The sequence below is a fragment of the Mesoplodon mirus genome, assembly GCF_964341445.2.
Source record: "Mesoplodon mirus genome assembly, chromosome: 9".
Taxonomy (NCBI): Eukaryota; Metazoa; Chordata; class Mammalia; order Artiodactyla; family Ziphiidae; genus Mesoplodon; species Mesoplodon mirus.
The window spans coordinates 24,224,684-24,513,041 of NC_138985.1; the positions used below are offsets into that span (position 1 = coordinate 24,224,684).

The 288,358-nt window shown below is 40.3% G+C and overlaps 1 protein-coding gene across 1 annotated transcript; it reads right to left on the reverse strand.

The window, feature by feature from the left end:
* Positions 1 to 36,483: 36,483 nt before the first annotated feature.
* On the reverse strand, positions 36,484 to 231,129 carry VPS41 (VPS41 subunit of HOPS complex). Its single transcript, XM_082631906.1, has 29 exons — positions 231,084 to 231,129; positions 218,941 to 218,979; positions 191,479 to 191,586; positions 183,781 to 183,858; positions 145,652 to 145,726; positions 135,832 to 135,894; positions 132,088 to 132,153; positions 112,343 to 112,462; positions 110,306 to 110,452; positions 104,652 to 104,718; positions 87,009 to 87,106; positions 82,824 to 82,953; positions 81,228 to 81,343; positions 79,880 to 79,936; positions 77,319 to 77,380; positions 75,897 to 75,978; positions 73,494 to 73,586; positions 68,368 to 68,495; positions 66,734 to 66,878; positions 64,524 to 64,565; positions 64,323 to 64,373; positions 61,383 to 61,520; positions 49,172 to 49,226; positions 48,348 to 48,488; positions 46,739 to 46,875; positions 39,537 to 39,636; positions 39,386 to 39,430; positions 37,803 to 37,882; positions 36,484 to 37,239 (listed from the first exon to the last, which is right to left on the reverse strand). The coding sequence occupies exons 1-29, from the start codon at positions 231,102 to 231,104 to the stop codon at positions 37,159 to 37,161; spliced, it is 2,565 nt and encodes an 854-aa protein (XP_082488032.1). The 5' UTR covers positions 231,105 to 231,129; the 3' UTR covers positions 36,484 to 37,158.
* Positions 231,130 to 288,358: the final 57,229 nt, after the last annotated feature.

The window sequence follows — 288,358 nt, forward strand, 5'->3', positions numbered from 1 at the left end:
GATAGATCATATCTTGGGTCACAAATCAAGCCTTGGTAAATTGAAGAAAATTGAAATCATATCAAGTATCTTTTCCGATACTTTTCCTTTTCCCTTTGTTATAAAGCAGAAACCAACACACCATTGTAAAGCAATTATACTCCAATAAAGATGTTTAAAAAAAAGAAGTATAATTATTACTACTTAAAAAAAACCCGTAATGGCTCAAAACAATGGCAACCACTTTATTGTTTCTCACAATAAAGTACCGGGGTTGACAGGGTTCAGCAGGGTGGTTCTCATCTGAGGTTGCACTCACATGGTGGCTGAGGCTGGAATTACCTTGATGCCTTCCTCACTCACATAGTGGTTGATGCTGGCTGCCTTCTGGGACCTAGGCTGGAGCTGCCATCTGGACCACCTTAAGCAGAAGCTCTTTGGGCATGTGACCAGGCCTTTGTTAGAGCCCTGGGTGGGTTTTAGAAGATCAACATGGAAGTACCTGACATTTTTATGCCTTAGTCTTTGCCACCTCTGCCATATCCTAGAGGTCCAGGCAGTCCATAGTGTCAGAAAAGTATACAAGATACACTGTGCTGGCTGTTTAATAATATTTGCTAGAAATTCTTTTCTCTTCCTTGATTTTCTTTAAGTCCCCTACCCATGAAGTACTTGGAAGAAGGCAGAGAATTAAGGGACTTTCCCAGATCATAAACCGTCACAAGTATAACTCTGGTGGCCATTCCTGTTTTGTATGTATTTCAGTGTGCCTGTAATTTAAATAGTTGTCAGTGGAATTGGTATGTACCTAAGAGTGAAACGCAGCAAATGGGTAGAGTAACTTAGAATTTGTTTGGAGCTCACAAGACCTTAGACACATCCATATGCTGAGACCAAAGGAGCTGCCATGAATTTTTTTCCCAAAACCATTGCAAAGTGTTCTTTCATCTAACACTCATATCTGTGATAACCATATTGGAATGGACATCCTCTCTTCCCACTTCATCTTAATAGATCTTCTGTAGATTTCTTTCAGAAAAATAAGATCACTGTTTATATTGTGATCTTGCCTGCCTGATGACAATTTCTAGATTATCTTCTTTAAAAGACTACAGAAACATGATTTTACTTTCTTTTTTAATTTAGCTTAAAATTAAACTATTCTTTAATCGTTGATCCTAGCAATTTTCCCAGCTACTGGTCACAAGATGCACAGACTGAGAAAATCACACCTTTCAAAAGAAGGCAAGCTGAGTTTTGCCACCTTCTTAAAAAAAGTACATCACCCACAAGCCTGATGATATGGCACATCCACAGCTTGAGTTGGCTCTGAGAAAACGCCTTAGAAGAGTCATTCTAAAAGTGCCTTGACCTTATTAAGCAAGACTACAAAGTCACAGAGGTACCTAAACACATTGATGGTAGCTAGTGTAAATGTTTTCCTTTGGTGTCATTAAGAAATACACTTATCAGTGGTACTCAATAGAGTCTGTCCAGGTCAGGATGAACTTGGAACTGAACTATTGTTGGAAGAACTGGCAAGAGTGTTTTATTTCTTAGCCAAGTAAGACACTGAGGGACCTACTATAAATTAGAAGATGCAGAACCATAGGAATATTTACCTTCAAGGAGACCTTCAAAGAAATAGACCCTCCTTACTGATAGAAGGAAACTCATTACTGTAAGAATCATATCCTGTTGCTGATCCTTTAAAAATTTGGTATAAATTATACTTTAGTCAACCAAGTAATGAATACATATATTCTTATAAAAACAATACAGACAGCCAAAAAATCCCTTTTCTAGTTATTTTCCCAAGGCCTCTCCCCACCCCAGAGGTAACATTGCTGTTATTTCTGAGCATTTACCTGTTAATATACGTACCTGAAGAACATGTGGAACCATTTCGTTTGCACTGTTTTGCAATTTTCCCACTTACAGTTTACAATGTGTCATAGAGATTGGTTCACTGCAACCCTTGGGCTGTGCTCTGGAATTGCATAGCATGAACCGTGGTTTATGTAGGCCTTTACTGATTGCCTTTTACAATGAGCATCACTGGTCATGCTCTTTGTGCACAGGTGTGAGAATTTCTCTAGGATGGATATCTACAAGTTGAATTACTGCCATGAGGTTGGATGTATTTTTAATTTTAATTAATAGTGCCAAATTACCTTCCAGAAAACTGTGACCACTTTACACCTCCAACCTACAGTTTATAAAATATATCTGTTCCCTGTTCCCTTGCCGACAGCCTTCGCATATGTCATTGCGTTTCCCTAAGCATCAGTGAGGTTGGGCTTTTTCTATCTTATTTTTTGCCATTTGTCTTTTGCTTTTCAGTGAATTGCTTCTTCCTGTTTTTTGTCTGTTTCTTACTTGGATTGTTTGACTCTTCTTTTTTTCTTAAAATTGATCTTAGTTGGTTATACGCTCTGGATATTTAGAGGAATTTCTAAACTTCTGGAAGGCAGGAGTCATGTGTTAATCCCCTTTGTATTCCTTGGACCTACTGCTGTGCTCAGTTATTTTTGTGGCATTTATGAAATTTAAGGACTGTTGGGGGTTAAGCCTCAGCTACTTGTGACACGACAAAGCCGCACCAAAAAGTAGACAAAACGTAGTAACTAGACTGAAAGTTGATATCCTGACAAGGACAAGCTCTGTGCAGAAAAAAATCTGATCAGGAAATGAAAAAGATATGAACACATTTTTAATGAGAAATTGGCACATCCTTTTTATTAGAAATTCAAGCAGGAACAAGAAAAAAAAAAAAAACCAAAGAAAGCTGTGTCCAAGAACAGACTCACAGTCTGATTCGCCCCATCAGGAAGTCTCCTGGATGAATGGACAGGAGCTGCCTGGAATGGCTTTAATTCTCAGTTGGCAAGACAACTCTGTCCCAACAGACTCTGTCAGTGGGTTTCTTCTAATAATCCTCACCTTCCTGCTGCTTACAAAGGTCTCTGTTTGACTGTTAAAGTCTCCTTACTCAGTTAAACCACGTTGTCACATGGCTGTTAAGAGCCAGGTGACATGACTCCATTCCCAAGGACAGCCTACCCCTATCCCGGACTCACCTTCCTGCCTGTCTCCCCCAGAGCCCCTTTCCTGCCATTCTGACATCTCTAGATTCAAAAGGCTTCCGTTACCTTTCCAAAACAATCCATTTTCTATTCCAGATCCACTAATCACTGAAGATTACATTCTTGCTCTTAAACACTGCTGGTGAGGGTACGAATTAGTAGAGTCCTTCTTGAGGGCAATTTGGCAGTATGTATTAAAAATCATAAAAATGAGCATATCATAGGTTTAGAAAAGATTTCTCTGTCTTGGTCAAGAGTCCATTGACCTGCTAACACTGAAAAATATTCCCCTTGGCAGGGCCTTGGGACCTTCATCCTCATCCACTTCTCTAACCTCAAAGACAGCCCTGACCAGGCAGAGACCATGCCCACAGCATTTACACCTTTAGCCCTGAAAGGGTGAAATCAACATGTCTTGTCCAGGAATCCTCATAGTAGAGTTGTTTGTACTGGTCACTTTCTCCATTCTCTTGCTGTGTTGGTGTTATGGTTAATGCATGTTTGTGTTACCATCCAAAGGATAAGGTCACGCTTTTAAAGGTGAGCATTAATTCTTTGAAGACCAATATTGTGGGTACATGTTGTTCCATCATCCATCCTAAATGATCTTAGTATTATCTTTCACCCCACATCTGGCCTTCTGTTCTTTGTTTGGATTGGAAGTCTGCAAACTACATTTCCTGAGCTCTCTTATTGGCCATATTCTTTTTTTAAAAAAATAAGTAAATATGGTTGACAGAATATTTTTTTTAAATACATGTATATTTATTTATTTTGGCTGCACTGGGTCTTAGTTGCAGCATGCGGGATCTTTTTCAGTTGTGGCATGCGGGCTCACAGTTGTGGCATGCAGGCTTCTTAGTTGCAGCATGCAGGATCTAGTTCCCTGACCAGGGATCGAACCCAGGCCCCCTGCATTGGGAGCACAGGGTCTTACCTGCAGGACCACCAGGGAAGTCCCTGGCCAGATTCTTGTATGTCACACCAGTAGAAAACAGGATGGGGATATCACAGGGCAGGAGGAAGAGAAAAATCTTCCAACTTCTGGTTCCAAAATGTGGGAGTTGCTGGCGGCAGCTGGCATTTGCTTGTGGTGACGCATGCTGCTATAGTGATGTAGTGCAGTGCAATAGAGATATAGATGTAGACATATAGATATAGTGATATATAATGCAGTGCTACAGTGACCTAGATATAGACATGTAGATATAGTGATATATAGTGTGGTGCTATAGTGACCTCGATACACATGTGTAGATACAGTGACATGTAGTGCGGTGCTATAGTGACCTAGATACAGACGTGTAGATACAGTGACGTGTAGTGCGGTGCTATAGTGACCTAGATAAAGACGTGTAGTGTGACGCTATAGTGACAGATACACATGTGTAGGTACAGTGATGTGTAGTGTGACTCTATAGTGACTTACATACCAATGTGTAGATAGTGACGTGTAGTGCGATTCTATAGTGACCTAGATACATACGTGCAGATACAGTGATGTAGTGCAGTGCAAGAGATATAGATGTAGACATATAGATCTAGTGATATATAATGCAGTGTTATAGTGACCTAGGAATAGATGTGCAGATACAGTGATGTGTCGTGCAGTGCTGTAGTGACCTAGGTATAGACGAGTAGATACAGTGACGTGTAGTGCGGTGCTATAGTGACCCTGGGTATAGATGTGTAGATACAGTGACGTGTAGTGCAGCACCGTAGTGATCTAGTTATAGATGTGTAGATATAGTGATATGTAGTACAGTGCTCTAGTGGAACAGGTAGACAGTTAAGGATACATGGTGCAGTGCTGTAGTGGTGCAGGTGTAGACATGCAGTGATGTACGGTGCAGTGCTGTATGGGTGCAGGTGTAGACATGTTGATGCAGGTATAGACGTGTAAAGATGTACGGTGCACTGCTCTAGTGGCACAGGTATAGACATGTTGATGCAGGTATAGACATGTAATGATGTACGGGGCAGTGCTCTAGTGGAATAGGTATAGACATGTTGATGCAGGTACAGATACGTAATGATGTAAACTGCACTGCGGTGGTGGTACAGGTATAGACATATTGATGCAGATATAGACATGTATTGATCTGCAGTCCAGTGCTGTGATGCAGGTATAGACGTAATGATGTATGGTGCACTGCTATAGAGGTAAAGGTATAGACATATAGTGATGTACGGTGCAGTGGTGTAGTGGTGCAGGTATAGATATGCAGTGATATACAGTGGAGTGCTACAGTGGTACAGTCATAGACATGTTGATACAGGTATAAACCTGTGATGATGCACTGTGCAGTGCTGTACTGGTGCGGGTATAGACGTGTAATGACGTACATTGCAGTGCTATAGTGATGCAGGTATAGATGTGCAGTGATGTACGGTGCTGTGCTGTACTGGTACAGGTATAGACGTAATAATGTGCAGTGCAGTTTTGTAGTGGTGCAGGTATAGATATGTAATGCTGTAAGATGCAGTGCTATAGTGGCACAGATATAGGTATATAATGATATACTGTGCAGTGTTTCAGTGATGCAGGTATAGACATGTAGTGATATACAGTGTTGTGCTGTAGTGATGCAGGTATACACATAATGATGTACGGTGCAGTGCTGGAGTGGTACAGGTATAGACATGTTGATGCAGGTATAGACATGTAATTATGTATGGTACAGTGCTGTAGTGGTGCAGGAATAGACATGTTGATGCAAGTATAGACATACAATGATGTACGGGGCAGTGCTCTATTGGAATAGTTATGGACATATTGATGCAGGTAGAGATATATAATGATGTACACTGCACTGCGGTGGTGGTACAGGTATAGACATATTTTTTTTAAATCTTTATTGGAGTATAATTGCTTAACAATGGTGTGTTGGTTTCTGCTTTGTAACAAAATGAATCAGTTATACACATACATATGTTCCCATATCCCCTCCCTCTTGCGTCTCCCTCCCACCCTTCCTATCCCACCCCTCCAGGCAGTCACAAAGCACCGAGCTGATCCTCCTGTGATATGCAGCTGCTTCCCACTAGCTACCTACCTTACGTTTGGTAGTGTATATAAGTCCATGCCTCTCTTTTGCTTTGTCACAGCTTACCCTTCCCCCTCCCCATATCCTCAAGTCCATTCTCTAGTAGGTCTGTGTCTTTATTCCTGTCTTAACCCTATGTTCTTCAGGACTTTTTTTCCTTAAATTCCATATATATGTGTCAGCATACAGTATTTGTCTTTCTCTTTCTGACTGACTTCACTCTGTATGACAGACTCTAGGTCCATCCACCTCATTGCAAATAGCTCAATTTCGTTTCTTTTTATGGCTGAGTAATATTCCATTGTATATATGTTCCACATTTTCTTTATCCATTCATCCGATGATGGACACTTAGGTTGTTTCCATCTCCGGGCTATTGTAAATAGGGCTGCTATGAACATTTTGGTACATGACTCTTTTTAAATTATGGTTTTTTCAGGGTATATGCCCAGTAGTGGGATTGCTGGGTCATATGGTAGTTCTATTTGTAGTTTTTTAAGGAACCTCCATACTGTTCTCCATAGTGGCTGTACCAATTCACATTCCCACCAGCAGTGCAAGAGTGTTCCCTTTTTTCCACACCCTCTCCAGCATTTATTGTTTCTAGATTTTTTTGATGATGGCCATTCTGACTGGTGTGAGATGATATCTCATTGTACTTTTGATTTGCATTTCTCTAATGATTAAAGATGTTGAGCATCCTTTCATGTGTTTGTTGGCAGTCTATATATCTTCTGTGGAGAAATGTCTATTTAGGTCTTCTGCCCATTTTGGGATTGGGTTGTTTGTTTTTTTGCTATTGAGCTGCATGAGCTGCTTATAAATTTTGGAGATTAATCCTTTGTCAGTTGCTTCATTTGCAAATATTTTCTCCCATTCTAAGGGTTGTCTTTTGGTCTTGTTTATGGTTTCCTTTGCTGTGCAAAAGCTTTTAAGTTTCATTAAGTCCCGTTTGTTTATTTCTGTCTTTATTTCCATTTCTCTAGGAGGTGGGTCAAAAAGGATCTTGCTGTGATTTATGTCATAGAGTGTTCTGCCTATGTTTTCCTCTAAGAGTTTGATAGTTTCTGGCCTTACATTTAGATCTTTAATCCATTTTGAGCTTATTTTTGTGTATGGTGTTAGGGAGCGATCTAATCTCATACTTTTACATGTCCCTGTCCAGTTTCCCCAGCGCCACTTATTGAAGAGACTGTCCTTTCTCCACTGTACATTCCTGCCTCCTTTATCAAAGATAAGGTGACCATATGTGCGTGGGTTTATCTCTGGGCTTTCTATCCTGTTCCATTGATCTATCTTTCTGTTTTTGTGCCAGTACCATACTGTCTTGATTACTGTAGTTTTGTAGTATAGTCTGAAGTCAAGGAGCCTGATTCCTCCAGCTCCGTTTTTCGTTCTCAAGATTGCTTTGGCTATTCGGGGTCTTTTGTGTTTCCATACAAATTGTGAAATTTTTTGTTCTAGTTCTGTGAAAAATTCCAGTGGTAGTTTGATAGGGATTGCATTGAATCTGTAGATTGCTTTGGGTAGTAGAGTCATTTTCACAATATTGATTCTTCCAATCCAAGAACATGGTATATCTATCCATCTACTTGTATCATCTTTAATTTCTTTCATCAGTGTCTTATAATTTTCTGCATAGAGGTCTTTTGTCTCCTTAGGTAGGTTTATTCCTAGATATTTTATTCTCTTTGTTGCAATGGTAAATTGGAGTGTTTTCTTGATTTCACTTTCAGATTTTTCATCATTAGTATATAGGAATGCCAGAGATTTCTGTGCATTAATTTTGTATCCTGCAACTTTACCAAATTCATTGATTAGCTCTAGTAGTTTTCTGGTAGCATCTTTAGGATTCTCTATGTATACTATCATGTCATCTGCAAAGAGTGACAGCTTTACTTCTTCTTTTCCGATTTGGATTCCTTTTATTTCCTTTTCTTCTCTGATTGCTGTGGCTAAAACTTCCAAAACTAAGTTGAATAAGAGTGGTGAGAGTGGGCAACCTTGTCTTGTTCCTGATCTTAGTGGAAATGGTTTCAGTTTTTCACCATTGAGGATGATGTTGGCTGTGGGTTTGTCATATATGGCCTTTATTGTGTTGAGGAAATTTCCCTCTATGCCTACTTTCTGCAGGGTTTTTATCATAAATGGGTGTTGAATTTTGTCAAAAGCTTTCTCTGCATCTATTGAGATGATCATATGGTTTTTCTCCTTCAATTTGTTAATATGGTGTATCACGTTGATTGATTTGCGTATATTGAAGAATCCTTGCATTCCTGGAATAAACCCCACTTGATCGTGGTGTATGATCCTTTTAATGTGCTGTTGGATTCTGTTTGCTAGTATTTTGTTGAGGATTTTTGCATCTATGTTCATCAGTGATATTGGCCTGTAGTTTTCTTTCTTTGTGACATCCTTGTCTGGTTTTGGTATCAAGGTGATGGTGGCCTCGTAGAATGAGTTTGGGAGTGTTCCTCCCTCTGCTATATTTTGGAAGAGTTTGAGAAGGATAGGTGTTAGCTCTTCTCTAAATGTTTGATAGAATTCGCCTGTGAAGCCATCTGGTCCTGGGCTTTTGTTTCTTGGAAGAATTTTTATCACAGTTTCAATTTCAGTGCTTGTGATTGGTCCGTTCATATTTTCTATTTCTTCCTGATTCAGTCTTGGCAGGTTGTGCATCTCTAAGAATTTGTCCATTTCTTCCAGGTTGTCCATTTTATTGGCATAGAGTTGCTTGTAGTAATCTCATGATCTTTTGTATTTCTGCAGTGTCAGTTGTTACTTCTCCTTTTTCATTTCTAATTCTATTGATTTGAGTCTTCTCCCTTTTTTTCTTGATGAGTCTGGCTAATGGTTTATCAATTTTGTTAATCTTCTCAAAGAACCAGCTTTTAGTTTGATTGATCTTTGCTATCATTTCCTTCATTTCTTTTTCATTTATTTCTGATCTGATTTTTATGATTTCTTTCCTTCTGCTAACTTTGGGGTGTTTTTGTTCTTCTTTCTCTAACTGTTTAAGGTGCAAGGTTAGGTTGTTTATTCGAGATGTTTCCTGTTTCTTAAGGTGGGATTGTATTGCTATAAACTTCCCTCTTAGAACTGCTTTTGCTGCATCCCATAGGTTTTTGGTCATCGTGTCTCCATTGTCATTTGTTTCTAGGTATTTTTAAATTTCCTCTTTGATTTCTTCAGTGATCACTTCGTTATTAAGTAGTGTATTGTTTAGCTTCCATGTGTTTGTATTTTTTACAGATCTTTTCCTGTAATTGATATCTAGTCTCATAGCGTTGTGGTCAGAAAAGATACTTGATACAATTTCAATTTTCTTAAATTTACCAAGGCTTGATTTGTGACCCAAGATATGATCTATCCTGGAGAATGTTCCATGAGCACTTGAGAAAAATGTGCATTCTGTTGATTTTGGATGGAATGTCCTATAAATATCAATTAAGTCCATCTTGTTTAATGTATCATTTAAAGCTTGTGTTTCCTTATTTATTTTCATTTTGGAGGATCTGTCCATTGGTGAAAGTGGGATGTTAAAGTCCCCTACTATGAATGTGTTACTGTCGATTTCCCCTTTTATGGCTGTTAGTATTTGCCTTATGTATTGAGGTGCTCCTATGTTGGGTACATAAATATTTACAATTGTTATATCTTCTTCTTGGATCAATCCTTTGATCATTATGTAGTGTCCTTCTTTGTCTCTTGTAATAGTCTTTATTTTAAAGTGTATTTTGTCTGATATGAGAATTGCTACTCCAGCTTTCTTTTGATTTCCATTTGCATGGAATATCTTTTTCCGTCCCCTCACATGCAGTGATACACGGTGGAGTGCTATAGTAGTACAGGCATAGACATGTTGATGCCAGTATAGACATGTAATGATATACAGTGCAGTGCTCTAGTGGAACACGAATAGACATGTTGATGTAGGTATATATATGTAGTGATGTACGCTGCAGTGATGTAGTGGTGCAGGTATAGGCATGTCATGATATACAGTGCAGTGTTGTAGTCATAAAAGTATGGAAACGTTGATGCAGGCAGGTATAGGCATGTAATGATGTACGTTGCAGTGCTGCGGTGGTGGCAGTATAGACATGGAACAGTGTATGGTGCAGTGCTGTCGTGGAACAGGTAGAGCTATGTAATGGTGTATGGTGCAGTGCTGTAGTGCTGCAGGTATAGACGTGTAATGACATACATTGCAGTGCTGTAGCGATGCAGGTGTAGACATGTAGTGTAGACATGCAGTGGTGTACGGTGCTGTGCTATACTGGTCAGGTATAGACATGTAATGAAGTGTGGTGCAGTTTTGTAGTGGTGCAGGTATAGATATGTAATGCTGTAAGATGCAGTGCTGTAGTGGTGCAGGTATAGACATGTAATAATGTATGGTGCAGTGCTGTATTTGTGCAGGTGTAGACATGTAGTGATGTACGGTGCAGGGCTCTGGTGATGCAGGCGTAGATATGTAGTGATGTACACTGCAGTGCTGTAGTGGTACAGCTATAGACAGGTTGAGGCACCAATAGACATGTAACGATGTACGGTACAGTGCTGTAGTGGTATAGGTAGAGACGTGTAATGATATACGGTGCAGTGTTCTGGTGGTAAAAGTATAGACACATTAATAGAGGTATTGGAATGTCATGATATATGGTGCAGTGCTGTAGTCGTACAGGTATGGACAAGTAATGATGTATGGTGTAGTGCTCTAGTGCTGCAGGTATGGACATGCAGTGATGTACAGTGCAGGTCGTTAGTGCTGCCGTTAGACACGTAATGATGTACGGTGCAGGGCTTGAGTGATGGAGGTATAGATGTGTAATGATGTACGGTGCAGGGCTTGAGTGATGGGGGTATAGATGTGTAATGATGTACGGTGCAGGGCTTGAGTGATGGAGGTATAGATGTGTAATGATGTACGGTGCAGTGCTTGAGTGATGGGGGTATAGATGTGTAATGATGTACGGTGCAGTGGTGTACTGATGCAGGTATAGATATGTAGTGATGTACAGTACAGACATGTAATTACGGACGGTGCAGCACTGTAGTGGTGCAGGCATAGATATATAGCGATGTGTGGTGCAGTGCTGTACTCGTACAGGTATAGACATGCAGTGATACATGGAGGAGTGCTATAGTGGTACAGTCATAGACATGTTGGTGCATGTATAAACCTGTGATGATGCACTGTGCAGTGCTGTACTGGTGCGGGTATAGACATATAATGAGGTAAGGTGCAGTGCTCTACTGGTAGAGGTATAGACATGTTGTGATATCTGGTTGAGTGTTACACTGTTACAGGTAGAGACACGTAATGATATATGCTACAGTGCTATAGTGGTGTGGGAGTAGAAATGTAATGATGTACGGTTCAGTGCTGTACTGATGCAGGTATAGACAGGTAATGATATACTGTGCAGTGCCTTATTGATACAGGTATAGACATGTAGTGATGTATGGTGCTTTGCTGTAGTGCTTCAGAATTAGATGTAATGATGTACGGTACAGTGCTATAGTGGTACAGGTATAGAAATGTTGATGCAGGTATAGACATGTAATCATGTACAGTGCAGGTCGTTAGTGCTGCTGTTAGACACATGTAATGATGTACGGTGCAGTGCTGTAGTGATGGAGGTATAGACATGTAATGATGGACGGTGCAGCGCGGTAGTGCTTCAGGGTTAGACGTGTAATGATGTACATTACATAGCTGGAGTGATACAGGTATAGACATGCAATAATGTGCAGTGCTGTGCGGTTGTGGTGCAGGTATAGATATGTAATGATGTACAGTGCAGTGCTATACTGGTACAGATATAGATATATAATGATACACTGTGCAGTGTTTTAGTGATGCAGGTATAGACATGTAGTGATATACGGTGTTGTGCTGTAGCGGTGCAGGAATAGACATGTTGATGCAGGTATAGACATGTAATTATGTATGGTACAGTGCTGTAGCGGTGCAGGAATAGACATGTTGATGCAAGTATAGACATACAATGATGTACGGGGCAGTGCTCTATTGGAATAGGTATGGACATATTGATGCAGGTAGAGATATATAATGATGTACACTGCACTGCGGTGGTGGTACAGGTATAGACTCTATTGATCTGTGGTCCAGTGCTGTAGTGATGCAGGTATAGACATGTAATGATGCACTGTGCAGTGCTGTAGTGGTGCAGGTATAGACACATAGTGAGGTAAGGTGCAGTGCTCTACTGGGAGAGGTATAGACATACTGTGGTGTCTGGTGGAGTGTTACACTGTTACAGGTATAGACGTGTAATGTTGTACATTGCAGTGCGGTAGTGCTGCAGGTATAGACGTGTAATGTTGTACATTGAAGTGCTGTACTAATGCAGGTTTAGACAGGTAATGATGTACTGTGCAGTGCTTTACTGATGCATGTATAGACATGCAGTGATGTACGGTGTTGTGCTGTAGTGATACAGGTATAGACATGCAATAATGAGCAGTGCAGTGCTGCAGTGGTGCAGGTATAGATATGTAATGATATATGGTGCAGTGCTGTGCGGTTGTGGTGCAGGTATAGATATGTAATGATGTACAGTGCAGTGCTATACTGGTACAGATATAGATATATAATGATACACTGTGCAGTGTTTTAGTGATGCAGGTATAGACATGTCGTGATATAAGGTGTTGTGCTGTAGTGATGCAGGTATAGACATAATGATGTACGGTGCAGTGCTGAAGTGGTACAGGTATAGACATGTTGATGCAGGTATAGACATGTAATTATGTATGGTACAGTGCTGCAGTGGTGCAGGGATAGACATGTACTGATGTACGGTGCAGTGCTGTAGTGGTGCAGGTGTAGACATGTAGTAATATATAGCGCAGGGCTGTGTTGGTGCAGGTACAGACACGTACTGATGTGTGGTGCAGGTATGGACATGTAATGGTGTAAGGTACAGTGCTGTAGCGGTGCAGGTGCAGACATCATCATGTGAGGTGCAGTGCCGTAGTCATACAGGTATAGCCATGTAATGATATACAGTGCAGTGCTTCAGTGATGCTGGTATAGACATGTAGGGATATACGGTGCTGTGCTGTAGAGCTGCAGATATAGACATGCAGTGTTATCCGGTGGAGTGCTGTAGTGTTACAGGTATAGACATGTTGATGCAGGCATATACATGTAATTATGTACAGTTCAGTGCTCTGGTGGAACAAGTTGTAGACATGTTGATGCAGGTTTAGACATGTAATGATGTATGGTCCAGGTCTGTAGTGACGCAGGTATAGACATGTAATGATGTACGGTGCAGTGCTGTAGAAGTAAAGGTGTAGACGTGTAATGATGTGCGGTGCAGTGCGGTAGAAGTAAAGGTGTAGACGTGTAGTGATGTACGGTGCAGTGCGGTAGAAGTAAAGGTGTAGACGTGTAGTGATGTACGGTGCAGTGCGGTAGTGGTGCAGGGATAGACATGTAATGATGTGCGGTGCAGTGCGGTAGTGGTGCAGGTACAGACATTCAGTAATGAACGTTGCACTGTTGTATTGTTACAGGTATAGACATGTGACGTACGGTGCAGTGCTGTGGTGGTGCAGGGATAGACATGTAGTGATGTACGGTGCAGTGCTGTAGTGATGCAGGTATAGGCATGTAATGATGTACTGTGCAGTGCTGTAGTGATGCACTGCAGGGTAGCGGTGATTTCGACTCACACTGCACCTGTCAGCAGTCCCACCGCTGGCCAGTGCACCACCGCTTCAGCATCCCCATACCTAACTGTGATTATCTCCCCGCCCTCCAGCCCATCTCACCTGCATGGGACTGCTGCCCAGTGCCGTTAGCAGCTTCCCAGCTGTAGGTATTGCCCTCGCTTCCTCTTTGCCTCTCCAGTCTCCCCCATTCTTCCTTTTGTTTTTCTCTTTAGAGCATCTTTGTCACTACTTCCCCATGTTACATTTCCTCTGTGAAATACTTTATGGGGGTTTCTCTTTACCTGATTGGTTTGTGTCTGAGAGACACTGATTAATTATAGTTTTTTGAGGTCAGGGACTGTCTTACTCATCTTTTCTTATAACCCTACTGCCTAATACACTACATAGAACACAATTGTATTGCACGTATGAGGGTGTAGATTGTGGAAAATTCTTGGGGAGTTTGTTTTTGGTTTTTGATCTTTTTTGTAAATGCGTTTATGCAGGTTATTTAAATGTATTAAAATGTATTCACTTTAACACGTTCTCCTAAGCCAGAGTCCTCCCCACTCTAAATCTGTGTGGTTCAGATGGGACCGACTCCCCTATCCAGTGGCTCCAAGTGGGTGCCCATGAACCAATTTGGGCCTGTCACACTCGATATAAAGAATTTTCTGGAACTGTTGGAATAGAGGCTCCCTTTCCTCTGAGGTGTGCCTCAGACGGACTCTTAACTGCATTTCTGGGAAAAACCTCAGCTCAATTCTCCTGAGGCTGATTTGTCTTTTCCACTCAGAAACATCACCGTTTGTTACCAGGAAAAAAAAAGTTTCCATTATTTTTGTGGCCACAGAGAAAAATTATATTCATAAAATCCGAGCTGTGGCTACTGCCAGTGACCAGCTGCTGAGGTTATTAAAGTCATTTTTCTATATTAAATGAATATAAGATACTGTAGGTACTTTGGGAGGAAAACAACAATCCAATATGTTTCCAGGATCTTGAAGGAGTATCCTAACTGTGTATTAAGGGTGCAGCTTTGAAAACAAGGTCATCTAAAAGTTACGTGGCAGGAAATCAAAGATATTTCAGCCAGGACTGGGGTAGGGAAGAAAGCAAGCTAAAACCCAGCAGCTTGGTTCCTTTGTGGGTGTTCTGTACTGTGCATCAGACAAAACGGTGCCTCTTGGGAACTGCCAATTTCATGAATACTTTTTAGATGACCATGAGGTTGAATCGTTGTCCTACTGTCTGGCTCTGCTTCTTGACCTGGTTAGCAAGATGAGAGGACTAGAGAGGGATAGCCCTCTCTAATTTGTATCAGCTTCCTTTGGGAGCATTTGAATACTAAAAAAATAAAAATAGGAAAGGGATGTGGGAACAGATGTATATGTATGACTGATTCACTTTGTTATAAAGCAGAAACTAATAAAAAAAACTGACAAAAAAATTAAAAAATTAAAAAAAAATAAAAAAATAAAAAATAATATATTGAGATCCTACTGTGTTTAAAATCTTTTGTTAGGAACCGAAGCACAGAATATGCTTCATCTTTCATTCTTCATTTTATTCCTATTACAGGATGGCATGTAGATGGAGACTAAAGGGGAAAAAAGTGTTAAAATGGGGAGCTTGCTTACAACTTCTGACTCTGACACTTTCTGACTTGGTCAAGTCATTCTTACCCCTCTGGTTCTCCGCCACCTTTTTGTAAAATGAGGGTAAAAGCACTTCTCTCATGGGATTCTTATAATGATTACATGAGATACTCTATGTGCCTGGCAGACGGAAGTGAATGTGGAGGGAACATCCTAATTATGCATTGATGAGCCAGCCTTGAATAAAAGATCCTCTAAAGTCTGACCAAACACACCCAGCTCTCTTTGGTACCGTTGTCTTCTTTGGGGCACTTCTCCATTCACAGTGGACAGTCACACGTGTATCACATAGTTTTTGCTGGCAGAGTTCCCATCCCACTGGAGCAGCTGGATACTTTAATAACTGTGCCAAAGAAATGTACAGGATGCTACCTGGGCACAGAAAGAGGAGAAGCAAATTCTGACTTATCCTGGACCTAGAAAAGCCAGAGGTTCTGGAAAATGGCCATTTTAAGGAAAGTGAACCCTTTAATATAACTGCTGTACCATCAAAGTATTACTGCTCACAAGATGCTGCTCTGTTCATTATGCTCTATAGAAGGACTGGACTTCCCAGGTGTAAGGCCAGGATTATTCTCCTCCTTTCCTCCACCTCCTCTACCTCCTGTTTCTCTTTTAACCTCCCTACGGCACAGAGAGGTCCGTGCCTGGTTCTTTGGACTCTCTCAGAACCACAGTGGGGATGGTGCTACCCTTGGCCACTTGAACAGAGAGGGAGAGACTGAATGAGATCATCCCAGGATCAGGTTCTGCAGGGGCCACCCTGTCTACCTTCAGTTGCTAGACCTGGGCTGAGCAGACTGCAGCTGCTGCAGAGTTTGCTCTCCTGTTATCCCCCTAGTCAGTGGATTTGAGTGCTTCTTATATAAAACCCAGGCCCTCAGCTAGGTACTGAGGATAGACGCAGACTTAGTGACACTCCTTGCTATCTAGGAATTAACAGTCTAATGGGAATCAAATGAAAAAATAATTTCAGGAGTTCAGAAGTCTCTGGAGAAGTGCAGGTTGCTATGGAGGCACTTAACAGGGAAGCCAGTCTGAGCTGGAAAGGCAGAGAAGGCAACGCTGGGGAAATGAGGTTGAAGCTGAAGGCTGTGTAGGAAATAGCTAGGAGGCATCCGGGGAGTACCCCCCCTTTCCTACCTGCCATCACTTCCTCCCCAGTATTACTCATGCAGGACAGTGGCCCCCACTCTGGCTGACACTATTGACAACTGAGAAGCGATACGTGAAAATGTAGCTAAAAGCACTGGCTCGACTACTGGTGGCTTGCCCATGCTCATGGGAAAAGTCCTCCAGGGACCCATGGGTTCACTCAGGCTCCCCAGTCTGTTTCTCTGGATTGTGCCAGGGAAGTGAATTGTGGGTGCCACCGCCTCCAGGAAGTCAGCCTTGTCTCCTCAGGCTGCATGACGGTTTCATTTTCTGATAGAGCACTGGCCTCACCAGAGTCCCAGCAGCCCAGGCACACTTCTCCCACTTGCAACCCAGAGTCTTGACTAAGGCAGTCATGTTACTGAATGCTCATATAGGCGAGAGTTCATATTTTGAACCTAACTCTTTACATAACCATTGATTCAGTGGAAGCCAGAAAGAATCTTTAAAAAGCTACCTATGGTAAAATGAACTTCCAATTAGAGTAACATCATCTACAAATATTTTACTAAGATCTTGAGTACGTCTTCTTGCTTCTTGAAATTAGAAATTTATGTTCTTGAGTTCTTTCACATCGTTTAAATAGACAATTCCTGCTATGCGCTAGTGAATACATTTTGGTGGGGAAGCCTGGCACCAAAGAATCAGAGAGAAAGCATGATAAGTAATACCTGGAGAAATGATAAAGACATATGGCATTTTGGAAAGAGATCCAGCATGGGAGTGGGCTCAGGTGGCAGGCCTGGTGTTTATCAGAAATGCAGGCAGTGTTCCCTGGGGTGGGGCAGGGCACCGTGCTTCCAGTGCTGACACAGAGTCCATTTACAGAATTACGCTGCTGTATTCGCTTGCTAGGGCTGTCATAACGGAATACCACAGACGGAATGGCTTAAACCCCAGAAGTATATTTTCTCACAGTTATGGAGGCCGGAATTCTAAGATCAAGGTGTCAGCGGGTTTGGTTCTTCTGAGGCCTCTCCCCTTGGCTTGCAGACGGCCACCATCTCACTGTGTCCTCACATAGTCTTTCCTCTGTCTGTACACATCTGTGTCCAAATTTCCTCTTCTTATTTTACCTTAATTACCTCTTTAAGGGCCCTCTCTCCAGTACAGTCATATTCTGGGGATTAGGACTTCAATGTGTAAACTTTAGGGGGAAACAATTTGGTCCATAATACATATGGAAACATACTGATTTTCTTTTTAGAAAAATAAAAGAAATATTGGCTACCCTGTAAGAACGAGCATTCTTATAAGCCGAAGAATATATATTAAACTGGCAAAAAGTAAAAGGAAGCTGCAAAATGGTCAGAAGGGAGAGACAAGTGGATCTTGAGGGGGAGGATGGGAGTAAGGACCCTATAGTGACACTGAATTAATAAGCCAGCCAGAGACGTGGGCATTTAGACACACGACAGACGGGCATGGGATCTGAGTATAAAAATAATGAGCGTGACAGAAACTGATTAAATTTGCTGTTTCTAGAGGGATTTAGATATGCTTAGAGTGGAAAGGGGCTTTATAGACCAACTCCTCTAACAGGAAGCCTGGAGGTCAGCCTGCAGCAGCCCTGGCTGGAACCAGCCCCTCTCCACCAGGGCGGGACCCCACAGGGAAGGTCACAGGCATGTGTTCTTACATCACAGGCATTGGAACGTTCTCTTCGGTTGAGTTTACACTGCTCTGGCTGTAACTTTCATGGATTAGCCTTGGCAGTTGGACTTCTGAAGCAGCACAAATGTGTCTTCTCTTACCCTTTGCACGTGACATCCTTGCAAATCTTGCAAGTCAGCAAACCCTTCAATTATCATGTCTTTGGGATATGAAAGACGTGAAAAGCCATGTACTATCCACTTCCTTCACTTGTTCCTAAAATGGTGTGATTTCAAATTCTGTCACTATTCCAGCTACTCCCCCCTACTTTGTCAAGATCTCTGTTTAAAAATGTCCTAAACAGAATCCTCTTATGTGGAGAACAGAGAATGCTGCTTTCTGTGAATAGGACAAATAGCCTGTGAAAATGTCACATTAGATTTTTTTTTTTTTTTTAGCAGTCGCCAATAGTCCATATCTGTGGGCAATCAGCAAGCAGGCTAATGGTTACTGAGCACTTGCTGCATCAGTTAGCTACTGCTGTGTAACAAATTATCCCCAAGTTTAGCAACTTAAAACAACAGACACTTATTATCTCACACAGTTTCTGAGGATCAGGAATCCAGGAGTGGCTCAAATGGCTGGTTCCAGCTCAGGGTCTTTCACGAGTTTGCAGTCACATTGTTGGCTGGGGTGGCAGACTCTGAAGATCTCATTGGCACTGGAAAATCACTTCCAGGTTCCCTCACGTGCTGCTGGCAGGGGGGCTTCGGTCCGTACGAGGTGTGCCTCTCCATTCACAACCTGGCTTCCCCAGGGCAAGTGATGTCAAACCAGTATCTTTTATGACCTAAGCTTGGAAGTGAGGTAACATCAACTCTGCTGTGCTCTGTTGGACACAGACCAACCCTGGCAGAGGTGGGGATCACGGGGCCTGTCCTGGAGGCTGACATTTCTGAAGCATTTGCTCCATACTAGTTATTCTTCCTGTGCTTGTACTAGCTGATGCTTTCCATGCATCACTTCACTTAATGCTCTCAACATCCTCCAAAGCTGATGCTGTTATCATCACCCCCATTTTACATCTTTGGCACCTGAGGCTTAGAAAGCTTAAGTAATTTACTCAGATTGTTTCTAAGCAGCAGACCCGGGATTAAAACCTATGTCTAACCTCAGAGCAAAACGCTCCTGTTCTTGAGATCTCTTTTATTTGGATGACTAACCAGGTCTCCCCTGACCCATCCTGGGACAAATAACTTTTCTGCACATAACTGAAGAATTTTGCATTTCACCTCTATTAAAATTGGCATACTTCTTTGTTTCTGTTTTAAATTTTTGCAGTCTACATCATTGTAGCCTACTTCTTAAATATTACAAGGCAACTTTCATTTTTCTGTCATTTGTGAATTCCTTTCACCATACTTGTACCATCTACAAATCTCCCTCTTTGCACATAGAACATGATGGAAAATAATCTTGAAGAAACCAGAATGCAGAGATGTATCTATAAAAGAGGATACATGTCAGGATTAGAACAAAAGCCTGGTGACAAAATGTACATAGTTTTTGAAGTAAAATTAGCAAAGAGATTGAAGGTCAAATTTGTACTCCATAGCCAAATTTTAAAAAAAATTTTATTGGAGTATAGTTGATTTACAACGTTGTGTTAGTTTCAGGTGTACAGCAAAGTGATTCAGTTATACATATATTCATTCTTTATCAAATTCTTTTCCCACATAAGTTATTACACAGAGTTGCCTGTGCTATAAAGTAGGTCCTTTTTGGTTACCTGTTTTGTATATACTAGTGTGTATCTGTTAATCCCAAACTCCTAATTTATCACTCCCCCCAACGTTTCCCCTTTGGTAACCATACATTTGTTTTAGAAATACGTGAGTCTGTTTCTGTTTTGTAAATAAGTTCATTTGTATCTTTTTTTTTTTTTTTTTTTTAATTTATTTTTTTTTCGGTACCCGGGCCTCTCACTGTTGTGGCCTCTCCCGTTGCGGAGCACAGGCTCCGGATGCGCAGGCCCAGCGGCCATGGCTCACGGGCCCAGCCGCTCCGCGGCATATGGGATCCTCCCAGACCGGGGCACGAACCCGTATCCCCTGCATCGGCAGGCGGACTCTCAACCACTGCGCCACCAGGGAAGCCCTGTATCATTTTTAAAAAAAATTAGATTCCACATATGAGTGATATCATATTTGTCTTTATCTGACTGACTTCATTTAGTATGATAATCTCTAGGTCCATCCATGTTGCTACAAATGGCATTATTTCGTTCATTTTATGGCTGAGTAATATTCCACTGTGTGTGTGTGTGTATAATATGTACCACATCTTCTTTATCCATTCATCTGTCGATGGACATTTACGTTATCCATCTCCTGGCTATTGTACATAGTGCTGCAGTGCACACTGGAGGTGCGTGTATCTTTTCAAATTATGGTTTTCTGCTGAATCATATGGTAGCTCTATTTTTAGTTTTTTAAGGAGGCTCCGTACTGTTTTCCATAGTGGCTGCACCAATTTACATTCCCACCAACAGTGTAGGAGGGTTCCTTTTTCTCCATAGCCATATTGGTCCACATGGCTGTGAATATAGAACTCAACATAGCTGAGGTCACCAAGTCTGTCCTATGACATTTATATAAATTGTCTCAAGGCCTTTATCCATTTCCTTTGGGAAGACCAGTCTTCTGCAGCATTTCTGCACATTCCAGGGTTTTTATATTCTTGTTGTCACTCGAAGGTCTGAACTCCTCTTCCCAGTCAAGTCTGGCTCTTGCCTCCGGCCACTGTTCATTTCTGCTATTCAGGATCCTGGATGTAGAACACAGGTCCTCTGTGCTCCCTAAAAACTATTCACAGATGACATTGTTGATGTACCAGACTTTACTGAACATTTCAGGGAGATGGAAGGATTCAGCATCGATGGCTCCTAAAATTGAATATTAAACTTTCCTTTGCTTAAAAGTCCTTTGATCATCCAGGCTGCTTGGTTGCCTTGTTCCCTAAAACCCTCCCCTCTCAACTGCCCTCACTTCAGAAAGCAGAGCAATTCAATTGTTCATTCCTGACAGAGCTCTAGGCTAATTTCATTATCTAACAAGTCGGTAAGTCACTCTGCTTTGCAGCGAGGAATCGGAAGAGGTTTTGACGTTTTAGTGTTTCCTCTCTCCCTCTTGAGCCTCCATCTCTGTCGTCCCCCAAGTCTTTATACGTGGAAGTGAGCAGAATATTTTTTTAAGTGGTGTGACTTATACAGTTTCCCTTAGAAGGCAGAATCTTGTGTCAGTTTTGGCTTTCAGTAACATTATTTTCATCCTCTGTTACATGTGGGATTGAACCAATAGTGCTGTGAGTTATAGAGAAGGTGACATAATTCTTAGGTCACCAGGCACAGTCCTGTTGGCTGGGAATAGCTTCTAATATTGCCCCTCGCATTCTCAAAATGCCCTGGCTGGGAATCACAGATTATCTGACTATAGTCTCTAGTCCAAGAGAAGTTGACAGAATTTGGAAAATATATCACTGATGGGCTAACATTGAAGCAAAAGGGAAGACTGTGGCTATTTGGAATAATTGGGACAAAAAGCTGGATTCATTTTGGAAAAAAATGTTTTAGTTTTAATTCATTTGAATTCAGTACCTGTGGTGATCTGACCTATTCAGGCATCTGTAGTGTCTGGGGTTAAGGATCGTACGAATGTGTCTTTTTTTTTTTAATTTTATTGAAGTATAGTTGATTTACAATGTTGTGTTAATTTCTGCTCTATAGCAAAGTGATTCAGTTATACATATGTGTTCTTTTTCATACTCCTTTCCATTATGGTTTATCACAGGAGATTGAATATAGTTCCCTGTGCTATACAGTAGGACCTTGTTGTTTATCCATTCTCTATATAATAGTTTGTATCTGCTAATCCCAAACTCCCAATCCTTCCCTCCCCCCACCCCTGGGCAGTCACAAGTCTGTTCTCTATGCCTGTGAGTCTGTTTCTGTTTCATAGATAAGTTCCTTTGTGTTGTATTTTAGATTCCACATATAAGTGATATCATATAGTAAGATAGAGAAAGACAGACATATAGAAAGACAGTGTCTTTCACTGTCCAACTTACTTCGTTTAGTATGACAATCTCTAGGTCCATCCATGTTGCTGCAGATGGCATTATCTCGTTCTTTTTTATGGCTGAGTAATATTCATTCCATTGTATATATGTATCACATCTTCTTTATCCACCTGTCTGCCGATGGACATTTAGATTGCTTCCATGTGTTGGCTATTGTAAATAGTGCTGCAGTGGACATTGCGGGGCATGTATCTTTTCAAATTATGGTTTTCTCCAGATATATGCCCAGGAGTGGGATTGCTGGATCATACGGTAATTCCATTTTTAGTTTTTTAAGGAACCTCCATACTGTTTTCCATACTGGCTGCACCAATTTACATTCCCACCAACAGTGCACGAGGGTTCCCTTTTCTCCACATCCTCTCCAGCATTTGCTATTTGTAGACATTTTAATGATAGCTATTCTAACTGTTGTGAAGTGATACCTTATTGTAGTTTTGATTTGCATTTCTCTAATAATTAGTGACGTTGAACATCTTTTCATGTGCGTATTGGCCATCCATAGGTCTTCTTTGGAGATGTCTATTTAGGTCTTCTGCCCATTTGTTGATAGGGTTTGTTTTTTTGTTATTGAGTTCTATGAGCTCTTTGGATAGCCAATTATATGTCAATTCAATTCCATTGAATTTGAATAGAAAGGTTCATTTTTAGAAAGCCACAGCATGAAAGGGGAACTATAGAAAGTGGATGCACCATGGAACCATTAAGTTTCAAGAAAGATAAATCACAGGAGCTACCCAAGCTAGCAAGGCTCTCTCTACTCTCTCCCTTCTGTAATATTCCCAATACTCCTTCCTGAGGAAAGAACCCCACACCCAGAGGAAGAATGAGTTCTTGCTCAGCCTCTCAAGGGACATTTAATGAGTGTCCCTTCTGGAACATAACTTTGGAGATTAGAAGAGATTTATTTCCTTTGAGGGGCAATTCATCTGAGGGGATAAGACATGTATATAGGATAATGTGTCACATAAATAGCTTTGTTATGTTTGGGCCACAGTAATGGGAGGTTGATATGAAAACTGCTTTAGTTTGTGGGGGCAAGGTACATTGGGGAAGAAGACATGGAGATGATAAAACATTAAGCTGGACTTTGAAGGCTGGATGGGCTACAAATTGATGAGGAGTTGGAAGAGGGGAAGTTGAAGACCTGGGAAAATTGTCTCAGAGATTTCAAACATTGTGAATAGCAGAATATCTGGGAACTTGATTGGATCAGTCTGGAAGGAACATTAATGTAGAAGCTAGGTGTAGAATAAATCAGAGAAGTGTGGATACTGGAGGCAGGAAAACTGGGGAGAAATTGCTTATAACCCATGCAGATGCCAGATAATAAGAATCTGGGATCAAGACAGTGGCAGTGGGACTTCTCCAGTGGCACAGTGTTTAAGAATCCGCCTGCCAACGCAGGGGACATGGGTTTGAGCCCTGGTCCAGGAAGATCCCACATGCCATGGAGCAACTAAGCCTACGTGCCACAATTACTGAGCCTGCATTGCCACAACTACTGAAGCCCACGCGCCTAGAGCCCGTACTCCGCAACAAGAGAAGCCACCACAATGAGAAGCCCGTGCACCGCAATGAAGAGTAGCCCCCGCTCACCACAACTAGAGAAAGCCTGCGCGCAGCAACGAAGACCCAATGCAGCCAAAAATAAATAAAATAATTTTTTTTTAAAAAGTGGCAGTGAGGGCTTCCCTGGTGGCGCAAGTGGTTGAGAGTCCGCCTGCCGATGCAGGGGACTACGGGTTCGTGCCCCAGTCTGGGAGGATCCCACATGCCGCGGAGCGGCTGCGCCCGTGAGCCATGGCCGCTGAGCCTGCGCGTCCGGAGCCTGTGCGCCGCAACGGGAGAGGCCACAACAGTGAGAAGCCCGCGTACCGCAAAAAAAAAAAAAAGTGGCAGTGAGAATGCAAAAGATAGTGTGATGGTGAGAAAAGATGGCAGAATGGATGGGGACACAGAGGAGGAAGGATAGTCAATGATGAGGTTTCAGGTGAGATGAATTTGAGAAGTAAGAAAGGAGACAAATGAGCCTTTTTTTTTTCTTTTTTTTTTTTTTTGATGGTGGTGGGAAGGCTCAAAAGGGAGCAATACAAGGAGGTGAAATGACAGCAGGTCTAAGATGAGAACATCCCCCAGGAGAGGTTCACATTTGCAAGTCATGTCATGCATGTCACAGAACGCTATATAGATAAAGTGTGCATCTCTCTATGTATCTTGAACAGGGGAGGAAGACTGGCCTTAGTTTCATTCATCCAACGCACATTTCTAAGTGCCTCTTTTGTGTCACTTTACCATGGGAAAGATGAACATGATACGTTCCTAGAGTTCATCGTCTATAATGTAGGACTGACCCATAAGGGGAATTGGCAGGATGATATTTTGGTGTAGTAACCAAGGTCGGCTGTTTTCCCCCTTGAGCTTTCTGCTCTTGTTCCCTTATTCATAGAAAGACAGGGTTGATACAGCAGAGAAGAAAAAGTTCCAAAATAGCTTCTTAAAAATTTACAGTCAGTAGTTTGCAGCAGCCTCAGCCTTTTGCATGCCAAAACCCAAAGTTTACAGCAAAAACAAGACTAGATAGTGTTGAGAGCCAGTTTCACTGCCCCCATAAGGTAGCGTTTTGAGGGACTGAGGTAAGTAAAGCAGGAGGAGAAGACAGGCTCAGGGAGATGAGAGCTGAGGAGGAAGGGGCCCCTTGCTCTGTGCTCTGAGACTGAGTTTTCAGGTGGGGATGCGGCAGAGACAGACCCTGCAGAGAGGTCTGGAGCTCTGAGAACAGAAGAACCTCACTTTCTGTTTCCTTTGTGAGGTAGTGAGTCTTGCAAACCAAATGCCCACCTTCTCCAACCCTTCTCCCCGCCCATGGCCCCTACACACCTTCTTGGGTGTGGTGAGGAAGCAACAGAGAAACGCCACCTTGGTGGGCAAGTCTGAATTTCCCAGAGCCCCAAGGCAGACCAGAGGTGTTGGGGTGCCGGGAAAGACTTGGTGGTCAGGAACAGCAGGGTCCGGACGAGGACCGAGGACCAGAGGCTAGCTGGGTGGGACTGCAGATATCTAGGAGATGCCGGCAGCAGATGCAGGTGATGGAAGGCTGTGGGAATGATGGCTTTTGAACCCGTGCCAGGGTGGACAGAGGTCAGCTGATGCCCAGATGCCCCCTCATTGCTCCTGGACACAGTGAGACCATCCGTACCACCAGCCCCAAACTCAGAGGCCACCCAGGAGGGTTCCCTGAACCAATCCAGAAAAGCCTCATTGGTCTGAGTTTACAGTGAACCAATATGAAATGTTTGCCACTAAACAGAATACAGACTGGAGAAGACTTAAGCATTTTTTTTGCAGATCTGAGTTTGTGGATTGAGATGATACTTGCGACCTAGACAAGTGTAGTGTGATGAAAGCAGATGGAGCGCTAGGTGCTACCTGAGCATGAGTGAGAAGTTTCCTACCCAGAGTCTGAGGCGGTCAGAGTGAGTGAGGAGTTGCGTTGAGCAGCGCATCATAGGATGAAGGACAGAGGCGGTAGGGAAAGGGCACCGTCGGTCAGTTTCATAATAGCCAGAGAGGCTGCAAAGTGAAATGCAGTGGGTTGCATAGGTCAAACCAGAAACCAAAAGCCCTTTCACCTACAAGGCATGGGGATTGCTGAGGGTTTAGAGAAATGACATGGCCACGTTTTCATTTCAGAACCACTGTTCTGGGTGAAGGTAAAGAAAGGCCTGGGGATCGGCTCACTCTGGGTTTCCTGCTTCTGGAGGCTGTTTCATTCTCTCTCCTGGCTTATCTTTACTACTGACATCACATTGACTCTCATCACCCCCAAATCTGCATTGCAGGAGAAAAGAGGAAGGCATTTCTTTCTAGGTTTTATAAAGTGACAGACAGTCAGCTCCGTGTCCAGCAATAAGTGTTTGGGGAGTGAAAGTTACCGTTTCGTATCAAAATTGGTGCAGTTTTAATACCCCAAGTCTTGAAAGAGAAACTAGGATAAACCGGTGTGATATTTAACACACAGAAATGTCTCCTTCTGCAAATATGTACGTACATAATGTTCCTTATTTAGTGTTACTGAGAATGAACTTGAAAAGAACCTGAGAAATGTGTTTACTTTTATTTATACAAAGTTTACTTGAAAATAACGATTCACACTGCTCTGTGCAGCCTGTCCCGATGGAGGTAGGGGGGGCTGGTAGCCCAGTTCAGGGGCTCTGGGTGAGGCGTTCCTGGGAGCTTTACCTCCTGGCTGTTACTTCAGCCTTCTCAGTGATTCTGTAAGCTATTTGATACTTTGATAAATCTCTTTCTGCTGCTAGAGTGGGATTTTGTTTTCTATACACTGACGCAAAACAGGTCAAATAAGTACTTTTTTTAAAAAAAGGATCAAATTTGCACTGGTTAAGATCTTGGGGCTCTGAAGTCTGACTGCTTAGGTTTGAATTCCAACTGTGCCCCTGCCTGCTCCTTGACTTTATCTTATTTATTTATTATTTCAAAAATAGATTTATTTTTATTTACTTATTTTTGGCTGCATTGGGTCTTCGTTGCTGCACATGGGCTTTCTCTAGTTGCGGCAAGTGGGGGCTACTCTTTGTTCCGGTGCACGGGCTTCCCATTGCAGTGGCTTCTCTTGTTGCGGAGCACAGGCTCTAGGCACATGGGCTTCAGTAATTGTGGCTCGCGGGCTCTAGAGCGCAGGCTCAGTAGTTGTGGCACACGGGCTTAGTTGCTCCGCAGCATGTGGTATCTTCCTGGATCAGGGATTGAACCTGTGTCACCCGCATTGGCAGGTGGATTCTTTTTTTTTTTTTTTTTTTTTTTTTGTGGTATGCGGGCCTCTCACTGTTGTGGCCTCTCCCATTGCGGAGCACAGGCTCCAGACGCGCAGGCTCAGCGGCCATGGCTCACGGGCCCAGCCGCTCCGCAGCATGTGGGATCTTCCCGGACCGGGGCACGAACCCATGTCCCCTGCGTCGGCAGGCGTACTCTCAACCACTGCGCCACCAGGGAAGCCCTGGCAGGTGGATTCTTAACCACTATGCCAGGAGGGAAGTCCCTAATTGTTTTTTATATTGTAGCATATTTGATTTACAATGCTGTGTTAGTTTCAGGTGTACAGCAGAGTGATTTACTTACACATACACATGTATCTATTCTTTTTCAGATTCTTTCCCCATATAGGTTATTACAGAATATTGCGTAGAGTTCCCTGTGCTGTCCAGTAGGTCCTTGTTGACTATCTGTTTTATATATATATAGTAGTGTGTGTGTATGTTAATCCCAAACTCCTTATTCCTCCCCCGACCCCACCTTTCACCTTTGGTAACCATAAGTTTGTTTTCTAAGTCTGTGTGTGTTTCTGTTCTGAAAAAAGTTCATTTGTATCATTTTTTTTACATTCCACATATAAGTGATATATGATATTTGTCTTTCTCTGACTTATTTCACTTAGTATGATAATCTCTAGGTCCATCCACATTGCTGCAAATGGCATTACTTCATTCTTTTTTATGGCTGAGTAATATTCCATTGTATATATGCACCGCATCTTCTTTATCCATTCATCTGTCTGTGGACATTTAGGTTGCTTCCATGTCTTGGCTATTGTAAAATTACTGCCACAGTGAACACTGGGGTGCATGTATCTTTTCAAACTATGGTTTTCTCTGGATATTTGGCCAGGAGTGGGATTGCTGGATCTTAAGGTAGCTCTATTTTTAGGGTTTTTTTAAAATAAATTTTTAATGTTTTAATGAATGGGTTGTGCATCTTATTTGTTTGTTTGTTTGTTTGTTTGTTTATTTTTTGGCCACAGTGTGCTGCATGTGGGATCTTAGTTCCAGGATTGAACCTGTGACCCCTGCATTGGGAGCACAGCGTCTTAACCACTGGACTGTCAGGGAAGTCCCCTATTTTTAGTTTTTTAAGGAACCTCCATACTGTTCTCCATAGCGGCCGCACCAACTTACATTCCCACCAACAGTGTAGGAGGGTTCCCTTTTCTCCACACCCTCTCCAGCATTTATTGTTTCTAGATTTTTTGATGATGGCTCTTCTGACCAGTGTGAGGTGATACCTCACTGTACTTTTGATTTGCATTTCTATAATAATTCGTGTTGTTCAGCATCTTTTCATGTGCTTTTTGGCCATCTGTATGTCTTCTATGGAGAAATGTCTATTTAGATCTTCTGCCCTTTTTTGGATTGAGGGTTTTTTTTTTTTTTAATATAGAGCTACAAGAGCTGCTTGTATATTTTGGAGATTAATGCTTTGTCAGTTGCTTCATTTGCAAATATTTTCTCCCATTCTGTGCCTTGTCTTTTCGTTTTGTTTATGGTTTCCTTTGCTGTGCAAAAGCTTTTATTTTAATTTAGTTTATTTATTTAATTTGGCTGTGTCAGGTCTTAGCTGCGGCATGTGGAATCTTTGTTGAGGCATGCGGGACCCTTCTTTGTGGCGTGTGGGCTCTTCATTGTGGTGCAGAGGCTTCTCTCTAGTTGTGGTGTGTGGGTTTTTCTCTAGTTGTGGCATGTGGGCTCCAGGGTGCATGGGCTCTGCAGTTGTGGCATGCAGTATCTCTAGTTGAGGCATGGGAGCTCAGTAGTTGTGGCGTGTGGGCCTAGCTGTCCTACAGCATGTGGGATCCCAGTTCCCTGACCAGGGATTGAACCTGTGTCCCCTGCACTAGAAGGCAGACTCCCCACCACTGGACCACCAGGGAGGTCCCTGTGCAAACGTTTTTAAGTTTAATTAGGTCCCATTTGTTTTTGTTCTTATTTTCATTAATTTAGGATGTGGATGCCAAAAGATATTGCTCTGATATATGTCAAAGAGCGTTTGCCTATGTTTTCCTCTAAGAGTTTTCTAGTATCCGGTCTTACATTTAGGTCCTTAATCCATTTTGAGTTTAGAGAATGCTCTAATTTCATTCTTTTGCATGTGGCTGTCCAGTTTTCCCAACACCACTTAATGAAGAGACTGTTTTCTCTCCATTATATATTTTTGCCTCCTTTGTTGTAGATTAATTGACCATAGGGGCATGGGTTTATTTCTGGGCTTTCTATGCTATTCCATTGATCTATAAGTCTGTCTTCAGGCCAGTGGCATACTGTTTTGATTACTGTTGCCTTATAGTAGAGTCTGAAGTCAGGGAGTCTGATTCCTCCAGCTCTGTTTTTCTTTCTCAAGATTGCTTTGGCTATTTGGGGTCTTTTGTATTTCCATACAAATTTTAAGACTTTTTGTTTTAGATCTGAAAAAAATGCCATTGGTAATTTGATAGGAATTACATTGAATCTGTAGATTACCTTGGGGAGTATAGTCATTTTGACAAACATCCAAGAACATGGTATATCTTTCCATCTGTTTGTGCCATCTGCAATTTCTTTTATCATTATCTTACAGTTTTCAGAGTACAGGTCTTTTACCTCCTTAGGTAGGTTTATTCCTAGGTATTTTATTCTTTTTGATGTGATGGTAAATGGGATTGTTTCCTTAATTGCTCTTTCTGATCTTTCGTTGTCAGTGTATAGCAATGCAAGAGATTTCTGTACATCAATTCTGTATGCTGCAACTTTACCAAATTAATTGATGAGCTCTAGTAGTTTTCTGGTAGCATCTTCAGGATTTTCTATGTATCGTATCATGTCATCTGCAAACAGTGACAGTTTTACTTCTTCTTTTCCAATTTGGATATCTTATTTCTTTTTCTTCTGATTGCCATGGGTAGGACTTCCAAAACTATGTTGAATAAAAGTGGCGAGAGTGGACATTTTCATCTTGTTCCTGATCTTAGGAAATGCTTTCAGCTTTTCACCATTGAGTATATTGGTGGCTATGTGTTTGTCATAACATATATGACCCTTACTATGTTGAGGTAGGTTCCCTCTGTGCCCACTTTCTGGAGAGTTTTTATCATAAATAATAGGTGTTGGATTTTGTCAAAAGGTTTTTCTGCATTTGTTGAGATGATCATATGGTTTTATTCTTTAATTTGTTAATGTGGCACATCACACTGATTGATTTGAGGATATTGAAAATTCCTTGGATCCCTAGGATAAATCCCACTTCATCATGGTATATGATCCTTTTAATGTATTGTTGGATTTGGTTTGCTAGTATTTTGTTGAGGATTTTTGTGTCTATATTCATCAGTGACATTGGCCTGTAATTTTCTTTTTTGTGGTATCTTTGGTTTTGGTATCAGGGTGATGGTGGCCTTGTAGAATGAGTTTGGGAGTGTTCCTTCCTCTGAAATTTTTTGAAATAGCTTCAGAAGGATAGGTGTTAACTCTTCTCTAAATGTTTGATAGAATTTGTCTGTGAAGCCATCTGATCCTGGACTTTTGTTTCTTGGGAGTTTTAAAATCACAGTTTCAATTTCAATGCTTGTGATTGGTCTGTTCATATTTTTTATTTCTTCCTGGTTAAGTCTTGGGAGATTGTACCTTTCAAAGAATTTGTCCATTTCTTCTAGGCTGTCCATTTTTTATTGGCATGCAGTTGCTTGTAGTAGTCTCCTATAATCCTTTGTATTTCTGTGGTGTCTGTTGTAACTTCTCCTTTTTCATTTCTAATTTTATTGATTTGAGCCCTCGGCCTTTTTTTCATGATGAGGCTGGCTAAAGTTTTATCAATTTTGTTTATCTTTTTAAAGAACCAACTTTTTAGTTTCTTCGATCTTTTCTATTTTCTTCATCTCTATTTCATTTATTTCTGCTCTGATCTTTAAGATTTCTTTCCTTCTGCTAACTTTGAGTTTTGTTTGTTTTTCTTTCTGTAGTTGCTTTACATGTAAGGTTAGGTTGTTTATTTGAGACTGTATTTGAGGTGAGATTGTATTGCTATAAACTTCTCTCTTAGAACTGTTTTTGCTGCATCACATAGGTTTTGGATTGTCGTATTGTCATTTTCAGTTGTATCTAGGAATTCTTTAATTTCCTCTTTGATTTCTTCAGTGATCCATTGGTTGTTTAGTAACATATTGTTTAGCCACCACTTGTCTCTTTTACAGTTTTTTTTCTTGTGATTGATTTCTGATCTCATGGCGTTGTGGTTGGAAGATGCTTGATGTGATTTCAGTTTTCTTAAATTTATCCAGGCTTGCTTTATGTCCCAGAATGTGATGAATCTTGGAGAATGTTCCATGTGCATTTGAGAAGAATGTGTATTCTGCTGCTTTCAGATGGAATGCTCTATAAATATCCATTAAGTCCATCTGGTCTAATGTGTCATTTAAGGCCTGTGTTTCCTTATTGATTTTCTGTCTGGATGATATGTCCATCGATGTAAGTGGGGTGTTAAACTCCCCCATTATTATTGTGTTACTATCAGTTTCACCTTTTATGGCTGTTAGTATTTGCCTTATATATTGAGATGCTCCTATCTTGAGTGCATATATATTTACAATTTCTTCTTGGATTGATCCCTTGATCATTATGTAGTGTCCTTCTTTATCTCTTGTAATAGTCTTTATTTTAAAGTCTATTTTTTCTGATACGTGTATTGCTACTCCAGTATTCTTTTTTTTTCAGATGATTTTTATCTTTTTAACATCTTTATTGGAGTATAATTGATTTACAATGGTTTGTTAGTTTCTGCTTTATAACAAAGTAAATCAGCTATACATATACATATCCCCATATTGCTTCCCTCTTGCATCTCCCTCCCTCCCACCCTCCCTATCCCACCCCTCCAGGCGGTCACAAAGCACCGAGCTGATCTCCCTGTGCTATGCAGCTGCTTTCCACTAGCTATCGGTTTTACATTTGGTAGTGTATATATGTCCATGCCACTCTCTTTGTCCCAGCTTACCCTTCCCCCTCCCGATGTCCTCAAGTCCATTCTCTAGTAGGTCTGTGTCTTTATTACCATCCTGCCCCTAGGTTCTTCATGACCATGTTTTTTTTTAGGTTCCATATATATGTGTTAGCATACGGTATTTGTTTTTCTTTCTGACTTCACTCTGTATGACAGACTCTGAGTCCATCCACCTCACTACAAATAACTATTTCGTTTCTTTTTATGGCTGAGTAATATTCCATTGTATATATGTGCCACATCTTCTTTACCCATTTATCTGTTGATGGACACTTAGGTTGCTTCCATGTCCTGGCTATTGTAAATAGAGCTATAATGAACATTGTGATACATGACTCTTTTTGAATTATGGTTTTCTCAGGGTATATGACCAGTAGTGGGATTGATGGGTCATATGGTAGTTCTATTTTTAGTTTTTTAAGGAACCTCCATACTGTTCTCCATAGTGGCTGTATCAATTTACATTCCCACCAACAGTGCAAGAGGGTTCCCTTTTCTCCACACCCTCTCCAGCATTTATTGTTTGTAGATTTTTTGATGATGGCCATTCTGACTGGTGTGAGATGATATCTCATTGTAGTTTTGATTTGCATTTCTCTAACAATTAATGATGTTGAGCATTCTTCATGTGTTTATTTCCAGTTTTCTTTTGATTTCCATTTGCATGGAATACCTTTTCCCATCCCCACTTTTGGTCTGTATGTGTCCCTAGATCTGAAGTGGGTCTCTTGTAGACAACATATATACGGGTCTTGTTTTTGTATCCATTCAGCCAATCTGTGTCTTTTGATTGGAGCATTTAATCCATTTACATTTAAGGTAATTACCAATATGTATGTTCCTATTGCCATTTTGTTAATTGTTTTGGGATTGTTTTTGTAGGTGTTTTTTCTTCCCTTCCTGTTTTGTTTTCTTGTGGTTTGATGACTATCTTTAGTGTTCTGTTTGGATTCCTGTGTGTGTGTATCTATTGTAGATTTTTGGTTTGCGGTTACCATGAGGTTTTGATATAGCAGTTTCTATATATACAAGATTGTTTTAAGTTGCTGGTGTCTTAATTTCAAATGCATTTCCAATATTCTGCATTTGTACTCTCCTCACGATTGCTGGTTTCGATATTATATGTGTGTGTGGATGATTTCCTACCATTCCTACCAAACATCCTACTGTATGTTTGCCTTTACCAGTGAGCTTTCCCCTTCATAATTTTCTTGTTTCTAGTTGGGGGCTTTACTTTTCTGCCTAGAGAAATTACTTTAGCATTTGTTGTCAAGCTGGTTTGGTGTTACTGAATTGTCTTAGCTTTTCCTTGTCTGTAAAGCTTTTGATTTCTCCATTGAATCTGAACGAGAGCGTTGCTGGGTACAGTGATCTTGGTTGTAGGTTTTTCCCTTTCATCACTTTAAATATGTCCTGCTACTCCCTTCTGGCCTGCAGAGTTTCTGCTGAAAAATCAGCTGATAACCTTATGGGGATTCACTTGTATGTTATTTGTTGATTTTCCCTTTTTGCTTTTAATGTTTCCTCTTTGTCTTTAAATTTTGTTAGTCTTGGCATGTTCCTCCTTGGGTTTATCCTGCCTGGGGCTCTCTGCTTCCTGGAACTGGGTGACTATTTTCTTTCCGATGTTTGGAAAGTTTTCAGCTATTACCTCTTTAAATAATTTCTCAGGCCCTTTCTCTATCTTTTCTCCTCTGGGACCCCTCCCTATAATGTGAATGTTGGTGCATTTAATGTTGTTCCAGAGGTCTCTTAAACTGTCCTCATTTCTTTTCATTCTTTTTTCTTTATTCTGTTCCACAGCAGTCATTTCCACCACTCTGTCTTTCAGCTCACTTACCTGGTTTTCTTCCTCATTTATTCTACTATTTATTCCTTCTAGTTTATTTTTCATTTCAATTGTATTGTTCAGCTCTGTTCTTTAAATCTAGCTCTTTGTCACACATTTCTTGTGTCTTCTTTCTTGTTCCTCCATTCTTTTTCTGATATTTTGGATCATTTTTACTATCATTATTCTGAATTCTTTTTCAGGGAGATTGCCTATCTCCACTTCACTTAGTATTTCTTCTGGGTTTTTGGTTTGTACCTTCTTCTGGAACATATTTCTCTGACATCTCATTGTCTAATTTTCTATGTCTGTGGTCTCCTTTCTGCAGCCTGCAGGACTGTAGTTCCTCTTGCTTCTGGTATTTCTCCCCTGGTGGATGAGGCTGGTCTAAGAGGCTTGTGCAGGCTTCCTGGTTGGAGGCACTGGTGGGCAGAACTGTGTCTTGTCCCTCTGGTGGGCAGGGCCGTGTCAAGGGGTGTGTTTAGACGTGGCTGTTGCCTCAGGTGGAATTTATACAGCCTGTCTGGTGATGGGTGGGGCTGTGTTCCCACCCTGTTGGTTGTTTGGCCTGAGGTGCTGGGCTGTTGGGTGAGGCCAGGTCTTGGTGTCCAAATGGCAGCCTTTAGGATAGCTCATGCCAGTGAGTACCCAGTACCTCCATCACCAGTGTCCTTGTCCCTGCAGTTAGCCACACGCCCCCCGCCTCCCCAGGGGACCCTCCAAGACCAGTAGGTAGGTCTGGCCCAGGCTTGTATGAAGTCACTTTTTTTACCCCTGGGTCCCAATGCTCATGAGACCTTGTGTGTGCCCTCCAAGAGTGGCCTGTTTACCCCAGTCCCGTGGCATTCCTGTGATCAAGGCCCATTGGCCTTCAAAGCCATCTGGGAACTCCTCCCTATGCCAGGCTGGGGAGCCTGATGTGGGGCTCAGAGCTCTCACTCCTGTGGGAGAACTCCTGCAATATAATTATTTTCCAGTTTGTGGGTCACCCACCTGGTGGGTATGAGATTTGATTATATTCTGAATGTGCCCCTCCTGCCATCTCACTGTGGCAGCTTCTTTGTCTTTAGAAGTAGAATATCTTTTTCGGTACGTTCCAGTCCTTTTTTGTTGATGGTTGTTCAGCAGTTGTGATTTTGGTGTTTTCGTGAGAGGAGGTGAGCTCAGGTCCTTTTACTCCACCATCTTGTTGAGATCTTGTGCCATGAGTTGCTCCTTGAGTTTAGACAGACTGCTTAACCTTTAAGTAAAATGATGATGATGATAATAATGCCTATCTCATAGAGTTATGATGATAATGCATGCAAAGTGCTTAGAACAGTGCCTGACACACAGTGATTGCTCAATAAATGTTCATTTTCATACTATTAAATATACATGGTTTAGCACTAGAACAGCCAAATGAATTAAATTGATTGAGAACATCTCAAATTCTCAGAGATGGACATACTTAAACAGTGTAAAATCCTTTAAAACTGTTTTCACAAAATAACTTTGAACTTGGCAGTTTCACACTCAGGAGAGGGTACAAAATAAGAAGTCTGCAACTACATTCCTCTTCTCCAATACAAGTGAAGTAAGTTTGCTTTTTAGCTGTGTTTCAAATTGGGCTCATTTGTAAGGTATTTTTGTGAAGGAAGAGTTTCTCTTGTTAAAACAAAAACTAAATACTAGCAGCATAGCAGAGAGATCCCTAGTCTTGGAATACAGAAATTCTGAGAGGGCTGACAATAATAACAAAGACTTTCCAATTCTAAATATTTAAGAGTGACCGAAAAAGTCTGTCTTCTACTCAATAATTTTTAACTCCAGTGCAAAGAGATGTACTGTGCATTTCCTGTGAACTTGGCCATGTGATTTCTTAGCACAGAGCCCTGTTCTAAAGTCAGGCAGTCGCCTTGGAGACTGTGATAACATCTCTGCATTTTGGTTTTTTTGTCAGTAAAACTGGGGATATAATGTCATCTTCCTAGGGGTCCCGTGAGAATGAAATGAGATACTCCTCATGGAAATGACTGAGCCAAGTTTAACGGTGTGCTTGGTAGCCATGAGCATCCTTCCCTCTCCCCAAAAAGACAGATGCAGACAGCTGCCTTTATTCCCTTTTATGGGACAAAGAGAGCAGGGACAGCAAGTATGTGCTTTTCACTGGTTAGAGGATGGCAATGTATCCCAAGGAGATGAAACCAATAACTATGAGTCGTGGGCACAAGTTTGAGTTCTCTCCCTCTATTCCATGCTCTCTACATTCTACAAGGGCAAAGGAGGCTCCAGAGAATGCTCCAGGAAACGTCGTTGTGTCCATCCTCTGGCATCACACGGTCCCCTTTCCCCTGAGCATCCCTCTCAGATTCTACAGTGTTACTCGTTTCCTCCCTGCTAGGAAAACCTATCCACACTCCCTCACACTCTAGGTGCTGGAACTCTTGCATTCCTTAGAGGGTGTCAGAATGCTTGATTAAAGTTGTGCAACCCAGGAAAAGTGAGTCTTTCACAGTGGGAAGAGCTAATGTTTATTCAATCAACAAATGCGGAATGCCTGCCAGGGCCAGACACTGCTGGTCATCGAGACAAAGAGAACGTGTTGTTAGTCAACATAAAACTGCAGAGCATCAGATGGCTCTTGTTATTCCCAGACATCACTGAGTCAGTGGCACCAGGCACCATGTATCATTCAATGCCTATTAAGAAGATAACAGCTGATGACATATTAAAAAAAAGCCAAACCCAGAATTTGAGAGTTGTTGCTGGCAGAGCACATGGAAACAAGGTCCAAGGAGCTGCTGGAGGGCCACAGTGAAGATGCACTCGGCCAGCCAGGGACAACTCTCAGCCGTCCACATTATGGCCGGACAGTTTTACTAGGACCTAAAAAGTCACTTCCAACTCCAAGACTTAGGTTTCCATTCCTAAAAAATGAGTCAAACAAATAAATGATGAAATATTGACTGTGAACCCCCATCAAGGCATGGACAGGGAAAACCCTAACTTTATCAAGTGCAAAGAGAAACATCTAGTAAATGGGAGAAGATGAAGAAGCTTTTCTTAAGCATGACATAAACCTGTACAAATCTCTTGACAGCACTGGTGTCAACAAAAGCTTCTGTTGCTGCAGAAATGGTCTTCAGAGAGCGGCGAGGAAGAGGCTGACAAACAGAACTGGGCTATTTTTTCATCTCCAAAATGGCACTTCCTGGTCCCCGGTGCTTAGCACTGCAGATGTTACAGAACTGCACAGGAGAATTCTAAAAATGCAATTAAAAATGCAGTTTTTAAAAGATAAACCCTTTCTACTCTCATATTCAGAAATATCATGGGAGCACTGGTGGGGGAATGGGGATCAGGCGATGAAACACTGCTCCTTCTTCTGGAGGCTACTGCTGGTTCACACAGGATCCTGTCTAGACCAGCTGTTATTCTTGGACTCAAAAGACACCCCACAGCAAGACAAGTCTAACGTGACCCAAGGGGACCTGGGGGAACTGACTTGACACTGAAAAAATAGCAGTGTCATGATACAGAAACCTGGGTGAGAAAGTTATAGAAAATGGTTCTCACTGTAGCTCATTTCTAAAGCTCAACTGTCATCAATTTTATCTCAACAAATTTACTTCCATGAAGATGCTTTTATAAATGTTTAGTATCGTATACTAAGCATTTTTACATTTGAGAAGCAGGTACGTTGCTTTTTCTGATGTGACATAAACTATATTATAACTGAGACATGGACTGTGGTTATCATTTTAAGCGCATCCCTCTGGCTGCACCGATTTCTCTCGAGTTGCTGGTGGCCAAGCAGCCAACTTACCATGCTGGTCACAGGCAGGCACTCCTTGTGAAACATATGGCGGCAGTGGAAGACCACCATGCTGAAGGGCTTAGCTGCGTCTGGGGGAGAGGGCAGGAAAGAGAGAAGAGCTCAGTGCAATAGGAGAAGTTTCACTTTCCAGCAGTAAGCTGCCTTGGGGGGATGCTAACTGATGAGCGCATCCCTGCAGTGCAGCATGGCTGAACACAGGGCAGGTGTGACAGTCCTGTTGCTATGGGGGTCCCAGGTTACCTGCTTGGCCTCCAAGTCAGTTACTACAGCTTCATTACTGGGGACGATTTCATGGCAAGGCAATAGCATTTGTTGTGAAAACCAGCATCAGTATGTGTATGTGCAAAGCTCTCCCTCCTCCAGCCCCGTACACACAGTCATGACACTACTGAAGTGGATTCCGTGGCTTTGGGAGAATGCTTTCTGTCGGTTCACCTACTGCCTTTGCCAAGGCCATTCTTCAGGGCACAGCTGGGCTAACATCCTAGGCTGTGACCTTGCCCTGTGCTGTACTTCTGCTGGGGCACCACACCTCTTCTGCTCGTGTTCTGTGTGGCCAGCTTGGTTCCGGTAAGACTGAATCCTTAACAGATTAAATTAGGAGTTTAATCTAACTATACAGTGCAGGTGCATGTGTTCTCTTTCTGTTAAAACACTGCCTAAAACCCTATGAAAGCTCACTGCTTTTCCTCTGCCCACTGCAGTTTTTAACACAAGCACTTAAAATCTAAACCTCTAAAAAACACCCTACGGGGAAATTCCTGTGCTCCTGCTCTGCTAAATAACCCCTTAAAGCTAAATAAATGGCACACAAACTAGGTCTTTTAGTACTTCTCTATGCTGAATTTATACACAAGCAGCATTTTTTTAGCATCTCAACAACTATGCTTTAATTTCTACTTTCAAATTATGGAAATTCCTCTTCTCAGGACCTATGATCCTTACATAAAATGCTTTAATTATATGAAGAGATATATAGCTACCAAGAACTATAAACAAATGTACATGTCTTTTAAGGAGTCACAGTTCCCATTAGAAGGTATTTGTTTCCATTGAAATGTGAGATACCTTGAGTGCCTAGATCCATATAGCAGTGAAAAGCTTAAAGGAAAGGGAAAGCTACCTATACATTTTTTCCCAGGCACACACACGGTTCTGGTAGCTAGGAATCTAACAAGTTGATGGTAAGTTTTCATTTTCTTTCCTTCTATTCTAGGGCAGTGGTTCTCAAAGACTGGCCCCTGAACCAGTCGCATCCACATCACCTGGGAACTTGTTAGAAATGCAGATTCTCAGGTCCCACCCCGCACTACCGAATCAGCACCTCTGGGGATGGGACCAGCAATCTGAGTTTTCACAAGCCTGCCGGCCGATGCCAACTCACTCAAGAGCTTGGGAGCCTCAGCTCTAAGGAACGGCAGCACCAGCATGCAACTGAGTAGCAACATGGGCTGAAATTCTTCTCTAAACTGGATTATCCCAAAAGGTATATAATTTTATCAATTGTAATCAGCTAACTTCAAAATTTTAACACGTATTTGGGGATTTTTTTCCCCTCCCAACCATATTACCTGATGGAAGAATAGGGGAAAGACAGGACTCACAGATGTTCTCCTCTGCAAGGAAACACATACACTTGGGATTATACAATGTTTCTCTTTGCTGTGTCCTTTCTGATAGCAAGGCAGGCAGTTCCAATAGGATTCTTTCAATTTTACCCACCATCAACCAGAATGCCTTTCATCTGAGTTCGGTGCATCTTCTTCAGTAAGGACAAAGAGTCAGCTACGAGAATCTTCTTGCAGCCTTCACGAAGCAGAATCTAATGCACACATTGTGAAAGAAAAGCCATCTTAAAAAGACTCAAATATGGGGGAGAAGCCACGTACTGCTCCCATGCAGCGGCACAGCAGGGAGAGGTGACCCCTTTCCCTTTCAGACCAATTCCTCTGGCACTAATGTGAGCTTCCACCCTTTTCTGTTTTTTTTTTTTTTGGTGGGGGGCGGTATTTTACTGCAAGTTGTGAGGTGTGCTTAAGCCAGATGCCATTTTTCACCAAACTTGTTGCTGCTTTTCAAAGAGGGAGATGCTCAAGGCCTGAAGGGCTGGGAGACTCTGGTGCAGTGCCCACATGTTCTGGCCCAGTGGGTCTTAGTGCACGTGGTTCTGTGCGGCTCTGTGGAAATGTCATGGAAATTCACACAATGAAGACATCGCCGCCTCCCGGGCCGCCCAGCTCTGGGTCACGGCAAAGGTGGAGCTGCATCCTGACTTTCTTCACACCAAAGTCACTCTCAACTCTAAAACCTACGTGGACGTTCTGCTTTCACGTGGTTTCAATTCATGCCACCAGGGGAGGGAACTGGAAGCGGTCAGTGGTGGTCCTCCTTCCCCAATCGGCTATGATAACACGTCCTCCTCTCAGATCCCGAGGAGCAGCGGTAGTGGGTGAATGCACCCAGGGGGTTTCTCGCCTAATTACATGAGCCGAGAAAACAGATGAGCCAAGAAAACAGATGTCCAGAGTTTTATACCCACCGTTTCTAAAGCTGATGAGCAGGAAACTACATGATTTTACTGTTTCTACATTAATTGAGACACTGCCTATTAAGTTTTATTCTTTAAAATGCTGCTAGAAATTGAAATTTTCAGATGCATTTTAAAAAGACATTAAAACTGTAACAGACGTCACGAAAGCATACTGGAAGAGGAGAATAACAAATACTAATGTTGGTAAACTTTAAGAAAATTTATAAGCAAACGTATCTACCTGCCCAGGCTCTAATACTAAAATAAAAACTTAGCAAAATAAAATAAAAACACAGCAAAATGCTTCAAAAAGAGCTGGCTATGACCCTGAGTGGGTCTTTAAGGCCCATGGCATGAATGGTGGGCCTGGCGGTCTAGACAGAAGCCACGGTGTCTGCAAACTTAGAAAACAGGGAAGAAAAAACAACAACAACTAAGAAGGAACCATTTCTTCACCAGGATTACATTTTTCTAAATAGGCACAATCTGTCCACCCACAGAAAGTATTTTCTAGGAAAAACTCTAGTATTCAGAGGCACATAGCCAGGAGAAGGGAAAATACACAAGTAGAGCTTTGTATGTTACTAACTTCTTCCTATATCCTTCTCAACCACTCTAGTTTCCTTAACATGACATTGTTTCCCTCCATAGTTCTCAGTTTTTCTAAATTCTATGTTTAATATTACCTTTATTCTTTCTTTTTCATCGTTTTCATGTCAATCAGTTGTAGCTTCTGTAATCATTACAAGCATACCGTGTTCTATTATAAGATTAAATAAGAACATATTTATAAGATAGCTGTTGAAAACTAACACAAGACTCTCCCTATTTTTCCTTATTTCTCTGCAGTTCATCATCATTGATAATAATTCCAAGCAAAAGCAAAGCACCAGACTCACATTTTATAAAGCAATAAAAGGACTGTACATCAGCAAAGTTATTATGGCTCATTAAAAACAGCTGCCATGGGAAAAATGCCATACAAGACTGCCAAGTTTCTGAGATTTCTATTTTAAACGATTCTTTGAAATGTTGAACTTTTTGCTGACATTGCCTTGTTCATACTGTAGTGCTTATCATCGGCATTGCACGTGAGATAGTTACCTGGTTTTACAAGCCCCCAATAAGATACCAGAGCTAGACCTAGAAACCATTTTACCTAATTTCTGATCCATTATTTAGGCCACAATGCAATGGGATTTAAATTCTACTTGAAAAAACTTTGCTTTTTGTTGGGATTATTATCAAAGGTGATGAATTGCAGAGAAATAAGAAGGAAAAGACAAAGACTCTAAGGCCTCATGCTGGAGTTCAAAAATAGAATTATAAATGCAATTGCATTTAAATTTACAATAGCACAAAGTAGGCATGTACCGAATTGACTAAAGAAGCTATAGTTGGTTGTCACAGGCTACCTGTGGTGAAGCCAAACTGAAATAATTTTAAAGGAAAAAAATAGATTTTATTTTAAAAGTTTATTTTGGGGATATATAAATTTAAAAACTCTTTCTTAGAAGAAGTTAAGGGCTTATGCACTGGGGGGTCAGAAAGAAACCCATGTGGGCCCCTGAAAAAGGCAGATAGGAAAGAAGTCGCTATTTCCTCTTAATTCATTTGTCTCTGGGTTTCAAAGTAGAGACCTATGGGGAAATGATAAAGGCACATGGAGTTTGTAGCAAATGTAAATATGGGAAAAGAACTTTGATAGATGCAGAGATGTCTGGAGTCAGTTTTCCTGTGTGTGTGTTCATGTACATGTGTGAAGTTCAACGAAACGTAAGAAAGCTTTTTGCTTCTCCTAGAAATATTCATTCAGATCATGAGCTGCTCGAGCTGCATTCTACTCATCTCCTGGTCCCTGAGACAACACGTGGAAGCCCTGTAAGTACCTACCCAGCACAGGATCTAACACAGTAGGCACGCAAATATTTAAATAAATGTGTTTATAAACAGTCAAACATATAACTTAAAAAACTTATGCTGAAAAATCTAAGCTACTTTATTACAGATTCCAAAGTAAGTATTACGAATGATTTCCATAGAAATATCGTTAAGACTACGCAGCTGCATTCACTATATAAAGGCTTGCTTATGAAAGGACCATACTGAGAACTTGAGAGAAATACTTCAGAGACCATCTAATCTAGAAGCTCCTAAATGTCAATGTATAGCCCAGTGCCAGGCTGAGTGTATAAGAAACACCAAGGTGGTCTAAGGACCTGGTCCCTAATCCTCTCCAGCAGATCTAGGGTGGTACTTGAAACTTGGTAATTTAAGAAAAGCATTCAGATAATTCTGGTGTGCTGCCAGGCTTAACAAATACTGATTTAATCTAATGGGAAAATGGACACCCAGAGAGCTTATGTGCCCTCCCCAAAGGTCAACAGGCTTGTTAATGGCAAAGCCGGGACTAGAGTCCACGTCTGCAAATACCATGTCCACGGCTCTTTAAAGACAACAGGTTGCCTGTTCATCTTCCAAGACAATCCTATATATTCCTGTGTTGTAACCTGCCAGTACAGTGACTTCATCTCCAGAGACCAGTGGGACAACTAGTGAGAAAAACATTTAGTCAGAGTATCTGAGTTCAAACCCAGTTCCTCACCTTCCCAGGCTGGCGAGTCAAAACTTTTTGAGACTCAGTCTTCTTCCATGTAAAATGGAGAGGACAGTTCCTTAAGGATCATTACTGAAAATGACTGTCAAATAAGACTGTCAAAAGAGAAGTGTTTAAGAACAAAGATGCTGGAACTCTTAAGAGGAAAAAAGAAAAAAGCAATGGAAGTGGATATAAATGCTAAATAAATACAATAAATAAATGCTAAATTTATAAATAAAATGTCTTGCAAATATGAAACAGCATAAAAATAATTTGGAAATTGTGGTCAGTTTAATGTAAAAATAGAAATATCATTTATATCAATTGTTTCATAAATAATTTATATCAAAACAAGTGCTCTTTGTCCTTGAAATCAGACCTAGAAACATTTTAGGTTTATGAAGTATAAGGGGTACTTTTATCCTTCTTACTTCACTGAAGCTAAATTTTGTTGAATCATTGTACTAACAATGTAACAAGGTATAAAAATAAGTTAAACAGTTGAAACACTGATAATGTGGTTGGTTTTTCCTTAACTTTAATGATGTCATAGACATCTGACATGCCTCATGCTAAACTTCAACTGAGAAAAGTTGTTGCATTTTAGAAAACACGAAATTAGAACCAGAAGAAATTTTTTCCCTGAACTTTCTCTGTACCTTCTCTTTCCAGTTAGCAATTCACTAAGGAGTCATCTCCCAAAGCATTTTCAGTGACCAAATAAGTTTTAAAATGCTGTCTACTTGATTGTAAAGCTGACCCTTGGATTCCGAATGCAAATTAGAAAAAAAAAAAAGTGCTGAGAAGCCCTGAGATAACCTTTCCCTAACATTTGACTATGGATTCCTTCGTTTACTGAATGGTTCTTAATGTCCCCCACGGTCATTCCCCCTCATGCACAGCAGGGTCCAGATCCTTGCAAATTCATGGACCTGCAAAATCTTGGGAATTTTTTATCCCATTAAAACATGTGAAACTCAACTATAGTTTTATGAAACAAATGAAGACACTAGACAGAATAAAAAATTTTAAAAAATGAATGTGAAACCTTCTGGAAGCTTCAAAATGCTCTATAAATAGATATATTTTTACAGTGATTTCTAGAGAAAGAAAATAAATTTCTATTAATAAAAAAGGTCACCTTTTTCATAGAAAATAATTCGAAATTCTTTCTTCATGTATAAGTAGGAAGTACCTCCTGGGATTCTTTGAACAACCTGCCCCAGTAGAGTATTTTCTCTCTGCATCCTCCAGCAAGATGTCTGAGGGCCAGAGGAGACTCCCCACCCCCACCCCGTCGGGGATTTACAGGCTGCCACCACTCCTCGGACTCACTGGTAAAGTAACTCCCAGCCTCCTTAACACACCACCAACTACACACTTACACATCTTAAGGAAAAGCTCTCATTACATTTAAAAGTTAAGAGGATAAAATACTGATTTAGCAGCTGTTTAGTGGCCAGTTTTTTAGACAGAATTCACTTTGCACCTAATAATAATTTTATTTTTATTCCCGGCTGACTCAGAACTATGCAAATTACATTGATAAAACATGAATGAGCAGTGAGACCCAGTGGTGCCCCTGAGCTTGGTTCTCCAGAAAGAACCTAGGAAGAGGGGTGTATTAGGTGTTTTTGTAGGCACATTTTTCAACCTAGAGGCTAGGCTTCAGGCAGTAGAGCTGAAGGACAGGAGGGGGAATTATGTTGTCACCTTCCTTGGGGTAGACTTGTTCAGAGACACTTAAATGACTTCCCAACAAACTGGAATTTGCAACTTGGAGCATATCCAGGCAGACCCGGGGGTGGTGAGTACTGAGGAGATACACATCATTATCGAACTCACTCATGCCCCGAGCTTTACGAGGTCTGACACTGGAACTGCTTTCCCCAAAGCCAACGCACGCTTCAGAATGAAGTGAATCATTTCCTGCCTGGATGGCTCTTCTGTATCCTTCAGGTGCTGCACAAAGCACAAGCCCTTCACGTCACCTCTCCTATTTCTCCTTCCTTCCTGGCCCTCCTGCAATAACCTTTCCCTGGCTCACCTCACCTGCAGGCCCCCGAATTCCACCATAAATAAATACCTGTTCATCTGGAAGATTTTTGTAGAACAGATCGTCAACCTACTTGCCAAAACCAAATACCCATTTCTTTCCCATGACCCCCAATTTCCCAAAAGCCTCCTAAGCCAAGGCTCCTTGTTTTGTCACTTTTCACCCTCAGGAAGACTTCTTCTTTAAAGCTGTGTTACCCCGTAAGACCACAGTCACCTGTGGGCTGCAGGGTTAACCTCCCAGTTCGAGGAGGAAGCTGGACCCTGGACGACTCCTGCCCTCATGGTCTCTTGACTAATTCCACCGGACCTCTCCCTTCACCCCACTGTCTGAACACCTTCACAACGACTCCTTTGGAGATTTTCACGTAACAGTATCCTCCTCCCTGGCCACAAGATCCTGGCCCTCCAGCTCTGTCTTTACAGCTTAGGCTTCACACAGTAGAGCTGAAGGACAGGAGGGGGAATGATGTTGTCCCCTTCCTTGGGGGTAGACTTGTTCAGAGACACTTAAATGACTTCCCAACAACAATTCCTTTACAGCTCTGACTTTTCTTTTTTTTTTTTTTTTTTTTTTTCTTTTTGCGGTATGCGGGCCTCTCACTGTTGTGGCCTCTCCCGCTGCGGAGCACAGGCTCCGGATGCGCAGGCCCAGCGGCCGTGGCTCACGGGCCCAGCCGCTCCGCGGCACATGGGATCCTCCCAGACCGGGGCACGAACCCGTATCCCCTGCATCGGCAGGCGGACTCTCAACCACCGCGCCACCAGGGAGGCCCTGACTTTTCTTTTTGACGCCATTGACCTTCCTCATCTTCTTCTCCTTTTCACCCAAGTCTCTTCCTTGAGGCCACCACCCCGAGTTCAGCAGGCGGCCCCCCCCCCAGCTCTGCACCCTTCCCAGTGATGACAAGCCCACAAGTCATCATCACATGCTCCTCCTTTCCTACCCTGGAGACCACTTCTCTCCCCACGACCGCGTCTTTCAGCTCTACCTGCAAAATCTCAATGTTTCCAGGAAAGCCATTTCATCCACATTCTACCAAAGGCTCATTTTCAAACGAGCTAGAGGAAGAACAGTCTGAATTTTTCAAGAAATGGGCTTTAAATAGTTTCAAGTTCTCTGAAAGCTACCAGCATTCCGAAATACAGTCACTGTTAGCGGCTTTTTAAGGAAGATCGGGATGCTTTGTGATTAGCATATTAATTATTTATAGGAAGATAATGGCTCTGATCACAAATTCTGAATCACTGCAGATAGTACGCTTGTAATACTCTAGAAAACAGACAAAAGGTAAAATGAAATTCTGTTATTTGAACATCTTTCAGGCAACAGGTTACTGAGTGACTTCAAGGAAATGATCAAACTATTTGAAAAAAAAATTTTTTTTTCATTTCTCCAAATGGACACAATGCTCATTCTACTTAAAAGTGGTTTGGGTGGTCTGATCTAATAGCCACTGTAACGATGCCTGCACCTTCCCCAATGCCATGCTATATTTATCCTATAAATGTAAGAATGCCTACTCATCAAGTAAGTCTGGGGATAGTTAAGAAATACCGATGGCTTCCTGCAAGGGCGGTATTTCTAATTTCTCTGTTTGAATGGTATTCCAAATATCTGGGCCTAAGTAAAATGTGACTATCAAATTGAATTGATGTCCAAAATAAGCCCTAGAAATGTTTATCCAGTAGTCAGTCAACTTACTCAGCATGCTCATTTGTCCAAGAAAAGATACTTACTTGCAGATTGTAGTCTTGCAGAATTTTAACCAAGGAGTCTCTCAAATTAGGAATCTCCATTCCTTCCTTAATACGGTGAATCAGTAGAATTGGGTCAACATGCGTGCCAATATTGTTTAACAAGCCGGTGATAAAGGCTACAAGACACCGCGGAAAACAACATATAAGCAGTGTAGCTAATGCAATTTTAGGTCGAAAGTCACTCAAAGAAAATGTTATTTCCTTTAAGTAAGTGTTAAAAAGCATTTGAATTGTTAAATCCTCCCAGGAACTAATCTTCCTTTACCTTCTAAATGAGAAGGGATTAAGAAAAAAAAAAATGAGATGAGAACAAATGATTACTTCAGAACACAGTTTGTAATGCCAAAGGGGGGCAACTAGTATTTGAGAATTTACTAAGGCTCAGCTATCATATACGTTTCTCCTATTCTGCCAAGGTAGGAATGCTATTTGTTCCCATTTTCCAGAAAAGGAAAATGGGGTGGTTAATGAATTCATCCAGGGTCACACAGCTAGTGATTTTTGAACCCAAATTCAAACCCAGGGCAGGCCCAGGTTCACAGTGTGCTTCATTACCCGAACTTTGCCTCCTTTAAGATCCTTAGACCACCACTCTATCAGGCTAAACTAGATTCTTCGAGCTATATGTGCATGTAGCTACCTTAATCTAAAATGGACTTGAATAACACCCTCCTCTTGAATCTCTTATTAAAAAACAATCGTAACAGCGGTTTCTAGAACTTGAAAATCTTGAAACAGATAAGCCTTCTGACCAAAAAATAAAAAAGGGAAAAGGGGAAAGATTTTAAACCACGACTGCTAGTTTCTGAATCATATCTGTATCTTTAAAAGAGGACTTGCGTCACCGTTAGGTGACTGCCTTTGTTTCCTTCCAAACTGGGAGACCCAAGGCAGATGGTCAGGGAGAGGCAGCAGTGTGTATACTCCTGGTGCTGCACTGATAAAACAGGGCAGGAAAGAGAGGCTCAACGCTACAGTAGCAAACCTCCATATATGGTCAATGTCCAGTAACGGTTATGGGTTTCCATAAAGAGGCTCGATAAGGGCTAGACCACACACTTTCAAAATAAATGCCCCCTGTGTACAAACAAAACCAAAATCTTCTGTTCCATTCGGGTGCAGTAGGTAGAAATATGCTTCAACCAAGTGTTCTTTATCAAGTTCAGCTAATACGAAGTGATGAGGCTCCAGGCTTCCCTGCACAGGAAGAGTACTGGACATCATTACTATGTACCCTGGCCTATTTTTTTTTTTTTTTTTTCTTTTTGCAGTATGCGGGCCTCTCACTGTTGTGGCCTCTCCCGTTGCGGAGCACAGGCTCCGGATGCGCAGGCCCAGCGGCCGTGGCTCACGGGCCCAGCCGCTCCGCGGCATATGGGATCCTCCCAGACCGGGGCACGAACCCGTATCCCCTGCATCGGCAGGCGGACTTTCAACCACTGCGCCACCAGGGAGGCCCTGGCCTATTTTTATTATAGATACTTCATCGTATTTTTAACTCAGTGCATCTTGAGATGATTCCTACTCTAGACACAACTGGCTAAACAGAGAGAAAGAGGTTGTGACTGCAGATGGCTTTTCTGCTTACGTGGTTTGTCGATGGAATATAAAATCAGATCTTCCCAGAGTTCCCCGTCATCCTGCTCCTTGGCAAAGTCAATCGCTTTATCAACATCATGTAATTCCTCCATGATCATCTTCAGGGCGCTTCGGCTGTTACCCATTCGGCCTAGCAAAATGTGAGAAATACATTTAGGATAATGTAATAAAACATTTTAAGAGAAATCACATATCTCTTAATTTGTTTACGTAGTTTGATGGCTGTGACAAAACCTTATATGACATCTGTAACTCAGTAAAATCAGTATTTCCTACTCACTGGGTGTTTACTTTGTCCTGAGTACTCATTTAAGCACTTCACATGAATTATTTTATGTAATCATCACTATAATCTTATGAGGTATGTTCTACTAATATTTCTATTTTATAAAAGAGGACATAGGAATGTTAGTGCCTTGCCAAGGTCATACAGCTACTAAATGGCAGACCTGGAATCTGAATCAAGGTCTGTCAGATTCTGACTTCCTTCTTATGATAATTGGGAAAAAAAAACAAAACTTCTCAACCCATCTACAGTTTATTTTGATTTATATTGTAAGGTGTGAACTGATATAGCTTTGGTCATTTATTACACAATTCTAATTGTTATCTCAGTAGCATATATTAAATGATGCAACCTTCTCTATTGAGCTGTGAAGTCTCCTTTACTAAATATTCAATTTCTTATACAAATCAGGCTCTGACCTCTGTGTTACTCTGGTCTAAAACCTATGTCCATTCTTACACACTTTACATCACGTTGTCACCCCATTCCTTAGTTTATGGGGACCAAAATGAATAAAAGCTACTCACTCAGAAGATAAACTGTCTCTTCTACGAAGTTTCTCTGTTGACAGATCTCAAGAGCCTTCAAGTAAAGCAGGGTAAAAAAGTTATTATGGGTTACCAGCCAAGAACAAATATCTATAGAGTCACTTAAACATACAAGTTTGAAAGAATTTTTTTCATTGCCTCCCTTTAAAAACAAAACAGAGCCAAAACAAAACACAAACCTCCTCAGTTTTGCTTGTGGCTGTCCTGATTTACCTCTCAGAGAGGTACTGGACCCTACACAATTTACCTGATAACATGTTTGAGGCAGAACATTCCAGAGCAAAGGCAGAGAGCAAGATGCTAAAAGAAAGGCTCTTTCCCACGAGGCTTTCTCTCTTTATGCTACTTGAGGTTTCTTCACGGCACTGCCCCCCACCTAATTCACAGGCACTGGTCTAAGCCCTGTTCCCCTCCACTGAATTGTGCCCTCCAGGAAGGCACTACTGTTCACGGCTGCAAGTTCCCAGTATGGAGCACACCACAGCTCAGCACGCATCTTATGCGTAAAGAATTAAACACTGGGAATATTTCTATTGCCGGCTCACAAGATCTAAGAGAACTCTGCTCAAGGATCTGTCAAAAGTGAGAGGAAAACTGGAATAATACGTGCACCCCAGTGTTCATGGGCAGCACTACTTACAATAGCCAAGGCATGGAAGCAACCTAAATGTCCACCGACAGATAAAATGGATAAAGAAGATGTGGTACATATATACAGTGGAATATTAGCCATAAAAGAATGAAATAATGCCTTTTGCAGAAACAAGGATGAACCGAGAGGGGGAGGGATATTTAGGGAGTTTGGGATTGACGTGTACACACTCCTATATTTAAAATGGATACCAACGAGGAGATACTGTATAGCACAGGGAACTCTGCTCAGTATTCTGTAACAACCTAATTGGCAAAAGAATTTGAAAAAGAATAGATACATGTTTATGTATAACTGAATCCCTTTGCTGTACACCTGAAACTAACACAACATTGTTTATCAACTGTACTCCAATATAAAATAAAAAGTTAATAAAAGAGAAAAAAACACATGTGACAATCAAGAAGTGTCAAAAAGGAGATCAAGAAATGAGGGATGGGACTTCCCTGGTGGCACAGTGGTTAAGAATCCACCTGCCAATGCAGGGGACGTGGGTTCGAGCCCTGGCCCAGGAAGATCCCACGTACCATGGAGCAACTAAGCCCGTGTGCCACAACTACTGAGCCCATGAACCACAACTACTGAAGCCTGCGTGCCTAGAGCCTGTGCTCTGCAACGAGAAGGCACCGCGATGAGAAGCCCACACGCCGCAACTAGAGAAAGCCCACGCGCAGCAACAAAGACCCAACGCAGCCATAAATGAATAAAATTTAAAAATTAAAAAAAGGGATTACACAGATGACAGCATCTCCTTGAGTGTAAGAAAGAAGCCACACTGGGCGTTTATAAAGAATTCAATCCTGAATGAACTGGCACACATTCACTCTGCACTCTGCTGGGGACTAGGGGGCCAGGAGGGATGCAGATGCACAGATGACGGTAATAAAAACCCTGCTGCTACTGCCATGTAAGAGAAGGAGCAGCCGCATGAGTCCACCCAAGGGAGCGCACGTCCAGGGAGGGTCACACAGACGTAGCACAGAGTCCCACGACTGGGGGAACGTGAATAGAGGGCCACGTGCACAGATACGGGACGTGGGCTCTGGTTGTGGCCTCTTGTGAAAAGCTTCACAGAAGGGGTGCCCCCTGAACTGGGTGCAGTGTGATGAGAGGGGGTCCAGCAGGAAACCGCAGCTCACACACCTCCCACGTAACCTGCACACTGCATTGCTGTGCTCCAGATGGAAGCCAAGACTGTTTCTGGTGGCTTATGAGGCACCTGCGATCTGGCCCTGCCTTTCCCAGCAGCTCCATCACAGACCCTGCTCGTCTGCCTGCTGTGGTTCCTCGGCCTGGAACACCACCTCCCCCACCCCCCTCCAGCCCTGGCAGGTCCTTCAGCAAATACTCGCTGGACCTTACACGTGGTCAGATCCCAGGTACTCACTCTCCTTGCATCCTGCACACTTCACCACACTTAATCACAGGTGCAGTGAACTGCTCCCCCAATTGTTCATCTGACTTCCCTTGGCTGGAACCATGTGCGTTCTAAACCCTGTGCTTTGCACACCGCCTGGCTCACAGTAAGTGGGCAAGAAATATGTTTTAAATAGGTGAGCAGGCAGAAAAGGTTTCAGAGGAAGATTACTGGGTTGCATAGTTAGAGTCGTCATTTAAAAACAACTAACTATAATAAAGACACAGACCTACTTGAGAATGGACTTGAGGATATGGGGAGGGGGAAGGGTAAGCTGTGACAAAGCGAAAGAGAGGCATGGACATATATACAGTACCAAACGTAAGGTAGATAGATAGTGGGAAGCAGCCGCAGAGCACAGGGAGATCAGCTCGGTGCTTTGTGACCGCCTGGAGGGGTGGGATGGGGAGGGTGGAAGGGAGGGAGATGCATGAGGGAAGGGATGTGGGAACAGATGTATATGTATGACTGATTCACTTTGTTATAAAGCAGAAACTAATAAAAAAAATAAAAATAAAATAAAAATAAAAATAAAAACAACTAACTAAGGCTGTTCTTGGAAAATAACAGAAGCTAGATTTGAGATTGTGATTTTTGATTTAAAAGATTTATGCAGAATATATCTTTAAATATGTGTCTCTGGTTGGAGATTAACAACTAAAAGGGAGGGGAAAGAAAGGCAGATCATAGAGATCAATGGAGGGGGAAAAAACCCAAACTAAACATAAAAAAATTTTTAAATAATACTTTACTTAGAATTGGAATGAAACTAAGATATGTTTTAAAGTACACAATCATTTAAATGAGCAGACCTGAAGGTCACAATGAGGAGACACCACTAATTTGATTACTTGCACAATTCCTTTAAAAATTACGTGGCAGACAAAACAGAAATATAGGTCAATGGAACCGGATAGAAAGTACAGAGATAAACCCATGCACCTATGGTCACCTTATCTATGACAAAGGAGGCAAGAATATACAATGGAGAAAAGACAGTCTCTTCAATAAGTGGTGCTGGGAAAACTGAACAGCTACATGTAAAAGAATACAATTAGAACTCTCCCTAACACCATACACAAAAATAAACTCAAAATGGATTAGAGACCTAAATGTAAGGCCAGACACTATAAAACTCTTAGAGGAAAACATAGGCAGAACACTCTATGACACAAATCACAGCAAGATCCTTTTTGACCCACCTCCTAGAGTAATGAAAATTAAAAAAATAAACAAATGTGACCTAATTAAACTTAAAAGCTTTTGCACAGCAAAGGACACCATAAACAAGACGGAAAGACAACCCTTAGAATGGGAGAAAATATTTTCAAACGAAGCAACCGACAAGGGATTAATCTCGAAAATATATAAACAGCTCATGCAGCTCAATATCAAAAAAACAACCCAATCAAAAAATGGGGGGAAAATCTAAATAGACATTTCTCCAAAGAAGACATACAGGTGGCCAAAATGCACAAGAAAAAATGCTCAATATCACTAATTATTAGAGAAATGCAAATCAAAACTACAATGAGGTGTCACCTCACACCAGTCTCCAGAATAGCCACCACCAAAAAATCTAGAACCAAATGCTGGAGAGGGTGTGGAGAAAAGGGAACCCTCCTGTGCTGTTGGTGGGAATGTAAATTGATACAGCCACTGTGGAGAACAGTATGGAGGTTCCTCAAAAAACTAAAAACAGAGCTACCATATGATCCAGCAATCCCACTTCTGGGCATATACCCAGAGAAAACCATAATTCAAGAAAGATACATGCACCCCAATGTGCATTGCAGCACTATTTACAATAGCCAGGTCATGGAAGAAGCCTAAATGTCCATCAAACAGGGGAATGGATAAAGAAGATGTGGTACATATATACAATGGAATATTACTCAGCCACAAAAAGGAACAAAATAGTGCCATTTGCAGAGATGTGGATAGACCTGGAGACTGCCATACAGAGTGAAGTAAGTCAGAAGGAGAAAAACAAATGTCATATAATATGACTTATATGTGGAATCTAGAAAAATGGTACAGGTGAACTTGCAAAGCAGAAACAGAGACACAAATGTAGAGAACAAACTTAAGGATACCAAGGGGAGAAGGGTGGAGTGTGGTGAATTGGGAGATTGGGATTGACATATATACACTACTATGTATAAAATAGATAACTAATGAGAACCTACTGTATAGCACAGGGAACTGTACTCAGTACTCTGTGGTGACCTAAATGGGAAGGAAATCTAAAAAAGGGGGATATATGTATACGTAAAACTGATTCACTTTGCCGTACAGTAGAAACTAACACAACATTGTAAAGCAATTATACTCCAATAAAAATTTTTAAAAATTACATGGTAGAGATGGCTAGATGTCCCCCCAATATCCTTTACCCATTTCTTCTATAGTAATAAGACTTTAGGTGGGTGTGTGACTGCCCAGAATTAAAACAAAACCTTCATGCCTCCCCAGTGGTAGGAGAGCTATGTGACTAGTGTCCACCAGAAACGTGGGATGGCGGCTTCTGGGAATGTGAACCCGTGCTCTCATTTTTAATCCTTTCATCCAAACTGCTGCTGGAAACATGGATGATACTGTCTTACATCATGAGGTCAAGGTCATACAAGGTGGGGGAAACAAGAAAAGAGCCCGGGTCTCTGACCCCCTGGCTGCTACCACCACCAGGGTCACTCCAGTAAGACTTCCACGTGATAGAGAACTAAACTGCTCCTCTGTTTAAGCCATTATTATTTTGGTATTTTTATCACTTTGTAGATGAAGCAAATCCTAACTCATAATTAGAAAATCCTTACTCATTTAGATTTAAAACATGGTTTATGAATCTCTATATGGTCATACCCATAAGTCATCATCATAAAGAATGGAACTTTCTTACCAATTCTTAACTCTTCTGGAATCATACTAGAGGAAAGACAGGATAGACATGTGAGAAGTTAAATAGTAATGGGAAAAGCAAAACTGTAAGTCAGAGGGTCTGGGACTATTCCAAGAAAAAACTATTTAGAAACCAACTGATTTGTGCTAGCTGCTGAAGATACAGCTGGACGAACAGTGTATGGCCTGGTGAGACTGTGTCATTCACAGACAGACGGCAAATGGTAGTGTAACAGGGAAGAACAAATCTGACTCCATGTTGGATCTGTTTCTTATATTTTAACCGTTGTATTCCATCGCTTTTGCTACCAGTTAAGAATGTTGCCTAGAGCCTAAAATATACAGGATAGCCCATTTTCAAGACTCTGACCTTTAAGGGTGTAAAACTTTTCCATTCATATAGAGAGAAAAAGTTGCAGAACACAGAGTAACATCTGTCTTGCTGAAGGTTTACAGGAACATCGTGACCTGACCTACGTGGACAGCTCCAAGAACAAAGGATTCCTACACCAAGGAGTCTGCAGCAACCAACCACGCCCCTCCCTCACCTTGCCTTTAAAATGCTTTGCAGAAACCCTTTGGGGAGTTTGGGTTTTTGGGGGCACAAACCACCCGTCTCTTTGCATGGCCCTGCAATACAACTTTCTCTGCTCCAAACTCCGATGTTTTGGTTTGGCCTCGCTGTGTGTCGGGCACACAAACTCATGTTCGGTAATACAACTGGATAGGTATTATAGAATGTTTAGAGAAAGACAATGTGAATAAAGATGAGAATGATGCTTAAAGTGGTGTATTACTTAAAGGTATCCATAAATCAATTCTGTACCTGGAAATTCACTGACACTTTAAGGTACCACTCAGGAGTTGCAAACAGAGCCACCCTCCTATTCTTGAACACATGAGGATGCTTGAAAACATGAGTGTCTCAAACCACAAAGAGAGTCTGTGGCCTGAAGGTTCACCTGAGCTGTCCAAGATAGTAGCCACTTGCTATAAGTGGCTCTTTAAATTTAAATTAAAACTTCAATTCCTCGCTATCCATATTTTAATTACTCACAGTTGCTACATGTGGCTAGTGGCTACCTTGTTAGAGTAGACTGTAGTCCATTTTCATCACTGCTGGACTGTCAAAAATGACCATTCATGTGGGGAGAAATGTCTGAAGGCTGATCTGGAGTCAAGAGTGGTCTGGAAGGCAGGCAGATGTGTAACACCAAGCTCAGAGGTAATCTGGGTCTCTGCAGTTTGAACTTCACAGATTTATAAATGTTTTATGACAAGTTCCTAACAGTATTTTGAATAACCCTTTTCTCCTATATGAGAAAGGAGAGACTCTAGAAATCTCTGGACTTTCGAGTAAAGTGTAGAAAATAATTTCTGGCACACAGAATTTTTCTATTACTGACACAAGTAAAGCATAAAAACATGTTTTCTGGGGCCTCCCTGGTGGCGCAGTGGTTGAGAGTCCGCCTGCCGATGCAGGGGATACGGGTTCGTGCCCCGGTCTGGGAGGATCCCATATGCCGCGGAGCGGCTGGGCCCGTGAGCCATGGCCGCTGGGCCTGCGCATCCGGAGCCTGTGCTCCGCAACGGGAGAGGCCACAACAGTGAGAGGCCCGCATACCGCAAAAAGAAAAAAAAAAAAAAAAAAAAAAACATGTTTTCTTATTTTAGATTCTTGAATGTTCCTGAGCCATAGAGCTCCCTCTAGAGGAAAAGAGTAGGGAAACAAAGATTTTTAAAGCCAACAGGAGACACACACACACACAAGCTCAGAAAAGGAGAATAATAGAAAAAAAGTGACAAGACAATAATAACAGAAATTGAGTAAAAAATGATGCAAAAATAATATTTTAATTTTCCTTCTCCTGATTTAATGTAAAAGGTAAGTAACAGTTAGAAATTTGGGGTTAACTAACAGAAACCTTATCAACTATATAGACTACATAGTGATTTCTACCTAGCCTTGACCCTGTCATCTTTTATCCAGTCTTATTTTTTAAGGAAAATTTATAAACTGTGCATCTCCCACTTTATGCCTCCAAATTCATAAATACTGCCACCTTGTGAATGCCATTAGATATGAGAGCGATCATAGATTCAGGTATTAATAATAAAGCTGATACTCTGCTTTTAACTCTGATACTTATGCTTATCTGCATAAGCAAATCAGGTTTGCAAATGAAAACTAGTGCCTGATGACCCTACCTGGAAATTACAGACGAAAGAGCAGTTTAAAAACCGATGTCTTTCATGATTATTGCAGTACTAAGGAATATCTTTATTACTGTTGTAATTTTAATTAACTGTTTAAACCTGAAAAATGTTTTCTCATCATAGAGGAAAGAATACGGGACCTGAAGTTGAGACCCAGGTTCCAAGTCTTGGCCCTTTGACTTAGTAGCTCTAGACTTTGGGTTGTTTCTTTCAACTCCTCAAGACTCAAGCTTGTCATGTATAAAATGACTTTATCCACCGACCTGCACTTTTGTAGAGATTAAATAAAACCAAGGAACATGAAAGCACAGCACACATGATAAAGTACAACAAAAACTGTTTCGGGATACTTTTTTTAAAAGCCTATGTTTATGGTCTTTTCAAATTGCTTTAGATGTTATAAATTCCTACCCACCCTGTATCTCCTTTAGAATGAGCAGTTTCATAAAAACTTATGATTCATTTTGGAATGTAAGAGTTGTGGTGATTTTAAATCCTGAACTCTGGTCTTTGGTAACTACATTCCTAAAGGGCTTCTAATGTGATGCAAAGTCTCTACAAACTTTCTGGCCAAATGCTATTGACTGAGGCATTTCAATCAAGTCAAAATAAGTTTGACCTGTGTCAGTTGCTTCATTTGCAAATATTTTCTCCCATTCTGAGGGTTGTCTTTTGGTCTTGTTTATGGTTTCCTTCACTGTGCAAAGGATTAATCTCCAAAATTTATAAGCAGCTCATGCAGCTCAATAGCAAAAAAACAACCCAATCTGTTTAGGGCAGAAGACCTAAACAGACATTTCTCCAAAGAAGATATACAGATTGCCAACAAACACATGAAAGAATGCTCAACATCACTAATCATTAGAGAAATGCAAATCAAACTACAATGAGATATCATCTCACACCAGTTAGAATGGCCATCATCAAAAAATCTAGAAACAATAAATGCTGGAGAGGGTGTGGAGAAAAGGGAACACTCTTGCACTGCTGGTGGGAATGTGAATTGGTACAGCCACTATGGAGAACGGTATGGAGGTTCCTTAAAAAACTACAAATAGAACTACCATATGACCCAGCAATCCCACTACTAGGCATATACCCTGAGAAAACCATAATTCAAAAAGAGTCATGTACCAAAATGTTCACTGCAGCTCTATTTACAATAGCCCGGAGATGGAAACAACCTAAGTGTCCATCATCCGATGGATGGATAAAGAAGATGTGGCACATATATACAAAGGAATATTACTCAGCCATAAAAAGAAACAAAATTGACCTATTTGTAATGAGGTGGATAGACCTAGAGTCTGTCATACAGAGTGAAGTAAGTCAGAAAGAGAAAGACAAATACCATATGCTAACACATACATATGGAATTTAAGAAAAAGAAAAAATGTCATGAAGGACCTAGGGGTAAAACAGGAATAAAGACACAGACCTACTTGAGAATGGACTTGAGGATATGGGGAGGGGGAAGGGTAAGCTGTGACAAAGCGAGAGAGAGGCATGGACATATATACACTACCAAACGTAAGGTAGATAGCTAGTGGGAAGCAGCCGCAGAGCACAGGGAGATCAGCTTGGTGCTTTGTGACCGCCTGGAGGGGTGGGATAGGGAGGGTGGGAGACGCAAGAGGGAAGGGATATGGGAACAGATGTATATGTATAACTGATTCACTGTTATAAAGCAGAAGCTAATACACCATTGTGAAGCAATTATACTCCAATAAAGTTGTAAAAAAAAAAAAGTTTGACCTGGATTCTTGAAGATTTCACCCCTTTGCTCAGTGATTACCCAATCCCAGCAAAGGCAGACAACCAGAAATGAGAAAGACAGAGCTGTATTCTGTTGGAAGTGAATTATCTACAGTAGTGAGTCCACATGCTCTGAATGCCGTGAAACCTTAAACACTTCCCATTTAAAATAAAAACAAACACCAAAATATAACCTCAACGTCTTTTGGGACTAAACAATCTATAAACTCTTCTGAAGTAGAAATGTCTTGGGGGTGGGTGGAAGGGGGGATTAAATTTTTTAAGTTCTTAACTTTATATTCAGTAGAAATGGAGACCAAATTTTCTGAGTCTCTCTTTAGACAAAACAGGTGAATCTGTACCCCATGACCTTCATTTTACCATCAGCATGTTTAGGATGCTTTTTTTTTTTTTTGGTAAGTATTTTATTGAAGTATAGTTGATTTACAATGTTGTGTTAATTTCTGGTGTACAGCAAAGTCAGTCAGTTATACATATATATATATACATTCCTTTTCATATTCTTTTCCATTATGGTTTATCACAGGATATTGAATATAGTTCCCTGTTGCTATACAATAGGACCTTGTTGTTTATCCGTTCTATATATAATAGTTTGCATCTGCTAATCCCAAACTCCCAATTCATCTCTCACTCGCCCACCCCTCTTGGCAACCACAAGACTGTTCTCTATGTCTTTGAGTCTTTTTTGTAGATAAATTCATTTGTGTCATATTTTAGTAGGATGCTTTTAATGGAAGGAAAATCTACTTTGCTTTATATGAATTGGTAGCTTTTTTCATGTTACAAGTAAACATAAAAGGAATTTGTTTCTAAGACGATTAAGTGTGCACAGAGTTCTTATTTCTAGGGAGAAAGGAATGAGATCCTTAATGAGTTAAAGTCAAGAAAATCTGCTTTAAGATGGCTTGGGGTACCTGAGCAAGGATAGTGGTGTATTTTTGCAAATATACAGATTTCCCACAATGGAGTCTGGTGCAAAGATAATCTCTTATAAAGATGTCTCAATGACCTTTAACATGAAAGCTAAAAATGTGGATTATTGACTTGATTATAATGACATGCTTCCACCACTACCATCTCGAATCCATTTTGTTCAAAATTCTCTTTCAGTGGAAAACATGAGATAACTTAAAAAAAAACTATTTAAAACATACTTGTTTTCAGATGCTTGTGTTGAGTTCTCTTACATGCAACTGGTTCTTCTCAGCAGATCAGAGAGAAAAATTCAAAAAGGTCTACACAATGCTCCAAGTGAGTTCTCTGTATTAGAAGTACCATGTGTGGGGTGGAGATTTTCTGATGCTCCCTTTGAGGGCAGGGCAGTGTGACTTCTGTTGAACACTACCGGACTGGAAAACTACAAACCAGATGGGCTGAAAGTGTGTTCTAGACACAAACGTTATGGAATCCCTGTGGGCCCTCTGCATCTGTGTTCAGTGAATGAGATGAAGGAAGCCTGGGTGGGTGCTGATCACCCTTGCGTGCGGGGCTCTGGCTGAGGAGTCTGCGGGATACAGCCGCGTCCTCCTGGAAACAAACGATGTTTCCTCCAAAAGTGAGACAAAAACAAACGGGCACTCAAAGAGTAAGATTCTCCCTCTTTTTCTAGATGATAGATTCTAAAGTGAGAAAAGAGAGGAACGTTTGCTTTTCTTTTTTAAGATGATGTGTTTCCAAATTTATTCTTGAGAAAAAGCCTTAGGGCCCGAACATAAAATGTTAATGTCTTTCATAAACTAATATGCAGGCAAGATTTTTTTTTTAATTGCAGATTTTGAGAACGCATTGAGCTGAAACTGGCTCACAGTAAATTCAGTACATTTGAAGTTAATCATCATGGGCTGAGGAAGCAACTAGAAAAGTTGCTTTATCAGTCACCTTCTTAGTACATATCTCTTATGGGTCAAATAAGTATGTTTTGTTGACACACACAGGTGACTATGAAAAGTACTTGCTCTCTGGCCATCTGAACTTAGTAAGACACTTGTAGGTGGTAGCGAGTATTCCAGGTGGTCTGAAGAACCATGGGAAACAAAACTGATGGTCTTCTATCGGCCAGTTTCTAGTACACACATATTAAGTATTATAGTTTATTTTGAAACAGCAGGCTCACGACACCTACTAGTTCATATTCAGCCTAACTAGAACCTCGTGTGTATCAATGTATCCATTCACTAACTCGGTCAGGATGCAAAAAACATTTAGTGTCTAATGTGTGCCGGCTACTGAGTTTATCAAAATGAGTGAGACAAACTCCTTGTCCTTGAAGAATTTACAGGATGGTGGGAGAGACTAGTAATTACGTCTATTAAAACTATAATGGGGGCCTCCCTGGTGGCGCAGTGGTTGAGAGTCCGCCTGCCGATGCAGGGGATACGGGTTCGTGCCCCGGTCTGGGAGGATCCCATATGCCGCGGAGCGGCTGAGCCCGTGAGCCATGGCCGCTGGGCCTGCGCATCCGGAGCCTGTGCTCCGCAACGGGAGAGGCCACAACAGTGAGAGGCCCGCATACCGCAAAAAGAAAAAAAAAAAAAAAAAACTATAATGGGGGCTTCCCTGGTGGCGCAGTGGTTGAGAGTCCGCCTGCCGATGCAGGGGACACGGGTTCGTGCCCCGATCCCGGAAGATCCCACATGCCGCGGAGCGGCTGGGCCCGTGAGCCATGGCCGCGGAGCCTGTGCTCCGCAACGGGAGAGGCCACAGCAGTGAGAGGCCCGCGTACAGCAAAAAAAAAAAAAAAAAAAAAAAAAAACTATAATGGAATGTAGTGGGAGAGAAATACAAAAATATATAAGGTGGGTATTTAAAGCAGAGGGTGTGTAGGACTGACGTTACAGACTTTGAGTCCCAACTGGGGCAGCTGCCTCCGGCTTGGGGCGGTCCGTGTCCCTGTCCCAGGCTGACTCTGAGGTCCCACCCTGATGCTGGTAAACTGCCTCAGACTCCCGACAGTGTTCTATGGTTGACTGAGTCCAAGACCCTGGATTAAACCTTTCTTCCAATTAAACCTGGCACAGAAATACTTGAGCTCCTCACCGAAATCGAATCCAGTAGGACCTCCTGTTCTCATCAGAATACCCAGCAAAACCTACTGCTTTGAGAGCAAGGCTTCCCCTTGAACGGGGATGGTTAAGCAGAGACAGGAAGACTAAGAAAACCCAGAGCTTTAACCAACAGTGATGACTCTGTCACCTCGAAGTGTTTGAGCAGGGGCGTGTGTGACTTACCTTTTCAAGGGGGCAATGGATACTGTCTCGGAGAAATGGAAGCAAGTTGGGTCGGTCGAATTCAGCATAAAGGCTGATCTGCTTCTCGTGGTAGCGCTGCCCCTTATGATGGTCTCTTTTGAAAAGCTTATGCAGATACTAAAAAGAACAAAGGAAGAAACCAGGAATATTAAAATAAGAAAAGCAATAGCTGTTTAACACTGCTATTTTCAGTTCCAAACAGCTTCCACGGAGAGGCTGGCAGAAAAGCAGTTTTCAGGAAAACTCTCTAGGTGAAGGGAAAGTGGGAAGGAGAACACCTTGGGGAGAGCAAGGATATGCTGACATTCTCTCTAGAATGGCCCCGAGTGACCTGGCTCTGCCACTGTCCATGTGACCTTGGGCAGGTCACTAACCTCTGTGACTTAGTTTCTTCATCTGCAAAAATCTCCTGGGGTGGTTGTGAGAGCTGAATGAGTTACCATTTGTAAATCACAGAACCATGCCTGGCAACGTACTCGGCACCACAGAACTGTTAATGACAGGAGTGGTTAATATCATCACAATCATCTACATCGCCTCAGAAACGAAATGCTTGATCAGTGGTGTTCCTGGATCATAAAAATTCTCATCCTTTATGTAAAAGGGGGTAGAGACATGAGACAAGAGCATGTTCTTAAAAACTCAAGGAGCAAGCGCTAAATTAATTCTCATACATTCTGCATCTTCTCTCCTTAAGTCTTATTGAGATCTGTGTTTGCAATGACATGCTGCCTCTCCTGGTGACATCAAAAACAAAAAGTAAAAAAATCGAGAAGAGTACAGGTGTTCTGAACCCATTTTCAAAGCTGATTCCTTTCCCTGACCGTCAGAAAAAGTTAATGGACCTCCAAGGGAGTGAGCGATTGACTTTCTACTTGGAAGCAAGTCTATCAATATATTGTGCAGAAGCCAGAAATTGACATTCAATGTCTAGTTCATGTCAAATGTACACAAACACCCCAGAACCCACCTGACGTGGGGGGACTTCATCACACCAAGTGCGTTCGCCCCTTGAGTGGATTGGTTCTTCAGAAACACAGAGCGCCAGCCGGCCCTGAAGGTGTGACTGGGAATGAAGTCACTGGAGTTTGACATTCGCTGTTGCAAGGGGTCACTAAATAAGCCTAACCAGGACACAAGCACACTGAGAAACCCTTCCTCGGGTTAACTGCTCCGCTTGCCCTCAGGCAAGAAGGTTGGGGGGAGTCACACAGAACTCCACGATCTGATGCAGACTCCGGCCAGGCCACTGGTGCAGGGTCAGCGTGTGAGCTGGACACACTGCAGTTTCCCAGAGGCACAGACAGGTTAGGAAGCCCCTTCGGGGCAGATTTATAGAGACATTACCTTGCCTGACAGGGAAGATGGGCCACTTCAGTGTGAGCTCCACCACCATTCCACCACTGCCCTAATGACACTGTCACTAGATACCTCCTGCCTGTAATCCTGTCTCATGGCTCAAGGAGGCCAGAAATCACTGCTTTGTAAACAAATCCCATGGTGGCCAGCACAGAGGTACCTGGCTTGGGTAAGCAGGTAATCGGGAGATTTCCAATCGTGAACAAAAGCATCTGTACAACCTCTGAGCAAAAAACAACAAAACAAAACCAAACCCCAAAGTACCTCACATTCCTATCTTGGAGTCTTCAAAGGCGTCAGTGCATAAAACGGACTAGAATAAAACGCTCTGTTTCCTAACCCGCCTCCTGGGGTGCCAAGAGGTGGGCAAAGATACAAGAGTCCTGATCTTATTTGATGTCCACAGCCCTCCTGGAACAATCCCTATTTTCACTTAAGACTTCTCTTGTATAATTTTGAAAGGACGTGGAAAACACCTAGTCTTGCTTTACGCCCATGATGACAGCGATGCAGAGAATCCAAGTAACTCCCAACCCCCCCAAAGGAAATCTAGAATCAGGGGACTGTTGGCACCAGCACAAGACCACACAAGAGAAGCGGGCACAGGGAATGTCAGGGTGAGACACAAACAAGGCTCTGTTCTGTGATCACTCTGTGGTCCTGAACACGGAATGGCTGTGTGGTGTTTCCTAGGCAGGAGAACTTGATATTCACAGAGCACAGATCAGGGCACTGGCTTTGCTGTAATTTATGCCATAATTATACTAAATGGTAACTACAGAAGTGTGGACAAAGAACACTGCCCGTCACTCTGGTAAACAAGGAATGTTGCCCGCCATCAAGCCCTCCGACACTGCAGCTCCTTGCCAACCCCCAACCCCCAGTGCGCCCTGAGGGGAATCCAGGATGGAGAAAAACACATAGTGGACCTAGATAGTTAAGGTGCATGTGTAAGGAATAATTCCAATGAGCCCAGACTCTCCCATCTTCCCATACAGAGAAAGGCACTAACATCATTAACTTGAGATGTCTGTTTCTGTGTGTGTGTGTGTGTGATTAGCCGTAATCTTTTGATGTTTGACACCATGTTGTTGTTGTTGTTTTTTCCTTCAGCAAAAACTCCTATATATCCTGGCTCCCCCTACCTCTCTGGAACAGTCCCTCAGAGCTATCTGAGAGGCTGCTTTCCCGGGCTATAGTTCTCAGTCACGTGCTCAAATAAAACATAATTCTCAACTTTTAGGTTGCGCTTTTTTTTTTTTTCAGTCAACGGAAGGTGCTTACTCCCAGGCATAGTTTGATAACACAAAAATGTGATAACTTTTTTTTAAACACAATTCGACTGTGAGTCAAAGTTAAAGTACCTGAGCTGTTACTAATTCCTCATCTGGATTCAGAGCATATGCTGCATTATAATAATAACAGAATGTTGTTTGCGGTCAAACCTCCCATCTGAATATGAACCTGAAGTGTTCACTCCAGTCTTCTCAAACCAATACTGTAAGGTGATTTGCCTTCCTGTTCAATCAAAGGGCAAAAGAAGAGGACTGTTATGCTTACCACATGCTGCAACTCTGGTCTGTCTTCTAATTCTTCCACTACCTTTTTAATCTACAGAAAAAAAATTTTTTTTTTAATGTAGCATTTAGGAGGACACAAACATAGCTGCAAAATTATCTGATAAACATCTCTCTTCTTTATGGCGATAGTGGTCCCAGACACTCATCTGTTTGAACACATGTAAAAACAAAAGGCACTCACTGAAATTTTATCTTCGTTGTCCAGAAGCATGTCAACAGCTTTCTGCAATATGAAAAAATAACCAGTCATTGAAATTTGCCATAGAAAAAAGAGAACACAGAATACAATGTATTGGATAAGGTATCACCATTAAAGGCAGAGGGCTTATTTTACACAGATAAGAAGGTTCTTAGCTTTACAGTGGTCCTTCAGTGAGATATTTCTAAATGCTTCTTAAAATGTGTTTCAATCTGAGGTCTCTGTGTTTTGCATAGACTTAAAGTAGTGCCTTGCTACGACTCACTAATACAAAACATCTGTATAGTTTGCAGTACCACAAAAATGAGCTTTGCTTCTGGCCACCTGAACATTGACTGAGTCCCTCCACAGATTCCACAGATACAAGAAGCTGATCTTATGTGGAGAAGAGGATAAGAGTCAGGAAAAAAAAAAAAGAAAGAAAAAGAAAAGATAGCTGAAGTTTCATAACGATATAAAGCTTATGGATTTTTAGAATTGACTTTAGCCACCGTTAACATTCATGAAACACAAGTTAGACAGTGCCTGTAGCAAGAGGTAGTGGGAAGACAGCCCACCAGACTGAGCCTCATAGAGAATACCTGGGTCTTGTCCTTGACTCTGCTATTACATTGCCTACCTGCCCGCTGCGAACATTTTTTTCTCTCTGAAATATTAGGACGTTGGAAGAGATTATCCTTAAGTTATTTTCTAATTAGAAAGTTCTCTGATTCCTTAACTTGGGTCCATGCTCGTGAATAGCAATTCTTTTGAGCTCATTCAACTTTTGTCTATAGCTTCATAGGCAAAACTAGGCTCTTGAGACACTTGGGGGTGGGGTAGGCGTAAGGGGAGACTGAATATGTGGAAAATGTTATTAATTTCTATATAAGCTTCTCATCCTCTTAATCATCTTCTGCCAGAAAAGCAGAACCTCTGTCCCCTGAACTTCCTGGGAACTGCACTAATTATTTTTAGATCTGTACTGCCTAAGGACTTGACTCCTTCAGTATGAAAAATGGGCTAAAAGCATCTTTCAGAAAAAAGTAGATTTAGCTCCTGTTTAAGTTTAAGCGTGTGAAGACTAATATATAGCACATAATAGATATATAACACATAATACCACTAAATACAGTAAAATAAAATTTTTAAAAATTCAAGTGACCCTGTTAGAGCCTTAAGGGTTCTACTCTTTAAAATTTCGATTTTTTGGAATAAGAACCACTGTGTTGTATGAATCTCTTTCTTTCCATCATTAGCACTTGCATTACCTTTGCTTTGTTTAAAACACAAAGTTTGTATCACTTTACAAGAGCCACTGTGAGCTCTGGAGGTAGGGTGCCTCCTGAGACAAGCAATCCACTCTTCCAATTTGTCCTATAATAAAGTGATACATCCCACATGTATCAGTCTGAGCATCATCTGAGACCAGTGGAAACTCCACATGCTAAAGCTGTGAATACCAAGGAATAAAACTGCAACAAATGGATCAAAATAGTTTACTTAAAATTTGAATTCTGGGACATACAATTAATAGGGTTGAATGAGCTAAAGCAATATGGCTAGATTCTCAGTTTCTATGAGTTATATGAATTGTTTTACCAAAAAAAATTATTTCATATACACACACACAACTTCAAAAGTTCCACATCAAATTATGATTGCTTTTACAGAATAACCACATCAAGGAAAGGATTCCTGAATGCCGACTAGTAGAGTAACATCCAGGGAGGGTCAGAAGGCTCTGAACATGATCCGCATACAGCCAAGTTATGTGATTTATTAACTCCTCCAGCATGTGGACAAATGTCTAATTATTAAAAACTTGGGAAAGGGCTTCCCTGGTGGTGCAGTGGTTGAGTCTGCCTGCCGATGCAGGGGACATGGGTTCGTGCCCCGGTCCGGGAGGATCCCACATGCCGCGAAGCGGCTGGGCCCGTGAGCCATGGCTTCTGAGCCTGCGCGCCCGGAGCCTGTGCTCCGCAACGGGAGAGGCCACAACAGTGAGAGGCCCGCGTACCGCAAAAAAAAAAAAAAAAAAAAAAAAAAAAAAAAAAAAACTTGGGACAGCACAAATAATTTATCAGTAGTAAAATAAGAAACACATTATACCTCATTCACTTTGCTGTACACGTGAAACTAACACACATTGTAAATCAACTATACTCCAATAAAAATTTTAAAAAAATAAAAATTAAAAAGAAACACCTTACCTCAGAATCAAAATCCATTAATAAAACAATTTTATCCTTGATAGAACTGAAAAGATTATGCTTGTGGATCAACTGGAAAACATCCTTATGTCTTAACGTTAAGTATATTTCCAGAGCATTGCCATAGTTTTTGTCATAGGTGTACCTGGTAAGACAAAATTTTTACATTAATGTTCACCAACACATCTCATAAAACACACGGATACACACATGTAAATCATGTTTTATATTAATGAAAACTGAAAAACCTGTTTAGAGAGAAAAGCTAACTTTATTTAGAAAAGTGTTCCTTAGGATTTAACTATATGTGACCAATAAGTATTTCTTTCTCAGAACCTTGCTTCCCATCTCACCAAAATTTTAAAATATTTACAATAGTCAATAAAAGTTTTCTTAAAAAAGTAAACTCTCAAAATTTTTTAGAGAAATCCATATACCAAAGAAATTACGATCCCACATGAAGGAAATTCTTATTCTAGTAACAGAAAAATCAGTTAAAATTCTTACAAGCGGTGTTCAGCTGACAAAGGGGTAATATTCCAAAAGCTTCTCTGTAAGGAGGTTGTGTAAAATTTAAATGTGTTTTTCTGTTGAAACAGTGTCTTTCACATTGCTTAATTCCCTAAGCCAGCTCCTAAATGCCAACTGAACTAAACTGCACTGGGAATCCATTCTTAGCACTACAGAATTATTCGTATGACTAGTACCACGTTAGTACTACAGAATCCAAGGAAAACTAGAACAGTGTTTCCAGAAGAAAATCCTTAGTGTTCCAACTCAGAAGGCCACACATGTGTCCCCTTCTGTGCAAAGTCTTAAGCAGCCCTGAAATTCTAGGCCATTTTGGTGTACCTTTCTTGGTCTTGGGCAAAAGATGTAAGAGGATGCTGGAGCGGGTTGTCTGAGGTGGGGGGAGTGTTGAGGGGCTGAAGTGGGACAGTCTTCCTGAGATTAACTGCAGTGTGCTGCTTGTTTCACTAAACCAAAGTTCCTAGAGGGCATGGGTGTATCTTATCTACCTCTGTGTCATAGGCATATGGCACAAAGCCCGGGTCACCGAAAGCACCCAATGAATATGAAAAGCATTAACCAGGCTTCCGTTTTCTAAGCCCTAATTCAGTGCCAGGCACTGCACTTAGTTCTCGATGATGAAACTTCATTAAAACCATCCCTTGCACCGCTGGTATAGTAGTATCATGCAAGATTCTCATGAAAACCATCCCATAAGGAACTGTCACCTGTGATCTTATGGATAAAGAGTCTGTGGTTTGAGAAATTTACTGACTTGCAGATCCAAGAATGACAGAATCCAGCGCCTCTCTGGGAAACTGATTTGCTTAAGGAGTCTAAGACCTGGCACCCTTCCCTACCTGAACCACTGCCCCTACCAAGTGATTCTGGTTAGGGTTCGTCTCCTCTGGGAAGCAGATGACATTACAATAGTTAAGTTTCACACAATTTCCTTACCTTATGTTCTCGTTGTTGACCGGAGGCTTATGAAAGATTTTTACTAAGAGTGAACATAGGAAAAGAATATAGATCTGCATCCTGCCAATTCAGTTTGACAGATCTAAAATAGGGAAGACTTTTCATGTAGACTGATTTGGAAAAAAGAAGTGCTAAAATATACTCACAATTCTGCCAGGGTTTTAAGTAAGGTTCTGTTCTGACTGTCTTTCTTCAGGTGATCCCGAACTGCTTGAACTATTACTGAATTGTTGTACAGATCTCCCGGCCATTCTCGGATCAGTGTGGCAAAACCCTAACCAAGGGGGAGAACAGAGGAAGAACACTCTTTAAACAGGAAAACAATCCAAAGCGTTCATACAATTCCTAAAACTATTCATGGAAAACAGATAAGATCACATTAGGGTTAAAACATTGGTCCATAAACACATCATCAATTTTCACGGGTGGTGAGGGAGGCACACAATGTCTGCATACGCATCCCCATTCGCCATTCCTGAGAAGTAGGCGGTGCCATCCCTTCTCTTGTGATTGGATGAAATGCACAAGGAAGCAAGGCCCCCAGGTCCTTCCATCAAGTGCCACTGCAGAGGCAGAATTTAGGTCTGACTTGCTCTCTCCTCATTCTGGACTAGCCGTAACACTTGGAGAACATCTTTAACATCTTACAGATACTGTCCAAGTCAGCTACACAGCCAGTACTGAGCACACAGTGGCTTTGCTTCCACAGTGGAATCACCCGGCATCCCACCTTCAACAACTTATCATCTCTATCTTCCTTCCACTCATGCCTCTAAACCTAGTTTTGTTTGGGGATTTAGGATGCTGGTTCAAGTCTGCCCCCTGCTCTTACCCTGACTCTCTCTCGATCTCAAGTTTTGTGGTTCTGATAGAAAACTCCAGACCCCCTGATTGGATCCTGTTTCCCTCCAGGGCTGATTCTTGGCCAGTGTTCTGGGCAGCCGTGCCATCCTGATTCTCAACTTTAGCCTTTGTGACTCAAAGTATTGGGTAGCTATTTTCTTACTGATCCTTGACAACTTTTAGGAAAAAAAAAAAAAGAAAACTGTAGATGTTTTCAAAGGTAGCAAATAGAAGTAAAAATCTTCACATTATTGAAAAAAATCATATTATTTATATTAACTCAACAAATGCTTTAGTGAACTACTTTGAATTGGTTTAAATGATATTTAGAAATGAAAATTGTGTGGTGGAATTTGCTTCTATAAACTACCAGGATTTGCTAAGAAGAAAATCACAAAAATAATCAGGAATATAGTTTTTTTCTGCCAAAGAAACCCCTAGCAAGGATGGCAAAAGACCAGAAGAGGCTGCACATTTTCCATTCAAACTGCAACCTTCCTTCATATGAACATGATAGCAGTTTGACTTGAGAGATTTGGGGAGGAGAGTCACGAAGTAAAGGGGATACATTTCATAAAACTACTAAACCAGAACACTGAAATGTTCTCTGAATCAAAATATGTTGGATCAAGTTTCTGTTTTCTTAAGACTCTGCAATTTATAAGATAAAAGTCCTGAAAAGATTTCCACCCCAATACTGGCAGCTCTCAGTAGACCTGAAACCAGAGGTAATACTGTTCAGGAAAAGAAGAAAGCCTGGCTCCTTTCCCTCTTTTCCATGATTCAGGCAACGGCCTTGCAGTACTGCCAACTTCTAGTACAAAACAAGACAACATGACAGGTCATGTTGTGTGATAAAAACCTGAGGACTCCAACTTAAACTGAAATAAACATTGATCACATTTCACGTTAGGCTTTTCTCTGCTTAACTGGTTTTGTGTACCTTTGAATAAATGTGCTAAAAAATACTGATGAAATCACCGCTGGGGCCTTTGTTATTAATTAGAGGACATAGTTATCAGGGAACTATTACGATCCAGTGGCAAAATCAGAGAACCCTCTGGTGCCCATCATATTGGGTTGGTCAGAAAGTTCGTTCGGGTCTTTCTGTAAGATTAAAGACTATTCATTAAATGAAATGCCATAGAAATTGTCCCAGTTTTAACATGCTTATACATTTGTCATTAATATTATGAAGCAAAACTTCAGTATTGAAAATAATTCTGCTAGGGTAAATTAAAAGGCAAAGCTATATGCATTTCAGTAGAAACCCCATACAAAGAAGTTATGAAGAGCCAGTACCTCCAAGAAAATACTGTTCATATATTTTTATTTTATTTTTAATCTGACGTTTAGTGCTATATTTAGCAGCACAAAATTTTCATCCACATTATATGTGATCAAAAATGTTGCTACAGAACACTGCTATCTGACGAATTATGTGACAATTTAATTCAAAATTAAACATGAAACGGAGAATGACGGAAGCGAAAATGCGAATTATTTATAAGAGCTTATGACAAACCAAATTATTTGTAACCTTCTTAATAGTACTGACCAGGCAGACACCCGAAAATATTCAGGAAAAAACATCTACAAGCTTTGAGTCATGCTTATTTCTTTCAGTCTCAGTCAAAAGTTTTCCAGATATGAATTAACAAGATACCTTTAACGATACAGGATTTAAAACAGTTTCTTGAAAAAGTGAGGGTTGAATCATGAATTGTAACAGAGTCATACAAATAATAAAATTGCTTTTTTATGGTTAAATGACATGACTTTAAAAACAGGACACGTATACTGAGCTTCGGTGTTTCAGAATAAAGCTCATACTCTTCCCATCATTTTCACAGAACACTCAGAATTTTCTTTCTTTCAGGAAGATGTACAAAGATGGAAATTTTATGACAGCCACTCTGTGTACTCAGACATACTGGAAAGAAAGAGAAGTCCATTGTAAGTCTTTCTTCACAGAAGAAACCTTTTCCAATAACTACGGCCAATAATGGCCTCTCATTAGATCTCTTAAAACACTTTGCTCTGCCTGTCTTCCTTATTTTCTAGTTGCTTAAAGCTTATTAACACAGTCTCCCTAGTCAGTCTGTAAGCCCACTGAAGCCTGGGACTGTGTTTTTATTTCTCTTGGATCCAAATGAGTACTCAGCCCAATTCTTGACCACGGTAGGTTCTAAATAAAGATGTGCTGAATTGGACTGAATAGGAAATGAAGAGAAACCAAGCTCCGAGACTCTAGCAGTTGGCACCTAGCACAAATGTCAGAAACGATTACCATAGACTCTTCCGTACAGACCTGGAAAGGAACAGACCCATGCTGGTAGGGAAGACTGGATTATGGTAACAGAGCACATGGTGGTAAGAGATGCTGCCTTCATTAGTTTGTACAGTTATTAAAGAAATACGTTGTTCAAGTTGAATTCATCCGAAAGCACGTAGTCCCTTCCTATGATAAGAATACAGGCTTGGAACAGTAAAGGCACTACATAGGTCACACAGGCATCAGGATGCTTGAATCTGACGTAGCCAGGAACACGTGGCCGACAGTAACTGACCAAGTGTGTGAGTTACCAGGATAAAAGTGCACCATCTTAAAGGTCCCTTTAGATCTTAAGCTCTAAAAACCATCTCAGAGTTAGAATACAGTGTTTGCATTATTACTCCTCCTTAAATTGAATCAGTTATTTGTTAAAAAAGTATCTCAGTAGGCACTCAAAACACAGGAGCTCTTTTTCTCATTCCCTCTCTGATTGTCTCTCTCTATTAACCTTTCTTTTTGGTGGTTTTTTTTTTTTTTTTTTAAGGCTGCACCATGTAGCATGCAGGATCTTAGTTCTCCGACCAGGGATCAAACCCATGCCCTCTGCAGTGGAAGTGCGGAGTCCTAACCACTGGACCGCTAGGGAATTTCCATTCTATCTATTAACCTTTCCGCAAGCCACTCTGCATTCTTGTGGGAAGGAGAAAAGCTGTAAATAAAGTCTTCCTTATTTTCAAAACATAACATCAGAATGTATGAAGGCAGTGACAACCTGCAACATACGGTGAGGTACCAAAAATGAAAACTGATCACTGGGTTAGGTCCCTGAACTTTATAAGGAGCTGAAGATGGTGCCACTTTTATAAAGACTTTGACGTTTGGGCAGAAACTGGAGGACAGCAGTCGGTGGTCCGATATCTCCTGATTTATGGATCGTCTCAGCACCAGCTCTGATAAAGAGCTTACCAGCCTTGTCTAGAACCTGCCCACGAGAAAGACCATCTTTTCCTCTAGTCAGAAGCAGGTGAAGGCTGAGTCTTCCCACCACCACATTTCGTGGATAGCTTTATTAGAGCACCCAGCATTTAACGTAATAATTTACCTGTTTATAGCAGGGGTCCTCAAACTCAGTCCTGTTGACACTTGAGGACAGATAATAGGGGGGCTATCCTGTGTGTTGTAGGATGTTTAGCAGCATCCTTGCTGGTCACCACCCACTAAATGCCTGTAGTGCCAATTCCCCAGTTGTGACAATCACAAATATCTCCAGACATTGCCAGATGTCCCCTGGGGGGCGGGGGGGGGGCGGGAATCCACCTCTGTTGAGAACTGCTGGTTTATATGCTTGGGTGTGACTCAGACTAGAGCTATCGCTAAATGCACATCATTTCATTCACATCTGCATGCTTAGCGCCCAGCACATTCCTGGAATACAGTAGGCACGGAACAGAGACTTTCTGAATAAATACATTTTAAAGGAACAAACTTAAAAAATTATCATCCATTTTGGGTGCATGCAAACACCAAATTTAAAGTCAAACCCAGGCATACCTATTATGGATGGCCTTAGGCAAGTTATTTAATTGTTTTAATTTTTAGTTCCTCTGTAAAATTGGATATTACTATGTATAGTGTTGCTGGGAGTATAATATCGCAACATGCATGTAAAAGTGCAGCATGTACAGTAGATAAGCAGTTTAAGTACCACCTTTCTCCTTAAACAATAAGCAAAACAGATCATTTCCAATCCCCTTCCCCCTACCTGCGTCCCAATTTCTCTGCAATCCTCCTTTGGCAAACTTAGTTCTGAGACTCAAGTTTTAGAAAGTTCTGAATTATTTAAGGGTAGTAGAAGCATCATTAGCAGATGCTATTCTATTTATGAATTCCCCCAAGTGGCACTTGGTCCTTTCCCTTTAGCTCTATCGAGGAGGTAGCTTTAAGGAAATATTCAAAATGTCCATGGATTAGACATTTTCTCTAACAAGGTCCACATAAACATCAGTGGTCATCAGAGTGTATGTATCTCAGTTTCATCTACCACAGAGAAACTGCAAATCTGCTGCCTTTAAGCCAGCTGCTCGAGCGTACCATTTTTCTAGATTTCATAACATTTTCCACTGAAAACAATTTGACCATGTTGGAATGTCATACCTCATAATCACTTTCCAAAAATTCATGCAAGATCATTTCATAGATGAGTGGTTTCAGAACTGGATCCCCTCTTGGCAAATAAGGACTAATAGCCTAAGGAAGGAAAAGGCAAAAAAAAAAATCTTTAAAAAGTAGCAAAATAAAACTGTACTCCAAAGAGGCAGAAAATATAAAAATGTACATTTACTTTAAAAACTTAAGGCAACAGAGTACTTTGGAAAAATATTACGAAGAGAAAAGATTCAGATAAGCTACCTTCTTATAGCATGTTATAATACATTTTAAAAAGTATAGATAAGGTGTCTACATCTATGAATGAATGAATAAAAGACACTGCCTCGATTAAGTTAAACATTATCTCTCTGTTCTTCCTGATGAATTAATGAAAATCTAAGTAATTTGAGGGAGAATGATGATAAAAGTCAACTTCTTAAGTAAGCAAGGAGTTATAGGTCATCTATTCATCTTTTTTTTTTCCTTAAAATGGAATACATCAACCTTTAAAAACCCATAATCATCGTTTGAAATTAAGGGAAAATAAACCTTGTGTTTTTAGCTACTTCAGCACTGTGTTAAGTGTTGAATTTCCAAACACTGTAAATGGTTCTGCAGTGCACTACCCACCAATCGCCATGCTCTGTCCTGGGGACCCAGAGCTCCAGGCACTGTCCCCAGGAGCTCACAGCTTCAGAGGGAAGATATGCAGATATCTAAACAGCCAGTTGCAATATTGCTAAGTGTCTGGAGAGAGGGGCAAACAAGATGCTGTGGCGAGGTGGATCTTGGAGACTGAAGCAGAGTGACAGATGCCTGGGGCCTGTCAGGCCAAGAGAGAGGGGGAAGGGCACCCTGGTAGAGGGAACAGCATAGGCAAAGGCATGGAACCATGAATGCACACTCTGCATGCAGGGAGGTCAGCATGGCTCAGACATGTGAGACGGGGGTCACAGGAGGAAGATGAGGCTGAAGAGGAAGGTGACCGTGGGGTCATGAAAGGGATTCAGATTTTATGCTCTGAGCAGGAGGGAAATGAGAGGAACACGTTTTTAAACGGCTAACTGTGGGTTAGGGTTGTCTATAGATCTGCGAAAAGGCCCTTGCAATACCTCAGGCGGGAGTTAAGGCAGTGGTACCAGAGGGGGAGGAGAGGCCCAACTGGTACTGACAAAGTGAAACTGACAAGAATTGGAGATAAAACAGAATAAGGAGGTGAGTTAGATGTTCTCATCAAGACAATGGCTTTAGCTGCATAGCACAGGGAGATCAGCCCAGTGCTTTGTGACTACCTAGAGGGGTGGGATAGGGAGGGAGGGAGGGAGACGCAAGAGGGAGGGGATATGGGGATATATGTATACGTATAGCTGATTCACTTTGTTATACAGCAGCAACTAACACAGCATTGCAAAGCAATTATACTCCAATAAAGATGTTAAAAAAAAAAAAGGACAGTGGCTTTGAGCTATTAAGCATGGAGAAATGAGTATATTGTGATGTGGTACACACAGATTGAAAGGAGAAGGACCAAACTTGGGAGGGAAATGGATTCACATTAATCTGAGTGATCATTCTCAGCAGCATGTACACACAAGGAAAAATGTCCATCACACGCTTCCAACATAGATAAGGAATTCAAAATAGAGGTCTGGGTGATGGAGCCATCATGGTAAACATGGCCACAGGACTGGAGAAGATCCCCCAAGGTCAACCCAATAAACATGACGAGAAGTGTCCTTGAGGGTCTCCTGGAGAAGAGTTACATTTATGGGGCAAGCAGAGGACAAGGCACAGGGCTGGCCCGCTGAATAATTGGAATTTTTAAAAGCATGTTCATAATTCTAAGAGAACACTGAAAAGGCTCACAGATACTGAAAAGTTTTCAAAAAATGTTTTAAACAGATCTCCAGACATAGGAATACTTTATTGATTAGTTTAGATATTGTAAACTAAAATGAAAGATAAAAAAATGAAATATCAAAATTATTTGTTCGAGCTACCTGGTCAAACTTTTCCATTTGTCTTCCAGCAAGTAAGATGTTGGAAAATGCACTAATTCTTCAGTACGTGTGAAAAAAGCCTTATGTTTATTATAATCTACTGTGATGAGACTATACCTGTTTTCCACATTCATTAAAAAGAACATGAAAACTTCCATCTGAACACAGAGGGAATTGGAGAGAGATAAGAAAGTGAACATATCATATATGTAACACATTTGTATATATTTTATGCACATAAAGTATAAACCAGATTTCTATTTGGTAACTAATTTCTAAAAGTTTTTCTTTCTAGCTGAAATAGTACTCGCTTCCCAATAAAGAACTGATTACTATTAATTTTATTTCCATCTCAATATTAATATACTACATACAAAAATTAAACAGTTAAAAATAAAGCTATGCTTACCTTAAGCTGTCCAATTTCTTTAAATTTATAAACTTCATATTCCCAGAGTGCTGCATTTTTCCCAAGAATTTTCTGGCATTTGCTGGCAGTAAAAACATCCCAGGGAAAAGAAAGTATAAATAAAGAAAACAAACAGAGACAGAATAAGTAGACATTTCCCCTAGTGGTTTAGATAAATCTCTCATCCCAGAACTTTGACAAATTTCCATTTCAAGTGCCAATGAACATAAAGGTATTACTGGTACTCGACTGCATATACAAAGTTGATGGAAATCATGAAAATATGCAATACTTATAAATAAAGATGAATCCCTTTCAGAAGACTTTGATTAGGGGTTTTCCCACTGATTTTTCTGTTCTGAGTTTCCTACTTATCCAGATGAGTGCTGCTGGTCTGGGGACACTTCTTGCCTTCAAGAAATACCATCATACCCAAAAGTGTCAATGAAACCACTTTTTCAATGGCTTGAAATACTGGACTACAAAATCAGACTTTAGAAAATTAGAATCCTACTTCAGTATATAATTCAGAAAAATATTCATGTATGAATAAAACTTTGATGTACACATCAAAGAAACACATTTCCCTAAATCAGGGGACAAAAAGTGGCCCTGAAGACTATGTTTCCGGGCAGCCATGCAGTCCTGCAGATGGCACTGCGCAGCTTGAGGGGGAACTGCCCACACAGACCCACACGACCACTATAAACCATTTAGGTTTTTGTCCTGCAAAAACCTGTCTCTTTTTCTCTCTTTTCCCTTTTGTTCTGTCTCTCCTGGGATGCTTGTAGCGTGAACAGCCCTGGAGGTGAGAGGACACAGACTGTGTCTCCCTCTGGAGCACAGGGCAGGTTTGTTTACTGCCCAGTAAAATAAAAATAACATCTTCCTCTGGAGCCAAGGGCAGGCAGGCTTACTGCCCATTATAAAAGAATCAGACACCCTAGGCCCAGGGTCCCTCTCCTGTAACACAGCCTGCTGCCTGGGCAGGGTCACCCGGGCCTCTCTGCCTCATGCTGTGGGATCTGGAGAAAGTGCTGGTAGTCTGGCCACGACTACTGCTGAGGTAGACGATCCTGTGTCTCTGACCCCGGAGTATCAGGTCTTTTGCCAGCACTCATGAAACTGGCAGGCAAACTTGTCAGCTTATAAAAAGGGTAAAATATCAGATTCTTCATGATTTCTGACACCCTTCTCATTAAATAATGAGAAAACCATTTTTCATTTAGTGCAAATGCGACAGTAGGTGGGTAAATAACATGTATCAATCCATTCTGTGGTTAAAAGCATTACTATTCAAAAATAACCCGTTAGAAAGATGTAAAAAAAAGTCTGTCAACTGCAGAGAATGACTTATTCACATTGCTAACATGGCTCAATTCTATTTACATGAACAAATAATTGTGAAAACATTTTGATTACCGTGCCGCTATGTCGTACTCTCCTTTCTCCACCAGGTGGTTTATATATGCCAAGCCGATGTCCTAGGAAAATGAAATGAAGGAATTTCATACTTAACTGGAACACATGGAAAGTTGGGTCTCCGTTCCTGAGTGGACCTGCTGACTGGAACCTGTTCATACATCTTAGTCTGCTTTATGTAATTATGTTCATTTCTTTCTTGAGCATATTTAAATATACTTGTATTCTCACAAAGTTTAGAGTTTACAGTTTTAAAAAACGTTACTACTTTAAAGGCTCCTAACCTGCCCTCTTCTAAGAAATTTCCTACAAAGAAATCTCTGATAAGAGAAACATGATCCAACAATTTCATGTTGTCACTGGATATAAAATTGTTTCTTGTGCTTTCATCCCTAAAACGTGAGCTACCTGTCTCCTCTATACCAAGTCTGAGGAAATGCTGTAGGAAAAATGAAATGACAGATCATTTGAAAGGGAAATATTTAAAGTTAACATCAAAGTGAAAATGAGGGCTTCCCTGGTGGCGCAGTGGTTGAGAGTCCGCCTGCCAATGCAGGGGACATGGGTTTGTGCCCCGGTCCGGGAAGATCCCACATGCCGTGGAGCGGCTGGGCCCATGAGCCATGGCCGCTGAGCCTGCGCATCAGGAGCATGTGCTCCGCAACAGGAGGGGCCACAACAGTGAGAGGCCTGCATACCGCAAAAAAAAAAAAAAAAAAGTGAAAATGAGCTCAGAAAACCAGGTCATTCAAACCCACGAGTTTACAGATGAGGAGACTGGAGCTCAAAGCAATGAACTGACTGGCTTCACAGGATTCGTGCTCATTCACTTATTCTACCTTAGTCCTGAAAGGATTTGAGGTGGCCTGTGTCACCAGAGACGGGGGACCTCTTGCTTGATTGCCTCATGACTCTTATGAAAGGTTAGTTCCACCTAAAAGCATTTGCATGAGAAGCTTGAACTCAATATATATAACAAAACTTGGATTTTAAGTTCTACTTTATGCACAAAAAATTTTTTGCGGAGCTTCTTCCTGGATGGCAGAAATGGCAGGAGCCCATTTTTCTCTCTGCCTGCTTTATCCTAGGAGAAGAATGTCCAGGCGTGATTAATGTAAAGGGCATGCCCATGTCAAGAGTGAAGGGAAATACCCAAAGTGCTTAGTTTATTAAACTTTCACTTTAATGACTACTATGTAGGAAATCGTATTTCAAATCGGTTGGAACTACAGAGTGAAGAAAAGGTGCTTAACTTTATTTTTCTGAAAATAGATCACATATCACAGTATCTACAGTGAGTCTACAGGTTCAGAGAAGAGATGCCTCTTTTGCAGAGTCAATTTCTCTAACCTTTCTCCCCATGTCCATGCTCCCTCCCAACTCATCCTCTGTCTCTGTGCTCCTTTAACCTCAACCTGATTTTCTCTCTTTTCCTTTAAGCATAAGCACGTTAAATGTCTTACACAAAATACCCACCATCACCCAAAACCTCCCCATGATGTCACAGTCCCCAGCCATAGTCTTGACTCTTTTCCGCTTCGAGGCTAGCCTTAGTCTATATTCAACTCAACTTCATCATCTCCTATTCACTTTCACTCCATCAAGCATGTTGAGAATAAATAATATATACAGAAAATGCACTTGTCACTTTCATATTACCAAACCCAATGTACAACTGACTAAGCTAAGCTTATCTTACTTTTGACCTGCTTACTTCAACTATACTCTTCTACTGGCTGGAATACTCCATTTCTAGGTAATCCTTGCTTATTCTCTACAATTTTGAATGAATAAAACAACAGAAGATGCTCTCATTCTCTCTCTCCCTTTTAGTTCCTGAACTATTTTGCTTGTATACTCTTTGGGAATTAGGCTTCTTTGGGAAGTTTTAAAGAGAAGTTTAAGGTGGGGAAAGTGTAGGCAGAAGGACTTTGCACTGGAACCCAAATAGCCATAAATAACTAAGTTTCCAGTTTTCAACTGTAAACTAGGGTCTTGGGCTAGATGATCTCTAAGGACCCTTCACACTCAGAGGATAACATTTCTTTTCTGCTTTCCATCTGCACATCCATTTTCACAGTTAGCAAAGAAATGGGCTTTCACTCACAATATTTTTCCCAAGTCCAAAATGTAATAAAAATATATTTGATGTCCTAGATTAGTCACCATAACAAAATAAATTGAGCCTCTTCTTATAGAGCCACTGAAGCAGTCTAGTTTTATGAAACTACTCTTTTGATAAATTTCATGATAATGTGATTTTACCTGTGATTTAAAGAAACTTCCCCATGCATAACTGGAAAGCTTTGTATTTAAAGTGTATTTATAAATCCAGTTTCCAAATTACCTAAAACTACCTCCTAGCAGTTGTTCAAGTTTCTTGTTTATAAGCAGAAACTGATTCAGTAAAATGAACTATTATGACCTCACAGGTTAGGGAATTCGTTTGAAATAACTTCTCAAAAGGTAGCAAGAATCCGTTCTTTTCAAATTACTTTCAGCCTCATTATAACTTATTGAAAGGAAAAGTTATGTTTCAAATAGTAAAATTACATACTTACCAGAATCTTATGTCTTTTAATGTTCTTTTGGCTAATTTCAGCTGCCATCAGAGCTTCCTGTATTTACATAAGCATGATAAAAGCAGACCAAAAGGAGGAAGGGAAAAGGGGAGAGAATGGGAGAGAGAGACATTGAGGTTATAAACACTATATTTATTATGTTTTAAAGTTCTGGGCTACATAAATAAGCCCCATTTTCCCATGGCTTTTGCTTCAAGCACAGGAATTTTTAATGTTATGGTTGAGTGAACCTCACTGAATTCAAACTCAAACAAAAGCAGTCAACCAAAATGAAGACTTCTCTTATTTCCATTTGAATTCATTTCCACATTAGGATCCTGGAATCACATTTCAGACGCAACTCAAAATACAACAAAATCTCTTATGTTCAAACAGAAAAATCTGTCATTCTAAATCTGTATGACATATATTAATCAAGGGGCACTTTTCCTTTCTGAAACATAAAAAGTAACCTATATGCAAACATTTAGGTACAACTACACTAAGATTTTGAAAATCTCTGATTTTATTTTTATTTTGGTAAGTTCACTATGATTACTTTAACACAAATGTTTGAAACACAAAATTATTTCTTTAAGAAGCTGCTGGATCTAAAGCAATAATGGTAAGAACTGGGGTACGAACTTGGTATCAATACCTGGACTCCAAAGAGTTTATAAAATAAAAACTTTTTTTTTCCAAATCCTTTCAGGTGGTTACAAACTTTAAGCACCAAATAAGTGGACTATTTTTTGTTTGTTTTTGGCTGATTAGCATATAAGACTATCCAGAGAGTTTCTCTAACTAAACCAACACAATAATACCTTTGCAGCAATAAAACTTTAAAATGTTTTCCTTTTTTAAAAAAAAGCCATGATAGGGCATTATCTACTCAAATTAGTCTGAACCAAGACTAATGACATGGATATCATTCCATCTGAACAGGTAGTTCAAACCCTCCTGAGTACAGTTTGATAGCTTTACTTTTTACACATGATATAAGCACAAAATAAATGATTTCACTAAAATATCCAAATGGATGATTCTGAAATACTAGCTTTATTTTATTTTTCTTGAAAGACCACCAAATAAACTTATCAGTAGGCTGGATCGAACCCACCCCTCCCTCCATCACCAATGCCTCTTCCACTGAACAGTAAGACCAGTCGACCTCCTTGCAGTCTTTATTCCCCCTAACTTGCGAAAAGAGTATCGGAAAGTTATTGGCCTCCTACATATTACTAGCTTAGAACATTCTAATTCACCTACGTGAAAGATTTATTACAAAGCCCTTTTAGCCCCTCTCTGTTACCGACGTGTCAATACTTTGAAGTAAAAGCAAAACTACTTCATATTTCTTCTTTTCAAGGAGCCAGTCGATGTGGTCATCTTGGTCTCGTTCCTTGGCTACGACAACATCTCTTGGACTCACAATGTAGAAGAGTGACTCCCCTTCCGAGTATTCTAGAGATAAGAGAGCAACAACTTGGGGGACTCAACAGTAGAAACCTTGGCAGTGGTTTGGGGGGGACAGGGTTAGGCTACCCAACTTACAAGCGAACAGAAAACTCTCTTACCTTTGGAATAAAGGTGTTTGGCTGTGTTTGAGGGTAGGGGTGGGAGACAGGGTAGAGGATGATAGAGTCTATTCCAGTGCTTTAAAAAATATTTACATGTAAAATGATTTGAATGAAAAAAGAAGGAAGGGAAGGAGGAAGGAGGGAGGGAAGGGGGGAGGAGGTACCAAAAAAACTTGAAAAAAATAAGGTAGGCTTAAAAATTCTGTTTCATATATTAACGTTCTGACCTCAGCTGAAAGATAGCGCTCAAAATTCTCCATGTCTATTGTATATAATTTATCTACTGTATATAAACTTTATTGATGGCCATTTACAGCACAGTTCTATTTTTACAGAACAATTACACCCCACAGTTGGCGATAAATGTTTCCTCCTCTTCAAGGTCAAGGCCATCTAAAGCATAAATGACAGATGCCCCAAGCCCTGGAGACATCATCTATCATTTCAGCATGTTGTGCACAATGCCGATGGTAAGGGTTTCCTGAAGAATTCAATTATAAAACCTGTTCTGAAGGGTTTCTAAATGTGCAGCAGAGTTTGCTCTGAGCAAAAAATACCTCAACTGGATGCTTTCACTTGTGAATCACATTTGCTTTTTGCTAAGTCCAGAATATACACTCCCATTTCTCAGCTGATCAAGGGCTTCATATAAGAAAGCTCTAACAGATATAGCATATTTCTTCATTGACCAAAATGAGAACTGAAAATATTCTCAAAATGTGTCTATTGTTTTTTAAAGCAGGAAAGAATTTCTCAACAGCCAAAGCTGTTCTATTTTTCCATCAATGTATTTTTCAAGGATATGATGACACCAAAACACAGAGGCCGCTGGTATGACTATAAAGCAATGGTTCTCCCTTTATTTCCAAGCAGTGACTAAGTGCATTCATGCATCCACTCAACAAATACTCAGTGAAAGCCTAGTATGTATGAGGCGCTCTCTCAAGCTCTGAGCATTCGGTCAAAGAAAGACAATTTCTCTGGCAACCCAGAGTACACCTTCTAGGGATATAAAGTTGGGAGTGATACGCCAACTAGAGAACCACACTGCTTGGCATCAGTGTAAGTCAGGTGTCACATGAAGTAGTTAGGACAGGAGACCAAATACAAGAACAAAGGCCACAAAGCCTCCTCACCTTGGTCCTGGCCTCATCTCTACCCCTCCCTTCTGCTGTGGGAACTCAAGCAAGTTCTACAGCATCTCTGAGCCTTGACGCCTTCATTTTCAACGTAAAAGGCCTGCCCCGATAGGCTCCAAGAGCCTTTCAGCACCTTAATGTAAATTCCTGGTTGTGCTACTCAAGTGGAGGGGAAAAAACATAAATAAAGGAAATAACGTGAGTCAGATCCTTGATGTCTCTCACCTAAGTGATAATCTCTACATTCATTTTCCTGAAAGCCTCTCACAGTCAGAGCATCAGAAGAGATCTCTTCACAAGTCTCGGAAAGCGGCTGGATGATATCCAGTCTGGGCCTGGCGCAGTATTCTCTTTCCTAAGGGGAAAAAGAAAGCCTCATTTGAATTACATTTCTATAAATGATACAAATTAGGGAGTTCCCTGGTGGCGCAGTGGTTAAGAATCCGCCTGCCAGCGCAGGGCACACGGGTTCAGTCCCTGGTCCAGGAAGATCCCACATGCCACGGAGCAACTAAGCCCGTGCGCTACAACTACTGAGCCTGTGCTCTAGAGCCCACGAGCCACAACTACTGAGCCCACGTGCCACAACTACCGAAGCCCGTCCTCTGCAACAAGAGAAGTCACCGCAATGAGAAGCCCACGCACCAATGAAGAGTAGCCCCCGCTCGCCCCAACTAGAGAAAAGCCCGCACGCAGCAGCGAAGACCCAGCACAGCCAAAAATAAATTAATTAATTAAAAAAAAAAGTAGTGCCTTGTGCAAGATCACATGGATACTAAGTGGCCAAGTGTCACAGCATATTTTAAAAAATGATACAAATTAATTCTAGGTAGCCATAATTAAGTGCTTTGGTTTTATAAATTCGGCAGGTGTTAGCCCTTCTCACCACCTGCCGTGGACGGCCTCATAGCAGTGGTTTATTTTGACCTCTTGGATGAGATACTCAGGACAGGTACCACTGTACTATGTCAACGGTCTACCACTGCAGCCCTTTCAACTCCAAGGGACGGCTACCACATCCTTAGATAACTCTGTTACATCTTCCTCACAAATATGAGACAGAGTGAAAATTACATTATGAACTGCTCCACGATCCAGACCACTGCCACTACTAGTCCTTTCACTGGGGATGCTGAGAAGCCAGAGACTAAGAGTTACGTCTACAGCAGAACTTGCTGAGATGATGTAGATGTTCTGTGCCTGCACTGCCCAGCGTGGTAGACATGAGTCACGAGTGGCCATCAAACACCTGAAATGTGATGACTGTGCCTGAGAAACTGAGTTTTAAATTTTATTTCATTTTCATTAATTTCAACTTGGATAGGCACATAGCTTAATGACTACAGTTTTGGACACTGCCGTTCTAGATCAAGATAGAAGGGGAAAAGATGCTTTATTGAGGGCCTATGACAATCTCACTAGCCTAGTAGGTGACTGTCCGCAGATTCTTCTCGCTGAGTCCTTAAGTCACCCTTCAGTAAGTATTGTTCTTCCTAATTTTGCAGATGAGGGAACTGAGGTCAGAGTTATATAAGTAAACAGTGAGACTGGGATTTGTGGGAAAACTGGGACTATGGATTTGAAATCAAGTTTGTTTTACTATAAAACTCAAGCTCTTTGAATATTCAGCAGAGAGGCATGAAAGATACACTTGACTATTTTCCAAAGCAGTAAGACCTAAAGCAGTGTGACACTGGTATAGAGAACACAGATGAAAGGAACAGAATGAAAGAAATCCAGAACTACTCCCAACTCTCCAAGGCTCCCCAGTAAAACAGTAAGCCTCGAAGATTCCTTTGATCAATTTTGTTAGGTTAACTGAGAAGCGATTACGTCAGCTTTTTTTTTTTTCGGTATGTGGGCCTCTCACTGTCGTGGCCTCTCCCGTTGCGGAGCACAGGCTCCGGACGCGCAGGTCCAGCTGCCACGGCCCACGGGCCCAGCCGCTCCGCGGCACGTGGGATCATCCCGGACCGGGGCACGAACCCACATCCCCTGCACCGGCAGGCGGACTCCCAACCACTGCGCCACCAGGGAAGCCCCGATTACGTCAACTTTGCATCTCATATATTTAAAACAGTCCAAAATAAAAAGCAATTATGAAAGATCCACTATTAGAGGAAAAAACCCCAGTGAATATACAGGATAATTCGTCACATCTGTGGAGAAATGACAAATATCTTGCTTTTAAAACAACAAAAAGGAAAAACCTGAAAATTTTGACTATTTAAAAAATTAACAGCTATAACAATGACAAAAAATATCAAAATTAGAATAGCAAAATAGAAAAAGAAATTGAACCAAATAATGTTAAAAGAAAATCACCTTGCTAGACCACATAAATAGCTCCTTCACATGTATAAGGAATCCATCAGCAAGGTGATGGGTAAGAAATCCATCTTATCATTACTTTACAACTTTTGTTCACTGGTCTAACAGCCCTGCTTATGCGTGAACTGCCTAGGAGCAGGAATTTGGTCTTGTCGATCGTTGATACTCCATGCTGAGCACCATTCTTAACACACATGCTTTATTAATGAATGGAAGAAAAACAAAACATTAAGGGAACAGCTTCAGAAATTAGGTTATATCAACCAGATGAAACAGTTCACAACCACCAGAAAGATGATGGAAGACTGCATAGCTATATGCAGAGAGAATGGAACGATGCTCCTAGAATTATGGCCACACAGAAGAGCTTGTAACTATCACTGCAACTGTGTGGGAACAGGCACATATGTAAAAGGTGTAATGAGGAAAATATGCTGGGATAACATTACAATTGATATAAAAATGAATCCTGTTTACTGTTGCAGTTAAACTTTTTGATGTGAAAAAGAAAAGGGGGGCGTGGTTGGCCCCAAGCTTGCTTCTTTCTTCCTTCTGCCTTAATTTGATCAGTTCTTTCCGTATTTAAGGATTTCAGGTGTCCTTTGGTGTTAGAGAAAATGAAGAGTTATATACACTGACACACACATTTTTAAAGCACCTCCGAGACCCTCACTTCTTCCTCTGAAAAAATTCCATCTTCTAATTTGCTCTTTGAGGTTGGCTTTTCTTGGTTTTTACTCCTTTCCAATACTCTCTCTTATTAACAAAGGTTTCCTTCCCTTCTTTCTTTCTTTGGTCAACCGTTTATTAGGCCTTCCCTTTGGCATTTTACTGCCTCTTTCCTTATGTCTTTCAATCACATCCTGAATGCTCCCCACATTCCTCATCAAAAAGCACTGTATTTACTCCCTCCGGAGCCAATGCTTTTCTTTATTTTCAAAAAAAAAATAAATAAAATAATAATAAACTGATGTCCTGCACAGGGCTGGAAGCCAGCCCTATTGATTTTAGCAGGTTTGAGTGTTCACTAATGTCTACTGCATCCCATTGCCTAGCAACATGGGCACCCAGAGCTCCAGGTTACTATAGCGATGGCTTCCTGATGTAAGAGCTCGCTCAGAGGAATGTTGGAGAGCAGCTACCACTTCAAAACCAGGACTCCCAGGGTTTTTCTCTCCATTTTATTCCTTGCTATTTGAAAAGGAAAAAACAAAAAGAGAGAGAGAGAGAGAGCATACAGACAAGGAGAACCCACTCACTGTAAAGGGCTAGACAATCAATTGCATTTCTTTTATACCACAGCATCCCAAAGAAAATCCTTTACAATAAACTCTCCTTGTTTATGCCTTGAAGCCACCCCTAGCCCCTTCCTGACAGGAACTCTGGACTCTGACAATAAAGACAAACTGAGAATGGGGCCGACCTAGGCTTCAAAGAAAGACTCAGTATGCAGGCCCCTCCACTGGATACTATAACAGGCTTCATTCCAAAATCATGTATAATGAAATGCAGGTTCTCTGCTGCTTCCTATGAGCCGTACATTTCATACCGTCATTTGCAGTGATAACCGGGACTTAGCAACAATCTAATTTCAAAGCAAGAATCAAGCTACTCAGAATCACTGGGCCACTGGGAAGTAAACAAATATATCTGGATCGCAGGAAATAATGGACCACCCTCTCTGTAATTCACTCTGAGCACAGGGACCCCTGCTGATGCTACAGATCAACTTCATTGCTGTCATTTCTGCTAATGCACAGTGTCAGTTTAGTTTCTTGGCCTTTTGGCAAGAGGAATCCTTCATTCCTTTCAACGGAAAATACCAAGAGAGATGGAAAAAAGGGAAGGAAAAAAAAAAAAAAAAGACTCCCCTTTGCTTGGCAAAAGGAACAAGGCAACCAATGAGTGGGGCTTCTGAAACGTAAATACATTAAGCCTGCAGGGTAATCTCTGCTGACGTTGTTTTATAGGTCAGGAAGTTCTGCTCAGACGAGCTAAGTTCTTTCATGGGCAACTTCATCTGGGTAAAAATGCTACAAATGAACCCACCCTACTGTATTTGGGGTGAAAAAAAATTACCGTTTTTTCGGAAACCTCCTTTACATAGGAAAGTACAACAAGCTGATCACAGAGAGGCGCCAGGCCACTGACGTAGAATTCAGTTTCAAACTGTGACACTGCAAACAAAAGGGAGAGAAGATCCACCATTAGCAGCAAAAAGCAGCACGCAAAGGAAAGGACACGTCGACTACGAACGCAGGATGGACTCATTTTAGAAATCTAACAAAAAGGGGGCAGAGATGAACATACTTTCTGGACAATAATCAGCAGCCCAAAAGACTATCTGGGAACTTACGCTGGAAACTTTCTCTTACAAATAAAAAGCAAACTCGACAATAACAGCAGCATGAATGGTGAAGAGGGACACCATCTAGTTCAAAAATGACAGAGTTAAATCCCACGAAGACACTTAAAAATCCATAAAACCCAATGTAAACAATTATCGATAACAATACTTTTAAATATTAAAAAATATTTTAAATAATTTAAAAATATTACTAATGACAAAAATACTTTTTAAATAATTTGAACATAAATGTCAATCTTTCACAATTAGGGCATTACAGTGGTATCATGGTCACAAGAAATGCTATTTGTAATTATGAAACTATTACTCCTTTTTTAACATTTAATAAACATTATATCTAGACTTAAAAGAAAAAAGTATAAATACACATTACATTATGATGAAACTCCATTAATTCTTCAGTGAAATAAAGGTCAGAGAAAATAAGAAATTTCTCTTTCCTTTTAAAAGATAGTCATTAAAAAAAAAAAATGTCATGAAGAACCTAGGGGTAAAACGGGAATAAAGACACAGACCTACTTGAGAATGGACTTGAGGATATGGGGAGGAGGAAGGGTAGGCTGTGACAAAGCGAAAGAGAGGCATGGACATATATACAGTACCAAACGTAAGGTAGATAGATAGTGGGAAGCAGCCGCAGAGCACAGGGAGATCAGCTCGGTGCTTTGTGACCGCCTGGAGGGGTGGGATGGGGAGGGTGGGAGGGAGGGAGATGCATGAGGGAAGGGATGTGGGAGCAGATGTATATGTATGACTGATTCGCTTTGTTATAAAGCAGAAACTAATAAAAAAAATAAAATAAAAAAATAAAAGGTAGTCATTAAAATGTAGAAGAAGTTCTATTTCTTCTATTGCATCACCTAAGAGGTATATAGACTTAATTACAATGGACCTCAAAGATCTTACAGAAGGCTCAATGGTAGAAGTACAAATATTGCTACAGTATGATTCTAATGACTAGCTGTTGTAATATTTATAATAAATGACTGTTGTTTTAAGCAACTAAGCTTTGGGATGGTTTGTTATGCAGCAAAGCCAACTGATACAATAGTAGTACCAGGAAAAGACTCTTCCAGGAGTCATACACGGCACTTACAGATTCATTTGAGAGTAAACTCTCATTTGAAACCACCACTTTTTCTAAGAGTTTCTTGATTCAGTTCTTCTCCACAGTTCTGTGGTATTAGCTTCAGGTTGAGTTAACTTTTATGATAAAATGACCACCTTTTCCAAAGCAGGGGAAGTCAGTGTAGCATACTGGAAACAATATTGAAAGGGAAGTTAGGAAATCTGGGTCATAACTGCAATTACACTGAACTTGGATAATTCATTTTAATTTCTGTGGGTATGGCTTTTCCCATGTATAAATAAAGGTATCAGAATAGAAATAAAACCCGTAACACATAAACTGAGGCAGTACTGAATTTTTCTACTTCCTCTCTCCATCCTCCTCGTAAATCACTTAGTGTTACTTGACTCTGCTGATGTTTAACGCCTGCTCCTTATTTAACTGTCTTCAAAATTTTATTTTCACACCAAAATGAGACTGAGGATAATCAAAAAAACACTAAGTAGTTAATAACATAAATATTAAAAAGGATAACATTTCTTAAGCTTTGTCCTGGGTGGGATCGCATAGGTGGTCAGGGTGCCCTGGACAGAGCCATACAATGGGAGTTCAAATGGTGCCAGCTCTGCCACAAAGACTTGTTTTCTCACCCGCTGAACCTGAACTGACTATTCTTATCTAGGCACTTGAAAATAATTTTTGGTAAAGTGGTGATGTGATCAATATTCTCATGAAGCACATGCGTAGAGAACTTCCCACAACCACGTGTTCAGAGATGAGCACTGCAGCGTGTAGCCAGGCACAGAAGGTTCTGGAGAAGCTTCCCCAGTGCTACCTATGAATGTAGGGGGGTGGACAGGGGGGAGGGGGGGAGACAGAAGGGTTGGAATGTGCAGATGCTCTTGAACAGTGTGGGCCACACATGACCTACTGATCAAAGAGGTGACAGTTTCACATTCATAAAGACATACAGGCCTGTTAACAGGAGGTTTTGGATGCCAGCACTCCCGAGGTTGCATAAACTCTTTGGTAGAGACGGACTTGTGTATTTTTACTAAATTGCATTCCATCATTGAAATGCTACGCATACAGCAACTTGGATGAAGAGCAATCAAAGATGCTACAGAGACTTTCATGGGAATCACATGGAGCCTTTGATGGGCTTGTCTGCCATAGGCACCCAAGGGAGAGCATCATCTAAGAAATGGTGGGTGAACGAGGTATTCTGCCCATTTGAGACGCCAAAGGGGCTGCCTAGGCTCACTGACAAGGAACATCACATAGTATCCCTCCTAAAGGTAACCAAATCCACATCAAGGCTTTGGTTTATATGAATGAGCCGTAAGATACAGATCAGAGAAACTAGAAAACAATTCTACCCAAAGCTTTCCTCCTCTACATCCTGATTTCTGTCCTTGAGAGCTTGCATTAATAACACAGAAAACTTCTGTTCTTTAATTAAGAACATAATAGGAAATCTAATGTGTTCTTAAAGAAAATAAGGACAGATGTGAAGAAGCAGATATTTCCTTCTCAATTCCAGATACTATAACAAAATGCTTATTTATTAAGTACTAAATCCTACCACTTTACTAATTGAAAATAAGTAATAATTTAGGTAGAAATGACATGAAGTGACTAAATTACAAACAAAAAAATGTTACTTACGAAGAAAAGATGTGGTATTTTATAAAAATAGTGTTGTCAAGATTTCCAGAGGCACAGTTAAGCAAGTTATCACCATTCAGATACAGCTGCAATTAAATAATTCTTCTCATTTTATTAAAATGATTTCTTATCAACAGAAATCTTCTTATGGAAAACAAAATTGCAATTATAGTCGCACCCTTTGAGTCACAAATAAAGAATTCTAAAATAATGGCTGCTTTTCTTACCTTTGAATAGTCTACCACTTAGAAATTCATCTCCATTAATACCCATTAGTAATGATATCATGTAAAAAAGAGGACTCATTTCCCGGTATGAGGTCCTAATTTAGGAAAATGTCTACAGCTACTCTGCATTAAAAAAAAAAAAAAAAAAGACATTTCAGAATGAATAACATTTCAGGGTTCTGTTTTTCCATTACTACTTAGTAATGCAACAAAACAGGACTGTTTTAAGATTTATCATGATTTAGTGTATCCTTTATATTAAGGCTGAATCCATGAAGGGCTGGTTAGAGACAGTGGTGTCAGAATGAACAGGAAAGTTGAGGAAAGTTCCCTCTATGCCTACTTTCTGCAGGGTTTTTATCATAAATGGGTGTTGAATTTTGTCGAAAGCTTTCTCTGCATCTATTGAGATGATCATATGGTTTTTCTCCTTCAATTTGTTAATATGGTGTACCATGTTGATTGATTTGCATATATTGAAGAATCCTTGCATTCCTGGAATAAACCCCACTTGGTCATGGTGTATGACCCTTTTAATGTGCTGTTGGATTCTGTTTGCTAGTATTTTGTTGAGGATTTTTGCATCTATGTTCATCAGTGATATTGGCCTGTAGTTTTCTTTCTTTGTGACATCTTTGTCTGGCTTTGGTATCAGGGTGATGGTGGCCTCGTAGAATGAGTGTGGGAGTTTTCCTCCCTCTGCTATATTTTGGAGGAGTTTCAGAACGATAGGTGTTAGCTCTTCTCTAAATGTTTGATAGAATTCGCCTGTGAAGCCATCTGGTCCTGGACTTTTGTTTGTTGGAAGATTTTTAATCACAGTCTCAATTTCAGTGCTTGTGATTGGTCTGTTCATATTTTCTATTTCTTCCTGGTTCAGTCTCGGCAGGTTGTGCATTTCTAAGAATTTGTCCATTTCTTCCAGGTTGTCCATTTTATTGGCATAGAGTTGCTTGTAGTAATCTCTCATGATCTTTTGTATTTCTGCAGTGTCAGTTGTTACTTCTCCTTTTTCATGTCTAGTTCTATTGATTTGAGTCTTCTCCCTTTTTTCTTGATGAGTCTGGCTAATGGTTTATCAATTTTGTTTATCTTCTCAAAGAACCAGCTTTTAGTTTTATTAATCTTTGCTATCATTTCCTTCATCTCTTTTTCATTTATTTCTGATTTGATCTTTATGATTTCTTTTCTTCTGCTAACTTTGGGGTTTTTTTGTTCTTCTTTCTCTAATTGCTTTAGGTGTAAGGTTAGGTTGTTTATCTGACGTTTCCTGTTTCTTAAGGTAGGATTGTATTGCTATAAACTTCCCTTTTAGAACTGCTTTTGCTGCATCCCATAGGTTTTCGGTCATCGCGTCTACATTGTCATTTGTTTCTAGGTATTTTTTGATTTCCTCTTTGATTTCTTCAGTGATCACTTCGTTATTAAGTAGTGTATTGTTTAGCCTCCATATGTTTGTATTGTTTACAGATCTTTTCCTGTAATTGACAGGACAAACCCACAGCCAACATTGTCCTCAATGGTGAAAAACTGAAACCATTTCCACTAAGATCAGGAACAAGATAAGGTTGCCCACTCTCACCACTCTTATTCAACATAGTTTTGGAAGTTTTAGCCACAGCAATCAGAGAAGAAAAAGAAATAAAAGGAATCCAAATCGGAAAAGAAGAAGTAAAGCTGTCACTCTTTGCAGATGACATGATACTATACATAGAGAATCCCAAAGATGCTACCAGAAAACTACTAGAGCTAATCAATGAATTTGGTAAAGTTGCAGGATACAAACTTAATGCACAGAAATCTCTAGCATTTTATACACTAATGATGAAAAATCTGAAAGTGAAATTAAGAAAACACTCCCATTTACCATTGCAACAAAAAGAATAAAGTATCTAGGAATAAACCTACCTAAGGAGACAAAAGACTTCTATGCAGACAATTATAAGACACTGATGAAAGACATTAAAGATGATACAAATAGATGGAGAGGTATATCATGTTCTTGGATTGGAAGAATCAACATTGTGAAAATGACTCTACTACCCAAAGCAATCTACAGATTCAATGCAATCCCTATCAAACTACCACTGGCATTTTTTACAGAACTAGAACAAAAAATTTCACAATTTGTATGGAAACACAAAAGACCCCAAATAGCCAAAGCAATCTTGAGAACGAAAAATGGAGCTGGAGGAATCAGGCTCCCTGACTTCAGACTATACTACAAAGCTACAGTAATCAAGACAGTATGGTACTGGCACAAAAACAGAAATATAGATCAATGGAACAGGATAAAAAACCCAGAGATAAACCCACGCACATATGGTCATCTTATCTTTGATAAAGGAGGCAAGAATATACAGTGGAGAAAAGACAGCCTCTTCAATAAGTGGTGCTGGGAAAACTGGACAGGTACATGTATAAGTATGAGATTAGAACACTCCTTAACACCATACACAAAAATAAGCTCAAAATGGATTAAAGACCTAAATGTAACACCAGACACTATAAAACTCTTAGAGGAAAACATAGGCAGAACACTCTATGACATAAATCACAGCAAGATCCTTTTTGACCCACCTCCTAAAGAAATGGAAATAAGAACAAAAATAAACAAATGGGACCTAATGAAACTTAAAAGCTTTTGCACAGCAAAGGAAACCATAAACAAGACCAAAAGACAACCCTCAGAATGGGAGATAATATTTGCAAATGATGCAACTGACAAAGTATTAATCTCCAAAATTTACAAGCAGCTCATGCAGCTCAATATCAAAAAAACAAACAACCCAATCCAAAAATGGGCAGAAGACCTAAACAGACATTTCTCCAAAGAAGATATACAGATTGCCAACAAACACATGAAAGAATGCTCAACATCATTAATCATTAGAGAAATGCAAATCAAAACTACAATGAGATATCATCTCACACTGGTCAGAATGGCCATCAAAAAATCTAGAAACAGGGCTTCCTTGGTGGCGCAGTGGTTGAGAGTCCGCCTGCCGATGCAGCGGACACGGGTTCGTGCCCCGGTCAGGGAGGATCCCACATGCCACGGAGCGGCTGGGCCTGGGAGCCATGGCCACTGAGCCTGTGTGTCTAGAGCCTGTGCTCAGCAACGGGAGAGGCCACAACAGTGAGAGGCCCACATACCGCAAAAAAATAATAATAATAAATAAAATTAAATTAAACTAAATTAAATTTAAAAAAATGAACAGGAAAGTGTAAGGACTATTCTTAATGAACAGATAATAATGAACAGATTTAGAGAAAGAAACGCTGAACGGTAGTATTTATTCTTCTGGAACATACATAAATTATGTAAAATTTTACGGACCGGCTTTATAAAATATCTTCAAGTAATTACTGCCTTTCTACTTCAAAGTTTAGTGGAACACTTGAAGTTTCCGTTTATTTTCTCTAAAATTCTATTTTTCTCCACATGACAATGATTTTTAATAACTAATGAAAAAATTTTTCCAAAGGAAAACCAGTTTGAATACAGGTGGTTTATAGGTCTCATACCATGGAAGCTCATCTTTCCATTATCTGGAAAAGATAAGTCATAAAGAAAAAGACAAATTATGTTGGAAAGCACTAAAACAAAATAGAAAGCAAAAGTTGGGGGGCGATGGGGGGGGAGAGAAAAATGCAGAATTTCTAGAGGGAGCCACAAAAGGCAGTAGCTATTTTTCAGATCAAAGAGTTCTGAAAGTGAGTCAATGGCTCTGGGGCCCTGCAGGAAGTGCTCTGGGGTCCCTGGGATTGTGATGGAGGTAAGCAAAGATGCACATTACAGCTGCAACACAGCCTTCATCCTGATGGGGATGAAAGGCCTGTAGTGCTCTGGTTTATTTAGGAGAATAAAGTATTCCTAGACATGCTAGAAGAAATAATTTAAGGAAAAAAGAGATTCTATGCAGAATAAGAGAGAAAGAGAAAGAAAGTTTCAGAGAGACTATTCACATAAAAATTTTATTCAAGGAAGTTCTTTGGATCCAGAAAGAGGACAATTGTGTACAAAGCTCTGATCTAGAAGAGAGGCTTGAGTTCTTGATCAGTGCTGTCCAACAAAATATTAACACAAGCCAAAAACATAACATTAAAGTTTTATAGTGGCCATATTAAAGAGTAAAAAGAGGTGAAATTTAAGAAGTATTTTATTTAATGCAACATATCCAAAATATGGTCATTGCAACATTTAACAACATAAAGGATTATTAATGAGATAATTTACTTTTTATTTTCATACTAAGTCTTTGGAATCCTAGATGCAGCATATCTCAGCCCGCACCTGCCATATTTCAAGCACTTAACAGCTATAAGTGGCGAGTGGTTACCATATTGGACAGTGCAGGTCCAGATGCCCCCCAATGTTTTTTGTCTTTAAAGTCCAGTAATTTTACTCAAATATATCTTGAAGATGTTCATCGTGGGTCATAATTTTCAGATACACAACTGTACTATTTTAATTTATAGTTTCTAGTTTTGTTTCTCTGTAGTTTCAGGAAATATTTCTTGAATTACTGTTTTTGGTATTTATTCCATTCCCTTGTTTTGTTTTCCATGACTCTTACTTGTAGGCTGAATTATCTTTGCCTCAGTATTTATCATTTAATCATAAATCTTTTTTTCCCCTTATTTGTGATGAAAATTTTTTTCCTCTTCTATTTCTCTTCTTACAGCATTGTCTTTGTGACTATTTGCTCCTGTGTTCCTTCCAGTTTAACCTTCATTTCTGAAATAATCTTTTATTTATAAATGTTTCCTGAGTTCTGTCACCTCATTTGAAATTTTTTTAGTTCCGATTTTTGTTGTTCTTTCATGCCTTCCACCACTTTTTTTTTAAATTTATTTTTGGCTGCATTGGGTCTTCGTTGCTGCACGTGAGCTTTCTCTAGTTGAGGTGAGCAGGGGCTACTCTTCATTGTGGTGTGCAGGCTTCTCATTGGGGTGGCTTCTCTTGTTGTGAAGCACAGGATCTAGGCGCATGGGCTTCAGTAGTTGTGGCTCGTGGGCTCAGTAGTTGTAGCTCGTGGGCTCAGTAGTTGTGGCTCACAGGCTCTAGCGCGCAGGCTCAGTAGTTGCGGTGCACGGGCTTAGTTGCTCTGTGGCATGTGGGATCTTCCCAGACCAGGGATCGAACCCATGTCCCTTGCACTGGCAGGCAGATCGTTAACCACTGCACCACCAGGGAAGCCCCCATCACTTCTTTAAACTATCCTGTAGCTTGTTCTGAAACAGTAAATTACAGTCATGATCGATTTTGTGGGTGTTTCTGTCTGGCGTGCTTTCATGGCCAAGGATGTCATTCTACTCCTTATTTGCTTTTTCTTAAACCTTAGTATGGGATTTGACCTTGGTACTTTTCTGCACTTGTTTCTAGGTGAAATCAGCCACTGATCTCTTAGGAGGAGGGAGGAACTGAGATAACTCTTCTAACCTCCAAGGGTTCCCTCATTCATAGTTTTCACATAGTTTTAAAAATCTGGTCCCTTGCTTTCTGAGATTTCCTGGCCCTGTCCCCTCCCCACTTTTATCTGGACCTTCTCTTTGTTTCTATCATGCCCATACTGCTCAGGATTTATTCTCCTGCGTGAGCCCGGCCCTGGCAGGAAACACTGGCCACTCAACGGTAAGAGTTCCCAGGGGCTGCTGGGCTGCCCGAGCCCCTCACCCTAACTGCAGCCCTGCACCCACCCATCTCAGAGCAGCCTGGGTCTCTTCCAGAAAACACCTGCAGATTGTCTGGGAAATCTCCTGATCTCAAGTGCATTAGAAGCCCCCTTGCTCCCTCTGGAACCATAGCGGGTCCCATGACTATTGGTGGATTTTGCCATTTGCTCGTATCTTGGGGTTCCTAGGGCTACCTTGCTGTAAGTGTTGTCTACGGGTTTTTGGTTGCATGATCTAGTTGTTCCTGAGGACTCAGGAGGATGGAACAGTTATGTGGCCGCTACCACCATCTTCTCAGAATCCTCCAAGCACAAAATGTTAACATATCAGGGTTAGACACCAACTTGATATAAGCCAGGGCTGGGATTACAGTCACAAATGCATAAATATTGTTGGGCCATCAATACCATACATGCTCTAAGTTTCTGAATGATTGGCATGTGATTGAAACAAAAGTGAATAAGACAGAGCTTTCTTGTACCTTGGGTCTTACATCTCTGAGAGTTATCAACAACTTAAGAAAGAATTACTGAGCACCAATTAGGCAGAAGACACTCTTCCAGAAGCATCAGGAAGACAAAAGAGTTTGCCTCTGACTTAAAAGAGATTGTGAGTCTAGAAGCTAAAGAAATAATTAAAATACCACGTGCTATGCAAGAATGGAAACAGGTGTAAAGCAAGAAAGAATACAAAGCAGGAAAATTTATTCCCAGAGGGGTGGAGATGGGGGTGGGAACAGTGGCAATAACCATGACTAGATGCGCCTGTTAAGGGCAGGAATGCTGGTTATACATGAGAGAGGAACATTTCACAAAATGTTCATTCCAAAAAATTGCATGAAAAAAACTTCATTAAAATAGATTAAAAAAAACACTAATGTATATTAAATTGTAAAGAATAAAAGTCGAGATTTTATTTGGCTCTGTATAAAAAGACCATCTCCAAATAATTCATAACTAGGTTATCTCACTTAATATCACTGTATTCAGACCTATAAGAGATGATATTTAAGTCCATAGTCTTCATTATTACTTGTACCTATGAAATGTATCATGAAATGTATTAACCTCTTTAGAATAATTCAGTAAATCCTTATTTATATCTTTCCCCATTCTCTTTCAATTGACTTTATGAAACACAATGTTTTCGTCTCCTGATTGTTAAAAGAAACCACTGTTTTTCCCTCTAAGGAAATAGAATAGTAATATTAATAATAGCTTCTATTTAATGAACATTGCTATACTGACAAGCAGGACATTAAATATTTCACATACATCATCTTTTTCCAGCATAATACCTTATATACATTTTAAAAGGGCCTTGAAGCTCAGTGATGTTAAGTAACTTGACTAAGGTCCCTTAAGTAGAAGGCCAGCAAAAGTAGAATTTGAAATCTTACTCTTCCTAGATATGTCACACTAGAAAACATAAATCAGAACACAGAGGTGCTAAGGGGAAAATGGCGCTACCTTAGCAGGAACAGACGAAGTGAAGGGCTTGACCACTTTCTGCCAGTTCTGCACGCAGCCAGGGTGCCCTGTCCTCCTCTTGAATTTCCCATGCACTGCAGTACATAGAACTTGTGTTGCTTTTTTATTTGGGGCCCTTGTTTTCCCTTTGCTGGTTGCAAAATGCCCATTAGCTAAATGTGACCCAGAAGGATTTGGTATCTTCACTGGAGCTAAATAAAGTAATACCCTATAGATTTTAGTTTCTATGATTCTTAAAGAAGCAAACAAATTTTGTCAAGCAATATGTAAATAAGAATAATTATCTTCCCTTGTCTTATATTCACATATGAAAAAGCACTGAGGTCCGTTTATGATAGTGCCTTATTCCCAAGAGAATCTGACCCTTTAATAACCAGATATTAGTATCTCTTAATCAACTAGATATAACATCTATAAACGTTGAGAAATTTGGACACTCTGTCAGCATGACGACTGAGCTAAGAAAATACATTTGGAACTCCCATTTTAACATCCTTGGGACTGCTATGAAGCAGACGCATTGAAGTAAAAGTGACTTTACAATGCTTTATGTCAGCAAGTTAAGGAGAAGACCTAATATATGGCAGTGAAACAGAAGAGAACAGCTAATGGACAAAATAACACAAACATTCAAATCAGGAGCCACTATTACATGTAAATCAGAGCTATATAAAATGAGTTTAGCCTGCAATTTAATTCTATATTTTCTAATCGATATTCAGCATACGCTGTGACAAAACTAAGCGGATGTGATTATCTCAGATACTAAACTTCAGCACTCACGAAGCAGCACTGATAAAGAGTGACTCTGTGAGAAGCTGACCACACACTGCTTAGACAACAGACAAGGGGATGGTCAAAGACCTCTGGGTCAAAAGGTTCAAAATGAAATAGTTATACTTTAAGCTGTAAATAGGCTATTAAAGAAAAAAAAAAGACAAGCTGACAAGTGTTGGTGAAGATGTGGAGAAGTTGGAACCCTATGCACTGTCGGTTGAAATGCAAAATGTGCAGCCACCGTGCAAAAGAGTGTGGAGTTTCCTCAAAAAAAAAATTCAGATAGAACCACCATATGATCCAGCAACGCCCTTCTGGGTATTTATCCAGAACTGAAATCAGGATCTTGAAGAGACGCGAGCACTCCCATGTTCACTGCAGCACTATTCACAGAAGCCAAGATACAGAAGTTACCTAAATGGCCATCGACACAGTAATGGATAAAGAAAATGTGGTATATATTATATATGTAAAATGGAATACTGTTTGGCCTCAAAAAAATTCTGCAATATGCAACAATCTGGATGAACATTGAGGAAGTTATGCTCAGTGAAATGAGCCAGACACAGAAAGACAAACATTGTACCTAAAATAGTCAAATTCATAGAATCAAAGAGTAAAGGTCGTTGTAAAGGCTGGGGGGGGAGGGGGAAAAAGAAAGTTGCCAATCAACGGGTACAAAGTGTACTGTACATACGCTTAAAATTTTGTTAAGAGGGTAGATCTCATGTGAAGTGTCCTTACCACAATAAAATAAAATTTAAAAATACATACATACACACATTCAGAGACCTAACCACCCACCCCAACAAAAAAATCCAAAACTACCTTGATGCATCAACTAAACTTAAGCCAAACACTAAGAAAGGGCACACAAGAGGGCTGAAAGAATCATATCACCGTCTGGATTTGACTTCCTTTCCTTAGAAACACTTTTGATAGCCATCCAAGGCAACTAGGTTCTAGAGATTCCCTAAGCATTTGGAGGAGAAATGATGAAGACCTGTCAGTCCCAGAATACAACAAGGGGAAATAAAATTTCTATTTTTCTAAATGAGAGACTTCACTTGAACCAAAATAAAAAAACAAATCTACTGCATGTCCATTTCATCTGGCTGTTTGAAGAACAGGGGAGCAGACATCATCACTGCATATTTAAAGGGTCTTTGGAGAATTTCTGCCCCATGGTTGGTATCTGAGTGCCTGCAGCAAGCTGCTTTTCTTCTCATCAGTTACTTTGGCTGCACATGAGGGCTTGGGGCTAGGCGGAGGGCATGCATGGATGAACGCATGGCACAGCAGTGAGAAGAAACAGCTTTGAAACTAGGCTTATCTGTGTTCAAATGCTGCCTTCTTTGCTTCCGAATGTCCTCATCTTGAGCAGGTTACTTGGTCCCTCTAAACCTCAGCTTCTTCACCTATAAAATGGGACAGCAGCCCTACCCACTGGGACCATTGTGAAGATTAAACAAAATTCTGTTTGTAATGTATTTAAGCATGTGGCTGGTGGTAGTTGTTATAAAATGAACAAAATATACTTCCTACTTCAGGTGCTTCCAATTTCTTAACGCTAGTTATGGGAGAGAAAAGTTATTAACTCCATTTCCAACAAGTATTTGAGTCTCCAGCACTGAGTGACAAATGGATAGAGGAACAGACGTGTAATAAAACAAGTATAATAAAATCTTAACTGTGGAATCAAGGAGGAGAGTAAATAGATCCTGTAAAATTCTTTAGTTTTTTTTTTATGTTTAATAATTTTCATTTAAAAATGCTGGGGGAAAAATTCAATGCAGAACAAAAGAATTAATAGATTAGACAGAATCAAACTGAATTCTAACAGAACAGAAAACCATACAGAGCTAGATCCTTAAGGACACCTTGAACTGTCCTGATTTCTACTGAGACTTAAGACACGGAGGTGAGCCTCGTCACTCACAGGCACGGGAGAGCTGTCCCACTGCTGAAACCTGTGTGTCTGGGTGAGAATGCTAACAGGTGGATAGAGATACTTAGATCTAAGAAAGGCATTAATTTCACAGCTCTCTTCCACCACGCAAAAAGGCCTTCAATTTCCAAGTCAATCAAGAGGCTGAAAATAGAACAATGTACTAAATAGAGCCACAGCATATAATAAACTAACAATATGGACTCTACTTAAAGTGAAAAAGATGTCCCTTATTTTCTTCTCCTTCTCTTTCTTCCTGGCTTCTCTCTGTCATTTTATGTAGATTCCCATGTAGCTTTTCTCTTGATTATTATGTTTTTTGAAGTAGACTTCCATATGAAATCAAGACTAGGGAGTCAATCATTAATTCCTTGCATGTAAATTATCTGCCCTTGGCGGTAGATGCCCCCAAAATGACACACCAGTATTGGCTTCATTTCCCAACAACATAGTATCAGCTCCCAGCTACCATTCCGTTAAGAACATGGACGACTTTGGTAAAAAGTGCCAGAGAGTTAGGGAGTCCTGTGACAGTAAGAGACCCAAGTTAAGTTAAAATAAGTACAGCAGGCATGGACCACAACCTACTTTTAAAACTGTAATTTGGAAGAAGAAATGACATCCCCCAAACCTTATGTAACCTTATGTCTTCATGGATTAGAGATTGGCCAGTAAGCTTCATCTTTATTATCATTATTAGCTTTCATTTACAAGAATATCTTATTGAGAGGAATAACTTTTGCATTGTTTTTGAGACCCTGACTTATAAGGAAGAGTTATAAACATCTGGCTTCTAAGAAACGTAATATACAGCCACAGATATTTCTTTCATGTCAATGTCATTTTCACCTCATTTACTAAAGTACAGTGGTTTACACTGTCATAAAGCAAATTGTAATCCAGACCTCCTAACATTTCTCTTTTCCTTTATTCTAGTCAAGGACTCGTTATCTAAACCACTTTGCCTCCTGCTGTGGAAATGGTTTATATTCTTAAAGGTTTGCTCTCAAGTGGGGAAAAAAATGGTACTTAACCATTAACCATAGTAGTAAGATGTCCCTAATGTGATATTGTTAGTACTCACACACGGTCTATTTCACAGAAATTGTTGTACAGACAAAACACACTTTAATAATGTGATCCCAGGGATCTAGGCCACCACTGGGCCGGCTGTTAGCAGTCATGGAGCTGGGATGGAGGTCTGCACGGTGATAATAACCACCGTGATTCAGTGAACACCTACTGTGTGCCAAGGACAGTGTTACAGACCTTAGAACCATGTCTAATTCTCCCAACTTTCTGAGACAGTAGGTTTTATCTCCATTTTACTTTTTAAATTTTTTATTTTTAAAAAAATTTTTGTTCACACTGCACAGTGTGTGGGAACTTAGTTCCCCGACCCGGGATCGAACCCACACTCCCTGCAATGGAAGCATGGAGTCTGAACCACTGGACGGCCAGGTGAGGAAAGTCTGGCTTAGGGAGGTAAAGCAACCTTATCAAGATCAGACAGGAATTTGGCAAACTGCCTGGCCTCCCTGCCTGGTTGTTCTGCAGGGTTAGATTCTACCCTTTTTTTTTTTTTTTTTTTTTTTTTTGCGGTAGGGGGGCCTCTCACTGTTGTGGCCTCTCCCATTGCGGAGCACAGGCTCCAGACGCACAGGCTCAGTGGCCATGGCTCACAGGCCCAGCCGCTCCGCGGCATGTGGGATCCTCCCGGACCGGGGCACGAACCCGTGTCCCTTGCATCAGCAGGCGGACTCTCAACCACTGTGCCACCAGGGAAGCCCAGATTCTATCCATTTTAATGCCACAGCAGTAAGACCTTGGACTTGTTTACCACTCTGAGCCTCAGTTTTCTTCATCCATAGAATAAGAAGCCTACTACCTGCCCTTCAAAGGGCTGCTGTGACAGTGAACTAAAGCAGGTAATGCACATAGCACAATGGCCCATACCTAGTATGCAAGCGCCAACTAAGGAGAGAAGATGACACTGCTGCATGTTTATGCCGTCCTGGCAATGTTTACATCCTAAAGTTCCCAGAGTTCTTGCCTTTTTATTTATTTATTTATTTTTAAACTCATCTGTATTTAAAATTTTCTAATACTTACCTCTCAGGACACTATGCATTGAGATGTTCAGGTTTTATTCTGGTAGGCAGCGGAGGGGCAGAAAATAGAGCTACTGAAATAATTATCTTTAGCTTCTAGTTCTCAGTCTTACCTAGTTCCTCAGTATCATTATATTCTGTATTTGCCTATTTCATCCAGACCCTGAGAAATCCGAACTATGAAATTATGTATTTATCCTTCTAAGGCAAAACAAACAAGAGAACAGCAAAACTATTAAAACCCTACCACCAACTTCCGACTTCAAGTATAAAATATCCCAGATTTAAATGCTACAACCATATTTGCCTGGTGGGTACATCTTTCTCTGTTTATGAAAGTACAGTCATGGGACTTCCCTGGTGGCACAGTGGTTAAGAATCCGCCTGCCAATGCAGGGGACACGGGTTCGAGCCCTGGTCCGGGAAGATCCCACATGCCGCAGAGCAACTAGGCCCGTGTGCCACAACTACTGAGTCCATGTGCCACAACTACTTAAGCCCACGCGCCTAGAGCCCATGCTCCACAACAAGAGAAGCCACTGCAATGAGAAACCCGCGCACCGCAACGAAGAGTAGCCCCCGCTCGCCGTAAATAGAAAAAGCCCACATGCAGAAACGGAGACCCAACGCCATAAATAAATAAAAATTTTCAAAAAAAGTACAGTCATGTGCAAATGATTTATCTCAGCTTCATCCTATTATAACAACCCATCAAATGTATATTCCCCATCCACCATCCAAATGGGTAAATAAACTTTTCAGTTGACATATAACATGGCACAACTTCTCTGCCACAAAACTGTCTCCTATTACTCAGCTCTAAATAATACAAAAAGAGCTTTTACTCTGTTTAACTGACAAAAGTCGGTCAATTCTCACCCTTTCTGTTTGAGCAACTTTGGCACTAGGTCCTAAAACTAAGTTATAAAAGTAGTGGCATAGCCTCCTTGGCATACTTTTCCTGAATAGTTGTTTCCAGAGTCACTGATTCATTCAACCCAATATTATTTAGCACCTACTATGTGCCAGGTATGGTGCCAGGTAACTGAGATACAAACACTGAGCAAAAACAAGGAGGTTAGGGGCTTCCCTGGTGGCGCAGCAGTTGAGAATCTGCCTGCTAATGCAGGGGACATGGGTTCGAGCCCTGGTCTGGGAAGATCCCACATGCCGCGGAGCAACTAGGCCCATGAGCCACAACTACTGAGCCTGTGCGTCTGGAGCCTGTGCTCCGCAACAAGAGAGGGCGTGACAGTGAGAGGCCCGCACACCGCGATGAAGAGTGGCCCCCGCTTGCCACGACTAGAGAAAGCCCTCGCACAGAAACGAAGACCCAACACAGCCCTAAATAAATTAATTAATTAAGAAAAAAAAAAGAGTAAATCCTATTTAAAAAAAACAAAAAAACAAAAAAATCAAGGAGGTTATAGTCTGGTGGAAGAGACAGAAATGCACTGAATAATCACACGATCACTGCAACTCAAACAAGGGCTAGAAAGGGAAATGCTACTTGCCTATCATGGGGGGATCTGACCTGCTTAGGGAGGACCAGTGGGCCTTCCCACAAAAGCAACACTTGAGCTGAGGTGTGATTAAAGATGATAAGGGGTCCATGAAGTAAAAAGAGGCAAGAAGAGCATTCTAGAGAGATGGGAAGCAGCAGCACGGGCAGATGGAAGAAGGCCAGTGTGACCGGAGCACAGAGGCCAAGGAGAAGCTTGTTATGAGCTGAAGCTAGAAAGGCAGGTGAGGGTCAACGCAGATCCCCATGGTCAAGCTAAGGAGTCTCATCTTTATCCTGAGAACAATGGGAAGGGACTGAAGGGTGGTGACACCAACTCACTTGTATTTTGACTGCAGTGCGGGGGACCAGAGCACAGTAATTCACCGTGGAAAGAGGTGAACCAGTTAGGAGGCTGCTGCAGGGATCCAGGTAAGACCATGGCAGTTGGGACCAGACCAGTGATGAGGGAAATAAATATTTAGAAGGCACACGCTGACAACACCCAGTGTGAGTAATGTATTATGAGCTGTGCACGCAGGCTTGGAATTTTGACGAACCACCTGTGAGACAGGTATTCTTTTCTGTATTTTATAGATGAAAATGACTGAGGCACGCAGAAATTTGTCCAAAGTCTAGGTGGTAAATAACAGAACCAGAACCCAAGCTCATGGTTATTCAACTTCAAAGCCAACTTACAATATTATTGTGTAAAAATTAGAAATAGAGTTAGAATAAAGGGTCTCTACAGCCAAATTTCAAAACTTAGAAGTTTCTTGATCTATTTCATCAAGGTACCAATGATGAGCCCTGAAGAACACAGCCTTAGGACTTGCTTCATAACATGGATTCTCTTCTGAAGGTTTACACCACAGAAGGCATACCTATTTCAACGTATCGGCTCGGCAAGTCCCTCATTTCACTGGCATGCCGTTCCTTCACCGAGCATATCTAGAAAAGAAATTCACAGGTTATTTTATTCATCTGATAGAAAACTCTTCATCACAGGTCATTCACTATATGGTACTTTTGCTAAATTAGCCGTGTAGCACTGAAGATGGAAGGCACACAACCTACCCTGTGACTTAAGTGATAGAAATTAACTTCAATGACATATAGCAACCATTACTTATAGTCTCCGACGCTATTCTTCAATAAAGTTTTATTCGAGGACAAAGAAAGGAAGGAAACTAATGCAGTTTTAATATGGTTTCAATGACCCATTCTCTGCAACTCTACTCACAGATTCCTTCTATCTATCTCTGACAGAAGCAGAGTCAAAAATGCCCAATGGCTAATCTGGGCAACACCCACAGTAGGTCTTGTGTTTCTGATCACATATTAGTAACATTTCACTGTTGCTAAATAATACTTTGCAAAAGTGTCACATGCTCTTCTTCTCTTGAGCATATTAAAATCAATGTATTATATAATTTAAATCAGGGGTGGCAAACAACAGCCTGGCCCCTGGTCTGTTTTTTTTTTTATGGCCTGGAAGCTAAAAATCGTTTTTATATTTTTGAAGCCTTGAAAAAATGAAAAGGAGGGAGGGAGGAAGAGAGAGGGAAAAACAGAAATAAAAGGAAAAATACTCAGCAGAAACAGTATGTAGCATGCAAAGTTTAAAATATTTACTACCAGCCCTTTACAGAAAAGTTTGCCAACCCCTATTTTAAATTATATGTATACAGTTGGGATAGAGATTTTATATATTTATTTTTGTATATATCTCACTTACACACAACCCTTAACACATATGTGTGTTAACAGTGGATGTTTTAGGGTGGTAAGACTAGAGATACTTTATATTTTCTTTGCTATATTTTCTAACGGAAATGTATTCTATTCTGTAATAAGAAATGAGAAAAATCCACGTAAGTTCAGCCATCCAAGTTAAGACTGAGCCTCAAATGTCCATCAACAGATGAATGGATAAAGATGGTGTGGTACATATATACAATGGACTATTACTCAGCCATAAAAAGAACAAAATAATGCCATTTGCAGCAACGTGGATGGACTCAGAGATTATCATACTTGTGGTTGCCAAGGGGAAGGGGGCTGAGGGAGGGAAGGATTAGTAGCTTGGGATTAGTAGATGCACTCTATTATATAGAGAATGAATAAACAACAAGGTCCTGTTGTATAGCACAGGGAACTAAATTCAATAACCTGTGATAAATCATAATGGAAAAGAATATGAAATAAATCATAATGGAAAAGAATATATATATGTATATATATGTATAACTGGATCATTTTGCTGTACACCAGAAATTAACACAACATTGTAAATCAACTCTACTTCAATAAAAAAAAAAAAGGCTGAACCTCAAGTTAAGTACTGATCTTATACAACTTTCATCAGGGACTAGGTTTTTTTCCTTTTTCTTTTAGGCAGCATTTATTGTGTTAATGTATAGCTGCAACCCTAAGTATAGCTACCATATGAAAAATTCTAAAATACAGAAAACCCAAAGGGAAAAAACCAAATTATTATCTGTTGTCCCAGCACAAAGTGAACACTATTAGCAATCCACACTTCTGGGGAAGCTACTTTTCTCAACCTAAAATTACTACAAATAATTTAATGTATTATTTAAATATCCTTACATAATTCTTTAATGTCTTTATAGTATTTCATTACATGAATATACTATAATTTATTTACTCAACCCTATTTTAGACATTAGTTTTTCTTCTATCTATCTCCGATGCAAGCAATAGTGCCATCAACATACTCGTGTATAAAACTGTTGGACTTTTGTTTCCTTAGGATAAATTCCTAGAAGTAGAATTGATAGATCAATGTACATTTTTTTAAGGTTTGGTTTGGCTAATATCCATGTCCAAGTCACTGTCCAGGAACACGGCAACTACATGACAGTACGGACATCCCTTGGTATCTGCAGGACCCTGGAGGATACCAAAATCTGAAGATGCTCAAGATCACTATAGGAAATGGCATAGTATTTGCATATAACCTACAAACATCCTCCTATATGCATTCAATCATTTCTAGATTACTTGCAATACCTAATACAATGTAAATGTTAATAGTTACTGGTTTCCAGCAAATTAAAGTTTTGCTTTTTGGAACTTTCTGGATCTTTTTCCTGCAAATATTTTCAATCCGAGGTTGGTCGAATCCACTGATGCAGAACCCACAGACACAGAGGGCCACAGTACTCTCTTTCTCTGACACGGGACTTGAACCCAGTGCTGTGGAGGTACAGGCATTTACTGAGAAGTGACAGGCTATTTCCTCCTTTGATTGGTTTCTGTCATTTGTTTCCTGTCCATCTCAGACAATTTCCTGTCCGCTCCCCCAATTTTCCTTCTCTTTGTATAAGTTATCCACTCTTCTATCCACACTTACTAGGGAAACTACTAAATTGTCTAATAGGCATGCTCCACATGCCAACTGAACAACTGCTTTATTTAATGTGTTGATAAAAGTATACAAGGAGCAGTGTTCCACGTGGTTTGAAGACAATAATATATATATATATATATATATATATATATATATATATGAAATAGCAATATTAATTAGCACTTTTTAGCAACTACTGGGCACCTGTCCTGAGCTGAGGGCTTTGTAAAGCAGATAGAGCTCTGTTCTTTTTTTTTTTTTTTTTTTTTTTTTTTTTTTTTCCGGTATGCGGGCCTCTCACTGTTGTGGCCTCCCCCGTTGCGGAGCACAGGCTCCGGATGCGCAGGCCCAGCGGCCATGGCTTACGGGCCCAGCCGCTCCGCGGCATATGGGATCCTCCCAGACCGGGGCACGAACCCGTATCCCCTGCATCGGCAGGCGGACTCTCAACCACTGCGCCACCAGGGAGGCCCGAGCTCTGTTCTTAAGAAGATTATGGTGCAGTGGGGGAGACAAACAACTAAATAAGGCACTTAGTGAAGTGTGATGGAGAAGTACAGAAATACAGAGCAGGGGGCATCTACTAGCAGGGATGGAAGACTTCCTGGAAGAAGCGCCATGTAAGTTGAAGCAGGAGATGCAGGACAGGTGCAAAAGGGCAACTTGACAGCTTGGGGCCCTCAACTGGAAGATAATCAGACAGAAGCAGAGAGGATAGGGGAAGGAGGGGCTAGACAGGAGCACAGGGGGCAGATCATCATGAAAGAGGATGATGTCATCCTATGAACAATGAGCATCCTGGAGGGAGGGGTTTAACCAGGAGACGGACATCACCTGATCTGCACTCTGAAAAGATCATCCTGGCTGCGCTGTTTAGGGCAGAATTAAGGGGGGCAAAACTCGAGTCAGGGGACCCGACAGGGGGATGGAGAGAAGTGGAGAGATCTAAGAGAGAGTGACAGAACTCGAGGACTGCCCGGGCCTCTTCCAATCCTCAGACGCCCCTGGAAGGTGATACTACCAGCCCTAACGTAGACACGAGAACACAGAGGCTCTGAGAGCTGCCCAGGACCTCAAGGCTGGAGCTGGGACTCACGCCAAAGCCTGATGGTGTCTCTGGCCATTCTACAACCTCTCTGAAGACAAGGACACATGACACCACTGGCAGCTGGGCCATGGCCTAGTCTATCCCCTAGGTGCTGTGGTCTGAGCTCTGTCCCAAAGAGCCCTTAGGCAATCTTCTCTATCACAACACACACACCTCCCTCCCTCTCTCCGTATCCCTTTTGTCATCTTCTATCCGTCTCCTCCACACCTGCTCCATCCACTCCGGCAATAATGCCTTCCTTTACGTACCACAGAGACTCATCAATCACACTCCAGTCTCAAGGATCTGCCCCTCCTGCTTCCTCGGCTGACACCCCTCCCCGGCAGCCGCATGGACTCCTAACCCTAAGATTCAAGTTCAAGGTGTCGGCAGGGCCACGCTCCCTCCAGAGGCTCTAGGGAAGAATCTGTTCCTCGCCTCGTCTAGCTTCTGGTGGCTTCCAGCATTCCTTGGCTGCCTCACTCCAATTCCTGCATCCATGGTCACACTGCCTTCTCCTCTTCTGGGGTAGCACTCCCTCTTGGAGGGCCCACCCAGATAATGCAGGATAATCTCAAGATGCTTCATTAGTCACATGTTTTGCCCAACTCTCTTGCCACATAAAGAAACATTTATAGGTGGTGGGAATTAGGACCTGCTCTCTTTGGGGACCATTATTCAGCCTAGCAGAGGAAGCATTTCTGGTAACAATCAGCAAACTTTTCACACGTCCCAACAGACTAATTTCCCTTGTCTTTCAGCGAAAGAAAAGCAAATCACAACAGAGGAAAAAGCCACTTGGTCCATCTAAGAAACTTAAGAAATATCAAGAACATCACTTTATTGGATCAGTAACCACATGCATGGGATAGGGAGACTGGGAATCACTTTTTTATCATAGACTTTGGGGGTACAACCTCCTTCCTGTTACCTTAAATGTGAATCACGTTGTGTTCATTTAACACATGGAAACAATGACCACATGTTCAATTAAGAAAGAAAGAGAACCTGAATCATATCAACGAGACTTTACCTCAGATTAACAACATTTATTTTGGTGATAACAATCACTGCATTAATTTTTAGGCTTTTCTTTCCCTAGAAGAATTTGAAATAGCCATGTCTCTTTCATGACTTTTCTGGAATTTTATGGCATAACAAGGACAGCCGATATTTATTAAGTACAATGTGCCAGATCCTAGGCTAAGCTCTTCATTTAATCCTCTCCAAAACATGTGATGTGAGAACAATTAGCACTCCCATTTTACAGATGAGGAGAGTAAGACTTAGACAGGGTCACACAAGAAGTTAAGTGGAAAAGTTGGAATGGATCCCAGGTCTGTGTGACTCTTTAGAGCCGAGCTCTTCCATTAGACTATTGCTGGGCTACTTTCTCACAGCGTCTTTAACTCAGCTAAGTTTTAGTTTACGTTGTTTAGATTAAGGTGTATATTTTTAAAGGGAAGAAAACAACGTTTGGCTCTGAAACATCTAATACGAGGAAAACAACTAGGCATGAAATAAAGGTGAATGGATTTGGGGCCTCCTCTTGCAAAATAGCTTCATTTACCCAGGCACATAATAGGCAGATAATATACATGACAAAATAGCCCCAAATCTTATCCATAATAAGCCTGGGCCTTTACTCCACCAAACTACTAGTGAACAAGCAGGACGATTTCATTTCAACCTTCTTTTTCCACCATCAGGTCCTAATGAAGAAGTTCAGGATCAAAGCTACGGGAAATGAAAAGAACAATAACGAAAGGGGCCCAGGTGAACCAACACTACCTAACACGTGTTTTACACATAGCTAAGGCCAATCGGGTTATGGGAAATTTAAAAAGGATCAAAAAGGCAGCACCATTCTGAACATGGAGAAGTTCAGGAGAAAGGATAGATCTGAAAATCTATGCATATGGAAGAATTCAAGCATGAAGTGATTATCACATGACAATAATAGGCAGGTGAAAATATTCTGGTTCCGAGAAGCCAGTCAAGGACTCAGACTCCTGTGGACCATCTTCGGTAGCTCTGTAACAACACAGACTTATGAGAAAGACAAGCGAAACTACCTTGACAGAGGTGCCCCAGCCAATGATCAGTGTCACATTGTCCTTCCAACAGAGGCTACAGGGATACATATCAGGGCGAAGACTTATATCATCCCGGGGCACATTGGTGATTCTTTGCTTGGAGGTGATGTCAAAAATCTTCACACCCTGGAAAATAAAATAGCATTAAGCATCCTCTACTTGGGAGAAGGAAGGTCAAAGAAGATTTATTAGTGGCCACTGCTAAACATCAGGGATAACCAGCCCAGCAAAGTATTGAGAGTGTGTTTTAGGTGCTGCTGGGAGCCACAGAAATGTTCCTACTCCACATGAATCCTGTGAAAACCCAAAACAAAAGAAAACCTCTGTCCTTCTTTCTAGGCAAACTAGATTTTATGAGTGGATGGCACAGGCCACTCAAATCCAACACAAGTGGGAAATGTACAGATATCAACAACTGCATTTCCAAAAAGCCAGAAAGTCACGTCTAATTGTATTGTTCCACCACAAATACGGGGTTTGGTTTTCAGAAAAGCTTTGAATCTGAAAAACCACTATATAAAGAAAAACACGCCTGACATTTTAAAGTACTCAAATGGAAACATCAAGCAAGCAGCTAAATGAAAATAAACCAAGAGGCCACACGTCTGTTGACCTTGACTGTGACCCAGGAGAAGTAAGACAAGTCCTGACTAGCACGGTAGATTCTGGGAGGTTTCTACCATTCAAAATGGAATAGCAGGGGACTTCCCCGGTGGTCCAGTGGTTAGGATTCTGCGCTTCCAGCGCGGAGGGCATGGGTTCGATCCCTGGTTGGGGAACTGGGATCCCGCATGCCACGCGGTGAGGCCAAAAAGAAAAAGGAATAGCACTGATTTGCTGAATTATACCTCAAAATTCCAAAAGCTATGCCAGATGTCCAAAAGGTAATTTTTAAACTTTCTACTCGCCCTACTCATATTGAGTAAACTTGAGATAAGGGAAGTACCAAAAATTAGGATCCACTTTTTCAAAGGCAGGCCTATTTTGGGTCTGTGATTATACTGAGAGTAAAAGAAAAATCAGCAATATCCTGCCCTTGTTTCATAGCAACTGGCACTTGCCCTTGGCTAATATGCAAATGGTATTTTCAAGACCACATTTCCAATGCAGCCCTTTCATTATTAAGATGCCTTTTCATTTTCTTGGCTATTCTCCATGCCTAGGGTTTCTTCCTCTAAAACAGAGTCCAGAATATGTTGGAAATTACTCTCTCATGAACACCAAAAGTAATGTAATTTCTTTACCCTCTGGGTAGGATATCAATCGCTACATGTACCTTTTAGAAATGGCAGTGGCAGGACATGGAAGCAACCTAAGTGTCCATCGACAGATGAATGGATAAAGAAGATGTGGCACATATATACAATGGAATATTACTCAGCCATAAAAAGAAACGAAATTAAATTATTTCTAGTGACGTGGATGGACCTAGAGACTGTCATACAGAGTGAAGTAAGTCAGAAAGAGAAAAATAAATACTGTATGCCAACACATATATATGGAATCTAAACAAAAAAGGTTCTGAAGAACCTAGGGGCAGGACAAGAGTGAAGACACAGAGAATGGACTTGAGGACACAGGGAGGGGATAGGGTAAGCTGGGATGAAGTGAGAGAGTGGCATGGACATATATACACTACCAAATGTAAAATAGATAGCTAGGGGGAAGCAGCCGCATAGCAAACGGAGATCAGCCCAGCCCGGTGCTTTGTGACCACCTAGAGGGGTGGGATAGGGAGGGTGGGAGGGAGGGAGATGCAAGAGGGAGGAGATATGGGGATATGTATATGTATAGCTGATTCACTTTGTTATAAAGCAGAAACTAACACACCATTGTAAAGCAATTATACTCCAATAAAGATGTTAAAAAAAAAAAAAAGAGGGAGGAGATATGGGGATATTAAAAAAAAACAGAGAAATGGCGGTGGCAGGAAGCAGCATCCCTGCCCTTTGTCGCAGCCCTCTCGGTTCGGCTGTCCTTCTAGCTCTGAACCAGCATTAGGGAGACCGCTTGTACCATATTATTGGCCCAGGCAATCAGATGGCCCCTCCACTTCACACTCCTTATGTTCCCTTCTCCTTCGTGCAGAACTGAAGACTTCCATCTGCTCATCCAAGACCGTTCAAACAGCAGCAACTAGGGGCAAATATCACAAAAACAGAATTTTAGAAACCAAGAATCATATATCAAATTCCTTATTATTTTTGCTTGTCCATTCACCGAGTAACAAACTATTCTCAGCCTTTTAAATGTAGGTTTCTAGTGGTACAAGATTTGCATTTTGGCAAGTATTCCCAGTCTATCTTTTACCCTACCGAGGACGCTGTTTAAAATGTGTTCGAGTGTTGAGGTTACTACACAGTCCAGCCACAAGATGGCACCAAAACACCAATATTCAGGGAAAGTAATGTACGCTAGTCAAAAGATTTTTATCACAGAAAGTTGCTCAAATAGTTGACCATGAATTAATTTATTTAGTAAATTGGGAAATCAAAACCTGATAATGTTTTCCCTGAAAATAAAATATTAGCCACAGATTAAACTGCAATGATTAGAAGGGGTCTTTTACTTAACCCTAGAAAAATAATTTAACAATGACGTTTGAGCAGTAATTCATGTCATAAGAGAAATTTGCTTTAGGATTAAACTTCTATAAAAACTTCAGAGTAGCTAGGGTCTTTACTTTAATCAAAACCTCTACAACATAAATATGTAGTTCTAGAATTCATGCATTATTAAGGATACAATAAAAATTTTTTTCTTGATATATCCAATTTAAATCCTGTAAAAAAAGATCTTTATACAATGTCACTTAATACATACAAGGTATAGTTTATACAATGTGTAACTATATAACTTTAGACATGTAATCCTGAAATATACAGTTAACCTTTTAAAAGCAATTGCTGATGAGAGATTCCATAACAGAATTTTTAAAATACCTATCATAAGCGTCAAGTTCAGTTTACCTTAGTATATCCCACCCCCCAAATAGGGGAAAAAATAGGGAATAGTAGAGAGTAAATTCACCATATTTATATTTCTCACATGTCTTTCTCAATGGTTAGGCTCCTAGAGCCAGAAGCGGCAGGAAAAAAGGAAAGAAAAAAAAAACCCTAAAATTAAATAAGTGTCCACCGTCACTAATAAGCCGAGTTTAGTCAAGTGAAAATGCCAGAAATGTATAAAGTTCTCTATCATCCATGCAAGAGCAAGGTGGCCTCACAACATCCACAGGGGAGACTGGAGACAGGGCGTCTACTGAGCTCAGGTGTTCCCGTTGGATAAACACAGGACGGAGCTCCTTTACATATGCTCAACGACTTTCTAATCCTCCCCCCGCCCAGGTTCCAAGAAATCACCACCACCAGCCTCCCTGCCTCCAGCTAGTGACACTTAGGTACGGCCTCCACCTGTGATTCAGCCTCTCCCTTGGCCATGACGCAGAGAACAGAGCCAAGGCGGCCGCGGAGTGTGTGCAGCGTTTTGTGACGGGACAGCTCTGAAACTTGGGATCAGAGGTGAAAGCCTGAGAATACAACTCCTGCCACATATAAGATCACAGTTCACTAAAGACAGGTAGCTAAAGACAACTGTATTCAACATGAGGAATTGGTAAGGTCACAATGTCTGTCTTGCCTCTGTGGCCTGGGTCAGGCGGAGGGGATTGTAAGAAGTGGGCGGGGCCCGGGAGGGCTCCACAAGCACCTGTTGGAAGGGAGGATTGGCTGGACGGCCAGGGGGAGATGCACCGTGGCACCAAATTCCCCTCCCTCACCAATCCCCACCTAGAAACGGCCAACGTAGTATTAAAAGGGGAATAATCTGTACCTGGGTGAGAAAAATTAAATATGCCCTCAATTTTAAATTAGAAATTCTGTAAAACATGATAGAAAGAAGATCCCAGTGAAGGCTGTGATCCAACTCGTTACAAGAAAGAGCCCACCTCAGTCAAGTATATAGCAGAATGACACTCAGTGCGGTGGCGGCTGGAGGTGAGGGAAGTCACAGGGAAAATCTCAGGTAGGGACACAGGGGCCTTGATCAGCACCGGCAGAGTCACACCTGAATAGCTATTCCTGCTATTGCTTGGAGACACAGCTTGGAAGAAAAAAGCAGGCAGGCTGGCACAGGAGGGCAGTTGTGCCAGTTATGTGAGGTGGGCAGTGCCTGTAGAAAGTTACCTTAATAAATACAGAAAGCAAGCTTTAACAAAAATACAGCACTTCCCTGCTGCACCAATGATGACATTCTTTGGTAGCTGTTTTCCCAACAGACACTGTGTTCAGCAAAAATGAAAACATAAAACTTCCTTCTCCCACCACTGTCCAGAGTAAAAGATGTGGAAACGTTCTCACAAAATCTACAGACAACTTCACAGCCGCTTCTAGTAAATATGAGCTAACAAGAAGAAAAACTAGCAATATGGAAAAATACACTATTTGAAAACAATAAAACTTGTCTAGGGAATAAGATAAAATCTTCCACTCCTGACACATGAACAAGACATTCCGTAAAGCAGAGAAGAATTTTACAAATAATTCTCCTTATTCTCAGGTGACAAGAAAATTAAGCAAGAAATTAATAACAAAGGATAAGAAGAGCAAAACAGAAAAAAAAACTTAAATAAAAAAATACTCTCTCTCCTTGGGTAAAAGAGGAAATCGGGGCTTCCCTGGTGGCACAGTGGTTGAGAGTCTGCCTGCCAGTGCAGGGGACATGGGTTCGAGCCCTGGTCTGGGAGGATCCTACGTGCCGCGGAGCAACTAGGCCCGTGAGCCACAACTACCGAGCCTGCGCGTCTGGAGCCCGTGCTCCGCAACAAGAGAGGCCGCGACAGTGAGAGGCCCGCGCACCACGATGAAGAGTGGCCCCCGCTCACCCCAACTAGAGAAAGCCCTCGCGTAGAAACGAAGACCCAACACAGCCAAAAAAATAAATAAAAAGAGGAAATCGAACTGCAACCAGAGCACTTGGAAAATGAAAATACAAATAGCACAAACCTAAACTTTAGGGAATGTAATCAAAGTTGTAAACAAGGGAAAGTCCATAGCTCTCAAAGTTAATAATGAACAAAAACAGATGTGTGTGTACTAGCTACACAGCAAAAACAAAATACTTTATTGAGGGAGAGAGAAGGAGAACTAAATAAATGGAAAGATATATTACGTTACTGGATGATAAGACTCAAAATTCTCACTGAAGAGCTTAAGTCTTACGAAGTTAACCTACGATTTTAATGCAAACCCAAAGAAAATCCCAAAGGAATTTCTTCTAGAGCTTCCAAAATGCTATGAATTCATTTGAAAATATGTGAGAATAACAAGAATTTTTTTTTTTAAATTAAGCAATTTGGGGGTGGGGCTGTGGATGTGCCCTGCCAGGCAGTAAAACGTTATATGAAAGTAACACCCCAAACAGTATACCAGTGGTCTCGGAATTGACAGGTGAAGGAAAAAGGAAAGAAAAAAACTGACAAAGATGAACCAAAATGATAAGGTCAGACACTGGGGGCAGGGACATGGCTGTCTGTGTGTGTATGTAGGACCCACAATCTTTCTGGAGGGTCCTTTAGCATTATGGGCTCAAAGCTTTAAAAATGTCCCCAGGAAGTCCTAGCCTAGAAATTTATGCTAACGAGTGATCTGATAAGTGAGTAAAGAGTTATGTAAAGTTATTTATAATGGCCAGAAATAGACTGAGTAAAATGTAGTAGAGCTAGACAGCTGAAGAGTATACATTCATTTTTAAATGATTTTATTTATGGACTCTTATTAACAGAAAAAGAGGTTCAGGGCATATTAAATAAAAAAGCAGATTGCAAAACAGGATTAAATATGATGACTTTTAAATAAAATATGAATGTGTATCCACATATTAAAATCTGAAGGACACATTACAAAGTAATCATAATTAATTCCAGAAAGAGGTGACAGGCGATTTTATATTATTTCTATTTTATAATTATTCCGCATGGCACATGTGAATTATTTTTTATAATGTTAATATGCGGATGAAAATCCATTCTCTAATGTTTATAGTCAGGATAATTTAGGGGAATATTTGAAATAAAACTATCAAAAAGTTCACTGGAACTTGAAGGAATGTTTGCAGCATCCTGACTATGCGTTAGAATTAATTCACATAAACTGTACCTATTTTTTAAATAAAACATTCAACTTTAGAAATGTTAATAAAGTCCTGTTGTAATTCCAATTCAAATCAAACTCACTCCACTCCATCCTTTCTGCTGTGGTCAGTGTGCTTTCAGTTATAGAATGAAGCCGAGGCCGCCAGCCTCCTTTGTCTCCTGCTCTAGCTCCAAGGGAAGCTTCCAGCAGAGGGCAGGAAGAAAAGGAGAGAATGCTGAATTCAGTCTGAGTTTTCAGAGTTCTATTACAATAAACCTTGTGTAACCTGCTCTGACACAAATCAAAGGAGCAAAGGAGCTTCTCCCTTATTTTTATAATTCGGACGGCGGCATCAGTGGTACCCATTCTGTGCCACTGATGGGTACTCAAAAACAGGAGGTGGGGGGCAGCTAATATCCTAGCTTCTGTAAATGAAATAAATTTTAACGAATTTATATTACAATTTTAGACACGATTCATGTTATTTTTCCCATGTCTTTGAAACAGCGGTAGTTTCATCACTTTATATTTGAAAACTAAGAAATTTACATTTTATATAAATTTTATATAAGTTTATATTTGAAAACTAAACAAACAGCCTTAAATATATTAGAGAGGACCATCATTTTGGAGAATTCTTCCGTAAGTCAAAATAACTTCCCCCTGATTTCTTGGTTCTACATACATCTTACGGTCATGCTGGTTCTGAGTCATGGGATCACGAGCACCATTTTATATCTAGTTCACTGAGATCAGGTATTTTCTTCTCATCTTCCTAGCAGACTGCAAATCCATCGGGGAGAGAAACCACATCTTATACGTACTTTACTAGACACACAGGAATAACAAATATTAGATACTGAGTAGGCTTTCCTAGGTCTGCAAGTCTTATTCTTTCCTTTGTGGTCCATACACACAATGTATTTGCTACAGGAAGAACTGTGTGATTCCCAAATCTTCCAGTTACTCAGCCCATCTTTAGTTAGTAAGGTCCCTACACTATTTCAGACACACTGGCATCTGCCCTAATCTCAAAACTCTACAGGAAAAGGACCCTGAGACTGATTCATCCAAGGAAAACATCTGTACCTTGAGAAAGGGCTCACTTATTCTGACTCTTATGTCCTACTCCTGAAATGCTGGTCTCTTTCCCTTTGCTCAACGCCAGAGGATATAATTTGTGTACAAGTTGTCAAAAATTTGCAAAGTCCTTTGAAGGTGAGTCCTCCCCTAACTGCAGCCCCTTGATTTCAGGGATGTCCACTGGCCTCCCATTTGGCCTGAGCAGTGATCCCCGGAATGGGTTTGACTGCCTCCTCCAGGGCTCTCTGGACTGTCACAGGGCCCACTTCTCCCAGCCGTTCCCTCGCCCAGCCTGCCTCTCTCCTCTATGTTACCTGCCTGACCCCTTGAAGCATTTATTTCTGCCTTCCCTCTCCACTCCACTTAATTCTTTTTTTTTATTTTTATATTGGAGCATAGTTGATGAACAATGTCATGTGAATTTCAGGTACACAGCAAAGTGATTCAGTTATACATACATGTGTATCTATTCTTTTTCAAAGTCTTTTTCCATTTAGGTTATTACAGAACATTGAGCAGCGTTCCCTGTGCTATACAGTAGGTCCTTGTTGGTTATTTACTTTAAATATAGTACTGGTACGTGTCAATCCCAAACTCCCAATTCACCTAATTCTTTACTTATAAGTCCTATTTCCTAATCCACACATAGTATAAAACCTTAAACGTCAGCTAGTAATTATGGAATTATTCCCATTACTGTCCTTTGAAACTCTCCAAGTACAACCATGCTGTACATACAGGATTTGATGGATAACATTCTATAAGACATACAGTTTCAGACAGGAGGGGTCAGGATTTTTCCATCCTAATCTATGGGCATTTCAGGCAGAAACACACTAACTGGCAGGAATGCCAAAGAAAGCTCTGTTTCGTCAAGTTAAGACGAGACAATCTGCTTTTCTTACACACATTCTACGCTAATTTAACTACCACAAAACTATCTGCCTGTATTTCACTGACATTTAATAAAATCCATTTCTTTCTTGCAGCCATAAAACTGCCTAGAGACCTACTGAGCACGAATCTTCTACAAAGCATTTTAGAGGGGAAGCCATTGGGTGAACTACCCTTAAAAGCAGCTGGTTAATTTATCTGGTTCATCTTCCACATCCTGTAACACTGAGTTGTCATTATCACAATACTGAGAGCAATTTAAGCTCAATGGGAGCTAAGTACATAGAGAAGAAAAACTGTTTCCAAGAGGTCTGTTTTTTGTTGGAGAAAGTATTTTAGGGCTTTATTTCCCATAAATCCACATTCTGGCAGTCAGCACTCTCAGTACTTATATTTCAATGGGAGCCCTCAGATCCTCAGCAATATACTTTATTCTCCTATGTTTTGTGCTGATAAATCTATCTAGAACTTTCCTGCACCACATCCCAGCATCTCCCACACATGGGCATGATTCCTATTGGGCTGTAATAAAGCTGCCAGTTCTGGTAGCCTAACACCCGTCACTACCCATCACCATTCTTCCCTCATGGAGGAAAGGGAGGGTGATTGGCCCTTTGTTAATCACTTTGTGATCTTCCAAGTATATAAATCACTTGAGTCCTTCAGGCTCCCTAAACACCAGCATCACTTCTTGCTCTGAGCCTGGGGTCTAATAAGCCCATGGGTAAGGGTGTTCCACCAGGAAGGATCGAGAGGCTTGGAGAAAACAGACTCCACAAAAGACAAAATGCTTGATCAGAGAAGATGCTGGAGTGTGAGATAATAAAACAGAGAAATAGTGAAAGAAACGCAAAACCCAGCAAGTTAAAATATGCCAAATAAGACTGTCCCAGTAAAAATAGACACAGGGTATAATGATGGGGAGGACTTGTCACAGAAGGATTTTAAAATCCAAGATTGGAAGAGATTAGGGATAAAATTGAAAAAGTCAAGAGGGCAAGTAAAAAAAAATTAGTGAGCATGGAGAAGAGCTGGGGTGGTAGCTGGCTGCTGACAGCAGATAGGAGTCTTGAATCTTGATGGAGACAGAAGTGACCGAGAAGAAGCCCACAGAGCAGAGAACACCTTTGTCCTGCTTCCTGCTTTGGCTCAGTACCAAAGTTTAAAACACACAGCCTTTCTAAACACCATTGAGAGAGAACTTAAAACATGTAGGAAGAAAACAGGGATTTCCCAAATATATTACTGCTTTCAATTCAGTGGTTATTTCCTACATCCCCTTTCCCAAAAGGTGAGTCAACACGTTTAAAAGCAGTTAAACACAGGCCAGATACCGTTACCAGAGAAAGTCTCTCTGTACACAGATGGATTTCCAGAGGCCACCTCACAGGGTATTTGCTTCCAAGCAATATCTGAATAAACACAACTAAAATACAACACAGGTTTTGGACAAATCCTTGAAGTTAACTATTCCTGTGAAAACTATGTAGTCAGATATATGCTTTGAAATTTAAAAAAACACCATATCAACGTAAGGTAACAGTCAATTTAGTGACCAAGAAATACAAGCTATGGGTTCAAGGTGAACCAAAGAAGTTAAACATAAGAAATGCTGCTTAGGGGCTTTCCTGGTGGCGCAGTGGTTGAGAGTCCGCCTGCCGATGCAGGGGACACGGCTTCGTGCCCCGGTCCAGAAAGATCCCACATGCCACGGAGTGACTGGGCCCGTGAGCCATGGCTGCTGAGCCTGTGCGTCCGGAGCCTGTGCTCCCCAACGGGAGAGACCACAACAGTGAGAGGCCCGTGTACCGCAAAAAAAAAAAAAAAAAAAAGAGATGCTGCTTAGGAGCAGTCCCTTTATATTAAAGAAAAACAAAAAACAAAACAAAACAAAAAAACCCACACAAAAACAAACAAAAAAACTAGCAATGACAGAGAGATATATATCTATGTATCTACTTGCCCATCTATATGGGTTTAGCAGTCAACTGTAACCAGCATGTGAGGCAGACTCCTATTCAAACTAGCAATCTGCAATTTCTTCATATGCAACTCACAACTGTAAATGGGATTCCAGAAACGAATGGGGCATTTAAAAAATAGTTTTACCACTAAAAACAAAACAAACAAGCAAGCAAACAGAAAACCTTCCAGGTGGGTCCTGCAGACTTAATAGAGCTGGTTGTTCATGTCAAACACCTTGGGTCTGTTTTTCAGTTTGCAGCTGTCTGAGGGTCTGTTTCCTGGGGCTGGCTTCAAGGTTGGACCCCCTGCCCCACTAAGAGTAGAGAAAACACAAAAGCCATCCACTGGGTGATGAAACGAATTGATGTTCTGTGCAATGAACAAATATCTCTAATTTTAACTACGCATAATCTCAATCATAGACGACTCAGGGGGAGATCTTTGCACAGCAAGGTTATGAAAAAGAAACACAAAACTGCTAAGTCTTGAATAAGATAAAGCGTCACCTGAACACACAGGTTTATGGATCTGAACAAGCACTTCACTCTATGCAAAGTAAAGCAAAAGGGAACCAGCAAGGACCTACTCTATAGCCCAGGGAACTATACTCAATATTTTGTAATAACCTATAAGGGAAAAGAATCTGAAAAAGAATATGTACACACACACATATATACATGTATATATAATGGAATCGCTGTGCTGTACACCTGAAACGAACACAATATTGTAAATCAACTATACTTCAAGTAAAAAAAAAACAAAACAAAGTGAAGCAAAAGGGGGAAAGTAAAGATCGGGACCCTGCCTACAGAAGAAACCAAGTGAAATGAACCTGCCTTTAACTGGGCACCGTGGCTTGTCTTTGAGAGCCTCCAAGGAAGCAGCAGGACAGATGGTTTGGGGGCAGACTCACATCTACGGAGTGGAGTATAGTCGTCTCCTTTGTACATGGTTCAGCATCTACTCTAAAGCCTCATTATGACTCCTATATAAGGCCTCCCTAGAACAAGAATAATTATTCCAGGTTTAGCTAAAATTGGAGAAAAGGCTGCAGGCTATTCAGTAAGCAGCAATAATTTGTGCTCAAACTGACAATAAATATCAAACGGACAGTCGTCAATTGTCCTGGCTTCTAGGGTAATAGTAAAAGCTGCCCCGAGCTAAGAATACAACCAGAGAAATCACAAAGGAAGAGATATAAGTGACTGGTAAATAATAATGCTCAAAATCACTAATAATTCAAAGAAGTTACAAAACAACACATTGGAATCTCTTTCTATGTATATCAAATTGGCAGGCTGATACGGTGAAACGGTTCCTCTAACACAGATGGTGTAAATCAGTATGTTTTCTGGAATGTACCTTTACTTGGCAGTTATGTATCCAAAGCCTAAAAGATAATTATAATCTTTGACCCAGTAATTCTCATCGTAAGAATCAGTGCTAGGAAAACATTCAGAAACACAGACAAAAGTTCACGCCCAAAGATTTCTAGCTTCATTACAGCATGATTTATGCTAACCCCAAACTGGATACAACCTAATGGTCCAATAATATGAGAATGATTAAGAAAAGTAAATAGACCCATAGGATAGAATATTATGTAACCATTAAAGAACATCTGAGCTAAGATTAGACTTCAATAATGTAGGGAATTTCATATGATTTACAATGCTAAGTTGAAAACAACAAAAAAGAGTTGGGATTACTTTATACATTCTTTTATTATTGCTTTTTATTATTATAAAAGGCATGTTTTCTACCAAAAAAAAAAAAAAGCAGAAAAAAAGCCAGTGAAGGCCAGAAAGAACACTAATAATCCTGCCCAGATGTTGTTAATAATATATGTTCATATTATTAATATTGTTAATAATTTGGTATACAGCTTTCCAAGAAATTGCTCCACCAGACATTTATATTTCTACCCAAAAAACGAAATCAGACCATACACATATTTTCATAAAGTACCTCAAAATAGAAGTCATCGAGCAAATGTTGGGCATTTTATTTGTCACAACGAAGAAAGAGAAAAAAGCTGGCCTGCAGGAACTGGCCTGCCATTCGTGTTCTCAGGGTGAATATAAACAATGTCACAGAACACCAACATCAGACAAGGCCCCGTGACCAGGAGATGGGGACAAAACCAGGACTACTCCATAATCATATCTGAACACTGACAGGATATCAATGTTTTCCAAGCCACAGAAATGACCAGACACCTCCTTATCCTGGCTAAAAGGAGAGACTGCTGCTTCTTTATCAACATGTCGCTAGCCTTCATTTGGTCTGTCCTCCTTCTAGATAGGATGTATTAAGATACCCAGGGGTGGAATTACTCTGACGGCACTGGATCCAGAGCAAAGTTCTGCTCCCTTAAACCCTCCCCAGACCATCTTTCATCAGCCCAAATCCTGTAATGCCCTCTTTCTAACACACCCTCTTCCTCATGCCTGGTGGGTGTGTTCCGGAGATCTTTGGCTGCAGGGCACTGACACAGCTAATTCACCACGTTAGATGTTGATTTTGTTCAAATTTGCACTGTTACAAACATCAGAGAGGAATACTGGCTGAAAATGAATTAGAAAACGGAGAGGGATCAAACAAACAATGGGTGGGGGGGAAGCCCCAAATGCTTAAAGACAAAGGACTGCAAAATTACCCCAACAGTGCTATATACATACATATACACATACACATATTTTTTCCTCTCAAAAGACTGGGAATACTCATCTTCCTACCAAGTCACCATTCTGACTAATGGTCTCATGGGCTAACTGCTTTCCACCAGCAGCATTCCTCCTATCTCCTTTTGGAAACGGACTACCATTCCTGAAATCCAGATTCTACATGCTCACAGCACCTTACGTGGACCCTCTAACTGAGCTGTGCTCAAGAGGCAGAACTATTCACGCCAAATAGCCCTGTGAAATGACTGTGGTGTAGTCTGTACTGGTGACACCAACTTATAACTGCAGTAACTGTGACCCCTTGCTATAGAGCCTTGTCTTAAAAAAAAGGGGGGGGGGGGAAGGGAAAAACTTCTCAAGGTTAATGACAGTTATTTACATAGCCTTTTCTTTTTAAAAATTTTGTCTTATTTTTTTGTTGCAGTAGAGTTGATTTACAATGTGTTAGTTTCAGGTGCACAGCAAAGTGATTCAGTTATATATATATATATATATACACACACACACACACACATACTTTTTCATATTGTTTTTCATTATATGTTATTTAAGGATAATGAATATAGCTCCCTGTGCTCTACAGCCTTATTTTAAAAAGAGAGAGAGGGGCTTCCCAGTGTTAATGACAGTCCATTGGTACTAAACCCCACAAAAAACCATAATGAGCATACTAAACCAAACAATGATTCTTGCAGAGGAAATAACTATTCCAAATACTTAAGAACAGCCACAGCATTCTCAACATGCAAAGGAAGATATTTTCAGCAAGGAGCAAAGGATGGTTTGATTGCTCTAGGAAGACAGGTGGTAAAGCTTATCATCAGAATCCAGGGGGAAGCCGCAAACAATATGGAAATATTACACATGGAAAAGTTAGTTGAACTCATTAAAGAAAAAAGGTTTCTGTTCTCACCAGCCTTTTGTTTGTTTGTTTGTTTGTTTTCTTTTTCTTGCAGTACGCGGGCCTCTCACTGCCGTGGCCTCTCCCGTTGCGGAGCACAGGCTCCGGATGCGCAGACTCAGCGGCCATGGCTCATGGGCCCAGCCACTCCGTGGCATGTGGGATCCTCCCAGACCAGGGCATGAACCCGCGCCCCCTGCATCGGCAGGCGGACTCGCAACCACTGCGCCACCAGGGAAGCCCCTCACCAGCCTTTTGATGGCTATGAAACATGGGGGATTACTGAAGAAACTGCAGTTGCCATGGATCCATCTCCAGGATGTTGGGGGCTCTATATATCAACATCTAAAAAGCAACTGATGTTTGAGACAAATGCGCTTAACTCTGAAAGCAAGGAACAACGTCTGTTTCTGACACTGAAAATGATTTCTGTTTTAAGACCTAGATTTCCATTTTTAGCTTCAACCAGTACAGCAGAGAGAGAAAACCCCACCAAAATATACTTTTACAATATGGCTATTTTACAACTTGGCTTTACATTCCTAAGAAATATTTGTAAAGGTTACATTGTGCTTTACTTCCTATTGGTGGTTTTTAATCAGTTTTGGTATGTATACAGCATGAGATGAATTTCTAGGAATGGAACCACAATTTATAACACAGTGCCTAGAAGAAATGAAGGTGTTTCTTTACAATGGTTCTACATACAACCACTAGGACATAAATTTGGTGGTTGCCTGGGAAGTAATGTGTAAGAAAAGTTTGCATGTAGAAAACTGCCTAAGATCAAGCATCTGATCGCCTGCAGAAGAATTCTGAAGATCCACTGGTCAGTGGACTGGGCAGCATAACTGATGTCAAATCCTTTTTGAGGAAAAACAACAAGGTCCTAATGTATAGCACAGGGAACTATATTCAATATCCTGTGGATAAACCAGAATGAAAAAGAATATATATAACTGAATCACTTTGTTGTACAGCAGAAATTAATACAACATTGTAAATCAACTATACATCAATAAACTAAGGGACTTCCCTGGTGGCACAGTGGTTAGGAATCCGCCTGCCAATGCAGGGGACACGGGTTCAATCCCTGGTCCAGGAAGATCCCACATGCCGCGGAGCAACTAAGCCCATGTGCCACAACTACTGAGCCCACAGGCCACAACTACTGAAGCCCGCAAACTCTAGGGCCCGCATGCTGCAACTACTGAGCTGGCGTGATGCAGTTACTGAAGCCCGTGTGCCTAGAGCCCATGCTCCGCAACAAGAGAGAAGCCACTGCAATGAGAAGCCTGCACACCGCAATGAAGAGTAGCCCCCACTCGCCGCAACTACAGAAAGCCCGTGCACAGCAATGAAGACCCAACGCAGCCAAAACTTAAAAAAAATAATAATTAATTAAAAAAAATTTTCTAATTAAAAAAGCTTTTGTGACCCCAAGAACCCCATTTTCCATCTGACCAGGAGACAAGCAAACATATAAGGAAGCACCTCTACGTTTCACACTCAGTGGTCATAGTAGCTCGCTGGGCTGTCTAAATTCTAAAAAGATTCGCATTATTACAAAAAGCTGCTCCATGGCATCCTCTTCCAAAAAGAATCCAAAATGCAATTTGTTTTTTGCCGGTCATTCTCGGACACTGAGAAGCTAGCTGATGCATCTACATCTGTCCTTCAGGTAAAATTTGCCATAAGCCTTCAGCCCCAAACAGTGAAGCGCTTTTTCTCATTTCATGCACGCAGGTCCTTACCTCGTTTGCTGACTGACGTTTTCCAGCTTACAAAGCAAGCTGTCCCTGCGGCTAAAATGAGGGGACCTGGCCCACCACAACGCCAAACAGCTGACTCCCTCGTTTCGAAAAATGAACTCTGCTGCAAACTGCATCACGACAATTTAATAATTTGTCAAAGGAGGAGAATCAGTTATTATGAAGTGTATTTCAGAGTTCAAAGGTAAAGGTCGTAGGGAGCTCAAGTTTATCTGCTGACAGAGAAAGTTTGAGTAATTAAAAAAAAACAAACCCAGACAAGATCTGCTTTGCAGACTTATTTCTCAAAGAGATACCTCATTGCTATGCTCATGCATTCTAATTCTTGCTACACAAGGAGGTTACACTTAAAAAAAAAAAATCCATCGATTCTCATGTTTTAAAGCTCTCTCCAATGGCACTCTTAAGAGACGTGCTTTTCCTTTTCTTTTTTCAACATGAAAACAAAACAGAATTAAGAATAAGCTTTTTTTTTTTTTTTTGCGGTACGCGGGCCTCTCACTGCTGTGGCCTCTCCCGTCGCAGAGCACAGGCTCCGGACGCACAGGCTCAGCGGCCATGGCTCACGGGCCCAGCCGCTCCGCGGCATGTGGGATCTTCCCAAACCGGGGCACGAACCCGTGTCCCCTGCATTGGCAGGTGGACTCTCAACCACTGTGCCACCAGGGAAGCCCAAGAATAAGCTTTTTATGCTCATGTGTGAAGCACTGGAGTCCATAAATCCAGCTATGACATTCAACTACTAAGAAGTTACCTTAAAAACCTAAAATAAAAGATTATGCCACACAGAACTATTGCCTCCCCTTCCCTAGTCCTGGGTGGATAAGGAGCTCTCTCCAAAGACCTAACAAGCTAGAACCTTAAAAAGGAAGTATCGGGCTTCCCTGGTGGCGCAGTGGTTGAGAGTCCGCCTGCCGATGCAGGGGACACGGGTTCGTGCCCCGGTCCGGAAAGATCCCACATGCCGCGGAGCGGCTGGGCCGGTGAGCCATGGCCGCTGAGCCTGCGCGTCCGGAGCCTGTGCTCCGCAGTGGGAGAGGCCACAACAGTGAGAGGCCCACGTACCACAAAAAAAAAAAAAAAAAGGAAGTATCAACACATGTGTCAAACTGCAGTTTCAGGTTTTTTCTGCTACATGGCTGTTTTATGGAACTATTCTGAAATGTATCTTCTGATTACTTTTAAAGAAATATTTTTCCAGGAATCAAAATTTCTCATCAAATCAAATCAACTAAAATATTAAATTAGACATCTCTGTCAAATTTTCTTATGAAATGATACCATGAATATCTCACTGTAGGACATCCATCTTTCCTATTCCGCTTCTGTGGTCGCTGTGCTGCTTTCATCATTGTTTACAGAAGTTGGCATACAATTCCTAGATGCATTTAGCTTCAGTCTAAGTAAGATCAGTGTTCTTAAGGGTTAAGAATGCCTTAAGAATGCCTTTATTCCACATTACACCTTCATTTGGCTAGTCTTTGCTCCAATTTTTTTTAAGATTAAATTATTTCTTAAAGGCAGAAGGTCATTACCTCTCAGTTACATGATATTTGTCTTTGCTCTTTTTTCCCCTATATGGTCTGCCATCTACTCTAAACAGGGAGGTCTTGGTATCTGCAATGTATGATTATTGCAAGTTTATCACCATTTGCTAAATGCTGGACTCTTCAAACTAGCTCTGCTTAGTTTATGGCGCTGGTTGAAAACTGCAGTTAAATGATCAGAGTTGCAATTGGGCCAACACAGTCTTTGTTCTTCTCATTTATCAAAGGAACAAAATGCCATAACTCGGTTATAAGGGGAAAAAATGAGGTCCTCCTAAAAATTTGCTAACACCCTAAAAAAGAAAAGAATCTTTTCACAATAGTATCTGTTTCTTAATGTCACCTTCCAAAAAGCCTTTCTCTTAGTTTTTAAAATCAAAGGTGCATTCCTTAATGAAATCAGAAATATTTCCTGAAATATCTTCAACTAAATAAACCTATTTTAAAACAAACAAAACACACAAATGCCAAAAACCATGTAGCGGAAGTGATCTTTAAAAGTACATACCATACACATACAGAAGGAAGAAATCTCTCCGGAGATTTCTGCAAAGCACACCAAGCTGGTGCATGTTTTGGAAATCTCTGGTTATTTAACCCTGTACAAAGAAGTCACTATAGTTTATTGATTAAACACTAATTTTTACTACTCACTAAATACATATTTACACAATAAACTTTAATGAATCCAGAGAAATCAGTCAATAGTTTGTACGTTACAAGTCCCTGAATAGAGGGCACATTTACATACCAATGTTTCTTAAGCCTTTAACGTAAGTAGGAAAAATTATAATGGCCTTTAATTTTATTATATTTTTAACTGAAGTAGGTGTACAGCAAAGTGATTCAGTTATACATATATATTTATCTATTCTTTTTCAGATTCTTTTCCCTTATAGGTTATTATAAAATACTGAGTCAAGTTCCCTGTGCTATACAGTAGGTCCTTGTTGGTTATCTATTTTATATATAGTAGTGTGTATATGTTAATCCCAAACTCCTGACTTATCCCTCCCCCTCTCCTTTCCCCTTTGGTAATCATAGTTTGTTTTCTATGTCTGTGGGTCTATTTCTGTTTTGTAAGTAAGTTCATTTGTATCATTTTCTTAGATTCTACATATAAGCTATATTATAATGATATCTGTCTGGCTTACTTCACTTAGTACGAGAATCTCTAGGTCCATGTTGCTGCAAATGGCATTACTTCGTTCTTTTTTATGGCTGAGTAATATTCCATTGTATATATATATACCATATCTTCTTCATTCATTCATCTCTCGATGAACATTTAGGTTGCTTCCATGTTTTGACTACTGTTCACAGCAGCATTATTCATAATGGTCAAAAGGTGGAAACAACCCAAATGTCCATCAACTGATAAATATTTAAATAAAATATTTAAATAATAATTAAATATTGCTAAATAAAATATGATATATCCATACGATGAAATGTAATTTGGCCATAAAAAGGAATGAAGTCCTGATACATGCTACAACATGGATGAACCTAGAAAACTAATGAAAGAAGTCAGACATAAAGGCCACATACTTATTGTATGATTCCATTTACATGAAATACCCAGAATTTATATGAAATATCCAGAACAGGCAAATTTATAGAGAAGTGAAATACATTAGTGGTAGCTTGGGGCTGGGAAGTGGGGGAAGGGGAATATGGAGTAACTGCTAATGGGGACGAGGTTGGAATGATGAAAATGCTCTAAAATTAGATTATGGTGATGGTTGCACAACTCTGTAAATATACTAAAAACCATTGAATTGTACACTCTAGTTTTTTGGCTGTGCCGCGCAGCATGCGGCATCTTAGTTCCCCGACCAGGGGTGGAACCTGCGCCCCCTGCAGTGAAAGCGTGGAGTCTCAACCACAGGACCAGCAAGGAAGTCCCTGAATTGTACACTTTAAACTAGTGAACTTTATGGTATGCAAATTACATATCAACAAAGCTATTAAAAAATCTAAAAGAGATGACAATATCATTTACATTGACATGTGGAATCCTCTGATTCTTCACTTCAAAATATCACACATATACTTTTATCAAGCTCAATATCCGAAGTCCTTTATACAATATACTAACCCTTTGGTGTGTGTTTTTTCTTTTAAATTATTTTAATCCAGAAATTCTAACAATATCATTTTTTTAAAACTTTTTCACCACATGACCTGAAATGTTTTTAATTTATATACACATAATTAAACATCTTTTTGTGCTTGGGAAGAAATATCTACCCATGCATTTCTGGAGAAGTGAATAGGAAAAAAGGAGAAAAGACAATGCTGTCTCTTAGAACAGTGAACACAGAAGAACTTGTCAAGCAGTCAGTGATAACCAAAAAGATGAACCAAATCTCTGATGTTCTTGCCTGTTCAGCATTCAGTGAATTCTACTTATTTTACTGCTATTCACAAGGTAGTCTTTGTATAAATTCCAACTTCTCTCCATATGACCTTGCCAGCACTTGGATGCTGGACTACTCTGTCGTCCATATAATTACTCATGTATCTACTCAACAAGCTTTGGCCCAAACAGCTACATTCACAAGGTCCTTCCTACAGATGTTTGTAAATCATGTCAAATGCTAAGTAGAAGGATGGAGAACATGAAATTGACACAGTTAACCCAGGCATCCTGCAGGTTGACAAGACATTCATGTAGCAAAACTACTGTGGCAAACTACATCAGACTATAGGTATCCTTCACAGTATAAAAGCAATTATTAACCTCCATCAATAAGCTGATTATTAAGAACACACACCAACACATCAGGAAAATCCCAAAGTATGAGTTTGAGTCCACTTGGACATCACTCATATTATCTCTAATATGTTCTTTCATACCAATACCTTCAAAAAATAGGGGACAACTGTAAAATCTCTAACTTCTGAAACTGGAAAGCTAGAACTCAAAACTGCATCCCCACTAGGGAAATACTTCAACCAAAGTGATTTATCAATATTTTAAGTTATCAACATTTTATGAGAGATTGCTCTTAAGAAGGCAACAGATCTTTTAGAAAGCAGATACTCCAGCCCCAGTCAAGCCTTCAGATGAGTGCAGTCCTGGGCAAAAAATAGACTGAAAATCTCACAAGAGACCCTGAGCCAGAGCCATACAGGAAAGTCACTCTTTAATTTCTGACCTGTGAGATAATGAAAGTTTGTTGTTTTAGGCCACTTAAACAAAAAAACACAGTGAATTCAGCATTCTTTATCCCCACTGAGTTTTAAATAAAAATGCCTGGGTTTAAATTATACTGTCACCTACAAATTGGCACTTGCTATTTACCTCTACAAGGATTAAATTAAGAGCCACTGTGGCAGCTGACCTTCAAAACCCTCTGAAAGGAGTTCAGGGTGGAGATCAGAAATCAGGCACTCTGTGCTCTGGGTTAAAAAAAAAAAACAAAAAAAAACTGGCAGAACAGGTCTTCAGATAGTTAGATATTTTCAGGAGCCAATTTTATGAGCCCAATTCTTGCATCTCCTCGTATCTAGAAAAACACTAAAATCCTTCATGGAGACGTCTGCTCCTTCAGTAACCTTCATGAGACTAGTAGAAAAATATGTGCAAAAAATGTGTGCTTGACTGCATGGACTCCCCCTTCACCAAAATCACATATATACTGACCTTCCGCCCTACCTCTTTGGAGCAGTTCCTCAGAGCTATCTGAAATGCTGTCTCCCGGGCTATAGCCCTCATTTTGCCCCAGATAAAACTTAACTCACAACTCTCACATTGTGCATTTTTTTTTCAGTCGACAACAGCTAAGTGAATTCATGCTCTATCTCACATAAAATTTCCTAACTAGAAAAGTACTTAGTAAAGAAATACTTTAACAAGAGGAATTTTAAAGTTACTCTTTCCTGAGGCCAACAAAGACAAGTAAGGTAGCTATTTCTTTCAGGAGTGAATTAGCTGCAGGTCTAAGATAAAGTTAGTTTAAATCTGTAATTCCCACTGATTAATTCTATAGACATTCTATGAATGCCCTATCATTCTATGAAGCTGCTGACCAAGGGAAAAAGACAGATAACTACTACAGAACATTCCAAATCATTTGGTAGCTGAGCCTCAAAGCAGCCATTCCATAGCTATACCCTGCTATAGAAATACCGCACAGAGCCTTCTCTCCACTGATCCCCAAACTGAATATGAAGGAACATTCAGAGTTCCAGGACAGTGGTAGCATTTTATTATAAAAATTGTTTTTAAAAAATCCCTGGTGAATAAAAATAGAAAAATGAACTTATTCTATAAGCAGAGTCTTTAATTTTAGAATTTATCTACAAACATGTAAATGTACAAAAGGATTATTTTACTCTCTTATTTTTTAAATAGCACTAAGATGATAAAATATGCCAGGAACATGTCAGTAAAAAAGAGCCATAATTGTTCTAACACTTTCTCAAGGCCTGTATGAGATTTTCTACAAGGGGAAAAAACACTAGTTCACTTGCTCTTTTGTTACTGTTAAATGCTACTTCTTCTTTGTGGAAGGGACAATATTTCAAAGCACTAGGTGGTCGCTGGAGTAACATCTGTTTTTGCCCTACATCTGCTTCAAAGGAATGTCAGTGAGAAGCACTGAGGCCACACCTCCCCCAGGAGGTGATGGTCTCATGATTTCACTACATTGTGCTTTTGCGAATTTTCTCTGCATGAAGAGGCAGACATTAAAAATATTAAAGATAAATTAAAGAGCAAACAGAACCCCCTCAAAGACAGCATGTGACGGTCAACACGCAGCGTTTACCTTCTTCCCTCCGGTCACAAACTGCTTGCAGCTGGATCTCACGAAATGCGGATGCACGGCAATGATCTGCAAGGGAATAAGGACCCAACAGTGGTTTAGGAGTCACAGCTCCAGCACAGAATGAAAGCCCTTTGTACATTACCGGCAGCATGATCTAAAAATCAACCCGGTATCCTGGTAGGAAGTAATCTATGCAGGTAATATTCTGCACCGAGGATGAGTTTTGCTCTGGTATGAAAAGGTTTCTTCTACGAAGCTGGGTCAAAGCTAAAAGATGAGAGTGAACAGTTGTTTCTGGCTGAGTGGGACCCTCTGAGTGGGTGCCCCTCTTTAGAGACAGCCAAGGCAGTCAGTAGAGGCAGCGAGATATCACAAATGTTTGTAACTGAATACATTTCATAGAAGAAACCCAGAGAAAGAACCCAACTATCTCCTTGTCCAGACGCCTTCCAGTGACTGAGAGCACCCAGTGGAACAGGACTGGTGATACAGCCTCAGACACTTAGCACAATTACATCCGCACCCTAACAGCAGAAAGACAACAGAGCTGCAGGACCCAGGAGCTCCGGAGCTCAGCATCCAGGCCCTTCCCTTTCACCTCCAGCCTCAGTTCCCGGCCCGCTGGTTCTCATCCGCTCTCCACGATCTCCTCCCAACCCCTGAGAAAGGCTGCTCTCAAGGCTGCTCCCTCCCTCATCACCGTTTACTTCACTTGCCAGTGGCGTTTCTGAAGGTCTGGTGGCTGCACTCAGTGTAAACCCATCTTCGGGGCTCCCCTTTTATGGCTGTCAGCCTGCAGAGACACTGCCTCCTTATTTTCTTACCCGCAAGCCCATGTATTCATCAACTAATACACTGTGTTTTTTTCCAACCTAACAGAATATTTCTGGGCATTAAAAAAAATTCACACAATTACACCTTCATAAAACTCCAACTAAATACATTCTACACTCTTATTAATTAACTAATATATTTCCACCCTCCAACGGAATAGATTCCTCTTCCTACACGGTCATTTTGAGGGCATTTAGCATATGACTCCTCATTTCTCTTACCATTCCTCCTTCCCAGGTTAGCCTTTCTTCCCTTCCACATTTCCCTAATCCATCCTGGATATCAATGGAATCATTTGCATATTCTGTTGTTACACATTCTTAAAATCTCTTAGGAGAGTCCTCTTAGCTCTCTTACAATGCATCATCCTATGTCGCAGCTGCTGTTCCAGACATCCCCATGCCCCTCCACCACATTACCTTACCCCTTTTTTCTCCTCCTCACCCATAAGAAACCAAGGCCATCAGGGTCACTGCCCTTGACTGCGGGTCCTTCACTGCCCAATGTAGCAACATTTGGGCTTGGCCTCACCGGTGGGGGGCTGGAGGACTCGTATCCAAGGTTTCTCTCCCATCCCTTAGTGCCGCTCCACTAAGTCTTCCCTTTCTCTTATTTTTGATCTTTCCCCCTCTACTGACTTTTTACCATCAACCAAAACATGACCAGCAGAAATGTTCCTGGGACCCTGGCTTTCTCTCCATCTATCAGATAAGTTCCCTTCGTCATCATGAAATTTCTTGGAAGAGGAGTCTACACTGCTTGTTTCTACTTCTTCATCTCCAATTTACTCCTTGACACGTGGTGAGCCTCCTGCTACGTGTTTCAGTCCCCACCTCGTGTCATCTCTGCACTGCCTTTCCCACAATGACCACTCCTTCCTTCTGGAAACCCTCTCTCCTTTGGCTTCCCTGACACCACTCTCCTGGGTCTCCTCCGATCCCCCTAACTAATTCTTCTTAGATTCCTCACTGTTTTTTTTTCTCCCACTACCTTAATCTTTAAATTAGTGCTCCTGAATTATTTCACCATCAGTCTTCTCACTCTTCTTTTTTTTAATATCTTCATTGGAATATAATTGCCTTACAATGTTGTGTTAGTTTCTGCTGTACAGCAAAGTGAATCAGCTATATGTATACATATATCCCCATTATCTCCTCCCTCTTGTGTCTCCCTCCCACCCTCCCTATCCCACCCCTCTAGGTGGTCACAAAGCACCAAGCTGACCTCCCTGTGCTATGCGGCTGCTTCCCACTAGCTATCTATTTTACATTTGGTAGTGTATATATGTCAATGCTAACTCTCTCACTTTGTCCCAGTTTCCCCTTCACCCCGTATCCTCAAGTCCATTTTCTATGTCTGTGTCTTTATTCCTGCCCTGCCACTAGGTTCATCAGTACCACTTTTTTAGATTCCATATATATGTGCATTAGCGTCGGCATTTGTTTTTCTCTTTCTGACTTACTTAACTCTGCATGACAGACTCTAGGCCCATCCACCTCATTACAAATAACTCAATTTCATTCCTTTTTATGGCTGAGTAATATTCCATTGTATACATGTGCCACATCTGACTCTTTAACTGGATAACATCTTTCAAAATGGTTTCATCTTACTCAGCTGTGGTTATCCATTTTGTGTTTTTAAGGCCAATCTCCATACTGAGGTCCATATTCATGTTTCCATGAATGTTTCCTACATAACATTTCCACCAGATGTGCTACAGTTATCTAGACTCAAGCCCAAACTAGCAACATCCTTCCTCAAACCATCCCTTATTTCCACTGATGGCATTCCCACACACCATTACCAAAGCAAGACCCTGGATCTACCCTCAGCTCCTCCATCTTTTATGACCCTCGGCCACGCCATCACTAAGTCTTAGTACGTCTGCCTCCTCGAGGCTTTCCCAAGTCATTCCTTCTACACCATCTTGAGTACTCACTATCCCTCTTTTCACTGAGCTCCTGTAACACCATTTCTAGAGTACAGCATTAGCCTTCTAAATTGTCTCCTGTCCCCAATCACTCTCTTGCTTACATCCCCCTGCACTGTGGCGGGGCTGGCTTTCTAAAACACACATCAGATCCCATCTCTCCTTCACCTGTTGATCAATAAATGTTTGACTAAACACCTGAGAAAACTGAACGACCTCTTCCTTTAACAACCGTAATACCCACCGTAACTACTATGACTGTTATCTAAAGTCGGTCCTTCTGCCTCGGGTCTATCAGCTCTCACATCTAACACTGTTAGAGCTGCCATATTACTTTTCCTTAAGCTTAGCTCAGTTTACGCCACTTCTTTGCTCTCCAACATTCAATAATTTCTCCTTATCTACCAGATGGAGTCCAAATTCCTTAGCCTGAATATAAAGCCAGCGTCAATCAGCCTGTGCAGCTTTCCTGCCAAGTCAGTATTTTATGCACCATCTAAACTAGACTATTTGCCACTTCCTGAACACGATTTGAATTTTCTAGCCTCTCCGTTTATATTATACTGTTCTTCCACATGGGAAGTCAGCTTTCTCCATCAGCCCTGTATATTAAAGCCCAAACAACAGTGCATCTACAAAGCCATCATTAATGAGGACAGCTAGAAGTAACCTCTCTCAGTTATAGATTCCTTAATACTGTTTTTACCTCTTTGAGTCTTTAATCACAGATTGTGTGTGTGTGTGTGTGTGTGTGTGTATCATCTCACCCACTACAACAAAAGATTCCTGAGGACAGACTGAGATCACAGTCACATACATTCTGTGTACCTTCCCAGCATCAGATAGTATCTGGTACATTGGTTGAACAGATACTTACTGACAAAATTAATTCAAGATTGGTAGTGTTCAAAGTATTATAATCCTATTGCCTTTGTTGAGAAAATCCTTAGAAAAATTAAAACTTACTGAATACTTACTTTAATGGGACAGTCAAAAGTCTCATGAAATTCTTCTCCAGAATATAGTCCAAACACCTGCACCTAAAAAGTAAATGGATCTTGTCAGTTCACCATGATGGTAACAAAGAAGGCTGCTGAGTCAATGAGAACACATACTATCAATAAAAAAGTAGAATACGGGATTTCCCTGGTGGCGCAGTGGTTAAGAATCTGCCTGCCAATGCACGGGACATGGGTTCGAGCCCTGGTCTGGGAAGATCCCACATGCCGCAGAGCAACTAAACCCGTGCACCACAGCTATGGAGCCTGCGCTCTACAGCCTGCGAGCCACAACGACTGAGCCCACATACCACAACTACAGAGGCCTGCACACCTAGAGCCCGTGCTCCGCAATGAAGAGTAGCCCCCACTCGCTGCAACTAGAGAAAGCCCGCAAGCCTGCACACAGCAACGAAGACCCAACAACGCAGCCAAAATTAATAAATTTATTTTTTTTAATCTTTAAAAAAAAAGTAGAACACTTAGTAATCTAAAGCCCTTGTAATCTCTATTAAATATCCAATGAAAACAATTCTATGGGGGTGAAAACACACTGCTGAAATTAAATTTTTACATGTATCTCATGGATAGAGTTCCCTTTGCACACAAGTTTGTTTTATTTATTAAATGGACGTCAACTTTAAAAATGAAATAGATATGAATAGGTTACTAATACCCTTTTATGAACTTCCCATAGACTATTCCTAAAGGAATTATTTATTCCTTTCCTTGAAGGAAAAAGGAGCTTCTTTTTTGAGTCACAGATATATAAATCAACTGTGCAGATCAAAGTAGCAAAAGATTAGGTGAACTGCACTTCATTTACAATATTATCTTGAATCTATTTAGAGTGTATAAATGTAAGATTTAATTTTCTCCTTATCAGTGCCTCCCTAAAAGTTGTTTAATCTTAACCTTTTCTCTGAGTGGTTGACTTTAAAAATTGAATAACATACATATTCAATTGAGTAATGTACATAAAGGGTACAGATGACAGATTCAGAGCTTGACAAATTTTTATGATATGAACATATCGCTGCAACCGCGACCCAGGTCAAGAAGTAGAACTCAAGGAGCTCCCCTGTGTTCCTTCCCATTCATTCACACCCTCACAAACTAACCACTCCTCCAAAATCTATCACTTTCAGTAAGTTGTCCTAATGTTTGAATTTTATATAAATAGAATCATAAACTATTTCACTGGCTTCTTTCACTCGACATTTTCTTTCTGATATTTATCCATACTGCTATGTACGTACAGCAGGAGCTGGTTCTTTGTCATTGCCCTATAGTATTTCAATGTATGAATACATCATAATTTATGTATCCATCTTCCACTGATCATTTGGGTTGTTTCCAGACGGAGGCTATTATGAATAATGCTGCAGTGAAAACTCTTTCCAAATCTTTTGGTCCACTTATATACCCATTTATGAAGAAATGGAATTGTTGAGTCAAAGGTTATGCATCTGTTCACATCTAATAGACAGACAAACGACTTTGCAAAGTGGTTCCAATCAATTTACACTCTCACAAGCACAGTGTATGAATTCCAGGAGCTCTCAAACACTTGGAACCAGCTATTAGGGGCACTTAGAACTATTTCCCAACACTTGAGATGTGTTCACTCTTTTTCTAGTCTCTAGAAGAGTGGTGTTATTTCTTCTTTAAATTTTTAAGAATTCACCTGTGAAGCCATCTAGGTCCAATGGCTCTCTGTGAGAAAGTTTTTCATTACAAATTCAATTTTTTAAATAGATATAAAACTACCTAGACTTTTTCTTGCTTTCATCTTAGTAAGTTTTTTGTTTTTTTGTTTTTCCTTTTTTGGCTGTGCAGCATAGCATGCAGGATCCTAGTTCCCCAACCAGGGATCAAACCCGTGACCCCTGCATTGGAAGTGCAGAGTCTTAACCACTGGACCACGAGGCAAGTCCCCATCTTAGTAAGTTCTGAGTAGTTCATGTGTGCAAGTTCCAAGAGGAAAATGTACTCATGTTATGATATCATTTGAGGAGATAAATTGTTTCATTAAACTATAAAATCTTTAGAATATTCCACTCATTTTGTGACTGCTGTTTTTATGCCCTTGTGCCAAGTATGTTATTTGGGTTCCAAGAACAGCACATGGTACAATAACATAGAGGGAATTTGATTTACTCAGAGGTAGTCTGTTAAAATGTATTCTTGATATGGCAAATACATGTAGGCCCCACTACCACCTTGCTTCTCACTGTTCAGAGCGTATTGCATCACTGCTTTTATGTGAATGTATACGCACAGGATGCATTGAACTTCTTATAAAATGGCGGTAAAGAAGCTCAAAAGAAAAGCACTGCATTCAGAGTTTTACTCTATCCCAGGAAGTTGTAGTTGAATGAGCCCAACAAATCCAAGAAAACGGGGTCCAAATAAGACAAGTACTGTATCACCTGAATCTTAATGGAGTAAATTAACAAGTGCTCAAGTTATTAATGTTACATCAGTAGAAACTCATGCTAAACTAGGAAGTTTACATTGTTCTAACATAAGCTACTTCTATGAAGTCATTCTAACAATGTCGCTGACAACGTGGTCCCCTATCAACTCTTACACTCCTACTACCAACTTGGACCTCTAAATGCTTCCACGTGCTTTACCTCCGTGGGTCTCAGGCCAGACTGCACGGTTAGGATTCCTGGAAATTAATGGCCACATCCCACCCTAGACAAACTGAACTTTCTGGTGGGGTAAAATGATGTTTTTTTTTTTTTCAGGTGGAACGTATTTATTTCACTCATACTGTGGTCAACATCTACAATGTCTAGATGTTCCTCTTAGTTCTCAATTGATTTTTTAGCTGTAATTTGACTCACTTTTAACCAATGGGGAAGTCCCGTGTGAGGCACAGCAAACGTTCTAGGCTCACATTCCAATCGCAAAGTGTATTTCGATAACCTCTCCTCAAAGATGTGATGTCACTTCTCAGTCTTCTCCGATTGTGGAGGGAACAACCTTCTGGAAAAGCTGTCTATGAAAATGGCCAGTGTCATTCTGGCTTTTTTAGACATTTTATTCTGAATTAAACTATCCTTATGGATTTGAAAATGAGAAGAAATACCTTTAAGATGATATTTTTAGATTGATAACGGACAGTATGTAACTAGCAGTGAAAATCTTGCTCTGCCTTACTTGGCCCTTATAGCAAGACAGCTAGGGATGAAAGCAAACACCATTATGCCTGTTTAACAGATGATTCTGTGGAAAAATAAATGACTCACCTGAGGTTGTAAAAATCAAGAAGAGTATTCCAAGCCCTATTTTCTACCCTCTATCATTATAGGAGCTAGCCTAAACTTTGCAAATCATAAAGATATCGTTCTACAATATATAAAGTGTAAGAAAAGTAGAATAGGGAAAAGAAAATCAAAAGCCTCAAATATGTGCCAAACTAACGTGAAAGGGAATGAATTAGACAATGCTACAACAGAAGTTGACACTAAATGCAGCAGACTATTCATTCCAATGGATAAAGTTCCTTCTGCTTATAACAGGGTAAAGATGATTTTAAGAACAAAAGTTAAGTGATTTTTATTGCAGGGAAAAGTACATGAGCTGAAAACAAACAAATATGAGCCCGTCGAAAAAGACTGAGGTATCAGTGAGAAAATAAATATTAGAAATATTGTAAATCTAATGGTGAAAATTAAATTATGAATTTCCAGGGGTGTCCCTTTACAAATCACAAATCAACAACAAAACAAACAAAAAAATGAATCCATACGAAGATATAATAGTAGAGTGATAAGAAGGAATAAACAGAAGAGAACAAATTGCAGAAGTTCTTAGAAAACAGGCTGACACTCATAACTACCCTTTAGAACTAGTGGAAGCAAAAATGTCATAGCGTACCCGGATTAGGGGCTGGAGGGGTGTTTGCTGAAGGCGGCAAAACAAGATTAGAACTCTTAGATTAGTCTCTATTAGTATGTTTAACTGAATAACATTTTCCTCAACTGTCATTGTCTCCTTCAGTATGGAAAACACTGAGACTTCACAAGACAAATCTCATAAACTTTACCAGTACAAGCAGGGTGAGTTGTAAAACCTTTGATATTTTGGTTCATTTCACTAATGTGACACCCAAACTAGTTGGTCAGAACTTAAACTACTAAAGCTAGTAAAATCCAAAACAATTCTCATTCATTTCCCCTCTCTCTCCCTCTTTATTTGTCATTTTCTCAGTGATTAGCACACTCCTCTGTGAAAAGAATCCGTTGAATGATTGCCTAGAAAGTTTGGGCTTTTAGGAAGATTGCATCTGAGTTAAGAATCATATTTTTAAAGGTTAAAATAGAGAGGATCCTTTCGATAATGGTATCCCCTATAGCAGCCCTGACAACCTCTCCCAACTTGTCACAAAAATACCTAGTGAAGAAAAAGAGAAAATTCAGAACAATTGGCCTTAGAGTCGATCTACTGCAAAGTCTTGGAGGATTTCTCATTAACTACAAACTCACAGAGCCATAGGAGGACCACAAAATGTATGTGCTATGTGTTTACCACCAGAAGTAAAGAGACCCTACCCTCATGAAACAATCAGGAAGATGTATAAGCCTTCTTCCCTTTAGCATGGAGTTCTATGTATTTGCAAACCAGAAAACTGGGCGACGGGCCAGCTGACATAGAGAAACTGTGAATGAGGTGACCAGAGTGTTGGACAGCCCTCCCAGCTATTACTTCATTGTAACAGCCCCTCTCAAACCCCGGCTTGCAAATAACAACAGGTCAAGCATTAGAAGAACAGGGGTGAACATGTAAACTGTCATTCCATCTAGGGCAGTGGCTGGAGGGACCCTCGCAGGGGAGATGGCAGGTTTTCATATTCTCCACCCATGGAGGGTGTCAAAGACCCAGGAGGGAAGATAGAAGAGGCTCCCGGTTCACTGGAGGAGCTGCCTTAACTGGATACCTCCAGTCAGAGGAAATGGAGCTCATTAACAGGTCCCTATGTGAGCTGAAGGGTGATTCTACAACACCCAAAAGGATAACAAGCAGGGCCTGAATCTGTTTGCTAACCCAGGTTCAGAAAGAGTTTGTCTCCCTGTTCTGGAATGGATAAATGAGTAACAAAAATGCACACAAGGTCTATAAAAAGAATACCGCAGAACACAATTCCAGTGACTCAGAGGGAGAAAAACCATGCTTTAAAAAATGTTTTAATAGGGACTTCCCTGGTGGTCCAGTGGTTAAGACGCCATGCTTCCACTGCAGGGGGTGCAGGTTCGATCCCTGGTCGGGGAGCTAAGATCCCACATGCCGTGCAGCACGGCCAAAAAAAAAAAAAAAAAAAAAAAAAAAAAAAAAAAAAAGTTTTAATAGTAACCAGAAAAGGAAAAAACAAACAAACTACAAAAACTATTTGTCAACTTCAATAAGAAGAAGAGACCTCTATGAATCTGGAGCAAAGGATAGGACAACAATGATAATGATGATGGTAACAGCTGACGACTACGTGTTTCTTCTGTTCCAGATACTATTCCAAACCACTAACATATATTAACTAATTCATTTCTCCTAATGATTAATGAGGCAGGTACTGTTACTATCCCCCCTTTTATAGAGAAGGAAATAGGGTGAAGCACAGAGAGGTTTGAATCACTTAGCTGACAACACACAGCTCAAATGTGGCAGGATAATTCCACTCCCAACCACTCCACCTCTAAGACACTCTAAGACATGCAAGAAGTCATAATTTTTGGTTTTAAAAATTAAACATAGATCAGGCTGACGTGAAAAGAAACTTGGGAGAGATCGAAAGAGTTCAGGAGAAACAAAAAGGCAAAACAGAATAAAAATCTACTCCAGAAAGCAAAATTGATATTGGAAGCAAAGTACCTCAGCAAAGGGGCCAAAGAAGAAGAGAAACTCTCCCTGACTACAGAGAAATGAGAGGATAAAAACCATGAGAAAGCAAAGCACATGTGTGAGGTATATGTATGTGTGTGTGTATGTGTGTGTGTGTGTGTGTGTGTGTCGCAAAACATGACGAATTTTTCTTACAGTGTCTTTTCTTTCTTTTTAAAAAATTAATTTTTAAAGATTTGAGTATAGTTGACTTACAATGTTCTGTTAGTTTCAGGTGTATAGCAAAGTGAGTCAGTTATACATACACATATATCCACTCTTTTTTAGATTCTCTTCCCATACAGGCCATTACGGAGTACTGAATAGAGTTTCCTGTGCTATTTACTAAGTTCTTAGTAATTATCTATTATATATACAGTAGTGTGTATATGTCAATCCCAATCTCCCAATTTATCCCTCCCCCTCCGACGTAAATCACAGCAAGATCTTTTTTTGATCCACCTCCAAGAGTAATGAAAGTAAAAACAAAAATAAACAAATGGGACCTAATTAAACTTAAAAGCTTTTGCACAGCAAAGGAAACCATAAACAAAACAAAAAGAAAACCCACAGGATGGGAGAAAATACTTGCAAATGAAGTGACCGACAAGGGATTAATCTCCAAAATATATAAACAACTCGTGCAGCTCAATATCAAAAAAACAACTCAATCAAAAAAGTGGGCGGGGGGCTTCCCTGGTGGTGCAGTGGTTGGGAGTCCGCCTGCCGATGCAGGGGACACGGGTTCGTGCCCCGGTCCGGGAAGATCCCACATGCCACGGAGCGGCTGGGCCCGTAAGCCATGGCCGCTGAGCCTGTGCATCCGGAGCCTGTGCTCCGCAACGGGAGAGGCCACAACAGTGGGAGGCCAGTGGGCGGAAGATCCAAATAGACATTCCTCCAAATGACCAAAAAGTACATGAAAAGATTCTCAACATCACTAATTATTAGAGAAATGCAAATCAAAACTACAGTGAGGTATGACCTCACACCGGTTAGAATGGCCATCCTCAAAAAATCTACAAACAGTACATGCCGAAGAGGGTGTAGAGAAAAGGAAACCCCCCACATATACTTTCAAAAGAGAAGAAGGGCGGATACGGCTTATCCATTCACCGCTTACCTTGGAAAGGTGAGTGAGGTACAACAAAATGGGAGGGGAAGAGGCCAGACTACAGGTGGTTAGTGAAGGGTTAGCAATAAAAACACAATGAACTTAGAACTGCCCACACACCCAGCACTGGCTCTGCCACATTCCCATCCAGGCCTCGCACTGTGCCCACTGCCCAGCTGAGGCAGTGGAGGGGCCAGGGGTCAAGCAACATCCCTGACCTAACAGAGAAGAGTGGGAAAGCCGCCCAGGCAGGCGCGGTGCAGAGCGATGCTCTTAGCCTCAGCGCAATACCGCCTCCAGCCTAAGCATTATTGAGTTTCTCTGAAGAAATGAAAACACGTGGAACTGAATCAAAATCAGGACTGAAGTCAACTTTCCTGAAATGAAAACAATACTTCAGTATATGGATCAAAAGGACTTACCCTCTTCCAGACAAAATGAATGAAAATAGACCCAAACAAGACATTAACTTAGCAAACTGAATTACAAGGGCTGTTCGTTGCCCTTGGTAGTGCTGCGGTTATTATGATGAGTCTGAGCTCCAAGGCAGGACAGAAAAAAAAAAATGAAAAAGGTTTTGTGAAACAACAAAAATAGGCTGGCCTCTGACATGTCTAGGAAAATAAAGGTTAGTGAGAAGGGAGCAAAGTCTCCAAAACTTTGAGAGAAAATAGTTCAACCCAGAATTCTATATTAAATTAATTCTAGTTTATGTATGAGGGCGACATAGGCAAGAGATCAGAAAATAAGGCTGGTACATACTTATGCGGAAAGGTACCTAAAAACGTATACCAGTAACACACACACACAAACGCGTGCACGCACACACAGTATATGTGTGAGTGTATTTCAAAATTTGGAACTCGAGGATAAATAAAAAGATTAGAACTGAGCACCAGCTGACTAAACAGAGTAAATTTTAAACAACTGTTAGAATTATGACTTTAAAACTGAATATCAAAGGTTATCTGTGAAATAGAAGGTAATGATTTATCTAGGCATCTTAATGCACTAAAGAAAGAAAAATCGCAACAGCCATTGAAAGATGCACGAGATCTAGGTATCTGGAGTTGATCTTGCTTAAAAATCTTTCTGGTACTATCATCACTAACCACTTTACCAGACCACTGTATATTAGCACCTCAATTTTCACAATTCTGACTAACCCACGAGGAGGGCTAGCTTACACAACTATGTGCGCTGAAATATTTATTTTCAATTCTATCAACGCTGATAAAATATATGAGAAAACCATTCTTCAAAAATGCATCATGGGTCTACAACAAAATATGGCAGTTATAAATTTGACTAAAATAGGAAAACAGAGATGCTTGCCAAGAAGTGTGCCAGGAGATATCTGAGGGTCACCTCGTTATCCACCAGACACAGTAGTTAAAATATACTGCTTTGCCGCATCAAATAGTAATTCTTCAAAATTTAGAGTTCTGAAAATTCTTAGACGAAGTATCTTAGTATAAGTTCTTTTCCAATTCAAAAACAATATTGTCCTTCAACAAATTAGTTCAATTACATTGGCATTAATCCAGAAGGAATTCCTCCTCACCTTTCAGAAAACAAAAATGAAGATGATCTTTCTTATAAATACGAAATGTTTCAAGAGTTTGGATAATTATTCTCAATTTCTGCACATACCAACTCCTCCCTTATCTATCTTTGATGGTCTGGTTCATCTCAGAATTTCAGAAAATTTGACAGTGCTTTTTGAAAAGCATGAGTGTTCCAATTACTATTACTAGACTCTTTGGGTAACATTAGGCTTAGATATACAAAAATGCATTCTTGTCTGTCAAGAAGACTTCATTGTTCTTTTGTTAACAGATTAAATGGGTATAAATCTTTTACACTGATTACACTGTTTTTAATTTACTTATCCTAATGGCCCATTGAATTTAGATCCCATAAAAAACATAAAATTAGATTAGGAAATCTGCTCTATGAAGTCAAGAATATGTAAGGTTCTGTAATGATTCTTAATGCACTCTCTTCTTCAACTGTTATTTTAGAAGAGTGGCTTAAATACGCTGTGCATTAGAATTTTATCATTGCAAACCAACATTAGAAAAGCCTTCCATTGACTGAAAAACAAAAGACATTCTTATAAGTGGAAAATCAATCACCACAACCACTAAATGTCACAGCTCAACATCAGCAAGAAGCACTGATAATTGTTAGTTATACACTGCACAAATGATGTATGTCCTCGGTCGAGGAAGTAGGGGCCAGGTTTTTCCAAACTGTACATATATTGATTTTACATTTATTTAATGTGGCCACTGTAAGACACTTTATTCTTCTGATAAACTATGATTGCTTATCAAAAGATTCTATAATTCAACAGAAACATTCATAACTGGTGTGTGAAAATGAAAACCACCAGCCCACAGAAATCATGCCCACAAAATCCAATTTTGTGGATTTATGGCAGAAAGGCATTAAACCACTGTCTTGCAGGAACTGCAAACCAGTCGCTGAAGCCTAAGTGGCACGGCAGTAATGATTAAGGTGACATGTCCCTCTGCCACAGCTGTTAATCAGCTTAATACTAGTTACATTATTGACATTCTTGTAATTATTTTTCCTAAGGCACATTTGCGCAAAATATATTTTACTTTAATTATGAGCGATCGGGAACAAGTGTGATACCCAAAAAGAATAATCAAGGTTCTCCTACTGCAGGTATACAGTAGGCACAGCGCTGCTCCGAGCCCCTGGAGTTAGTAACATCACAGCCCACAGAGCTGGAGCACTGCTTTCCACGTGACCATGTAAGCCCCATACCTTGCCATCCTCTGAACACACGCCCATGTGTTCACCACTTTCATCCAGGCTAATCTGATTTATCTTCACAGGACTCTATTAAAAACAAAAGAACAAACAAACATGGTAAACCTTCAGAAACATATATATCAAAAGTTAAATGCCTTGGCTTTTTGTAAAATGTAAGTGATACAAGTTGTCTATTAGTTTAGATGCAGGAGTCCAAGACATATTTTGCTTCTGCAAATGAAAATGGTAAAATATAGCTTTGTTCCCAGACATGTAATAAGCCCAGAAACCTAAGATTTCCCCAAATTACCTATTTCACATACTTGAAGTCCCAGCTAAAAATGGTACTTTTCTTACCTGTTATGTACCTTTTTATTTGTTCTGTTCTATTTACTCCACAGTCCTAAAATTCTTTCCCAGCCAAATTCATTAAAAGAACAAAACAAAAACCAAAATAAAAATCATGATGTAAAGAAAAATTTTAGTTTTTTTAATTGAAATATAGTTGATTTACAATGTCATGTTAGTTGCTGGTATACAGTAAAATGATTCAGATATATATATATATATTTATATATATATACACACACACACACACACACATTCTTTTTCATATCCTTTTCCATTATGGTTTATCACAGGATATTGAATTTAGTTCCCTATGCTATGCAGTAGGACCTTATTGTTTACGTATTTTTACACAGGGAGATCAGCTCGGTGCTTTGTGACCGCCTGGAGGGGTGGGATAGGGAGGGCGGGAGGGAGACGCCAAAGGGAGGGGATATGGGAACATATGTATATGTATAACTGATTAAATTTGTTAAATAAAAAAATTTAAAAAAATAAATAAATAAAAATAAAAATATTGTCTACGTATTTTATATACAGTAGTATGTATCTGCTAACCCCCAACTCCTCATTTATCGCTGCCCCACCACCTCTCCCCTCTGGTAACCGTAAGTTTGTTTTCTGTGTCTGTGAGTCTGTTTCTGTTACATCATACTTTAGATTCCACGTATAAGTGATATCATATGGTATTTGTCTTTCTCTGACTTTCTTCACTTACTATGATAATCTCTAGGTCCATCCATGCTGCTGCAAATGGCACTATTTCATTCTTTTTTTTTTTAATTTTTATTAGAGTACAGTTGCTTTACAATGTTGTGTTAGTTTCTACTGCACAGCAAAGTGAATCAGCTATACATATACCTGTATCCCCTCTTTTTTGGATTTCCTTCCCATTTAGGTCACCACAGAGCACTGAGTAGAGTTCCCTGTGCTATACAGTAGGTTCTCATTAGTTATCTATTTTATACATAGTATCAATAGCGTATATATGTCAATCCCAATCTCCCAATTCATCCCACCTCCCCCTTTCCCTCATGGTATCCATACGTTTGTTCTCTGTGTCTGTGTCTCTATTTCTGCTTTGTAAATAAGGTCGTCTATACCAATGGCATTATTTCATTCTTTCTTATGACTGAGTAATATTCCACTGTACACATGTACCACATCTTCTTTATCCATTCCTCTGTTGATGGACATTTAGGTTGCTTCCATGTCTTGACTATTGTAAATAGTGCTGCTAAGAATATTGGGGTGCACGTATCTTTTCAAATCAGAGTTTTCTCTGGATGTATGCCCAGGAGTGGGATTGTTGGATCATATGGCAACTCTAAAATCTTAGTTATTTTACTTTGCCTCACCAGCCAATCCATTTCTTCTTCTCTTATAAATTACTAAATCAACTTTTTATTTATACTCTATGCTTAGTACTTTCTGGGGGAATTCCCCAGGGTCTAATTGATAGTAACTAATTTTGTCATCCTCCATTCTTTTTTATTTTTTTTTCTTTTGCGGTAGGCGGGCCTCTCACTGCTGTGGCCTCTCCCGTTGCGGAGCACAGGCTCCGGGCGCGCAGGCTCAGCGGCCATGGCTCACGGGCCCAGCCGCTCCGCGGCATGTGGGATACTCCCGGACCGGGGCACGAACCCGTGTCCCCTGCATCAGCAGGCGGACTCCCAACCACTGCGCCACCAGGGAAGCCCCATCTTCACAGATTTTTAACTTTGAGATTACTCAAAAGAATGGAGGCCCGTGAGCCATGGCCGCTGAGCCTGCGCGTCCGGAGCCTGTGCTCCGCAACGGGAGAGGCCATAGCAGTGAGAGGCCCACATACCGCAAAAAAAAAAAAAAAAAATCTGTGAAGATGGAATTAGGCATTCTACTTTGGATGTATTTTCCCAAGAGTAAACACACAACTGTACTTTTAATATTTTTCACAGTTTTCCAGTTCTCTATGTAGCCAACTGTTTACTCACTAACATATTCATACAGGTGGATTTTCTAAAGAGAAATCAAAATCAGTAAATGTTGACAACATTAAAAAAATGCCAACCTTTTCTTTTTTTTTGCTTCTTACGTCATGACAGTTTACAACTATCTTCCACAAAACATGATAGAACAAATTAACCACAAAAAGAGAAGACTTCATCGATTTCAACATGAGCCTGCAAATTCATTTTTTCAATACCTAACCTTAAAATAATTCGGTTTGTGCATAAGAATAAAATGGAAATACACAAAGTTGATCGTTCTATGCTCAACGGAAAATATCTCCAAGCTAGTAAGTCATGGCCAGGACATACCAAGACTCCCTGACCTTGGAAAGGCCACCCACTGCCTGATGCTGCTGAGAGAAACTCCCATGTTACAGGTGGAGACAGCTGGCTACAGAACCCGTTCTCACCCTGATCCCTAAATCACGCCTGAAACGCAGCTCATGAAAACCAAGCTATCTCCTTAAAAGATGCTAGAATGTTAGAACAGGGAAGGACCTTACAGAGATATCTGATCCATTTATAGGAGAATAAACCAACCCCATGGATGACATTCACAACAGAGAAAAAGCAGAGCCAGGGCTCTGACCTTAAGAGCAGTGAAGAGAACTTTGTGATGGGCAGCAAGGAAGATGCAAAACAAAAGCTGAACTGGGAAAGCAATGAGGCCAGTGTGTCTGGACTTCTGGCCGACGAGTCTGAATGTGCAGCTTCTACAGTCTTCTTTGGATAAATGCTTTCCTCACTGAGTACCTTCTGTTAACAACTTCCTGATTCTGATCTTTTGTGCGCCAAACAACATTTTAATGCCCATTTTACTTGTGGCAAATATAAACCCCACATACCTCAGACTGTAATTTAATTGGTCTCTGGTTATAACCTACCTCAGATTATAATTCAATAGGTGTGTGTAGCTTGATCACTGCCAAGGTTTCCTGTACTATCCACATGTGACTATATAGACAGTTAAGTTAGTTAAAATCAATCACAGTTAAATATTCATGTCCTCCGTTGCACAAGTGCTCAATAGCCACATGTGACTAGCGGCTACTGTATGAAAAAGCACACAGATCACAGAATGTTTTCATCATTTCAGAAAGTTCTACAGGGCAGCACTGTTCTGGGCCTACCAAACTGAGCCTCAGTGCTGAGTACAACGCTTCTTCACAAGGCCCTTCTGTACAACTTACATCGAGAAGTATATCTTCTCCCTATGCACCTGTCAAACTGTACGTCATTTGTTCTTGGACTCTGTGCTCACGGCCTGTGCTAAGATTCTAGGAATCACACTGTATTATTTTCAAAGACCTGGCATACACGTTAGCTGATCCTCACAACTTCTGGCGAAAGCAGTCAGTCTAGGATAGTTACCTCTACCTCACAATAAGGAAAATGAGGCCTCAAGAGTTTACGTGAGCTGTCTAGACCCTTAGTACTGCTATATGGCTAGGCCACACAGTGGTATTCTTAGTACGAGTAAACCCAACTTTTTATTACAACATGTTTCTTCCTGAGTAGAAACTAATTTGTATCACCACATTAGCAATATTATGGGGAAAATAAATCATAACGACAAGGTATAAGAATCCTTTTTCCTTTATACCTGTTAGCAATGGTTAGCTTTTTTTTTTTTTTTTTGCCAACGATCAATATTCACTGATTTATTTCCCCAACTACTAACAACTTAAACATTTTCTTAAGCCTGTCGGCCAATTAATTTATTCTTCTAAAAACTCTGTTCAGGGCTTCCCTTGTGGCGCAGTGGTTGAGAGTCCGCCTGCCGATGCAGGGGACGCGGGTTCGTGCCCCGGTCCGGGAGGGTCCCACATGCCGCAGAGCGGCTGGGCCCGTGAGCCATGGCCGCTGAGCCTGCGCGTCCGGAGCCTGTGCTCCGCAACGGGAGAGGCCACAACAATGAGAGGCCCGTGTACCACAATAAATAAATAAATAAATAAATAAATAATAAAATAAAAACTCTGTTCATATCTCTTATTTTTTCTATTAATGTCTGTTCTTTTCTTGTCTATTTCCTTCTTTTTTTTTTTTTAAAGGGTATGAGGTCTTGGTACAATACCTTACCCTGACATTGTATATGTGGTCGCCTGTATATTTTTGCAAGACAGTTATTGCTTTATTTCTCACATCTAAGTTTGTAATACTTTCACGATTCATCTTTTTTTTTTTTTTTGCGGTACGTGGGCTTCTCACTGCTGTGGCCTCTCCCGTTGCGGAGCACAGGCTCTGGACGTGCAGGCTCAGCGGCCATGGCTCACAGGCCTAGCCGCTCCACGGCATGTGGGATCTTCACAGACCGGGGCACGAACCCGTGTCCCCTGCATCGGCAGGCGGACTCTCAACCACTGCGCCACCAGGGAAGCCCATCTTTTTTTTTTTTTTTTTTTAACATCTTTATTGGAGTATAATTGCTTTACAATGGTGTGTTAGTTTCTGCTTTATAACAAAGTGAATCAGTTATACATATACATATATCCCCATATCTCCTCCCTCTTGCGTCTCCTTCCCTCCCACCCTCCCTATCCCACCCCTCTAGGTGGTCACAAAGCACCGAGCTGATCTCCCTGTGCTATGTGGCTGCTTCCCACTAGCTATCTATTTTACGTTTGGTAGTGTATATATGTCCATGCCACTCTCTCACTTTGTCACAGCTTACACTTCTTATCTTCTTCCAAATGGATACCCATTTGGACTAGCCCCATTTTTTGAAAACCACACCCTTCTCCTCCTGAAGAGAACTATGGTTATCATATAATAAACATTTATATACACTGAGATAATCTTCTGGGTTTTCAACTGTGGTCCCTTTGTCCATTGTTATATCATTTCAACCTTGATTTAATTATAGAAGACGTACATGGTATGTTCTGATATCTGGTAAGGTGAGTCCCAGTCACAATTCTTCACACTTTCCTTGGTGTTTCTCAAGTATTTATACTTTCATGAGAATTACAAGATAAAAGGACCCCCATGTTGCCACACATAATGGTCATTATTCAATCCTAACTTACTTTACCTAATACAAGCATGGAACACTGATGACAACTCTCCCCCCCTCTCTGCTTCCAACGTATCATACTTGTCTGAGTTTTCTTTGGAATTTCTAGTTGTTCTGTCTCAGTCTCTTCGGCCGAATACTCCTCATCTCCTGATCCCTGTACCTCATAGCTCAGTCCTGGCACTTCTTCCCTTTTACATCCACACGAGCTCTCTTGGTATTCTCTCCAGGCCATGGGATGACTCCTGAATTTAAATCCCTGAACTGGGCCTCTCCCTATTCCAGACCAATATCTAGGACTGCCCATTTTACATATGTACTTGGATGCCTAAACGGGCATATGAACTAAAGCATATCCAAAACTGAGAATCTGATCTTCCTTCCTGGACGGGCTCTTCCTGATGTCTCGCCCATCCGTAGTAGTTAAGGACTGATCCAATCCTCTCGTTGCACAAGACAAAAACCTTGGAGCCAGTCTTGACTCCTGTCTTTCTTCCACACTTTACATCGCTATCTGTCGACAATTCCTACCATCTCTTCAAACAAAATGTATCCAGACTTCCACCACCCCTATGGCTGCCATCCTGGTTTAAGCTATCACCACCCTTGTCTGGATTACTGTAATAGTCTCCAAACTAGTAGACCTACTTCCGCCCTAACTCCCCCAGAAATCTAACCTCAACAAACCAGTAGAGTATATTGGTAATAGGTGGATCAGACAATGTCACTCCTTTGTTTCAAACCCTCCAAAGGCCTCCCATCTCAGGATAAAACCCAAAGTGTTTACTATGACCTGACAGTCCTAAATGATATGGCTGAAGCCCTGCCTTATCCACCCTCGGCCTTGTTCTCGCTCCTCCAGCCACGATGACCTTGTTGCTGTTTCTTCAGTCCTAGAGCCTTTGCATTTGTTTGCCGGTGCCTGGGATGGTTTTTCTGCCAGCTCTTCACTGGCAGTCATCTTTTCAGGCCACTGGATCTGAAATTTCAACGCTTCACCCAAACATTCATAGCTCCTTCACTGTGATACTTATTTTTTCTCCTTAGCACTTACCGCTATCTTACTATGTATTTTACTTATCTTAGTTACTGTCAAACTCACTCACTAGAGTATTAATTTCACGAAATAGTTCAAAGAACACAAACTTCCAATCACACACAAAATCTTCCAGACAACAGAATAAAAAGGAAATGCTCCCCAACTCATTTTACCAGGACAGCATAACCTAACAACAACAAAACTCAACAAAGGGTGTTATGAAAAAGAAAAAATACAAGTAAATCTCACTCATGAACAGAAATGAAAAATTCCTAAAGAAAATATTAACAAAGTCAGCATACATAAAAAAGATAATTTTACTCTAAAACTACTAGGCTGATACAAGATGGCAGAATTAATATATGATAATTTTTTACATTAATAAAAGAGGAAAATCATAAGATCATCTCAAGAGGAAATTCATAAGGTCATCTCAATGATGCAAAAAGTGTTTGATGAAACAACACTCATTCATGGTAAAAACTCTTAGCATTTAAGGAGAAAACTTCCTCAAACTCACCTAAGGTGAAGCGTTGAGAGCTCTCTCTTTGATACGTTTACAATATGTTGAGTCTTCTAATCCATAAACATGGAGCATTTCTCCCTTTATTAGGCCTTCTTTAATGTCTCTAAATAAAGTTTCCTATGTCTCCCCTTAGAGGTCTCATACTTTGTTTTATTCTGGGAGTAGCAACGACAGTCAGCAGGCTTTTCTCATTCCTGATACATACAATATGATTCCACTTACACAACCTAACAAAAATAGGCACAACTACACCATAGTGTCCAGGGGGTGCACACAGAGGACATAAAATGAAAAAGAAAAGCTAAGCAGTGATTCCTACGAAGGTCAGCCCAGTGGCTCCCACTGTGGGAACTGCGAGTGTGGGTGGGGAAGGGGATCACACGGTCTGCTCTTGACAGAGTGGTAGTTAACAGGATCGTTTGCTTTATTACTATTTGTTCCCCTGCACATTTTAAAATGGGTTTTAAAAAGTTATACTTCAGGGCTTCCCTGGTGGCGCAGTGGTTGGGAGTCCGCCTGCCGATGCAGGGGACGCGGGTTCGTGCCCCAGTCTGGGAGGATCCCACATGCCGCGGAGCGGCTGGGCCCGTGAGCCATGGCCGCTGAGCCTGCGCATCCGGAGCCTGTGCTCCGCAATGGGAGAGGCCATGACAGTGAGAGGCCCGCGTACCGAGAAAAAAAAAAAGTTATATTTCAAAATAAGAACAAACAGTAAAGATTTCTAAATAAAATTAAGAAGAATCTGCCCATCCATAAAAATGTCTGGGATCTACACTGTCAATGGATTATTTCTTGGTTTACACTTATTTTTCCCATAACTGTCAAGCTACTCAAATGTCCTAATTCTATTCTGGTCATTGACATTTTCCCAGAAAACTGTGCATTCCAAGTTCTTAATGATGAAATATTTTCATTTCACTTTGTATTCTTTTCATATTTTAATAATACTAATGATATTAATACTACTACTACTAGTAAGTAGTAATACGACTACTAATAAGTAAACATTTACTATATGCTTATTATACATCAGTCTCTATTCTAAGAGTTCTATACATATTATATAATTTACTCCTCACAGAAATTCTGTAATGTAGGTAATATTAGTTTTCCTATTTGGAAATATGAAAATATATACACAGCACTATCTCACATGTATATTAATATTTTATTTCCTTTTTTACTATTATCCTTATCAGATATTTATCAGTTGTATTGGCCTTTTTATAGAAGCAATACTACCTTCAATCAATTTGCTGGGTTTTTAAAAATAAACAAATAAATTGATAAATAAATTTATTTATTTATTTATTTTAAAATTTTTGGCAGCATTGGGTCTTCGCTGCTGCTCACGGGCTTTCTCTAGTTGCAGCGAGTGGAGGTCACCTTTCATTGCGGTGCGCGGGCTTCTCATTGCAGAGGCTTCTCTTGCTGTGGAGCACGGGCTCTAGGGTGTGCGGGCTTCAGCAGCTGTGGCACGCAGGCCCAGCAGCTGTGGCTCACAGGCTCTAGAGTGCAGGCTCAGTAGCTGTGGCTTGTGGGCTCAGCAGTTTTGGCGCATGGGCTTAGCTGCTCCGCAGCATGTGGGATCTTCCCGGACCAGGGCTCGAACACACGTCCCCTGCATTGGCAGGCAGATTCTTAACCACTGTGCCACCAGGGAAGTACCTATTTGCTGTATTTTTTAATGTTTTCTATTTTATTAATTTCTACTCTTAGTCCATACTAATTATACCCTTTTTGCCTTGGAACAATTTCGTTGACCTTACTCTAATTTCCTGGCACTAGTATATTGCTCGTTAGTTGTAACTGCTCATTTCTTAATCATAAAATAATCAAATATTTTGCATTTGCCTTTGGGTATACCAATGGCCACAAACCAGAGACCAGAAAATACTGTGTTATTGTAATAATTATATCTCCTTTGGGAAAAGTAACATTTTTTTGGTTTCATTTCTAAGGGTGGTGGTGGTGTTATCTGCTTATTTATCAAATTATTAATAAACTCTAGTGTGACTACAGTTGTGGTCGGATATGTGGTCTGTGTCTATCTGTTAAATTGATGGGTTGATCTTTGAAACATAAGATATCATTTTGAAGTAATTCATATTTTCTATTTTAGAGTTCAAAATACATATATTTTTAATAATGTTGTATATGTTATTTAATTTCTATATGTCCTTGTTTAATTTTTTCTTCTGGATCTAGCAAAGACTGATAGAAACATGCTTCAAAAACTTCCCACTACAATTATAGTTTTGTCCATTCCTCCTTGATTTTCAAATCCATTTTGATCCAGCTATTAGATGACCTATAATTTGGCAAATCAATGGGTATATTTGTTATATTTTCCTTTTCACTTGTACCTATCATAAATATAATATGCATTCTGCTGGTTAATGCTCTTTTGCCTTAAACTCTATTTTTTCTTATATTGTTACTGCCAACATGCTTAATTTTTGTTTGGCTTTTTATAATACATTTTTGCTCACATCTTTATTTTTCACTTCCATCGGCTGGTGGGGTATTTGTCCTTCAAAGCTGAGGCTATTTTTCTTTTAGTAACAGAATACCTGGCCCATTTAGTGTTCTCTTAGTTGCTACCTTCCTTTATACTTTTAAAAATTACGTTTCTCCATCTCATTATTATTCTTTTGCTATGTTACTCAAATTCTTTTTCTTGACCCATCGAAGAAGAATTTAGATAGTTTATTCTATTTTTATCTTGTTAGTGATTATCTTTAAATTACTAAATCGTACTTGAATTATGTCTCCTCTCCCCACCCGAAATAAATGCAATTGTATTAACTGGCTCATTTAGAAGATGAGGTATTTAGCACATGTTTATTTACTACTTCCTTCTTTCCCTATTTTAAAACGAGAGCACAAATATTTTCTACTTCTTAGGTCACTTCAGATAGAATTGGAAAGAGAAGCTAGTTAATACATCTGTAAAAGCTGCAATCTTAAACTATACATTCTAAGCATGAAGCCAGAGAAAGAAATTGTTTTGCTATCAGGGTGTCCATAATTTTAAAATTGATTCACAACAGCTCATTATAGATTAGGAATATTTACCCCTTATCATGAACACTGCAAACAACTTGGCAGCTTACTGTACATTTTAAAATATTCTTTAGTTTTTGAAGAAATTTGGGTTTTCTACTCACGTAAATCAAACCAAGTCAACAGTCAACTCCCAAAAGAAACAGACAAACTGTAGGTAAACAGGAACAAGAGGCAACCTCAGTAACAATCAATACATGAAAAGTAAAGCAATGAGATATTTTACCTATGGAATCAGCAAAGATTTTTCAAACACCTTAGTTTTGGCGAAAAAGCACAAAAATAGACACTCCTCTTACACTGGGAGTGGTAATTCAAATTTGGAGAAACTTTCCGAAGGAGCATTTGGCAACGTGTAACAAAATTCTTTAAAATATGCGTTGCCTATTATAACCAAGGAGAAGTACAAAGATTATTTTGCAACAAGATGCTTTCCATAGCAGGTTTCTTTTGTAAGACACTGAGAAATGAAAATTATCTACAGACTTCCCTGGTAGTCCAGTGGCTAAGACTCCACACTCCCAATGCAGGGGGCGAGGGCTGGATCCCTGGTCAGGGAACTAGATACCACATGCCGCAACTAAGAGCCCACATGCTGCAACTAAAGATCCTGCATGCTGCAACAAAGATCCCGTGTGCCACAACTAAGACCTGGTGCAAACAGATAGATAGATAGGTAAGTAGGTAAGTAAATAAATAAATAATTTAAAAATTACCTAAATTTCTAAAAGCTAGGAATCTAAATGTTCATTTTTAAAATTAAGTTAAAAAAGAAGCATTATTTAGAGAAGAATATGGTCTTAGACAAAGAGAGGTCTGGCCTTTGCCCTTGGCTTCTGGAAGTCATCTATGTCACACCTGCACACCTGATAGGAACGTCTTATGGTGGGGCTGCCTGGGCCACAAAGACCAAGCCTGTGATTTAGGGTGGAGGCTTTAGGTCACAAGGTATTGGTCAACCCGGAAGCTGAAATCAACCACGTGGACAACCCAGCAACCAATCATGCCTCTGTAACACAGCCCCAGTAAAATCCCTGAATATGGGGCTCAGCTTCCATGGTTGCCACACATCTATGTAGGGGTGGAGGTTCCATGTCCTGAGGACAATGAAAAGTTCACTTTTGGAACCATCCCAGGCACGGCCCTTCCTGTGGCTGAATTCTTGACCTGTATCCTTTTCCCGTAATAACTCAGAATTGTGAGTATAACAGCTTTTAGTGAGTTCTGTGAGGCCTTTAGATAATTATCAAACATGAGAGAGGATTTAGGAACCCACCAGAACTTGCGGCTGGTGTCAGAAGTCTTCAGCAGACTCGGCAGTCTGGAGGACTGTGCCCTCAAAACTTATAATTTGGCTACTCTGGGTAAGTACAATCTGATGTTTATAAATACTACTCTATTTACAGGTATTTGAATGTAATATATGTGACTAGAAGCAGATTCCCCAAAATATTAGCACTGCTTATATCTGGGTGCTGACATACTATTACTATGTAGGTTGTCCCTTTCTAGGATCTGCTAATTTTCTACAACAAATATTTATGGTTTGTAATCAAAAGATAAATATTTTTAAACAATTACACAGTAAATCCATGAATCTAAAAACAAAATGAAACCACAGTTAATCTTAATTGTTAAAGCCATCCTTTGGGGGACCTGCAGCACATTTTTATCTTGAGCAATAATTGAGTATCATCACTATGCATGTTAGTTTCTATAATTGTTCTATAACATTTAATAAAGAATAAATAACAGGATTTCAATAGTACAGCTGTCAATGGTACATAATCATTCTTGGCAGAAACAAATACCTTACGTATATGTGCCATTTCTAAACACTAGAAATAAGCAACAACAACAACTGAACAGGAAAGAAAGGATACAGGAGGGAAAAAGGAGGGCAAGATTCAGTCTTTCTTCAATGCTGAACTTTCCTGTTTTATACATACAATTTAGGGAGTATGTTGTGAAGACGGGCCACTGAAATAGATGCAGAGAAGGGTAAGGAACCAGAAGAAAAAAAAGACCAGAGAAAAATGGCCTCAGCTGTATTTTCCATTAGCTACAATTTTACTCCTAATGGAGACATGTTTGGAATTCTGGACAATATAAGTGAGTTTGTTCAAAAATCAATAATGTCAAGCTGACACCATAGAACATACGAAAATGTTTCCTTAATGGAACAAAAAAAGAAGCCCAGTAAGCAGGAGGGGGCCAGGACCAGCACATACCTTCTAAATCCAAGTCTACTACAGGTGGTCTCAAGGTCTTAAATTTAAAGAAAAGGCAAAATCACCCACATGTACACCTCATGTGATAATCAATTACTTAATGTACGAGGCCTGAAATAAATACACTTAGTATGGATTATGTCAGCTCTTCAATTAGGAATAAATTCACGGTCGTTTCGAAAGCTGCTTTTAATGGTGTTCTCTGTGGCCACTTCTTTTCCCCTGATGCTCCTCATCAACCCACCTTAAGCTATTGGTCCCCCAACGTGAACCTCAGAAATCAATCTGCTAATGTATAATTTGTAAGGCTCCTCTGACTAACAAATGGATAATTGATTCCTTCACAAATGCTGCATCCCCACGGACATAGGATGGAATGAATAAGAAACAGAAGATGGGATTTCACTTCCATCCTCCCAGAGATCCACGACTTAGCAATCCCAACATCCACAGGGTTGTCTACGCAGGTCCATGCTCTTTAGTCACTGTTAGCATGTGTGAAAAGCAAACGCCTGTCCTTTCATACTTGGGAAAAGCTCATTTTGCTGCTTATTTTTCTCTCCCCTGAGGATACACCCTGAGGTAAGCCAGACCTCTGGCTGGATTTAAGAAGTCTCTTCAAAATACACCTAACTGTGGGTTTTCTACACATATGCACAAGAAAACAAAACAAACATTTACTGTCTTGTGGACTTATTCTATGGCCAGAATGGCCTAACCTCTTTCTTTTTTTAAATTTTTATTGAAGTATAGTTGATTTACCATGTTGTGTTAATTTCTGCTGTACAGCAAAGTGATTCAGTTACACACACACACATATTCTTTTCCTTTATGGTTTATCCCAGGATACTGAATATAGTTCCCTGTGCTATACAGCAGGACCTTGTTGTTTATCCATTCTATATATATAGTTTGCATCTGCTAATTCCAAACTCCCACTCCGTCCCTCCCCTCCCCTCCCTCCCCCTTGGCAACCATAAGTCTGTTCTCTGTGCCTGTGAGTCTGTTTCTGTTTTCGTAGATAAGTTCAGTGGTGTCATATTTTAGATTCCACATATAAGTGATTTCATATGGTGTTTGTCTTTCTCTTTCTGACTTCCTTCACTTAGCATGATAATCTCTAGGTCCATCCATGTTGCTGCAAACGCAGAAGGGCCTAACCTTTACCTATAAACTCTCAAATCTTCTCAGTTTCTCTAAAATTTCATCTCTAGGTTCACATTAAATTCTTCTTCCAATCCAGATGGGGAATAAATTTACCAACAGGCAATCTTGAAGTTGGAGAACCTGTGTGGAGCCTTCTCGAAGGTCTCAGAATATGGGTTCATTAAAAGCAAAAGAGAAGGTGTAAAGGCTCTAGCCTGTTCCTCAGATCCTCTCAATGTCTCTGTCCCTCCTGAACAACCTGGCAATGGGCCCAGCCCATCCTCACTGCCAACTGCTCTCCCTTAGACCACCAAGAACTTCCTGGGGCTAAAGCAATGGGAGGTCTTTCAGCTTCACCTCGCTCGGCCACTCTGTGACAACGGACCCTGCTGCCCACTGCTTCCTTCCAACTTTCTCCTCCCTCAGTGTGAGGACCGCGTTCTCCATTGCTGAACCTACCACAACGGGCTACAAAAACACTGCTGAATAACACAATAAATAAACAAAAAGGTTAAGGACCCTTTTTGTTATCTATCATCCTGGGACAAAAGTGAAATACATCGTTCTTACCTAACACATCAGTTCCAAAAGTAAAAGGCTAAGAAAACATGAACACATTGTATGTTGTTTGGGGGATATAAATATAACATGTTTTCCTTTACGTAAATGGGGGCAAGGGGGAACCATCAAAAAACTTTAAATCTCAAGTGCACACGCATGGCAAAGACTAGGGGAAGAGACTGAAAAAAATCCTATAATAAAAGATGAAGGATATACTCCTAGTCTAACTTCAAAGCAATAATAAATTCTGGATATGTAATAAATGTTAAATAGATGAAAATTTAAAAAATCTTCAACAGCAACAAAAGAGAGAAACAACAGTAAAACAAAATAATGCAGCATTAAAACATTAAAACAAAACAATGCAAAAATGAACACTAAACTTAAAATGACAGAGATAAAAAATTAAGAGGCTGGAAAATTCAGTTACCATCAGAAATTTAAAATATTGAATTAATTACCAGAAAACTAGATGAGGACCTTTGTTTAAATGGTAAAGCTGTTTAATGTTTTCATACCAGGGTCAGATAATGAACAGGAAAGGACCTCCACACTCTCTGGTCCAGTTCACCAGCCTTATACTTCTAACCTGCACATGAGTTTCTCGGGTGACCTTGCTCTCCTGTCCATGAATAGCTGAGAGTCACCACTGTGTTGGTAGCAACTTCACTTCCTGTCCCCTGTTTCCATTCAGAACCAAGGGAAGATATTTAAAGTTTGAGGCATGTAGTAAGTATGCTTAGAACTGAATTATGATAACCACCTGAGAAGAGTGGAGAACTTGTCTACAAAATAGAAGAGAAACAGTGTTTTTTCAAGTATTACAATATTGTTTAAATTTGATCAGTCATCCATCCATAAATAAAGCTTGGTTCACCGCCTCATCTGTGCCTCTTTTTCCATTTCTCACAGGCACATATGTGGTAGATACCGCAGGCCATGTCACCATTTATGCCAATTGATGATCAAAGGAAGGCTCTCACAAGGAATCAATCGCCCAAGGTATATAAAGGAAACAACTATCTAGTGCCTTCAGTTCCTTAAGTCGATTCACTCGCTAACACAGAGCAGTGGTCTTTTGCCCAAAAGCTGCCACCAAAACTGCTCAGGGAAAAGTCACCAACAGAGACCTACCTTAAAAGCCAGTGGATGTCTTTCAGTCCCCGTGACTTTCTGGCATCTGCAACTCTCCTCCACTGGCTTCTGTATTACCCACTTCTCCTCGTTTCTTTTTTGCCTTTCTAGTCACAACCCTCAGTCAGGTTTCCAGGCTATAGTTCTTCAGCGTGCCTTGTTTAGTATCTGTATTCGCTTCAGCCCAGCTCAGGCCTCCCTTCAGAGCTGTATACTCAAATTCAACAACTACCCTACAGCTCCGTGTCAACCAGCCATCTCCAGAATCGGTGCCTTCTTCTGTATTTCAATTTCACCAAATGATCCTCAGTCCATCTAGACATCCAAGCCAGAGCACTGACTCATCCCAGAGCAGTCCTTCTCCCTCACACTCCACAGGAGCAACCAAAAATGACTAAGTCCTCTCCTTCTCCCTCTTTTTACCAGAGCACATCTATTTCACAACAATAACCCACTTTGTTGCCTACCTTTGGCACTTCACTTGAGCTCCTAGAGAGCAGAATCTACTTTAAACCCAGAGGCTGGTACAGAAGAACTTGATGATGCTGCCAAAAGAATGAGAACCCCAATCTTTCAGAGTCTGAGGCTCTGAACCAGAAAACAGGTTAAACAAACAAATAAAATAAATGCTCTGTAAGAAGACAACTAATTAAGAGCAGAATAGATAAAACCCAAAACAGAATTGTGCACAACGTTATTTTCTTAAAAATAAGAAGTTTTAAAGAATGGAAAAGCCTAGGGGACTTCCCTGGTGGCGCAGTGGTTAAGAATCCGCCTGCCAAAGCAGGGAACACGGGTTCGAGCCCTGGTCCGGGAGGACCCCACATGCCGCGGAGCAACTAAACCCATGCGCCCACAACTACTGAGCCTGTGCTCTAGAGCCCACGAGCCACAACTACTGAGCCCAGGCACCACAACTACTGAAGCCTGTGCACCTAGAGCCCACAACCCACAATAAGAGAAGCCACCACAATGAGAAGCCCCCTCACCACATCGAAGAGTAGACCCCGCCCACCGCAACTAGAGAAAGCCCGTGCGCAGCAGCAAAGACCCAATGCAGAGAAAGAAGAAGAAGGAAAGAAAGGAAGGAAGGAAGGAAGGAAGGAAGGAAGGAAGGAAGGAAGGAAGGAAAGAAAGAAAGAAAGAAAGAAAGAAAGAAAGAAAGAAAGAAAGAAAGAAAGAAAGAAAGAAAGAAAGAAAGGAAGGTAAAGGCTCAAATCAAGTTAAATGGAAAGAGTTAAGTTCTAACAGGCCCCTGCTCTTTTGGGACTCAAGGTTGTCAACACTTAACATCAGGCTTTAAAAGCTGAAGAGGAGCTGATGGTTTACATATAGCGATCATTTCCTGTGGTACCAACTGTATTTCATAGCTCAAATGAATATACAAGAACTGTCTTCTTATGAAGACTAATAAACTGTCTTCTTTATCTTATGACCTCTCTAAGATTTAATAACTACATTAATTTGAGGTTCTTGAAGTGATAAATTCAGCTTTTATAGAAGCTGCTGTTTCTGCAGATGGGGGGAAATGCTTTATCAGTAGCAATTCATTCCAACTTTAGAAATGATTAGGAAATTAAAAAATATGAAACGTCACTTATTTTCCACTCTGAATAAACAAAAGGGGTAGTGGTGAAATGTGGCATAGCTGCCTATAAGTTACATTTAAAACTTTGCGTGAGAATGTGGCTGGAATATCCCTTATTCCACAAACAACTACTGATCATCTTTTATAAATGTATACCTTTGACAGTACATCCCTTTTCACAGAAATAGAAAGAACATTCCTAAAATTCAAATGGAATCACAAAAGACCCTGAATAACCAAAGCAATCTTGAGAAAGAAAGAGCTGGAGGCATCACACTTTCTGACTTCACACTATATTACAAACCTATAGTAATCAGAACAGTATGGTTACTGGCATAAAAACAGACACATAGACCAATGGAATAGAATCAATAAACCCACGCATATAAGGTCACATAATATTTGATAAGGAAGCCAAAAAAATTCAATGGGGAAAGGAGAGTTTCCTCAATAAATGGTGGAAAAACTGGATATTCACATGTAAAAGAATGAAACTGGGCCCTTATCTTACACCACTCATGAAAAGTAACTCAAAATGGATTATGAACTTAAAGTTCTAAAACTCTTATAAGAAAACAAAGGGGAAAGCTCCTTAACGTTGGTCTTGAGAATGACTTTTTGGATAAGACATCAAAAGCACAGGTAACAAAACCAAAGGTCAACAAGTGGGACTAAGTCAAACTAAAAAGCTTCTACAGAGGAAAAGAGACAATCAGCAAAATGAAATGATAGCCTAAAGAATGGAAGAAAATATCTGCAAACCATATATCTGATAAGGGGTTAATATCCAAATATATAAGGAAACTCATACAACTCAGTAGCAAAAAAAAAAAAAAAACCAAACAATTTGATTAAAAAATGGGCAGAGGGCTTGAATAGACATTGCTCCAAAGAAGACATACAAATGACCAACAGTACGTGAAAATGTGCTCAACGTCACTAGTCATCAGGGAAATGCACAGCAAAACCACAATGAGGTATCACTTCATACCTGTTAAAATGACTATTATCAAAAAGACCACAGACAACAAATGCTGGGGAGGGTGTGGAGGAAAGGGAACCCTGGTGCACTGTGGGTGGGAATGGAAATTGGTGCAGCCACTGGGGAAAAAAGTATGGAGATTCCTCAAAAAATTAAAAGTAGAACTGCCATACAATCCAACAACCTGACTTCTGGATATACATCAAAAGGAAATGAAATCAGGATCTCAAAGAGATATTTGCGCTTCCATATTCATTTCAGCATTATTCACAACAGCCAAGACACGGAAACAACCTAGGTGTTCACTGACAACTGGAGGAAAAAAGAAAATGTGATGTGTATTTATATATAATATTATTTAGCCATAAAAAAAAGAAAAATTCTGCCATTTCCAACAACATGGATGGACCTTCTGGGCATTATGGTAAGTGAAATAAGTCAGAAAGACAAAGATAAATACTGTAGGATCTCACTCATATGTGAAATCTAAACACAATGAACTCATAGAAACAGAGTAAACTGGTGGCAACAGGGTCCAAGAGGTAGGAAAATGGGGAGATGTCGGTCAACGGGTATACACATTTAGTGACAAGATGAGTTAGTTCCAGGGGTCTAATGTACAGCCCGGTGACCGAGTTAACAATACTGCATTGTATACTTGAAAGCTACTATGAGAATAGAGCTTTAAGGTTCTCATCGTAACAGCAGCAACAAAATGGTAATCATGTGACGTGAAGGATGTGTTAACTCATCTTATTGTGGTAAACATTTCACAACATATATGTGTATCAAATCATCCCATGGTACACTTTAAACTTATATGTCAATTATATCTCAGTAAAGCGGGAAAAAAATAAAATTGCATCATATGATATCACTTATGTGAGAGATCTAAAATAAAAAAAAGATACAAACGAACTTATTTACAAAACAGAAATAGACCCACAGACATAGAAAACAAACTTATGGCTACCAAAGGGGAAAAGGGGGGTGTAAATTAGGAGTTTCGGATTAACATATACACACTACTATATATAAAATAGTTAAACAGCAAGGACCTGCTGTATAGCACAGGGAACTCTACTCAATATTTTGTAATAACCTATAAGGGAAAAGAATCTGAAAAATAATAGATAGATAGATATAACTGAATCACTGTGCTGTACACCTGAAACTAACACAACATTGTCAATCAACTATACTTCAATTTTTAAAAAGTACAACCTATTTACATAAGCTGATTTCAAAGTGAAAAGTATTACTTGAATAACTTACATGTTAGTTAAATACTGAGCATACCAATATTGTTATTTTAATAAAGTCAAACAATTACATGTCTGTTATTTCAGGTGAGGTCTGCTGTACTCCTAATACAGGAACTCAAAAATACTCCCCAAATATCATCATTTATTGAACTACAGATGACTCTCCTCAGTCATTTCAAACTCGCTGTAGTGCTCCAAGTAGCTTTATAGTTCATCACAGCTTTTCTTTGATGGTACAAACTTTATGTGAATAGTAGGAAGTGCTTACTTTAAGGTACAGAGTCCACTGTCTACGTTTATCACCAGATAGTCTTCATATTCTATAACTTCCACAAGAAGAATACTGTTTGATAGGAAAATATATATATTTATTAAATGTCTCTAATTCTCCACTTAAATTTAACTTCCATTCTAATGATCAAAGAATCAAATTATCCTATTAGAAAATGAATTCCTTGATTTGAACTCTAACCAATACCCTGAAAATCATCCAAAAGAAATGAAAATCATCTGGAACTGAGAAGAATGAAGAGAAGTTTTGAGGAAGCATCACCTTGCTTGGCAAGAAAAGAAGTTTTGTCCACTTACTGTCATCATTGTTTTAAGTGAACACTTGAGCTTAAATTTTCTGCATTTCTAAGACTGCTTATAAATCAGTCCCTGCTATTCACTAAAACATTCCTAAATATATATGTTTTAACTTTGAAAACTACTCTCCCATCAAGAGTTCTTAACCACCACCCCCCGAAGAGCACACTGGATGTAACTTAGATGCTGGCAATTTACAAGGACCATGTGCAACCTCCTCTGACAGCACAGACCCCACTGCTGTCCCTGCCTGGTGGCGACAGATGTGGACACACAACCTCAGCACGGCGGGGTCATGGACAGCCTTGCCACCTACAGAAGATGTATTAGATAGATGTTCGTTTTCTAAATCCTGACAACCTTTAAAAGCACAGGGAGGATTTGGAAGGGATTGCCTCCTAAGAACTAGGCACACTGCTGATTCCTAGAGCTGTTTTCCTTTTGTTAAACTTCGTCTTCTACCTTGCCAGCCACATCCCCTGCCACAAGGGTAGGAGGCTGGCTTGCACACGACATGGACCCAAGTCAGAGTCATGATCTCGGCACCAATTAAAACATTACTTTGATAAAAGGCAAAAACAGCCTTTTGGTCCACACTCCCTCTTTAATTCAAAGGCAAAGGACTGTCCTGGACGCCAGGTGCATGTAGTGAACATGTTAAATGGGGTCCTTGCCCTTAGGAAGCTTGCAAATCACTGGAACACTGTTCACACTTAAGACAGTGAGGACTTCCCTGGTGGCGCAATGGTTTAGAATCCGCCTGCCAATGCAGGGGACACGGGTTCGAGCCCTGGTCAGGGAAGATCCCACAAGCTGCAGAGCAACTAAGCCTGTGCGTCACAACTACTGAGCCTGCACCCTAGAGCCCGCGAGCCACAACTACTGAGCCCATGTGCCACAACTACTAAAGCCCCCGCGCCTAGAGCCCATGCTCCACAACAAGAGAAGCCACACAATGAGAAGCCCGCACACCATAACAAAGAGTAGCCCCCGCTTGCCACAACTAGAGAAAGCCCGTGCACAGCAACGAAGACCCAACACAGTCAAAAATAAATAAATAAATAAATAATTTTAAAAAGACAGTGACCTTCCAGGGATGCGACTAAGCCACAGTGGTCCTCTGCAGTGAGATGGATGAGTAGCCAGTCAGGGTCGGAGTTCATTCCCCCCAGAGCTTGCCATGCTCACGTGCTTAACAGTTCAGAGTAGACACCTTGGAGAAGTCTCCCTGTGATGCCCTGGCTGGTTATCTACAATACTACATGTGGCAGGTCAGGGAGAAAAACTTTAGCAGAACCTTCTAGGTGAATCACCCTGAGTGACAGCAGAAGTTGTCAGCAGAAATTCTCTTTCTGGTATTGGTACCGGACACTGTGCTACGTTGTGACGCCATTGTAAAAACAATCTGTTTTACTGGAAAACCATTATTAAAGGGATTAACATTTGTTCCATATATAAATGACCTGAAAAGAAATACAACTGACAGCTTTCAAAAAGTGAAATATAATGTGTGAAGTGTGATAAAAATGATTTGTTCTTGACCTGAGGCAAGAGTTTCCTTGTTTATACATGTACCCAACAAAGATACGGAGGGAGGAGTGATAGAAAAAGGAAAGCAGACAGAGTTCCCTGGTGGCCTAGTGGTTAGGAGTCGGGATTTCACTGTCATGGCCCAGGTTCAATCCCTGGTTGGGGAACTGAGATCCCGCAAGCCACGCAGCAGGGCCAAAAAAAAAAAAGGAGAACTGAGTTACCAGAGAAATGCAAAGTCATATTATTACAAGGGAAAAATGCAGAAGGACAATTCACTAATAAATGCATTTCACAAAAGACTAACTGATATCATCAAAACCCCTCCATAATACAGAGAGGATTAAACAAAAATAAACAAGGCCTGCCTTCAAGGTGGTTGTGTACACAGTCTGACGGCAGCACTTTGTATACAGAAGTGTACAATTTTACACTTTTTTTTACTCTATTTTACAATTTAATATGTTATATTACAGATCGTTGTTTATGTGACTAGTTCCACAACTGATCCAACCTGAGAACGGGGGCTGTGTTTTATTATTCTTTATACCCCTTGCACATCCTTACAGAATGTTGGCTTAAGGAATAAGAAGCAATCACCATGACATGTACACACTGCTAGATTTAAAACAGATGACCAACAAGGACCTACTATATAACACACGGAACTGTGCTCAATAGCCTGGGAAAAGAATTTGAAAAAGAAGAGATACATGTGTAGGTATAACTGAATCACTTTGCTATACACCCGAAGCTAATGTAACATTGTTTACCAACTATGCTCCAATATAAAATAAAAATTTTTTTAAAAAGAAGCAATCACTGAATGAACACGAAGGATGTGCTCTTCTGTGTGGGGTCATCAGGAAGGTATCACAGAGAGAGAGGGACACAGCATTTCCATGGACAAAAGACAGGAGAGCACATTCCAGCAAGAGCCAAAGGACAAAGCAGGATACAGTGCAGGCCTCGATGTGGGAGGAGACTGTAGCCCAGACAGCAGAAGCCCTGAGGGCCGCAGGGAGAGCTCTGTTTTATTCCACTGGCATCAGGGAGGCACAAGGAGTATTTTCAGGAAGGAGAGTAACAAAATCCCAGCACTCTTCTGGGAAGATGACTTGGGCCGCTGTGTGAAGGAGAGATCAGGGGAGACCTGAGGTGTCTACAGCAGATCAGTGGCGTTTCACTGCAATAACCCAAGTGAGACTCAATACAGACTTGAGCAAGGGTGGTGGCCATAAAAGGAACGAGCAAAAGAATGAGCTGCGAGCAGCATCTAGGGGATAAACGGGTAATGATGAAGGCAGATGATGGAGGCTAAATGTCACAGAGACAGAAGCAAACAGCGAGGAGGAGAAGAGATGGCGGCTTCTGAAGGGATGCTATCCCTCAGGGGCCTGGAAAAGCCAAGTCTTTGCAGGTAGGCGAAGATTGATTGGCTTTTTTGTCGGTAGGAGTATTTAGATTCAAAAAGAGGCTTAACCTGGTCTGGCCCACTAGACGCCACTGATAAAGAAACAAGGACTTACGAGGGATACATGATCTAATGAAAAGGCAGGACCTTGCTGGGAGCAGTTTAGTGGTGTCACCACAGAGAGCCGTGACTCAGCAGAGAAGGCACACGGCCAGCCCTTCCGTCCCTACGGTAAGTCACGACACAGAGGTTTACACACGTCATACAGCCCAACTTGATAAATTATTTCAAATAATAATTGAGCTTAGAAATAAACACTGATGTTTTAACACCCAAATAGGTTTGACTGAAAGGTGGTGAATAAGGTGTCCTCTGTAGTTGGCCATGTCCCCAAGATTCCCATCCTACAGGGTTCAAAACTACAATTCCAGAAAACAAAACTCCTTTTCTTCCCAGAGAACACTGCCCCAGAGCCTATAATACATTTTTCCTATAAGAGTTAAGGCAACAGAAATGGGGTTGTCATCCCTGAGACCATATAACTCAAAAAGGAATAATAAGCATATTACTGCTCTTTAAAATTAAGTTTTAGAGGGCTACCCCTTAGACTGTCCAAGTCCTAAGGATCTGCTATGCCACTGCTGGTCCACCTTTGAGGACAAACTTCATTAACAAAAGCAGCTCAAGAAAGCTGAACACAATGCAAACCCATGATGGCAACAAAGTTATCTGAACATCTCACCAGATATCCCTACTTAATTCCTCAATATCAAGTTAAGAATACCATCAATAATAAAGGAAAAGTCTGTTAGGAGTACAAATGTTCTTACTTCTCACTTTCATTTATGACTTAATAATAGCAGCAGGGATGTTAATGAATTCTCTTTATCTAAAACCAACCTCTGAGAAAGTAAAGGCTTTGTGTTTCCACAGGTTGGGGGAAAAAAAAATCACTTATCTCAAAAGGGCAGTACAGGGCTTCCCTGGTGGCGCAGTGGTTGAGAGTCTGCCTGCCAATGCAGGGGACACGGGTTCATGCCCCGGTCCGGGAAGATCCCACATGCTGCGGAGCGGCTGGGCCTGTAAGCCATGGCTGCTGAGCCTGCGCGTCCGGAGCCTGTGCTCCACAACGGGAGAGGCCACAACAGTGAGAGGCCCGCGAACCACACAAAAAAATATATATATAAGGGCAGTACAAATAGTTTAAATGACTGCGAGTAAGTTATTAACCAAATAGAAAATGCCTAAGTTCTTTTTCAGACATAAGATGAAGAAAGACCACTTAAAACTTCACAAATTCAGCTCTACTTTTACCACAGAAATTATTGTTATAATGCTCTCTGGTGTAAAATCACTGCTTTATCAAGTCACCTCCCAAGTAGACTGCCATCTCTCAACGGTTCTCAAAAGAAGCATCTTGAAAACCAAGTTGCAGTGTCTACACTGAAAAGAAACTCCTGAAGTCAACTCACTGCATCAGCACTGGGATCCATTTGCAGAACCTAGTTAATAAGGAAACATGTTCTTCAGACGTCAAAGAAGTAAGCCTATTTGAGCCCTACGAGAAAAGATGCCTGCTCCCCAAATAAACAAAGGATCTGCTGAAGCAGGTAGCAAATCAGTGGGAGGAAGAGGCGTGTCACAGAAGGTTCTCTCTTCTTCCCTTCTTTCTCCTTTTTCCTTCCTCCCTCTCTCCCTTGTATGTCTGCCTGTCCTATACACAGCGAACAGTATGAAAGCCAACCTCATCAATGAATTCAAAAATAACTGCTCTCCTTCGGGAAGCATCGTAAATGTCTGCCATCAGACTCTGGACTTGATCCCATTCCTCACTGTGGTTATCAGTGGCTGAGCCTTGCACTAAATCCTTGACAATAAATTATTTCACAAATAATTCTTAAAATAGTCACATAAATCAGGGGTGTGACTATGCTCTACATTTTATAAAGAAAGTGAAAGAGAGGTTAAAGAACCCACCCAAGCTAATGAAGGTGGGGCAAGGGCTGAAAGCTAGGAGTTGACCCTGAACTTGACTGGCAGCCACAGCACCACAGTGCCCAACCCCCACCCGAGGACCACATCCTGCCCTCTCCAGAACCTGGCCACCACCCTTCTGCTGGCCATCAGCCTTCACCTCCAATCACCCATCAGCACTGCTCTTTCCACACCTATTCTGGAGTAGCTGGACTGCCAGTAATGCAACCAAGTCAAGGTCGAAGTAGGGCCAAGAAAAGAACACGGGACATCAGTAGGCTCAGGGGGTTATAAGTTTTGTGTCCTTTCTTTTCTGGGCAAAGCAGGAACTTCAGACTCCATCTTGAAATCAAGGAATAAATCTTTCTCCTCGTGGTACAGTAAGGATGATTTTTCTTAAGGAAGAATGAAGACTTAGGGACTTCCCTGGTGGTGCAGTGGTTAAGAGTTCGCCTGCCAATGCAGGGGACACAGGTTTGAGCCCTGGGCCGGGAAGATCCCATATGCCACAGGGCAACGAAGTCCATGCGCCGCAACTACTGAGCCTGTGCTCTAGAGTTCGCGAGCCACAACTACTGAAACCCATGTGCCTTGAGCATGTGCTCCACAAGAGAAGCCACTGCAATGAGAAGCCTGCACACCGCAACGAAGAGTAGCCCCCACTCGCCGCAACTAGAGAAAGCCTGCACGCAGCAATGAAGACCCAACGCAGCCTAAATAAATAAAACATCATTTTTTTTAAAAAAGAATGTAGACTTAAATGTAATAAGCAAAACTTTAAAACCATGGGAAGAAAGTGTGGAAGGATATCGTTACAACTTTGGGGGGACCAAAAAAATTTTCCCTTAGAAGACAAAAAATAGTGTAATGAGAAGACTGATATGTATTTATTGCATTTAGATTAAAATGCAATACAGCTGTTAAAAAAAAACCTCTGAACAACTGAAAATATCATAAATGAGGAATTAAAAGATAAACCATAGACTAGAAGACTTCTGTTACTCTTCCAACAAGGAGATGTGTCTGGACTCTACAAGCCCTCAAGGAAGAGAGCACCCAACTCCCTGGCCCTGATACTGATCAGACTTTTAAATGTTTGCCCAACTGATGGGTGTGAAATTATATCTCATTGTTGGTTTACTTCACATTTTCCTGATTACTCTGTCACTACTAGAGAAAGTGAGCATCTTTTTATGTGGTTATTGGAGACGTTTGCTGTTCTCCATCTGAGAACTTCCTGTTCATACTGTTTGCCCAGTTTCTTCCTGGGTTGTCTGCATTTTCCTTATTGATCTGTATGAGTTCATTCTGTAAGTAATATTTTAACAAAAATATATTGATTGTTAAAACTTGCTAAACTTTATGATTACAAGCTTTTATAGAACTTAAAGAATCAAAACAGGTGACCAAACAAAAACAATACAGTTCAGATTTCAAGTATTAATTTAAAATGGATGTTGTCCTAAAAGTAAAGCAGCGTTTTATTTAATAGTAGAAAGATTTACTTGCAAGTATTAAATTTGACTTGCTGGTGACTTCTGATTTTGAGCCATCGCATGAGTAGCCCAGATCAATGTTGTTATTTTTGCTTGTCAACAGTGAACTTTTTAATTATAAATCAATTTAGACCTTTACATACATACTGACAAAGTATAGGAACCAGCAATTCTCAAAAGAGTACACAGCCTCATTAGTAACCAAACAAATACACACTAGATCAATAAATTCCCAGTTTTTAGAAATCTAAGTGGCAAAGTTTTTTGAATGATGACAGCCTATGCAGATGACGAGATATACTGACATATTCTCATCCAGTGCTGGTGGGAATATAATTTAGTATAACCTAAGCACAGTGGAATACAGGAATATGCAGCGAACCTTAAAAATGTTCATAGTGTCTGCCCTAGTGATTTCACCTCAAGGGATTTGTTCAAAGGAAATAATCAGTCACAAGATTCCCCAGCCCATCCAAGGATGTTCATCCCTGTATCACTCCCCAATTTAGCATCGTTCATTAGGTGTACAGGGCACTGAAAAGTTGGCTCCTGGATGGCTCCAGGCAATTACAGACCTGCTTTCTCCATGAAGAAACGTATTCTATATGATTAGAATGGGATTCAGCCCCCTCCCCTAATTCCCACTTCCAACTCAGGCCTCGCCAGAGTATCCTATCAAACAACCTACAGCAACTGCTTCAGGTAGAAGAACGCACCCCAACCAGGCCCATCAAAGTCCTTCCTGGCAGGTTTTTGCCAGAGTCACTGAAGGAGTCCTACCTTGTTTAAGAGGACTATAGTTCTAAGGCATTAGTCTTGGACTGCGGGTTGACCATGTTGCCCACGAGACCAAAAAAAAAAAAAAGTCTATCCCAGAAATGGGTACTCCAAGATGCTATCCAGACCCTGAAAACCCACTTCAGCCCCACATAACTTACAACAAGAGCCAGTAAATCCCCCTGTTAGTTAAGCCCGGCTGAGATGGATTTCTGTCACTGGGCAACCAAAGTTCCCTAATACATTAACTTTTATACACTAAAGTAAAATGGAATCAAATGTTTAGACTACCTCACAGGGCATTTTGTTCTCTCCCTCTGAGATGAAACTCTTCTAGAAAATCTAACAAAATTCTGGTAGACTTTCTGCTAACACAGCAGATGTACCCAAACGAGATAGTCGGGCACAGAAGCTGCTCATTCCATTATTTCAAACAAGCCCATTTTTCCTGCCTAAAATAGAGTACCCATGCCACAGGGAAACCTAAAACAAATGCCCACCTATTCAGTTATTCCGCTCTCAGTCACTGTATCATTTCTACAAAAGGTGGAGCTCCCCCCAAAAGGGATATACAATATAAAACATGTATTACTTATGCAAATACAGAACCAAAACAGGAAAAAAATATTGATAATACTGGGGAAATTCTTCCATTTCTCATGTAGGCTGAACTTTTGGTATTTTTTCCAGCCATATTTCATTGGTGAGAAACAAGGATAACATTGTGTAAGTAACAATGCACTACTCGAGGGTGCCACTGGAGCTCCAAAGAAGAAATACAGATGGCTAACAGGCACGTGAAAAGATGCTCAGCATCACTAAACATTAGAGAAATGCAAATCAAAACCACAGTGAGGTATCACTTCATACCTATCAAAATGGCCATCATCCAAAAGTCTAAAAATAGCAAATGTTGACAAGGATGTGGAGAAAAGGGAACACTCATAAGCTGCTGGTGGGAATGTAATTTGGTGCAGCCACTATGGAAAACAGTATGGAGGTTCCTTAAAGAACTAAACACAGAGCTACCATATGACCCAGAAATTCCACTCCTGAGTATATATCTGGAAAAAACGAAAACACTAATTCGAAAAGATACATGCACCTCACTGCTCAGAGCAGCAGTACTTACAACAGACAAGACATGGAAACAACACAAGTGCCCATCAACAGAAGACTGGATTAAGATGTGGTTGGTGTATACACACACACACACACACACACACACACACACACACAATGGAATATTACTCAGCCATAAAAAAAGAATGAAATGCTGCCATTTGCAGCAACATGGATGGACCTAGAGAGTAACATTATGCTTAGTGAAATAAGTCTGCCAGAGAAAGACAAATGCTATATGATATCACTCATATGTGGAATCTAAAAAATAATACAAATGAATGTATATGCAAAACAGAAACAGATATAGAAAACAAACTTATGTTTACCAAAGAGCAAGCAGGGAAGGGACAAATTCGGAATATGGGATTAACAGATACAAACTACTATATAAAATAGATAAGCAACAAGAATATGCCATACAGCACAAGGAATTATACTCATTATCTTGAAATAACCTATAATGGAAGATAATCTGTGAAAATACTGAGTCACAGTATTCAGGTGCTGTACACCTGAAAGTAACAATATTGTAAATCAACTATACTTTAACTTAAAAAAAAAGAAACAAGGAGAATGTTAAATGAAGAAACTTTAAATGAAGAATTTTTTTTTCTTTTGACTCACAACCTAAAGAAAGACCAAAGAAGCCAGCAATTAGATAATCTAGATCCCACTCTGTACGGTGTCCTTTATAATATCAAGCACCTTAAAGAATACCCAACAGTTTGGGGTTACATACACGCAAATAACATTTTGATACGTAAATATCACCACTGGGAACGTGTTATTCTATTTTTTCTGTAGTTTGTCACTTTTGTTTTTTAAAAACAGCATTACTGAGATATAACTGACATACAATAAACCGCACATATTTAAATCTGGCAAAGTTGTGACATATGTATGCACTCATGAAACCTTCGCCACAGTCAATATAATGAATGTATCTATCAGCCCTGAAAGTTCCTTCACACCACTTTATAATCCCACCACACCATCCCTCTGCCCATCTCCAGGCAACCACTGATCTGCTTTCTGCCACTATAGATTTATTTCCATTTTCCAGAATTTTATATAAATGCAACCATATAATATGTAGCCATTTGAGTCTGGCTTCTTTCACTTAACATGATAGATTTGAGATCCATCCATGTTTCAGTGTGTACCAAAAGTTCATTCCTTTCTACTGATGATTAGAATGCCATCATATGGATATATCACATTTTGTTTAACCATTCACCTGTAGATGAGACATAGACTGCTCCCACTTTGGGGCTATCATAAATAAAAATTAAGTGAACATTCACGTACAAGTCTTTGGATGAGCATATGCTTTCATTTCCTAAGGGTGAATGCCTGGATCAGATAGTAGGTGCATGTTTAATGTTTTATAAAACTGCTCAGCTATTTTCCAAAGAGGTTACACCATTTTGCATTTCCACCAGTAGCATGAGTTCCAGTTTCTCTATACCCTCACCAACACCTGATGGTCAGTCTTTCAGTGTAATTTTAGCCACTCTAAGAGGTGTTTAATGGTATGTGTTATTCCATTTTACCTAGCTTTTGCTGGTTTAATTGATAGAAAGGGGGGAAATTCATATTAAAACTAAGTGCAAAGAGCTAATAGCTGCCCGTGAAAGTAATGGATTTCTTCTTACTAGAGATATAAACTAAGGACTAAACAACCACGTAATAAGAATACTATAGAAGAATTTCATGTCTTGGATGGACAGATAAACAAAATATCCTTTAAGTTCCCATTTATCATAATACATCATGATTTTATCAAATGCAAAAAACTTGGTGATTATAGACAAGAAATAATTTCTAGAAATGACTCATAAAACGAAACAATTCATGGGATTAACATATACACACTACCATGTATAAAACAGATAACCGGGCTTCCCTGGTGGCGCAGTGGTTACGAATCCGCCTGCCAATGCAGGGGACATGGGTTCGAGCCCTGGTCCGGGAAGATCCACATGCCACAGAGGAACTAAGCCCGTGCACCACAACCACTGAGCCTGCACTCTAGAGCCCGCGTGCCACAACTACTGAAGCCCGCCTGCCTAGAGCCTGTGCTCCGCAACAGGAGAAGCCACCGCAATGAGAAGCCCATGCACCACAACGAAGAGTAGCCCCCACTCGCCACAACTAGAGAAAGCCCGTGCACAGCAACGAAGACCCAACGCAGCCAAAAAAAAAAAAAAACCAAAAAACAGATAACCAACATGGTCCTACTGTATAGCACAGGGAACTATATTCAATGTCCTGTGATAAACCATAATGGAAAAGAATATGAAAAATAATGTTTATATATGTATAACTGAATGATTTTCCTGTACACTTGAAACTAACACAACATTGTAAATCAACTATACTCCAATTAAAAAAAAAACAATTCAGATAGAAAAACAGAGCTTGTTCAAGGAAGAAGTAATACACCCTTATTTTGAAACATGCTCTGTAAGGGTTTCCCGAGACTTTTTAGTCTTTGGAAGTCTATTACTAACAAAACAAAACTCAAGGTATAAATTATTTGTTATTAAACTGTATACACAGACACTTACACCCATATGTAAAGCCCCTGTCTTCTGGTCCATGACACCTGATTTCCCATCACTGTTCTCGTTTCACTTGCTTCCCTAAACAGTCCAAACTCCAAAGTCAGTCCCCACGAAGACACTCAGGAAAACACTACTTTTCTTTTTCCTTCAGTCCTTCTGCAAACCTGCTGCCTTAGTCTCTCTCATTGCACCTCCCCATCCATTCTTTCCTCTCCACTCCCTTATTCTTGAGCTACTGGAGGAAAAACAACATGTATGTGTGGATGTAAAGTCTGTGATCAAAGTTCCCTGCCCTTTGTGATTCCCTGTTTCACAGGAAGCATCCATCACCTGGCCCAAACCCACTCCAACAATCGAAAAATGCTCATTCATCCTTCAAGATTCACCTCAAATTTCACTTTCTCCCGCTTGCAAACTTCATCACTCCTCCTCTGAGTCTCCACACTGTTCACGATCCTTTTACTGTTCTGAATTTGCCATAAGCGCTTGATCCCCAAAGAAGCCCCACCACGAGGCTCTCCTTTACCACAGAATAGAGTCCACGGGCTTTCTGACCCTTAGGCTCCAGTCTACTACCCAGCTCAGAGTCAAGTTCCAAAAAGTCACAATTACTTCAACCCTGACTATGAAATGGGTGGAGCACCAGGGTAATTTGGTGAAGAAATATTTAAAATGTTAGCTATTTAAGAGATATTTGCCCAAATGCAGTTACCACTTAAAGATCAGATATGACAACATTCTGTAAGCATGACACTTTATTTTCAATGAGAGAAGCATTCTTAAAGCTAAACCTGTGGGGCTTCCCTGGTGGCGCAGTGGTTGAGAATCTGCCTGCCAATGCAGGGGACACGGGTTCGAGCCCTGGTCTGGGAAGATCCCACATGCCACGGAGCAACTGGGCCCGTGAGCCACAACTACTGAGCCTGTGCGTCTGGAGCCTGTGCTCTGCAAGAAGAGAGGCCGCGACAGTGAGAGGCCTGCGCACCGCGATGAAGAGTGGCCCCTGCTTGCCACAACTAGAGAAAGCCGTCGCACAGAAACGAAGACTCAACACAGCCAAAAATAAATAAATAAATAAATAAATTTATAAAAACAAAAAAAAAGCTGAACCTGTTTCCTTACTCACCTCTGCACACAGATGCTACCAAAGTTATCAACCTACCGATAACCAATCCACACACTGGAGACTATTTATGAAAAAAAAAATGCAGAAAATGGGAAACAGGACTTTCCTTGGCATCATTTCTCAGAAGTTTGATTTCCATTTAAGTAATTCTCACCTCATTGGACATACTTCTTATCACTCAAGATACTGAGTCCAAATATAGAAAACAGATTCTTTAAACACATAAGAAGCTGAGACCTGTCAGTCAGTCTTAGACAGATAGTACAGACACTGCCACATTTGAGCCAACAATGTACCACTTGGATAATATCAAAAGATACATGCCCTGCTTCCCAAGTAATGATGCCACACCTGGAATTGCACATATGGATGGGATGTGCTTCAGGTCGATAAACAAGTACCCTGCGACCAATAGTAGAGCAGGGTTTCTTTGTTCACGGATAGATAGCTTACATTTTTAGATCTGCTCCAAGGGTTCTTTTAATGAACAGTCACCCCCCACTATTCTGGCTACATTATGAATGAGCCCCAAAGAGTTGGGTTCTTCAGGGTAATAATGAATGCCTGGGATCTGTATTTACTCTCGAAGAGGTGGTCATGCCCACATGATTCCCCATAATGTACACACAGTTATCCTGATGGAGGAAAGGAAGGTGTAAAACCCTGATTATCTGGAAGGTAGTCCAGATACATGGAACTTTACAGATTTAGAACTATTGGTTCAGCCAAGTTCCATCAATTTCTCGCTATTCATCAGCTTTTATGTTGAGCACTAAGGATGCAGAGAGAAATGAGAGAAACCGCCCTCAGGAAATACACATTCTCTGGATGGAATGACCTCGACACAGATGCAAATAACCTCGACAAAAGTACTGTAGTTTCCAGAAGTGGAGGTGCCAGGGAGAAGGAGATGATTAAACCATGGGAAGGATAAAAGAGGTATTCGTGAATATTAAAGATGCAATCTGAGAAGCTTAAAGGAACCCTCAGTTTTCAGGATAACACTGGCCAGGAGAGAGAAGATAAGCTTTTCTTTTGCTGAAACATAAAAATAAAGATGGGTGATCCTATCATCAACATTTATATATCAATACCAAGGAAAGAGAAAAGAGGAGCTGATTTATATTAGAAATAAATTCCTCTAAGACAAAGAGAGCACACAAAAGGCCGGGAATGCAATCCAAAAGATGGCTGAGCCCCAAAGCCCAGAGAGAGAAATGAAACCATGGTCACTCCCAGGCAGGATCCAGTCACAAAAACATCTTTTTCAACCTTAGGTGAGGGAAACATCTAGAGATGTGAGGAAGGCCTGGAATGAACTGGAAGAGGCGAGTGCAACAGGAAGCAGGCAGGGAATAGAGAAGCAAAGCAGCTCAAGCTCAGTTTCCCTCCAGTTGCCTGACTCGGCACCTTTTGTATCTAGAATGATCTCCAAAGTCTCCTCAGCTTCTGCATTCCGTTGACTTTATGGATTCTCCATAGGAACTAGGCAAAGTCTGAGTATATCTTAAAAGCTCTCCAAGTATCACTGAATAAAAGGCTTACTTTCCATAAGTAAGAGTTAAGGTTCTGATCTCAATACAAACATTTTAAATTATAAATCCAGAGGGGTGTGAGGGTTGAATAATACACAGGAGAGCAGAGATCTGACTCCCAGATGCCCTCCCAAGAGGTTAAGTAATGACAGAAAGAGCCAGTTCCATGAGTATGTTTCAAGAAGATATTATCAGCTGATACACTCACTGGGTACCAAACAGCCACAGAGACGAGAGGGAGAGAAAGAGGGGAGCGGTATAGTAGGAGACATGGCCCCTGCCCTCCACCTTGAATATGAACATGAAGCTGGAATTGACACGATGACGGATTAACACTGCAAGTGAAAATAGCAATAATTCAGGAGTTCAAAGGAGAAGTCACTGCAGTACAAACACATCGCAGAAAGAACGAGACTTAACGGAAGAAGGGCGTCCTTGGAATATGTGATTAAAAGGCTGGAACAATCACGTCCAAGTCAATAACCAGAAGACGGTGAGTGGATCAGAATGACTGGAGAGGGAAGAAACTAAAACTAAGACTGGAAACGTAGGTTTCGGCCATACGGCAAGGGTCTTAGCCACAGATTAGGACTTGATCTGGGAAGCTGTGAGGAGCTGTCCAGGGTTCTCAAAGACACAGGGATTGAACTGATGAGTGGGGAAGATAAGCAGAAATAAAAAGAACTCTTAAGAGGGTGTTAAAATACCGTAGTGTGAGCTAGTTTTCACAGAAATCTGGGTTTTTAATACCATACGACCATAAGAAGTACCAAAGCTCGGCAGTAAGGAAAAGAGTGTGTTAGTCTAATCCCAAATCAAAAACAGCCATAGAAATAGCAAAAGATGGGAATTCCCTGGCGGTCCAGTGGGAGCTAAGATCCTGCAAGCCATGAGGCACAGCCAAATTTTAAAAAAGTAGAAATAGCAAAAGACTCTACTATCTGGAGTTCAAGGAGAATCCTGAAACCACCTCTTCTTTAAGAGATTAATTTTTTAAATTTCATATTTATCTTAATATGAAATGCCTAATAAGCCCCTGTTCTATTTTGTTTTCCTATTCCTTTCTTTTTTGTAATGATCCATTTTGTAAGTATTTACCTGATGTCTTCTGCCATGGCATGGTGACAGCCAAACTTTTCATTTCCTATTTCTAGCAAAGAAAGAAAACACATAAAGGTAAAGAGCAGAGATTTATTTGGTCAGCGGACTTCTTTGCTCTCCCTCTAGCACACTTAATAGAATAAAGATTTAAAACATATGGAATAATGCTCCAAAATAATTTGCTCATTGCTTCAAAGTACAATAAGTACTCTTAATTAGTAAGCCATAAATTAACATGCTTAAGGAAAGTGGAGGCTATTAAAGAGAAAGTGACTACTATGATTAATGACATCATATGGGCATAGATGCCATGTGGGAATTTAAAAGGAATTTGAGATCCTCTAAGGATTTTGAAGTCATATGTTACATACTGTGTAAGCAATTGAGACACCCATTATTCAGGAGAATATGGCTTGATCTATATTCAAGAAGGCAATTTTCTTAGCAACTTGAGCCCCTTTACCTGAGAAGCTAGACCTATTTTAATTTTATTCTGTGATTTCAGTAAAACTGAACTTTATCAATTAAATCTGAATTAACAAAGTTACACCTAGGGAAAAAAATCTTTAAAAAACACACGTGTGGCTAAAGCATGTTAATTAACATATATTCTGAATATCCTTTCAGATGGACTGAAATCTGAATATCAACATGCAAAGTAAATCATCACCCTAGTGGTTTTTGCTTTTGATCCACAAAAGAACAGTCATAGATGGTTGGGTAGCACAGAATCCTCTCTATCAAACTTTTTATGTAATTATAGGAGAATATACAACTGTAAGAATAATCTTAGTGGCATGATTCATTTATATCAAGATCTCTGAACAAGACACCAACCTGGGAAGTGTTCTGGGATTTAGAAGTAAGTCGAGTAAAGGTTGCTTCAACAAAGGATAATTTGAACATTGCTCAAGGTCAAAGAGACATACACGTGTATAGGTATTTCTGTACGTGTGTGTGCACGTTATTGAGCTATAACTCGTATAGAATAAAGTGCACAAATCTCAAATGTGCAGTTCAGTGATTTTTACATATGTATATTCCTGGGAAACCGCCAAGATAGGGACTATTATCAACACTTCAGAAGATTCTTCCTGCGCTCTCTCCCAGGTCAAATCATTATCTGACCTCTATCATCATAGTATGATTTTGCCTTCTCTCAACCATCATATAAAAGGAATCATACAACATGTACATATTTGTGTCTGGCTTCTTTGGCTGAACATTAAGACAGTGAAATTCATCCATGTTTGTTGCACGTAGCAATAGTTTGTTCTTTTTAATTGCTAAGAATATACCATCATTTGCTTATCCATTCTACTACTGATGAACATTTGGGTTGTTTCTAGTTTGGAGTTATTACAAATCAAGCTACTATTAACACTCTTCTACAGATATACTTTTTGTGGACATATGCACTGTATTCCGTTTTCTTGATATATGCTTTGAACTGCTGGGTCATTAGGAAGGCATATGCTTAGCTTTTGCAGAGTGTGCTAAACAGTATTTCTCCTGAAATATTAATGGACAAACAAATCACTTTCTTCAACATGCAGAATGATTTGTTTAGTTATTTCTTCTTTTGTATCATATACATTTAAAGTTATACAGCCTCTAACGTAATGATTCCTTTCCAACACAAATAGCAGAATCCTCTGGGAAACCTTTTAAAACTAAAGATTCCTCTATGCCTCCAACCTCTGCCAAACAAAACCCTATTGATAGGTGAGAATTTTGAACTACTGCTTTGTGACTTTACTACTGCATTCAAAGGCTATAAATGCAATGAATGGGTTGAGGAGACATTTCTTGAGAAAATTTTAAAACAATGTTATGCAAGTATAAGGTATTATTATTTTATCTAATTTTAATTCATTTAAATTAGTTTCACCTAGAAGTAAAAACTAAAGTCAGAGGTGTTAATTCACTAGTTTTTTTTTTTTAATACTTGTTTCACTCTCGCTGCATTTCTAATGAAGAAAACAGTTCTTGATTTAATATGGCAATCATTACATCCAAAGAAAATCTGCAAATTCAAGCCATAAGTGTTTTTAGAATTGAAAAAATCCTTTTTTTAAGAGCACTGATACGGAGCCCCCCAAAGCAGCCACATCATCAGAAACAGGAAAATAAAAAAATAAAGGAAAAAAACTCATCTGAAATGAGAAGGTGAAGATTAAGACTCCTTTCAAAAGATAGTGACATTCTGAAATTTGTCACCTGAAAGTCATATACCTCATAAGGTAATGGTCATGAAGACCCAAGGCCTCATGAAAAACTTCTCCACAGCAGACTATTAAATTCTTGTGTGAGGGAGACAAACAAACAGAGCACCAAACCATCTTCCTCTCCTGCCCAGAAATAAGTGCAAAGCTATAAAGAACTTAATTTTCAAAGATGTCATAAAGGCAGGACTGAAAAGAAAGAACCAGGAATTACCTGGAAAAGGACGCAGGATATACCTGACATAAAACTGACATCAGAAAAGATAAAGCTGAAGGCTTATACTGAATAGACACAAGGACCACATGAATGAATGGGTAAAGAAAGACACGAATAAACTCGTACAGTATTACTCCTGGTTTCTCTTTTGGCCATGGAACCAGCAGTGTTTGTCCTGTGAACCTCAGCAATCAAGTAATTTCTATATAATATTAAAAAGACTTACTGAGAAGCAGAGTTTAACAGAATCATTAAACTGGAGCCATAAATTTAAGAGACCATCCAGGCAAGCTCTTTTTTCAAGGTGAGGAGATATGGGTGACACCATAAAAAAAGAGCTCTGCCTAGCACCAGCTCACATTTTCATGCATGGCAATGGGAAGACCAAATGTTTATTAAACCATCAAAATGGGTGGCCAGTGTCCAAGAGGGAGAAGATAGAGGTTCAAAAGTATCCTCTTGTCTGAAAGGGATGCCGAAGCCAAACAAGAACCCACCATTTTCCTGATGGATCAGTGGTTAGAGCACACAATTCCCTTCCAGGACTATTCCAGAGATTCCAAGGATACTGTCATCATCTGTGGTTCTGTTTCTTTTAAGCCAAACAAAGCAACCTGGTACCTTTAATATATAATGTATCAGCTTTAGAAACTGTGGTGTCCTTCATAAACTACACCAATACCTTATGATGGATCTTTCAACAAGTGCTGACGCTTTCTTCAAAAAAAGGAATATGTTCCCCCAAATGACCACCTTTTTCATCCCAAAGGTTCACATTCACACAACCACGGACACTTGATACTTTCTTGGCCCATCTTAAACACCAAAATCAAGCTTCAGATTCAACATTTCCTTCCATCCTTGGTGATTCCAAATCACAATTAAAGAAATAAAAAGCCTGGCTCTTCTCTTTTAGTCAATATAATCCCCTAAGAGTCCAACTCACAGAACATTCACATAAAATATTAGCTTTATATATTTAGAAGAGATAAACTGAAACAGCAAGGTGATCAATCAATTTTCAATTACATTTGGCATCTGGAGAAGATTATGGGGCATGTACTTACAATCGACATTAGTCATCAAATGAGGGGGTTCACACTTTAAGGATTCCACAAACCCCCAGAGTATGTAAATTAGCACCATTAATCACCAATAAAAGCAATCTTTTTTCTTTGATTAACAATTCATCTAGACATTCTACACTGTTACAGTTTAAAACAAATACACATAGGAGTATTTTAAATGCTTCATTTAAAGCCAAATGGATGACTATAATTAACTAAAGAACTGCAATTAAACAGATTCATAAAAATAAATTTTTAAAAGGAGTTTATACAGCAGATACCCAAGTGAAAATACATTATGTATAAATACAGACTTCTTTCTTTGTAAGTTCACCTTTAAAACTTTTTAGCACAGGTTACAAAGTTCAGAGTTGAACTCTTAGCACTCCTATTTCATCAATAAAGATCCTTTCTTTATGCTCTAAAAACAAATGGCTAAAACAAATATTTCAAAGCACAGATTTCAGCATGAAATTTAGCTCGCACATTATTTTATACTGGATACTTACTATATCAAACTTCTGAGTGATGTTCCCCTGGACATCCAGTAAATAAACCTTGCCATAATGTGTGCCCAGTGCCAAGAACTGTAAGAAGAACAGAGGGGTACAGGGGTCAGTTTCTTTTCTTTTTTTTTTTTTTAAAGGGCATATGCATTTTTTTGTTTTGTTTTGTTTTGTTTAAAGAAGATATTGGGGGTAGGAGTTTATTAATTAATTTATTTATTTTTGCTGTGTTGGGTCTTCGTTTCTGTGCGAGGGCTTTCTCTAGTTGCAGCAAGCAGGGGCCGCTCTTCATCACGGTGCGTGGGCCTCTCACTATCGTGGCCTCTCTTGTTGCGGAGCACAGGCTCCAGACACGCAGTATCAGTAGTTGTGGCTCACGGGCCTACTTGCTCTGCAGCATGTGGGATCCTCCCAGACCAGGGCTCAAACCTGTGTCCCCTGCATAAGCAGGCAGATTCTCAACCACTGTGCCACCAGGGAAGGCCCAGCAGTCAGTTTCTTAATGGACCATTCATACACAATTAGTAATAAAACCATCTGCAAAGACACTTAATGTGTAAGTGATCTGAGATGTCTTGGATGACGCACATTCCTTTGAGAAGGCTTGTTTCCAGCTTGGAGGAAATCACAGAACGGGACCTTCTTTCTTGGGATCATACAAGCTAGCTGTCAGAATGACTCATGAGGACCCTCATCTACTGACAACTAATGGTGTGCATGTGGCCTGTACACAATGCCCTGATGGACTGAGGCAGCAAATTAAAATGCAGCTGTGAACGTACGACCAACCCACGGTTGAACTCAGCATCTGAAGGGAATGATTTGTAAACTCCCCTTAATTTATGGCAACTGCGTAAATCTGTGCTATCATTTAAGTTCAACATACACATTCATAAACACACACACACACACACACAGAGAAACAACAAAGTAATCTTATTTAGGAAGGAAAATCCATGCCACACTGAGATGCAAAAACTCAGATGTACTTATGCTGTCATCGTGAGAATGCCTCTCTAAAAGTAAACGTGTGATATTAAGTGTCAATGTTTATTTTTGAATGCAAAAAAGAAAAAATCCTTTTCTGTCACAAAAATAACTGTTGAGCTTTGTATTCATTTTATGACATAAAACTAGTTCATAACTCCCACTGTTTCTTTAATTCTTTGAACTAACCCTAAAGAAATGAGAAGAAACTTTAGGACTACCTGAAATAGGACATGAGATTTCTCTTCCCTTTTATTTCTCTAAGCAGTACTCAGAGAGTTCCAAATTCTCTGTATTTCGTTGCATGTGAACATGCTTCATCGCAACCTAGAATGAAACGCTTAAATTTATAGGCACTACTGAGTTTTTCAGTCAAGCAGCACAATCTTGAAAAAATTAACCTTACAGAAAGTCAAGATTGAAAAGGATTTCTCAGAAAGGAATTGCTGAAAATGAAATTTCAGATCAGGCGCTTAAAATATAAAGCTACATTAAAGAGGCGTCACAAAAAGGAAAAGGAGGGGGTTCATTAGAAATTCAGTCCCAGCAATGCCTTTCACTCCTGCAAGGTTGCCTTTTTTTCAGGAAGAAAAAAAAAGTCCCCCGGGGAAAAAAATCAATACTGGTTAATAAAACATCAGGTGTGCAGACATAACTAGGTATGACGATTCCACTGCACAGGGCTGCCTGAATGCACAAGGTGCCAGGCCGATTACTCATCCAGGGCAGACAACAAGGCTGCTGAAAACAGGATGTTGGGGCCCTGGAAAGGGCAGGGGAAGAGGTAGTTCTGGGGGGGAAATGAGTCTGAATATTTAAACCAAACAGGGCTGTTTCCTCCAAAGCAAAAGAACATTCTAATCAGAAATAGAGGACTCAGAGGGGTGTAATTTCTTCTCCACAGTGACACTCTGACAATATGTGAATAGAAAAATACCACCTAATACTAGCTACAAACAATACTCCATTCTGAGGCCACCTATGGTAAAAGAATAAATGGGTTTTAAAAGCTCACTACACCCAAGTACTTGACAGTATTGACTGTGCTCATAAACACTGTATTTACTTTGTTAGAAAACTAAGGGGGGGACTTTCCTGGCGGTCCAGTGGTTAAGGCTCCACGCTGCCAATGAAGGGGGCACAGGTTCGATCCCCGACTGGGGATCTAAGATCCCACATGCTGCATGGCGTGGTCAAAAGTCAAAAAGAAAAGAAAGAAAGAAAACCAAGAGGGCCAATGCTTTAATACTGGGTCATTCTCTGATATCTCTGTGAAGGCCATTCTTGAACTTCCAATTATATTTTATCAAAGTTTTAAAGGTTCTATACAGAGTACTTTACCCCAAATATTAATTCTTTCCTTTTTTCTTTTCAAAATTACTAGTTTAATTCATTTAATACTTAAGACAGAAAGGAAACGTAAAATAATTATTTTGATTGTATGATTTCAACCTAAAACTATAATTACTTTAGAACATCTTTGAAAAAAAATGCAGTGGTTTTTATGATAAGCTACCTTTTGTTTAGGAAAACATTTCATCATTTGGATTAGATAAATTATTGTTGCTCCCTTTTAGAAATAACTTTATGTGCTCTTAAAACAATCAAGTTTGATAAGGCAATCGTATAGTTCTTAAAAATTTAACTACCAAAACTATTAATGAGTCATACTTTCATTTGCTAATGAAAGTTTTTAAGTTGCTTTCGATTACTTAAAATACAAGAAAAAAATGCAGAATTGGCCACAAGTCACAAACATAAATATAAATCCTTTAAATATGACCCTCCTTCCAGACATGAAAAGCTTTGTGCTTTTGTAACTATTGAATTTTTTTTCTTTTAACCTGAGAGCACTTAAAATCCAGCATGGGCAAAGAATAAACATAATTTAATTAGTCCCTTTCCTGTTTAAATACAGAAACTTGACTCATTTTATAAACTATCATTTGGGCATTGAATCCTTCTGAACAATACACCAGCATAATGGCTTTTCCTTTGAACAATTGGACTTTTTGTAAGTAAACGGGTAGAAGCAGCAATAAGCAGTCTTTTGGACACCACGAAAGAAACAAGAAGGAGCACATTTCAAATGTGTTCAGCTGTATAGTAATATCTATGTTTCACCTAGCACTTTACAGCATTCAAAGCATTAGAGCATGGACTGCCTTCAATTACACATAAGGAAATAAGTTCTGGGAGTTGATGTGACTCCCCCGGAGACAGTCAATGAGTGGCAGAGCTAGGGCCAGAATTAAGAGCTAAAATTCTCTCAACTGGATCAGAAGCCTGGTAAATAGAAACATGAGCCTCATATCAAGAGTGCATGTTCTCAAACTTAGTCTGACTACAGTTCCCACTGTCAGGCTCCTTGGCCAAGTTGGATTAAGTACGGTGTTAATAAAGTTTGACCTCTGGGGAGGCAAACTTTGTTCTCCTTTTCATCAATTTGGTGGTTTATTCAACACACACACACACACACACACACACACACACACACACACACAAAGCACCTATGATACGCTTAGACAATAAGCACGTATGACTTAAAAGGATGACGGTAAAATGATGGAGACAGAAATAAAAAACTGAGTAAGATTAAATTTTTAGAGTATGCTTTAAAAGTAAGTACAATTGACTCGTGAACAACACAGGTTTGAACTGGGAGGGTCCACTTAGACACAGATTTTTTTCAATCATAGATAGCTGGCCTCTGAACAATCTGGGGGGCGGTTAGGGGCACCCACCCTTCCTGCAGCTGCAAATGTGCATGTAACTTATAGTTGGCCTTCTAGATCCACGGTTCCTCCAGATCAGTGGTTCTACAGCCACAGATTCAACTAACCAGGGACTGTGTAGTATTTACTACTGAAAAAAATCCGTGTATATGTGGACCCCATGCAGTTCCAATCCATGTTGTTCAAGGGTCAACTTTGAAGGAGGAGTGTTAGACAACAGACACTGAGGCAGATGGGACAGGCTTGTGGTAAAGACCATTTTAGGCAGTGTGGATACAACTTGCACAAAGGCATGTAGTCACATAAAAAGCAGGACAAAGGCAAAAAATTACAAATAGTTTTATATGGTGGAAGCATCCAGGGCAGGAGACAGGCAATGAGATTGGCAAGGTTGGTTAACAGGAGATTTCTGAATTTTTTTTTTTTAAACTTTTCAGACTTCATCTTGCGTGTAATAAGAGCCATTGAAGAGTTTTATTTATCTATCTATCTATCTATCTATTTATTTATTTATTTTGGCCGCGTTGAGTCTTTGTTGCTGCGCGTGGGCTTTCTCTAGTTGCAGCGAGAGGGGGCTACTCTTGGTTGCGGTACGCAGGCTTCTCATCGAGGTGGCTTCGCTTGTTGCGGAGCACAGGCTCTAGGCACGCGGGCTTCAGTAGTTGTGGCTCACGGGCTCTAGAGCACAGGCTCAGTAGCTGTGGTTCACGGGCTTAGTTGCTCCGCGGCATGTCGGATCTTCCTGAACTAGGGCTTGAACCTGTGTCCCCTGCATTGGCAGGCGGATTCTTAACCACTGCGCCACCAGGGAATATTTATGGAGAGATGAAAGGTAACAAAGTGAGTGTGTGTTTGGGGGTGGGGTGGGAGGGAGTGTGTTCAAATCATGAAGACACCAGGAAGCCAATACAGAATTCTAGGAAGGAGGAGTGCATGATCAGATCTGAATTCCTGGAAGATTATTTCAGTAGAAAGAAGTGTTATAAATGGACTAGGATGAAATCAGATCTGAAGGAAAATAGATTGGTTCACGGTGTGTTCATTAGTTCCAGGGAGAAATGATGAATGCCTGTATTAAAAGATCTTTGACTCAGCCTGGGAGTGGACTCAAGCAGGTGACATGGGGGTAGAAGCCAGGCAGAAGAGATGCTGTGAGTAAGAAGAGTCAGGAGTTGCTGCCAGAGCATCGCACCTGTGGCAGAAAGTGGTCAGATATGGGGCCAATCACACAAGGAGGTAAGATCTCAGAGGACCTTAAACACCACATGAAGGAGCTCAGACTTTTATTTACTGGATGATGAAAATCAGATCTGGGTAGAAAAATGGGAGGCACACGAGTACAGCCAGGAGAAGATGAGGGCCTTGGCTAGGGCGGGGGTGGTGAGAGAACCACCAGGACTTAGGGAATGACTGGGCGGAAGGGGAGAAGGAGTCAGCTTTGGCTTAGGTGATGCCACCAAATGGGGCAGAGAACCCAAAAAAAAACAGAGGCAAGGGAAGGAAGGGAAAAGAAGATGAGCTCATTATGGACATGGCGAGTCTCAGGTATAAACAGAACCAAAGGTAGAGCTGTGTAGGAGGCACCTGGATAAATAAGCACGCTATTCTTGGAAGGGTCAGAGTGGAGGTGGCCACAGAAATCATGAAATTTAAATATCAAGGAGAGTACACATTTGGTCTTCCCTGGTGGCGCAGTGGTTAAGAATCCGCCTGCCAATGCAGGGGACACGAGTTTGAGCCCTGATCCGGGAAGATCCCACATGCTACAGAGCAACTAAGCCCGTGCGCCACAACTACTGAGCCTGTGCTCTAGAGCCCGTGAGCCACAACTACTGAAGCCCGCGTGCCTAGAGCCCGTGCTCGGCAACAAGAGAAGCCACCACAATGAGAAGCCCACACACCGCAACAAAGAGTAGCCCCCGCTCTCAACAACTAGAGAAAGCCCACGTGCAGCAACGAAGACCCAACGTGGCCAAATAAATAAATAAATATATTTTTTAAAAAATACACATTTAGAAGACATGTGGCCAATGGACCAAATCTTGGGAAAACCAACATGTAAGGGAAAAGTAGAGGTGAAAGAAACTGAAAGAAAACCAGAAGGGAATAACAGAAGTGATCAAGAAAGTGATAAGAAAATGGTGTCATGATAAGGAAGTCTTAAGAAAGGTGAGATCCGCAGTGTCAAAAGCATCGAAATTTCCACAAATTGGTGAATGGACAAAGTGTGTTCTGTCCATACACTGGAATATTATCCAGCAATAAGGCGGAATGAAGTGCTGATATGTGCTCCGTCACAAGTGAACCTCAAAAACACGATAGTAAGTGTAAGAAGCCAGACACAAGAGACCAAACAATGTTTGACTCCACGTATATGAAACATCCAAAAAAGTCTCATTCATAGAATCAGAAAGTAGATCAGTAGTCACGTGGGGCTAGAGTTATGTCTGTTCCATGACATAGCCTGATCACTAGGAGAGAAGGCAGGAGATGAGGGGAGGTGAAGTAAAGAAGTGGACTAAAAGGTCCTTGAGCAGGAGGAAGAACAGCTCCTGTGGGGAAGGATGGGCATGGATTCAGATGAGCTGGGAAAGGGGTCAGGAATTGAGGCTGATCATGCTTCGTAGTTTCCATTTTCTTAATTAAATAGAAATGAGATCATCCTCTGAGAGTGAAGGGATTGTGGCTGAAGAGGCGGATTGGGGACCGAAGGAGCTGATGAAGGACAAATAAATATCAGCCCTTTCAGTGGCATGTGCACCTCGGCACGCAACGTGTACCAGCACATGGTGGGCGGCTTTGGTCATCTGAGCACTGACTCGGAGCTGAGAGTGTAGCTGGGGGGCACATGAGGGTCAGGGCCATTAGAGAATTGAATCTCTGGTAAAGTTAACTTAGGATAGTTGACCACTTGACAGAAAGAAAGAGAAAGAATGGATTAGAGATCAGGGCTCCATAAAGTCACAAAACAGGGTTAGTGGGAAGACGAACACAATAGCTGCAAGGAAAAAAGGATAAGAGAGCGTTGCCCAAAAGATCCTCAAGTCCCAGGGACGGACACCCTCTAGAGTGTGGCCTTAAGGGTAGAGAGATGAAACAGGGCCGAAGGAGGGGGTTTCTGGAAAAAGAGAACAGACAGCACATATCCTACTGCCGTGCTGAGCAAGTGCAGGAATCTGTTCACAATGGAATGAAATCGGTAGTAAAGGGGAACTGGGTGGCGGTAAGGAGGAGGATGGGACACTACTGCTGGTAACAAAGGGATAAAGCCAGGAGATGGATCAGAGCTGGGGGTCTGCCTTTTGTGGAGGTACCAAGGCTCACTCACAGGGCTGATAGGGAAGACAGAGCAATGGGTGAAACTCCCTGGCCTCTGATATTCCAATTATGACCCAGATTGTTTTGGTCTAAGAATGGGCTAAGCGTCCTGTATAGTACTTAGCCTGGATTCAGAAAGTTGGTGGGAGGGCTTTGTTATAGCAAAGGCCCAGATGTGGAATCTATTCATTCATTCATATAATAGATAAGTAATCATCTGGGGCCTTGCTACTGATTCCTAAGGCCTCCAATGGAATCTCTTCTACTTTCACGAAAGCAATGAGCTCCACAATACTTCTCATCTTAACACTTTCCTACTCTACTACTTAAGAGCTGAGGAATTAAGCACTAGGGTTTCCGAGAACCACTTGCTACAAACCTTTCACATCCATCATCGTCTGAATCCTACTTGATATACCCTTGCAGTGGGTGGTGTGTGTGTGTACAAATACATTTATATAATATCTCTGGTTGTTGTTTTGGTTTTTTGTTGGCGAGAAAGGAGAGAGGAAGAATGGAAAGGAGACACGATTACTGTAAAAAAAAAAAAAAAAAAAAAAAAAAAAAAAAAACCACCATGCAAAGCACCCAGACACCAAAGTATCAACAAACTTACCACAGAAACAACTCACAGCAGAATCCTCTACATGGGTCACCTTACCTTGTCGTGGACTGTCATGCAGCTAGCGGCATCCTTCTGAAGGATTTCAGTTACCCCATTGGAGAGCCTTTCATACTTCAGTTTGGGCTCCTCTTCACTCTCTTCTTCCTGCACAGAGAGCAGAGAACATGACAGCCCTCAAGGACTTATTTGAAAGACTCAAAACACACATTGTAAGGGGGAACCAGAGATGGTTCCCTCAATGACTGTCAGCAACCCAACTACAGCTAAAGGTTAAGATCCTCATGTTTCATTTTTCCAACTGGTCTATCAACTGCTACAATTTCAATGGCAGAATAAATTCAAAAGCTGGAAAGAGGACTATATATACTCACTGTTGACAACAGTCAACTTTAGCATATTAAATACAATACTGTCTGTCCGACTATGCAGACAAAGTCAATAAATAGCGTATGGGCAAAATACTTGTCAGTGTGCCCTCATGGACATAAAACACAGCAGTGAGATAGGAATATAATAAACCTCTAAAAGACATGAATTTTGCATTTCAAGATTACAAGTATTTTTGTCAGATTTGAGAATATCTCATGTTAATTAGAAAAATATAATTATAAAAATTAAGTCAAAGTGAAAGAAAATTAGAAATTTTATATAAAACAAACTATATATTACTCTTCAGAAAAAATATTTTAATATTTATTTTAAATAACTGGTAAACCATGAACAGTCATTATTTATTTAGTTTATGTTAGAATATTCACTGTTGACTCTCATTGTTATGTTAGAATATTCACTGTTGACTCAATCATTTTATATGTATTCAATATTATCACTAACTTTATATGTTCAATTTCACTGTTGATACAGCATCATAAGACATTCTTGATCCTCAGAGTTATAAAATAAAGTTAGGAATCTATGTTGACCATAATGGCCATGAATTAATAAATCAAGGTTATAAAAATTATTACAATGATTCAGAAAAATATTCCATTTTACTTCATCAGTATGTAATGAGAAACAAGAAAATATGCACATACCAACATCTATGATTGGATAAAGCTGGCCAAAAGAGAAGTTCACAAAAATGATCTAATCATTGACATTTCCTTCAAAAATAATTGTGTAGTCCTCACCTTCCAGCTAACATTTGGGTAGTTTGAGGCATATCAATGTTCTCACCTAGAATAACTAGGAAGGCTTAATGAACTATAGAGAAACATCACTCTAAGGCATCAATTAAAGGGCTGCCGAGGCAACCTGAACTAGAAGAGTCAGGATTCCAAGATAGTGGACAAACCATGGAGAGGTGAGCTGGCATTCTACAGCCATTCTTCATGGAGGCATTTATCAACAAGAGGCTGAGAATCTCTACCTGGAAAGATGGCCACTACTGGGAGGATGGAAAACAGCAAGGCTTCTGGTACTTGTGGGGACTGGGGACCTGATGGGCTAAGACCCCAGTGGAAGACAGAGGCAAAGAAGTGAGTTTGTTACACAGCCACTTTTCCCCAGAGGACAACTGTAAATTTCCAAAGCTACATAAGGTATGAGACAAAAATGCTAAACAGAAAGCCTCAAAAATGCAAACTCACTGCCTTGATATGCTGGGAAGGGAAGAATTAGAGTTCAGGAGCCATCGGGAAATGAGATCCTGGTGAATACCACAGGCTCTCATTTGGGACTCCTGGTCCCCAGGGGATAAGCACAATAGCTTCCCCAAACCTCTGTCTAGCTTCAACTCAGTTCAATCCCTGACTAGAGTAAGGTACATAACCCTCAACCCATCTGTCCAGTAAAGGAAAGGTTGACCCCTTGGAAAAAGAATATTATGGGGACTTCTACAATTCTTCACTTACAATACCGAGAATTCAATAAAAAATTACCAGGTGCACCACAAGACTGGACCAAATGACTGAAAATCAAGGAGAAAAAAATATTGTAAAAACAGACCCATGGGTGACCTACTAACTGGAGTTAGAAGAAAAGGACTTTAATATAACTATAACTAGTATGTTCTGGAAGGAAGGAAGGAAGGAAGGGAGTGAGGGGGGGAGGGAGGGAGGGAGGAAAAGATGAATAAGACAGATGAAAAGGGAGATTTTCAACAGAGAACTGTAATCTGTAAAAAAGAATCAAATGAAAATTTTAGAACTGAAAAATATAACTGAAATTAAGAAGGCAATAGATGGCTCAACAGAAGATTAGCAAAGCAGAAGACAGGATTAGTGAGATGGAAAACAGGTCAAAAGATAGCCAAAGGGGGGACTTCCCTGGTGGTCCAGTGGGTAAGACTCTGTGCTCCCAATGCAGGGGGCCCAGGTTTGATCCCTGGTCAGGGAACTAGATCCCACTGCATGCCACAGCTAAGAACTCCACATGCCACAACTATGAGTCTGCATGACACAACTAAGATCCGGCACAGACAAAATAAATAAATAGATAAATAAATATTTTTTAAAAAAGATATCCAAAGGGAAGGCCAGAGAAAGAAAATGTATGGAAAATAGAGAAAAATTATATGTAATATGTGGAACACAGGGAAAAGGGCTAACATACTTTTCAACACAATCCCACAAGGATAAAGAAAATGGGAAAATGGGAGGGAGGAAAGACAGGAAGAACACTTACAGAGGAAACAACTGAGAATTTTCAAAACTTATAAGACATCAACCCACAAGTTCAAGAAGCTCTGCAAACCCAAGCAAGAAATATGAAGAAAATCACACCTAGGCTCATCACAGTAAAAAGAAAATTATGTAAAAGAAAAATGACTTGCAGAGTAGTAAGTACTGAGCCTCTTAAAGATTATAATACTAATAAACAGTCACACAGAGACCACAAACTCAGATGCTTACAGAAGTCTTTACCCCTGGAGCAAAGACCTGCAGCTTCACATGGAAAGGGGCTAATTTCTGGTTAAACAGAAAGGATGAGATATATCAAACATCATGCTACAGACTTAATAGGTATCTCATTTCATCCTGACTTTAAAAAAACTATGGAGAGTTGAATATCATTATCCCATTTTACAGATTTTCAGTAAAAACTGATGATCAGAAATTTTAGGTAATTTCCTTAAGATACACAGTGGGTAGAAAGGAAAGCCAAAATTCAAATTCAGTTATGAATGCTCTAATGTCAATGTCTTGTATAAAAACTGCTATAAAAATTACACTACAAATCACAACAGAAGCCTCCATAATTTTCATGCCTACAACTATAAACTATGTGATCAATAGGAATTGCTTAAAAATGTGTTTCTTTAGCAGGTGCATTAGTTATCTATAGATGCATAACATGTTATTCCAACATTTACCGACTTAAAACAACAATCAATATGTATTATTTAACTGAGTTTCTGTGGGTAAACAATACAGAAGTGGCTTTGGCTGGGTGGTTCAGATTCAAGATCTGTTATGGGGTTGCAGGGAAGGTGTGAGCTGGGCACCTGAAGAATTGACTGGGGTTGGAGTACTGGCTTCCCAGATGACTCATTCAAATGGGTGGCAAGTTGGGGCTGGCTGTTGGCAGGAGGCTTCAGTTGCTGGCCTCCTCGACTTCTCCAAAGGGCTGCTTGAGCGTCCTTAGGAAATGGCAGAGGTGGCTTCCCCAGAGTGATATGCACAGTGGAAACCCTAATGTTATATATGACCTAGCTTCAGAGGTCACACACTGATGCTTCTGCAATATTCCGTTGATCATGCGGGCCAGACGAGATTCAGTGTGGGAAAGGAGGACACAAGGGCAGGAATAGTAGGAGGTGAGGATCACCAGGGGCCATCATGCAGACTAGCTACAAGAAGAGTAGTAAAATTTTAAGAGCAATAAACCTGGTTTAATTTAAAAAATCAATATTCCATGTCTACTGATGAGCTGTCTTAAATTTTCTTCTCCAAGTATACACACGCTATTAGTTGGTTATTTAGTAAAAGGGTGTTAAAATCAAAGATGGTCTACCTACTATTAACTTTCCACGAAGAACTCTAAGAACTAACAGCCACAAAAGGAAGTATCATGTTCATGGTTCTTTAAAAGACCTACCCTTCTTTAAAAAGGTAACTGCAATAATCACCCCAACCCAAGGAGATGCTACATGCCCAAAAGTGACCTGCTGTTAAAATAAAATATCAAATAGCTAATTAACCAAGTCTTAAAAAACTTAGAAAAAAGAAAATTAGAAAAAGCAACAAATAAACACTTCTACTTATGTATCTACAAGCAAGAAATAGAAATCATTTCAAAGCTAACACTAAATGTAGCAAAGGCAGGATGTGTGCATTCTGAAGTAAATGTGTTAAATAAAAATTGAATCCTGAATGTTAGTCTTTATAATAAGATGTCACATGTTCAGGTCTAGACATCAAATGTGCATCCAATGGGAAAAGTTAATTCTAGCCTCTTGACTATTTTGCATAAAAGCACTCATCCACGGACCATTAGGTGAAGTTATGGTAAATAAGGTTTGCCTGTCTTATTTATAAGTGAAAACTAAATAATTTCTCTCACATAAATATACAAAAATAAATACTTTCACAGCACAGTTCACTGAAGCATTTGTGCTAGGTTTCGAAAACCATAAATAAAATGAAAACTCCAATATTAGGCACTTGACGTAGCATTTCATGCTTTTCTGACAGGTATCTTTTATGTAAAGTTAAAAGCGGGGTAAAGGTGAATTTTTAAAGGTGTTTTCTGCTTGCTGTAAACAAAGAAAATGGAAAGTGATTCAAAAATACATCGCGGAGGTTATTCCACTGCTGCAGACTATATATCACATTTTAAATAAAAAAATTTAAAAAAAAACAGGTAGATTTCAGAGTTTCACTGTAAAAATAAACAGAAAAAAAGACTTTCATGCAATTTGAACTTGCATGGAAAACAACCCAGTGTTAATAAAAAGCAAATCAATAATTTTTGTTAAATTTTAATAATCTTGCAAGCCTACAAATAAAACCATCAACAGTCTGAGTTGAGATGACAGTTAACTGCGTTTCTATGACAACCTAGAGGAATAGTACAAGTCCTGACTTGCAGCTAAGCGAAGATATGAACAGAGTGACATTTACCCATACAAGAAAAATCTGCAGCTTTCCTTTAAAAAGAATCAATTCCTCAACTAACATGGATTTTCACTAAGTGTACAGCACTTTTAATTAAAGACAGGTCCTTTAGATCATCCTATAGGACTCTAAAACACTATCTGAAAATAAATTTCTTATCACGGTCATTTTTTACTGAGTTTTGAACTTAACGGCGAAAAGATTCCTTTTGGGGACAACAGACTAAGGCAATTAAAGATTTCTGCTCAAAAACTATTTAGTAATTTGTAACTAGCACCACAGGGTAAATTTACACATAGGAAGTCCCGCCACCTAACTTATTGACTTATGTAACCAACGAGAATATTGTACTTTTCACCTGATAATTTAAATTTTGTGTACAAGAAAAAATAGTTTGGTGTTTATAACCAATTTTTCATACTGTTTTAACGCTATCCACATCTTTCACACATCAGTACTTTTTTTTTTTTTTTTTTTTTGGTACGCGGGCCTCTTACTGCTGTGGCCTCTCCCGTTGCGGAGCACAGGCTCCGGACGCGCAGGCTCAGCGGCCATGGCTCACGGGCCCAGCTGCTCCGCAGCATGTGGGATCTTCCCGGACCGGGGCACGAACCCGTGTCCCCTGCATCAGCAGGCGGACTCTCAACCACTGTGCCACCAGGGAAGCCCCACATCGGTACATTTTATGTACCACTGTGACAATTCAAATGAAGACCTGAATTTTATTTAAAAAAAAAAAAAAAAAGTGTGTCATGAATTCAGGGGGTTCACAGAAAGATCATTACATTTTCTACTGTTCCTATTAATATAGAACTTAAAATGTTATTTCTGGATATCAGTTCTTTGTTAAAATACAGTTTTGTCTTGTTTGGGTTTTTTTCACAAAACAAAATGATACTAGATACACTGAAGGAGTGAGCTGAGATATTTACAAAGTCCAAGTTAAGTGAGTGGAGAATATCACCAGTGGAGCACTCCTGGACAATTCACAATCTCACTCTATGGACATGTCCTTCATCACATCCAGCCTCACCTATGAGAAAGACCTCAGTTGAACCTCTAGGAGTTTTAATAAGATGAATGGATTAGTTGATCTCATCATCAACTACATCTGACCAGGGGCAAATCCTTTTAATAAATATCCAATGTTTTCAAGCTAGATACAGTAGGGAACACTAACATCCTCAAAAACAAAACAAAACAAAATTCTCATTGTCTAAAAAAAAAAACAGTCTGAACTTCCACAGGAAAAAACCAAGTCTTAATAAAAAGCAAATCAATAACCAGCCATCAGTCTGAAAGTATAAAGGTTTTCTTCCTTGAGAACATTGTCTCTAGAATTCTAGTTACTTTAATAAGAATTGAAATACTCAAAATTGGTAGTCACCCTTATAAGTTTAAAGTATTTTTAAAAAGCTATCAAAATCTAGTGTCAGACATTTGAACTTTAGAAAATTTGTATTTGAAACCATTTTCTCTCTTAACAAATAATTCACTTCATAAGAAGCCCCATGATATATTAAAATATTTCTTTTTGATCACTATTTATTAGAGGAGATAGAGAAGAAAAAAATAAAACACAGTAGGTGCCAGATACAAATAAGAATTTTTTAAAGCATAACTGAAATTACACTGTAAGTCAATCAAAACACACAAGTCGCAAAAACATAACTAACAAATTTTTAAGGAATAGAACTATTCACTACAACAGTAACTGCATCAACTTTACTATCAACAAAGGTAATATAAATAGTCAAGAACTATTTAGTATTGTGCATATGCGTTTATTTGAAACTGTAACGTTACCAGTAAACGTACATGGGCAATAAAGGACATCTCCACCTACGTCATATCAATCTGGAGCTTTTCCAGAAACAGTAGAAGAGGCTTATGATTAGAAAAGCTGTATAAAAAAGACGAACTGTAAGATTCAAAATTCATCAAGAAATTAGGACCTTTTTATTAACTTTGTATTTGCCCCCTCCCCAAATGATTGTCACCTCCTTAAAAGGGCAAGTGCCACTATTGACTGTTATAGATGACAGTTCTATTACAAAAGGATGATTTTACTTACACAAAAAGATGACTATCTGGTAGGGAAGATGGCTTCATATAGCCTTCTAAAATGTCAAAACCTATCAAGAAAACTACATAAACAAGCCAAGAGAGTAACTTCTGGTTTCCATTAACAACACAAGGTATTACAGCTGCCTCAATGACCAAACTTTTTAAGAAACTGACATGGAGATATGGAATTCATCTACAATAAAACAACTGTGGTCAAAGCTCCCAGGATGCCTTTCCATCAGACTGGTGACAGACAAGCAATTACATTCTTAAATGAATGCAAATAATGTTGTTCCATTTTTTACTTTCAAGCAATACTGCTATTATTGAAAACATATTAATCAAAAACAAGTAGCTGAAATTAGGAGCCGATAAATGTAATCTAGATGACATGGGTCTAACTTTTTCATATAGATAGAAAATTCCGATGAGTCTACTCATATGCATATATTATTTTTTAAAGCTTAAAATGCATATGGTTAAATAAGTGGTATTCAACTGGAGGTAATTTTGCCCACCCCCCAAGTCATTTACTTGGCAATGTCTGGGGACATTTTTGTTGTCACAACTGAATTGGGGGAGAAGATGCTACTGGTATCTAGTGGGGTAGAGGCCAGGGATGATGGTAAATATCCTACAGTGGACAGGAACAAAAAATTATCTGGTCCAAAATGCCAATAGTGCCAAGGTCAAGAAACCCTGGGTTAAATAAATTTCACAAGATCAAATATGACAGAGACCCTAAAATCTGTTTTCAAAGACGATTTAATAACAAAGGGAAAGGTTCTCAAAACATCTTATTAGGTGAACAAGGAGGTCATAAAAGCCTGCTTTGCGTGATCCAAGTGTTATTGAAGAAATTCATATACACATGTGGGGGGAAAATGAGAAGAATAAACACCAAAATATCAATAGTAACCTCCCTAAGCTTCGGTTTCTTCATCTGTAGAATGAGAGTGATAACAGGACTCCCATCACAGGGTTGCTGTAACCATTACAGAAGATGGCAAATAAAAATCATTACTGTGATCTACTGCCAATATTTTCTAAACTTGCTAAAATCAATATGCATTATATTTATTATAGAATTATTATATTTATATATTTTTACAACCACTGTTCAACATCCTCTTCAAAATTTTGTATCTACTGAACTAAGATTCTTTTTTTGTTTGTTTGTTTTTTGCGGTATGCGGGCCTCTCACTGTTGCGGCCTCTCCCGTTGCAGAGCACAGGCTCCAGACGCGCAGGCTAAGCGGCCATGGCTCACGGGCCCAGCCGCTCCGCGGCATGTGGGATCTTCCCGGACCGGGGCACGAACCCGTGTCCCCTGCATCGGCAGGCGGACTCTCAACCACTGCGCCACCAGGGAAGCCCCTGAACTGAGATTCTTATCTCTTAAAGCTGCTCTCCTTCCTGTTTAACACTTTGACTAGAAAAGTGAGAAAAAGTTGAGCCTGTAATCATTGAAGAGCTCTACTTGAGATTCACAAGATATGCAGTCTTCATAAACCCTGATCTCTCTTTTGCTCTGTAGTATCAGAATTTCATGTTCAATTCAAGGAGGAATTTATATTGGGAAAGCGCTAAGAATATAGAGAGGAGGGGGGAAAATGAGAAAAGCAAATAAGCTTTTCATTTCCTTCCAGCCATATGGAATAACCTGACCAATCTTCAAGATATGCCATTCAGGTGCACAATTTCCGCCACTAAAGCCAACAAAACCCTCTTTTCCTTTCTTCCCAATACCCCTTGGTGATCCCAAGAGCCTCAGAAGCAGGGTTTATGCCTTTTCACTGTTCTGAACTTCACCTAACAAAACCGTGGGTACCTAATAAAGGCCAGTGAAAACACAAGTACATCGTTAACGGCAGACCGAGTTTAGGAAGAAGCTTTTCTGAGACATGCTCATTTAGATTTCCACACAGGAAAATCCAAATCATAGAATAGCAGCCAAAAGGAACCTCAGAGATCATCGAAATTATGTGTTATCTTACAGACGTGGGGAGGGGAGGGCATGGGGAGATGGAGATACCAAACAAAGGCAAAGAGCAGCAGACAGTAGTAGTAGCAACAGAGGTCCCGCAAACTCAATGTTCATGACAAATTTACATTTATTTATTATTATTATTTTTTTTGGTACACGGGCCTCTCACTGTTGTGGCCTCTCCCATTGCGGAGCACAGGCTCCGGACACGCAGGCCCAGGGGCCATGGCTCATGGGCCCAGCCGCTCCGCGGCATGTGGGATCCCCCCAGACCGGGGCACGAACCCATGTCCCCTGCATCAGCAGGCGGACCCTCAACCACTGCGCCACCAGGGAAGCCCACATTTATTTTTAATCTCTATGTTTATTGTTATATTAAAAAGTAAAATGCCACAGTTCCTTGAGATTATTTTGTCTGTGAGGAGATTAAATACCTCTCGAGCATCTTTCAATTGGTCATTCCCTATTCCAGGTGCAAAGAAGCACCTGGCTAGCTAGCCCCACCAAAGCCTCTGACAGCTTCTCAATAATTTCCATGAAGAAACAGATACAGATAAAAGCCCCGCATAGCAATAAAAATTAAGATAAACCATTACGAAAGTCAAGGAGAAACTGATAACGTATGTTGAACATGAACTCATGACACATCTTGATTTGGTTCATGAAAAAGTAATCCACCTGAACAAAATGTAGAAAGATGCTTTTGGCTCTCCCACCAACGCTCCATGCCCATGACTCAGAGCCTGCCCCACTCGACAGAGCGGACACCCACCCCACCCATTAGGGATTGTTTTTCTCCAGAAGGAGGTGACTATCTACAGCTTCTGCCCACTGTTTCTCTACACTTTCAACCTTAGCCACCATCTGCTTACATCGCCCTCCTATGGGCAGAGACTATAAGTCCCTAACAGCTGGATAGTGCATTACTGACAGTCTGGGAGTTCCAGCTGTAAGCACTGCAGGACCGAGAAAACACTGGCATAAGGAAGGTGGGTATTGCAGGGAGCCAGAGAACGCTAATAAAGGTAAAAGCAAAAATGCATTAATAAACCAGAATACGGAATAATGAGTAAGTCCAAGGGTTAGCACTTTTTAAAGACAAACAGAATGAGATAACCACCGTACACACTGACAAAATAAAAATCATCAAAGTACTACCTACCTCCTGCAGAAAGGTACCTAGCCTAGACTGTTTTAGCAGCAAGTTCTATTAAAAACCCTCAAAGAACAGAAAATTCCTAAGTTATTTAAACTATCCCACGACAGTGAAATAAACACTTCCTAACTCATTTTGAAAAGGGAGCATAACTGTAATATCAAAACTCCCGAAGAATACAACAAAGGAAAAAAAAAGAAAAAAACAGAGTTCAGTTATCTGATGCAAGAATGTAAATGTAAAAATTCAAAATAGAATATCATAAAGCAAACTCTGCATATATTAATAGAAAGCTTGGTGATCATATCGATCAAATATTGTAGAACTGCAAAGACTGGCTATTAAGAGATCTGATTTCATCATCTGATAGGTCAAAGTAAAAGCCCCAAAGGCCCACACTGACAGATACAGAAACAGCATTTATAAAATTAAACACTCATTTCTGATTTAAAAAAAAAACAACTTTCAGTAAATAGAGATCTAATATCACTTTATTTTTCAAAACTGATTTAGAAATTTTAGCCAAGGTGAAAGACAAGAAGATGAAAAACAATAAATGTAGCATTGTTAGGATGGTAGTTGAAGATGTATGGAAAAAACAAAACAAAGTTTATAATGATGAATTTTGTGTCAACTTGACTGGGCCATGGAGTGCCCAGATATTCAGCAAATCATTATCCTGGGTGTTTCTGTGATGTGTTTTTGGAGGGCAATAACACCTAAATTGGTAGACTGAGTTAAGTAGATTGCCTTCCCCAGTGTGGGTGGGCCTCACCAAATCAGTTGAAGGCCTAAATATACCCTCTCACCGAGTGAAAGAGTTCTTCCTGCCTAACTGTCTTGCAAGTGGGTGACTTCTTTCCTGTCTTAGGATTTGAACTGAAACATCAGCTCCTTCTGGGTCTCCAGCTTTCTGACTCACCCTGAAGGTCTTGGGACTTGCCGGCTCCATAATCACGCGAGCCAGTACCTTATAATAAACCTTTCTCTCTCTTCTAGATCCTACTGGTCTCTCTCAGATCCTCGTTCAGATTCTACCGGATCTCTCTCAGATCCTCTCTCTCTCAAATCTCTCCCGCTCTCCCCCCCTCCCCCTCCCTCTCTCTCAGCTCCTGTTGGTCCTAAATAGAGCCCATTGGTTCTGTTTCTCTACTGAACCCTGACTAATACACAGCTCTTGCCAAGCCAGAGAGAGCTGGCCTGGGCTGCTGGCCCCCTTCCCCTAAATCAACCCTGAAGATTGTATAAAAATGATAGGAAGGAGGGATTCCAGAAGAATATCCCTGAGTGAGAAACCATGGAAGCAAGTGAAATCATCTAGAAGGGGGAGCTGTTAAGACCTGATGCTCACCTCTCCCCCACAATGCCTAACTTGGAGGTTTTGCTGCTCCTTTCACTACAGAAATCAGCAGGAACAGCCGAGCCCTTGCAAGGGTGAGGACTGACCTGCATTCACTCCTCTGTCTTCTAGCCTTCCGCCACCAAGTGGAGATTACCTCCTCCCAGGGCTGCTTCCCTGTAGATTTACCTCAAGGGCACTTTACAAAGGCTCAGAAGACTCTCAGAAACTCCCACACTGAAACATATTTTTCGAGGACATATCCAAATAGAAAGCAAAAATCTAGGAGATGCTGTAAGAGATACGAGAAATAAGAATGATCAAAAAATCTTGGTAAAGGGCTTCCCTGGTGGCACAGTGGTTAAGAATCCGCCTGCCAATGCAGGGGACACGGGCTCGAGCCCTGGTCCGAGAAAATCCCACATGTCGCGGAGCAACTAAGCTCGTGCGCCACAACTACTGACCCCGTGTGCCACGACTACTAAAGCCCGCGCGCCTAGAGCACGTGCTCCGCAACAAGAGAAGCCACTGCAATGAGAAGCCCGTGCACTGCAACGAAGAGGAGCCCCTGCTCGCTGCAACTAGAGAAAGCCCATGTGCGGCAACGAAGACCCAACGCAGCCAAAAAAATAAAATAAAAGTGTTTTTTAATTAAAAAAAAAATCTTGGTAAAGTTCACTAATGTCATTTGTTAACAAAGGACAGGGGAAGAAAGGATAGAAAGTTATTCAAAAATCTACTGGAATTCAAAATCAAGTGGGCAGTCACAAAATAAGCTAAAATAAAGTTTTCTTATGCCAGTTGTACCATACACAGTCCTCATACACTGGACAAGTTACTTAAAACCTCAGGTACCTCATCTTTTGTGAAAGGAGGATGATAATATGTATCTTATAGGATTGTTGTGAGAATTAAATGTAATAAATGTATGTAAAGCACAAAGCACAGCATCAGCTAAGTATCCAGTGAATGTCAATTACTAAAAATATTACCATTATTTGTATTATAGCCCCCAAGTTTAAACGGTATAATTCGTATCCTCCCTTTGGAGTTTATTTCCAGACATAAAATTGAGCAAACAAAATTATTTCTAATCTAATTCCATCTTTGTTTTATACTACTTTCAAAAAATGAAGATATATTACTTTTGAGTTTGTCACATCGTTTCAAAAATGTTTTCAAACATATCTAAATGTGAATCTTGTTATAGAAAGTTAAAGAAAACGTTACAGTCCCATTCTTATTAAGCCAATAGTCTCTCCTGGATGCTTGACCACAAGTAGCCCATCACAGGCCAAGTATCTCAAAAATGCCCAACCACTGATAGAAATGATGAAAACAGACTAAAATCTTAAGCTTTATCGGAGGTTTCCCCACTCCCATCTCTTTGATACTATTTTGAGAGATTTATTTAATCCACTGAGGTCTTTGGAGAAGAGAGTCATATTCTAAAGAATTATGATTACATGGATGCCTGTGAATCACTATATTTAAAAACGGTGCCTAGAGCCCATGCTCCGCAACAAGAGCACCCTCCACAGTGAGAAGCCTGTGCACTGCAATGAAGAGAATCTCCCCGCTCGCCACAACTAGAGAAAGCCCGTGCTCAGCAACGAAGACTCAACGCAGCCACAAAAAAAAAAAAAAAAAAAAAAAAAATGGTTGTACTCAAACTGAAATAGCTCATGGATGAAAATAAATCTATGTGTTATTTAGATTTGTTATAGCATTTCTGGAGTCTGCAGAGAAAAAGCTGCCTTAAAGCCTTGACAGGGTAGTATCGGGCCCTAACTGTTAAGTAGAATTACCATTTAAACAACATTCTTGAGCAATTATCAGAAAAGACACACCTAAGTTTTTATAAATATAGCTCCCAGTATTAGCAATTTTGTTACAACTATCTTCTGTATGTTCTCCTTTGCTGGATGTATTTTACTCCTAAAACCCTAAGAATAAAGACCAATGAAAAGTGCTAAGGGACCAAGATTATACAATCACATTATTTACTGTATTAATTTGCTATCGCTGCTGTAACAAATCACCATAAACTCACTGGCTTGAAACAACACAAATTTGTTATTTTACAACCCAGTACAGATCTCACTGGGCTGAAATCAAGATGGTAGCAGGCTGTCTTCTTCTGGAGGCTCTAGGGGAGAATCTGGTTCCTTGTCCTTTCCAGCTTCTAGAGGCCACGTGCATTCCTTGGCTGTGGGTCCCCTCCTCCCTCCGCCACCTACAAAGCCAGCAAGAGCAAGTCGAGTCCTTTCTCACATCACATTACTCTGACCTTCTCAACCTCCGCCTTCCACCTGTAAAAACTACACTGTGACTTATGACTACATGGGTCCCACCTGGATAATCCAAGATAACCTCCCTATCTTAAAGTCAGCTGATTAGCAACCTTAATTCCATCTGCAACCTTAATTTCCTTTTCCATGTCACATAACATATTCACAGCTTCCAGGGATCGGGATGAAGACATCCATGGGGGACCATTATTCTACCTATCTGCCTGTTATTAAGAATAATATATCAATCAGAGAGGATAAAAATGATGGCGGCTATGGAGCTGGATTCCCCAAGCTGAACCCCAAACTAAAAGAGTTCTCATTGCTTGCCCCTAAATTAAATCATGATCCTTTTGAGGACACGGGGTGGGATAAAACTGTTCTCAGCTTGAGTCAGGAGGCCAGGGGTGGTCACTGGTGCATGTTTTTGACAAAGGGACCTCTCAAAGGTCCCTTTGGTTTCACCATCTTCAAAGTAAACATACAATGCCAGCTTCCTATAATTGCTGTGAAGAGTAATTCATTTGTTCACTCACAAGTAGCTCTGCTAGTGAGAACCTGGTGACAGGGTCCCTGACTTCTTCAAAGTACCTGGCATAGAACTGGACAAAAATATCAAAACAGCGGTAGCAGCAGCATGCTTACTGAATATGTTTTAACGACAAAGTGCTAAATAACTATCATCTCCTTTAGCAGTCACTGAACAACTGCGTCCCTTATGAGCATTCTAGATATCAACATCTTGTACTACACAGTACAAGAATGTCTGAAAGCATCTGAGACATTCTGCCAACCCCATCTCCCCTGAGCCCATTCCAGTCAGGTCCCACCACCAACTCCACCACTACGAGCCACCACGACTGCTCCTGTAAGGAGCACACCAATGGCCTCATTACAGATCCAAGGGGGAAGCCCTAGACCTCATCTTATTCCTCCTCCCAGCAGTATTTGGTATAACTGACCACGCTCTTCCTCCTGAGATGCATTCCTCCCTTGGCCTCTGAGTCACTGCTTTCTAGTGGTTCTCTTCCTACTTCACTGGTTACTCCTTCTCACTCCCCTTTGAAGATTTCTCTTCATCTACCAGACCTCTAAAACGTTAGAGTACGCCTTGGTGCAGACATCAGGCTTCTTATGTATCTGTCTTCACGCCCTAAATGATCTCATCCAGTTTCATGGCTTTAAACACCATCCAAATGCTGATTCACAAATTCTTTTTTTTTTTTTTTTGCGGTACGCGGGCCTCTCACTGTTGTGGCCTCTCCCGTTGCAGAGCACAGGCTCCGGATGCGCAGGCCCAGCGGCCACGACCCACGGGCCCAGCCGCTCCGCGGCATGTGGGATCTTCCCAGACTGGGGCACGAACCCGTGTCGCCTGTATCGGCAGGCGGACTCTCAACCACTGCGCCACCAGGGAAGCCCTGATTCACAAATTCTTATCTTCAGTCCAGACCTGCACTAGTCTTTTTTATCCAACGACCGACTTGCCATTTCCACTTGGATGGCTAATCGACATCTCCAACTTAAGATACCCCAAATGGAATTTCTGATTTACCCACCCCGCCCAACTACCACCATCACCAGCAACTCACCCTGAGCACCAAAACCAGTGCTAGCTAGAGTCTTCCCCTATCTCATTTAAAATACTCCATCATCCTAGCTGCTCATGCTTGATTCCTCTCTTTCACTTACACGTCTGCCTCCTAGTCAAGAAATCCATTGGCTCTACTTCAAAAAATGCCCCAAATCTTCATCACCTCTAGCCAGAGTGTTGCCAAAGCCTCCTAACTGGTATCACTGCTTCCTACTTGCCACCACCTCCCTGACTTTTTCTCAAACGTCATCCAAAGGGATCTTACCAAACAATGATCCTCCAATGGCTTCCCAGCTTACGCACGGTAAAAACTAAAGTCCATAAGCTGACTTACAGGCTCTAGTTCTTGACCACTCATTACTTCTCAGACATGATTTCCTATTATTCTGTTGCAGCCCTGCTCGTATCCTCAAAGACCTCTACTCTAGCAGGACCCCAACTGAAGGTACTGTATTTGCTCTTCCTTTCACCTATGAGATCTTTCCCCTGGATATTTACTTATATGTCATCTTATTAGAGAGCCCTCCCCTACTGTCCAGGATAAAAGAGCATCCCTCAGCCCACTCCACAGTCCTCTTACCCAATGTTACTTTACTTTTATCCGTAACATGTATTTCCGCCTGATATATGTTTTTGTTTACTGTCTGCCTCCTTTATCAAATGCTGGTGTATCCTCACACCCAAAACATACTACTATCCAATAAATATTTGTTGTATAAATAAAATAATCAGTCCACCTGGGGCTGTCTAAAATAATTTTTCTCCTATGTAAATCATAAATTTCTCCTAGTGAAATTGTAAATTCTGTTCAAATATATGTCATACCAGAAACAGTCATGTTCATCTTCTCAATCTCGAACCAGCAGCAGAAATACAGTTTCACAAATCCTGCCTCTGGAAAGTTTCTACTAAGTTTCCAAATATATCACTTTTATAATATATGCTTCACAGAGAATGTTTATCCTTGCCTGAATGATGCAATAATCAGCAGAACCTGTTAATATTAATAGCTCATTAAATGAAAAAGCAAAATTTTAATCCAAGGGCTATTTGGAAGGTTACAATATTATTACCCCATGCTCCCTTTCTCTCACCAATCAATTTCATAACAAGGTACATTACCATTTTAGTTACCAGTTGCTATAAATTTGTTTATTAAAATTAATAGATATAAAGAACCAATTTAAGTTTCAATAAATGATTCACAATGTTCTACCTACCAGGTAAAATAAATTATTTTTCCATGATGCATTTTCTCATTTAAAAAACCTATCTCCTGATTTCTCACCATGACTGGTTTTCATTTTAACAAAACTGAAAAAGAATTCTCCTTGTGGCAGATGCACTGAGAAGGTACATTTTAAAATTAATTCCTCATTCAACATAAACTGTGTATAGGTTTGTTTTAAATAGGTTCAGCTATTTGTCAGTCTTCTTGGTTTAGTAAAATTAATATATCTAACATATTCAAGACCTCCTAATTGTGATATTTGCAAGAACTAAGCCAGATCTGAATGGACATCACTTAGGAGGCATGTTTATAAATAATGGTAACAAAAATTATAAAGACAGAAGTGACAGTAACTAACCCTCTGTTATTACATGCCATGGCCCAGGCACAGGTCATGTAATTCACGTGCAATTCAAAGGAACACACCATAGGCAGAATAAGCCTTCGTTTATCTATTCAGTTGCCTTCATGAATAACTAAAGGTCACTGGAACCCTTACCTGGTAGAAAGCAGACCTCACTACATACCAGTTTCCGTTCGGGGCTCTTCTCTTTCCTTGCCAACCCTCTTTAGCCTGATGGCTTTCCCCTTGTTACTCTCCTCTTTGCTGTGCAAGTTTAATCTTGAAAGGTTAGGCTAACAATTTGATGCTTCTACTGCAAAGTTCTTTGTACAACCCACTAAACTCCTCTACAAAGGTGGCATATACTTCTAAATAAACAGTACACTGAGAACCTATTCAAAACAGCATTTTAAAAGAAATACATATCTCTATGAAGCAGAACTGCTTCAATTTCCAGCTCTATGAAAGTTTCCCACAGCACATTGTACCTGGTCCACAAATAGGAAAGGTCTTATGGAAGATGATGACATTTCTATATTGCTTTTGCCTCAATTTCCTCTCCCTGTGTCACTGATTCCACTCAGAAATAAATCTCTACTATGTCAAACCACTACAATTTTGGAACTGTTTATTACTTCAGCATCCTGCCTAATACAGTACTTAAAAGGACTGTGGTCCATATTAAATGAAATAATCCATGTAAAGCAATGAGCACAACACATGGAAATAAGTGAACCTGATAAAATGGAAGTAACTGATAATTCTTCATGATCTAAATATTGTCTTCCATTAAAATGTATATTATAAGAACAAAATGAATCAGATGTTGGAATTATCCGGCAAGGATTTTAAAGCAGCCATCATAAAAGTGCTTCAACAAGCAATTATAAATTCTCCTGAAACAAATGGAATAGAATATTTCAGCAAAGAAATGAGTCATTTAAAAAATGGAAACTTGAAAATTGGAAAATACAATACCCAAAAGAAATAACTCACTGGTTGGGCTCAACAGTAGAGATGACAAGGACAAAACCAATGAACTTAGGGATCTATCAATGGAATTTACCCAATCTGAACAACAAAGAGAAAATAGACTGAAGAAAATGAACCATCTCAGGGACCTGTGGAACAATAACAAAAGGGCTAATATTCACATTATCAAAGTCCCAGAAGGAGAAGATAGAGGAACTGAGAATATTCGAAGAAATGATGGCTGAAAATTGTCCAAATTTGGTGAAGGACATAAACCTACAGATTCAATTAGCTAAACGAATTCCAAAGAAGCCAAGAAAACCACTCCAAGAGACATCCTAATTAAAATTCTAAAAACTAAAGTAAAAAAAAAAATCTTGCAAGCAGCCAGGGAAACATGACACATTACTTATGGGAGAGTACCAATTCAAATGACAACAGATTTCTCATTTGAAATGACAGAGGCCAGAAGGAAGTGGCACATAATTTCTCAAGTTCTAAAAGAAAAGAACTGTCAACCACGAATGCTATATCTGGTAAAAATATCCCTTAAGAATGAAAGGGAAATAAAGACATTCTCAGATGAAGAAAAACTAAGAGGATTTGTGGCTTGCAAATCTACCCCTAAAGGATAGGCTAAAGGAATTTTTCTAAATAGGAAGGTAAAGAAGATAGAAGAAAACTGAAGAAGGCTTAGAACTTTAAAAAGAACATAAAAAATGGGTGATAATGGGGTAAACATAGCAGATTATCCCTCTTTTCATGAGTTTCTTAAATCATATTTGATAGTTGAATTAAAAAGTTTAATACCAACTGATGTGGTGCTCAATGAACAAAGTAAATATTTAAGACAACTGTATTTTAAAAATGGGAATGGTAAAGGGACATAAAAGTAAGGTTTCTATATGTGACTAGAAGTAGTAAAATGTCCTGGATACCAGTAGACTGTGACCAGTTTTGTATGCATATTTTAACACCTAGAGCAACCATTAAGAAAACCATACAGGGCTTCCCTGGTGGTGCAGTGGTTGAGAGTCCGCCTGCTGATGCAGGGGACATGGGTTCATGCCCCGGTCGGGGAACATCCCACATGCCGTGGAGCGGCTGGGCTCTAAGCCTGCGCGTCTGGAGCCTGTGCATCTGGAGCCTGTGCGTCTGGAGCCTGTGCTCCGCAACGGGAGAGGCCACAACAGTGGGAGGCCCGAGTACCGCAAAAAACAAACAAACAAACAAACAAAAAAACATACAAAGTAATGTACTCAAAACCACTATAAATCAATCAATATGGAATCTCAGAAAAATGTTCAAGCAACTCACAGAAAGGGAAGAAAAGAGAAACAAGAGAACTGAAAAACAGGGAAAACAAACAGAAAAAAACCCAGCAGACTGAAACCCTGATATGTCAATAATTCCCTTACATGTGAATGGTCTAACCACGCCAATGAAAAGAGTAGCAGAGTAGGAAAAAGCCAATCTCAAAAGGTAAATACACGGTACAGTTCCATCCATATAATACATTTGAAATGATAAATGTATAGAGATGGAGAACAGAATAGTGGTTGCCAGGTGGTGGAGGAGGGGGAGGGAGTGGCTGTGACTTAAAAGGGAACTTATTTTTCATCTTGTGATGAAACTGTTCTGTATCTTGACAGCACTGGTGGTCACAGGAATCTTCACATGTGATAAAAGTGTACAGAATCAAACACACACACACACACACACACACACAAATGAATGCATATAAAACTGATGGAATCTGAATAAGGTCTGGTCTGTAGATTGCATCAGTAACCATCACATATCATATCATGTCCTGGTTGTGATGTACTAGAGTTACCCAAGATGTTACCCTTTGGGAACTAGGTGACAGGTATAAAGAAACTCTCTGTATTATTTCTTACAATGGATTGTGAATCTACGATTGTCTCAAATTTTTAAACTTTTAAAAAACTCAAGAAAAAATTGCTTATTAGAGTAAAAACAATTTTGGTTTTATATAAAATCTTGGATAAAATAAAGAGGGCAAGAAATAAACCAAACTTTTTCCCTAACTCCCTGTTTGAGTTTGAGGTAGGGAAGGAAGGACATGCAGTTTTATTTTGGGTTCCACAGCTTTGCAACCCAAAAGTTCTGTAATATGTACAGACATTAACAAGTTTTGTTTAAAAGTAATAATTGTATTGTTTTGCTAAGTATATAAGTAATGCATATGTTATGAAAAATTTAGAAAAATGAAGGCAGATTATGATAAATAAGAGTCACATGACCCAGTGATAATATGGCCTCGTAGTTTTTCTTTCTATGATCATATGTGGACTTTGGAGGGTGAAGAGAAACTGGATTATACTCTAAATCAGGAATCAGCAAACTACAGCCCACAGCCAAATCCAGCCAGATGCCTGTTTTTGTACAACCCACAAACAAAGAAGGGTTTTTACATGTTTATATGCTTACATACCTTCATAATATCCTCAGTATTGCCTCTTTGATTGCAAAGCTTTAAGTACTTACTATCTAAACATTTACAAAAAGAGCTTGCCAATCACCCCCACCTCTAAACTGCATTTTTGTAAAAAAGCTTTTTTAAATTAAAAAGATAATGCAATTCCTTATTTCTAGATATTTAGCCTGTTCTCAAATTTTTATAATATAAACAAAGTTGTAATGCACATTCTTGCAGCTAAATTTGTGCACACAGAGATGAATGTACTTTTCAAAGGGGATATAACTTATAACATTATTTTATAAATAAGTATGTTATATGTATGTTTATAATTATTTAAATATGTTTTAATTATTTTGTAAATAAATAACATCATTTATTTTATGACAAAACAGGAATTTTATTAGATTATTAATGTCATACATACATTAGCTAGACAATCCTCTCTTCTCCAGAACAGAAAGCCAGTTCAAAGATTCCAAAACTGATGTCTTATCCTACTAGTTGAATAAGCCAAACTCTGTAACATCACCCAAAATATCATTTTATACATAGGAAGAAGTTCTAAGGAAGGTTTTTTTTTTAAGGCCTGTCTACTTCTATAAAAGTGCATAGAGGAAGAGTCTGGCATAAAATTACAGAGGCCAAGATGAAGTTGAAGGTAGCGTCACTGAGGTGAGAAGACCAGAACTTGCAGTCAGACTGCTGGGTTCTAATCGGTTTACAAGCCAGGTGACCCTGGGCAAGTTAACTAAACACTCTTAAGTCTGTTTCTTCATCTGTAAAACAGAATCATGGCCAAGTCATAGGGCCGATTAATACATGTAAGCACTGTTTCCTACATTGAACGTGCTTGTTTTTGTAATGAGCCTCATTATCCAAATAGATGCCCGATACTGTGCTCATTCCACAATACCATCTTTGCTCCAAAGAGAGCTCAGAACCTTCCTCTATAAGCAGTAACTTGTAGGATTTTAAAAATAAAATCCCAGATATTAGCTTGCTCACTTGCGTGTGTGTGTGTAAAAGTTTATTGCTTGTTTCAGCCAGAACAAAGCCATTAATAAAAGGAGTCACCAATGAAGTAAAAAGTACCACCTTTGAGGAAAAAAAATTGAATACAGAGGTATCAGATTTTAGGCTTAGAATGTCTTTTGCCTTTAACTGCCTAATCATGGGGTTTACTCTGCTTCCCACCATACAGCAGCACTAGATACTTTGGAAATCTTGGACCACACGCCCCCGCCCCATCTAGCTCATCTCTCACATACCAGCCTATACTTCCTGTTCACTGAACTTGAGAAGTATTTCCTCTCTGCCTTCTGCTACTGCTTAGCCCAGGCCCCTATACCCCATCTCTAATGGGGGCTTCCACTGGAAACTTCCTGCCATGGGTCTCTCCGGCCAGTTCATCTGTCACCAGCCCCTATCCCCACCCCTGACAATCAAGGCTTTGGCTGCCTCCCCTCTGCCGCCCACCCCCGTGTCCACAGGGTCAAGTCCAAACTGCCAGGTTTGACACATTACGAGCTTCACATCCTCACCCTGGTTTCCTTGTCTAACCTCATCTTCCCAACTTCCTCCTGCATGCCAGCCACACAGAGCTCATCAGCTCATCAGCTGGCTGAACGTGCATGCGCTTTCATGACTTGGCCTCGGCACATACATTCCCTCCTTCCCAGAGACTTGCCCAGCCTCTCTGCCCAGACTCATCCTCCATAATAGCTCCTGAAGACTCCTAATGAAGCCATTCCTGACCAAACATCCACTCCTCTGAATTCCCAGAGCACTGTGCTACCACCTACATGATAGCAGCCTTCATCCCTGAAAACTGAAAACATCTTAGAGCTTCAAAACGGGAATGAAATCCTTTCGAAGACAACATATTTCTTTGTTAAGCTTTACAAGACACCATCTAAGAAATAGTCTGGCTCACCATTTCAAGATGGAATAAACAGTAGACTGCATATTAAAAACAAAATATCCTAGACATGAGGGCCAGTTTAGTTAGCCTCCAAATTTGCCATAATTAAGTATTAACATGAATACAAGACCCCTAACTATGCAGCTTATTAAATAACATTACTTACTATCTTGGGCGTAATCTGGTTTTAAATTTCTACTTTAAGTATAAAGAACAAGTTAACATTGACATCCTAACATAAACACCACTTTCGTTATTTTAATTATACTCCACACCTCAAATTCATTTCCTTTGGCTGCAGTTTTCAAGATTAGTGGAAAACATATGGATAATTTTGAGCATTCTGTGTTCTCTTCTCAAACACAGTAAAATAAGAACTTTGAAGAAAACACAGGAGGAAGCTTCGTAACATTGGATTTGGCAATGATTTCTTGGATATGACACTAAGAGCACAGGAAACAAAAGTGAAAATAGGTTAACTGGACTATATCAAAAGTGAAAACTTCTACATATCAAAAGATACACTCAACAGAGTGAAAAAGTACCCTATGGAATGGGAGAAAATATTTGTATTCATATAACTAAAAAGGGATACACACAGATAAATATATATTCTTTATATATTCTTTTTTCCTTTATATATAATACATAGATAAAGATAAAGGTAAATCACTTATAACTCTACAGACCTTTACCTATCTAGCTAGCTAGCTATCCATCTATCCATCCTATCCACAGGTTGTTGAGTTGTATCTGTATCTATCTGATAAGGGGTTAATATCCAGATATCTACCTGATATCCATATCTACACCTGATAAAGGGTTAATATCCAGAATATATAAAGAACTCCTCAACTCAACAGAAAAGCAAACAACTCGATTAGAAAATGGGCAAAGGACTGGAATAGATATATCTCTGTAGATACACAAATGGCCAATGAGCATACGAAAAGACGCTTAACATCACTAATTATTAGGAAAATGCAAATCAAACCTCAGTAAGATATCACCTCACAACGTCAGGATAGCTACTATCGAAAAACAAAAAGGAAAATAAGTGTTGGTGGAGAAAAATTCCGGAAACAGGTTGCCCAACAATGTGAATATCCTTAATGATACTGAACTGTATACTTCAAAATGGTTAAGATGGTACATTTTATGTTATGTACATTTTACCACAACTAAAATTTTTTAAATTAAAAATTAACTAAAAGTTAAAAAAAGAACTTCAGAATAACCTAACACTATGGTTTTCCTGTAACGTGAAAGCCCAATTTATATGAAATGCAGCATTTCATAAAGTGATAGAAAAATAAATTCTTATATTACATGGTTGAAAACACTTGAGTATTGTTGCTCACAAAAATGGAAATCACGGGGCCTCCCTGGTGGCGCAGTGGTTGAGAGTCCGCCTGCCGATGCAGGGGATACGGGTTCGTGCCCCGGTCTGGGAGGATCCCATATGCCGCGGAGCGGCTGGGCCCGTGAGCCATGGCCGCTGGGCCTGCACGTCCGGAGCCTGTGCTCCGCAACGGGAGAGGCCACAGCAGTGAGAGGCCCGCATACCGCAAAAAGAAAAAAAAAAAAAAAAAATGGAAATCACCTGAGCATTTGAATAAACAAGAGGTATATGTACATAAAGGAAATGCCTGCCCTGAGAAAGCTTAATTAACAGTTACAAAACCTAAGAGGAAGAAGAGATAGAGGAAGAAAAGGAAGAATAAAGATTCTCTGGCCACCAAGTGGTGTCTCAATACCTATACCAATCCTAGAAGTGGAAAGTGGTTCAAACTGAGTGAGAAATCCAAGAAAAACTTCTCCAAAGACTGGACTGCAAGCCAACTCACTCTACCTACAAAGCCTAACCTTGGCTCTACCACCAGCCTGACTATTCTGGTGGTCCGTAAACTCCCTAGAATCAGTAATCTCTGGGAGGGTAACCACTTCAGAGCCAGCGGGGAGTCTCTCCAAGCCCTCAGGTTAAAGCACCAGGCTGTAAAATCAGCCACTGGCACCATAGCTAAAATATAAACTGAGGATCACTAATATTCACAGAATGCTTCCCATGTGCTAAATGCCAAATAAGATGCTTTGCAAACATCACTCTTCTCTAATCCTCACAGCAACCATACAAGGTTAGCAGTAATTCCCATTTTTCATATGAGGAAACTGAAGAATACAAGGGTTGAGTGCTATGCCCAAGGTCAAGCAGCAAGTATGAAGCACAGCTGAGATGTGAATCTGAGGTACCATCCGGAGAAGGCACCAGGGCTGGAAGGCAAAATGACCAAAAGAGCCCAGAGTCTGGGGACTAGAATCTGAACCCATTTCTCCCATGAAACAGCTACAACCTTAGATGCTCAGGTTCCTTTTTGGGTCTCAGTTTCCTCAACGTTCATGTATCTTTTCCATCCATTTCTTTCTTGGGTGTGGTCAACTCTTATTCCTTCACTTCCTAGTTTTTTGATTCATTTCTGTTCTGAGATTTTAAATTCCTGGTTTAAGATAGTCTTTCACATCTGCAAAGGCTTGTTTAAACATATTCAACTCATGATGGAGTGTTATGTCGGTGTTCTCTTGGAAAATTTTTGATTCTCACTTTGTTTTTTTCCTATAGTAGTTTTATACAGATGCTACCTGCTGTTTCAGATCATTTTAAAATGTCTTAGATTTTCCTGGACAGCACCAACAGGTGCTCCCATGAAGAGGTGAGGTATTTGGGTGTTTTACTAGGTTTCTTAGTTACACTGGTAAATGAAGGCCGTTTTCTTTAATAAGTGGCATCTTTTTTTTGGTGATGGGGAGAGAAAATAGGTAAATCTCCTGACTCTATGATATTGTTTGTTTCTGGGCACCCTGAATTTCCCTGCTTTTTCCTTTTCCCTTCACCACCAGGCCTCCAGGGGATGCCTCCCCCTTCTCTCGAGAAGCAGTCCCACCCCAATGCTGTATGGCCAGTGTTTCATGCATTTTCAAACCCCTTTCTTTAAATTTTCTGCTTTTCCAGTAAGCGGCCTGAGGTGACCTCTAAAAATGGTTCGCTATCCACCTGACCCAGAAAAACCCCACAAAATCATGCAAGAGGTTCAAATCTTTGTGTTCACTTTAAGAACACTTGTGAAACTGCCCAGACCATTAAGGGTCTGCATATCCAAAAGCCACCAAGTATCTGAAGGATGTTACCTTACAGAAGCAATGTGTGCCAATCTGTCCTTACAATGGTGGAGCTGGTAGGTGTGCCCAGGCCAAACAGTGGGGCTGGATGCAGGGTCAGTGGCCCAAAAAGAGGGCTGAATTCTTACAGCACATGCTCAAAACTGCAGAGAGTAACGCTGAACTTAACGGCTGAGATGTAGATTCTCTGGTCATTGAGCACAGCCAGGTGAACAAATTCCCTGCAATGTGGCACAGGACTTCCAGAGCTCAAGGTCGGATCAACCCATACACGAGCTCTCCCTGCCACACTGAGATGATCCTTACTGAAAAAGAACAGATTGTTCCTAAACCAGAAGAGGAGGTTGCACAGAAGAAAAAGATATCCCAGAAAAAAACTGAAGAAACAAAAACCTACAGCCTGGGAATAAATGCCACAAAAAAAAATAAATGCAAATAAAAGTAAAAAAAAAAAAAAAAAAGTGTCCAGCACCAGTCAGTGCTCAGATCCACCCGTCTCAGACCTGTTCTGACAACCTCCCCACTCAGGATGGGGCATGATTTCTGATTTCCCTCTGTTTTCTGCCACCGCTGGGGCTCAGCTACTCTCCCCTCATTCCCATCCATCTGACCCTCAGCTCCAATCAATCCAGAGCTGGCTCTTGGCTGGATTCAGATATTTATTTCCCCACTTATTTGGAAGTTTAGAGTACTCCCTGTTTCCTAACTATGCTGGAGACAGGGGTTATGCGTGCTTTGGTTTGCTTTCCTTCTGGATCCGTTTAGTATCTGAAGGATGTGGGGAAAGATTTAGATGTTGGTGGCTGCCAACATGTTCCTTATCTCTGAAATGAAATTCCTGGTCAGGGCTCTGACACTGCAGGATTCTGAACCAGTGATTCTGAGAACACGGGCTTCTCAGTTAAGTAGAACTTTCCAAAAATAAAAATGGTGTTGCTCTGAAATGCTTTCAATGCTTCATTAGAAATGAACAACTATTATATCCTATCTATAAGCAAATTCAGTAACACCTTACCAGGGGCTTTGAAGAGAGTATCAGAGGTCCTTAGTAGTGAAAATGTTAAGAACCACAACTCTAGAGCCAAACTACAAATGCATGATGGCGTGATATGTAAGATATCCTCCAGAAGAATATGTGTAAGTCCCCCTTTCCCCTCCAAAAGCAAAAAAGATAATAACTATAACATCAATCCAAATGCAATAGATTATATTAAATATCACATTGGTGAGGATTTCCAAAAGGTTACCATAAATACTTTTATATTCCTCTGAGCCAAAGGAAATACTAAAAGGAAAAAAGCAATTATTGTTATTAGTCCATCTATAACACTAATAAACTAATTAATCAGTGTTATGCTTAAACTTCTTTTTTATGCATAGCCTTGAGAAATTTTTTTAAAGCCCTCCTTTCTATATTACTTTTTTCTCCTTAAATTCAATCGTTAATACAACTTAGCTCCCCAACAGCTTTTAAGGTAGTTACTTCCCTTTTTATTTTATGAAGTAAATGACTATTTCAATGATTCAGAAACTATACCAATGAGCACGCCATATTCATTAAAAGAAAAAAGAAAGAATAAGTATTGCAGACCCAACGGTGGCTATTTTCAAAAGCAGGTTTTTAAGTGTCAAGATTGGTTTGTAAAACTTTGCATCAATTTCACCACTGTCAACATGCTTCAGGTTAAAATACTGTTCAAATTGAGGAAAAGATTTTGTGTTCCTTTTCCTGTTTATTTTTCAAGCCAATCCATTTAATAGTTTTAAAGATGACCAGCATGTCCTTCCCAAGGTTTAATCACCTATGGCCCTACTTTACCACGCCAAGTTCCGGGGAATGTTGCATTTAGCAAGGCATGACCAGCTCAAGATGCTGGCTTACCTAGAAATTCCCAGGTTCCGGAATCCCCACCTTACCTCAGACTCATCTGTAGATTCTTCAAGAGACCCAGTTTCCTACAAAGCAGAGAGCGGGGAAAACAGTCAGAACACGTGACAAAAGGAGAAAAAGTATTTTCAAGGAACAAGAGTCATCATGTCCCCACCACCAATATCCATCTGCCCTTTTTTGGAGGTAATTTGCAACTCCAGTTTAAAGAACTCCACATGGTCCAACTCTCGAAGGCCTCCTACAACACCTTCTCCATACCCTGCAGGGTACCCTGAGATGGTCGCTCTGGGGCCACATGGATCCACCGCTCCCAGTGACCTCCCTTGACTGGTCAGCAATGGTTAACAAATGACCCCAGGAATTCCTCATGGGAGGACCCAGAAGGCTTTTCCTTCGCTAAACATGGGAATCAGTCTGGCAAAGCAGCCTTACTGATCTCAGAAGAGACAACTGCCATCTCAAATTATCTATAAGCCAATTTTTATATGGCAAAGCTCCTGTGCTATTAATTACTATGCTATGAATCTGGCTGAGTCAAAATGATTGTCTTGCTTAACAGCTTTTACAACAGAACTCCCCTAGCGTGGTACCTATCAGACTCTGTGCAAACAAGCTGTATAATTTACATCCACTCTTTAAACCATTAACTGGAAGACAAATTCTGCCATTTAACACAGTTTCCCTCTTGCTAGACAATGAATCTTGCTGCTCTGGAGAAAACAAAGCAAAAAGGGGGGAAAAAATGGACTTGATTCCGCTAATCTCTCACCTGTCCACTCAAAGGGAATCTGCTGATGCCACGCATCCTCAAAGAGGTCAGCAAAATGAAGATTTACTTAACGTGCTTATAGATATCAATAGTAATAAAAGGTTACAACTAATATGCTGACACTGAACGTAAGCATTTCGCAACCATCCACGAGATTAAAGAAAAAAAGAACCAAAAAAATGGGGCAAGGACATTTTAGATACAGCAAGACCAAAAAAAATAAACATTTTAAAGAAAGTTGGATGCATATATTACTCAGTGCAAACTGGACTGCGGGATAAACACAAATCGGGCATTTGAAAATATTTTAATTTCATGCCTTGAAAATCACTGAGAACCTAGCAGGTGGCAGGCTGCCTCCAGAAGAGCCTAGTGGACAATACAGTCCCTGCTCTCGAAGTTCACCTGTGAAATAGGGATGAATGTTAGGTGTAATTAAGAATTGGATTGCAGTTCTATCATTAACCATGATGAATATCAGCATCTCCTCTATATCCCAATGCAGCCTGTTCTGGTTTCATGGCAATCTACATATTAGAAAGTCCTTATTAATTTGGAGCGACAATCTCTCCACAGTAAGTTTTGTTCTTCGCCCTAATACAACACGTAAAAAATCCAGCTCTTCGGGACTTCCCTGGTGGCGCAGTGGTTGAGAGTCCGCCTGCCGATGCAGGGGACACGGGTTCGTGCCCCGATCCGGGAAGATCCCACATGCCGCGGAGCGGCTGGGCCCGTGAGCCATGGCCGCTGAGCCTGCGCGTCCGGAGCCTGTGCTCCGCGACAGGAGAGGCCACAACAGTGAGAGGCCCGCATACCACAAAAAAAAAAAAATCCATCTCTTCTACTGCTTGCCAGTTCTCCAGATACTTAATGAAACATATCAGGCCGACCCTTCTAAATGGTTTCTCCCCTCCACTAACCATCCCATCCCCAGTTCCTGGTTTTACGGCATCTGCCATCCAGATCCTTCTATTTCGGACACGGACACACTCCACTTAATATTAATAGTCACTATTCTGATGTCTTTACTCAACATCTATACTATATTGCCCCTGATGCTAAATGTTTTACATGTAGCATCTTGAAATTTCCTAATGCCCTCGGAGGTAAAACGCAGAGGCTTCGAGGTTGAACTTAAATGACTTCTAACATCCCTGACAGTGCCTGCACATTAAGTTATTAGCATTAGCTAAACAAGTCTTTGACAACTGTGCCAATAAGCCACGGCGAGATTATTTCCCACCTCTAGAACTCTCAAAGAACACTTGACTACTCTTTTCAAAAAATTACATTAAACTGAAGGAAACATTTTTTTCCTAATTTGAGATCCATTCAAATATGCACATGGCGTATAAGGGCAAACGTCCCACTTCCATGCGTCATTAAAACAAAAACGGGCCCCCAACCAGCAATTTCAATCCAAAAACTCAAAATCAAATTACACTTCTGTTCCCACCGGAAAGCAGGCAGTGGTGGAATCAGATACCTCAAGGCGTGCAAATCTCAGAAATCTGAGTCCTCTAAGAAAACCAGGCTCTCAGAGGAGCCTCTGTGGCTGCCGGTTATCAAGAGAGAACCTTTATTCCAGGACACTCTCAGACTCAGCCTCAGCACCAGTCTGAACCTCCCAGACCTAGCTGTGGCCTCGAAAAAATGACCCTTTTTTCCACAGTGCTACCAAAACCATGCATGAGTGCCTTCAGGAATTGGCCTGGTCTGTTACTTCTTAGCTTAATTTATTCATCAAGACCCCCTCCCTTAATGCTCCAGAGACAGAGGCAACAGGAAGACGTGGAGTGAATGTCCCCAGCGAGGGATCCCAGAAGCGAGGCTGAATCTCGAGAAACAGTCAATGATTTTCAAACATTTTTTTAACTTCACATTCTCTCTTTCAAAGACTCTACCTTCAAATCAGGAAAGTGTAAGTTACAAAATTGTGTTAGTTTCAAAAACAGAACTACCATACGACCCAGCAGTCCCACTACTGGGCATATACCCTGAGAAAACCATAATTCAAAAAGAGTCATGTACCAAAATGTTCTTTGCGGCTCTATTTACAATAGCCAGGAGATGGAAGCAACCTAAGTGTCCATCAACAGATGAATGGATAAAGAAGATGTGGCACATACACGATGGAATATTACTCAGCCATAAAAAGAAACGAAATTGAGTTATTTGTAGTGAGGTGGATAGACCTAGAGTCTGTCATACAGAGTGAAGTAAGTCAGAAAGAGAAAAATAAATACCGTAGGCTAACACATATATATGAAATCTAAAAAAAATGGTTCTGAAGCACCTAGGGGCAGGACAGGAATAAAGACGCAGACATAGAGAATGGACTTGAGGACACAGGGAGGGGGAAGTGTAAGCTGGGACGAAGTGAGAGAGTGGCATGTACATATATACACGAACAAATGTAAAGCAGATAACTAGTGGGAAGCAGCTGCATAGCACAGGGAGATCAGCTCGGTGCTTTGTGACCACCTAGGGGGTGGGATGGGGGGGTGGGATAGGGAGGGAGGGAGGGAGACGCAAGAGGGAGGGGATATGGGAACATATGTATACGTATAGCTGATTCATTTTGTTATACAGCAGAAACTAACATACCACTGTAAACCAATTATACTCCAATAAAGACATTTAAAAAATTGCTAGTTTCTAAGATAAACAGGCCAGACACAAAAAGACAAGTATTGCAGGATTCCACTTAATATGAAACAGAAAGATGAACAGAGGTCAGCTAGTGCGGGGGGCTAGGGGAATGAGAGTTACTGTTTAATGGGTACAGTTCCAGTTTGTGATGATGAAAAGTTCCAGACATGGATGGTGGTGACGGTTGCACAAACATGAATGTACTTGATGCCACTGAATCACAACACTTAAAAATAGTTCAGATGATAAATATTACGTTATGTGCATTTCACCGTAATAAGAAAAAAGTTGTGCTGTTCTGCTTGAAGAAAAATGAAGGGCTGGAAAGTACCCAGTGATACAAATGTACAGCTGGACAAATCCTGGGCAACAGGCTGAAAGCTAAACTCAACAGTTGTTCCACTTTATCCTTCTTTTGCAAACCAACCCCTGAAACTTAATCATCTGCCCAAACAGCTTTAACGAACCATCTTGGTGCCTTGACCTGTGACCTCTTTTTTTTGGCCACACCATGGCATGCGTGATCTTAGTTCCCTGACCAGGGATCGAACCCGTGTCCCTTGCAGTGGAAGCACAGAGTCTTAACCACTGGACCACCAGGGAAGTCCCGACCTGTGACCTCTTGAATCTATTCATCAACCATCATCAGGATCATCTTCCCAGAACACACAGCACCCTGGTCACCACCCTCCTCAAAGAACCCTCGGGGGTCAGCAGATTTCAGATTCCCCAGCAAGGTCGTCAAAGCCCAGCCCAGTGTGGCACGTAGGGCACTTGTAGCCTCACTCCCCACTCTCTGCACAAACCCACAGCCCTCCAGCCACACCCGGTGACTTCTCACTCAGAGGTCACACGGTCACATCTCTCTGTCATTGGTGGCAAAAGAGCAACCTGCAGTCTGGATGTGGCCAGTAGGTGTTTTATTTGGCCTGGCTAGTGTTTTTAAGACTTTCCCATACAACTCTGTATTTCTGACTTCCTAAACTCAGACTATACCTGAAATCCATATTTCCATAAACAGCAGTTGAAGCTGAGCAGCTACGGCCCCAGAGACAGAATGCACCTCACCACTAACATCCCCAACTTCCCTACACCAGAAAATCCCCCTCATTTCCACTGCCACCCAGCGTCTTAAACTTGTGATGCTTGCGCAGAGCCTCCTTCAGCTTACAAGGCCCTTGGCCCAACTCTGCACTCATCCTAGCGGTCCTCAAACTCCCAGCATGCTCTACAGGGAAGCTCTCAGGGGGTACCTCTGGGAGGTGGTGACAGTCAGGCTGAGGTTCTTCGCTCTTGCTTTAACAATAGAGCTTAGATTTTATGTCTTCAATTTTCATGTTGCCCATCTGAGGCTAAAAAAAAAGACTGAAACTCACTGGCTGTTTCTAAATCCTAAACTTTCTTCATGGCCCAACTTAGGTCTCACCTTATTCACAGAATTGTCTCCAGTCAGTCCAGGCCACAAGGGTCCAGGCCTGGCCTCCTATGGCTTCTCTTTCTTCTATACCCGTCAGCTTGCACCTAATATTAATTGCCTGGTCCTACTAGTTATCCTTTTTAATTCATTGTGGATGAACCCAAAGGCTTTTGCCTACCTCCAACTACCTTACCCAAAGGAACAGGTCAATACCCGTTTGCCGACGATGATGAGAAGAAATAAGCTGATGTGGAGAGGGTGTGGAGAAAAGGGGACCTGCCTACACTGTCAGTGGGAATGTAAATTGGTGCAGTCACTGTGGAGAACAGTATGGAGGTTCCTCAAAAAACTAAAAATAGAGTTGCGCTATGATCCAGTAATCCCACTCCTGGACATATATCCAGAAAAGATGAAAACTATAATCTGAAAAGATACATGCACCCCAATGTTCATAGCAGCACCATTTACAACAGCCAATGTCCATCAACAGATGAGTGGATAAAGAAGAGGTGGTACATATATACAGTGGAATACTACTCAGCCATAAAAAAAGAATGAAATGCCATTTGCAGCAACATGGATGGACCTAGATTGCCACACTAAGCGAAGTAAGTCAGACAAATATCACATGATATCACTTATATGTAGAATCTTAAAAAGTGATACAAATGAACTTACCTAGGAAACAGAAACAGACTCACAGACATAGAAAACAGACTTGTGGCTGCCAAGGGGGTAGGGATTGACTGGGAGTTTGGGGTTAGCAGTTGCAAACGATTATACAGAGAATGGATAAACAAGGTCCTACTGTATAGCACAGGAAACTATATTCAGTATCCTATAATAAACCATAATGGAAAAGAATATGAAAAACAGTATTTATATGTATAACTGAATCACTCTGCTGTACAGCAGAAATTAACACAACATTGTAAATCAACTATCCTTCAATAGAATAAATTTTAAAAAAAGAAATTAGCTGCTGATCCAAAGCAGTAACATTGTACCTCCTCTGTATATTCCTTTTCCATTTATGAGCAAAACCAAGTGCATTTTCTCCAGGCAAATGCTTGAATGACTAGCTCGTGGCTACAGGACAGCTACAGAAGGGGAACCGAAGGGTGGTAGCAACAAACAAGGATAGAGCAACCCAAACGGAACGTTAACAACCTAGCAGCAGCCCCAGGAAGGAGCTAACTGGGCTCTCAGAAGACCCCTCCAATAAGGGCTTTCAACCCACCCCGACCCCTAAGCCTACGATCAGGGCCCCGTGACAGCGGCCCGGGAGAAGACTCAGCACAGCCAGCCTCAGAGGCCAGGAGGGGTTAAGAAGATGGTCAACCCAGGAGGAGAAAGAGAAGCCGGGGACTCCCAGGTTGCTTAGTCCTCACAGTTTGGAGGGAATACACGCTCTTTGTTGAGGGCAACGAAGAGAATCTGGGGGAGAAATGGGAGGCTGGAGCCTGAGGAAAGCTAGCTACAAACTTCGCAGGATGAAGAAAAAGAGCAGAGACCAGGCCCCGGGAAAGCAGACTAGGCTGGAGACGGACGTGAAACACACAACACTTACTACCACCTTCTTTTCCTTCCCAACAACTGTGTGCCACAGCTGAGCCTGATGGAGTGTTTCCAACGTTTCACAAAGGCACGGCACAGGAAAGAAGAAATATTTTGTGTGAGATGTATTTGATATCCCTGTGCACAGAGCCTCCATTACAGAAAGCTTTTGGGTCCCCAAGGACTAGACTGGTTGAGGAGGAAAGATGAAAGGGTACCCAGGGAGCTGGCAGAAGCCGGGAGACTTAGGTTACCAACCTTTTCAACCAATTAGGCTCAACTACTATACTTATCCTGCAAATGAAGAAAAGCCTTGAGGTCTGCCCCAGTTTGCTGCCTAGTGACCCAGCCCCAAATCTGACTTTGCATCAGAATCATCTAAACGCAGTAGGGAGAACTGGCTAATATTTGCTAATCCACTCCATCATTTTTTTTCTTTTCCATTATGGTTTATTACAGGATATTGAATATAGTTCCCTGCGCTATACAGTAGGACCTCGTTGTTTATCCATTCTATATATTTTCCATTATGGTTTATTACAGGATATTGAATATCGTTCCCTGCGCTATACAGTAGGACCTTGTCGTTTATCCATTCTATATATAACAGTTTGCACCTGCTAATCCCAAACTCCCCATCCAATCCTCCCTCACCCTCCTCTCCCTTGGCAAGCACAAGCCTGTTCTCTTTGCGTCTGTTTGTGTTCCGTAGACGAGTTCATTTGCGTCACATTTTAGATTCCACACATAAGTGATATCATATGGTGTTTGTCTTTCTCTTTCTGACTTCTTAGTATCCACTCCATCTTCAGTAGGTATAAATAAGGGCCCAGAATCACAAGGATTTGGTTAAAAAAAAAAAAAAAAACACCAAACCAACAAACAAGAAAGGGGAAAAAACCCCACTAAGGAGGACAAAGTTTCTAGAAGAAACAAAGGCAACTGTGACTGAGCAGCCATGAATGGGAAGCTGCATGAAACACAGAAGCCCCTGATCTGATGAATGCTCCCTCCCCAAGGTGGTAATGTGGGAGCCAAGGAGGCTACCAGTAATCAGCTAATGACATCAGCCTCCAGCCAACCAGCCCAGAGGAAGATGCGAGAAGAAACTCACAAGGTAATAAGCACACCCAGCTGAGCTAATTTGTGACTATATTTGTTAGATGATGGTAAAGAGTGGGCCCTCTAAAGATTTCTCTGATCCTGTGCTTTTGCAACTTCTTGTTCGGGGCTTTGTTTTTCCTGTAGTTATTTATTAGTAAAGTTGTTTTTAAATGACCTATCTTGGCCAAACTATATGAAAAGAGAATTGTGCGCACCTAAGCCAAACCCACGTTTGGGTTATAAATCATTGTCCTATTTACACACCAACCACTTCAACCTAGCACTTTAACATACTTTATCTCAGTTCATACTCCCAGGAGTCCCGGAGAGTAAAATCCCCAAGCTACAGGCAAGAAAACTGCGACACTCAAATATTTGTCAACTTGGTTTTTATTTTATACACGGGGCACAATCACATGAGGGTATAACTACTCATGAATGTACTATCTGATAATCCTTAAATGCTCTACAATACAGATAGAACGTTCCTCACTTCTAAAATGTAGTGGGAAATTCAAAGCAGAAACTCTCCTATCTGGTCAAAGAATAGATGGTCTGAGTGACCAAATATTTTAGTGGACTAGGTTCTCTGCTGGTTGGTACGAAAGACGAAAGGGTACCCAGGGAGCTGGCACAGTAAGCAATGTAGGAAATGTAATCTACAATTCATGTGAATTAATAACTTTCAAAAGTTTCAAGTAAGATAGAACAATTTAACACAAATTCTACTGAACCTAAATTAACCATTTGACGTTTTCAATTCAGAAGGCTATTCTCCCCCTAATAAATCCGTTTAAACATTTTATTAAGCACCTAGTACCTGGAAAGCAGTTGCCCTGTGAGAGATACAGTCATGAGTAAGCTCGGTGCTGATTCTTGAGGACTCAGCAATCTGCAGGAGAGGTAAGACAAATACACGAACAACCAGACTTCAGGCAGAATGCTGTTCAGAAGCAAGGCATGGACAAATAGTGTTGGGCATCTGTGATTACGAAGGTCAACTGTAAGTCATTTTGGAGCTAGGTAAAACAGCTGGTTAGAAGATTTCCTGGCACAATGCAGGGTATTAGTGCTTTCTGTGAGCTATAAATATATGTCACTATTTTTACTAACTACCTTAACCATACCCAGCATAAACAAGGGTTTCCCAATGACTTAAAAAAAAAAAGTTCATTCATATACAAAAAGTGATTTTTTTTTCTAACTTCTTTTTTTGGTTGTACCTTGTGGCTTGCAGGATCTTAGTTCCCTGACCAGGGATCGAACTCCTGCCCCCTACACGGGATGCGAGGAGTCCTAACCACTGGACTGCCAGGAAATTCCCCAAAAAAGGATCTTTAGTTTGGGAGTCTGTGAACTGTATTATATTAACTCAGTTCAGATCTCACTCTTTTGGCTCTTCCTAAAATTAAGGTGGGTAAAAGATCCATCACCAAAAGTACAATGCTCAGAAAAGTTAAGAGGAGAGGTTGAGTTTTGTCTTGCTCATCTTGGAGGACTGTTTCCATTTACAGTACATGGCGCTAAGGAAAAATGCTTCCTTTACCCTAACCTGTTTGTCATAGTTAATTTTAACACACATCTTGATTCTTAAAGCATTCAGGAGACGTGAGGAGAATTATGTCAAGATTGTCTAAAAGGTTCAAAGCAGCAGAACAGAACAATTAGCAAATTTATTTATCACCACTTTTGGGCTCTTTTAGCCTTCCAAAAACTATGTAATAAAGGCCTCCTATCTTGGTCAGATTTCAATGGCTTCCTATGTGAAATGCAAAATACACAAATCAAGCAGAGTGGGGAAAGTCTAACCATTTTTAATCTATAAAGGCCCCATAATACAGGTACAATTATCTGGCAGCTTTCTTTAAAAAAATAAACAGAACAACAATTTGTGGATGTTAGCTTCTTTCTGCTGTTGCCTTTTTGAGAACATTCTTTCTGAGAATGACACGGATACCACTGGGGGAACAAATGCCTGCTCTAACCATATACTGGCTGTTAAAGCATCACAGGTGAAATCGTAACTTGAAGGAAATGTCTTAAGGTGATAAGAGCTAATTCTATTTCACAAAGTAAAAAGTGATTTAGGATACGTTCTTCAGTATTTTTAAAAAGGCAGAGTGTGCCAGTGAAAAATCGTGAGTTTTGGAGACACAACTAGAGATGTTTTAGACACAAGCCTTGGCAAGTTACTTAAGTTGACAGAATTTCAATTTGTTTATCTGTAAAATTCAATCAACTAACATATTGAGAGCCAAGCACTTTTCCAGGTGTCAGGCATACAATGTGAACAAATCCTTGCCATCATGGAGCTTATAGTCTTACGGAAAGAATATACAGAAATATACAGAGTATACCAAAAAAAAGCTATTTAAGAACACAATATGTCAGATGGTCATGAGCGTTAAGGAGAAAATTACACAAGAAGGAGGTTTCAAAGAATGGTCACGGAAGGTCTCATGCAAAAAGATAACACTTGGACAGACACAGGAAGGAAGTGACAGAAAGAGCCCTGTTAATATCTGGGGCCAAACAAAGGGAGCGGCATGAGCAAAGGCCCTGGGGCAGGTCCATGCCTAGCTTGTTGAAAGAAGAGTAAGAAAGCCAGGATAGCTGATGCACAGTGACAGAAGGGGAAGAGAATAGTGGAAAATGAGGTCTGAGGACAAGGACAGGGAGCAATTGTGACAAGGTGTTATAGGGCAACTAGACTATTCTAAGGACTCTGGCTTTTTTTCAGAGCGCAATAGGAGGCCACTGGAAGGTTTGGAACATAAGAGATGCCTGACCTGACATATATCAGAATAAAGTTTACCAACAGAATTATTTTGTGAGGACCAAATGCAATGTGAGAGGGTTCTTTAAACTGGAAAATCCTGTAAAAATGCAAAGGATTCTTATTATATCATTAACTTTCTAAGTGTCTTTTTACATCAGACAGCTTTGCCAAACTCCTGCACAAAACAGCAATAAATTCTAAGAACTCTCTCTGTTCCTACTACACTATATCTAAGAATGTAGGAGCTTGGTTTCTTGCTTTTAAATCAAACAACCAAAAAATTTTATTTCAACAAGAGAGATGAACAGTGTGAAAACCAATCTCACTACTATCATCAAACCCAGCTGTGAGTCATGAAATTACATGAGCTTAATGAGCATCTCCCTTTGAACTGCTTGAAATGGAAAAGGAGGCTCCAGGGTAGGCAGAAGATTCTTCTGTTAACACAGTGACGGCCCAAATTTAATTTCTACCTCAGCAAATTTCTTATTTATTGGCATATATCAAATGTACACAGGGCAAAGTTTTATTATGTAAGTGAAGTATGTTGGAAATGGTACAAAGTAGATTATTAAACTAAATAAATTTCTCTTATACTAAACAGCTCATCATCAAGTCACTGTTTAGAAGCAACTATGGAACCTGACCGCCTTGTTAATTTATAAGGAAAAACAGTGCCAAGCTGAAATGACACTGGAAATGGAAATTTAAGGTATTTTCCCAAATTCGGGTCTTTGCTTTTTTTCTTTCTCTTTTTTTTTTTGCGTTACGCGGGCCTCTCACTGTTGTGGCCTCTCCCGTTGCGGAGCATAGGCTCCGCAGGCTCAGCGGCCATGGCTCACGGGCCCAGCCGCTCCACGGCATGTGGGATCTTCCCGGACCGGGGCACGAACCCGTGTCCCCTGCATCGGCAGGCGGACTCGCAACCACTGCGCCACCAGGGAAGCCCTTTTTTGGCTTTTTGATGTAACTTTGTCATTTCAACTAATGTCTGGCTACCACTATTGCCTATATGAAAATAACTATTGCCATCACTAACTTTTCCCTAAACTCCACTGTCACATTGCCAGGTGTCGACTGGACATTGCCATCTGATGTCCTAGCAGCAACAAATAATCCCACATAACTTTTACTGAGCCCAACTTTTCCCAAGCACTTTAAATTTGTGTTAAACCCACTCCATCTTAAAACCACCCTTCGAGGACAGTACTATTATTATCTCTATCTCGTATTTAAAGTTAAATAACTAGCCCAAAGAAACATTTTAAGAATGAGAACCAGCACTGGAGCCTAAGACATTTTTGCTCCCGGACTGATAGATGCACTTAACTACTGCCTGATGCAACACTGACTTAGATTTGTAACTAAATGAAATTGATCCGAAACAAAACTCATCGGATGCAACACTGACTCAGCTTTGTACCTAAATGAAATAGTCAATAGATCCGAAACAAAACTCATCCCGTCTACTCTCTCCTAGTCCACCTGCATATCACCTCTACCGTCCTATTTCGAGAGGAACTTAAATTTCAGCCACCTGACCTCAAAACTCAAATCATGCGTGATGCCTCCCACGGGCAGCCAGACCCTTGGAGAGCCCGGCCTGCCTTCAAGCCAAAATTTCACGGGGCACAGGCCACAAGAGCAGCGCCAAAGGAAGGGCCGCCCCGCAAACGCCGGGGGTGTGTCGGCGCGCTGTCTCCGCGGTGACGTCCAGGAGCCGACATCCCACCCGCCTCTCCGCTCCCCGAAACGGACTTTTGCCGTCTCCCCGCCCCACGTGGGCCTGCCTCGTCCCGCAGGAGCCCCGCACCTCCGCACGCTCCACTGCACGCCTCCGATCGCCTCACCCTCGCCTCCCCTTCCCCTGCCTAGCAGTTGCAGCCTTTACCTGCTCCTCCGCTTCCGCCATGGCTGAGCCGGGGAGTCACATGACACACCCGGAAATGAGAGAAAACAAGAGCCTGGGGCCCGGCGCCTGCTGGGAAATGTAGTTTTAGCATCGTCTGAGTCGGGAAATGTATTCTCGCTGAGGAACCTACCTGGCCTCGTTTTGGCTTCCAATTCCCCAAGCTCAATGGAATTGTGCTTTGGAGAATCCAAACATAACCAGTTAATGTTATGATTTATTTTATTGTTGGTCTCATCGTTTCCGTGGTTACCATAGTATTTATTTATACTTACTCTATATCATGTCCTGGATTTACAGCTTTGCATGAAATATCTCATTTAATCCTCCCAGCAAACCTTACTGTTATTCCCATTTACAGAGGGGAACACCTTGGCTCAGAGGTCACACAGTCAGTCAAGGACAGAACTAGGATTCGAATTCAGCTGTGTCTGATGCCAAAGACTGTGATTACCAAATCCAGCTTAGTCTAAAAGTGTTTTTTGCTTTTTTCTTTTTTAAGTATATTAAGTAAATATAAAACAGTCTTTGAAACTGAGAACCAGAGACAATTTATCCTCCAAAAAGATTTAGCTCCTACTGTTTGCTACTACTTTAAGTCAGCTTTCTCTTCTGGCACCTGGACATTGAAATTTTAAAAAACCTCTATGTTTAATTAAATTATTCGTTTAAATTTTTGTTGAGTAGATTCTATGGGTAAATATTCAAGATAGAATATAAATCTGTCCTTGGTAAAATCTGTAAAACCACTGTATTACTTCCATCCTTCAGAATGAATGATCCCCTCTCCATGTTTCTGGGCATTATGAACTCTCCTTCCTAGACCTCAGAATCTGCAGTATCCTGTTCAAAGGTGGGCATTTACTTCTTTCCACTCATTTCCAGTAGATACAAACTACCAGAGGGCATCTCAAATGGCAGCAAGTGGTATTGACCCCCTGTGCTGCATGGACTCTGACCTAGTAGGAAGTCATGGACTCAACACTCTGTGCCTCCCAGGTCTCTAGCTGTAACCTGCTAGACCCACCAATTCCTCAACTGCCAGGGTGACATCATCTGAGACGCCTGTCTTCTCCCCAGGGTGGAAAGAGCCTTAGCTCCACCCTCTTCCTCCAAGTCTTGTTGGAGTCCCTCTTCTAGTCTGCTGATCACTTAGTCACAGGGAATAAAGATACACCAATGCCAAGGTATCTAGATATACATAGCCAAGTACCCAATACCCTAAGTATCAACCTTTCCAGTCTGAGTTTCTAAGATTTTCTCTTACAAAACAGGCCGAGAACAAACATTCATTGCTCATGATGGATTCCCAGTCCCACAAGGATCCTTATACCAACCAAAGAGGCTGTGGAAGCCCCCAATCCAGTCTCCACAGAAAAAAAGAAATAAGCCTAGCTTCTCTACTTTTCTGACTTTCCTCACACACCATAATTTTCCCTTTTCCATTAGGACCTAGACCCTCCCATTAACTTCTAGGACCAAACCCTCTCCAAATTGGCAATCTCTTCTGCTTTGATGAAAACACAGGCTCAGGATTAGGAAGGAAGATAGAGGATTATTTAAAAAAAAAAAAAAAGGGAAAATAGAGGAGTATAACCACTGTCTTCCCCCGAGGGTGTTTTTGTTTTATTGTTCAATTTTATTGTGGTGAGAGGTCAAGTAACACCTCCAGAAAAAGAGTGACTAAATACTGGGAGACAGGTGGAAAAATCACCACTGAAATTTAGAACAAAATCTTGTTCTAAAATTTTGGTTTTCTTTAAATTAGGAGTTTGGGATTAACATATACACACTACTATATATAAAATAGATAAACAACAATAACCTACTGTATAGCACAGGGAAATATACTCAATACCTTGTAATAAACTATAAGGGAAAAGAATCTGAAAAAGAATGAATATATGTATAGGTATAACTGAATCACTATGCCGTACACCTGAAACTGACACAACATTGTAAATTAACTATACTTCAATTAAAAAGTTTTAAAAAATTCTGTTTTTCTTTCCCAACAGTATGTGCCCCCTCAAAATTCTGGGGAGGTGCTAGCTTCTCTCTCTCCTTCTGGGCTGGCAGTCTTCCTCCTGAGCCCTCTTGGCCTCTGAGGCCAACTGTGCTGAGTCTTCTCCCAGACCACTCTCAACTGGCCCCTTGTTGATGGTAGAATGAGAGGTGGGGATCAGTAGAAAGCCTTTACTGAAAGGGTCTTCTGAGAGTCACAATCAGCTCCTTGCCCAGGGCTGCTGCTCTCTGATTCATTGCTGAATATGCTTTCTTTTTGTTTTCTTGAAGGCTGGAGCTCCCTAGGTTTGTATGATGGATGAGTCATCTCCACAAATTCTCCAAGGGATACATTCCTTTCATCTGTCACATAGGTTCTGCTCTGGGGGCCCTCCTGGCAGAGAACATCCATCCAATGGCAGCCCAAGCAAGCAAAGTTGGAGGCTGACCATTGACCCTGGGCCTTCCTGGTCTTTCTACTTTTCTGGAATGCAGAATGTTCAGCCTCTCTCTCTTCCTCAGAAAGGGTGTTATGGGCCTGATTGAAGCAAACTGGTAAGTGAAGCAACACAGATACGGAAAGATGAATTAGAGGAAGAAAGACCCTGCCAGCTGGCAGGTTCACGCTATGCCTGTGGCCAAGATGAAATTCACATGTGACCTCGAGCCCCAAGTTTTCTTCTGTGAAATGAAAGTTTTGGGCTCTCTTATCTAGAAGGTTCTATAGTCCCTGCTACTCGGGGTGTGGTCCACAGACCAGCAGTATCCATATCACCTGGGAGCTGGTTAGAAATGAAGAGCTTAGGGCCCCTCCAGAGACTTACCGAGCAAGGATCTGGATTTTAATAATATCCCCAGGTGATATAAACATGTAGAATAAAGTTTGAGAAATGTTCAGACTAACAGTCTTTCATTCTATGGCAAATTGACTGTTTCTTTCTTTCCCATCATCAGGTCACCTCTCCCAACTTCAAGCTATGGCGATAAATGTAAGCATCAACTTCTCATTTTAAGTGTATAGAACCTAGTGCTGTGAATAGTTTTCATAAACCAGAGCTAAGACTTTCTAAGTGTAGAGTGGTTCACTGGCTTTTAGGCTCTGTCTCATAAGTTTGCTGTACAGCTCTGAAAGAGTTGACCAGCTCAATAAATTTAGTCATTTTTTTTTCTTTATTTTGCCAGTAAGCAGCTACAGATACAGTTAAAAAGTAGACGAGTGGAAAAAAAAAGACAAGAAAGAGCAGACACATCCTTCACTCCATAATAAATACAGAGCTCTATCTATGTTCCCCCACCAACATCCCATGGGAAGTCTAGCTCTCTGTGTGGTCAGGAGTACTCTCCATTATTGTGCGGGGAGAACAGACAGCATTCAGGTGTGATGATGTCAAATCGAATGTGTACAGGCACTGCTGAGATCCAGGTCTACAGTTTTGGCCCTAGACTTGAGTGGGGGTTGGTCACTCTTAACCTCTTCCAGGCTGTGCTGCATCCCATAGCCGAAGTAGATAGCAAACCCAATCAGCATCCAGACCCCAAATCGGGCCCAGGTGCCAGCTGTCATCTGCATCATAAGGTAAATATTCACAAAGATGCTCATTAGTGGGAGGAGAGGCACAGCAGGTACCTTCAAGTGAAGTGGAGCGGAGCTCGGCGGCTGTCTCCAGATGACTCCAGTGACCCCAGCAGTGAGCATCAGGAGCAGCACAAGCACTGCAGTCCACACTGGGTCTCCAGGAAGCAGTGGGGTGGACCACTGGGCCAGCACCAGGCAAAGGACACTCAGCAGTAGAGCAAGCAGTGAGGAGCAAACATAGACAACTTGGCCAGAGAGTGGAGTGGGGATAGAGTTGAATGGACAGAATAGTCCCTGTACGGTCAGCTTCTCTGCTTCATGGATCTTCTCCTCCTCCTGCAACTCCACTTCACCTTCCTCATTCCTCATCTCCTGGTCAGGCTGATACCTGCGACAATGCCAGAGACCACAGTGGCCACAATGGGGGTGTGTGTGCCGGTGTAGATCCAGGCAAGGACACGAAACAGGAGGCCATCCTCTGCCATCGCGTAGATCACCCGAGGCATGGGGAACATAGAGCCCAAGAGGCTGGAGAGAAGTACGCCCAGAGCGGCGTTGACTGGGCATCTCTCTCCTCAAGACTGTGAGCTTAACGAGTCTCCACCTTCTGCTCACAATTTAGTCATTTTATTCATAATAACCTACTTCATTGTTTGAACACTATGAAGGGCCTTAATATTTTCCATTATAAGATAGTATTTCTAAATTTCAGAAACTTGAAAAATCAAAGTGGAAATATGAGATTTAAAAAAATCACCTCTTTATCCCTTCTAATTAGATGGTGATTTATAGAATCTTTTCCCAGTCCTTTAGCTTCCATTCCTTCTTAGGTTGCTACCTTTTTCAGTCTAAAGATCTTTGACAGGCAGTAACAAGAAAAGTTGAACCACATTATTCTACTAACTCTGAGCAATGATATTAATCTTTCTTTAATTAACTTCCTCTCCCAAATAGCTAAAATAATATTTATATTTTCTTTATCAGTTTTGGTAAGCCTCAGCTTATTTTGCAGTTTGGTTTTGCAAAACCTGTACCCACTGAAACCTGTTCCCTTCTAATATTTCAAATGTCATTTAAAGATACAGCTTATTGTAATTTTCCCTGAGCAACCATTTTTTAAAGAAACATTTTTCTGGGACTTCCCTAATGGCACAGTGGTTAAGAATCTGCCTGCCAATGCAGGGGACACAGGTTCGAGCCCTGGTCCGGGAAGATCCCACGTGCCGCGGAGCAACTAAGCCCGTGCGCCACAGCTACTGAGCCCGTGCTCTAGAGCCTGCGAGCCACAACTACTGAAGCCCACGTGCCTAGAGCCCATGATCCACAACAAGAGAAGCCACTGCAACGAGAACCCCGCATACCACAACGAAGAGTAGCCCCGCTCGCCGCAACTAGAGAAAGCCCACGCACAGCAACGAAGACCCAACATAGCCCAAAATAAATAAATAAATAAAATTTATTTTTAAAAAAGAAACATTTTTTCTAATTACAAAAATAATGCAAAACCATGATAGTTGGAAAAATACCAAAAGTTATTAAATAAATTCAAAAACCACTCATAATTTCTCCATCCCGATTATCATTGTTGGATATATTTATTCTCTCCCTCTCTTCCTTTCTTTCTCTATGTTTATTTAAATTTTTCAACAAAAATTCTATCATCAAGTTTCGTCATCTGCTTTCTTCACTCAGTCATACTTTAAGATCATTCTCCAATAACATTATAAAATGTTGTTCTAAAATATGACTTAATGGTGCACATCAAAATTGCATTCTGTAAAAATACCAGAGGTTGTATAATCAACACTTTTTTGTTGCATACTTTGAGTATATCTAATGAACATCCTTGTGCATAATTTTGTCAGGTGGTCTAATGAAAGGTGGTATCCATTATAGAAACAAAGCCAACCAAATAAGAAACACCAGGGCTATTTACTCAGAAGCTGCTCCAGCATGGAAGTCAGCCACCCTCACCGGTGTTTTGACAGAGACTCAAAGGCAGGCAGAGGAGTGAGAAATCTTCATGGTGGAAAAAAGGGAAGGCTTCGGGTGCACCCTGATTAGAGGCTGTTGGCATGGGGAAGTGGTAAGAGGGCTACTAGAAGGGGGACATCCTGTGTGAGTGGCTAGGGGTGCATATTTAGTTTTATCAGGTTCTAAGTTGGAAGCAGAGACAAAAATTAGGGAAGCTGTCAGTTATTAATCAAGTCTTGGTCACTTTGGGCTGTTACAGAAGTTATTGTTTAGCTTCCTGACTATTACTAGAGACAGAAGTCTGACTGCCTACAAGTCTAACTTAACAGCAGCCTGGCTTCCTGCACTGCTATTATAGAAAAGGGGTTGATTTCCTGGGTAGGTTGCCACAGCTTGTGGGTTAGAGTTGTGGTTTTTTTTTTTAATATGGTCTGGCCATTGTCTGTTTGTATATTCCATTTCCCACAATTTATATTCCTAAGAGTTGTATATGAGATCTCTATACCTTCCTACCATCAAACATTCGGTATGATCATTTTCTTAAAAACATCATCAATTTGGTTGGGTGAAAAATAGTATTTTACTTTTTGTTTTATAACTTGTATTTCTTTGATTCCTGATGAGTCAATATTTTTGATTGTTTTCTACATTTTCTACTCTTGCTCTTCACTCATTTTCAGTTAGGAAATTAATCTTTTTCTTATTGACTTGAAAAATAACCTACAGGAGACAGTTGGTTAGCTGGTTTTGAAGCTAAGAAAAGTATGGTCCTAAAGATAAATATTCTGAGAGCTTCAGCATACAATGGATGTTTGAAGTTCAGAGGGACTAAGCAATAAAGGGAAAATGCAACCTAAAATATAATATTTGGGAATATGCAAATTTGAAGGACACTGAAGAGGATGTAGTTTAGACTCACTGTGGCTAAGCTATGAAACTAGTGTGCCCTGATTTTGATCAAGGGGTTTTACTGATAAAATTAAATAGTCACAGCATTTTCCCAATTCATAGGGGAAAAAAATCAATTAATGGGGAACATATACCATTTAAAACTTTTCTCTCTTACATGTTTTCTTGCAATCTTTGACTTTGCTATTACTTAGCTACAAACAAGCACCAATACCAAAAACTAAATCAAAAACAGTAAATAAATCCTAACAAAAGAATCAGAAAGAAACTATCATGCATGCTTTGACAGCTCCTTATTTTTATTTTTATTTTTTTTTGCAGTATGCAGGCCTCTCACTGCTGTGGCCTCTCCCGTTGTGGAGCACGGGCTCCAGACGCGCAGGCTCAGCGGCCATGGCTCACGGGCCCAGCCGCTCCGCGGCATGTGGGATCTTCCCGGACCGGGGCACGAACCCGTGCCCCCTGCATCGGCAAGCGGACTCTCAACCACTGTGCCACCAGGGAAGCCCGACAGCTCCTTATTTTTAAATAAACGTGTGCCCAGCACCTAGCGCAGTGCCTAACACATAACTGGAGCTCCATAATTATTTGCTGACTAATTAATTAGTGAATTAATTAAATATCTCTATTTCATTACGTTTTCCCAAGTAATAGACTTTCTTGGTGTCCTGCCACCATCTGATCTGTGAGAAAATAAGGAGACATTGAAAGTTTAAGCAGAGCAGTGAAATGACATGATGAGGGTGGTGTTTGGGAAGTTTAAGTCAGCAGCCGTGGAAGCCCTCAAAGATGGGAGTGATCTAAATTGGTTGGCAGGTTCAGAAGACTTCATGGAGGAAGCGCCACGTCAGGTGGCCCTTAAAGGAAAGGTAAGAAGCTGATGGTAGAAAGCAGAGGAAAGGGAAGATATCCCATGTGGAGAGAACAGTACGAGAAGAGCCATAAAGATATGAAATAGCATCCAAAGAGTCAGACATAACACTAATTAGATAGGACAATGCTAGAGTCTGTCGCCAGGCATAAACTTGTGCATATTTCCACAGGCAGTTGTGGCAGAGATTGCTAATTGCCTGCTTGAAATCCATTAACTTCTACTTCCTTAGTAAAAGTGTAAGCAGATAGATTAAGGGGTTCCTGGAGAAAGAGAACCAGGAATGACTTTCTTGACATAAGAGAAGCCATTTTGGCCTAAGCCATTTTGTGATCTAAGCCTCACCACCATTGCTTGCCCTTGACCAGGTATCAGTAATCAATGATCTTAAGGGAATACAGGAATGCAGGAACAGAGAAAAGGCAGTCAAATAATAGTACAGTGATGCAGCAGAGTCCTAGTTCCTCCTCAAGAGATATACATAATAATATATCTTCAAGTTCTGCAGGAACTAAGGCTCCAACCCAGGTGGAGAATGAAATGATGACTTTGACCCTCCTGACTTCAATCAACTAAGGCTTGGACTCTTTCAACCTTTGCCCCAACTCTATACTGAATTCTCTGCTTAAGCCCTTCCATGAATATACATGAGCCCTTAGCTTAAAACTTCCCCAATTTGGCTGTTTGGGGAGATAATGCTTGGGAAAAGATCCCTACCAGTAGTCTTCTTACTTGCTGCAAGTAATAAATCTTTCCTTCTCCTGAACTTTGGCTTGGTTGTGTCTATTGGCTTGACACCCACCAAGAGGTGAACCTAGTTCTCAGGTAACAAAAGAACTCCTGTAACCCTGGGGACAGCAATTCCATTAGATAAAAGACTGCATTTCCTGGCCTTCGAAAGGGAGATAGGTGTGGCTGTATGATTAAGTTCCAGTCAATGATATATAAGTGGAATTGTTATGTGCCTTCCAGGAAGGACTCATAAAGTGGGACAGACAGCTGGGAATATCCCTTTTACCCTTTCTGCTACTAGATTCTGCAGCAACCATCTGGGTCCATGAGGTGGTCTTGAGGGTGGAAACCAAGTGCTAAGGATGAAGCAGAAAGATAGAAGGAGCCTGGGTTCTTGATGACTTTTTGGAGCCACCATGCCCCCCCTAAACTGCCTGCCTCCATACTGATTTTGAATGAAAGAAGAAACCCTCGTGTTATTGTGGGTTGCCTATCACAGGCAGCCAGACTCAATCCTAACTGATACAGTGATGGAGACATACTAAGGATTTTTGAGACTAGAAATGACATGGCCATAAGGACATCACCTACTGCATATGAGTGAATTATCATTTTCCTACTTGCACATTTGAGAAATAAGAAGAAAAGGAGAGATCACACATGCATGTGTGGGAGAAGAACAAAATTCTATATTATAAAGTTTTTGGATCTTGGATTACAGGGCTAGAACAGTGTCCCTGGGTACAAACTTGCTTTTGTCTCTTTCTAGTTCACTGTGATGTTTAAGAGCTTGAGAACTTCAGAGATCAGGGCTCAAATCCTACCTGTGCTATTTACAATACAATCTTACAAAAGCACAAGTTAACTTTACTAAGCTCCAGTATTCTCAATGAGCTAATACTAACTTCCCCCAAGGGTTATTGTGAAAAATAAATGAGAAAATGTACACAAAGTTCTTAGCAGAAAGCAGAGACATAGGTGTTTTCATTATAGACACGTGGTTACTGTGTTTCCTGCACTTGAATATCCACATAACAAACACAACAACGTCCTCTCCAGGCTCCAGTCCTCCTGATCCTCACGTAGAGGCACATGACCACTCTCCAGTCTTATTTGTTTACATAAGAAGAAGAAAAAGAACTTTGGGGATGTGCACCCTCAAAGGAAGTTTTATGCAGGGATTATCAGAGGCCTTGTGCAGATAAAAGGAGAGTAGCCTAATAACTGTTATTTTCTGGGTACTTCCAATTTCCATTCATGTAAGGCACTTGGACGTCACCACTCCATCTGAACAAGTGAAAAGTTGAACAAATGGAAAACATAAACACTCTTCTAGGATCTGTAATGGGGGGAAGGCACAGGGCAAACCCTGTCCCCAAGATCCGAGAGACCAACAGGGGAGTGTAGGGAGTCATGGCATCCGAGAGAAGAGACTCACAAGGAAAAAACCACTGTGTAAACCAGTGCCAGGGTAGGAAAACCTGAACTGTACTTGACAAGGTGCTGGAGGCTCAGCATAGACAAGTCTGAGAGTTAGAAACTCCAGGAGCACTTGGAGTGCCCCACCACCACAATATTGTGAGATTTACCTCCAGGATCTGAACCAGGTTCCCACAGTAAATAAAGGAGAAAAATCCCATCATGCTTCCAGGAGGAGGAGGGGAAAAGAAACCATTGTGAAATTAGCCAGAGGCCTGGTTCTTAACAAAGCCTGTCCTCAGGGTCAAGTAGTTAACCCGAGCCTAACTGACATGGGAGAAGGGGAATACCCAACTCCAGACCCTAGCCACCCTGCTCCACCTAAGGGGGGAGAAAAAAATAAGAAGTACTTGTGAAGTTTATAGTCCACAGGCACAGCCTCACTAAAAGACTGAGACTTAATCACAGGAGCACTTCTCCTCCCCCCACACCTCACTACCACATTACTAAAGGCCTATTTACAGCAGTTCCTTTTGCCTGGTATATTATGTCCAGCTCTTAAGAGAAAACTACAAGGCATACCAAAAGGCAAAAACACAGTCTGAAGAGACAGAGCAAGCACCAGAACCAGACATGGCAGAGATGTTGGAATTATCAGACTGGGAATTTAAAACAACTATGATTAATATGCTAATCATATTAATCCAATATGCTGATAGATGAAGTTGGCAGTATGTGAGAACCTACGGGCAATGTAAGCAAAGAGATGGAAATCCTAAGAAAGAACCAAAAGAAATGCTAGCAATAAAAAACAGTGTGATGGAAATGAAGAACGCCTTTGATGGGCTTATAAATAAACTAGACGTGGCTGAGGAAAGAATCTCTGAAACAGAAGATATATCAAAAGAATCCTCGAAAACCAAAAAAGCAAAGAGAACAGAGATGAAAAAAAAAAGAGAGAACAGAATATCCAAGGACCGTGGGGCAAGTACAAAAGGTGTAATGTATGTGTGATGGGAACACCAGATGGAGAAGAGATAGAGGAACAGAAGAAATATTTGAAACAATGTCTGAGAATTTCCCCAAATTAATGTGAGGCACCAAACCACAGACCCAGGAAACTCAGAGAACACCAGACAGGATAAATGTCCAAAAAAACTGCACCTAGGCATGTCATTTTCAAATTATAGATAATCAAAGATAAGGAAAAAATCCTTAAAAAGCTGGAGGGAAAAAACACCTTATCCATAGAGGAACAAAGATAAGAATTACACCCAACTTCTCCTCAGAAACTGTGCAAGCAAAAACAAAGTGGAGTGAAATAATTAAAATGTTGAGAGAAAAATACACCAATTTAGAATTTGGTAGTTCTGTGAAATGATCCTCCAACAGTGAAGGAGAAATAGATTTTCTCAGCAAACAAAAATTGAAAGACTTTATTGCTAGTAGTAACATTTTTGCCTTGCAAGAAATGTTAAAAGAAGTTCTTAAAAAGAAATTAACACAGGTCAGAAACTCAGATCTACATAAAGAAATGAAGAGCAACAAAGAAGGAATAAGTGAAGGTAAAATAAAAACTTATTTTTCTTATTCTTAATTGATCTAATAGGTAAACATCTGTTCAGTAATAATAACAAAGTTTTCAACTACATGTTCAACACAGTGTGTGCATATGTATATATCTTATGTTGCATACATAAGCTTTTGTATGCTTTTGTATAAGTAAAATGAATGACAGCAAAGATACAAAGGATGAGAAGAAGAAATTAAGATTATTTGGTCATCATAAGATACTTATACTACCTGTAAAGTGGTATAGCATTATTTGAAAGTGAAGTTGGATTAGTTGTAAATTTCTATTGCAAACTCTAGGGCAACCAGTAAAAAAATTTTTTAAAGACGAATAGCTAATATGCTAAGAAAGGAGAGAAAATGGAATTATATAAAATGCTCAGTTAAAACCACAAAAGGCAGAAAAAACTGGAAGGCAAATATAGTAACAATGAATAAGGGCAACAAATAGAAAGTAGTAACAAATATGGTAAATAATGAATCTAACTATATCAATAATCACTTTGAACATCAATAACCTAAATGCACCAGTTAAAAGACAAAGGTTGTCAGAGTAGATCAAAAAACACTACTCACATATATGTTGACTCTAAGAAACTCATTTTAAATATAAAGACACATATAGACTAAAAGTAAATGGATAGAGAGAAATATAGCACCGAAAGAAAGCAGGAATAACTGTATTAATTTCAGACAGAGCAGACTTCAAAATAAGGAAGGTTATCAGGGATAAAACAGGACATTACATAATGATAAAGGGATCAGTTCTCCAAGAAAACCTAACAATTCTTAATATGAATGTGCCTAACAACAGGGTGTGAAACTATGTGAGGCAAAAACTGATAGAACTGCAAGGAGAATGAATGCACAGATGAATGCCATATCTTAGGTGGAGACTTCAACACCTCTCTATCAGAAATGGACAGATTGAACAGATTAAATCAGTAAGGACTGAGTTGAACTCAACAACACCTTCAGTCAATTGGATATAACGGACATCTATAGACTACTTCATCCAACAACAACAGAATACACATTTTTCTCAAGCTCACATGGAACATTCACCAAGACAGACCATGCTCTGGGCCATAAAACACATCTTAACAAATTTAAAAGAATAGAAATTATACAATGTCTCCCCACAGAACACAATGAAATTAAACTAGAAATCAGTAATGAAAAGATAACTGGAAAATCCCAAGATACATGGAGATTAAACAAAATACTTCTAAATAACACATGGGTCAAAGAAGAAATCTCAGGAACAATTTTTAAATATTTCGTACTAGATGAAAATGAAAACATAATTTATTAAAATTCATAGGATGTGGTGAAAGCAGGGCATAGAGGAAAACTTATAGCTTCAAATGCATATATTAGAAAAAGAGATAGATCTAAATTCAATAATCTAAAGTTCCCAATTTAGGAAACTAGAAAAAGATTAGCAAATTCAATGCAAAGTAATTGGAAGAAAAGAAATAATAAGAAATAAGAGAAGTCCATGAAATTGAAGACAGGAAAGTAGTAGAAAGTATCAACAAAACCAGAAGCTGGGTCTTTGAAAAGATCAGTAAAATTGACAAGCCTCCAGCCAGGCTAACTAAGAAAAAGAGAGAACATGAATTACTAATATCAGAAATAAAGAGGGGATATCATTAGAGATCCCATGAACATTAAAGATATAATAAAGGGAAACTATGAACAATGCTATGCCCACAAATCTGATAAGCTAGATAAATGGGCCAATTCCTTCAAAGACACAACCTGCCCAAACTCACAGAAGAAATAGACAATCTGAATAGACCTGGATCTATTAAAGAAATTTAATTAATATTTAATAGGCTTTTGAATCAGAAAACACCAGGCCCAGATGGGCCCAGATTGGTGAATTCTACCAAACACTGAAGGAAGAAATTATGCCAATTCTCTACAATTTTTCAGAGGACAGAAGCAGAGTGAATACTTCCTAATTCATTTTACGAGGGCAGCACTAATCTAATACAAAAACCACACAAAGACATTAAGAGGGAAAAAAACCTTACAGACCAATGTCTCTTGTGAACATAGATTCAAAAATCCTAAACAAAATATTATCAACTCAAATCCCAAAAGGTATAAAAAGTAATTATATACCATGACCAAGTGGGATTTATCTCTGGCATTCAGAGTTTCAAAATCAGTTAATATAATACATCTAATCAACAGATTAAAAAAGGGAAATCACATGATCATATCAATAGATGCATAAACACCTACTCATGATAAAAATTCTCAGTAAACTAGAAATAGAAATGTCCTCAACGTGATAAAGACCATCTACAAAAACCTACAGTTGATATCATAGTCAATGGTGGGAAACTCAAAGCTTTCCCACTAAGTTCAAGTACAAGGCAAGGATGTTCCCTCTCACCAGTCCTTTTCAACATTGCACTGAAAGTCCTTGCTAATGTAATAAGAAAAACAAAATAAAAGGTATACACATTGAGAAGGGAGACAAAAAACTGTTTTTGTTGCAGATGACATGATTGTCTATTTAGAAAATCTGAAAAAAAGAATCAACAAAAATCTCCTGAAACTAAAAAGTGATTACAGCATCATTGCAGGATACAAGGTTAATATACAAAAATCAATTGCTTTCCTATATACCAGCAATGAACAAGTAGAACTTGAAATTAAAAACAATAACATTTACATTAGCACCTCAAAAATTGTAATACTTAGATATAACTAACAAAATATGTACAAGATCTATATGAGGAAAACGACACAACTCTGATGGACAAAATCAAAAAACTAAATAAATGGAAAGATATTCCATGTTCTTGGATAGGAGGAAGACTCAATACTATCAAGAAGTCAGTTCTTCACAATTTGAAGAGTCCATTAAATTCCAGTCAAAAGCCTAGTGAGTTACATGAATATTGACAACTAATTCTAAAGTTTATATGGAGGGGCAAAAGACCCAGAATAGTGGACACAATATTGAAGGAAAAGAATAAAGTTGTAGAACTGACACTACCCAACTTCAAGACTTACTATAAAGCTTCACTAATCAAGGCAGTGTGGTACAGGCAAGAAATCAAATAGATCAATGGAACAGAATAAGACATGATCCATGAAGTAAATAATGATCTGGATTTCATTAACATTAAAAACTTCAGCTCTACAGTGTGAAGAGAATTAGAAGACAAGCCACACTGTGGGAGAAAATATTTGCAAAAGATACCTCTGGTAAAGTACTTACCCAAAATATACAAAGAATTCTTGAAACTTGACAATAAAAAAACAAACACCTGATTAAAAATTGGACCAAAGACCTTAACAGACACCTCACCAAAGAAGATACATAGATGGCATATCAGCACATGAAAAATATGTTCCACATCATATGACACCAGGGACATTATGCAAATTAAAACAATGATGAGATACCACTACATACCTATTAGAATGGCCAAAATTGGAACACTGGCAATACCAAATGCTGACAAGGACGTGGATCAATAGGAACTCATATATTATTGGTAGGAATGCAAAATGGTAAAACCACTTTGAAAGACAGTCTTGTCGTTTCTTACAAAACTAAACATACTCTTATCATACTATCCAGAAATCTTGCTCCTTGGTGTTAGCCAAAGGAGTTGAAAACTTATGTTCACAGAAAAACCTGCATGTGGATGTTTATGGCAGCTTGATTCACAATTGCTAAAGTTTGGAAGCAAACAAGATGTCTTTCAGTAAGTGAATGCGAAAATAAACTGTGGTAGATCCAGACAATGGAATATTATTCAGCGCCGAGAGGAAGTGAGCTGTCCATCGATGAAAAGACAGAAAGTAAGCTTAAATGCATGTTACTAAGGTACTAAGAAGCCAATCTTAAAAGGCTACATACTGTATGATTCCAACTATATGACATTCTAGGATTTCATTATGCAATGGTAGCACATCTGACTCCAAATATATGACATTCTAGAAAAGGGAAAACTATAGAGATGATAAAAATATTAGTGGTTACTGGGGATGGACTGGAGGTAGGATGAACAGGCAGAGCATAGTGGATTTTTAGGGCAGTGAAAATACTGTATGATATTATAATGATGAATACATGGCATTATACATTTGTTCAAACCCATAGAGTGTACAACACCAAGAGTTAACTCTAAGGTAAGCTATGGACTTTGGATGATTATGATGTGTCAGTGTAGGTTCATCAATTGTAACAAATGTACCACTTTTGTGATTGATGTTTAGTTGAGGCAGCTATGTATGTGTGAGGGCAGGGTGTATATGAGAAAGGAAGGGTGTACCTTCCTTTTAACTTTGTTGTGAACCTAAAACTGCTCTAAAATATGTATTTTAAAAATATATCTTTTCTGTATAATTATAGAGGGTACAAAGTTGTATCTTACCAATAACGAGGGTAGAAAATCCTACTGCTTATGCTTTTTCCAGTAAGTGATCATCGCTTTATATATGTTAATGCTTTACATCTATCGGTTTCCATAAGGAGTGGTGAAGCTTAATCTCTTTGTAAAAAGAAAAAGGTAATATATAAGTGGACTGTCAAATATTACTCAGTAAGGAACAAGAGAAAGAAGAGGTCTAGAAGGATTTTTTTTCTTATATTCATTTTTGGGGATATTTTCCCAGGATTTTTCCCCATATGTATATACAGGGGACTACCTAAGTTTTAAACATAATTTGGATCATGCTCTACAGTTCTGTGGCACATTTTTCTTTTACTTAGTAATATAGAAAAGTATAATTCCGTGTGAATAAGTATGGAGCTACCTAATTGTCTATGCTTGTATAGTCTTCTATTGAGTTATCATAATCTAAGTAGCAATCCCCTACTTTTGAATATTTAAAGTGCTTTCAATTTTTGCTATTAAAACCATATTGTGATGTGCATTGTAACTTTGTGTACTTGTACAGTTTATAAGTATTTCCTTAGAAAAATATTCAGAAATGGAATAGCTTGGTCAGAGGACCTTTGAAGTTGTCATAAAAGTTCTTTGGAAGTATCAAGAAATGTCTAAAAATAAACCCATCTTTTGAATACTCTAATGTGTTAGTTTTGAATAATTTAGGAAATCTTTTATTCATCCTTTGGATTCCAATTGTATGTCTTACTAACAAATATTTCAAAGGCCATCTGTTTGGGTTTTCCCCAGACACAGACTGTTTATGTGCAATCCACTTACTGAACTTATTTCATATTTTTGACAGAAAAGCACAAAACTAATTTTTTTAACTTAAAGCATGGATTCAATCTGTTCAGAATCCAGGTGTTTAGCTGTGCCAAGAAAATGTATTATTTCATAGAGAATCTTTCATTTTCAATCAAAATTTTGAAACAAAATACTTAAACACATCCTGCCATTGGATCCAAATATCATTTGTGAAACAAGGTCCATTTTTCAGCAAGAATCCAATTTCAAGGCATGTTTGTGGAACAAGAGACTTTCCTATGTATTTGAGTCCTTCAAACACAAAGACACTACAAATTGAAAACGAAGAGAAGAGAAAAGATGAGGACGAGGAAGGGCCTGCTTCATTAAGTAAAAGCAATGACAGCCCTCAGTTGTGTTTCAAAATTTAATGTAACCAGTATGTTAACTGATTGAAACTTAATAGTCATTTGTTTGTATAAACAGTAATATGTTTTTTAGACAGAAAACTTTAATCCACAATACTCTTGAATCTATACATGTTATGAAAAAGAGAAAACATTACTGTTGCAATAATTATATTAAATAATTATATATATATATATCATGTTGGTTTAATGATTTTGTACTTACATTGAATATTGGTTCATGAGGAAAACCAAACCTAATCATCACATGGTTTTATTTTTTACTTTATTGTGTTTCCCTTGGATTCTAGTCATTTATTGGGATGTGACAACCATGGAGCTTCTCTACTGTTTAAGACATCGTTACCATAGGACGGCACCATCTTAATTACAGGTCCCTGACAGAGAAATTGGGTTGAGAGCCTTTTGATTGTTGCTTTAAGGAGGGAAGTGACTTTAATATCACCAGAGAAGCCTTATCCCCTTAAAAAAAGAGCTCTACCAAGGAGAATACAAGAAAGAAAGAGGTTCACAAAATGAACATGTAAGATAACATTGCGTCCTAAAGCGAAGCCAGACCTGCATCTTTAGGTAATCCTTGTTAGAGTCCCATGTGATTTCTAGCTGGTTTGACAGCTACTGGAGAAAAATAGTTACCCCAGTCCGCACCATACACATGTCGCAGCACAAGAACCCAAGGCCTGCCACCCCTAGTTGATATATTACCAACTTCTCCTCTGCCATATAAATGCCTGGAAAGTTCTGAAGCAAACTCCCCTGTCTCATCTCCCCACCAACCACCTCCCAAGGCCAACTAGAATGCTCTTCCCTTCATGGCTTTCCCTCACTCTTGTTCCTGTAGATCCTACTTTGAACTGGGATGTTCTAGACTTGCTGATCCCACAGGCCAGGTCCCACCCCCTTTCCCTTATTTCATTCTAGAGTCACTGCCCCCCTTCTTTTCACTGTGTTTCAGTGCCTGACATTGGTGCAGGAGAGTGGAAAGGTCTTTATGATAGGATTGGCCAGGGAGAATAAAACCATGTCTCACCATAAGTTGATATAAATGATGGGCTTCTCTCTACCAAGGCTGACCCTTGTTTTCTCCATTCCTGGACTCTTTGCTGCAGTTGAGAAAGCCTAATGGTACAGAAAGCCTCTTCTAAGTATTTATGGTATGTTGTGGTAGACATTGATTAGATTTTCTGTCCAGCACCCTTTTCTCTGGCTTGCCTCCCTACCACCTCATGCTTCTGGCCTACCACCCACATGGTGCCTGCAAAGCCCTTCCGCTTGCTGGATATATCAATCGTTTATTGATCTTCATCCTTTCCCTGGGATTTTTGGAAATAAAAGTGAAAGAGCTAAAAAGAATTCTTGATTCTGTGAGATATCCCAGGAATATTTTTGTTGTTGAAACAAGTTTAAATGAGCTTTCTGATGCTTACAGTCAAAAAAGTCCTAACTCTTTTAACTGATATGTACGTACACACAAACACACACCCCCATTCACACAGACATGCACTCATGCACAGTTGGCTTTCTCCACTAAGCAATCTTCATGTCATATCCTCCCTGCCCTTTGCTCTAGTAAATGGGCTTTGATAACCAGGGAAACATGTCTTGAGTCCCAGCCCTTAGGGATTAAGGAAACATATCTCAAAATAAAGACAGGACTCAATTCCCTGCTCTTTGGATGAGCATACAATTGCCACTCACACCTCTCCTTGGTATGTTGCCTCACTTGCCTGCAGGACTTTGACATCCTTCTGATGTTAGCTGGATTTCAGCCCCTAACTGATTTGACCATACCTTCTTTGCTAGATTTCAGATGAGCCAGATATGGGGCCATGAGCCATGTTGAAAGGCAGTTTCAAATTCAGGAGAAACTATGATACTAAGCCCCTCAAAGACACTGGCTCATTATCTGGTTCAGGGACTAGGTCAGGAGTGTACTAGTCTTGGGTTCCCATTCCTGGTTGATCTGGAGGTAGGATGACTATGAAGGAGAGAGTGTTCAGGAAAATCCTAATGCCAACCAGGAGGCCAGCCCAAAACCTACCTGCAACTGCCACGGGAGTATTCCTATTGTAAGAAATATACTTTGAGTTCAAATGAACAAATCTCCTCTTATTTAAGTGGCATGTGATTAGAAGATAAGTCTTCTGCTTGTCAATAAAAAGGAATAAAGCTCTGAACGACTGGGACTTAGACATGACTTTTTTGCAATTCAACACTTCCTAAATAAAGTACAGTTAACCCTCAGAGTGTTGGATTTCTACCTTCTTTGAGTTCTCATCTTAGAGTTCTTGGAAATCATTCCTCTTCCTCAAACAGACTGAGATGAATGACAGGTTTTTCTCTTTCTAATGATGTAAAATATTGCTAAGTTTGCACTGTGGTCTACAGTTTGTAAACATCATCTAATATGCTTCTTTTATGCTACACTGAAAGACTGAAGAAAATATTCAGACTCTAATAGTGATAGTCTCTGCAGACCTGCTATCATTTCAGTGTAACTTCATACCTGGGAAAGGATCCACTGGTAACATACCCTATTCTCCCAGTGCCACGTTGCTGCAAGTGGCTGGAAGATCAATGCCTTGACTGCATCCACAACCCCAAAAGTCATTTCGTCCTATAACAGTGGCTCTGTATTTGCTCATCCCGCATTCCATGAATTGGGAGAGCCTAGCTGAAACTCTTAGAAATCATGCCAGAGTGAGTCCACGTCCACTGGCCATGCGAGATCTGTGCCACCTTTTGGGTAACATGTATTGCAATCTGAAAGCTCTCTTCCAACATTGACAAGATGAGGATTCTTGCAAGGTCAAGGGCTGTTGGTTCCTCACCTGGCACCATCCCCACTTATGATGTCAGGAAGTTATCTTTCACTCCATGCATGAGATACTGGCATTTACATACACTAAACCTGGTGACACATAGTTAATATTGTCAGAGTACAGTGTGCTTTAATGCTTTCTCTCACCGTTTACTTCAGGAAGGATTCTGGGAGGATATTTATTTAATCTCTCCAAAAGATTACATGGGGCAGCATCTTGTCCTAGAGTTTCCATGAGTTTGTTCTTGAGCCCTTCACTGGATCCTTTTATCCATGAAATGTATCTAAGATTCCTGATTCCCTCTCAAAAATATTAACAACATACCATTATATGTAATTTATTTTGAACACTGTTCAAAAGGCATGGTTTTTATTATTCATTTACCCAGATGGTACTGATTCATTTAACAACTGGCTTGTAGCAAGAGCGGATACATGAACCCAAAGATTAAGGAACAGTTCTACCTAAGAGTAGATACCACAGAGTGTGAGAATTTAGTGTTCAACTAAATTTACAGAGACTCAAATACATTGTTGCCATATGATATACTTCTTACTAAGTCTTTCTCTTCTCCCCTTTTTGAGGTTACACCCCAAACGGAATCGATTATCTCTTCTCCCAAACCTCCTCCTCCTGAGTTTCCTTTAGCCATGATTGGCACCACCTTACAATGCAGTTGCCCCAGTCAGAAAGCTGGAAGTAACCTCAATGTCCATTGACAGATGAACAGATAAAGATGTGGCATATATAAAAGGAACTATTACGCAGCCACAAAAAAGAATGAAATAATGCCATTTGTAGCAACATGGACCTAGTGATTATCATACTAAGTGAAGTAAGTCAGACAGAGAAAGACAAAAATCATGTGACCTCACTTATGTGGAATATGAAAAAAAAAAAGATACCAATGAACTTATTTCCAAAACAGAAATAGACCCACAGACATAGAAAACAAACTTATGGTTACCAAAAGGGAATTAGAGGAGAGGGATAAGTTAGGAGGATGGGATTAACATATACACACTACTGTATATAAAATAGATAACCAACAAGGACCTACTGTATAGCATAGGGAGCTATACTCAATATTTTGTAATAACTTATAAGGGAAAAGAATCTGAAAAAGAATATGTATGTGTGAATCACTTTGCTGTACAACTGAAACTAACACAACATTGTAAATCAACTATACTTCAATTAAAAAAAAAAAGGAAGCTGGGTGTCATCCCTGATTCATCTCCTTCACTCATACTTCCAGATTCCAACAGGTCACCAAGTTCTGTTAATTCAACCTGTTAACATTCCTCTCTGTAAACGTCTTTCCATCCCCATTGTCTTTCCTAGTTCAGCTCACCACCAGCCCTCCCCTAGATTGTTGTAACAGCTTCCTAACTGGTCTCTCTGCTTCCATTCCTGTCTCGCTCTACATCCTTATTTACACTGCAGCTAGAATGATACTTTAGAAGGGATACATGATTATAAAACTCCTCTGCTTTATACCCTTCATCTGCTCTCCATTGCGCTTGGGATAAAATCCAGTGGCTTTATGTGCACCAACTCACTACCCTCACCTGCCACCAGTCTCTCTACCTCTTCCTTCTCCAGCCATGAAGAATCACTTGGAGTGCCTTACATGCCTCACCCTCTCTAATTTCTGGGCATTTGCACATGTTGACCTCTTTACCTAGAATAATCTCCCTATCCCCTGTCCCTCTAACCCACTTCCATACTTGATTGCTAAAGTCTCAGGCTTCAGAACCATCACTTCTTATTGCCTTAACAACAGCAATAAAAATTGTCTATTAATCTATTCTCAAGGAAACATATCTTGGTTTGTACTTATAGAAAATTTCCTAGAATTTTAGGCAGGTGCAAGGGGCCGTTTTCTATGCCTAGTTACCACGAGACTATAACATTTTTTTGCAGCCATAGAATGGTTCTTCCATCCTAGGCAAGTGAATTGGGGCCCCTTGGAAACTAGAGGTCTTTTAAGCCTTTAGGGTATTTTTCCATAAACAGATGACTGTTTACTTCAACTTCCAGTTAAGTAAGTTTCTTGCAGTGTTTAATATTGGCTATAACAAATTTCCCCCTTTCCATTCCAGGTTATCCTTTGAGGATGAAAACAATTAAATATTTTACTATATGTCTTCCATCCAGTAAGCTAGAAAATAACTTAGTCCTGCAAACAAACCTACGACTTTGGAAACTTAGTTTCTCCTGAGTCTTTGCAGATTGTCATTCTGCTTTCTGAAAGACATCAGGATGCTGCTTTCTCTCCAGCTCTTATAAAATATGTTTGATAAATATACTTGATAAAATGTGCCATTTGTGTTGTTTCACAGCCAGCTATGTGGACTGCCTCTGAGGTTTTGAGTTTGCAGTACCTGATCTAGAATATTCAAATCATAGGCACTTATTGTTAGGGCTGTAAACATTTTTTGTTCCATTGCTTTCATGACCAAAGCCTTTAGAAACATATTGGCATAAAATCATTAAATATGGAAAGCAAATTTGTTTTCTTAATGGGAGTAGTTAATCTTTCCAAGTGTAGAGTTAATTTTCATCTTCCAAAAAATTAAGAGTGTGCTTTAAAGTCTCACTGTCAGGTGGATTAACTCACTGTACCTTAAAGGTTTTTATTTGTTTGGGGTTTTATTTGTTTTGTTTCATTTTGTTTTCTACCTACTGCATCCCACAGGAAGAAACTCACTCTACATCATGACCTAGTTAGACAGGTAGATAGATCACACACACACAGACACACTGCACACAAACAAAATTTCCATGAAATCATACCCTTAGTTTATGTGATTCACACTGACATCTTGAAATTTTTCATTCTATCCAATCCTCTGCTATGCTATGCTACAATATTATGGTCACTACCCATTAAATTGATTTCATTATCTGCAGTTGAGGTACAACCTAGCAATTTGAAAAACACTGGATAATAATTTTTGATAATAAGAAAACAAGGTTAGGGCTTCCCTGGTGGCGCAGTGGTTGAGAGTCCGCCTGCCGATGCAGGGGACACGGGTTCGTGCCCCGGTCTGGGAAGATCCCACATGCCGCGGAGCGGCTGGGCCCGTGAGCCATGGCCATTGAGCCTGCGCGTCCGGAGCCTGTGCCCCGCAGTGGGAGAGGCCACAACAGTGAGAGGCCCACATACCGCAAAAAAAAAAAAAAAAAAAAAAAAAGAAAACAAGGTTAAGTAGACTGGATTAACTCTAGTTTTTGACTTTCTAGAACATTTTCACATCCTTTCTCCTTTGATCTATAGGTGATCCTGGTGGGGCTCAATCACACTGGCTTTCTCACCATTTCCAGCCTTCGAGCAACTAAAGTTGAGCCAATTATAATACATTTCCTCCCGGACACAGTAACCCCTTCAGAAAAGGAAGGACGTTTAACCCAAGCCCCACTGATTGAAACTTCTCTGCTGGCATGAGTGTCGAGGATGGCCTCTTTCTTCTGGGGTTGCCAACTGGTGAGGATATGGGTGTAGGTGATTAGCAGCCCTCTTCATCTTGCTGGAGAAAGCCTAAACGAATAATGAAGCCAAGCTCTACCGGCGGATGGCAAGAGGCAGAGAGAGTCCTGGGAAGAGTGTTTGAGCCACTGGATGAAGAAGTAAGGAATTCTAGGTGTATCTTGTATTTCTCAGGTATATGAGATAGTATTCTTTTTCTTTCAGCTGTTTTGAATTGAGTTTTCTAACCTGCTGAGTGGAAGAGTCCTGATAATAAAGTAAACCAGATGGCCACAGAAGGCTTGATATTTGTGATGTGAGTGCAAAGATCACATGCATGCTCTGTCCATATTGGAAATATTAATAAAGGATATTTTCAATCTCCCTTCTTACATCCATGGAGAAATGGGTTGTTCAGTGGCTTATGTGACAGGATAATCTATTTTAAGAGTATTTTAAGTATTAATTCATAGGTCCTTCCCCGCCACCACTTCTTCTACCCCTCTTTTCTCCCATTCAGTCAGGTTGGCATTCTTTATTCATTTCGCCAGAAGAGGGCCAGCACTGCAGAAATACAGAGTCTTGGCTTTTAATTTTCAATTACTTGGGCTTCAGGAGAACATGAAGGAGGTGTGATTAATAGGATAAAAAGCTTTCTAACTGTAAGACCAGAAAGGAATACCCAGGCTGAAGGGAGTGAGAAATGAAGAGGGCATGAGTGGGGGAAATTTAGGAGAGACCCTAGGAAAATTCACCCGGTTCTGCTCCAGCATCTGGTCCCATGAGCAGGGTTCACCTGGGAGACTTCCTGGCTCCAGTTAGGTGGGGACCATACATTCCCTGTGCTGAGTAGTTTTGTTAGTCATCCCTGCACTGAGGCTCTGTGAGAATCTCTCTTCCATTGCTGTCACCACAATGGTGACATTGTGTAGGTCCCTATGTACCCAGCCCATTAGTCATGGGTAGACAACCCCAACTGAGACACACAAAAGCCACCTGAAGTGGAGTGCAAGGGGCCTGGACACATAGAGAGAGAATACTGAGGAGAAAGGAAAGCTCACTGCATCTTGGATGAAGCAAATTACTGTCAGGCTGAAATCTCTCCAGAGTTAGGCAGTAATAAAAACAAACCCAGATGGCCAAAAAGCACATGAAAAGACGTTCAGCATCACTAATTATTAGAGAAATGCAAATCAAAACTACAGTCACCTCACACCAGTCACAATGGCCATCATCAAAAAATCTACAAACAATAAATTCTGGAGAAGGTGTGGTGAAAGGGAACCCTCAGACAATGAGAGTGGGAATGCAAATTGATACAGCCACTATGGAAAAGAGTATGGAGGTTCCTTAAAAAACTAAAAATAGAACTACCTTTTGACCCAGCAATCCCACTCCTGGGCATATGCCCAGAGAAAACCATAATTCAAAAAGGCACATGCACCCCAATATTCATAGCAGCACTATTTACAGTAGCCAGGACATGGAAGCAACCTAAATGTCCATCAACAGATGTGGTACATATATACAATGGAATATTACTCAGCCATAAAAAAGAATGAAATAACACCATTTGCAGGAACGTGGATGGACCTAGCAATTATCATACTAAGTGAAGTAAGTCAGACAGAGAAAGACAAATATCATACATCACTTATATGTGGAATCTAAAAAAATGATACAAATGAACTTATTTACAAAACAGAAACAGACTCACAGACATAGAAAGCAAATTTATGGTTACCAAAGGGGATAGATATGGGATAAATTAGGAGTTTGGGATTAACATACACATAATACTATACATAAAATAGATAATCAACAAGGACCTACTGTATAGCACAGGGAACTCTATTCAATATTCTGTGATAACCTATATGGGAAAAGAAGCTGAAAAAGAATGGATATATGTATGTATAACTAAATCACTTTGCTGTACAACTGAAACTAACACTGTAAATCAACTATACGCCAATATAAAATAAAACTTAAGTTAAAAAACAAACAGACAAAAAAACCAAATCCAACCTGATCCCCAAGCTTCCCAACACATACCTTTACCGTCACCACAACACTTGAGTATTTTACATGTACATGTATATATATATAGTGCCAGAGAGGTATTCGGTCAGTCTGTACTCAACTATTTTATACTTTCTTGTTTCATGGCTTCTCAACAGATGTTAACCAATGTGAATTAAGCCCAGTGCTAGGCACTGATAACACAAAGCTGACTAATACAAGATCCCAACCCTCATGTCGCTCACGGTGTAGAGCAGCTGTGGGTGCAGAAGTGTATGTATCTGATCCCATTCAAAGAACTTATGGAACGGGGGTCTGCCTGGGTGCCCCCCCAAGGCCTCTTCCATTCTTTCATTTGGTAATTATTATTAATTTTTTGGTCCAAAACTGCCCCTCATTGTCACAATTTTCATTTCAATTTAGCCATAAACATTCAACCTGTATAGGTGAACGAAAGAGCTTTCCTTTAATATTTCCCAAGGGGTGAAATCTGGCATTAATTACAGTTTAAAAAACCCAGAGTAAACGATGCACGAAGAGCCTCTGACAGATCATTTTCCCCACTTCTATTGATAAATTCTGTTGGAAGTGTAGGAGGCCATTTCCATCTATTGCGAGTGCTTTCCACCAGGTCTGGCTCCTAATCACGGCCTTGCCAACAGGATGGCCTCCTTCAGTACAATTTCCACTCCACTGCTGTATCAATTTTCTCCTCTTCAGAGAAATAGCCTGCCCTTCTTATTTCCTCTCTTCCTCCCCAAACCCCTTCAATGATTGAGGCTCACCCAGAGCCTGACACCCTTGGGCAGCCCTTGATTAAGAGGCCACTGATTGGTCGCATCCCACGTCAGAATCCTGGTCTCTGCAGGTCAGCTCCAAGCCATTAAGTGGTGCTTGAACGAGACAGCTTAAGTACATGGCTTTGTGATGGGTATTTTCCCCTCTACTTCTTTTTCTCAGTGAGCCTTTCTAAAGAAGTACATTTTGAGCTAAGAGCCTCTTCCAGGGTGGAGAGTATATCTGTAGGTTTCCAGGAATTAAAAACCAGGCCACCCCCTGGCAGGATAGTTAAGATGGAACCAAACAGCTCTCCTGGAGGAGGCTGCCCCTGGTAAAGAAGTGAACCACTGTCTTAATCCACGAGGGAGAGGAATTTTCCAGAAATTGAAGACATATGCTTTTGAAAAGATGATGTGGCATTTCAAAGACATGCACTTGAAGTAGAACATCCTAACTGGGTGACTGTGATACAGAATAGGTCAATAACTGAACTGACCACATCTTAAGAACAAGCAGAGCATCTCCTTGAAAAATGGTTTTTCTACCTTCTTTTCATTCTGGAGACTCAGAGAAGGTATTTTGATGGATCAAAAGCCTTTTATGAACCCCTGACCCGGATTTTAGAAAAGCTGTAATCACTGAATGCCGACCTTTCATAATAAGCACAGCTCCCCCCTCCCTGCTCCCAGCCCCCAAATGAACTCCAAAGGGTACAACCTAGAAATCAGGAACTACATGTACTAGAAATTATGACCAAAGTTTAACATAACTCTGCCACATTTTGTCAAAAATTAACTAGTTAGATTAAGGACTAGGTATTGAACTGAAGTGCCATTGGTGATGTACATTAGCTTTATAGCAACACTAATGTGTGCCTTTTAAGACAACAATATTAAAATTATTTCTGCTCTTCACATACACGGCAGCAGCTTCATCACATTGATATGTTCCAAGGTTAGCAAGAGAGAAATTTCAGGTGGGACGGACTGGCTGCCCAGCCCTGGCTGCCTCCCTTGGCTGAGGCCATTTTTCCACATCAATGTAGACAGTCCTCAAGCTTTTTTTTTTTTTTTAGAATCCAGGCCAAAGGAAAGATGACTTCAGGCAAGAAAGGTTTATCTCTGGCTACTGATTAAGGCTCAGTTTCCAATTTCTCATTTCCTGTTCTGGAATATTCTTCCCAGTATGACGGACACATAGGAAGTTTCCTCCTCTAGAGGAAAATGTATCTCGGAACTATAGGGAGTGTTCTTACTTTATCCCCAGAGGATATCGTATTAGAACACCATAATCTGATAATGGACTGACAGTCTGTGAGTCTTTTCCTTATATGATCACCTGTAATTGATTACCTATAAGAAATAGAATCATAATAATTCACACAAATGTATTCCATTCACATATAGTTGCTTCTTAAATTCTCTCAACCTACTGGTGAGTTAATCATGCTCATGTCCCTTCCCTACTCAAAATATTCCACTAACTTCCCTTAAACTACAAGATAAAGTCTAAATTCTTTAGCATGACATTCAGCATCCTTCAAGAAGTAGAATGAAAAATAAAGGGACAAAGCTGAACGACCCTCCAATGGTTGTGGCCAGTTCTCTTCTAAGTGTTTTGTTTTTGTTTTTTTCCTCCACATGCACAGCATGCAGCATCTTTGTTCCCTGACCAGGGATCAAACCCATGCCTCCAGCAGTGGAAGCGCAGAGTCCTAACCACTGGACCACAAGGGAAGTCCTGGCCAATTCTCTTCTAGATTGTGGTCTTCAAGTGCATGATTGCATTCCAATCCTGTTCCTGCCATTTTCCAACCTTGTGACTCAGAGAAACAACTCAATGTTTCTGTGTAGGAAACTGGGTTTCAGAAACATTAACTGGATGGAAAGTGGCAGAGATGGGGTGGGGACCCAATTTGACTCCAGAGCTGAGCTCCTATGAGTTCCTATGCGTCCAGTCACTGATATTCCCAGTGATGGGGCCATAGCAGAAGCTCAGGACAAGCTTATTGTTAGCATAAGTCCTTCTCCCACATGGCACCCAGAGCTAAGCGCCTGGCAATGCCTCTGGTAATTAGCATGTCATATATCTTGAATTCAGGATTAAGTTAATGACTTCCACTTCTCAGATGAAATTGAAACTCAGGGACATTAAATGGCCTTCACAGTTCTAGGAAGAGAAAGTGGCAAAGTCAGGATTAGAACCCAAGTCCTTTGATTCTTATTCCAGCGTTCTTGCCATGCCACTCACTAATCATATATTTCAAATTTATAGTTAGGAAGAGGTATATAGCAGAGTAACAGAATAAATATTTAAACTTTCTAAGAGAAGAGATTTCTTGAAGAAATTTTCATCTTATTCCTCTATTGGCAGGATTGATGAAATAGTTATTGTTTTAAAAGTAACCCATGATTGTACTTTTAAAACAATTTTAATGTAAAATCTATACTTCCCTGTAGATGAGTAAAACCAGATTTTAGCAGGTAGGCTTGGAGGTGATGAAAGCATATTTATGATAAATAGAAAGGAAATCTATTTGTATTGATTCAATCCTTAGGATATCAAAAGGAAAGTATATGCGTGTGCTTATGTATTCTTCTCCTAACCATTTTTCTTCCCTTCAATGCCCAGGTCATCCTACTTGATAATATTGCAGTAGAGGAGGGGGACAGAATCTAGCAATTACAGTAGATTTCTTAGCCTTTGACATGAATAAAGACACAAGCTAAAAAGTCAAATATGGCCTTGGCAAAAGCAAATATATTTGTTAGGTTTTCTGTTCACTCTTCTTTTTAGAAACTCTTACTCATCTAACATGGAAAGTGAATTATAGCTTTAAGCTTAAAAAAAAAAAGAGAGAGAGAGAAAGAGAACATTCCCCTCCCTAGAGGCCTATTAAAAGCTAGAGAATAAAACTTCCTTCCCTATCAATGTTTTTCTTTTCTATTAAGCAAATATTGATTTCCCCTCCCCCGCTTTTGATACAGGAGGCCAAATGACCATGGCCCTTCTGGTTTGCTCCCTTCTTTGTGTGCTTATGACTGATAAGGCTGTATATTTATGACTTGCTGGCTGCTAGGCAGCCAACAGGGGGCGCTCACTGCATATTTGGATGAAGGGAAAAAGGATTTGAAGAACAATCTTTGGTGTTATTTTTCTTTACTTTCAACGCAAAAGTAAAGACTATCGTTCTTCTCACACACAAAGGTTTTGCAAATATATTCAGAAGCAAAGTGAATGAGAGCACTGGTCAGTAAAGGAGGCGTTGGGAGAGCCAGTATTTATTTATACATGAAGTGGGGATCAAGGTACCGAAGGACTTGGGTCCCTGAAGGATTTGGGTCATTGATCATCAATCACACCTGAATTTTCTAGGCTATAATGACTACATTTATTGGATAATTTATCAACTTCTTACTTTGTGTTCATTGAAACAGAGTGAGTAGTGAGAAAATATGTTCTAGTTTTGCTTTCCCCCCTTTGCTCCTAGCACATCACTCGTTCTCAGCCTCTCCAGGTATAGTATGCAGAATGAGATCATCATGGGTTCCCACGGACAGTTTCTCCTATGAATAAACTCCTTGGTGTCCAAATGGCATATGAAAATAAAGACATTTTGGCATATAAAATTTCGAGGGCAACTGTGCATTATAAGATGAAAAAAAAACTGGATAGGTGTTAGAATTTGAAGTAATTCTTACCTACTGAGATTCAGATTCACTTTGAATTTATAAAAATCCCTAAAAATAAAAATACACGTGGCGTAACCAATTGTCCAATTGTAATAGTTGGATATGCCATGTGCATTTTTATTTTCAAAGATCAAGCTTAAACTTGAAGGAGATTACAAAGAAGTTGCTTGAACACCAGACAGACACATGCTGAGAGAAACAAGTTACTTGGAATCATTTGCCTCTGAAGACAGATGAAAAAGATCAGAAGTAAGCAGCTCTCATTAGAAGAAAATAAAAGTATGTGACAAACCCTATACAAATGGTCAGGATATATCATCAAGAAATATCAAAAGTCACAGGAATATATTGAGATATTTAAAAAATAATTAATATTGTTGACTTCTGACCAGACTGGTAAATAAGGTTTCCTGTAGAATTAGGAAAGCCTTTATTTTGATTTACACAGCAAAGACTTCAGAAAGAGCAATGGCCTTGTTCATTATTCAACAAAAACCACAAGGAAAAATGTGCATCTTAGAAACGTACTTTGTTTTCTCTTTCTGGAGCCCAAACAACTTCTAGCTAAAAGACATATTTTGATTAAGATAATATTTTTCCCTAATCAATATTTTTTACCTCTGGGTTATTACTTCCTTGAAGGCTTCTCTGCCTTTTTCTTTTTTCCTTTCTAAATTAGTCCGTGTAGTTTATGAGAAATCATCAGCCTTACCATATGCTGCCGTTTACATTAAATCTTTCCCTTAATATTTACTGCTGGGTGGCAAGGCTCGTCTCTAGCCTTTATGGTTTGGCATCAAATCCTGAACTGTGTATTTTATACTTAATTGGAATGGGGATAGGAGGGCAGGAGCAGACTTCACCATTAATGAAATAAGACTTCTCTCGACCAACATTCACCAGGTTCCAATTTGGTTGGTAAAAATGCCTGAATGCTCCTTGGTGTTAAGCCATTTCCAGGGTGATGCGCTTGCTTTGCCCATGTGCCTAGAATCATGTACTATCAGTTCTGTGTCAAGTTGCTAAAAAAGCATCTAGATGCTTACTCTGGATTTTTGTACCTGTCCCACTGCAGACCGATGACAGTGGTTTGGGGACCAGCGCTGTTCTGCCCATGACACTTTGAGAGCACTGGCCTAGGTGTGAGGGGGAAAGGGGGCCGTGCCCTTCATCTTGTCGGCCCCCCATCTACCCTTCAGTGCCCTTTGTTCCCTCAGACACTCAATGGCTACACATCTCCATTCCCCTACCCACCCCAACATATGCACTTGTACACACAAACATACACAAACACACACACAGTGGTTTAAGGCCTAAAATTAAGGTTCATATTATGTGCTGCCTTGGCATTTGGTAACACTGGAAGGGCCTTGAATGACTTAGCTACAATCTCCCCTCCCCACTCTGCTCCCACAGATACAGTCACCTCCTAAAAAACCCTCCTTATCAAAGGACCAGCACCATTCCTGCTTATTCCTTAGCAGTGGGTTTCACTTCCCTGCCAGTGCATGGGATTTTTCAAGCAAGCGAATCACATGCTCCCGTGGGAACCAGGGGCATCCCATCGTCCTGATACTAAGACTGCCTCTCACACAGCTGTCTTTTTTTGGGGTATAAGTGTAGATTTATTAGCTAATTACCCCAGTGTGCCTCTATTCATGCTCTAGGTCACCCTCTAGGTTGTTCATTCCGTGCCTGAGCACAAATTCCATGTGGCCCTGTGTGGAGTGTGATGTTCTCTCTGACGGTGAGTTTATGTAATGAATAAACTGCTGTCCATCGCATCTGTCCAGTGTTGGTATCATCTGTTCAACCAACCCCCCAGTCCTAGGGTTGGGGATCCCTCCTTCACCAGTGAGGTGAATAGGAGGAAATTAAAACTCGCACACAAACATGCGCACACATGCACACACACAGAGCTCCTGAGAAGGAAGAGATTTATTCTAAGCCGAATTTCTTAGGACAATACCTTCGATTATAGTCCTATCCTTGGACTACTGCTCTAAACCAAGGTTTGCACTTTAAAATGAGGGGGGAAGAATTAGGAAGAGGCGTGTGTGGATCTCCAGGTTTGGAATCAGAGGATCTAAGATGAAAATGAACAGCACCAAAAATGCCCTGACAGGGTTTCCCTGGTGGCACAGTGGTTGAGAGTCCGCCTGCCAATGCAGAGGACACGGGTTTGTGCCCCAGTCCGGGAAGATACCACATGCCACTGAGCGGCTAGGCCCGTGAGCCATGGCTGCTGAGCCTGCGCATCCGGAGCCTGTGCTCCGCAACGGGAGAGGCCACAACAGTGAGAGGCCCGTGTACCACAAAAAAAAAAAAAAAAAAAAAAGCCCTGGCATATCCTTAGATTTAAAAAGGTTGAATTTTTCCCCATTCCTTCCCTGATATCATTGTGTGATCCAACATAATATTGGATGTATTTTTGTAAAATGTTGTATGTGTATTTGTAAAAGGGGAGGATCTTAAAATGATGCCTAGCTAACAACCACTGACTCAGTCTGCCGTGTTTTCCCCCTGAAGTACCCATGAAATCAAGCAAAAAAATGTAGCATTGCAATTGCATAGACCCAAGGAATGGCTGGTGTCCTGGCAGGCGCAGAGGCTATGATGATTTTGGTGAGAGGAATCAGGCAATTCTGCCCTGTCCCTTCCATTGTCTCTACCCTCATTTGTCCTTCATATATACAACTAAAATTTCTTTAATTGTGGTAAAATATGTACAACATAAAATAAACCATCTTAACCATCTATAAGAGTAATGGGTATTGGTTACATTAGTCCTTCATAAATGGGGTCAGTAGTGTTAGGTACATTCTCTCTCATAAATCATATTCTGATAAACATAGCATGGACATATTGCAGGCTGATTTTAATTGTTTATTTAATTGCCTAAAACATAAATATTAGCAAGTGTTTCATAAATGGTGGCTACATTAATTTTGCAACATTTTCTAAATATAAAATATTTCAAAAAATCATATCCCATTGTTATTATAAATATATTGGTTTTCTCAAATGAATTTATAGGTTTATGAAATCAAAATACAAAAAAAAAATGTTTCCTGCGAACCTGAAAAATGTCTCTAGTTATTCCTGAGGAATGAAATGGCAATATTAGCAGAAAGGAGTTTGAATAGAGAAGCAATGCTGAATTATTTCCCCTAACAAATATTACAACATATAGTGAAGCTACAGTAATGAAAACAGTATGTAGATACCAGTTAATGGAATAGAATAAAGAACCTAAAATAAATTCTACATACTACTTGATCAAAACCAAAATGAAACAACACACCTACATGGTGAAACATGAATTATCCAATAAATGGCGTTCAGAGTGTTAGGTATTTGAAAAAAAATAACAGAAGCATTACATCCTATCTAATACACTGAAATAAATTACAAATGGAGTTAAGTTTTTAACATCTGAGAAAACAAAATACAGAACAGGTGAATACCTGTAACTACTCTTAGTAGGGAGAAGGATTTTCTGATTATAAATGCAATGAAAAAAACTAAAAGAGAAATGAAAAATTTGATAAAATTGTGTGCATCAAAGACCCTTTAAAAGACACACTACTATATATAAAATAGATAACCAACAAGAACCTACTGTATAGCACAGGGAACTCTACTAATACTCTGTAATAACCTATATGGGAAAAGAATCTGAAAAAGAATATGTACATGTATATGTATAACTGAATCACTTTGTTATATACCTGAAACTAACACATTATTAACCAGCTATACTCCATGTAAAATAAAAATTTTTTAAAAATAAAAATGAGAGCAATAAATATATTTTTAAAAACCTTTTAAAGGGAGACAAATCATAAAATGTCCATCTTTTTTGTATGTATATATTTTTAATTGAAGTACAGTTGATTTATAATGCTGCCTTACTTTCTGCTGTACAGCACAGTGAATCAGTTGTACATATACATATATCCACTCTTTTTTAGACTCTTTTCCCATATAGGTCATAACGTAGTATTGAGTAGGGTTCCCTGTGCTATACAGTAGGTCCAGGTCCTTATTAGTTAAAATGTTCATCTTTAAAGATCACATATAAATTAGTTGCAAACCATATCCAGGAGAAAGGAGGAAAAGACAATTCACAAAAGTGAAACTGAAATTGCCAATAAACATATGAAGAAATGTATCATATTTCGTATTCAAAGAAATTTAAAAGTAAAATAAAAATGAAAGACATATTTTGCTTGACATATAGAAGGCTGAGTTTTAAAATTGTTAACATCCAACACTAGAGAGAATCTAGGGGAACTGTCTCAGGAATGACTGAGCATTAAATATTGTACAGACTTTGTTCCTACCTGCAGGAAAGAAGCCCTGAAGTGCATTTCAGGGGAGGGATCAGGGGACCACTAAGAGTTTGTAGTCAGCGCGAGTGATGTCACCCCAAGATACAGGGTAGTAGCCAAGAACAAGGACAGGCCAGATGCCCCTCACTGCCTGTCAGGGCTCTTGCAGCAGGAGACAACTAGCTCCTTGTTATAAAACACATTTCTTGATCTCAGACATGTGAGTCTGTCAATAAATTCTTGTCTTAGACTATAATTATATAAACCCTGTCCATAAGAAAAATGTCAGGAGGTGCTAAAAAAAAAGTGATCATTCTTTCCTCCTGGGATGAGATTACAGGGGATTATTTTTTTGTTATTGTCCCCAAATACAGGCAATTCTCTGTCAAGTGTCCTGCACAGCTCTAGATTTAATCAGATGCTAAAATAGGCTATTTAATCATGAAGATAAAATTAATGATTCTCCTTACAAAACTACGCCCCTTTTTGACTAGAACACATACTCAGAGTTTTGAGAAAACTCTTGTATACGGCAATTTCTACATTTTAATCCAGCTGCTTTAGGAATAAAATGTAGCATCTCGTGTCTTCTGAAGTCAAATTTAAGATCAGTGGAACAATTTTGTATCATCTCAAAATAAAAATCACCAACTTTTCTGTTCAGAGACTGATAATGGCATTAAAACAGCAGTAGAATTACAGACATGCCAAGCCTCTAACCGCTGATTTTCTTGTTTCCAAGACATAAGTGTGATTTTTGCCCCAGTTGTTTTGTATTTAAGATGCAGCCTATGCATCTCCCTGCATGGGTGTACGTATGAGTATAGCAAATGTCAACAATTTAGGACTTGTATAGCTCCTTTTTTTGTAAGTGTCTCGTAGGTCTATGGAAACTCATTTACACTGTCTTCACAGAAGTCTATCAGACTAGTCTTGATTTCAGTGACAAGTATTTTAAGATGAATGTTACAGAGAAAGGACCACATTTGTCCAAGAGACTGGCTTCTTTCTACATCCAAAGCTGAGTACTTCCAGGTAACAAGTGTGGTTGTGCTGTACCTGAACCAAGTTTTCCTAAATTTAAGATTCCTCATGAGGGGCTTCCCTGGTGGCGCAGTGGTTGAGAGTCCGCCTGCCGATGCAGGGGACCCGGGCTCGAGCCCCGGTCCGGGAAGATCCCACATGCCGCGCAGCGGTTAGGCTCGTGAGCCATGGCCGCTGAGCCTGCGCGTCCGGAGCCTGTGCTCCGCAATGGGAGAGGCCACAACAGTGAGAGGCCCGCGTACGGCAAAAAAAAAAAAAAGATTCCTCATGAGAAAGGATATGATTTTTGTGCTTCTTTTGAATAGTCATAAAGCTTAATGTAATGTTTTCATAATGGGCACTGAAAAAATGCAATAAGTAGCATAATTTGGACATACATATCTGAGAAAAAAAAGATAGCTTAGAACAGACTCCCTTCAGATATCTTTTCAAGCTTTGTGATTCAGATCGCCATGTTTATCACAAGCATGTAGACAAAATGACAGGTTATTTGTGAAGTGTACTGTAATGTGCTGTGGTATGTGCTACGCTTCCTTGATGAAGGGTGATATTTACCAGCTGTTAGTACCAAGAATGAGAGATGCCAAATATATCCTGACATGAAGCACATCACTAGGGTCCACATAAAAAGTCATGCTAAATCACCTTAAAGTGACATGCGGACCCAGACTTGCGAGATTCAATGGTGACCCAATTTAAGGTATAACTTTTCTAGAGAAAGACATAATTGCAAGACAATCAGAACTTATCAGTAGAGACGGAGCCTTGGCTATCCACTTTGTGCTCCATTGTCAACACTGTCCCTACGGTAGAGATAGATAAGATGAAATAGCACAACCTGGGGGCTAAACGTTTTGATTTGTTGATTCTTCTACTTAATGCCCATGTTTACCAGGTAACTTTATTTTGACTTATCTTCCCATTTAGGTTCTTTTATAGGACTTTCCTTGGTCACCTTGATGCCAGAATTTCGGCCCATGTGACCTCTGTTTCTTATTACAAATCAACAAACTGGTAGTTCTGGTGCCAGAACTTAGTTTTGCAAACACCTTAGTTTTGCGAAACAATTTTTTGGGCCTGATCACTTCTGCATGCTGACCAGAGTGTCTAATGAAAGACAGGAAAGACCCTGTCCTGACCTAGTTAGCCTGTTTCATCTCAGCTCTACCTCGTCCATATTCAGATTCCCACAGGATACACCAAAGCGACAAAGTGGACAAATACCATCCATTTTCTTCTTCATTTTTATCTCCCCGCCAGCCTAGTTAGATGCACCCTAGTTATTCATTCATTCAACATTTACTAAGAATGCTCTACACATCCAACTTTGTACAGTGTGCTGCCCGAGTCTATATGGACCCTGACATAGTGAAACTCTGGCTATCAAACGGTTTTGAACCCATCTGAGTCAGTTTGGTCACACACAACTATTAGCTTCTTTTTTGTAGATATTGGTAGCCACTAATATCAAAACTCTGATAGTTAGCTAATTCTCCACATTCTGGTGTTAAGGAAAGCAATGTTTCAGAACAAATTCTGCCACACGTACAAATATTGGCTAAACATTTTTAGCAAGCGGACACGTACACCATCATGCAACTCAGTCTGTATGCTCCATGGAGACCTAGTTCTGTTATTTAAATGATCCGTGAACCCCTTGAATGAAGGTTCATTTGAAGCAAATGTAGCCACAGTCCAAAGAGAGAAGTTAGTTGACCTGATAATTGGCCATAGAAAACCATTAGCCTTTAAAATCGAGACTGGCATCATACGCCGGATGCCATCTTGAGGGCTTTCCAGTTCGTGCAAGGACAGGGCACACCTAAAATAATTTACTCAGTCCATATGCATCAAATGCCACTAGTTCAACTAACTTAACCATTTCTAACATTCCTTGCCCTAATGATCAAGCCAGTAATTTTACCAACACAAATCCATTTCAATATTCAGTATGTCAATTAGCAAAGTGTCTAGTTTTGATTGAAGATAAAGATAGCTGTAGCCTCTGGAGAGCTGTGGCTTTCCTCATTAAATGCTAGCTGACCCCCCCTTTGAGTGTAATTTCCTGATTAGGTTAAGTGACAGCCCCTAGGGTGTGGATTAAAATTAACACACACATCCATTTACATCATGCTGTCTGTACTGAAGTATTTTTAAGCAAATTATAGACATTATAACACAGGGTTTTAAGATATACAAAGTTTTAATACCATTTCAGTTTCTTCCAAATAGTATTAAAGCTCAGGAAGAATTTAAGAATGGAGTTTTGGCCCCTTCTCTGAAATTATCTATATTAAATATACTCCTTAATAACAACTCTATTAAGATAGGAAAAAAGCTATTTTAAGTTTATTTATTTACTTATCTATCTTTCAGTTTAAGCTTGCAGGCCTTGGAGAAAGGCAGAATTCCTCCTAGGGTAAAAACTTCTCTTTTCTAGAATAAAATAGCTTCCTTGACACAAAATCTGCAGAGCACAGTCTGGAAAGTTAAGATGGAGGCTGATAGAGAACTGAATTACTCAACATTACAAAGTAATGGGAATTTCTCCCCCTTGGATAAAAGGAGTCATTAGGAGGTGTCAAGCTTGAATGGGAGTTGGGGGCATAGAGGGAGAGATGGAGAAGGTGTGATATAGTTGAGAGTAGGGACCCAGGGAAATGGAAGCAAGTGGAGTCTGGAGGGGAGGAAAGACTCACAGAAAAATTATCTGCAGTAGAGATGACCTCCGCATCTTAGCAGAGTGATGTCTAATACTCAATTTTATGTGGTTGCCAATTCTAACCTGTCTGTACATAATTCACTTCTGTTAGCCTAAGCCTTCAATAAAATGTCTGCTACATAGAACAGCGGTGGTTAGTGGTCCTTTGAGGAAATGAAAGACAGGAGATGGGGTAGAGTATGGATTAAGGGAGTTCAGGGAGAGGAGAGCAGCCCACTCATTGACCAATGAATATCGGTCTCTCTCTGAACTCAACTGACCAATTAAGAATTCAGAAAGGGCATACATTTAGAGTGGGAGGTGACCATGAACTCTAAAATCTTGGGGAAGTCTTGGACTTCCTACAATACATGTGACATAAGTTGGTGTCATCCCACTTCAGATATTAAAGGAAAGACCGCCCCAGGAGACTGGAAGACATCTAGAACTAGAAGTTGGTATTAAATAAAAGCAGATTTAGGTCTAGAATGCATCACTTGACATTTGTTTGATCCATTTGTTACATTTTGTCATAGACAACAAAGCAATTTGAACTTACATTAGAATGAGAAAAATTTCATCCAATACTGACTGTCCCCAAATGCAGCGAGTTTATTCAAGGAATTTTTGTTTATTTAACTGAGAAAATTAATTGTTTTCTTCCATTGGAAATTTTTTTAAGGCAGCAATGTTCTATGATTAAAAATATATCTTCATTAAAAAGTTTTTGATGTCAGAATGACTTGGTAGTTAAAGCAAGACTGTAACATAAATCATAGCTGTTGTGTCTCTACACCCTGCCCAGTACCAGGGTCTGGCATGGTACTAAGTGTTAAAGATACAGAGGAAAAAATGCTGCCATCTTCAAGCTCCTGCAGAAAAGTAAGTCCTATTGAATTTAATGAAATCTGATTATTCTTAATTCAATGTGAGCAGCCTTTCAAAACTTAATATGATGACTTTGAGATCATAAAATGTACATTCCTCTAAAATGTATCCCAAGGAGCTTTCTTGTGCTATGGATATTCAGGAAAGGCCCAACCCTAGATTCTGATTCTGAGGAGGCCAAGTTTGCCTTTAAGATTAAAGTTTCTTCATAAGCAAACCATCTCTATGCATCACTCCCCACCCCTGTACAAAGTGCTGTAATGGTTCTCTACGTAAATTATCATTTTGGATTCTCCATCAATCTTACTTGGGTTTTAACATGTCTAAAAACATTAGGCTGACTGTGTTTGATTAGAAAAACTTAGGATGACAAGATGGTGGAGTAGGAGGACCTGAGCTCACCTCCTATCATGAAAACACCAAAATCATAACTAATTCCTGAATAACCAACCATCAACAAAAAAGGACTGGAACCTACCAGAAAATGTATTCTACTTCCAAGAACAAAGAAGAAGCCACAGCCAAATTGTAGGAGGGGTGCATTTGTAATACAATCAAATCGCATACCTGCTGAGTGGGCGACCCACAAACTGGAAACTAATTATTTCGCAGAGGTTCTCCCACAGGAGTGAGAGTTCTGAGCCCCACATAAGGCTCCCCAGTCTGTGGTCTGGCATAAGGAGGAGGAGCTCCCAGAGCTTTTGGCTTTGAAAGCCAGTGGAGCTTGATAGCAGGAACTCCACAGGACTGGGGGAAACAGAAATGCCAGTCTTAGAAGGCACACACAAGGTCTCCTGCAGCAGGAGCAGAGAGGAAAGCAGTGACTTCACAGGAGCCTGGCCAGACCTACCTGCTGGCCTTGGAGGGTCTCCTGGGGAGGCAGGGGTTGGCTGTGGCTCACTGTGGGGACAAGGTCACTGGTAGCTGAGGTACTGGGGAGTACTCGTTGGTGTGAGCTGTCTTGGTGGCCACCATTTTGACACTAAGACCTGGCCCTACCCAAAAGCCCAATGGCTCCAGTGCTGGGACTCCTTAGGCCAAAGAACCAATGCAGGAACACAGCCTTACCCATCAGCAGACAGGCTGCTTAAAGTCTTCCTGAGCCCACAGCTGCTTCTAAACACATCCCTTGACACAGCCCTGGCCACCAGAGGGACAAGACCCAACTCCACCCACCAGTGGGCAGGCACCAGTCCCTCCCACCAGGAAGCCTGCACAAGCCTCTTAGACCAGCCTCAACCACCAGGGGGCAGACACCAGAAGCAAGAGGAACTACAATTCCATAGCCTACGTGTCTGCAAACACAAAAAGTTAGAAAAAATGAGACAGCAGAGAATTATGTCCCAGATGAAGGAACAAGATAAAACCTCAGAACAACAACTAAGTGAAGTGGAGATAGGCAATCTACCTGAAAAAGAATTCAGAGTACTGAAAAAGAATTCAGAGTAATGATAGAAAAGATGATCCAAGATCTCAGAAAAAGAATGGAGGCAGAGACAAAAAGATACAAGAAATGATTAACAAAGAGCTAGAAGATTTAAAGTTGCATAATACAATTGAAATGAAAAATAAACTAGATGGAATAAATAGTAGAATAAATGAGGCAGAAGAATGGATAAGTGAGCTGGAAGACAGAACGGTGGAAATCACTGCTGCAGAACAGAATAAAGAAAAAAGAATAAAAAGAAACGAGGGCAGTTTAAGAGACCTCTGGGACAACAGTAAATGTGCCAACATTCACATTATGGGTGTCCCAAGAGGAGAAGAGAGAAAGAAAGGGTCTGAGAAAATATTTGAAGAGATAAGAGCTGAAAACTTTCCTAACATGGGAAAGGAAATAGTCACTCAAGTCCAGGAAGAGCAGTGAGTCCCACACAGGGTAAACTCAAGGAGGAACACGCCAAGACACATATTAATCAAGCTAACAAAAATTAAAGACAAAGAGAAAAATATTAAAAGCAACAAGGGAAAAACAACAAATAACATACAAGGGAATCCCCATAAGGTTATCAGCTGATTTTTCAGCAGAAATTCTGCAGGCCAGAAGGGAGTGGCAGGATATATTTCTATAAGACTCTGATGAAAGAAATCAAAGATGACACAAACAGATGGAAAGATACACCATGTTCTTGGATTGGAAGATTCAATACTGTCAAAATGGGCATACTACCCAATGCAATCTAACAGAGTCCATGCAATTCCTACAAAATTAAAAATGGTATTTTTAACACAACAAATTTTAAAATTTGTATGGAAACACAAAAGACCCCAAATAGCCAAAGCAATCTTAAGAAAAATGGAGGCTGAAAGAAATAAGGCTCCCTAACTCCAGACTATACTACAAAGCTACAGTAATCAAAACAGTATGGTACTGGCACAAAAACAGAAACATAATCAAGGGAACAGGATAGAAGACCAGAAGTAAACCCACACACCTATGGTCAATTAATCTATGACAAAAAAGGCAAGAATATACAATGGACAGCCTCTTCCATAAGTGGTGCTGGGAAAACTAGACAACTACAGGTAAAAAATAAAATAAGAACACTTTCTAGTACCATACACAAAAATAAACTCAAAATGGATCAAAGACCTAAATGTAAAACTGGACACTAAAACCTCTAGAGAAAAACATAGGGAGAACACTCTTTGACATAAATCACCTCATTATTTTTTTGGATCCATCTCCTATAATAATGGAAATAAAAACAGAAATAAATGGGACCTAATTAAATTTAAAAGCTTTTGCACAGCAAAGGAAACCATAAATAAAAAAGACAGCCCACAGAATGGCAGAAATACTTGCAAATGGTGCAACAGACATCATAATCTCCAAAATATACAAACAGCTCATGCAGCTCAATATCAAAAAAAACAATCAAAAAATGGGCAGAAGATCTCAATAGACGTTTTTCCAAAGAAGACATACAGATGGCCAAAAAGCACATGAAAAGATGCTCAACATCACTAATTATTAGAGAAATGCATATCAAAACTACAATGAGGTAACAGCTTATACAGGTCAGAATGACCAACATCAAGGAGTCTACAAATAATAAATACTGGAGAGGGTGTGGGAAAAAGGGAACCTTCCTACACTGTTGGTGGGAATGTAAATAGAACAGCCCCTATGGAGAACAGTATGGATGTTTCTTAAAAACTAAAAATAGGGGACTTCCCTGGTGGTGCGGTGGTTAAGAATCCGCCTGCCAATGCAGGGGACATGGGTTTGATCCCTGGTCCAGGAAGATCCCACATGCCACAGAGCAACGAAGCCCTTGTGCCACAACTACTGAGCCTGTGCTCTGGAGCCCACGAGCCACAACTACTGAACATGTGTGCCACAACTACTGAAGCTCACGCACCTAGAGCCCATTCTCTGCAACAAGAGAAGCCACCACAATGAGAAGCCCGGGCACCACAACAAAGACCCAACAGAGCCAAAAATAAATAAAAACTAAAAATAGACCTACTATATGATCTTGCAATCCCCCTCCTGGACATATATTCAGAGTAAACCATAAGTAGAAAAGATACATGCACCCCAGTGTTCATAGCAGCACTATTTACAATAGCCAGGACATGGAAGCAACCTAAAGGTCCATCAACAGAGGAATGGATAAAGATGTAGTACATATATACAATGTAATATTACTCAGCCATAAAAAAACAAAATAATGCCTTTTGCAGCAACATGGATGGACCTACGTATTGTCATACTGAGTGAAGTAAGTCAGACACAGAAAGACAAATGTCATATGATATTGCTCATATGTAGAATCTTAAAAAAGGTGCACATGAACTTATTTATGAAACAGAAGTGGAGTCACAGATGTAGAAAACAAACTTATGGTTACCAAAGGAGAAGGGGAGAGGAATAAATTAGGAGTATGGGATTAAAATATACATACTATTTTATATAAAATAAATAACCAACAAGGACCTCCTCTATAGCACAGGAAACTCTACTCAATATCTTGTAATAACGTATAATGGAAGAGAATGTTAAAAAAAGTATATATTTACTTGTATATATGTATAACTGAATCAGTTTGCTGTGCACCTGAAACTAACACAACATTGTAAATTAACTGTACTTCAAGAAAAAAAAAAAGCCCTTTAGGCAAAAGGAAAATGATACCAGATAGGAATTTGGATCCACTTTAAAGAACAGAGTACTAGAAATGGTAAATATGTAGGTAAACAAAATAATGACTTTTTGTTATTTTTAATCTCTATAAACTTAATTAAGGCAGGGAGCATATCTGTTTTGATTATTGTACGTGACACCTGTTAATTTATATTATTGAATGACAAATGCTTTTGCAAATAAATGTATCTATGCAAACTATGATGCACACTGTGAAATAAAAGTACAGAATACTATGAAAGAAGAGGAAAGCCTAACTTCTGACTCTGGGGAAGAGACATTTAAGCTGAGACCTTGAGGATGGCGAGGTGTTAGTGAGGCAATGCTGGGTGGGTTGAGCCGTCCAGGTAGCTCTCTTGCAGAGAAGATCTCAGTACTTCTTAGTAACTGAGAGGAGACCAACAGGACTGGAGATTAGTGAGCAAGAGGGAGAATCAGAGGGAAGTGTTTTAAAAACTACACAGGAAAAGTTTAGTGCAGAACTATTATGGACAGAATTGTGCCCCCGGCCCCAAATTCATATTTTGAAGTCTTAACTCCCCCTGCCTCAGAATGTGATTATATTTGGAGATGGGGCCTTTAAAGTTATACTTTAAAAATTATACTTATAGTATAATTAAGTATGATGATTATAGTATTATTTATAGTATAGTATTATTAGTATTATAGTATAGTGTAGTATTATTAAAGTATAATAAAGTATAATGCTTTAAAGTATAATTACGGTAAAATGAAGTCATGGGTGGGCCCTAATCCAGCATGACCAGTGTTCTTCTAAGAAGAGGATATTAGAACACACACAGGGAAGTCACGGGGAGAAGACGGCCTTCTGCAAAGGGAGAAGAAAGGCCTCAGAAGAACCCAACCCTGCTGACACTTTGATTAAGGACTTCTAGCCTCCAGAATTGTGAGAAAATAAATTTCTGTTGTTTAAGCCATCCAGTGTGTGTACTTTGTTATGGCAGCCCTAACAAATTCATACAGAGACTGACATTATGATTTACTTTAAAACACTTAATTTTTATTACCTTCCGGTAATCATGCTGACATTCAAGTCTGTGTCAAACCTTTAGGGAGCTACTGCTTGGAAACACTACTAGTAAATAATCCAAAGCTGGCTTTTCAATCCTCATACACTAGCTACAAACCAAATGAGAATATTTCCCTCTACCCTTAATCATGGGTGAGATTGGTAAGAATAAACATCCTCTATGGCCTTTACCTCTCATGTCCTGGGCTGTCTATCTAAAGTATATTTCATGAAGCATTCAGTAGTTGGTAAAGTCATAGAACCAGGTATTTCATTGGGTAGCTTAGTTCCAGTTGGTGTCTGTGGGTTGGATTCAGTCTGCTGTATTGGCTTGCTCTCATATTTTAAAAGACACCCTTGGATCACTCCTATTCTAAGGAGTGGGCTGGAGAGTCTCTCAAATTTCAGATTTCTTTAAAATTTAATATTAGATGATTCTGCTGCTTCTTAATCTACTCTGTTTACCATGTTCAACATTAAGGCTACAGGATGCTTGAAATTGCCAATGTTTTCTCATGTAGGAAATATTAACCATCATATTAACTGTCTATACACAATTATAGACAAAAACTATTGTCTGTTTAGCTGTTGCAAACTATGATTTCTTGACATCAATTCACAGCACTAGGCTGTTAGAATAGTCCTCTTTTTTTTTTTTTTTTTGTGGTACACGGTCCTCTCACTGTTGTGGCCTCTCCCGTTGCGGAGCACAGGCTCCGGACGCGCAGGCTCAGCGGCCATGGCTCACGCGCCCAGCCGCTCCGCGGCAAGTGGGATCTTCCCAAACCGGGGCACGAACACGTGTCCCCTGCATTGGCAGGCGGACTCTCAACCACTGCGCCACCAGGGAAGCCCTAGAATAGTCCTCTTTGATGTATTCTCAGCCTGCTGTTCAGTAAGACATAATTGTCCCCATAGAGGAAGATATGCTGGAAGTACTCATTACAAGATATACTTAATGTAACTCAAGTTGAATGGAATTTCATTATTCAAACTGAAAACCCAGTGAAAAATTTGTTACAGGGTCTCTTAACAAGTTAATGTCTCATTTGGAAGGACATGATGATTTGCCATTTATCATGAAGTGTGCCTTTTTATATTAATAATTGAGTAAAATAGGTAGCAAGAGAGGTCTTGGATCAGAGTTTTTCAGAATAGCATCAGCCACTTCAAACACAATGTTAATCATTTGCTCTGGCTGGAATACAAGAAATAATAAAATATCAAAGGTTGTATTTTGACATATGGTTTCCCACTAGTTACTGAGCAAGCAATAGATATTCAGGGTTCAGGGGTAGAGAATCAAAGGATGAAGTTAAGAAAAGGTAAACAGCCTAGTTTTGGAGGGTTCAGAAAAATAGATTTGGAAGAAGGGTGCAATATAGCCAGAAGGTCAACATTTACATATCTCAAAAAAAAATTCTACTCACAATAAAAACCAAAACCAAAAGCTATTCAGTAAGAAACTTAGCCAGAGTTTTGAGGAAGTTATAAAAAAAAAAAAAGACATTATTGAAACTTAAAAAAAGAAAAGTGGACAATGTGAGAATCTTAGATGAGTGACTAAAAGCAGTACAGATGCCAATTATTTGTAAACACACTCCTAATAGATACATTAGTGATATATTTCTGGTGATTTCTATTCCCTTGATTGTACTTTCCTGGAGATACTAAACCTTATAAAAGCAGTATATATATACATATATACACACACACACATATATATATACACACACACACATATATACATTTTTAATCAGAAAAAGTTAAAATGTTACTGTGTTTTAGGTGCTGAAAATATCTTTGTATGCTGAATGAAAGCATATCATTGGTGATCTGGGGGTTCATTGTCTTTGCTTGACACTACAGGGACATGTATTGTAAATCTCTGGGAGTACCAATATCATCACAGTCTATGTGAATATCACTCTCTGGAGTTGTGCTGTACACAACCTAAGCTGCTGCACAGGGTAACCTGACTCTGCACAATGAGAGATTTTTGTTCTTGCTTTTACCCCAACTCCAAGGAAAATCTCCTATTCTTTTTCTTAAAAAATTTATATATATGTTTTTTATAGTGTGAAAATAAAGGAAACCTCATTTAAATGGAGTTGGGAAGCCCTGAAGAGGGTGCTCTCAAGCACTGCCACTCATCGCGGCTTGCATTCCTCAGTTGGAAGAAGCTTACTTTTCACACCCCAGCAGGAAGAAAGATTTCCTCCTAGCTCAGCAGCAGGGCAGCCTCTACCACTCTGAACTCCCACTCTCCTCCAATGAACTTTCACTCAGAATAGCTCCTCCCAACTTCCTCCTTTCCTTTATAAAAGAACGTTCTTCTCCTTTGCTCTCCAGAATTGCCTATGGTATGCCATAGTTTGCATATTCCGAATTGCAATTCCTCTGCTAGTCCCTAATAAACTCATTTTGCTGGTAGAATAACTGACTGTTTTGTTTTTAAGGTCAACAATAGGTAATTTACCTTACCTGAGAGGTCAAATCTTATAAAACTTACCTGAAAGGTCACCTCACCAAGTGACAGAGACTTCAGACTGAAAACAGGATGGTCATAAAGCTCTGAAGGTATTTTAAAGCTCTCCACTGTTTTAACGAAAAAGCAGCAAATCTCCTCAAGAAGTTTCTGAACCCTAGGCAGAGCTCTTCATTTAAAAGGGGATTTAAGGGCTTCCCTGGTGGCGCAGTGGTTGAGAGTCCGCCTGCCGATGCAGGGGGCGCGGGTTCGGGTCGCGGTCCGGGAAGATCCCACATACCGCAGAGCAGCTAGGCCCGTGAGCCATGGCCACTGGGCCTGCACATCCAGAGCCTGTGCTCCGCGATGGGAGAGGCCACAACAGTGAGAGGCCTGCATACCGCAAAAAAAAAAGGGGGGGCGGATTTAAGAATGGATGAAGATGTGGCACATATATACAATGGAATATTACTCAGCCATAAAAAGAAATGAAATTGAGTTATTTGTAGTGAGGTGGATGGGCCTAGAGTCTGTCATACAGAGTGAAGTAAGTCAGAAAGAGAAAAACAAATACCATATGCTAACACATATATATGGAATCTAAAAAAAGAAAAATGGTACTGATGAACCCAGTGGCAGGGCAGGAATAAAGATGTAGGCACAGAGAATGGACTTGAGGACAAGGGGTGGGAGGGGGAAGCTGGGACATATATACGCTACTGAATATAAAATTGGCTGGTGGGAAGCAACACCATAGCACAGGGAGATAGCCCGGTGCTTTGCAATGACCTAGAGGGGTGGGATAGGGAGGGTGGGTGGGAGGCTCAAGAGGGAGGGGATACGGGGACATGTGTATGCATATGGCTGATTTGCTTTGTTGTGCAACAGGAACTAACACGGTATCGTGAAGCAATTATACTCCAATAAAGATCTATTTAAAAAAAAGGAAAGACAATAAAAGGGGATTTAAGCACTGGTATATTGGAAAGTGGGTCATTACCTGCCCAATACTCAGCTGACTGGGAGTAGCAATGATGCCAACATTGATTAGAGATTGTACTATAAATAGGACAGATTTTAACTTTAAGAAACCCGAACAATTAACTTTTGTTATTTAACATACGTTTCCATACTCCGTTGCAAAATCTAAATAGGCAATAAAGTGCAAAATTTTCCTCTTAAGTCCTAAACAATGATGTCCCTTCAAATAGCAATGACAATCTACCATTCACTGTGAGTACACCACATAGGTTTCGAGAGGTTTCACTTGTGCTTTCTTCTGTAGGACCAGAGATTTAACTCAGTGAACACACCGTTGCCTTAATAATTCTCTGAAGAAGCAAATGGCATAGGAAGCAAGTATTACCCGGCAATAGGTTTGTCATGGCATCTCTAGAAAATGAGACCGAATAAAGTGAAAACACTTACAAAACGCATTTAAATTTCCCCCTCTCAAATTTTTCTACTGAATATTTAATTTTAAAACAAAGATGAGATTAATTTTAAGAATAAGGTGTTTTAATTTTGTTAATATACCAACGAAAATGATTACTTTTCAAATTAATTTTTGTTTTTGTCATAATAATACGTATAGGCTTATAGTTAAGTGAAATAGTAATGAGGCTTATGATGAAGGGTAGCTGTCCCTTTCTATCCTGCTCCTCAGTTTTCAAGTCCTTAGTTTCCCTTTTTTCTATATAGCTGGCATGTCCTTTCTCCTTTCTTAAAGTAGTGGCAAACCATAATTTCTGGTTTAGTCTGTCTTCAAGGTGTTAGAATTATGACTGTCAGGCATACCTGTGGGTCGTCAGGGCATCCAGTGTTCCTGATCATTCTAGCTCTCCAGACCCTTTTGGCAAGATATTAAAATAGTGGATCAGTCTGATGTCTTGCGGGATTAAACTTGTATTTCTCTATTAACACGAAGCATGAAATAGCACCTGTTGACTGTGTAGGATATGTTGAGCATGGTTTTACTTCCCTTATTCTAAGTCTACCATTTTTGCTGGAATAAGAAAAGCTTTTGTGTCCATATTATGCTTATTTCTTATGTATGGTATCTCTTAAGTAGTAGTTTTTGTCATCTGTATCAAATGCTAAAAGCAAGTTACAAAACCAGATGTCAACAGAGCTAACATGGACCCTTAAGATCTTATTAAGACTGTTTGTCCAAGCTCATACAGCTTGCCACACGACAGGCCAATAAATTGAGAGACACAAGTCATTGGGGCAAGGAATAACCACTTTATCTGGAAAACCAGCAGACCAAGAAGACGGTGGAGTAGTGCCCTAAAGAGCCATCTTTACCAAGTTAGAATTCAGGCCTCTTTTATACTAAAAGGGGAGGGGTGAAGTCCTGGTTCTGGTCAGACTCCAGAGGGAATGTTATTTTCTTCATTCCTGCAGCCATTCACAGATGGGCCTGGTCAGGATGTTTCCTGTGAGTTAAGCAAAGGTATTCTAACTTAGAGCTCACTGGGAGGCAGGGTTCCCAGACATGGGCCATTACGTATAATTTAAGCTTATTGGCAATCTCCCTTTAGTGATTAACTTGTAATAGAATACAAAGGTTCTTCCGTATTACAGTTCCCCACTGTCAATGATCCATTTCCACAATCCTGTGGAAAAAGGGAAAAAGACCTCCCTGGCTACTTCTTGCTGAAAGTGGTCAGCAGGGCAGCAAAGGGGCGATTATGGGATGGAACTGATCAGCCTTGGATGGGGAATATTCCTTACCATCTTTATAGTCAGTAGTACAATCCTCTTTCCTTGTTTATCTACAACTACTTGAACCTGACGGAACCCCTTAGCACTGTGTGGTCCAATTTGTAATTGAACTTGGGGTTTTGGTTCCAGGTCCCAATACATATACTCAATTCCTGTGCTATTTATTTGGAAACAGATTGGATGACCCTTCTCCAGCTGCAGTGAAATTCCCATCTCCTTCAGTTGCATAGGCAGACTTGTTGGAGGCAAAGTCACGAACAGAGGTTAGTACAGAGTCCCAAGTTTTAACATCATTGGCAACTGCTAGGTCTTTTAGAGCATTTACAGATTCTCCTGCCTGAGCAGACACCTGGAATGGCATACCATACAATATCTCAATGGGGCTAAATTTGAGCCTGTTTCTGGGAGCCACCGCTCGGTAGCAGGGCAACTGGTAAGGCCTTATCCCAAGTTAAATTAACCTCTTGACATAAGCAATGTTTTTTAATGTACGACTCATTTTCTTGGCTTACCCTGTTGATTGTGGTCTCCAGGAGGAATGTAGTTTCAGTGTCTTAATCTAAATCAGGGGATCATTTCCCTAAGGGGGGCTTTAACCATCAGAGACTTTCTGTCCAGGTGGGATATGCTTCCACCCATCCTGAAAATGTGTCCACAGACACTAGCAGGTTATCTGAAATTTCTTGCAGCTCAAGGCATTTGAGTAAAGTCTATTTTCTGGTTCTTGATGGGGCAGGTTCCTTTGTGTTGAGTTCCCATCTGGGGAGGTCTGACAACAGTCTTTGGGTTATTTTAGCACAAATCTCACAATTCTGAATGACTCGCTGGATGGTCTTTTGTAGGTGGAGCCCCATTATATGTATTTTTGAATCCATTGTAAGGGTGGCATCTCTCCCGTGATGGGCACTATTATGAATGTGCTGCAGCAAAGTGTCCAAGAGTGCCTCAGTGCACTACATTTCCAGCCAGGCGAGGTGTGATGTGCCAGTGAAACCCCACTCTTTGGCTCTCTCTTTATCCTTTTCTACAAAGAATCTTGGCCCCAAAGAGGGATTGGACACTGTGGCATATATAAGAAACTATGTTTCAGGTGAGGTCCCCTAGTTAGCATTCTAGAGGTTGTAAAGAATGATCAATATTGTTCCCCTACAGAGACTCCTGTGACCGGGATGGATTGAGATGTTTTCTCTGCCACCTTGGTGTTTACCACAGGGTGTGTTGCACCTGTATCTATCAGATAGTTAATCAGCTCATTTCCCCACCATAAATTTTGCCCAGGGCTCTCATGGAGATACTGGATTTGGGCACCTCAAGTCCAAGGGAGCCCCTGGGCTTCCTCATTCATCAGTGTTCCTCTCTTCCTATATGAGAGGCTCTCGTCTTGTTTTTCTTCTTCTGTGTTAGCCTAGGGCAATCTATTTTCCAGTGTTCTTCCTGCTTACAGTAAGTGCACTGTTCCTTCCCCAATGGGGGCTTCCCTCACTTAGGGTTACTCACCTTCAGGGAATCCAATGCCACTGCCCAAAATGTGGCATTTCGTTTTGCATCTTCTTTCTTCTGTCATTGTTCCCTGCTGTTGAACACTCTAAAATCAACATCCACCACCTGAGAAGGGTTTATTCCAAATGCACCATCGAATTTTCACAAATTTCTCCTTGATATCTGAAGGGCTTTGCCCAAAAAGATCAAATTTACTATCTCAGTATTTTCAGGGGCCTTGGGATCTGCATCATTATAATATCGCTAGGCTTGATAAATCCTTTCCAAAACTTCAGAGGGGTCTTCATTTGGTTTTTGCTCAATTTCTTGAATTTTGTTCGAACTCTGTTCCTTTGCTTCCCCTTTTAAAGCCTGCCAAGGTGCACTAATGAGTAGCACTCTAATAAGCGCATTCCTCCCTCACTAGCATCCCAATATGGTTCAGCTGTGGGTCCTGCCAAGTGGGCTTCAGGTGTACCATTTGGGTTTGTTACGTGGAGCTAGTATGCTTCTTCCCTGGCCTTATCAGTGACCATTCTCCTTTCATCTCCTGTAAGCATCAGATTGAGAAGAAGGTATGTCTGCCCGTGAAGGGTGATGGGTATCAAACACAGAAGTAAACAATTCTGTCATTTGGAGAGGATCCTCCCTATAAGGAGGGTTTTGATCTCCCCAATTAAACAAGTCTGAGGTGGACAAAGGACTATACATCCATAGAAACCCAGCCGTCTGGCCTTTGCATTTAGGCCCCCTATGGGATAAAGGCGTAAGGGAAATTGCCTGACCCAAACTGGGTGCCCTTTCGGGTCTTAAATGGTGATACTAGACCAGATCCCTGTTCCCCAGGAACTGACACAGGATTTTTTTTTAGTTTACATGAATGCACCCTAATTTTCTTATCTATTGTATTTTTTTTTGGTTTTGTTTTGTTTTTAGATTAGAGTCACCTTTATTTTTTTTATTTTATATTTTTATACAACTTTATTGGAGTATAATTGCTTCACAATGGTGTGTTAGTTTCTGCTTTATAACAAAGTGAATCAGTTATAAATATACACCTGTTCCCATATCCCTTCCCTCTTGCGTCTCCCTCCTTCCCACCCTCCCTATCCCACCCCTCCAGGCAGTCACAAAGCACCGAGCTGATCTCCCTGTGCTATGCGGCTGCTTCCCACTAGCAATCTACCTTACGTTTGGTAGAGACACAGGATTTTTTAATTGATCCCTATAAGGAAGAGGAGCCAGTCCGACCACTCTGGAGCCTCCGTGTTGGGAACTGGGGCTGAATAGGAATAGGAGGGGGAGGAAAGGTGAATACAATGGCATAAGGACTGAAGCAGCTGGGACAGCCATTTTGACTGTTCCCGTTTCCTTCCCGTGTGATAGATTTTCCTCTGGGTTTCTTTCACTATAAGGTAGCAACTGTCTGACTCTTTCCCACCCTGATATACTAGCAGAAATGCTTGTGTATATGGAATCTCATCATTCCCCTTGCTCTTTCACAAAAGAATTCCAATTGCAAGACTGCATAGTAACTGAGTGAGCCATGCAGGAGCCATCACTGCTCTGATCCTAGCATATATTGGGACCAAATACTATTACCATCGAATATCATCTCTTTCCTAGTCATAGGCTCAACAGCTCTATTTGCTCATTTATTTAAGATATGCCCCAAAGGGCTTTCCTTAGGGACAGATGGAGTATTTCCCATATTTATAAGTTCAAGAACAACAAAGCACCAAAAGCACAAACATGCCACCATGAATGAACACAGAACAGAAGCAAACAAACCGGTTAACAAATCAGGTAAAAGTCCAGCAACTGTTTCCTCTCTCCAACAGCGTGCTATACTCAATAAGCCAGAACTGGCTTATTCCGGAGGAAAAAAAGCCCCAAATGGAGGAAAAAGACTTTCTGGCTGTACATGCCAGAGTGACTTACCCTACTGTACGGAGTCGGTCGGCTCCCAGATGTTGAGTCTTTGCTCCAACCGCCAAGTGCTGGGGCAGCCAACGTTACTTCAGGGAATTTTGAAGGGAAGACACTCAGGACAAGTGGTCCCAGCAGCTGCTAGGGCCTTACCTGAAAATTCCCCAACTGGGGGCCAGCTAGCCACGAGCAGCAAGGCTCCTAGCTGGTTTAACCAAAATTTGTTACCGAGTCCAAGCTCATACTGCTCACTACATGACCTTGGGGCAAGGCACAGTGACTTTATTCAGAAAACCAGCAGACCAAGAAGACAGCAGACCACCACCTTAAAGAGCTATCTTCCCGAGTTAGGGTTCAGCCTTCTTTTATACTAACAGGGGAGGAAGTAAAGTCAAACACTTCCTGGTTCAGGTCAGCCTCCGTAGGGGCTGTGTTAATTTCTCCCTCCCTGCAGTCATTCACAGGTGGGCCTGGTCAGGATGTTTTCCGAGCTAAATGAAGGTATTTTAGCTTAATGCTCATCACCTGGGAAGCAGGGTTCCCAGAGATGGGCCATTATGTATAATTTAAGCTTAAAGGCAACATCCCTTTAGTGATTAACTTGTAATAGAATCTCAAACTGTAGTCTGTGGACACTCTATAGTTTTACTAAGATTTACAAAAAATTTTCAAACCTTTGCATTCATCCAAGTTACCTATGGCTCTGAGTGCTGCCTTCTGCTGAATTTTCAAATTTTGTTTTACATTTCTGTCCCTGTGTTTCCCAATTATTCATCCTTCTCCTTAATTCTTCCATCCTTCAGAATGCTACTCAGCAAAGGAGGAATATGTGTTTGTTTCCTGAAGTTTCAGGCATGTAATAGGGAAAGGCTGTGGTGGGAAGGTGGGATTAGTGTTGAGTTCATTTCAGCATCACATAGTAGAAAATGGAAAGCATAAGACTGAATGTACCTTCTTATGAAGCCTCAATTCTATCAACTCAGCTACAGCTTCTTACTGAGGGGGACAGCCCTTTTCCTCTCCTGTCCTCTCCTCTTATCACTCATCTCCTGTCCCCATACTCAAATTCCCACTCATTAATAAATATTATTTTTTTAAATTAATTTTTATTGGAGTATAGTTGATCTACAATGTTGTGTTAATTTCAGGCATAGAGCAAAGTGAATCAGTTATACATATACATATAACCACTCTTTTTTAGATGGGATAAATCCCACTTGATCATGGTGTATGATCCTTTTAATGTGCTCTTGGATTCTGTTTGCTAGTATTTTGTTGAGGACTTTTCCATCTATATTCATCAGTGATATTGGTCTGTAATTTTCTCTCTTTTTTTGCAGTATCTCTGTCTCTTTTTGGTATCAGGGTGATGGTGGCCTCGTAGAATGAGTTTGGGAGTGTTCCTTCCTCTGCAATTTTTTGGAAGAGTTTGAGAAGAATGGGTATTAGCTCTTCTCTAAATGTTTGATAGAGTTCACCTGTGAAGCCATCTGGTCCCGGACTTCTGTTTGTTGGAAGATTTTTTTTTTTTTTTTTTTTTTTCTTTTTGCGGTATGCGGGCCTCTCACTGCTGTGGCCTCTCCCGTTGCGGAGCACAGGCTCCGGACGCGCAGGCTCAGCGGCCATGGCTCACGGGCCCAGCCGCTCCGCGGCATATGGGATCCTCCCAGACCGGGGCACGAACCCGTATCCCCTGCATCGGCAGGCGGACTCTCAACCACTGCGCCACCAGGGAGGCCCCTGTTGGAAGATTTTTAATCACAGTTTCAATTTCATTACTTGTGATTGGTCTGTTCATATTTTCTATTTCTTCCTGGTTCAGTCTTGGAAAGTTATACCTTTCTAAGAATTTGTCCATTTCTTCCAGGTTGACTATTTTATTGGCATAGAGTTGCTTGTAGTAGTCTTTTATGATGCTTTGTATTTCTGCAGTGGCCATTGTAACTTCTCCTTTTTCATTTCTAATTTTATTGCTTTGAGTCCTCTCCCTCTTTTTCTTGATGAGTCTGGCTAAAGGTTTGTCAATTTTGTTTATCTTCTCAAAGAACCACCTTTTAGTTTTATTGATTATTGCTATTGTTTTCTTTGTTTCTATTTCATTTATTTCTGCTCTGATCTTTATCATTCTACTAACTTTGGGTTTTGTTTGTTCTTCTTTCTCTAGTTCTTTTAGGTGTAAGGTTAGGTTGTTTATTTGAGATTTTTCTTTTTCTTGAGGTAGGATTGTATTGCTGTATACAATACAATCTTAGAACTGCTTTTGCTGCATCCCATAGGTTTTGGATCATTGTGTTTTCATTGTAATTTGTCTCTAGGTATTTTTTGATTTCCTCTTTGACTTCTTCAGTGATCTCTTGGTTATTAGTAACATACTGTTTAGCCTCCATGTGTTTGTGTTTTTTACGTTTTTTTTTTCCTGTAATTGATTTCTAATCCCATGCATTGCGGTCGGAAAAGATGTTTGATATGATGCTTGATATGATAATCACACTCATAATCACACTCTTTAATTTGGTGTGTTTCCTTTCTATGCATGATTGTATACCTTTACTATAAATGAATACGATTATAAATAGGGCATATTATTTTGTGCTTTTGAAATTCACGTGATTCAGATGATACTACATGCATTACTATTGCAACTTGTTTTTCTTGAGTAGCATTTTTTTAATTAATTTATTTATTTGGCTGTGTCAGGTCTTCATTGTGGCACGTGGGCTTCTCTCTAGCTGTGGCATGTGTGTTTTTCTCTTCTCTCATTGTGATGCGGGTTCCAGAGCTTGTGGGCTCTGTAGCTTACAGCACAGGGGCTCTCTAGTTGAGGCACATGAGCTCAATAGTTGTGGCACACAGGCTTAGTTGCTCCAAGGCGTGTGGGATCTTAGTTCCCCTACCAGGGATCAAACCCTCATCCCCTGCATTGGAAGGTGGATTCGTTACCACTGGACCATCAGGGAAGTCCTGCAACTTGTTTTTCTTTTTCAACTAAATATTACCCTTAAAAAGTTTTCCATGTTGATCTATTTCAGTCAGTTAAACTGTTGTATAGCATTCCATTGTATAAATAAACCTCAATTCATCCCTTCTCCTACAGACATTAGGATTTTCTTTATCTTTTGCTATTGAAAAGGGTTATGGGATAAGTATCTGTTTATATGTTTCCTTAAACACATATGGATGCAAGATTTTCTCTAGAGTAGACTTCTAAAAGAGGATCAAAACTATGCACATCTTCAACTCTACAAAGTATTATCTAATTTTCTCCAAACTATATTCTCATCAGAAGGTAAATAGTTCCAATTTCCTCCCATCCTTGCCTGATTTTTGTTGTAAACTTTCCAATATATAAATTTATTTCCACAGTTGAATATTTTGCTTTATTCTTACAATGTATTTCTTTCAGGTTTTTTCCTTTTTTGCTTTCTATTAAATGGATTATACTTTACTGACTTTTGTGTCTCTATTGGTTAAGTCATATTACTGTTTATTTGTTATTACCCATAAAAATTAACATGCATACTTGATATCTAGAGATTATCAATATTTATACCCTTGTTCTGAATAATAAAAGACTTTTCAATATTTTAACTCCACACTCCATCCCTCTCATTTTATCAATTATTTCATTTAGTAATTCAATTCCACCTTATTTTTATCCCTCATCCCCTGTTAATATTTTACCATTTTTTCCCTTGTCCTTGCTTATTTAGATTTATTCATGTTTACCAGTTTTGTTTTAGTATAGGTTTAAAAAAATTACTCTTTTTTTTTTTGGCTTATCATTGGTTCTCGAATTCTTCAATCTGGGTTCAATTTTCTTCTTCTCCAAATACACCTTTGAGTAGTTCTTTCAGCAACAGTTCTCATATATTGGACATATGTTTGAACTCTTTGTTCTGCTCTATTTTCTTAAACCTTCTTGAATAATTTATATCTCTCCTTTTGAGCTCTCCATTGTCTCTTTTTTTATTCTTTTAACATCTTTATTGGAGTATAATTGCTTTACAGTGGTGTGTTAGTTTCTGCTATATAAGAAAGTGAATCAGCTATATGTATACATATATCCCCATATCCCCTCCCTCTTGCATCTCCCTCCCACCTCCCTATCCCACCCCTCTAGGTGGTCACAAAGCACCAAGCTGATCTCTTTGTGCTATGGGCTGCTTCCCACTAGCTATGTATTTTACATTTGGTAGTGTATATATGTCCATGCCACTCTCTCACTTCGTCCCAGCTTACTCTTCCCCCTTGCCGTGTCCTGAAGTCCATTAGGACTGGACAGGAATAAAGTCACCATTGTATCTTTACTTTACTCTCTTCACTTAAATTCAACTCTTTAGCCTATACATAGAGCTTTTATTTTTATTTTTATTTATTTATTTATTTCCCTAATTTATTTATTTATTTATTTATTTATTTTTTTACAACTTTATTGGAGTATAATTGCTTCACAATCGTGTATTAGTTTCTGCTTTATAACAAAGTGAATCAGTTATACATATACATCTGTTCCCATATCCCTTCTCTCTTGCATCTCCCTCCCTCCAACCCTCCCTATCCCACCCCTCCATGACGTCACAAAGCACTGAGCTGATCTCCCTGTGCTATGCGGTTGCTTCCCACTAGCTATCTACCTTATGTTTGGTAGTATATATATGTCCACACCTCTCTCTCGCTTTGTCACACCTTACCCTTCCCCCTCCCCATATCCTCAAGTCCATTCTCAAGTAGGTCTGTGTCTTTATTCCTGTTTTACCCCTAGGTTCTTCATGACATTTTTTCTTTTTCTTAAATTCCATATATATGTGTTAGTATACGGTATTTGTCTTTCTCTTTCTGACTTACTTCACTCTGTATGACAGACTCTAGGTCTATCCACCTCATTACAAATAGCTCAATTTCATATCTTTTGAAGGCTGAGTAATATTCCATTGTATATATGTGCCACATCTTCTTTATCCATTCATCCGATGATGGACACTTAGGTTGTTTCCATCTCCAGGCTATAGTAAATAGAGCTGCAATGAACATTTTGGTACATGAGTCTTTTTGAATTATGGTTTT

What these genes read in the sequence shown, in the direction of transcription:
- VPS41 (XM_082631906.1), bottom strand. Translation starts at nt 231,104, where the DNA reads ATGGCGGAAGCGGAGGAGCAG. An exon ending in TTCCCCTATTCTTCCATCAG is followed by an intron (nt 37,883 to 39,385) that starts GTAATATGGTTG and finishes CCTCTCCCCCAG; the next exon opens with ACGCAGCTAAGCCCTTCAGC. An exon ending in GCCTGCCTGTGACCAGCATG is followed by an intron (nt 37,240 to 37,802) that starts GTAAGTTGGCTG and finishes TTGCATTTTTAG; the next exon opens with AATTCTCCTGTGCAGTTCTG.